Below are 280,110 nucleotides of genomic sequence, written 5' to 3'. Positions count from 1 at the left end.
ATGACTTTGACATTATGGGTTACTTTTAGTTAGCCTTGATACACATGTTGCCCCCAAAAAGACCAGACAAAATAAATCTCAGTCAATTTGGAAAATTCATGATTTGAATTGGTCCAAAAGAAAACGATTGAAATAATTAAAATTGATAGCTAAAGCTAACTACGCGGTTTGACTAAGACCGTGACTATAATAGCATTTGTCAAAAAAAAGTACATGTCAAAAAAAACCAAAAAAAAAAAAGGTCTCTTAGGTCAAATTTCACATTAAAAGAATTTTGTCCAAACAGTCAAATTTCGCTCACTAACTGAGCAGATTTTGATAACGTGAAACGTTAGAATCAATAAAATTATGATATTTGTCTTATTTAGAGCATTCTTAATGGAGGAGCCAAATTTTTATGCAAAATAGCTTCTCAAAACGCACTTTATCTAGTTTAGCTAATAAATTTTTAAAGGTCTCCCACATCTAATTAGCTATATTTTTATTTATATCATTTAAATATTATTAAAAGTGAGAAAAATTTTGGGAAAAAGAAAAAATACCAGAGAAAAAGAAGGAAAATATTTGGGAAAAAGAGAAAACAAGTAATAGAAATAATAAAAAATAAAATAGCTTTCTTGAAAAGTGCTGCTATATTTAGTTTTTTTTAGCTTTTCTAATCAAATATCTATTTTACATTTTCTTTTGGCTAATCTAATGTAAGGGTTTTTTTAAACATTTAAAGAGTCATTTTAGATAAAAGTAACATTTGACTCTTTCATTGGAAATGCTCTTAAATCAGTGTGACACTAACGAAATCTGTTAAATTAGTGAACGAAATTTGATTGTAATGACTAAATTATTTTTTTAGCATACCTCATTGACTTTTGAGTTAATTTTCATACCACAATAAGCTAATTATAAACAGTTAAAGAACTAATTTTACATCTTTTTCCATATATATATATATATATATATATATATATATAGTGTAGACGTGACCCATGCACGAAGTGGTTACATGCACCATGCGACAATCCTGAATGCTGTTGGGGCTTAATTGGTTCTAAACCGCACAAGTCACAACCGATTACATTTATTATATATTATTATTATTATAAGATGTTTTGTATATATACAATTTGCATGGACACAGGGCCGGCTCAGGCCCTAGGCGAGTTAGGCCCTCGCCTAGGGCCCCCAATTTAATAAGGCCCAAAAAAAATTTTTTTGAGTTAAAATAAAATTAAAAAAAAAAAAAAAAAAATTTATTTTGGACCCAAAAAAAAAATTGAAGGCCCAAATTTTTTTTAGTAGGGCCTAAAATTTTTTTTATCAAAATTTAAGGCCTCGATTTAATAAGACCTCAATTAATAAGTTTATTATAAATTTTAAAAATAATTCAAAAAATAAATTAAAAAAAGACAAAACATTAAAGCCTTTTGACATCTAGAGCTGACGCTACAGTACCCAACGCTACAGTACCCTATACATGGCTACCTCATTCATTCATCATCATGGCCATTGGCCTCTCTCTAGAGACTAGAAATTTTTGTTTTTGATGAAAATATAAACGTTAGAAGAAATAAAATATTATTATTTATTTTTTATTTATTATTTAGCCATATAGGAAAAGCTAAAAGCCAAAAATATAAATTGCTGTCACTATGGGCATTTTAAATATCAGTCTCTATATTTGCCACTTTACCTCTCCTCTTTGCTTGCTCTTTTCTGAGTTTTTCTTCTCTACCTATCTCATCATTTTCTTTTCCTCTCTGACTCCGAGTGACTAAGTCTCTTGTCCTATCTTCAAGAACTGCTTCATAATTCCTTTGCCAAATCAGGTTTTATTGTTCTATTTTTGTCATTTATTTTATTATAGTCATAATTTATTTTTGATAAATCGTGTTTGTTTAATTTGTTAGTATTCTTAATTAAACATGTCTACTAGAAAATATGCATCTGGATATGAAAAACTTAAAAAAAAAAAGAAAAATAGATAAATTGATTGAATCTCAAAGAGGAGCTCTAAATAAATTTGTTATTAACAATAAACAAAATATTGAGGATAATTTAGGTGAAAAACTCATAAATGAACAAGAAACTCTTCAAAAAGAATTAGAAGATAATGAAAATGTTATTGATGTATCTAAATCTATTGCTACAAATATTTATGATCCAGGCCAATGGAAAAATATTGATGCAAAATTAAGGGATTTGTTAGTAGAAAATGGTCCAATAAGATACAATACTATAGATTTTCCTAAAGATGAGAACTCTAGGCATTTTTCTAATACATATTATATACGAAAATTATCAAATGGGGAGCAACATAATAGAAAATGGCTAGTCTATTCAAAAGATGTAGATAGAGTATTTTGTTTTTGTTGCAAGTTGTTTAATTCAAAACCTAATAGAATGCAACTAGCTAATGAAGGGACTAATGACTGGAAAAATCTTAGTGCTAAACTAAAAAGTCATGAAACAACCAATGAACATATTACTAACATGAATGATTGGATTGATTTAGAAATGAGATTGTTAAAAAATAAAACAATTGATAAAAATGTCCAAGAACAAATTAATAAAAAGAAAGATCATTGGAAAAAAGTATTATTGAGAATTATTGCTGTAGTAAAGAATCTTGGTAAGAATAATTTGGCATTTAGAGGACAAAATGAAAAAATTTACCAAGAAAATAATGGAAATTTTTTAAGTTTAATTGAAATGATTGCAGAATTTGACCCAGTAATGCAAGAGCATATTCGTCGTATTAAAGATGGGGAAATTCATAATCATTATCTTGGACATAATATACAAAATGAATTGATACATTTATTAGCAACAGAAGTAAAAGGGAGTATTATTGAAAAAGTTAGAGAAGCAAAATATTTTTCAATTATACTTGATTGTACCCTAGATGCAAGTCATCAAGAACAAATGTCTCTCATTTTAAGATGTGTTAATATTTCAGAAAATCCAATAAAAGTAGAAGAACATTTTGTAGAATTTATAACAGTAGATGAAACTACTGGAGAAGGTCTTTTTATTGAAATGATTGGGTTAATCAAAAAACTTGAACTTAACATTAGTGATATACGAGGACAAGGCTATGATAATGGATCTAATATGAAGGGAAAAGAACGAGGGGTGCAAAAAAGACTACTAGATATAAATCCTAAAGCATTTTACACTCCTTGTGGTTGTCATAGTCTTAATCTTGTACTATGTGATATTGCTAATTCATGCCCTAAAGCTATATCTTTTTTTGGAATTGTACAACGTATATATACTTTGTTTTCGTCATCTACAAAACGATGGAAAATATTACTAGATAATGTGCCAAGTTTAACTCTTAAGCCATTATCACAAACACGTTGAGAAAGTCGGATTGAAAGTATAAAAGCAATAAAATTTCAAACTCCACAAATAAGAGAGGCTTTGCTACAATTAGTAAAAACAAGTGAAGATCCTAAAACAAAAAGTGAAGCTAATTGTTTAGCAACCTATGAGATTGAAAGTTTTGAATTCTTATTGAGTATGACTATTTGGTATGATATTTTATTTGCTGTTAATACTGTTAGTAAAAATTTACAATCGAAAGACATGCATATTGATGTTGCTATAGATCAATTAGAAGGTCTTATTTCCTATTTTAAAACTTATAGAGAAACTGGATTTACATCGGCTATGATTTCATCTAAAGAGATTGCAACCATAATGGAAATAGAACATGTTTTTCGTGAAAAACGTGTAATTCGTAGAAAGAAACAGTTTGATGAGAATGCTAATGACGAGACAACACAAACTGCTGAAGAATCTTTTAGAATTGATTACTTCTTATATATAGTAGATCAAGCTATTTCTTCAATTCAAAGTAGGTTTGAACAATTTCAAATATACGAAAATATTTTTGGTTTTTTATTTAATTTTAAGAAATTAAAATCACTAGATGATGATAGTTTGCAAAATAAATGTCTTAATCTATAATCTTTCCTAAAACATGATCTTGATGGTTTAGATTTATTTTCAGAACTAAAAGTTTTAAAAGAAATTTTACAAATAGAAGAAAGTGCTCCAATTGACATATTAAATTATATAAAAAGACTTGATTCTTTTCCAAATGCATGTATCGCTTATAGAATTTTATTGACAATACCTGTTACAGTTGCTTCTGCAGAAAGAAGTTTTTCAAAATTAAAATTGATAAAATCCTACCTAAGATCAACAATGTCACAAGAGAGATTAAATGGCTTAGCCATATTATCAATTGAAAAAAAGATATTAGAAAATCTTGAATATAAAAATTTAATCAGAAATTTTGCATCTCAAAAAGCGAGTAGAAGAATTTTTATATATATATATATATATATATATATATATGTGTGTGTGTGTGTGTGTGTGTGTGTGTGTTACTTTTTTTTAAAAAAAAAAAAAAAAAAAAAAAAAAAAAAAAAAAATTTAATTTCAAAGTTTTGCCTAAGGCCCCAAAATATGTTGAGCCGGCCCTGATGGACACTCTTCCAAATTTCCAACTGAGAAGATAAGTAATATATATATATATATATGGGTGAGGGGAAGAAGCAAAAATGCGATAAAACCAATGTTTAAAATGACAAGTTTCTGACTAGCGCAATTGAGGATGGGCTGAAAAACAATTACATTTTCACTGGATACCGCCTTTACCTGCACCGATGACGGTGAGGCATGCATCCTAAAATAATCAGAACATATCTTCAACCGCATGAAATCAATATATTGTGTTGCCATGCTATGCAAGCTGAAGTCAAACACGTGTTTGACTTCAGCTTGCATATGCATATCTTCAACCGCATGAACTAGAGAAGGTCAGAGCATCTCCGGTAGCAGGCAAAATAGCTATTAAAAAAGTATAAATTTTTAATATAGTTACTCATTTTTTATAAACATTCTAACAAATTATCTATTTTAGCTACTCTTTATTTTATTTAAATATTATTTTGTGTGAGGGAGAGTGTGAAAGAAAGAGGAGGAGAGAGAGTAAAAGAAAGAAATGGAAAGAAAAATAATAGGGGAAAATCCATATACCCCCTTCAAACTACCACCCAATTGACAATGTCCCCCCTAAACTTTTAATTGTGACAATTTTCCCCCCAAACTACCAAAAATTGTCAATGTTCCTCCTAATGACGAAACTACCCTTAGTATAATAAAAACAAAAAATACTAAAACTTCTAGAAAAAACCTAAAACTAAAATAAATAAATAAAAATTCAAAGGGTGGCAAATTTAAAATTAAAAAAAAAATCCACTGTATAAGAAAAAAATTAAATTTTTTTTTTTTGTTATGAAAAATATTTTTTTTTATAACTTTTTAAAATAAAAATTTCTGTTTTTAAAAAAATTAACAATTTTCGTTTAAGAAAATAAAAAATTTCCGTTTCTTTTAAATAAAAATTTCTGTTAAAATAAAAAATTCGTTTAAAAAAAAATCGTTTTTAAAAAAAAATTTAAAATTTTCGTTTAAAAAATTATTATTATTTTTTTTTAAAAAAAAATCTTTCTTGTTAAATTAAAATTTTCGTTTTTTTTAAAAAAAATAATAAAAATTTATTTATTTTATTTATTTATTGAATTTATAGGGGTATTTTTGTCTTATTGAGAAATACATAAAGGTATTTTTATCTTTTTGCTAGCTTTAAGGGGGGACATTGACAATGTTTTGATAGTTTGGGGGAGACATTGTCACAATTAATAGTTTGGAGGGTACATTGTCAACTAGGTGATAGTTTGAGGGGAGTATATGGACTTTACCCAAAATAATAAAAAACAAAGTTTATAGTGTAAATAGTAAATAGGCTAATCAGCCTATTTACTATTCATACTAGAAGAAAAAACTATAAAATTGCTATTCTGTTAGCTAGAGAGAAAAAAAAAAATGCTAATAATAGTTAAATCTGACTATTATAAAAGATTTGCCTATTCTCTTTGAGATGCTATTATATAGAACTACAGCGACACTACTTACACTAGCTTCCTTGTAACATTCCGTGAGCATTTTCTGATGTTTGAAACTTTGAATCCTCCCAAAGTGTTTGACACACATCTAGAGTACTTTACCACAAGCTGCGATGGTTATTTTTTTTTTAGTTCATTTTTAGAATTTTTTTTTTATTAATGTATTTTTGTCGTTATGGGATATTGACCATTTTTGGTAGTATAGGAGGATATTGTCGCAATCTAAAGTTTGAGAAGATATTTTTAGTAGTATGTCAAAATTATATGGTGTAGAGGATTATATTATTTTTTGGTGTTTCGAGTTGAGGCGTTTGTTTCCTATTGGAGGGCACAAAACATCAAGTTTACATCACGACCTAATTGAAATTGTTTTATTTTTATTTTTTAAAATCATCATTAGATTTATAGAGTTTATGTGAGTCCCGCATATAAACCCTATAGATTGAATGATTATTTTCAAAAGTGAAAGAACGAGAGAATTATAAGAGAAAGAAATAAATCATTTTCCTATCCAAAATGTAGAAGGGGAGAATGTTCCTTATTAATTATACTGAAAGCTACTTTTCTTTGTTAAACTCACCTTCACTTGACTTAAATCATATACATTTCTATCTAAAAAAAACAAATCTTATACATTTCATTTTAGTTAAACGGATTTTTTATTTATTATTATTATTAGGAATTTGGTGTTACTTTTTTTTTTTTTTTTTTTAAAGCTTGTCTCCCCAAATTATTAGTTAAGAAAAACGTGCCTACATCATATCCTTAGATAATTGAAGTAAAAATAAATAAATAATCCAATTTAAAGGGACAAGAAGTAGGAGGACATCAAAGGCATTGGAAGTCGTAGAGAAAATGAGTAATTTCGGAGTAGTCTTTTTTATTGTCTTGGCTCTTTGTTGCATGAGTCAACTGCTAATCTGCAACGCTTACCAGATTCACATTGAAAACCAGTTCCAAAGAGCACTTATAGAAGCTCGTTGTCAGTCCAGAGAGAATGATCTTGGCCTCCACTTGATCCCCGCCCATTCTGAGTTCTCTTGGGTTTTTACAGGAAATTATCTTCGCACCACACTATACTTCTGCAACTTGACGTGGGAGGGTGTGAAGAAATTCATAATTCTATGAATATCAAATGCGGAATAATAAAATAGAAAAAGAGACAAAATAATTTTAACGTGGTTCGGTCAATGACCTACATCCACAGATAAAGCTCAAAGGGCTACATTAGGCTCTTATTGAATGGAATTTGGTGTTATTATACTGTACGTTAAGGATATAAAGGAGCTATGAGGCAAATAATTAATGTTTTACTTAATTTTGGTGATATTTTGTGTGGTTGCGATTTTTTTGTTGTTGTTGGGTTTATTGAAAAATACCTATTCACCCACTTTTTGGTCTTTTTTGAAGTCATTGAACGAATTTCTTACATGTTCGCATAGTGGGAGAGAAATGAGAAAATGAGGTTCGAACTAATGATTTTCAATTTATAAGGTGTGGTTCTCAGCCGATTGAGATAACTCTTGGGGACAGAGAACCCTATTTCTATTTGTACATGATGAATATATTATCATGTCATTTAAATTTTTAAATAACATATAATCATGTATTTATTTATTTATTGAGAAAATGTAACCATGTATATAGTCAAATTCAAAGACAAAAAAGACACTCTAATAAATCATCCAAAAAAAATTCAAACAATTACCAACCACAGTCATTAACGCTAGCTAGTGACCACGAACTTCTGGCGGTGCTAATTAATGGCCACAATACAAGCGACAAATACCACCACAGATTAATTATCTGTTAATTATTTTAATAATAAGGTGGGAAAGGCAGTTAATGCAAATTGAAGCGAGTAAAGTGGGCTTGAAAGAAGTATCAAGTGAACTTGTTTTCTTGACCAATTCTTGAGCAAAGCCAAGTGCAAAGTCGCCTCTTGGCTAGCTAGGTGATGTTAGAGTAGAACACAACTTTTGTTCTAGAATTTCAAGAAAATGAATAGCTAGCTAAAATATTTCATACCTTAAAAAGTATGTAGTTTATGTTTGAACCGCACTTCAAAAATAAAAGTCATTAGTTTGAATATATTAATCTCCTTTATTTTTCGGTGTACTTAAAATTTTAAAAAATAATTAAAAACAAAAACTTATAAGGCAATATGCATTATACTTATCTCACCAATCACTAAATTGATATGATAATTCACGTGGCACCAAGGATTTTGCTCTGTTGCCTCGATTCACCTCCTCTGTCGCTTCCTCTGCACTTGCACCGACAACATCAACCATCTCATCTCCTTCTCGTTTGGGCGCTCCAATTTCAGCGTAAAAATAAATGGCGAACATATGTATTTCGACACTAATGGTTTGACCGTGGATCTCTAACCATGGAGCCTTCGAGACCCATAGTATAAGTCTCCTCCCATGGTGTGATGAGGTTTACCTCCCATGGTGTGACGAGGTCTCAAAATGAAAGAGAGGGTTAAAACTGTGTGATTGAATCTAAGATTGACATGACAAACATGGTAAATGTTATATGTTATATATGGACTCCCATGTGAACCTATATAATGAGCTTGTAGGCAGCCTCTTGACTAGGTGATGTTAGAACATAACTTTTCTTATAGAAATTCAAGAAAAGGACTGAAAATCTTTCAAACCTCAGAAGGTACCGTACGTAGCTTAGCTTAGAACCACATCTCAAAAATAAAAGTTACTAGTTTGAATATTTCATTCATTTCCTTTAGGGCTTACTTTTTAAAAATATAAAGAAAAAGAAGAAGAAAAACTTGTAGGCTGTAGGCCAAATGCGAAACCACTTGTGGCTCCATGACAACTTTGTCTCACGAGTGTAACGGTCACATACTCACATTTATTGTAATTTGCCTAAACAACACAAGTAAGAAGAACTTGAAAACTGCATAAATTTCAAAAACAAAAAAACTTGTAAACTGTATAAAAGACATATCTCCCTGCATTTGGAGGATCACTTAAAGTAGAAAAACAAGCAGAATAATATATATATATATATATATATATATATATATATATATATATATTTTCAAATTTCCATCTAAAGAATAATAATGGTAATAATAATGAAATTCATCTTAAAAAAATTATTTCGGGATGCCCTTAATATAAGAATATCTGCGTTCTAGCGGATAAAAAGATATCAACTTTGTTTGTTACCCTTTTTTTCGTTCTCCTTTTGCTTTTTATTTTCAAAATAAAAATATTAGCAAAAACTACTCACCAAAAAAAAAAATTACTTTCATATTTATATCACATAAAAAAAAAATTAAAAAATTTAAAAAAAAAAACCCTTTTTAAATAGCATCAAGAAACAGAACATGTTTTGACAGTAACAAGCTCACAAACAATGTCCATGAATTCAAGGGACCCGGCCTCCATCTTTGCACTTGGATAACTTTCGAGAAACTAATTCTTGCTTTGTCATCTTGACTTTTACTCGAACCGAGAAAATTTCTCCTGCAGGAAGCCTTTTGAGGCAAAGCAGGAACTGCTGAGAAGCTCATCCAAAGGGTCCCGGGCATCCTAATGGCCCCACGTACCAAATTATCAAAGACTAAACCACTTCTTGATATGTCCTGTTTTTTTTTTGTTTTATTATAACCATAACAACTCGTTTTAAAAGTATTGAAGAACAGTAATTACAGGCTTAAGTATATAAGATATTCAATAATGCATCAGCTCTCATTTCTACACTTCTAACTTTTAATTTGGGTTTGTATCGATTAATTTTACACATTTAATGACGTTTATATTGCTACTTCATTTAAAATTTTAAATAACGTGACATCTTCTCCATTGAACAAGTGATGTCGGAGTTGGAACATAAATTTTTCCATTATAATTTGAATAAAAGGAATCGAATCAAGTTCAGCTTGAAAGAAGTCCCAACTTTTTAGATTGCACCAAAAGCACAAGTCATTTTATAACAAATATTGGAAGTTGCCTTGATAAACCATCAAAGACTTCCTAGCTGATGAGACAAAGGGTATATGTCTATATGGATTGTTTTAACAGTTCTCTTACCAAAAGAATTAATAAAAGATTGAAGGGGGAAAAAGAAGAGAAAAGAATAGGGAATTCTTCTAGCAATAGTAACATTAATAAAAGTAATACATCTAAACCTCTTCTGGGATGCTCTTAAGCACTTGACCATTTCTAGCTTCAGCTGACACAATATTAACACGATCTGGTGGTATGTGCGCAAGCTCATGTTCCACATCTTTGAAGTCAAGGAACCCTCCATCTTTGCACTTGGACAACATTCGAGCTGCTTCTTGTTTTGTCATCCTGACTTTTACTGTAATCACCTCCTTTTTGTCAGCACTAGTACTAGATCCATAGCTTTTCTTCTCAAAATCCTTCCCATCTTCTTTTGGTTTTGAATGTGCAGAAGGGTCTCTTTTCTTCTCTGCCTTCTTTTTTGATGCCTTATTCTCTAGCTCATCTCTGTATATAGGTTTTGCATTAAGAAAAGGCTTCCTAGACTCTTCTACTTCATAAAACGAAAGTTTGTTAATGGAGGTAACAAAGGATTTCCACATATTTAGAAAGAGAGATCAGAAAGAGAGAGAAAGAGAAATAGAAAGCGAAAGGTGTTGGTGTATATGACTGTGACAAGAGGCAGAGAGGTGGTGATATGGGGCAAAAGCAGGGGGATTGTGAATTTATAGAAGATATGGATGGATACAAAAGGCATGGAGTGTTATCTGGGCATAGAGAAATCAAGTGGCTGATTTTCAAAGGATGATCAACCATGGGCGTCGAATTCACGACATGGAAAATCTTTCAAAATCCTGCGGTCAAGGTCTAGTGGGTGACCGTAGATTAGTGGAGCCCTATTTTTTATTTTATTTTATTATTATTATTATACTTTTTTGTTGAGGAAATTACATTGTCACGAGCCTTGCATCCATAATTGAGTATATAGTGCGAGCCCAAAAAGGTTTGAATCTCATATTAGAAAGGTGTTATAAGTATGAGTGATTAATATATATAGTATAGTTGGGCATAAATTTATAGGTTAAAACTTTTGAGTTGAGTGATGTCTCAACATGTAATATTATAATCTTACTAAATACTCCACAAGGTGTCAATCTCCTTAACAAGTGGTATTAGAGTCAATAATAGTGCACAGTATGGTGGAGTGGTGCAGGCACAGACAAGAATCCATGAAATATGAACAAATGTGCAAGGTGCAGGTATGAACAGGGATCCTGGAGTAAGGGGTAAAGGTTCATGTCATAAGCACAATCGAGAGTTCTCGAAATAGAGACAAATGTATGTGGTGTTGGCAAACCCACATAGCAGTGATCTTGGGAGACCCCATAAGATTGAAAAAAAAAAAAAAAAGAAATCTATACGAGGGGAAGTGCAAAAATATGGTAATAAACTCACGCGTGAGAGAGAGATTAATGAGTATATATGTGTGAATATAAAATTGTTTAAGTCCCACATTAAAAACATGTCATAGTTGAGCCCAAACTCATATAACTTTTGAGTTGAGTGGTATCTCAAAGTACTCTATTATGAGATTTCTCAAGGGGTCAATCTCACACGACAAATTATTTTTAACTTTTTTGTGAAGAAAGTGTCAAAATGGAGCCAACCAGTACCCTGCTGCCTGCTGGAGAGGCAAAGACTGATCAGTCTTTCTTTTCGTTTTTATGATCAGCAAGTCAATTCTCTTTCTGTACGTTAAAATCTGTCTTTTGTAAAAGGTAATGAGCTGGGAACCAAACATGGAAAGCCAATAAAAGGAATATTGGCCTAACCCGATCCTCAAATGCACTAAGAAACGGCGATTGGAAGAGAGACTAGTTCCTCTGCTGTCTTTTCTCCTGCAATGTCTAATTTAATTTTATATGTCATTTTTAAGGTTCTACATTTGAGATGATTTTGTGTGTATATTTTGTGAAAATCTCAGAAATCCTTATTAAAAGTGAATTGATACCTTTTAGTGCTTGCCAAAAAACAAAAGAAGAACAGCTTGCTTAGTTTGGTTTGGTATAAGGGTTTTGAAAACAGAAAAAACTTTTCTTGAAATTATTTGCATACAATTCAAAATACCTACCAAAAAAATACTTGTTTCCTTTATATTATGTTAAAACACTTTTTCAAATCAAAATTTAAAATAAAAATAAAAAATAAAAACTTTTCCAAACCATTATCAAATGAAAAATGCTAAATACTATAATATTCAACATTCATCCAACAATACTCACGTTACATTCACAATAAATCATTGAATCTTTTTTATTTATTTATTTATTTAATAAGAATGAATCCAAAAGTTAATTGGAGTGTAATGTCAGCATTCTTGGAGAAATTTCATTGTTGGAGAAAACAAAACAAAAAACAATTAAGTAGGAGAAATTTCATCCAACCAAATTTAAAGGAAAATTGAACCCTATTTAAAGGAAACAATTGTCTTCCCCTTTTCCCCCTCTCCGGCTTTGAATAAAAAATAAAAATAAAAATAGAATAAACAATTGTCCAATTTTTATTTACTTTTTAAGTTATTAACATTTCAGTCAAGCTCTTGGAAGGTAAATGCTTTACCAGCAAATAATGCATCATAAACACGTCAAAATTACTATTATTATTTTTATTTTATTTTTTTAAATAAAGATTATGTTAGCTCGAAGATGGCGTAGTTTACTGATAATTTACTTTTATACATACATTTTTCCCCCAAAGACCAGAAAAGTGTCACTCAGTTTGAATTTCGCCAGTCTAAGAAAACGAAATGATTAAATTTATAACCAATTAATATAAAACTACGCGTTTTTAACGAGACCCACTAGTCAATGCCATTTACTTCCAATACTATTAATTTTTTTTTTTTTTGAAGACTTCAGCCCCCATTCTTTTCATAGGACCAAAAATCACCCAAACACATGACGACACTGAATTTGATGCATTTTGAAGACTTCAACCCATCTTGTCATAGGGCTCACAATCAGGAAAAACGTGACCATAGAAATTCATCAGGTTTGGGTTCGGGTTCGGGTTCGTTCGACAATTCCTTTCAGAATTTTTTTATTTTTTGTAATGATGTGAAGTAAATTTGAATGTTTTGTAGTGACTCGGTCTTCTTTCTCTTTTTAGGATAACAACAACCCATGAACTTTTCAGATAAGTTGTTTCGACGAGCAATTAATTTTTTTTTTTTAAAAAAAAAAAGTACTTTCGTCATATTCTTATTTTAGTTATATATGTATGTATGTTGTTCTTTATGATCACTATGCACATGTCATATAATTGTTTTTTGGCAATCGGAAAGCTTATGGTTTTAGCTTCCAATCGTCCCAATAGATGATAAAGCAACACGTGTTCTATATATATATATGGGAATATTTCACTTTAAACCTCTGAATTATCGAGTGTTTTGACATGCTTCCCAAACATCAAAACCTCTCAATTCGAACCCATAAACTTTCAATTGCAGTCAATTTGAACCCTTCCGTAAGATTTTAAACGTTAAAAGTGAGACAATGACATTATACCCTTGACTTTTTTTATAAAATTTCAAATTTACCCTTAATTTCAAATTAAATTTTTTTTTAAAAAAAAAAAAAAAAAAAATCACAAGGTGACGGGCCACCTTGTGACCCCTTTTTTTCAAAAAAAAAATTTTCATTTTTTTTTCAAAATTTTTTTAAAATAAAAAGAAAATTGAAGGGTAATTTTATCTTTTTAGGAGTTTTAACAGCAAAAATTGACGGATGGGATAAATTGCATCAAATTGAAAGCTCGAGTGATGAAATTGAGAGGTTTTGAAGTTTGAGAAGCTTATCAAAAAACGTAGTAATTCAGGAGTTTAAAGTGAAGTTTTTCCTATAAATTATATATGATGTCTTTCGAATATAGAGAAATATGTATTTTGACCTATATCTTTTATTATGACATTAACAAAGACCATGAAACATAAAGAATAACAGATCAGATTAGTTAGGCCTTGTTTGGTATAAAAAATAGTATTTCATTAAGAAAATGAATAGTTATTACTGAAAATTGAGAAAGGTGGAATAAAATAGTTATTCATATTCTTTAATTTAATGACAACACATATACTCTAACTAGAATTGAATCAAAATTATTATTAAAAAATAAATAAATTACGTCTTATTCTTTTGTAAACTCAAATTAAAAATAAAAATAAATAAATAACTAGTTGGAATTCAATGGGTGGCCACCCATAGCAGAAGTTGGGGGTTGTCGCAGCCATGAGCCATCTCGGCTTCTGCCACCACCACCCAATAAATTCACATTAATTCCAAGTTTTTTTTCTTTTTTAAGTTTGAAAGAAAATAAAAAACAATATGAGTTTTTTTTTTTTTTTTTAGAACATGGTGATCTATTTTTTCAAAAATATATAGCTAGCTATTCCTCTCATTAGCTAGGTATTTCTCTTCATCAAGAAATAGCTATATATTTTCATATTAGGGCTTCAATTTGACTCAAGATGATGAGTTTTCATTTGAAAACATAAAGAGGGTCGATAGTGAATTAGCACAATGAGTACTTATCACATTTAAGTGTGCTATTTTTTCATATATACTACAATATTATTATAATTGGTTATAGATCCATGTCCATAAGGGAGTTAACATTTGTAATTGTGGATTGGTATCAAGTGATCAATTAAATGACATGGCCACTTCTATGGTTCGATGTTGATATTCGATTTTATTGGATCGAAGATTCATGAATTCACTAAGGTGTTAGCATATATGTATGTGTGCCCACATGGATTGTTCGACTTTGAGATAAGTTGTGTTTTCAAAATAAAATATCTTTAATAAAATAATGCTACCAATCAACGACACCTATGTGACGCCTTAAAAGTTAAGTCCCACTTGATTGTGTGAAAATGATTTTAGGGAGTTCAATTGTAACTTTGATAATTTATTTTAAATTAATAACACAAATTTAGATAACACTTTCTTTGAGCCTTGACAAATTGTATCAAAGCAACCTATAAGAAATACCATATGAAGTTTGGGCATTGTAGCATGAAATGGGCTCTACGAGAACGTTAGGAATTTGAGTGGATAAGATTGTAACACTCCAAAAAGTTGTCTCACATTGGGTGAATGGATTGTAATGGTGTTATAAAAGTATCAAGTCTCGTGTTAGTTCCTTATTAGATAAAATTGAGATTTATAAGTGATTTTTGTTAACCATGATATTGTTATAGTTTTAACTATTTTAGAAATTTTCAATTATAATTTTAACTTATCTTTTTAGAGTAATAGTGTGAAATAGCTCGCGGTTTTTCTGGTCAGGATAGCCTACGACCTAAGTGAGAGCTAAGTATGTTAGATTTTTTTTTTTAAATCCTTCGTTTTGTTTACTTCTCCCACTAAAAGAATTACGAATATGTTGAGAAACAAAAAGAGGAAAAGAGAATTCTTCTAGCAATAATAACATTAATAAAAAAAAAAAAAAAATTTACATCTAAATCTCTTCTGGGATGCTCTCAAGCGCTTGACCAATTCTAGCTTTAGTCGACACAACATTAACACGATTTGGAGGTATATGCACAAGCTCACGTGCCACGTCTTTGAAGTCGAGGAGCCCTCCATCTTTGCACTTGGACAACATGCGAGCCGCCTCTTGCTTCGTCATCCTCACTTTGACTGTAATCACCTCCTTTTTGGCAACACTTTTCTTCTCAAAATCCTTCCCATCTTCTGTGGGTTTTGAATATGCAGAACAGTCACTTTTCTTCTCTGCTACCTTCTTCTTTGATGCCTTCTTCTCTAACTCATCTCTGTATATGGGTTTTGCGTTAAGAGCAGGTTTCCTAGGTTGTTCTACTTCATCAGACGAATGTCTGTTACAGGAGTTAACAAAGGATTTCCACATCTTTAGAGACAGACACAGAGAGAGAGAGAGAGAGAGAGAGGGGGTGTTGGTTTTGGTTTTGGAGTGTATAATTGTGTGAGCAGAGGGAAGGGAGTTTGGGAATTTATAAAGAAAGAGCATGGAGTGATATGTGGGCACAAATTAAGAAGTGATCCACCTTCCCAAGTGGGTGAACCGGGGAGGACACGACAATCAACATGGAAGTCTATTAAATTCTTTTACTAGTCAATCTCTCTAGTTGTTGACTGCAATTAGTGTTGCTTGTTTAATTATTTGGGGATTTTTATTGTATTTTTGTTGAGGAAAATTGTCATGGGCAATTTGTTTATTATTTTTTTCCACGAAGAAACAGTCAAATGGAGCCTACAAGTGACATGTTGGAGGAGAGGCAAAGACTAACACGTACGAAGCCTATTTCTTTTTTGTTTTTTCTTGGAGGAGTCATCAATTAAGTCTCTTTCTGCATGAGGAGTTCATATTTGCCTTTTTGTAAATGGGATGAGTTGGGAAAACTTACATGATGGGAGGCCAACAAGAGAAAAGGCGGCATTGCTTTGAAGTATGCGTAGCGTTTTTCATTAAAAAAATTATGGCACTTGAAGGTTCTATATTTGGGATGATTTAGTGTTTATATTTTGTGAAAAGTTTGGCAATCCTTTGTGCTTGGTAGAGAACAAAAATGTCAGAATATTGATTAGATAATTAAATTCACTTTAATTTATTTGCTTAAGTTTTTAAAATAAGTAATGATTAATATGGTATTAGAGCAAAAGTCGTGAGTTTAAATCTTGTCTCTTTCATTCACCTCCTGATTTAATTAAATATTCTTTGTAGCGGGCCTTGCTTAAGAAGAGTTTGAGTTCACACATAAGAAAATTTTAATTTAGAATATTAATTAAATTCACTATTTCTATTAGTTTATCGATCCTCTTATGATAGGTGGTGATTTAATATAAAAGAACAAAAAAAAAAAAAAAAGACAAATTATGCCTTGACTTTTATATTGCTCATGAAGGTTGTTAGTTCTTGTGTTGGCTTAATTCAGTTCCAAAATGTAGATGTTACTGTTCACGGCTCAAACACTGATATAGAATGCTCAGAATCCAATCTCCACCATTCATAATGTAGATTCATGTGTTATGAACGTCCCTGCAAAATTTCAGCTCAATCGGACCAGAAACGCTCATCGATCGGAGCTGTTGATGAAGACTGGACAGGCAGGGTCCGGACCGCAATTCCCAGGGTCCGGACCTCATTTCCAGAAACTAAAATCTTGCTCCGCGAAGCCGTGTCCGGACCGCCCATTAACATGTCCTGACACCCCGTAAGTTTTAGGCCCAAAAACATGATTTTAAGTGGGTTAGGTCTAGGGTTTTGTCGGGGGTATATATACATCATTATAGAAGAGAGAAGCACGAATTTTCACCCCCAGAGACTTCGTGTGAGGCTGTGCTTGAGTGATTATTTTGTTGTGAGCCAAATTGATTCCTCTTAGAGGATTTTTGTTAGTATTGATTGTGTGCTTAATTGAAGTCTATCGGAAGGGTCCGATAAAGGAGAATCACGTTGAAGAAGATTGTGAGCGAGGAGACAAGTTGGAGGCTTGTCGATCTTACAGAGTCAAGGTCTTGCAAAGGGTTGTAAGTGTTCCTAGTGTCTGTAATCTCTGGATAATCTTTTGATAGTGATTTCCTGGGTTTGGCTGCCCCGGAGAAGTTTTACTTTTAGAACGTTTTCTAAAAGGTTTCCTCTTCGTCACCAAAATCTTTGTGTGTGATTATTCATATTTTGGTGAATGTTTGTTTTGATATATATCTGTTAATTCCGCATAAAATTGTGATATTTATCTATTTAGAATTTTTCAATTGGTATCAGAGCGGGTTCACGCTGTGAAGGATTAAATTCCTGAGTGTGATCTTTGTTTATTGTTTAAGATGTCTCAAACCCTTAACACTGTGCCTAATTTTGATGGATCAAATTATGGCTATTGGAAATCCCGTATGAGATTTTTCTTAAAATCTATAGATGTTTGGCATGTCATTGAATCTGGATTTAAAGCTCCAGATAAGCCGACAGCTGAATGGTCTAATGTTGAAAAACAAACTCGTATGGCGAATGACAAAGCTATGAATGCTCTATGCTTGGCAATTTCACAAACTGAGTTCTCCAGAATTTCAAATTGTGATAGTGCCAAGGATGCATGGGAGATCCTAGAAACTACGTACGAAGGAACTAATCTTGTTAAAGCTTCAAAACTTCAAATGTTAGTTTCTCAGTTTGAGGATATTAAAATGTTAGAGGATGAGACATTCAATGAATTTTTTGGTAAACTTAGTGAAATTAGAAATTCCATGATAAATTTAGGAAAGAAAGTTTCTGACACTAAGCTTATTAGAAAAGTTATGAGATCCCTCCCTGAAAGATTCAGAATGAAGGTAACTGCTATTGAGTCATGCACTGATCTTAATACCATGAGGATAGAAGAGTTAGTTGGTGCTCTTCAAACTTATGAGTTTTCCTTGCCTCAACCTAGGAAAAATAAGGATATTGCCCTTAGAACTCTTAGGAAGAACTCTGATGAGTTATCTGATGAGGATTCACCAGATGATGAGAAACTTGCATTGATAGCTAGAAGGTATTTTAGGAATGAACATAGAATTTCCAAGAAATTTGGAAAACAAAAAGAGAGTACTCAGGGTAGAAATGAAAGAGACCCACGTGGTCCAAAATGTTATGAGTGTTCTGGCTATGGTCATGTGCAAAAGGATTGTGCTAACCTCAAGAGTAATAAGCCAAAAGGTCAAAAAGCTTTCAATATTACATTGAGTGACACTGATGAGGAAGAAACTCCTAATTATATGGCTTTTGGTGCATCTTATGATTCTGATGATTCTAATCAATCAGATGTTCAGTCTGCCCCTGATAATGAATCAAATAGGGTTAATGATCTTCAAAACTCCTTTAACAATTTAATGGAAAAGTTTTCTATGCTTAGAAATACTAACTTGAAAATTGTTAAGGATTTTAAGAATCTTGAGCTTGAAAGGGATAATTTGTTGAAATCTTTGAGTGATTCACATGTTGTTTGCAATATTCTCAAATCTGAAAATCATGTGTTAATTGCTAAAAATAAATCCCTTCAAAATGATCTGATTGCATCTAGAAATCACTTGAGTAAATTCTCTAATGAAAAGCTTGATAAAATGTTGCATATTCAAAAGCAATCTAGCGACAGATCTGGCTTAGGATTTGATAAAACTGCTTCTTTGTCTTCTAACCGTGCTTCTACTTCAAAGACTGTTTTTGTTAAACCAGTGAAAGTAGAACAATCTTCAAGTGAAGAAAAGCAAGTAGTTGCTCCGACTCCTCAAGGTAATAAAGGTAAGAAAATCTACATTGAGCCTCAAGCATCTTGCCCTACACCTAGAGTCGTGCATCCTCCTAGGAAATTACCTTCACAAAGGTTTGTCCCTACATGTCATCACTGTGGCAAAGTGGGTCACATTTGACCTCACTGTTTTAATTTGAAACCTCATGTGCATATAAATAAAAATTTCTATTCTAGGAAAGAAAGTGAGGGTTTGGTCATAATGATGAGAGAAGTGCTATCTAGGCTAGATAAGTTTAAGCAAAGTCATAAGTCTAGACCTAAGATTTCTCAAGTTTGGGTTAGGAAGGATGATACCATTCATCCCTTGAGGGGGAGTGGTGATGATCTCACCTTATGTTAGGTGAGTCACCCACATGTCTAGGATTGTTTTTCTTGCATATCTTTGCATATCCTAGAGCATGTTGTTTTTTCGTTTTTCATTGCATTTTTGTTTTATTTTGTTTTGAACTTGTATTTTGTTTGTGTGCATTTCTTTTGTGAAAAATAACAAAAAGACAAAAATATTTTACTTTGGTTGTTTTTTTCTTTCTTTTCTTTATTTTGTCTTATGCACCTAGATAGTTCATTAATTTCTCATGTTGCTTTTTATGAATTTAATTCCTTACGTCTTGGAATGTTCTTAATATGCATGAGATGAAAATTTGTGTCAATGGACTTGTTTTTGTGGTTACCTAAAGCCTGAGCTTATGTGGTACTTTTTGCTTATGCTTTATCTCTTGTGCACAGTTAAGCTTAAATTGAGGTTTTGTTTCACTTTATTTGTGAGGTCTGTTAGGTAGCCATATGAGGTTTTTGACTAGTCATATTTTTCAAATTGACCATATGCTAGTTGAACCTAGGGCTTAAAAATTCCTGCTTTCTCTATTGTGATAAGCACCAAAAGTTTAAGGACACTTTCTCAAAGAGAAAAATAAACAAAATAGTGAAACAAATAAAATCAAAAGATCATATTCCAAAAGGAATTTATTTCACTGTGTCAAACTTGTGCAAAATATTTTACAAAGAGAATTGTATAGGATGAGAGTGGCTAGGCCCTAGTATGATCAGGTTTGACTTTTGATTTGATATACTTGTCAAAACCTCATGGTGGTGAAACTTTCTCCTCATTTTGTAAATTGAAAATTTTTCTCTTTGGATGACTTACCCACACACCACACAAGCATAGGTTGAATGGAACATTTTCTTGGCTTGGGTTAAGCAATATGAATTTCTAGCCATTTCTAGTCTCATGTATATTTTGCATATTTGGAGCATGTTTGGATATTCATTGTGCAATACATGAGTCATTGATGTGTTATTATGTGTGTTCATTTAACTTTTAAGGGGGAGAAACATGTTTTGCATTTCCAGTTTTCTGTTGATAATTGAGTCATACATTGAGGGGAAGTTTTGCTGATGTTTCTTTATAATCATGCATTCTACGTCATTTTTTTATCTTGAGTTTTATTTATGACTTCTTGTTCCACATATGCCTTGATGTATTTTGTGAAGTGTTTCAGGAAACATGAAGACCTTTTGTCATTCTGTGACAAAAAGGGGGAGTAAATATGGGGAGATGATGGGATTGGCTCGACATTTTGGTTTTGTCACTGAATTGCCAAAGGGGGAGTTTGTTAGTTCTTGTGTTGGCTTAATTCAGTTCCAAAATGCAGATGTTACTGTTCACGGCTCAAACACTGATATAGAATGCTCAGAATCCAATCTCCACCGTTCATAATGTAGATTCATGTGTTATGAACGTCCCTGCAAAATTTCAGCTCAATCGGACCACAAACACCCATCGATCGGAGCTGTTGATGAAGACTGGACAGGCCGGGTCCGGACCGCAATTCCCCGGGTCCGGACCTCATTTCCAGAAACTAAAATCTTGCTCCGCGAAGCCGTGTCCGGACCGCCCATTAACATGTCCGGACACCCCGTAAGTTTTAGGCCCAAAAACATGATTTTAAGTGGGTTAGGTCTAGGGTTTTGTCGGGGGTATATATACATCATTATAGAATAGAGAAGCACGAATTTTCACCCCCAGAGACTTCGTGTGAGGCTGTGCTTGAGTGATTATTTTGTTGTGAGCCAAATTGATTCCTCTTAGAGGATTTTTGTTAGTATTGATTGTGTGCTTAATTGAAGTCTATCGGAAGGGTCCGATAAAGGAGAATCACGTTGAAGAAGATTGTGAGCGATGAGACAAGTTGGTGGCTTGTCGATCTTACAGAGTCAAGGTCTTGCAAAGGGTTGTAAGTATTCCTAGTGTCTGTAATCTCTGGATAATCTTTTGATAGTGATTTCCTGGGTTTGGCTGCCTCGGAGAGGTTTTACTTTTAGAACGTTTTCTAAAAGGTTTCCTCTTCGTCACCAAAATCTTTGTGTGTGATTATTCATATTTTGGTGAATGTTTGTTTTAATATATATCTGTTAATTCCGCATAAAATTGTGATATTTATCTATTTAGAATTTTTCAAAGGTGATACATATAGAAGAAGGCTAGAGATTCTAGAGCCATTATGGTAGGAGGTAAGCGAGTTACTTTCTAGGATTACAAATAGGGTATTTGGAATTTTGGAGTTACAAAAGTTTTGTAAGAACAATCTAAAATAAAAGTTTTCATATAGTGAATGTCTTTGGGGTTGGTTGTTCCTCAGGGTGATTTTACACTTCAAAACGTTTTCACTTGGTTACTAAAATTTTTGTGTTTGATATTTTTTTTAATTTACTTAATTTTGATGATCATATTATGTATGCTCACATTCTCACAATACTTTGACTAGTTGTAATTAGTGAAAAGCACATTCACCAACCCTCCACCCCTTCTCTAAGTATTGTTTAGAGTGGTCGGTCGTTATAATTTCACAGAGTTTAAGAAGTTGGTTGGGTTTTTTTTTTTTTTTTTTTTTTTTTTGCTCGTTTTGGAGAGATTGAGGTATGCCACTACCACTACATTGTCCGACCATGGTCATCATAGTTAAAGCAACTTTGTAGACCAAATTCATTAGTTTAATAATGCTTCAGATTTCCCAAGAAATTAATTACGTAAAAACACTTAATACGGCTAATTATGATGTTGATTATCGGTACAAAGGGTTGTTAGAATCTTAAAATATTGGTAGCAAGGGTTGTTAAAAACTTTTTTTGTTTTTTTTTTGGTAAAAGGGTTGTTAGAAACTTATTATATACATATATAAGACCAAATTTCTTAGAAATAATTGTTAGAACATGTCTCATGCACCAACTTCCTTTGTACTTGTGAAAGATTTCGGCTGTCTTATATATATACAGTACAATTGTGAAATTACAAGTTTATTTTATTTTATTTTTTTAAGTGACACGTGTCACAATATAATTGACGTTAAAATAACGTATTAATGAATTTTGTCAACTTTTTATAAATCCTAACTCTTTTTTTTAATGGTATATATAATAAATATTTGCATAAAATATTTTGAGGAGATAAGAACCAACCAATTATTTAATCCCATTAAAAAATACTTTTAAAAATAATTTTCACATTAAAATAACTTTTCAAACCAAAAACATAAAATGGTCCCTAATATACGTTAAGAAACATAACCAAGAAATTTCAATCAAGCTTTTAGGAAACAAAATGTGTTTAGCGGCAAATAATTTGCATAAACACGCCATAATTATTTTACCTCTATGACTTTGACATTATGGGTTACTTTTAGTTAGCCTTGATACACATGTTGCCCCCAAAAAGACCAGACAAAATAAATCTCAGTTAATTTGGAAAATTCATGATTTGAATTGGTCCAAAAGAAAACGATTGAAATAATTAAAATTGATAGCTAAGCTAACTACGCGGTTTGACGAAGACCACCCCCTCTAGTAGTTTATGTCATCCACTCTTAATCCTGTCAATTATCATGTCAATTATCCTGTCAATTACCATGCTGAAAATTTATGTATTTTTTGAACATTCAAAGTTCAACCGATCTTTTCACGTGGCTGGAAATCACCAAGAAAAAACAACAACATAAAAAATAAAAACGAAAGGCAACGACCAAGTCTCCAGCCTCGTTCGAAGAATAATTCAGAATGAAATTCGGACAGAAAAATAAACAGGACAGTGATGGTTGGCCCATCTATTGGGAACAATGAACCTCGCACTTGTCCTCTTTGTTTCCTTTTCAAATTGCGTGGATTCTAATCCATAAGTCACGGGCAAACTAGCCTTGATTTAAGCTTAAGACTTGAGAAACTACCCAATTTGCCTCACTATTTGCTGGCCTCTTTGATAATTCCAAATTTGCATATGGTTAAGAACAAGCTACTATTAAAGGAAGTAAATCGAGAGAATAAATCATGGAAAGAATCATACACAATCGATAAAAGAGTAAAAGAAGTATACATCAACTAAGGAAATTAATATGAGAAATGTAAAGAAGTATTCATTTTATGGTCAGTGATTGTGTTAATTCGGACAGTCTCATTAAGGGGGCTTGAGGCTTGCCTATCCGAGGAAGTAGAACCCACATTCTGAGCTACTCGAGACAAGAAGCCCCGGCACGAATATCAAAAAAAAAATGATGAGGAAATAAAATTAGGAAGAAATCGCATTTGCTAAATCAATTTTCATCAACATGGATTAAAAACAAAAAGTCTCTTTGAATAAAATATGAACAGTAAAAATCTTCGTTACAATTTTGCTAGATTAAAAAGTGTAATGGATCGATCAGTTTAGAATGTTCCAAAAATTAAGGAGTTAGCATAGAAATAAACATATAGGAAAAAATATAAAAAAGTCTCACAAACTAACTCTCATTTTTTAAAGAGTCTTACGATGTTCAAAATGTGTTAAAGTAGCCCATTAAAACTACTAAAGTGTCAAAAAAGTCACATACTTTTATATATTTCAATAATACTCTTATTTTTTTTTTAAATTTAGAGAGAAATCCTAAGCCTTGTGAAACCCTAAGCCCCCGTCTAGAACGCCGCCGCCTCAGGGGAGGAGGGATGCCCGTTGCCTGCATCCTTCCTCCCTTCTTTGCTTCCCGGTTTTTGTTTTAAGCTTGTTTCTGTCTTTGGTGTTTTCTGTTCTATTGTGCTTGTGTTCTCTCTCGGTGGGTACTGCTTTTGGGGGTTTTCACTCAAACTCTCCCCCTCCCTGCTTGTTTGTGTGTGCTGCCGATCTCCTCCGTTCCCGCTTCGTTGCTCACCGCTCGTTGTTGGGTCATTTCACACGCCCCTCACGCGCCAAGCTTTTTGTGCCACCTTCCACGGCGGTTTCCGGCCAGCTCGCGATTAGCCTCCTCCGGCTGCTGTGACACGCTTTGAGTGTTTTTCGCGTTTATTTCCCTGTATTGTTGTTTTTCTGTTTTGTATTTCCTTTGAGTTCCCCTGTATTTGATTTTCTTTGCTGTAATTTCTTTTCCTGCATTAGTTTTATTGTTCCCTTTATTTCTCTGTATGATTTTATTTATGCTTGTAATAAGGCCCTCTCCTCCTACTTTGTTGCGCCCGGTTGCTGCCCGTTATTACTGGTCCAAACCCTTGGGTTGTGGATGTGAACTTTATCCTAGCTTTCAAGTCGAGGAGGATGAGTATCGGCTTGGGGGTTTTGCTCTCAAGGCCGAGGAATAAGCGCTACCTATGCATTAAATGGTGTCTGTTTGATGCAGATCTGAGTTTTAAACCTGATATTTAGTCCTAGGTTAGCGGATATTGTGTTTTGGTTGATTTGGTTTGTTGTTGATGACTGTATCTTTAGCTTCGGCTATGATTTACTTCAAAGCTTTTTGCTCTGTTTGTAAGAGCTTTAGGCTCGCAACTTTTATCAATGAATGAGTATGATATGTTTCAAAAATAAATAAATAAATAATACCCTTATTCTTTTAAAAACTAAAATAAAAAACTGAAAATTTGATTTCTTTTTTTTTAAAAAAAAAAAAGGGAAGGTGCGGCTTTCCTTTTTTTTTTTTTTTTTTAATATATATATAAGAATGACATGTGTTGCCATTTTTAATGGCGTTTACGTCACATTTAACAGAATTCGTCAAATTTTTTTAACAGAATTTGACTTCACGGACTAAATTGTTTTTTTGGAATATCTCCTTTGATTTTACTTTCATACAACAAGAAGTGATTTGTAATTTAGGCAAATTACAGTGACTAATTATTTATTTATTCCAAAAAAAAAAAATTGTATTTATTCGCCCAATGGTTTTTTTTTTTTTTTAAATAGTTTTTTTTTAATTATTTTTTTTTTTTTAAGAATATGGGTATTATAGGAATATAAAAAAAATAAGTGATTTTTTTATATATTTTGATAGTTTGATGAGCTACTTCAGTACCTGTTAAACATTGTGGGGCTCTATTGCAAACAACTGTTAGTTTGGGGGGGCATTTATATATTTTTCCCTTTCTTTAAACTTTAAAAAAGTGTCAATTTATAGTTACAATCTCTTTAGAAGTTTGCAACAACCATTCTATCCAAATTTAACGTTAAATCCTAACAACAAGAGTGAAATCCCCCAAATACCCTGTCCAAATTCAAGGTATTTTTGTAATTTTATAAACATCTTAAGAGTATTTTTGGGCTTTCACTCATCAACCGTTTGATTTACTGCTGAATTTTGACAGAAGGATTTACATTACAAACTTTTGAAGAATCGTAACCCTAAATTAACACTTTTTAAAGTTTAAGGGTACAATTGCAAAAGTCATAAAAGATCAAGGGCAGTACGTGAATTTTTCTCAAACATAAATGATCGGTGGCTCCAAAAACCTAAGAAATCATAAATTCTAAAAGGTAGTTGTTTAAGGGACATAAATTTTCTCCAAATCGATCTCGAGGAAATATTCTCCAACCCATTTAAAATAGTGCTAAGGGTCCAAAGGGATACATTATAGTGGAACAAAGGGTTACTAGATGAGTTGTTTCTACTTAATGAGGTAAAGGCAATTTTGTCTATCCCTCTTAGTGGCACAAACCGAGATGACTGTTTGATGTGGAGGGGAACAGCAAAGGGTGCCTTTTCGGTTAAAAGTGCTTATCACTTGGCCAAGGATATAGAGGCGCTACTACAAGCTGAATGCTCAAAAAAAGGGAAGTTTAGTGATTTGCCAAAATCCCTTTGGAAGCTAAGAGTTCCTAATGCTGAGAAAATTTTTATGTGGAGTGCATGTAATGAGATCCTGCCTACCAAAACCGACCTGTGCAAAAGAAAGGTAACAAACGACCCTCGTTGCCCTATTTGTGGGTTAGCTGCCGCGACTAGTGTTCACATTCTTTGGGACTGCCCCTCTGCAAAGGACGTGTGGAGTGCTAGTGGAAGGAAATTGCATAAGAACTCTCTAGGTGGCCCAACTTTCTGTCACGTGGTGAAAGGGATCTTCAACAGCTGTGGAGAGGAGGAAATCAAGCTCTTCGTGGGACTTGTGAGGAAACTTTGGTTTAGGAAGAACGAAGTTCTATATGGAGGCTCTTTTGCTCACCCAAATCTCTTGGTTCAATAGGCCATGGCATCGGTGCCTGACTTCTCCTCAACACAGATAGCGGATGGCGTTGAGAAGAGAGGTGATAAGAGTGGGATGCTAGCGAAATGGTTAGCTCCACCTCCAGGTTGGTACAAGATAAATTGAAATGTAACCTTACGTACTCATAATGGAATGATTGGGATGGGGGCGATGATTCGTGACTTGGAGGGGAAGGTTTTGGCGGTGAGATGTTTGGCAAAACAGGGCTTCCTTGATCCTTCTACTGGTGAGGCATGGGCAGAAGTTCACGAGTTAAGCTTTGGGTAGGAGATGGGACTGCCTCAACTTTTTCTGGAGGGGGATGCAAAGGTGGTGGTGGATACAGTAAATTTTGAAGCCACTAATTGGAGCAAAATAGGACATCTTGTAGAGGATATGAAGGTGATGCTGTACGCTTTCTCACAGTGGCAGGTGCATGGGGTTGGCCGTGATGTCAATAGTACAACTCATACCATTGCAAAAATGGCTGTTACGGAGGGGCTAGATAGGACTTGGGTGGATGTCTTCCCTAAATGTATTCATGAGATTATCTTGAGGGAGCTTTCTGCTTCCCCAGTTTGATTGATTTATAAGAAGTGGTCCAGATTATTTTTCAAAAAAAAAGTGTCTATAAACATTTAAAAGATACACTAAATTCTTAGCGTCATTAATAGTAGTTTACTAACTTAAACTAAATTTAATGTGTCTTTTAAATATTTATAAACACTTGGCACTATTTTAAATGGGTTGAAAGATATTTCTTACAGATTGATTTAGAAGAAATTTATGTCATGTAATAAAATTGATTCTATGAGCTCTTTAGTAAGGTTTTTCTAATTAATTGTGAGTTGTGATAAATGCTTTCTACTTTTCAAATTCTATATAATTCCTATGGTATTCTCTCATGTACACATTTTTAGATTGTAATTGGTATACATAAGAATAATCTCTCCTTGAATAAAAAAAAATAAAAAAATAAAAAATAAAAAGAAGAAGAAAAAAAAAAAAAGAATAATCTCTCCCTAACAAGGGCATTAAGAATAATCTCTCCCTAACAAGGGGACCTTCCAACGCATACTAAACTTAGTGTAATCTAGTACAGGTTAGAACACTATCGGCATATGTCTTTTATGCCATTCATTTTCCTATGTTTAGGAAAAAAAAAATTAAAAAAAAAAAAAAAAAAAAAAAAAAAAAAAAAATCTACTCACATCAGATTTCCTACATCTAACCAACCCTTAAGGGTTGCTACAGTGTTTCTCAATGTGTAGGGAACTAAAAGTGGTTCCATATACATTATTTTAATACAAACATTTCTCTTTCTTCTCACATCTTTCATCTTTTTGTCTTTAATTGGAGATTGTGTTGAAATTTTGTGAAAAAAGTGAGGGTGGATATGAAATTTATATTTTGTAAAGAAATAATATTTTAATGGTATAATGAAATGTAAGGGAAGTTATTGTAAAATATATTTTCATAGGGAAGTAAAAAGTAGTTTTATTTCCTAAACTTAAAAAAAATCAAAGGAAAGCTATTACTAATACTCAATCCAACAAGTGGCATGAACGCACAAGGAATAAAGAGAGCACATCTGCAGGAGATCCTAGTTCAGCCACATATCCCCAACGTCTTGAGAATATTGAGCACGAGGGAATGCTCACCTAATGGCATGGAATCCAGAGAATTAATTCAATTATTCCTGAACTCCCTCCTCTTTCTCCCTCCAACTACAATGCGAGGGAAAAAACTATAAAATGGGAAAGGAAGGCTCATTGACAAGGTACACACGATTCTCTTTTCAAACAGCTTTGAATGGACAAAATTTTCCTCCAAACTAGGTTGGAGGAAATTCCTCCAACCTAGTCTCTAAAATTGACATGTGTCCTCAAACATGTGCTTCTCACATGTTTTTTTTAATTCCCTAATTTCCCCAAACCATAGTTAACTCCACGGTTAGTTTCTCTCTCTCTCACGTTCTCTCTCTCTCCTTCCCCTCCCACACAAGACCAAGCTGTCTTTCCAACCCAAAAAATCTCTACATGGAGAGTTTCAAAGCAACAGAAGAGCATGACACTCCTTCATCAACCCTCGCATCGTCGAAGCCTCAACGTCTTCATTTGCCGACTTTTCAGATTTGACCAATCTGAAGGAGCAATCGACGTCAACCCATCTCTCAGATATGGTTTCTATGATCAATTTTTGAGATTTTGTGACTAGATCTAGATGGAGATTCGCCACCGTGACAAAGCAAGAAGATTCATGGTTGCTGGGGAAGTGTGGGGATGATTTTATACAGTTGTTGTTTGTATTGAGAGAAATTTACCTGACGGGGATTTGAGAGTTCTTTTTTTTCTTTTTTTTCTTTTAACAAAAAAGTGTTGTATGAACGTGTTTGTTGAAATGCATGAATGGCAGTTGAAGTTTAAGAATTTTTTTTTGGCACATCAATTGCTTGCTAAAATGCATAGTAGAGTTATTATTATCAATTGTTTGCTGAAATTTAGAACCTGCCCCTAATAGTCCACGGGAAGATTGCATTTACAGCTATCTGGTGCAGACAGTTGCATAGCCCGACTATAATTCAGTTCAGGCTCTTGTTTTAGAGAAGGGATGCCTTGATAGTTTGACCAAGGCAATTATCTTGTTCTTCTGTCATCCCTTCACTTTTTATGTTTAGAATTTTAAGTTTTTTGGGTCATGGTATGTGTTGTTTGTTCTTCAAAAGCCATAATGTGTTCTTTTACGAAGCTGCTGCCTTTACACAAAGCCGCACAAAGTCGACAATGCTTGAAATAAATGGTAGTCAGTGAAGTGCTTCTTCATGAACTAAAGTGAAAAAATATCTCACTGAGAAGTAAAATAAAAAGAGAAAGGACTTTGTAGTTAAAAATAAACCACAAAATCCAGCAAAAAGAATGGAACCCACAGTGACTTGTGAAGGTGCAAGTCATTACTCGACAGAGTGGGAGAGTTGATTTTTTTTAAAAAAACCAAATAGATGACACCAATAATATAAATAATAGAACACAAATGTAAACACATGAATAAATAAAAATACAAGTTCTTAACTAAAGATAACTGACTTTGTAAAAAATGAGCCACAAAGATTTGGTACATTTCATATTATTGCAAAGCGAAGAAAAAAGAGAAATAAATTAAATAATAATGTTGAAACATATCCTTAATGTTTAAACCTCCAAGCAACAAGTCAATTTCACTCCAAAGGAAACATTGCTACAAAACTACCAAAGAAAACATTCCAAAACTATCAAGTTATCTCATTTTTTCTAGTTTATTCTTCCTTGTATTCTAGATGCCGCTCAACTTGTTGGAGGCTGCTCTCTTGGAAGTTATGTCCAACTATATGGTCTTCTGGTTCTTCTCCAACCAAGTTATTACACATCACAGATTCCTGCATATAATTTTTTTTTTTTTTTTAATTTTTCACTTTAATTTTACATATTAAAAGTAAATGACTAGCAAGAAATTCGAAAAAAAAAAAAAAAAAAAAAAAAAAAAAAAAAGAAGAGATAGTTATTTCTTAGAATTATACCTGAGTTAAGCTATCAAACAACTGGAATTCTTGTCTGTCATTGCCATCCTCTCTCTGAGTATTGTCATCAATAGAGTGCTCCTATATATAGCATTAAGTAATTATTAACATAATCAAAAATACATTGATGGACCTATAAAAATTATTGTAATATAGAAGAATGTAAAATATCTTACTTTACTTAGATATTCAAGTGATTGAACTTGTCTTGCCCCGCAAACCTCTTGCTATAAGTTGCTAACACAACTATAGCATTAAGTAATTATTAACATAATCAAAAATACATTGATGGACCTATAAAAATTATTGTAATATAGAAGAATGTAAAATATCTTACTTTACTTAGATATTCAAGTGATTGAACTTGTCTTGCCCCGCAAACCTCTTGCTATAAGTTGCTAACACAACTTGAGGCATATACTATTTTGTTTTGAGATTTAACATTTTTCCGTCGTTCTAATGCACCTTTCAACCTTCTTTTTGGACGTCCAACAGAAGATTTTGTTTTAATCCCAAGTATGGCTTGCAAAGCTACATCCTCATCAGAACTACTATTAGCTTCACCTTGGACCTCTAATTGACACTCCACACCCTCATAATAGCATTTTTTTCTCATTTCTTGCAAATACTTCAATAATTTTTTAGAACATCTATTGGCACATTCATACATCGTCACACTCTCTGCTGCAAGTGTAGAAATTTCACGAAAATTGTGACTTAAATGGGAGTAACGCTTTCCAATTGACTCTTGAGAGTTAACTTTAATATCAATCCCACGATAGTCCTTGATAGCACCAACCTTTCCATCCTTTGTCCATCTTTTCAATATATAATTGATTGGAAGCTTCGTAATATTTTTTTTGTCAAGAACTTTTAAAGCATGGACGCATAGAATTCCTACAAAGTTAAGCTTCATGCAACTGCATTGGACCATAGTTGTTGATGCCTCAAACTTAACCAGGTGTTCTTGAGGTCTCTGCCTATATTTAACTTTGTATTCTGTTATATTATCAAATTTACTAGCCTTGTAAATAGTACAATCGCCCATCTTCATGTATTCATCTTGAAACATTTGGAACACTTCTGGGGTGTATAACTTTACAGCATGTCTCAACATCTCAATATCAACTTTTAAAATAGGTGTTGTTTGACTCATTTTGAACTCTGCTTGTAGTTCTTGATGTCGTTTGTCAGCCAAGAGTCTAGAGTAATGTTCCAAAAATCGCAAAAGATTATATTTCGCTTTCAAGTACTTCTTCAACACATTGTTCATGGACTCACTGCGTTGGGTGCTTTTCATATCAGCAGTAAACATATGTCGACCATATACCATAGCCCATTTCTCTTTTACATCAAATATCCCATCCAGCCATTTATTATTCGTAAGATTATACTTCTTAAGCATATTATCCCATGAAAGTAGCCATTCATCTTCATCTTCATAATCATATACACAATTGCCAAAATCATTTGCAAACTGCTTTGATGAATGAAATACATGGCTCAGATGCTTAGCAACATTTTGATAAATATGCCATACACATAAACGATGATTTGATTTAGGAAACACCTCATTTATTGCTTTGGCCATTGCAGCAGATTGATCTGTAAGTATAGTTGTTGGCTGTTTTCCCAACATTGCACTTAAAAAAGTTTCAAATAACTACTTAAATGAATCTACAGTTTCATCATAAAGTAATGCTGCACCAAAGATAATTGTTTGTTTGTGATGATTAACCCCAATGAATGGTGCAAAAGGTCGACCATACGTATTTGTACGATAAGTTGTGTCAAAGCATATCACATCACCAAAGTGTCCATAATCAACCACTGATCTAGCATCTGCCCAAAAAATATTCATGATAAGATCATTGTCATCTAGTTGTATTGAATAAAAATAAGATGGATCTTCTAATTGCATATTACGAAAGTACTCCATCACAGCACGGCCATCCCCTTTCTTCAAAGCCCTCCTCCTATTAGAATGTATATAATTCTTATAGTCAACATCCGAAAAACCAAGATTTTCACGACCTCCAGCTTGCATGCTCAACAAATCTATAGTTTGTTTGATTGATATTCTAGACTTCTCGGCATCATCTGCAATAGCTTTTTGAGCAAGTGTAATCTTTCTTTTCGACCTTAACATGTGTTTCATGGGAGTCTGAACAAACGCATGATTATGTTGCTCATAAAAAGAAACAACTTCTAACATACCATCCTTTTGAAGTTGACAAGTCATTTGTGCTAAACACCCCACACGCGAAATTGGGTGATGAAAAGATACTTGTTCTTTCCGTTTATCAACAACTCGTTTACCTTCTTTTGAGCAACAAAATGTTCTCCTTTGAACAATTCCTAAATTGGATCGCTTCACAAATTGTTTTCTTGCACTGAAGCCTATTCGGTGAGCATATTCTTTGTAAAATTCATATGCACTATCATCACAATCAAATTTCATACCAATTTTCGGCACTTCAGCAATTTCTCTGCTTTGTTTACTTGGGGTGTTTAATATGCTTAAGAGACCATGAACATGTTCTTGTTCATTTAATTCATTGTCCAATGCATATCTTTCATTAGTATCCAATATCTACAATGAAAATAGTGCATTTAACATTCAGTATGAAATAAATTTAAAAAAAAAAAAAAAAGTGTAAGCAAATTGGTTAAATGAACATGCATATTTACAAATATTACAAAGATATGCTTGCTAATTCTTTTTCTCTTCCTAACAAACAACTTCTCTGGAAAAAAAAAAAAAAAAATCAAGATTCTTTTATCTTTAAATCACATATTCTCAAAAATAAAAAATTAAAAAAAAAAAAAATTTGTCAAAATTATTTTATCTATAAAGCATATTGGTGACTCTCTGCAATTGTATTGAATAGACTTTTAAGGAAGAAGACTTCATAAACAACTCAAACACCTCAACAACAGAGTTCCATAAGAACTGACCTCAACAAAAGAGGAGTTCCACACAAACTCCTCTGTTCCAACTCAAGTAAATAGAGGTCAGGATTGATTCTAAAGCCATAAATATCATAAGATGAAATTATAGACAAAGCAGCTAAAAAAAAAAAAAACTTTTGTTTTAAAATTGATTTAGCCGTTACAAACCCAGAAAATTAGAGAAAACAGAAAATAGAAAAAAAATTCTAAAGCTTAGAAAACTCTCACCATCAAGGGCTTCGACGACGCGAGGGTTGATGAAGGAGTGTCGTGCTTTTCTGTTGCTTTGAAACTCTCCATGGAGAGATTTTTTGGGTTGGAAAGACAGCTTGGTCTCGTGCGGGAGGGGAAGGAGAGAGAGAGAGAACGTGTGAGAGAGAGAGAGAGAGAGAAGAACGTGAGAGAGAGAGAGAGAGAGAGAGAGAGAGAGAGAGAGAGAGAGAACGTGAGAGAGAGAGAAACTAAGGGTGGAGTTAACTATGGCTTGGGAAAATTAGGGTATTAAAAAAAACATGTGAGAAGCACATGTTTGAGGACACATGTCAATTTTAAAGACTAGGTTGGAGGAATTTCCTCCAACCTAGTTTGGAGGAAAACTTTGTCCGCTTTGAATTCATCTTTTCTTTCCTTTTAAATAAATACTAACGTAAGCATCGAAGTGACCCATGTCAAACTATCAATGAAGTCCTCGATTGCTGGAAATTTTCTTTTTCTTGGAAGCTTCGTCGGTGTAGAGTTTGGTTTCCAACCAACTAAAACGCTATTGGACCAAATGACAAAGACATAGTTGAATCTTCGATAATAATTGTTTTTGAAATTAAATGATTGAGATCTTGCTCCATCAATATTTATTAGTTTTTTTAGTTCAATATTTATTACTTCAAAATTTGAAACTATATCATATTTTATCGCATTTTATAAGCAAAAATTTTTAATAAAAACAATTTTTAAAAAAAAGTTACATGTAATAAACTATTTTAAAATTTTTAATTGGACAAGTAATTAAGAGAGGCCCGATAGAATCCATCCACGTGTCCGAGTAAATTTTTTCTTTAATTTTAATTGGACAAGTAATTAAGTTTCAAACATAAAATAAGCCCCTACTCGAGCATGCTACAATCCGGACAGATTACATGGAAAAAGCGTTGGGTGGGACCATGATCTACGGCTGAGATGGTTCATGGATCCATGTAACATAGTGCTCGAGAGTACACCTGATTAATATTTTCCATAACGAAGACAGGTCTCACAGAACTCGCCGTCAACTTCTCGAGAAGTCTCTGTCCGATTCGTGTCCACAGACAGACCGAAGATCAAAGAGATGGGTGGAACCCAGGTGATGAAGAGAATCCCACGCATCCAATTCCCTCAAAGACGCCCCAAGCCCACTGGTCTCCCTCTCTCTCTCTCTCTGTCTCTCTGTTTTGTTCTATGGGTGGAACCTGAACACTTATAAGTTTAATGTTACTGTCTCTGTTTGAGCCTTGAGTTTTATTTACGTATTGATTTTGATATGTTTTCTGGTGGGTTTTATTTAAGGTACGAGCTGATTCTAGAGCATATATAATAGTTATGCTAAAGCCTAAAGGTTCAATTTTTAGAGCATTTTACTTCTCTTTGTCATTAGTTTAACCCCATAACATTATTACGTTTTGTTTGATATAGATGACTCAGATCTTCTGTGCTATATTTAGAGTCTGGGAGATGGCCCACAATGTTATCTTATTGATATGAACAGAAGGGTTTCTATCCGTTAAAAGTCAGAAAATATAGAACTAAAGGGATAAACGGACCACTTTGAATTCATTATGATTATGGAAAATATCATGGGAATATTTTGGGATCCTATCATCTCCCACCCTTTAAAACAATCTGTCTACAATCTCGTCCTCGATCCCATGACAGCTACCATGTCCTCTCATTAAAGGTAGTGTCTTATGAATGATGCATGATAAAAGAGGAACCAAAGGAAATTTTTTAATATTGCTCATTTTATCAGGAGAGCCATAGAAGAATTTTGGATCAGCATTACTCTTCTGAGACATGTAGATCCTCACAATTTGAAGCAACCACTTCTTTGTAGTCATTGGACTTTGTTGTATCAATTTCTTTCCAATAAAGACTTACCAAATCTGATTGTAACATACTTCTTCATCAGATTGTAGAGACGGTATATCAACTAGTTTTTCATCCCCTGCTCACTAAGGATTACAATTTATCCTCCTCGTCAATCACTAGATTCGTGTTCTTCTCGGTATTAGAACAATTATCAATATTGGAGACATTTGAAAATTCTGATGAAATGAATTCCAACTCTGAAGCTATTACCTTTGTCTCAATTGACACCTCTTACAGGTTGGAGTTTAGCAAGTTAGGGCAGCAGAAGATGAATTACCTTTGCCAGTAGGCTTATCTACCACTTTGATTATTTGGCAGGTTTCCTTGCCAAATATCTTATCATCTCTCCTTGCAAGTGAAATTGCAACTATCATGGTTTGAGGTCGTCGAGCCTTGACTTCTCGTCGGATTTCCGGCTAAAGTCCTTCAATGAATGTCCCTACTAACTGTACTTCATACCAATTATGAGTCGTTTTGAGCAGTTATCTGACCAAATTCATAATTAATCCGAAGTACAGTTAGTAGAGACATTAATTAACGACTTCGGCCAGAAATTCGACAAGAAGTCAAGGCTCGACAACCCCGAACCATGATAGCTGCAATTTCACTTGCAAGGAGAGAGAATGAGAGATTCAGCAAGGAAACCTACTAAATAATTGAAGTGGTAGATAAAGCGACCTGCAAAGGTAGTTTATATTCTGCCCTAACTTGCAAAACCCATACCCTGCAAGAGGAGTCAATTGAGTCAAAGGTAATAGCTAAGAATTCTAATCTTGAGGAGAACACGAATCTCGTGATTGACGAGGAGGATAAATTGTTATCCTTAGTGAGTGTGGGATGCACAGTGGATAAAAAACTAGTTGAGATACTGTTTCTACAATCTGATGAAGAAGCATGTTATGATCAGATTTGGTAAGGCTTTGCCACTTCCGATTTTGAGTTAAGGAGGTTGCAAGAAGGGGCATGGGAAGGGTTCCAGTTAAATTGCTAGAGGCAGCCCATTCTGCTAAGTTTTGGGCAACATGGTTTTTAATTAGTTTCGGTGTTGGTTTATCTACAAAGAGGGAAGATGTTTATGCTATTCCACAATGTAGCGCCTGACAATGTGTGTTCATGACTTGTGGAGAACAATTTTTGAGTTTTTTACTAAAAGCAACCAAAGGCCTCCGATATTTCTCTTTCTCTCAGCAAGTATATCAGCTCCACTGAAACGGTGGGGAAGTTCAATATTTTCTTCTAAAGTTCATCTGGTGTTTAGACATGTATTTGGAGATTTTGGGATCCGGCAACCAAGATTTAGAATGAAACTGTTTTTGGGCGAAATATAAGACTTCGGAAACTCGAGAAGTGGAAGAATAAGATGAAGATGGGCATGGAGAAGATGAAGTGTAATTTAATTATTGTTATCACGGTTTTAAGAACTTTAGTCCAAAGCTCAATCATGTAAAGCATTTTTTCTTTTTTCCAATTAGTAAAATCACGTAAAACATTGCAAATTAGCATTAAAATTATGTCTTGCTTACATGCTTTGTGTCTGTTTGTGTATGGTTTGTTATACCCCTAAATGATTTTGCTCATTTGTCTCCTTTTGAGCTTTAACTAGTCTTATATTTCCATTTCTTTGATGCTATGTGAGATCTTATCATGCAAAGGGGTGCTTCAACATGTGTTCTTTTACATGATAACCTTACCAGTCACCATTTTGTTTATGTTACACATAATTTAGTTAGACACCATTTTGTTTATATTACACATAATTTAGTTAGAGTATGACGACCTGGTGATTACGGAAAGTCCTTGCAGATTCTGCATCGCAGAGTCAAACAACATCTACAGCTGGTGATGCTGGCCAAACTTTCTTCTTTAGTTCAAAGGTCTCAACAACTGTGGGAGGGAAAGCTTCTCTTCAGCCCAAACGAACACCCATGTCCAATGAGGAGATTGAGGCTATTTTGGTATGTATAAACCTCCTTGTGATGTTGTTGCATTGACATTTACAGGTTTATTTATCCACCTTCATGTGGATGAATGCGCCACCTTAACTCATGGGAAGAATTTTCCCACAAACAGAACAAGAACAGGAAAGATAAAGTATTGACATCTCACCAAGGAAAAAAAAAAAGCGTCTCACTCAAGCAAAAGTATCTCACTTTGGCAAATAATTCAGAAATATTAACTTATCATTGAATGATCAAAATTACAACGTTACATCACCTTATATAACCTACCAGCTTATTAAACTCATGTCCTAAACGTAACACTTAAACAGAAACGTAGATAAATTAAAACAGAGGAAATCGTAAACAACATAAAGATAAAGACTATAAGATAAAAACGTTGGACACCATAAGACTCCCATCACCAATAGAATTCGTACTGCTCTCCCAACACCTCACGACAGAGTTCCAATTTCTTCACAAACGTGACTGGCGTGATTAGCTGGCTTGTTGATATTAATCCAAACTCTTGCTGATGTGACACACAAACTTGTCGGTAGTTGAGCTCAATTTCTGCATCTCCCAGTCTCATGATATGGTTACGAACTAAAGCGTTGGAAGAGATTGAAGTAGATAATAACTAATCTGTGTGGTGGGTGTGTGTTCTGTTTTATTTGTGAATCACAAGGTAGTGAAATGGGAATACTTCTATTTATTGTTTATATAATAACGCATTGAAGTTTGAAGTTCATCATTTCAACCAAAAATAAATCTCACCTTACATATGCACCGTTGTATTCTGCTAATTTGGTTACAGTTCTTGAAGATGCGTGATTGCTCGGAGTCGGTCTTATTGTTAGAGTGAATGAATCGATAATCACTGTCCATCTCGTAATCCATCTTAGTTGATAGGAAACTGATAATTTAATGCTTGGGCTGCTCTTTTCTTTTTCTTTTTTTTTTTTGACGAGAAATCCCTTCAAACTAAGGCCACTTCGTGTATTCACCCCCTACCATGTAAACACTCCCACCCCCCCCCCCCCCCCCCCCTCCCCCCAACACACACGGATCGGCTTTGCTGGCGGGTATGGCCTCAAAGAATTGTAATACATCTAATTTGAGTATCTACCTAACAGATAACTCTGCATGTGCACTAAATCAGTGAACCATGATTAAGATGATACAGAGACACTTAAAAATAAGTTTCTCATCTTTTGCCTCTTATTGTTTTCTTGCTTTCAATAACTTTCGGTCTTTTCTATTCAGTTGTTACGTACTAATTTGTTTTGATAATCTTTTGGCAGTTGGGTGGTTGCATCTGATCATGTTATAGAGCTTTGAGAAGGGATGAGACTTTTTCCCTGCCACTCTTTGGTTTTTGTAATACTCAAAAGTTGACTTTCTACAGATGTTGTGATGGTTTTTAAAGGAACAATTTCCTAATTGACAATTTCAAAGACAGAAAGACATAAACAGCTATGAATTTAAAAGCTGTGCTTGACATACTTTCTCCTGTTTTGTTTTATTGAACATTGATATTGAAAGAAAGTGTTTACAGACGGAGTTATGCTACCTAGGTTGTAAAAACTCATGACATATATACATGAACATGCATGCTACAGATATGAAAAGAACGAATCATTGTGAATCCTTTTTCTCAAGAAAAGGTTCGAGGATGGCAGACTTGGGGTTCTTCATTGGAGGGCCCTTTTCCCTGCGTTCCAGCTCTTCTAATCGAAAAGTAATTAATCTGTCCCAGTTTCCTCCTTCAAAAAGAACCCCAGCCTTTCCGTCTGTGATTCTCTGAACAATGCCACAGTACATGTAATATGGGTTGTTTGGGTTTTTCACAATGGCAATCATACCAGGCATTAACAGTGGCAGTGCTGGTGGTTTTGGCTTCTTTGAGCTGGTAATTTCTACTAGATTTCCTGAATCTGCAACTGCTGTTTTCTTTGGAGGTGGGTTTTTTTCTATGAATGTTTGCAAACCCACTTCACCACCAGGGAATCCCCCAGTTAGCCCCATCAGCTCCTTGTCAAAAGCGTTTTCTGGAACATTGTCACCTGCTGATATTGCAGAACTACCTGGTTTTTCTTGCTCTGCATCTGCTCCTGCTGCTGCTGCTTGTTCTTCAGTGTTTCTCTTTAGTTCCTGTTCTAGACCTTGTTCTCCATTGCAGAGTCCTCTGCCTCCCATGATCTGGAATAGGTCAAATTTGGCACATGTTTTTAGCTGTTGTGCTGATGGGTGTTTATGAATTGTGAAAGAGGGTTTGTGGAGACGATGAGAGAGGTGGTTTCCCCCTAGAAAATGGGATTTTAGAGGAGGGCCTGGAATGGTAGGGAGATTGATAGAAGAAGCCATGCTATTTTTTCTTGGCAGCCTGGAAAGAAAGGAGAAATTAAAGCCTCCTCTTTCAATCTTAGCCACATAGAAGCTTTTGTTAGATAGTCCTATCTTCAATTATTTGCTTCTTTCTCTATTTCTTTGTCACTTTCATTTGTTAGTCTGAACTATTACTGCCTTCCCTGCGGACCTGTGATGTTTAAGTTCCATGATACACCCACATGAAAGAAAAAAGGCTTATAGCTGATTACACTACTACAATTTTAATTATAACTCTTTTACAAATTCAAGTGGTGGTAAATATTTTATAAAAATAAGTGTCATGTAAACCAATTAATATAGTCTACATCTTAATAGTTGATGTAGTAATTATTACGTAAATTGTCATGTCAGTTATGACATAATATGTGGACGGCGGTTTGACAGGTTATATTTTAGTGCTGAAATACACATTTTCATGTATGTAAATCTTGAGCACTGATTGGCAGCACGCGAGAGCGTGGCACGCCCAGTGCAAAATTTTATTTTATTTTTTTTTTTTTTTTTTTAAGATCAACAGCACAGGCGTACAATGCACGCCGCGTGCTGTTGATCTTTACCCGTAAATCTTACAAATTCAACTATTTATTTGAAAAAGAGACTACAATATATTTACATAGACCATGTTTTAAATAAAGTATAAAGTAGGGTATAGATAAATGTCATCCACAAGTTCATGGTGGAAAGTGAGTCAGCAACATTTATGAAGCCTACTAGATATCCCATTCCAAAAAGCAATATCCTTTACGGGATAGGATCATCTCTGGTCCATTTGGACCGGAGAGGTCTCCAACTCCAATTGATGGTCAGGATGGCCCTAGGAGAATCCTAGGCCACAAATAGGACAAGTGTTCCATTAAAAATAAAAATATTAAAATATTATTTGTAATTTAAAAAAAAAAAAAAAAAAAAAAGAGATAGCTGGCCACCCCATCTTGACCATAAGGGGTGGCCAAAACACCCAATTTTAGCTAGAATGGCCGGCTAGGGTGGCCGAACCACCCCAAATTTTTTTTTTTTTTGGCCTTTGCGGTGGCCAAAGGGAAAAATATAATTATAATTATTATTTATATATTTTAAACGATAATAAATTTATTGAAAAAATATGTAAGTAATAAAATAAATAAACAATTCAACTAAAATTTAATTATTGTTTAAAACATATAAATATAAATTATAATTTTTGTTCTCACCCCTAGCATTAATTTATTCGTTTTTCACCTATTCGTCTTTATATTTTAAAAGCAATCCATGATTCATTCGTAACAATTAATCATACACTTATGAAATCTCATTTTATTATGTAAACAATTTTTAACAATTTAGAGCACTCACAATTGAGAAGCCAAATAATATTTTTATCTAAAATGGTTAATCGGATTTGAAAAAAACACACATTGGATTAGTAAAAAAAAATGCAAAATTGATATTTTATTGAATTAGCCAAAAAAAAAATGCTACATGTAGGGCACTATTTATGGGAGGTATTTTATTTTCTCCTATTATTTCTCTTTTTCCAAAATTTTATCTTACTATTTATCTCTCCACATATCTTTAAGAAAATTACAATTCATATAAAAAATAAAAATAAATAAAATTTAAATGATATAAAAAAAAAACAAATAATTAAATGTATAATATCTTTTAAAATTCATTAGTTAAACTAAATAAAATAAATTTTAATTAATATTTTGCATAAAAATATACATAAAAATGGTCTTACAATTAAGTTTATATTCAAGTTATATATATATATAAATGAGTTGGGCACTTCACGTCTTCAGCCAACCCAGCTGTCAGGCACGAAATACGGAGCATTTGGTTATTAAAAAAACAATTCAAATCGATGGGCAGGTCCGTCATTTCATATACCAATTAGGGTTAGGGTTTTACAAACGCCTCTATAAAAGGGACTGTGAATCATCCAAGCTTTACGGCCAGCCCATTTAGCTTATGGGTTGCACCAGTTAGGTTTAGGGTTTTTGCTCCTTTTTCTTGTTATTTTCTATTTTGTTCTTTGAATTTTGAGAGATGAAAATGGAAAAAGCCAATTTGCAGAGCAAGAGCATCAATAATAGATGGTGCAAATTGCATTGAAGGTTGGCGATATAAAATTCGTAAAGCGATTCTCCGTGCCTATCAAATCCGTTCGTTTTGATTATGGCCTCGAACAAGTCGCAACATTCTACTCTTACATATATCTCTCTCTGAAATTCTGAATTTTTTTTCTATATGCTTTTCATTTTTGTTTTTGTTTTTAGTTGGATCAATCCAATTAGCATGTGAAGCGTAGTTTAGATCTTGTACCTCAGATCAATGGACTTGGCTCTCTGATTAATTACTGTTTTTTTTTTTTTATCAAAATAGAATTTATAAAAGGGATTTTAGTGAAGGAATTTATAGGAGGATTTGTGGTCTCTTAATTATTAGAAGACGATAATTAATTAAATTGGATTTAAGAAATATATTCATTTTGAAATGTGTTTTTCTTTGTTCAAACTATAATGGTCTAGTGTTCCTTATGGAATCCTGGCGCCTGCTACGAGTTTCTCTTTGGTGCCCAATTTATGAGAAACAAATTTCTATATGCATGACTTGAGATGAACATCTCTGTTCTAAGCTTCCACCCAGTCAAACTATGAATATTATTCCCATTCCAAATTTGTTTCCTTGGTCAAAACCAAAGCAATGAGGCAATCAGAAATAAACTAAAGACTTTGTATTATTTATAATGTTCTGCAAACATTCTTTGTATTATTTATAATGATCTGCAAACATGCTTTGGAAATTCTATATGCATGATTGTTTGTGTTTTTGAATTGCTTTGATTCTGCGTAGTTGTGCCCCTGTTATATTCATGGAGGGGACTTGGCTTTGTGATGAAACAATTTTAAATTGTTTTGAATTGTTTTGCTTCATTTTAAATGAATTAATCAACATCCCTTAACAAAATTTCTGCTTGTCTAAATTGCATCTTATTCATAAGTTCATAACAGGATTGCTGCATAGCTAATGATATGCAGTTTTCTTTTGAAGCCAGTTGCTTGAAGCATTGGTTCTGAATAAATTATGGAATCTGAGTTATGGATTTCTAACTAGGGTTCTTAGGAGGGAAAAAGGAAGGATATCATGTAGGAAGATACTCTCTTATACTCCATTGCAAATTGGGCAAGTTGCTGACATCTCAAATAAGGTTGAGGTTGAGGTTGAGGTTGAGGCTGCTGGAATTCTGTCAAATACTTGCTTGCCCGGTACCTCACTCTGAGAGATTGATAAAATCCAATTACTTTCACAATGAGCAAAATTCTACAAATATTATTACAATTTTATCAATCTACTCGAAAGCAATCTAAGCCTACCTGAAAGCCCGAAAGCCCTCTAAGCCTAGCCTTCATTGATTTTCTTCAATAGCAACATCAACATAGGAGGAAATGGCTAGCCACTCAAATAACTTGCTTCCTTTCTTGGATTGCCCCACCTGATCTTCAGCCCCATTTCTTTCATACCAGATGTAGCTTATAAGGGAAGAACATTTTAATACTTTCCATCAACTTAATATTTAACCGAAACAGAGTAAATTAATAAATAGAGTTCGAATTCATGACGTTTTCTCTAATGACAGTAAATCACCATATAATCTCGGGCTTCTCAGCTATGAAATCTAAGATGATGTGAGGTTTGGTGATTAGGTAACCGGATTGGTTCTGTCCATGACATTAAATCACCATTCTTGTTATAATTGACTCCACTTTGATAATCCAACCAACAATAGCTGCAAAGACAAGCAAAAAATAAACACGAGTGATTCGCTGAGAAATGCCAATATTAACAATAAATAAAAAAAATAAGAGCAAGAGGATGGAGAGGGAGATAGTGATCCTCTCCAGTTTATTTTGAATTTGAAAATATTCAATTAATAGTTAAAATCTTTCTAAAGGCTATAAATAGGACATGGGTTCCATTAATATAAATAATAATAAAATATTATTTATACTTTAAAAATAATAAAAAATTAAAACATATTTTAAAAAAACTAAGGGTGGCCGGCCACCACATAGGGGGTGGTTGGACAACCCCCGTTGGCTTGGGGTGGCTTCGGCCACCCTAAACCGGCCCCATGGCCAATGGGAGTGGTCTGGCTACCCCAAATGGCCGAACTAAAATATATATATATATAGGGTAGGACTGGGCACGGGTTGGGGCGGGGCAGGGCGGGTTTTGGGTTTTTTCCCACCCGACTCGCACCTTGCAGGTTTAGATTTTTTCAACCCGCCACCTGAGCCCAATGACCAAGATCCACGCGGGTTGGGTATTTGTGGTGCGGATCTTGCGGGTCAGGTTGGGTTTCTTGGCAAGGCATTTTTGTAATTTTTTTATTCAATTTTTTGGACTAGGCCCAAAAGGCCACACTTATATGGGCCTTTTCTATTATTTTTAAACCAGAATATGGGCTTTTTGTTGGGTCTGAGCCTAAAACTGATATTTTGGCTTTTTGTTGGCTTTTTTTGGCGCTTTCAATCTTGCATAAAAATGATATTTTGGCTTTCATAAATATGGTTAGCTTTCTTTTTTTATCAAAAAGATGAGGAAAAAAACAAACCAAAAAATTACTTAACACCCATAATTTATAGTTACATCAAAGCAACAACAAAAATTCATTACTTCAAACTAAAAGCAACAAAATGCAACTTCAAGTAAAATGACTAATCATCCATATTACAACTTCAATTTCAAGTCCATAATGCAACTTCAAGTCAATGAAGTCACTAATCATTCTCAAGTAACTTAAAAAAGATGAGGAAAAAAACAAACCAAAAAATGACTTAACACCCATAATTTATAGTTACATCAAAGCAACAACAAAAATTCATTACTTCAAACTAAAAGCAACAAAATGCAACTTCAAGTAAAATGACTAATCATCCATATTACAACTTCAATTTCAAGTCCATAATGTAACTTCAAGTCAATGAAGTCACTAATCATTCTCAAGTAACTTCAAAAAGATGAGGAAAAAAACAAACCAAAAAATTACGTAACACCCATAATTTATAGTTACATCAAAGCAACAACAAAAATTCATTACTTCAAACTAAAAGCAACAAAACCCAACAAAATGCAACTTAAAGTAAAATGACTAATCATCTAGAATGCAACTTCACATTCAACTTCAAGTCTAGAATGCAACTTCAACTTCAAGTTACTAATCATCCTCAAGTAACTTCAAAAAGATGAGGAAAAAAACAAACCGAAAAATTACTTAACACCCATAGTTTATAGTTACATCAAAGCAATAACAAAAATTCATTAGTTCAAACTAAAAGCAACAAAACCCAACAAAATGCAACTTAAAGTAAAATGACTAATCATCCAGAATGTAACTTCAACTTCAAGTCTAGAATGCATCTTCAACTTCAAGTCACTAATCATCCTCAAGTAAAATGCTGATGTTCTTCAAAGTTACTTCTACAAAGGAAAAAAAAAAAAAAAAAAAAAAAAAAAAAAAAAAAGCCATTACAATATCAATTGAAACTGATAAATGAAATTTGTAAATAGCAAAATATATTAAGCAAACTAAAATGAATAAATGATGAAAAAATTGACCTGAATTGAGCTTATAACTTTTAATATCATCAACCATATCTAAGTTAGAACTTAGGGGCTTTGATCTTAACCAATTTTGTGCACATATCAATGCTTCAACCGTACTTGGGGCCAATGAACTTCGAAAATGATCCAACACACGTCCTCTGGTGCTAAAAGCCGACTCTGAAGCAACTGTTGTAATGGGAATAGCCAACACATCTCGTGCTATTTTGGCAACTATTGGGAATTTGGTTGAGTTCACCTTCCACAAATTTAAAATATCAAAATTCGCATTCGCTTTTTCAACATCCTCCATCAAATATTGATCCATCTCCGATTTGTTTTCAATATCACTTTTAGAAATTAGGTACTTATGAAACCTATTCATGAAGTAGAGGTTAGCATTCTCACTTTCTTCTATTTTCATTGAGGAACCTTAAGGCAATCCACTACTATGTAGAACTGAAGATGAACTCTCTCCAGAGTTGTAGTGATCATATAATTTGTTAAGGATTGACTTCAATTTTTTCTTCATTTCATTATATCTATCAACACCAAGAACATGTTTGAACCAATATTCTAAAGACACCAATTTGGTTCGTGGATCAAGTATAACCGCAATAAACATCATCAAGTTAACCCTATCATCGTTCTCAAGATCCCTCCAATATTTATTGTACTTCATCATCTTCTCCGCAATAGCACTCAATACATAATCACCATTATCAATATACTCTTGTAAATGCATTTGAATGCCACAAATTTCTTGAAAGTACATATTAGAAGTACAATACAAAGACCCCGAAATTCGAATTGTTGCATCATAAAAAAGTTTGAGAAACTTGAGAAAATCTTAATACGACTCCAATCAGCACAAGTAGGAGGTCCCAAGCCATTTTTCTCATTCTTTTCCTCGGTCAATGTAGGCTTAAAGGTCTTATCAAGCTCTTCCATAAGTTGGAAAGCAGCTCAACATTTTTCAGCGCCTTCCAACATCAAATATGTAGAGTTCCATCTAGTGGGAACATAAAGACACAACAAACCCTTGAAATCAAGTTGTTCTCTTTCAATACAAGCCTTAAACTTGTCAAATCTTGCAGGTGAAGACTTCACATACTTCACCGCACTTCTAACCCTCACAATGGACTTATCAACCTCTTTCAAACCATCAGTCACAATAAGATTTAGTATGTATGCACAACACCTGATATGCATAAACTGACTCTCTAATATGGTGCCCTCCTTATTACTAGTTCTCTTCTTCACAAACTCCAAAGCACCATCATTGGTAGAAGCATTGTCAACTGTGATAATGAAAATGTTACGAATACCTCACTCACGCATACACGACAAAATCTTCTCCCTAATGGTATCAGCTTTGTGATTAGGAATTAAACAAAAGTTTATAATTCTTTTGTGTAAGTTCCAATCACTATCAACAAAATGAGAGGTGATTACCATGTAATTAAGGTTTTGAATCAAAGTCCACATATCAGTGGTAAGACAAACCCGAACCCCAGTTGTCATAAACATTGCCCTCAACTTTTCCTTCTCAGACAAGAAGAGCTTAACACAACCCTTCATTATAGTATAACAAGAATGAATTGAAAACTTAGGCTCACCTATATTCATGAAATCCCTAAACCCTTCACCTTCCACAAACCTAAATGGCAACTCATCCTTAATTATTATCTTAGCAATTGCTTCCCTTCTTTTCGCAGCATTGTATTTAGTAATCACCAAATTACCAACAGATCCTTCTCCCACTGCCATTTGGCCTTCTCTCTTACCCTCAAAACTTAACTTTGATTGCGACTTATCATCTTTATCAAACCTACCGCGATATTTTTTGCAAATATTCCTCAAATGCCCAAGCATGGCATTTGTACCATGCTTTCTAGTGTGACAACTAAACAATTTGTTACAATACTTGCATTGTGATTTAGGATCCTTAGGATCACCTCCCTCTAACTTGGTAAAATGTTCCCACAACTCTGATGTTTGCTCAGATTTTATAGGTTTTGGTGGGAGAGCTGAACTAGGGTTAGGAATAGATGACACAGAACTAGAACCAACAGCACTACTTGGATGACCATCCATGAGTCTACAATAAGTAGGAAAAAAATTAAAAAAAAAATCAATACTGCATAATCAAACCCAACATAATCATACCATAAATTAACAACTAACAAGAATCCTTAACAAAAATTGCTTATCAAAATAAAACCCTAACAAGAAAATCAAACCCAACATAATCAGATCATAAATTATTAACAACTAACAAGAACCCTTAACAAAAATTGCTTATCAAAATAAAACCCTTACAAGAAAATCGAACCCAACATAATCAGACCTTTGCAGAACTTATTTCACAGTTCATATCAGAGTTTTCTAACACAGAGAAGTCTCAATTAGTTATATCTTAATTAAAGCATCGATAAGGAAGACGGATGCATTTTACATGGAGCATTCTAGGATTGAAAAAGAAAACTTTTCTGCCACCACTACATTTCAATCACCTGATTTAAGAGAGGTAATGGAATAAAGGAGGCAACTTTTTCCAATATATATCCACTAATGTATATTACAAGTATTTAGTATTTAGTGCATTTCTTATTGACATCTTATAGCATAAAAATAGGAAGAAAAAAAATGGTAATCAACTGTCAATGTTTTAGATGGCCTGCATAAACAGGCTTTAGGCATAATCATTAAGGTTTCCTAGAGCAAAAGTGAAAAGCAAGTCATGAGCCTCAATGGACTAGCAGATACCATAATCCTGATTCAAGCACATGACATCAAACGGAACCACTCAATCACATGGTTTTAAAATAGGCATGCAGAAAATGCCTATTTTCTACGATATAAAAATATAGTTTATAATAACTTTTCTTTTTTTTTTTTATACCATTCAAATATTATTTCTTTTCAAAATATAAATTCTTTATCTACTCTATTTTTTTCCCTAAAATCTTCATACAATCTCTAATTAAAAATAAAAAGATAAAAGAAGAGAGAAAACAGAAATATTTATAGGAAAACACTTTTAGTTCTCTATACATTAACAATCTGATGCGAGTAAATTTTCCCTAAACATAAAAAAAAATAAAAATAAAAAATTAATTAAAATTAATTAATTAAAAAAAAAAATTGACATATAAGACATTGCTGTTGTTACTCTAACTAGGCTGAGAAGAAAGGAGCTCCTAGAAAGCGTTGCTCCACTTGCCACGTACAGTGGCCTTCTTCCTTTTCAAGTATTTGCTTATTAGAGTCTAACAAAAGAAGCATCGTTTATTTATTAACAAATCTTTGAGACCTCCACCGTTCTTTATTCATTTACTGAACTGCTATTTTAGCAAAGACTTTCTCGACATTATACTTTTGAAAATAAAATATAATACCAACATTGACAGATAATCCATCGGATTCCCATACCATACCACCTCTCACATTTAATATTTCACCGAAAAATTCGCCGAGAGGAGAAATTTTCCCTCGAAACAAGCAATAGATAATCCACAAGAGGAAAATGGAATAAAAAGCAAGTGAGATTTTCATTTCATCTTTCCCAAGAACCAAACAGAAAAGAGAGAGAGAGAGAGAGAGAGTACCCTTCTGATCTGAGATCAAGAGGCGAGAGTGAGAGATCGAGAGGCGAGACTTGAGAGTGAGATGGGTCTGATGGGAGATCGAGAGGTGCGGTCATGCGATGCGGGGAGTGAGATGGGTCCGACCGTTTGATGGGAGATCGAGAGGTGCGGTGACTGTGGTCGACGGTCGTGTGGTGCGGGGACGCCGGGGAGTGAGATGGGTCCGACGGGAGAGAGGTGCGGTCGACAGTGTGGCTGACGGCTGTGTTGAGGACTTGAGGGCTGGGTGAATCGTGAAAGGGAGAAAGGCTAAATGGGTTATGGGTCTCTTAAGTGTCTAGGGTTTTATACTTTTCTTTTTTGTGTTTTAGGAGCGGGTTGGGGCAGGTACCCGCATAAAAAATATTAGTAAACCCGAAACCCGCCCCGCCCCGCACGGGTTGGATATTCTCAACCCGAACCCGCGAAAAAACACACTGAACCCGCACAGGGCGGGGCGGGTTTTTACCCTGCCCTATTTGGGGGTGGTCGGACCACCCACGTTTGGCCTGGGGGTGACTTTGGCCACCATATATCAGTCCGGTCTGGTATAATATTTTATAATTGTTATAAAATATTATACCAATTTTTATAATTGTTTTTTTATAATATTTTTATAATTGTTTATTATTTTTAAAGTATAAATAATATTTTATTATTATTTATATTAATGGGACATATGTCCCATTTATGCCCCTAAGATTTTAGACTAGAGAGGATCCTAGTCCGTTGGACTTGGGGTTCGAATGTCCAATATTATTGTTGATACAATTGACTATACTCTCATAATCCTACCAACAATCGTTCACGAGGGAGTTGGGGTCTGGGAGTGATAGTTTGGAACCATGCAGGGGATTTACTTGTTGCGAAATGTGATTTCAGAAGGGGATTTTTGGAGCCCACGGATGCTGAAGCTATAGTTGCTATGGAAGCGACTCAATTGTGTTATGACCTTGGGTATGACAGCATTGACAGGATCACATTTGCGGGAGATGCGAAATTGGTAGTGGAGGCAGTGAACTCGGATGAACCGGATTGGAGCACGAAGGGACACATAATTGCTGGCATTCGTTTAAATGTCCGAAGTTTCTCTCATTGGAGTTTTTCTCATGTTCCCTGGGAGGCAAACCGGGTAGCTCATGAGCTAGCCCGTTTAGCAACCACGCAAAACAGGGATGAGTTGTGGATTTCTAATCCACCTAACTGTATTCAGAAGCTCATTGCTTCTGAGAAAGCTGTAATCCCTATTTGAGTTTTTTTAATAAAGTGCTCCCACTTTTATTCAAAAAAAAAAAAAAAAATCCTACCAACAATTGACCCACTTTTTACCCACGGCCCAACTTAAATCCACCTCCTCAAAATCGATGGGCAGATCTGTCATTTCATATACCAATTAGGGTTAGGGTTTTACAAAGGCCTCAATAAAAAAGGCGTTTTGAACCATCAAATCTTCTCAACCAACTGATTTTCTTATCGGTCGCACTAGTTAGGGTTAGGGTTAGGGTTTTTTCTCCTTTTTCTTTTTCTTCTTCTTTTCTATTTTGTTCTTTGAATTTTGAGAGATGAAAATGGAAAAAGCCAATTTGCAGAGCAAGAGCGTAAATAACAAATGGCCTAAATTGCATTGAAGGTTTGGCGATATAAAATTCTTAAAGCGATTCTTCGTGCCTATCAAATGTTTTGATTATGGCCTCGAACAACTCACAACATTCTATTCTACATATATCTCTCTATGAAATTCTGTTTTTTCTTTTTCTTTTTCTTTTCTTTTTCCTATATGCTTTTTGTTTTTGTTTTTAGTTGGATCAATCAAAGTAGCATGTGAAGCGTTGTTTAGATCTTTTACCTCATGTCAATCGACTTTTCTCTTTGTTTAATTATTGTTTTTCTTTTTTTTCAAAAAGAAAATTTATAAAAGGGCTTTTTCTTTTTCTTTTTTCTTAACTCGTTTTATGATCTATCTAATTGATAGATGAATTTAATAGTTATTTGATTTTAATGGAGATATCTGTTGGTGGTGATATTTGTACGGATTGCTTTTTTTTTTTTTTTTTTTTTTTTTTTTAACACTCATTTAGACAATGAGAAATAAGCGGCCGAAACTTTTCTAACACTTTGGAGGAGGAAGAAAGGGAAATTTTGTACATGTAAAGTTAGTTAACCAACTGATGAAAAAGAAATGAGCTCTGTATTTGAAGAGCCTAGAATTAATTAATGGAAATAAAATGTTTTAAATTAATGAAAATAAAGCGGGTTTTAGTGAAGGAATTTAATGGAAGATTTGTGGTCTCTTATTTATTTGACGGCGATAATTTATTAAATTGGATTGAAGAAAATTTTTTCAATTTGAAATTTTTTATTTTTTGTTCAAAATATAATAGGCTAATGGTCCTAATGGAAGCCTTGCGCCTGCAATGAGTTTCTCTTTGGTGCCCAATTTACTGTTTTGCTAATAGCCATGAAAATATACCAAGAAATAAATTTGTATGCTTTTGGTGTGTTTCTGTTGTATATTGCTTGGGTTGTGGTTTAAAAAATTACAGTTTGAAAAATAGAAAAGTGCGTTTAACACCAATTGATACTTAGGGCTGATTTAGGTGTATGTTTGAGTGTCCTAAAAGTGCGTTTAACACTTAAAAAATTTGTTTGAAAAAAAAAAAAGTACATGTTTGATGAAAAAAAGATTGAAAGCATTTTTAAATGTCCAAAAAGCCAAAAAAATGGTCAAAACGCACTTTTGACAAAAGCTTTATTGCCAAAAAATGCATTTTAGCTTAAAAGTTATATTTCTCAAATATGCTCTTAAACTTTATTTATTTATTTATTTTTTGGTGGATTACCTAAACCAATTTTAATTGGTTGCCCACCGTGGTCCAGGTCGGCAATGTGCTCAACCGTAGCGGCGACGAGTTCAAGATCCTATACTTCCTAGAGAGATTGAAGCGGCAAGCGGCGAGGACCGGAGGGACCGTGATCACCATGAACGGCAATCATGAGATTATGAACGTGGAGGGCGATTTGTGGTACGTGACGAGGGAGGGTTTGGAGGAGTTTAGAGTTTGGGTCGATTGGTACTGCACAGGGCAAGCAATGAAAGGTCTTTGCGATGGTTTGGAAAAGCCAAAGGACCCATTGGCTTTTTCGCGGCCTCAAAGAGAAAGATGAGCCTTACAAAGCGAGAATGGCCGCGCTACGGCCCAGTGGGCCGATATCAATCGAGGATGGGAATTCGGAGTTGGGGATTTTGACGTATAAGAGCATTCACAATGAAGGACTATATTTTTATTTTTATTATTTAAATATTATTTTTTTTACTCTTCATGGATTCCATCTTTATTTCTTTTCTAACATTCGTATTTTACTCTTTATTTTTTTAATGGTAATTCGTTTAGCACAATAATTTTTCAACGATTATTATTTTTCAAATAATCATTTTTGTAACTATAATATTTTTGAAACGATTGTATTTTATAATAATTATATTTTTCAATGGTTACATTTTTCAAATGTCGTATTTGCTAACATTGCACTAGGGATTGGTTATATGATATATTTTGATATAGTACACACAAAGATGAAGTTGGATGAGCCAGAAGAAGTTAGTTACTCCTACAACGGAAATAAGTTTCAAAATCACCTTGAGCTAAATATATTAATATTCCTTAACAAGAGAATGTAATTCATTTGGTTTTGTCTCTATTGAGAGATACCCATCTTTTTTAACAAAGTTTTTGAAGCATATAATTGTCATATACATTTTTTAAATACATATAAAAATTACGTATTCTAAGAATACATGTAAGTTTCATAAATTTAATTTAAAGAAAAGTATATATTTTTTATTATTTTATGTATCGAAATGCAAATGGGGGAAAGGGGTAGCCTCCGTGGTATATGGAATAAGATCCTATTCGTTGGAAATAAAATGGAAAAAACCATTTTTCAATCTAAATTTTTATTTTGTTGCATCTTACTGTGCGTATAATATTTAAATAATGATTGTCCTCAAGAGATAATTCAATTAGTTGGAACCACACCTAATAAAGCGGATGTCACTAATTAAAATCTTTATCCCCCTCTTGTGCGAACATGTACAAAAAAAAAAAAAAATAAATAAATAAATTAAATTAAATTAAATAACGATTAACAATTCAACACATAACAACATATTTGCTATTATATCTATTAAATATAATATTGACCATAAAATAGTTATTTTCTATTTTTTTTTCTTTTATTTTTAAAGTATTCTCCATTTCACTTTTACTTTGATGTCTTGCGAAGCCAAATATCTCAGAAACAACTATATTTAATCCACTTATAAAAATAAAAATAAAAATAAAAATAATTATATTTAATCCACAACATGAGATATAAATAAGTAAAAAAAACATCATCATTATTATTAATATAATATCTAACACAAAATTACTATAATAAAAAGTCATTACCGTAAGCGGTAAGCCATCCATCCATCTATCCATCATCCATGAAAATACCAAAATACAAAATCCATCCATGTGCATACGTACACGGGTCTACGGTCTACCATCGAACCATTGGCTCACCGCCACATAAGAGGGTAAAACCGTCTTTTCACGTTAACAACCACGGATAAAACCAAACTACTCTCTACTACCGAACAGTCATACGTTATTACTACTATGATTTCTATTCATGGGGTCAAAGGCTTTCCGTGAAGACAAAGACCTCCATTTATCTCCTTTATCGTAAAGTTTCTTTTCTGGGTACGAACTTCTCCTTATAATATTCTTCTCAAAGTGTTTATCTTTTTGATTTCTTTGAAGCAAAGATTCAACCTTTCTACAACTTATGTTATGGTATGGGTAAACTTTATGATTAATCCAAGTACTGTTGTTATTTGAGAATTCTATCGTGATATGAAGTTTATTGGATCCATCGACTATGATTTTTATCTGCTATAGTTTAAGCTTTGATCTGGGCATAAGCTTGTGCTTCTCAACAAATCTTATTTAAGTACTTTGCAGTGATTGTCTTGTTTATGTTTTGAGCTCGAGGGAGTAATTTTTTTTGGTTAATTTTCAGATTTGAATGGTAGATTTGAATGGGTTCAGATTTGTGTGCGTATTTATGTTCCTTAAACATTGTTGCCTATCTTAAGGTTTTGTATTTTGGTTTGTAATTAGGGACCATGGTAAGTTTTCGGTTCCTTGTGGTGTAATTAGGAGAAGATAAAGTTTTTGAATTTTTTAATTCGATGTGATCTGATAGTGCAAGAAGATTATTAGGGTCATGAAAGGGGCAATAGGAACAATGGTGGAATTGTGAAGTTATGCACAAAAGGATTTTTTTGTGCAGATTGGCTTAGAAGTAGAACGGGGAAAAGGGGTTTTGTAGCTGACTGAAGGAGTTAGGATGATGCTTTTTGTAGCTGACTGAAGGGGTGTTTGCAGCATTGAAATTTTTACAATGAGTTAGAATCTTTGAACAGAGTACCTCTATACGAATACAATGAACATTCCATCTCATAGAGCAATAGTGCTTTACAATCATTTAATTCTGCCATACTTGATCTGGTAAATGGGAAACTAGGATCCTATTTCACAGCTTAATCATCTTCTGCAAGTGACTCAAGTGCGGATAAATAGCCTCCCCCCTTCCCTTTATATCTCATAGAAAGAAAAAAAAAGTGTGGATAAAGGTTATATATCAAAAGATAAAACATCTATACACCATCTTTGTGGTTATTATGAAAGAAATATTTGTCTGTCACTCTATCAATATATAGTCCTACTCAGAAATTGTTGCAAATGGTGCAGTGCTAATTATTGTATGCTGATTTTGAAGTTATTGTTGGGAGATTGTTTATCCATTACATTCTCCTTTCTTATTCTGTTCTGATTTAACTGTCTTGTGGAACATAAAGTTATAGCTTCATGGATGATGCTCTTGGAAAGTTAAAGGTTATCCCGGATCACTTTAAAGCTTCAACAACAAGTGTGGATTCTCATCAAAACAGAACTTCATCTGTTTCACAACAATCTGATAATTCTTGGAGGTATTTTATTTTGTTGGAAAAAATATTAGAAACTGTTTTTGATTAGTAATAAAAAATATATATATATATATATTAGAAACTAAACAAAGAACTTTGAGATTTTTAGTTCATAATGATTTAGTCTTATCTATCTGGTTTAGCATAGGTCTCATAGCTGGACTCGAAAAAAATTAAGGAGTGCTGCATTCATGTTGAATTTGTTTACTTTCAAAGGGATGGCATGGGGTTCAAGCACCAATGGTCAGGAAAAGGTTGATTGAACAGATTTTTAGCTGTTGCAAGTTTATAAAGGTGAATTTTCCATGTTTCCTTACCATCGCAGTTTTTCTGATTGCAGGTTGAGCTATCTGCAGCAGAAGTAGAGTCACTTAGATCAGAACTTGCTGATGTAGAAGAGAGGGAAGCTCACTTGAAAGCTCAGTAAGGACGACTTCATACCTGAGTTTGAAACTATGATCTTCCTTTTTGCTAAGAAATAAGTATGTATATTGCTACTTGGCCTTGTCTTGGGTGATAAACTAGTGGATAGGGGTTAGGAGAAGTCTTTAGGTTCTAATGTTCCCTAGAAAATGGAATTTGTACGATTTGATTGACTCGTGCAATCTTACTTAACTTTTGCTTGGTCCTTGATTGTGTCACAACTAAAGAAGTCACAGTGACACAACCAAAACATAAAGTTATGGCCTTATGTGTTTGGGTTCTTTAGTTTTGGACTTTGAGTGATATGTATGTATGTGTAACAGCTTCTATCGGAAGCAATTCTTTCTTTTATTTCTTCTTCTAGTTTCTAGCTGTCAGCCTTTTTCTCAAAATAGACAATAGGGTTGCATTTTTCAGTAAAATATTTTGTATTTTTTGTATTGACGCTGAAATTTTTCTAACATATGCAGGTTGGAACATGTTGATGAAATCTTGCGGTCTGCTCGTCTGTCTGGTTATTTGTACATTCGAACCGTAGTGACCATTTTCACATCACAAATGTTACTTTGCATCTTTCCATAACGTACTATTTTGTCCACCTCACCATCTTAATTAACAATTGGCCTATTAATTTTATCAAACAGAGGTGGACGGCACTACCAGGAGAACCTCCCCCTTTAGATGATACTGATGTTGATGACTGGCTTCCTCGCTTTACTGTCCTTCATGGACTCTGTATATTCTTCTATTTTTTGTCCACAGGTTTTTATCGATATTCCATTTTTTCTTGACTTTTTGATTTATTGTTATGAAAGTAGCATCCAGGTTTCTTTGTTGTGCAGTTGTGCTTACAATATATCAGGGCAACTATACTTCTTGTGCAATGACTTCCTTTGCAAAATTTTATTTCATGAACTGGGTTAACCATTAAGATACTGTAGCATTGGAAAACCTCAGCGGTTAAAATATTATATATGGCATTGAAAACCTCCTTTTGTCAGAAAGATGTTTTTAATTTTCATAACTTGTTCAAAAGAAATTATGCTTGTATATAAATTACTTCAGCTCTCACTTGCTCCACTTATTTTGGTGATGCGTACGAAGAGTATCGTCTACCCTTATCTAAGTTCACTTAAAATTACTGATTTGTCTAAATTTGAGAGCAAAACGAACTTTCATTTATTAGATTTTTAGGGCTATCCGATATGATTAAACATGATAGATTTTGATCTAGGGAGTGAATAGCCTTGCATGGGACATCAATTTGGAGTTTGCAATGATTTTTTTGATAAGCAATAAATTTCATTGGAAATGCGCCTTCAGTGAGCTCAAAAATCAAATGCAGACTAAAATAGTAGATTGATGTCCAACCTTTATCCATTTGGTTGATAATTACAAAGAACTTTTATGCAGATCTGAGCCCTCAAGACTCCACCCTCCTATCTGACATTGTTGAAATAGGTCCTCTACCAAGCATTACACGAGAAGATGAGGAGACGCGATATGCCTTTTATGTCCTAACTCGTCAAGGACTGAGATATGAGTGCTCAAGTATTTCTAAGATTCAGGTATGTCAAGTAATTTCAGTAAGTCTGGTAATTTCTTGTTCGCTTTGCTGAGTTGAGTGTTATTTAGTATCATCTACAAGCCATTGTCCACAAAAATATATGTAAATGGTTTTGTGTTCTTAAAGTATTGTGTCCTTGTCTCCTTGAATCTATTGAAGTACTTGGATGATTATTTGGAAATATAAGTTTTAGAATGTGTTGACGGTGAATTAGCTTTGGAAAATTCATCTCCCTGGGTTCTGTTACAGTCTGTAGTTTTGATTGTCATGTCATTGTTTATCATTCTTCATGATAAAGTCCTAAGCCATGCGAGGGAGGGGGCATAGCATTTAATACTTCTTGTGTTACAAAACGTGTTTATATGTGATGCATATGCACAGGTCTGTCTACTTGCACCATTATTACATGTGTTGCATAACACCAATATGCTCAAACTATCATACGTGGATCTATTGATCCTTCATACATGTTTGTGCTTAGAGCTAACAATTTTTGATATGACCTATGAACTTGACACGAACACAACACACAATTAGTGAATTAGGGTTGAGAGATCTGACCCATTTAATTAAATCGGTTGGGTTAGGGTTGACTTATATAGTCTTATTATATACATGCCTCGACACAACCCAAAATAAACACACAACATTTATGATTGACAATTTTTTACTTCACCGCAAACCCAATACAAAATTAGCGGATTAGGGTTGAGGATTTGACTCCATTTAATTAAATGAGCTGCTTTAGGGTAGACCAACATAATTTTATACACATGTCTCGACACGACTTGAACCTAACATGCGAACACGAATTGACACCCCTAGAGTTGAGCATGCAGACATATTTATTTTGTCCTTTTGTTTCTTTTGATATGTATACATTGTCAAGTATGAATGTGATTGCTGTCACAATCTGAGTGTTGCGAAAAATTGGTTTTCTTTAATGTGGATAATCTGTTTTATGTAATTATTTGAAGTCCATGGAAATGGAATCGTACTTTCTAAGTGACCATGGAAAAACCCCTGATATTAATTCTCTTCGTTTGAATAGATATTGAATTATGAAGTACCTATCACATAGCGGGCATCTAGTGCATCCTGCAAATTTCACTCTGGTAATCATTTTGTTTTTTTTTTTCTAATTTGAATTTACTCCCCACACTCTTTTATCAGGTGGACTCTTGGTTGTCAGCATTACAAACGGACTGCAAATTGGGGTCTGGTACAACGGCTCCCAATGGTTCGACAGAGATGTGACTTCATCTATGCATTTGTAGCATGCAGTAAGCTGTACATAGCTAGAAATTAAATTCATACCTTGACTTCATACAAATCTAGATGTAATATGTCTGGAAATTTATTCATTACTTTTCTGTACATAAGATACATTTTACTTGAATAACAGACAATATTTTACTTTTGATTTCTGACACTTTTGTTTCACTAGTTATACAGACTCTTAACTGAAGTGAACTTGCATTCGCTAGAATCTGTACCGGGTTTCTTTGCCAAGTAATGAACTGTAAAGGTCTTCTGCACTAAATACACATTCAAAACATATTGTAAATGGCCTGAGGAATTGGTCTGTGAGTTGGTGATGGGATGTTATGTTTTCTCTTTAGTTTTCAAGAAGCACCTTGAGAAGAGATGCTTGGTTTCCTTTTGTTATTCTTTTGATATCTAAAGCAAATCAGATTGTGGGATAAAAGGGCTTCTCTAGAATCTTTTCTGATAAACGCTGCAAGTTGTCCACTATTTGATTATGGTTAATATTATTCCTTTGCACAGGAAAGGTCATGCAAGAACTTCTTGACCATAAGGCTGGCATAAATTATGCCATTCCAGAGGAGCAAGCTCTTCTGGGATTTTCCTTTTTGTCAGTGACCAAATAACTGTATAACCATAATGTCTCGACTTTTCCTTTCTCTTATGGAATAAAGAATGACTATGGCAACTTGATATGTTACCACTGGTGATGCACAAATAGCATAAACACCATTTCACCATCCCCCCTTGACCGACACCGAAGATAATATCACATTTGCAGAGAAAGACTGATGCAAAAGGCAAAATATTGGTTTATGGGGGTTATTAGAATTTAATTCTATGTTTTATTTAATTTTAAGCATGATTTGTATTCTAATGGAAGGAGATTTGATGGAATAAAATTAAGAGAAAGTTATTCTCTTTCTCTTCTCCCCTTTTCTCTCTCTCTCCCCAGCTTCTTCTCCCCCTTTCCCTAGCTTTTTCTCTCTTTTCTAGCTTCTCTCTCTCCTCTCTTTGCTTTTTAGCCCCATTTTTTCTCTGTATTTTGTGACTATTATTTGTCCTGCATCGGCTACCTTTTGGCAAATTGGAGAAACCAAGTTTGAAAGCAAGTAATGGTATAATTGAACAGAGTAAAATGACAAAATACATAGCTTGTTTTCAGCTCGATCCAACAAGGGAATCATTATAAACTATGGTTAATCTCAAGCTTAACAAACACGATGTAGTTTTTCAAGGTAAAGCTTTGTTTTTCTGATTTCCTTGTCTGTAAAGGTGGCAATCATATTTCTAGGGCGAAGTCTCATTCTACTTTCTAGAGCAAAAGTTTACGAGGTAATCCACTGGTCCACACTTTATATCTCTCCTGAATCACAAAGTATAGAGTGAGTTGCACAATGTTTCAAAATGGAAGGATCCGGATCCGGATCCAATTAACTAGCAATACAAACAGCCCCACGGATAGTAGATGTGGGGTTTATCTGTTTCAAACAGGTGAATCTTGTACTTTGGATTATTTAGGACAAGTGGGCTCTGCACTCTCCTTTATATAGCTATAGTAAATACAGGGTTCATCTGTCTCACGCAAGTGAACCCTGCACCCGAAAATTGTCCATATTGTATGCAACTAATTATGCTAATGAAAATATATATATATATATATATATACCGTCACAATCAATAGTTACTCAAGATTATTCTATTATAACAAACCGATCATTTTACAATATAATTCTCAAAATTCTGATAGCTATTTTCAAATAAAATATTTAAATTTTACTATCACAACCTTTAATTACATTTTATGATTGTAAGCAATTGAAAGTGTGAGAGAAAGAATTTGTATAATATTTCTCTAACCATAAACCTTTTTCTTTCTCATCCCCAAGGAAAAAATATAGGGTCTAAAAAAGGTCATAATTTTGTTCTTCGAAACTATTCCAAAGTATAAAAAATTGCAATCATAAAAAAGTAATTAAAGGGTAAAGGCAAGGAATAGGTGCTTTTTGTCTATGAATAGAAAGAAGCTTCCTAATTGTCTTTCTATTGACAACACAGCCAAAAGGGAGAAGTTTCCTCCACGAGGATATGGCTTACATAGTTACATCTAGTTATACATAAATGACTCATTATCTCCCGTTAAAAATTTAAACGATCAAAATTTCATAGTCAACAATCAAATACACACACCCAAGGGTGGTAGACTAGTAGTTCAATGGTCTTAGGGAAATCTTCATGAGGTTGGACATACACTAGGGCATGAGTTTGACTCCCGCAATGAAAATCTCTTAGTCTATTAGTGTTAGCCACCTTGAATCTCATTGATGCCTTACTACGGCGGGTATTAAACTATGGTCCGGTCGGTCTTGAAGGAGCGCCTGCGATTCCCACCGTCTAGGCCCCTCCTGAGCGGTACCTCACGGGTTAGTGCTACTATGGTCACGCCCAAGTACGATAGCTACAATTGGCCTCCCCCTCCAACCTTTTTAATTAAAAAAAAAAAAAAAAAAAACAATCAAATACGCCGCTTGTTTTCAAGAGGGGAGAGGAGAAGCATTTTCATATAAGAAATATTATGCACACTCCTATTCTTATACTTTTAAGTACACATTCTTTAACATGACAATAAAAATTATCATTAAATTTTAAATCGATCATTATTAAATTTTGAATCAAATGTTGATTTTTCTTTTCATAATTTCATGCAAATTGAATAGGTTGGGTGCTCCTCTTCCTCCGGTGACAGCCTCTGCCACACTCTCACTCACTCGTTGCTCAATAGCCCAAAACTCCAATGCAAAACCTCAACCACCCCCAAAGAAAAACAATTGTTACAATTCAAACTCTCCAATAATCTTCTATCCCCCAACTCTATCTCTCTCTCTAGCTTCTCACTACTCAACAAAGTCTTAAGTCTCTCCAAAGTAATGCATCTTTTTTCTCAACAGCACCAGTTTTGCTTGGGTCACTGATGATTTCATTTGTGTAAAATGCTATTATGAAAATCTTTATGCTCCAAATTCAAATTCTTCGATTGCATTAATGATTTAAATTAACTTTTATAAATTTAATAGTATATATGTTTTTATATTATTTTAAAATTTTAAATAATGTGGCATCAATATTTTATCACTTTTAAAAGGACAATACTAAGTACTCTTTTGGTGTTGTCCTAGTCCTACGTAGATATTATTTTATAAAAACTAAAAAAGAAAGTTGCGCTTATTTCTCACTAAATATTTATAAAATAATATCACATAGGAGTAGGAGGACACCAGGAGAACACAATATTATAACATATATTAAATACTGAAGTATTAAATATTATTAAATGAATAAATATGATAAATATGGAAAGTTACCTATAAATTAACCGGGCCCAAAAAAATCCGTTTAGGTACAGTTTCGGACTTTCGGGTAGGGGTTTGACCTGACCATCAAAAAAGGAAACCCAATCTCCATCTCACACATCATCGTCCTCTCTCTCTCTCTCGTTTTCACTCGCTCCTCATTTCTCTTATCATTTCAGCGTCGCACTTACACTCCAGAGCTCCAAGTTATTCTACAGCTACCGAAAATGCCCTCCCAGATTCTCCGATCTGTTTCCAGAGCCACCAGGTCGCTCCTCTCCGCCTCTAAGGGCTCCCGTTTCTACTCCGGTAAAATTTCTCAGCTTCACAGCCCGTTTCCATTTCTTTTTTTTTTTTTTTTTGGCACATTACTCTCCATGAATTTCGGAGCTGAATCTCCGATTTGTGAATCCGTTATCGGTCTATGCCGGAGTTTTACGTGTGATAGGAATCCCTCTAATAACGACAATAAAAGTGAGTGGTTGATGTAACGTTGTGTAGTCCGAACACGTAGGTTGTTCCAATGTCTAATCGCAGGGCCAAATCTATATCTCGTTAGGAGAAAGGAAGTAGACCCAGTAAATTAATTTTTTATAAAGTCGTTAAGAAAAAGTTGACTCAAACGTTTTATGTGTTTTTATGGATGATCATCATCATTTCGCGAGATTTTTTTATTTTTTTTATTTTTTTCAGGAATTGATTCCATGAAAATAAATAGGTATAGTGGCTTAAAATAATAATATTTAGAAGAAAAAAAAAAGGAAAAAAAAAGTAGTGCTTTTGAAGAGTGCTTTTGATAGTCTTTGTCTTTGATGTTGAAGTTCCTGGAAGTACGTGACTGCTTTTTTCTTTTTAAGATATTTTTAATTTTGACGTATTTGTGTGTGCAAGATTTCTCTTTGACGATACTGAGTTGTTGTTGTTGTATTGGCAGAGGGGCGAGCCGTAGCAGCTGTGGCGGCAGTGTCGTTGAGAGGAACGGTGCCGTTTCTAGCTTCGAATTTTGGCAAGGCCGGTTCTGAGAATGCGACTAGAGGATGGATTTCAGGAGCCCTTGCTGTTTCTGCAGCAGGTTCGGACAACGATACCCGTCTTTTTTCTGATTTTCAATGCCTTTGTTTGTGGATAGTGGAACTTTCGTTTGGGTATAATCCCTTTTGAATTGATTTAAGAATGTGACTGCATACATGTGTGTTTGCATATACGTATACTTGAAGGTATAATGAAAATAATTTCGATGTGGGATTTGGGTTGCTTTGTTAGTGGATAATTGACGATTGTATATTTCGTGGGATTGAAACGAAACCCATCCTTTTCTGGTTTTTGACCCTTTAGTGATACTTTTAATTGATTATGATCAATCCCTTGTACATGTATGTGTTTGTGTATGCGTATTTGTTTGAAAGTATAATGATGGTACTTCTTTTTGGATTTGGGTTGTTTTGTTAGTGGATAATTGACAACTGTATTTTTCATGGGAGTAAAACATATAATGGCTTAAATGTAGAAGCTATGAGCAGAGGATCAGTGTTTATAAGTTCGTATATTTGTTTGAAGGTATAGTAATGTTAGGACTTCGACCGTTTTGTTAGTGGATAATTGACAATTTTACTTTTCATGAGAGTAAAAGGAAATGATGGCTTAGATTTAAAAGGTGTGACCAGAGGCTCTGTCTTTGTAAGTTGGAGTGGAAGGAAGAGGAGCCTCGTCTCTTGCTTAAGTTTAGCATTGTGGCTTCTGGGACCTCTTCTAGAATGATTTACCATGCTTGAGCATGGTAACGGGTGGAAATCGTAAGCTTGGAGGTAGTCTAGACTTGACTACCTTCCTGAATTTCCCAACATTATACCTGTATCCCCTCACTATGATCATTTGTCAGATACAATTGTTTGTACTTTTGCATCGATCAAATTTCATGCTCATCCTTCTATGGACTCTCTCTCTCTCTCTCTCTCTCTCATGCACGCACACATACTGGCATGCATGCTTAAACATTTCTTTATTCTTATGTGGAATCTTGAGAGAATGTCCAACAAGAGTTATGGGTCACTTTTACTACTACATCATTATCTTACAGCCACTAAACTTTGTATAGTGGTACTACTATTACATATCAGTTATATATCAATGACTGGTTAAGATTTGAGCAATTGAAGATTTAAGGGGAGTATCTGGTAGGGGCACCAATCACAAGCCACTGATTGCGTGTGTATTGATGTTGGTGTCAGAGGATGGTCCAAGACTCCAACCCATGACTTTGTGGTTGGGTGACTGAGAGCTTGAGATATCATTATGGGCACTTTTGCTATTTTTGCATTTTATTTGTTTTGTTGTTTTTTTTACGGACTGTTTATGTTATTTTTTTAGCTTTTGGCTTTATGTTACTTTAGTGGACAGTCATCTCAAGTATCACTAGGATTAAGGGTTGGGGTTTAATCTCTAGTCTATTTAAGCATAATTCTGTGTTGTGATAATTAGCTTTGGGTGAATTAAAATTTGATCGACTGTTTGCTGTCTTCTCCCTTGTTTCTTCTCTCTTGTTGCATTTTTTTTCTCTCTCTTCTATACTTTGCTTCTTCTCTCTCTTCAACTTTTCTTCTCAATTTCTTGTTGTCCCGCGTCAGTATCTCTTATGATAACATGTCTTTGTGTTCTTTTGGTTGCATGATCTTGTGTTTAGTTTTTCCCTTTTTCTCTCTTTTCCAATTTCTGTTCATAAATTTTCCTTTGTTGTTTTTCTTTTCTTTATATTGTAGCTTACATGCTCCAGGAGCAGGAGGCACATGCTGCAGAGGTGCTCCACTAACCATTTTATTTCTTATCTATTTCACGGTTACCCCTACTCTGTAATTCCTTTATTTTTCACTGCGCTCATTGAAAAATTATGTGAATTTTCTTCTCTATTCAGATGGAGCGCACTTTCATTGCGATTAAGCCTGATGGAGTGCAAAGAGGGCTGGTATGATACCATTAGACTTGTTGCATCATTTTTTCAGTAACCTGTTCGGATTGCATAAAAAGAATTTTGCCTTTTGTAAGGAAACATGTTGATGATGGTTTCTATATCTCTACACCCTATCTCTCTTTCTTTGCCTGCCCCAACTTCCCTCCACCCCCCTCCACTTGTTGAGTTGTTGTGTTGGTCTTTTTAAGATGGGGGCTGGATATGTATCTCATCTGGGACATATTATTGTATTCCAGATTGCAGAAATCGTATCTCGTTTTGAGCGGAAAGGCTTTAAGCTCGTGGCAATTAAAATAGTAGTTCCTTCAAAGGGATTTGCGGAGAAGCATTATCACGATCTGAAGGAAAGACCTTTCTTCAATGGCCTGTGCGACTTCCTTAGCTCTGGCCCTGTTATTGCAATGGTTAGAAGAACTATAACTGTCATCTTAATAAGTACAACAACTTTGAGTTGCTGAACTCCGATTCTTCTGACCCGCTCTACAGGTCTGGGAAGGCGAGGGAGTGATCAAGTATGGTCGAAAGCTGATTGGAGCTACAGATCCACAGAAATCTGAACCTGGAACCATCAGAGGTGATCTTGCTGTTGTAGTTGGAAGGTACTGGTTTGAACGATTCACAGTTTTTGGTGTCTCCAATTTCACTATTTAGTCTTTCCACTTCTGAATATTCCATTTAAGTTACTAGGTCTTACTTTAAAGTAGCAAAGTATCAACCACTGAAGGTGGTGGTCTAGTGACATCTGGCTTGTTGCTAGAGGGTAGGTTCCAAGGTCGAATCCCAAAATAAGAAACGCTTGAGATTATTGCCACACTGTCAGCCAGGTATTCATTAGTGTCTGGGTGGGGTTGAATCACTGTTTGGAAAGTGTCTATAGACCCCCTTGTGTAGGCTTGTCTAGGCCTCTATTATCATTGGTTCCTTGCGGATAAGTGCTACTTTACTCGCACCCAAATAGGAAAGCCACTCTAAGGGGGTGTTTGTCAAACACCTTGGCACTATTCATTCTCCACCACACTATTCGCTTCATTTTTAAAAAAAAAAACATTCTCACTTTCATATCTAATCATTCACTTTTTTATATCACATCATTTACTTTTTATTACTATTCTAATAAAATAATCACTACAAAACAAAATTTTTTACTTTCCAATATCACTTTTTTATTTTTCCATACCAATTATTATTATTATTATTATTTTTTATTCATGAACAGTGTCCTGGAAAATGAACAGTGCTGGGGTGTTTAACAAACGCCCCCTAAATGCCTACTCCTACCCTTTTTAGTAGCAAAGTATCAAGGGCCTGCTGCAGTTCTTCTTTTGCTTGCCACATGTGTACAATGCTCATTACACTTTTGTCATGACTCAACTGTTGTTTGCCCTGCAGAAACATCATCCATGGGAGTGACGGTCCAGAGACTGCCAAAGATGAAATCAATTTGTGGTTCAAACCTGATGAGTTGGTTACTTACACAAGCAACGCAGAGAAGTGGGTCTATGGAGACAACTGATCATGAATTTTTTGCCTTTTTCTTTTCTTCTATTGAGTTAGGTTCCCCCAAGAATAGTGGGATTCGAAGCATAATTGATAAAGTCATAAAACAATAATGTTTTTTTTCTTGAGGTGAGTGATAGCACCGATTTGCTTCAGACAATTGGCAGATCTAAATTTTAGCAATAATTAGTTCCACCTCCTTTGATTGAACTCCAATGATCAAATAAAGTAGTTTTTCTTATGTGTTCGTATGCTAGTTAATGTGTGGACTTGATTAATTTTGCATGCATGCGATGCATCTAATTTGGCATCTTTGGATGAGGAATTTAGAGTTAACTTTTACGCATCTTACAAACTTGGCATGATAGTTCATAATTTACTCTTCACTTTTCCAATGGGTATAAGAGTTTAATCAGCTCGATCAAGTTTGCAAGGGACTTGTATAAAAGTTATAGCACACTAGAGTGGACTTCTCTCGAAGTCATATTTATTGTATTTAAAAATACACTTGAAAATCTCATGTTCTAAAAACATGTCAATTTGATAGACTAAGTTGGGGGACTTTCTTCTTATCTAAGTTGGAGGAAAGCCTTTACCATTAGCCCATACTTTCTTTCTTTTTTTCCTTAAAAAAGAAAAAGAAAAAAAAAAAATTAGATGAACAAACTTTACTATCGATTTCAATATTGAACTTAGTTTGAGGTTAAGCTCGAGTTAATAAATGAAATGAGATAAGCCAAGTTGAACTCAAGTTAATTAAATTTTTAAGAAACATGATAACAATTTTAATGGTAAATGATATTAAGTACTCTTTATGTATTGAAAAACAATGAATAGTAATTAAGTAGACCCTAAATAAGAAAGGGAATAAGCCTTTGCAAGGAAATAGAATAAAGTTGAATATAAAACGATAATCAAATCTCAAATCTCAAAATTCGCTTACAATCGATGAAACTTAAATGAGAAATACTTTTATAAGATAAACAAACTTAATTAATAAAAAATACATATTATTTTTTGACATATAAAAAATAAAAAAAAAAAACAAAAAAAAAAACAGAGGAGATCTGATCTAGTGACGTTTTCTAAAGGAACGTACCCGATAAACTGAGCTGATGTGCTCTGGGCTTGAGTGGGTATTGGCTTTTTTGCTCAGAAAAAGAAAGAAAAGAAGAAGAAAAAAAAATAAAAAAAAGATTGCAATATACTCCCATGGATAAGTACGCAGCAATGCTCCAAATATAGTAGTTGAGGATCTTGATAGAGAGTACTCTTCACTCTCATTGCCTTCTTCTTCTTCTTCCCCAGTAGCAATAGACGCAACCCTCTCAGAATCATCATCATCAGAGCACGCTTCTTCCCCAATGGCAGTAGCAGTAGAACCACTATAACTACCATCAGAATCTTCATCATCCAAATCAATATCTTTCTTCATCTTGCGTGTGGAAGTTGAAATCTTTCCAAGAACATACCAGTCGGCGCCTGTCCAGAGCTGTCGGACCCTGAGAAAAGATTTGTGGACGACGAATCCGACATCGGAGACTCCGAGGAGCCGAACCAAGAAGTTGTTGTCGGTTACACCCACCAAGATTTTTGCGGTTTTCCAAGAAAAGCTGTGACAGCACTCCACAATATCACCGGCGTTGAAGTTAGCGGCGCCCTCAAAAGGTGGCGGAAGAGGCCTAACGTCTCCTCTTGGAACTGTCTCCTCCACAAGTCCGTCGTGGCCGCCACCATACCTGACAGTGCACGTGTACGCAGTCGAGTTAATGACTTCTGCGCAAACCCACGCGCCGAGTACATCAACCACCTTCTTGCTCAGCACCTCCACTTCGCTACCTCTCGTGAGTCTCAACATGGCGGCGAACGATGGACTAGAAAAACCCGGAAAGAGAAAGAGAGAGGGAGAGAGTTTGATTAGTGGATGAAGAATATGTATGCTCGGTGTATATATATATATAAAAGGATTCGATCGTCTTCTTTTCTGTCTGGGTTTTCTAGTTCAACTCGAACCAGGTTTCATAGTTCATCTTAAAGACTTGGATGGTAGGTTGGATTCATAAGAATCATAACATGAGTTGTTTTCTTCTTCTTCTTCTTCTTCTTCTTCTTCTTCTTATCTTCGTAACTGTAATGGATAAAAAGTAATTAATCTCGTTATTTTTATTGGTAGCAATATATGGATCTAGTTAAAAAACACTCAAAAAGATAAAATTTTGAAAATTTTAGAAGATTGTCTCGTGCTTTTCTTTCTTTTTGAATGACAATAGGATAATGTTATACATCACGTCTTTATCCATAAGTATTCATTATATATGCTAACTCAATCAAGTAATGCGAAAAAAAAAAAAAATTATGTCAATGACTTTTAAAATTATTATTAAATTTGTGATTGATTGAACATTCATTTAAAATGAATGGTCTGTTTTAGCAATATATGGATCTAGTTAAAAAACACTCAAAAAGATAAAATTTTGAAAATTTAGAAGATTGTCTCGTGCTTTTCTTTCTTTTTGAATGACAATAGGATAATGTTATCCATAACTATTCATCATGCTCAATCAAGTAATGCTAAAAAAATTTATGTCACTTAAAAAATAATGTGGTTTTTAAATTCATTATTAAATTTGTGATTGATTGAAAGTTCATTCAAAATGAATAGTCTGTATTTAGTAATATAAACATTTAAAAAATTAAAAACAAAATATGTAAAGAGGTAGCTAGACCACCCCTTGAGGTGGTTAGCCACCATTACCATTTGAAGAGTGACCAACCATTTTTATCCTTTAATAGAATCAAGTATTCCAAAGGTAGGAGTGAGCAGCGTTTAGCATCTCCAACAACGCTATGGGTGTCAAAAATTACCGGGGAACCGAAACCGGAACCGGAATCAGGAAACCGAAAAATTAGAAACCGGAGAGCCGGTTCCGGTTCCAATTGCAAAAAAAACCAAAAACCGGGGACCTCAGTTCCGGTCACGGTTTTGACCACCCGATAAAAACTGTGGAATCGGAACCAAGTGCATTTATATATAATAATAATAATTTTTTTAATGTATATATATATATTAAACTAATATACAAAAGAGCCAATGCCTCTATAACAGTGATTTTTCTTTGATGGCGCCAAATTATTATTTTGCCCTTTGGTATTAAGCTCACCCAGTTTAATTAGTAATGAAATAATGAATTTGAATTAATTTGATCGGATTTTTAGGTATTTCATCTCACTTACTTTTTGTATGATGGTGTAGATTTACGGTTAATTAAGCCTTATTCTTTCTTTGTCATAAGTTAAATTAAGAATGTTGTTTGTGTCTTCTCATCATTTCTATTTTTGTTCTTTTTTTTTTTTTTTTTTTTGCTTTCTCTTCATCTTCTGAGAGCCTCCTCTCTCTCCTCATTTTTTCTTTGTCCATTTTCTTCTCTTCTCCCTCTTCTTCTCATCTTTCCTCCATTTCTCTTTCTTCCTCTCCACTTTTTGTATATGGTATGGATTTTTTTTGGTTAGTTTGCTTTTGTGTGCTTCATTTTTTTAAGATTTGCTTTTTGTGGTTAATAATTTTCTTGGTGAGTTTTGTTTTAGTGAGTTTGGCCGAATAGATTGACAGTTCTTCAAAGATAAATTTATCTTTCCTTTAAGCTTTGGGTATTTGTCAATTTGATATTAAGGTGATTAAATAGTTTTGAAATTAAATCTTATGATTTTTTCATGGGGTTTTAAAAAAAAAACAAAAAAAAAAACCAGTTAACGGACGGGGTAAAAACTAGAACAGGCCAGTAATTGGGACCCGGTTCCCGGTTCTGGTTTTCCAAATCCAAAAACAGGGGTATCCCGGTTCCGGTTTCGATTTTGGCCAAAAACCGGGAAACTTGACCGAGTTGACACTCCTAAACAACACTATATATTTTAGCTATTCAAAATACACTTTTTTTTTTTTCTTTCTATTTTACTTATTAATTTTTCAATGCAAACTCCAGCAGAATATCTATTTCACTTTCTATTTTATTAAAATATTATTTTTAATGTTTTCTTTATTATTTTCTTTTAACAGCAGTCTTCCTCTCTCTTCACTCACCGCCCCCACAATCCCTCCCCCTTCTCTTCCTTTCCCCTAAATAATGGTCACACAGAACCACAACTGGAGTTTCCTAAGCTCTAGATTTCTAAGTCTTGACGATGTTTAATAGGAAAGAGAGAGAGAGAGATATGTATTTGGGTTTATGTAAATATTTTTTAAAGCAATGCAGGGTTGGGATAGAGAAATTGGGGGGGTCTCGTGGGTTTTTGTGTGTTTATGGGAGGTTGAGGATGCGTTGGGTTTTGGGGATTGTTCTTCTTCAGGCCAGATGGTTGTGTTCGGGATTTTCTTTCAGCTGAGAGAGAGTAAGGAATTTAAGTCAATTTTGGGGGCTGGTTTAATCTTTGATGATGTAAAGCTCTTCAAATATGTTGGGCAAAATGGTGTCAAATGTCGCATCTTTGTGTGTTGTTTTTTGCTGCTTTAAATTTGTTGGGAGGAGACTGAGGAGTTACCGTGCAGTTGAGACGAGCTTTGAGCAACCAAACGAGAGAGATGAAAGTAAAATAATAAAATAATTAGACAAAGTGCTACAGAATTTTGCTATTTACTGTAGCAGAAATTGTATTCTAGTTACTCTAGAGCTAAACTTCAACTAATCTGCTGGATATTCTTAACCGGCCGCCATGAGCATAATGGGTAAATTTTTTCCCATTATCACAATACGTGGATAAGGTTTAAAAAATTCGTGACAACATGTTATGAACCAAACATAACCTAGTACTTGTCTATGCTAGAGAGAGAGCCTAAAACATAAAAGAAACCCAAACATATATGAGTCTACATTCATTATTGACGCAAAATCTTCATCATCTGATATATATGTAGATTATATCACGATCAATAGTAATCCTTCTTTTTCTTTTTTTTAAAGGAAACATGATTTTTTAATAAAATTTGAAATCATATATATGTGTGTCTTTATTGCTATTAAAAAAAAGACAGAGATTATTTTTATAGATTGGGTTAAAAGAACTTTCTCCAATCTAATTTGAAGAAAAACTCTATCCATTCCAGTTATATAGAAGTCTATTAAATAATATTTCTTTTAACTCAATTTTCTTTATATTTGTAGGTAATACAATCGATATGGACTAATTTTGTATCTTATTTCCTTAAAGAAATGCTATTTAATAGACTTCTATATACCTTGAATTGATAGAATTTTTCTTCAAACTAGATTGGAAGAAGTTCTTTTAACCCAATCTATAAAAATAATCTATGTCCTTTTTATATAATAATAAAGACGCATATTGCTATTAAAGACGTTTAAATGTTAAATATTTTTTTTGCCCCCTATGGTTTAACAATTTTATTTTTGTCACATTGGTTTTATTTTGTATCACATGTGGTACTTTTATTTATTTATTTATTTTTTTAACATCTCCATACAAGATGGGAGATAAGAATTTGAACTAATGACCTCCGCTTTATTAAGGGTGGTCCCAGCTGATTAAGCTACTTCTTGGGGACAAGTGATACTTCAATAATGGCAAAAAACAAAGATAGTACCTCTATCTAAATTCCTTCAAAATTTAACAGAAAGACACATCAACACCTTTAAAAAATTGACACATGTTCATATACTAATTAAACATTGAAAAAAATAAATTAAAATTATTTAAAAAAAAAATTAGAAAATATAAATAAATAAATAAAAATAGAAAAGGGTGTCCGGCCACCCCCATTTTGCAAATTGGGGGTGGCCAAAAAAAAAAATTTAGGGTCGGCCATTGGGCGTGGTTTCGGCCACCCTCAAATCGGCAAGGGGAGCCACCTTTTACCTTCTTTTTTTTTTCAATAATTTTAATTTTAAAATTTTTAATTAATTAATATATAGACACATGTCGATTTTTTAAAGGTTCTGACGTAAATTTTTGCCAAATTTTAGACAAAATTTAGATGAAAGTATCATCTATATTTTTAGCCATTATCAAAGTATCATCTGAGATACAAAATAAAATCAAAAAGGTCAAAAAAAAAAAAAAAAAAAAAAAAAAAAAAGAGGTTAAACCACGTGAGAAAAAATATTTAACCCTTTAATTTAGTACTCTAATTATAAATTAAATAAACCACATTGACTAATTTTATATTTTTATTTTTATCTTTCTCTAAATAGAATTTTCATCCGAATTGGACAAAAGGAGTTTCCTTAGCCTATAAGAAAGGTGCATGCTCGAGTGAGTCTCACGCATATCCGCGGTATCTTCTGCTAAGCGGACTCGAAACACTATTATCAAATACGGTTTAATTATTGCTTTACGATTCGCAATTGAAATCCGACGTACACACGTGTACACGCGCTTTCCCCATATATAATCAGTAACTTCTCGCCGAAGCAGCAATTCATTTCTGCGATCTAAAATTGTTTTCTGTGTTTTTGGAACCCTAAATTTCACTCAAAACCCTTACTCTAAATTTCACTCAGAATCTCCCCTCGGAACTTTGGATTGCTTGGAGTTTACGATCTTCGTTGAATTTTTGCTCTCTAAATCTGTGAGTTTTGCTCAGGAGTTCTCCGTTTTTGGAACCCTAGGCCTAATTTTGTGTTTGATAATCAGGTGTTTATGTTTCTGCTTGTTATTTGTAATAGTTGTAGTTGAATTATGTGTTTTTTTTTTTGTGTGAAAACTTTGAAGGAAGATGATAGGGTTTTGATTTTGATGTTCTTTCGTTTGGTTTAGAATATTCTGTTCAGGATAAAGTCTTTAGCGCTTTGGGTTTCAGAAGGCGGCGAAGTATATGAGATTAGAATTAAAATTATTTGATTGTGTGGTAGGCGATGCTTGGTGTAGCCTTAATTTTTAGATAATCGGGAAATATGATTAATTTTTGTAAGTCGATGACTGAAAATTTCTGCTTAATTGGTGAGTTTTGCTCTGTAATTCTCCGTCTTTGAAACCCTAGCCCTAATTTTGTGTTTGATATTTGTTCTTTCTCTTTAATGTTCTTAATAATTGTATGTGAATTCTCTGTTTGCTTGGTGAGAAAACGTGGAATGAAGATGATAAAGTTTTGATTTTGATGTTCATTTTGGTTTAGTTTAGCATCGAAGATTCAATTCAGGTTAGAGATTTTGGTGCTTGGGGTTAGATAACACTAAAGAATGTGAGATTTAGAACATTGTTTTTTTATTTTTTGTTTATTTTGTGGTAGGCGATGCCTGGTTTAGCCTTAATCAGTTTTTAGATAATTGGAAAATATGCTTGATTTTTGGAAGTCCAGGACAGAAAATTTCTGCTCTCTAAATTGGTGACTTTTGCTCTGTAATTTTCCGTGTTTGAAACTCTAGCCTTAATTTGTGTTCAATAATTTTGATTTGCTATTTTATTTTTTCATGAGTGACCGACTTCCTTAATCTCTATCAGATGGCGACTAAACCTCTTACAAGCGAGGCAATTGCTATTACAGAGAAGAAAATGGACATGGCATTAGAAGACATTATCAAACTGTCTAAAAACACCAAAACTAAACCTAAGAAGCAGCGTAGGGTTCCGGTAAGAAGCTTGTTTTGTGAAAGTGTGCTTACCATTCTTGATATCATATGTCATTAAAGCTATATTGGGCATTGGGTTGTTAAGCATAATATATGAATCCCCATGCAGAGCAAAAATCAGAAATCTTCAAATAATCTTGCTCAAGATAAATCTATGAAGGTGAAGCGTTTTATGGACACAAGATCCTCACTTAGACAGGTATGCGGAATTGCTGCTAAAGTGTGTTATTTGTTTGTGTATATTTCCATAGATTGCATGTTTCGTTGTTTAATTCAAATATGGTAATCAGGGGTTCTTAGCTCAGAGAAGGTCAAATTTCCAGGGGAACCAATTTCCTCTGGCTACTGAGGTTGCAAGAAAGGCTGCAGCTGCTCCACTTCGTAATAGAGCTTTCGGTCGTAACAGGGTGGCTAATTGGAATAAAGCAAGGTATTTCTTCCTACAGTTCTATTTATTCTTCTATATAGCAATTATTAATACTGAACAGTTTGGATGAGTTTGAACCTAAATTCTAGTGGTTATAACAACCATTTACCATCTAATGGGATTGTTTAATTATGGAATTATTGCAGGTAAATCATGGTTCTTCTATAGTATTGATCACATCTGCCATGTGCTCTTGGTTAATGTTTATCAAATCGCATAATGTTGTGGAAGTCCTGCATATGATTTGTTTTCTACGGGAATCAGCCAATTTGGGAATGTTTCCAAGTGTTGACTGTTTTTATTATGCCATCCAGGATGGCATTGCCTACATCATAACCCATGTATATGTTGGGTGCAAAGTGCTTCTTAGTTTGAGTTGTGCACACCTAATATGATTGTGGATATGCGTATTTGGAAGTTGGAATTTTGTTACTTGGATTTGCTGTTGAAGTGATGGATTACAAGTGATAAACAGGGATATAACTGGAAGGAGATGGGTTAATGAATTTGTGAAATAAAGTGTGAAAAGTGGAAGTTCATGCAACTGTTATGCAAAGATCGCTATCACATTGCAAGGATAGCTATCACATGAGCACTGGACAAGTTAACTTTATGCATGTTAAGTGGCTCATTGCTTGATTGGAAAAACTTTACATGTTTTGCGGTGTCAAATGGATTTTTCTAGTTACTGTAGTGAATGCAGCAGTCTCTACATTTCGTGGTTGTGAATCTGAGTTTGGCGGTTATTGCTGTTGTATCATGACATGTATGGTTGTTCTTCCATGTTCTCCATTCTTGAGATGTGATAGGTAGTGCTGGTTGATCCAATTTGCTCTGATCCTCTAACCAAGGAGCATTTTTGGCCTCCAGACATTTTGATAATTTATCTGAATTTGGAAGATAATGCTGTGGGATGGACACACCCTTCAGTCATAGGGTCACTTGTTCGGGCGGTTTCTGCTTTCTGGAATGTTTCCGCCTTTTCTAGTCCAAATGACTCACACTTCTCTGCTTTTCTTGTCCTTTCTTGCCTGCTACCCCGGTGATTGGGTTTTCACCTGCTTTATGCCACGGGATATAACTAGAATGGATAGTTCTTGGTCTACTAAACAAGAGTTGTATGTTTCTGGTTTTGGGGTAGAGCAAATTCGTTTGCTTGAGATAACCAACTTTGGAGTTTGGGGTAGCTGAATGTCAAAGAGCATAGAGTTTTGCCCCTGTTATTAATTTTCGAAGTCCTTTAGCGGTTGGCAGCTGTGTTGGCGGTGTAGTTCTGAATCCAGATCGTGCTTTGTGATTGGAAAGAGCTTTTGCAGAATATACTGCAGATCTTCACTTCTTGAAGTCACTTTTTTTTCTGAAATGGTTTGTCTTAATTTTCTGTTAGTTGGAAATAAATAGAATCTATGATGGTAAGTCACTTGACTCTCAACCAAGTAAATGTAAATCTGACGGCGGTGGTATAATTATAATTCTGTATTGGTTTGGGGGCATCCTGAATACAGCCTATTTTCCTTGTGGGACTCGGTTCTTGAAGGTAAGTCCTGTTTAAGTCTTCAATCATTGTTTCTTTTTCTGGGTGCAGGAGTGGTGCTCCACCGGTCCAGAGGAGAGCTCCAAATGGAGACTTTGCTGCAAAGGTATTCCTTCTTATCTCCGTAGGACTTCCTCTCCTTGAGATTGATTTATATGACATCATTGAGTCGGACCAGCAAGCATTGGTAATCATAATATTTACAATTGCACTATATATGGTTTACCATTGAAGAGAAGTTTTAAATTTCTTTTCATTTCCATTTTTTGGCTATTAAATAAAATGGGAAAGAGGGGGGAAAATAATTCAAAATTTTCCTCAATGATTCACGAAAATTTTATTTTCAAAGTAGGTAAAGGTTTGGAGTAAGTTGGTAGTGCCAATATAATTACCAAAAACATTTTTTTTCCTCACTTTCTCCACATAACTAAACAAGAGGAATAATATACCTTCTATTCTTTTCTTTTTATATTCTTTACTTTCTCCCATAGAAAATAAACCAAGAGGATCTTAGTGTATGGCTTTATGAGTAGCTTCATGTTAATGAGATTCATATGTTTTGTGCAGTCACCCAGGCAGCAGCAGCAGGCAAATGCAGTGCCCAAGCCGAGGTCTCAAACGCTAGACTCTCTGTTTGCAAACATGAAGGAGCAGAGGATGAGGATCTTGTCACGCCAGAATAATGCTCCTCTGCCACGTAATGGAGGTGGCTCGAGAATTCCACCATGGGCAAGAGGCCGAGTGGGCAACTAATTCAAACTAGTGTGCCAGTTAGAATGGGTATCTCGGTGGAAGGACAAGTTCCAGTGATCATGTATATTTGTTCTGCCTGCATAACCCACCCCAGTTGATACAAGTTTGGAGTTTTAGCCGAGAGTGCCCAAAATGCAGAATCTAGGGCCTTTCTTTTTGCAAGTTCTTTTACTTCCATTTTCTACTGTATCTCAGTTTTTCAAGTTGTTTCCTTTGCACTGTCAATGTATAGTTCTTTACGGTTTGTTGATGGTAATCCATGCTATTGCACATTGATTTCGTAGCAATCGTTCTAGTTGTCTTTGACAGAAGCTACGTGATCAGTTCTTCCATATGGTCATTTTGCCTTTACTGAGATGAATAGCTTCTGAACCATAGTTTTGATTGTTTTCACAATCTTGTTTGGCAAGTCCAGTGGGTGACTGAACTTGGCTTCATTGCTTGCTTATTCCATCGGTCACTGATGTGTAGCCTGCACTGCTCATGGGTTGTAATGATAGGGTGTTATTGCAGTTCGTCAAATCATGTTCCATTTGGCAGCTAGCTATGCTATGTTGGTGACGGCAGTTTATTTTGGTAATATTACTGCTGTTACGGGTAGAATTTGAGGGTAATCAGTGTAAAGCAATTAACAATGTTTCTTTTATTTTTTGACATTAAGGTCCCCATGTAATTTTGAAAATTGAGACCCTTAATTCAAAATGAATGGTCTGGACACTGGAATTAGTCCCGGAAGTCTTAGAAAAAAGGCAAAATAATCAGTTACCTTGAGGAGTCACCTACTATCATATTATTACACGTTGTAGAGGTAGGAAACCCTAAGGTGGTGTTTGGTAAATGACTTGGCCTAGACACTGTAATTGGTGTAGATTGATGTGAAAAAAAAGTAAGAATGTTTTATATAAAAAAAGTGAAAAAGTGGTATGGAAAAGTTAAAAAATTTTGTTTTATAGTGATTTTTTTATTTGAATAATAATAAAAAGTGAATGATGTGATATAAAAAATGAAAAAGTTAAAATGTTTTGATGTTGATTTTTTTGAAAAATGGTGATAAATAGTGTCTAGGCTAACTCCAACCCCTTTACTAAACAAGGCCAAGTGCGATGGTGGTGGTTGCAATCATTTATGATGTCCAACTATTCCAACCATCCCTTTGGGTAGGCTTGAGAACTAACCCTAGGGGCGAAATTTAGCTTTAATCTATCACCATATTTGCCTTTACCAAGTGCAAATTTCATTATCCGACCTCTCATCAACAATAACCATGAAAAGAATTATTACGTAGTCCAACTTTTCTTGTACAATCATAAGTTCATACCAATGTCGAAAAAAAAAAAAAAAAAATCAGGTGAGCATTATTTATCGTCATAAAAGCTACATTTTTATTTTACAACTATTACACAGTACTAACTTGGCAATTTCAATCAACCCTTGCATACAAGGTCAACAAAATGAGTAATCGTAAAATAAAAATTTGGTAATTTAAAAGAAAAAGAAAAAGAAAAAAGAAAAAAGAAAAAAAAACCACACTAATTTCCTATAAGGAGAGAGAAAGAAGAAGAAGAAGACAAGTCGTGTTACGATTCTTATGAACCCAACCGACCATCCAAGTCTTTAAGATGAACTAGGAAACCCGGTACGTCCGAGTTGAACTCAGAAACCAGGAATATCGGAAACGAATAATTATATATATACAATCATCGTCGTTCTCACTTCTCACATATGACATCAAACTCTTTCTCTTTTTGGGTTTTTCTTGTCGATCGTTCGCCATGTTGAAACTCACGAGAGGTACCGAAGTGGAGATGCTGAGCAAGAAGGTGGCGGATGTATTCAGCGCGTGGGTTTTCGCAGAAGTCATAACCTCGACTGCGTACACGTGCACTGTCAAGTACATCGGCGCCGACGGAATTGTGGAGGAGATAGTTCCAAGAGGACTAGAGGAGCCGTGAGGCCTCTTCCTCCTCCTTTTGAGGGCGCCGCTAATTTCACCTCCGGTGATCTTGTCGAGTGCTGTCACAGCTTTTCCTGGAAAACAACAAAGATCTTGAAGGCTGTAACCGACAACATCTTCTTGGTTCGTCTCCTCGGAGTCTCCCACGTTGGATTCATCGTCCACAAATCTTTTCTTAGAGTCCGACTGCTTTGGACAGGCGCCGAGTGGTATGTTCTTGGAAAGAATTCAACTTCCATGTGCGCATGCGCAAAGGAGAATAATCCTTCTCCGATGAAGAAAGATATTGGCTTGGATGATGAAGATTCTCAGAGCTCTTCTGAATGTAATATTTCTAAGAAGGCGATGAGAGTGAAGAGTACTCTCTATCAAGATCCTCAACTACTATATTTGGAGCATTGCTGCCTACTTATCCATGGGAGTATATTGTAATCTTTTATTTATTTATTTATTTTTCTGAGCAAAAAAGCCAATACCCTCTCAAGCCCAGAGCACATTAGCTCAGTTTATCGGCTACGTTCAGTTAGAAAAGGTCATTAGATCAAATCACCGGCCTCTTCTTTTTTTGATTTGTCAAAAAATAAAATGTATTTTTTATTAATTAAGTTTGTTTATCTTATAAAAATATTTCTCATTTAAGTTTGATCGATTGTAAGCAAATTTTGAGATTTGAGATTTGAGATTTGATTACCGTACGTTTTATAGTCAACTTATTCATTGTTTTTCAATACATAATGAGTACTTAAGTAATATTGTCTTATATATATATACACTTCGATATAGTAAAGACTTCCCATCATATATTTGTACAATATGGTAGATACAATAGAATTTAAATGATACAATTTGAATAAAATGTTAAGCATGGTTTGAATCTTATATATCTTCATCAGGTTATTGGCTTTGATCAAGTTTATGTCCAAAAGAAATGCTATTGATCATGACCAAATTAATAAGCAAATTTACATGGAATTTTAAAGTGGAATGTCATTATAAATCTGCATGCATTAGACAAAGTCATATATCATCGTTATAATAAATATAGTTTTATCCTATGAACCAAATATCCCACTCATAAAATAAAACAAGCACGAAAGCAAAAATGTATATGGACCCATATTGTTATTGTAGATTATGTGATGAGAGCAAAAAATACTATCTGAGAAGGGATGATTTGGATAAATTACATATCCAAATTACATATCTGAAACTCTATAAATAGATTACTCTTATCTCAAAGAGAGTTTATATATTTGAATTGTAACACTTCAAATTATAAATATCATGGTATCAGAGCAATCAAAAGACTAACGTCCATTTTTTTTCTCTTTCCGCAATTTTTTTTCCTACGTAAGTTTTTCCCTCACGTCATACTTGCTACCCTGCATCAATGGCAGACGAACCCACCCTTCTCCGTTGAAAAAATTTATGGTCACCTATTGAGCTGCGTCTTGAACAAACTCAACCAGCCATGGATGTCTTAGATGTAGCCGTGCATCTTGCCTCTCGAAATTCACCTCACCATGGTGGTCGTAACAACCGTGTAAAGGATAAATACTCTTACAAGATAATCTCCAGTCTAATCCCAACAGACTCAAGATAACAAGCTTTATCTCAAAGAGAGTTTATATATTTGAATTGTAACGCTTCAAATTATAAATATCATCAGCCTATGCTAGATTAAAGCAATGTGGAAAATATTCAGATTCTCTAGCTAGTAGCAATCATTAGTAAACAATATATATATTTTACAAGTAATTTCACAAGTGTACTTTGCAACTTGGCTCAAATTGTGCGCATTTTTCCCACCTCGCAAGAGGCCTAAGCCTAGCTCCCTCCATAAAGCGCACATTTGCCTTTTCAGAACATGACGTCATAATTGCTTTTGACAATTGGTCGAGGATTCAGTCACATAAAATATTTATAGTAATGTCACTTTATTTTTAAGTTTTAGGGTACTGGACAATCAAAGCTAAAAGGACAAACTATATATAGGCTACTTAAATTTTAGGCAATAAGAGGGGACTTTTGCGACTTTTCCCCCTCTGGCTCCGTCTTTAATTGAGTTTGCCAAAATGATCTTGCATATACATAATTTTACAATTGGCACGTTATTAAAAAGAAAAAAGAAAATGAATTGAATAGATGAACTAGTTTTATCCTATGGACTAAATATCCCAAACAGAAAATAAGCATGATTCATGTGAAAGAGGCCTACTATAAAGATCCTGATCAATTCTTTACAATACAAGCACATTGATCTGTTTCTTATAGGCTTCTTTATATTAATTCTGTTCTGAATTTAGCCTTCTTAGATTAATATGAGACTTTTGGTTTTGAAATGGGACAAGATGCAAGTTCACAGTGCTCAAGATCAATTTGACCACCATTGCAAGATTGTTTTGGGAATGCCTTGTGGAGGATCCATTACTGCAAATGGCCCCAATAATCCCCCGAGAAAAAACCAGTTGAGGGCTGAGTATAGTTTCCCATAGAGCCAAATATGCGCTGATGTTGTACTTGGCGTTTGGTTTGCGGAATCTAACATTTTTCCTTGCATTTACTTTCTCGATCAATGTAATGCTTATAAATTTGGATTCTCATAAATAATTATGAATTTGATGAGATTTTTGGGAATTTGAGATTCTCATGTTTGGTTTACTCTTAAGCATCATGTATATTTGCATGATTTATTATTTCCAAAATATCTGTATGTTTCTCTCTTCAAGTGCATAATGCAATCTAAAACAAAACAAAAAATACATAAATCATAAATTTCTTTCATTTTCTAATATATAAACTGACTATATTATTTGATTTATTTTCTATATTTGTCATCTATAACCAAATAAAACTTGTTCATTTCCTTTTTTTTCTTTAAAGAATGAAATAGTTCACCACTTTTATATACAGATTTTATATTCATTTCATTTTTTTTAACGAATAAAATAGTTCTTTCCTTTCATATATAGATTTTACCGTTCGTTTTCATTTTTAAAATAAAATAGTTCTTCACTTTTTTTATAAATTTTTTACAAATTGTTAAATTAAACCCAAAAAGTATGTAGCATTAATAAAGTAACCATAACAAAATTATTATGTAGTCTAATTATTTTTGTATAATCATAACAATGTCCAATATTGGACATTGTTAATAGAAAAGAAACCAATAGTAGCATCAAAAATTAAAAACTTATAGAATGTGAGCATTATTGTCATGAGTAATTAATGTTAGAAACTATATTTTTATCTCACAATTATTTTACAATGCTGACGTAGTAAGCTCAACCAACACTCGGATCCATCATTGTTAAAATATATATATATATATATATATATATATATATATATCAAACCTTTGATGAGACTGAGTAATGCTAGAAATTTCTCTTGTGTCACTCTAAAAATAAGGTTTTTTTTAAAATCATAATTTTATCAAAATTTAATAGTGATCAATCATAGTTCATAAGCCTAATGATAATTTTAAAAGTTACATAATTTTTTATTAAAACTGCCATGTTAGCATAATGGGTAGTTGTAAATAAAAAAGTGGTATACAACATTATTTTGTTGCTATTTAAAAGAAATAAAACATTTTCAAGGACATGAGAATTTGAATTTCCACTTCTCTAATTAAAAGGGAATTCACATTGTTGGGTGTCATCAAAGGAGACAATCTTGTAAAATTTTCAAAAATCCTTAAAAAATAAAAAAAATAAAAAATAAAAAGAAGGAAAATTACCTATATATCCATAAATATAAAGAAACACCAAACAAATACATTGTCATCTTTTATTTATTTATTTTATCTTTTTAAGTTTTTTTACTAAGATAAGAAGAAGTAGAAAACAACTCATGTTCTGATTCTTATGAACCCAACCTACCATCCTAGTCTTTAAGATGAACTATGTGACCCGGTCCGAGTTGAACTCAGAAACCCAGAATATCGGAGAAGAATTCTTATATATATATATATATATATGATCATCGTTCTCACATATTCTTTATCCGCTAAACAAACTCTCTCCCATCGCTCTTTCTCTTTCTGGGTTTTTCTAGTTGATCGGTTGCCGCCATGTTGAGACGCACGAGAGGTGCCTAAGTGGAGGCGTTGAGCAAGAAGGTGGTTGATTCTGTATTAGGCGCGTGGGTTGGCGCAGAAGTCATAAGCACGACTCCGTACACGTGCACTGCCAGGTATGGTGGCGGCCGCGATGGAATTACGGAGGCGATAGTTCCAAGAAGCGCCGTCAGGCCTCTTCCGTCTCCTTTGGAGGGCGCCGCTAACTTCTCCCCGGTAATTTTGTCGAGTGCTCTCACAGCTTTTCTTGGAGAACAGCAAAGATCTTGAAGCCTGTATCCGATAACATCTTCTTGGTTCGGATCCTCGGAGACCCCAACGTCGGATTCGTTGTCCACAAATCTTTTCTCAGATTCCGCCCAGCGTTGGACACGCGCCGAATGGTATGTTATTGGAAAGAATTCAACTTCCATATGCAAATGCGCAAAGGAGAATATTCCTTCTCCGATGATGAAAGATATTGGCTTGGATGATGAAGATTCTCAGGGCTCTTCTGAATGTAGTCGTTCTATTGGGGAAGAAGAAGGCAATGAGAGTGATAATAGATCAAGTTACTCAACTACATTCGGTGAATTTCTGCTTACTGATCCATGGGTGTATATTATAGTACTCATTTTTCCTCCTTTTGTCTATTTCTTTTCTTTCTTTCTTTTCTAACCAAAATAGCTGAAGTCTCCGAGGGGATCAATCGGCTGCACAGGATCTCTCATTTCAAATGAAATAGAGGGATCCATTTAGATACTTTTAGGGGTATTTTTGTCCAAAAAAAAATGTAAAATAACAAAATTACCCTCCTAAAAATAACTAAATAGATCCGAGAGGATTTAGGTCCCAATTAGCTGGGTGGTCACTAGTTCGAATTTTTTTTTCTTCCCCTACGTGTTAAAAAAAAAAAAAAAAAAAAAAAAAACTGAAATCCTACATTAGCTTATGATCAATCAAATTTTGAGATTTTAGATTTGATTACCATTTTATATTCAGCTTTATTCTATTTCCTTGTAAGGCTTATTCCCTCCGTTTGTGTTTTAGAATTTACTTATTGCCTCAATATAGATAGATACAAAAGAATTTAAATGATACAATTTGAATTAAATGTTAGGCATTGTTTGAATCTTATCTTCATCATGTTGTTCGCTTTGATCAAGTTTATCTTCAATAAAAATGCTATTTAATAGATTGACATACCTACAATTAGGTTGTTGGCTTTGATTAACGAAAAGTCTATTTAATTAGTAGACTGTCAAACAAATATGATGTGAGATGTGACTAAATGCGGGCCTTATTTATTTATTTAATTTTTTGTTAAAAAAGAAAAGTTGCAAGGGATGTTAGAGCACTCCTTTCTCTATATTTAGGAAAATTTCAAAAAAAAAAAAAATCATAAAAACTCACCCACATCAATTTCTCTAAATTTAACAAATATGTTCGGGTAGCAATTTTTTTAAATTTAACAAATATTCTCGGGTAGTTACAGTGTTTCTCAATGTGTAGAGAATCAAAAGTAATTTATAATATTGAGCTTTATAATACTTCACATTTTCTCAAGGTGGACCGGAGAGTATTCGAGAGTATTCAGTTAATGACTATGATCTTTCTAGAGAGATTCTAGGACTATAAATGAGACATTTGTCTCATTAATATAAATAATAATAAAATATTATTTATATTTTAAATTTCACTCTCTTTTTACTTTTTTTTCTTTTTTAATTTCACTCGATTCATTGGTGCCAACAATAAAATAAAAATAAGAAGAAAAAACATCTCATTACCTCCAAAAAAGAAAAAACTCGTGTTATGAATTACCCAACCGACCATCCAATTCCTAGGTGAACTAGGAAACCTAGAGAGAAAAGGAAACGAATCCGTATATATATATATATATATATATACACCCGACCGATCATTGTTCTCAAATATATTCTTTCTGGGTTTTTCTAGTCGGTGGTATTCCTGAGAGATCGATTACAGCCATGTTGAGGCTCACGATAGGGAGCGAAGTGGAGGCGCTGAGCAAGAAGTTTGTTGACGCAGGCGCGTGGGTTTGCGCAAAAGTCACAAAGATTAGTGCCTACACCTACACCGTCAACTACGGCAGCCCCGACGGAAAAATTATAGAGGAGACGGTTCCAAGAATAGCGGTTAGGCCAGTTCCGCCGCCTTTGGAGGGCGTCGCTAACTTCACCGCCGGCGATATCGTCGAGTGCTGTCACAACTTCTTTTGGCAAACAGCAAAGATCTTCAGGGCTTTAACTGGGAGCAACTTCTTCCAAGTTCTGCTTTTCGGAGACTCCGGCGGATTCGTTGTCCACCGATCTTTTCTCAGGGTCCGACAGCGTTGGACTGGCGGCGGGTGGTGTGTCGTTGGAAAAAAATCGCCGACCCAATACATTGAAAAGAGGATGTGCGCGTTCGCAAAGAGGAAGCCGTGTGAGGATTATTCTCCGATCAAGAAAGGGATTGCCGGAGGTCGTCGAAAGCGCCGTCGTTTGGATGAAGAAGAAGATTGTGAGAGCGTTGGGTCTAATTCTGTCGGTGATGAGAGTAAAAGAGATGACGAGGCTGAATCAGTTTCCACAAAAAGGAGGATTACTCTCAATCGTGATCATATAAGCTACGTATCAGATGATGATGATGACGACGATAAAGATTTTGCGACGACAATAATGGATGATAAAGCAGACTCAATATGTTCTTGTACATAGTTAACGAGGGTTTAATTATCTCTAGTATATATACACATTATTGTCATAATAGTGAAATATTATGGCCTCGTTTGAGTTTGAGTTTGCGATCTTTTTCTATTCTACTAAACTGAATTCAAAATTGCAAATATCGAAGAGAAAAAAGAGTTGAGAGAGTTAGAGATTATATTTGGGTTGTTTGAAGAATATAAAATTTTGAATAAAGTTGAGAGAATTGTCTTCCCATCAACAATTTTTGGTTGTTTTTATCTGCGATTTCGAAGGTCGATCTTCTCTTGATGATTTGATAATGAAAGATTTGAGAAGAATGGTTTGGTAAAGTTTTCTTCTGGTTCTATTTTCTCACTTTTCAAAATTATCATTGAATCTGTGAGAGAAGAACTGTTAAAGGATTGATTAAGTGATTAAATTTACCTCTTCTTATGAATTTAGCTTATGGGATAACTGGTGATTTAACATGGTATCAGAGCCAGAAGAGAAAATGTTGCATTAATTGGGTCTCTAAGACTTATGGTGCATTTGAAATTGTGATTTCATAGACAAAAGGCGCGATTTTAAACCAAATCGCAGTAAATGAATTGTTTGAGATTACGTTTTTTAAAAAAGTTGTGATTTGAAAAAACTAAAATCTGCATTTTCAAATTGCAAGTAAGAAAATACTTTTTTGAAAACGCACAATTTTAAAGGTTAAACTGCAATTTTAAAGGTCAAACCGTAATTTTGTCAAATGCTTAACTACGTTTTTAAAATCACAATTTAAAATCGTTATTTTTGAATTGTACTTCTTGAAATCGTAAACTCAAACGAACCCTTATATGAGTGAAGTGAGAATCATACCAATTCAATAGTTAATTTTAAAAAAGTTCGATGGAAGAAATACATGGAATGGACAAATAGCAATTCTCAAACCTTAAACATATTCTAATACAGGATAACAACCTATGTAATCTAAAGTACACAATAACATTATCAGTATACAATGATAAGATGATAACATGCTGTACTTCTGATAAGAAGCTTATTATGTGGCTTTATTTGAATTGGAGATAATATGATTAATCTCCCCCTTCAAGCAAATATATCGCGGGCCAGCTAACCACCTTCAAAAGCGGTTAGGATACTGTTAGCTATTTTTGGTTTTGAAAAAAAAATAAATATATATATATATATAGAAATCATGTCGTATGTATTAGAGTATTATCGTATTACGTACCAAATTAAAAATGACCCTTTTAAAAAAAAAAAAAAAAAATTAACATTTTTTAATTTTTTCTTTTAAAAAGCGGTCGCTAACCACTTATCACCCCTAGACTCAGCGAGGATTTAGGTAATATTATTATTTATTACAGTAAATTTCAAATTTACTTACTTGGTTAATTGCTTCAGTATAATTAAACTGTTTTCATTCTAGTAATTAACTAATTCTTAGAGAATTTTACTGTGATAGAAATTATGACGACTCAGATTGAGACTTTTGAGGGATGGACTTTGTCAAATGATGCTTTTTTGTTGATATTATTGGTAATATATTTTCATCACTTTGTTTGTTTGTTTTCTTAATTGATATTTATTTATTTGGTTATTATAACATGAAGTATGTTTATATATATATATATATATATATATATATATATCCGATGTGAACTAAGAAACCCAGGAAACAAATTCTTATATATATATACACTACCACATAATCAAAACCAACCTCTCTCCCTCTCTCTCTTTCTGTTGTTTAGAAACCTCTCCCCTCTTTCTCTGTCTCTTTCTTGGTTGTTTTTCTAATCGGTCGTTTTCCTGCTATCGATAATCGATAATGGCAGCCATGTTGGAACTCACGAGAGGTAGCGAAGTGGATGTGATGATCAAGAAGGTGGCGGATGTATTCGGCGCGTGGGTTTGCGCAGAAGTCATAAACTCGACTGCGTACACGTGCACTGTCAAGTACGGCGGCGGCGGCAACAGAATTGTGGAGGCAGACAGTTCCAATAGCAGTCGTCAGGCCTCTTCCGCCACCTTTGGAGGGCGTAGCTAACTTCACCCCCGGTGATCTTGTCGAGTGCTGTCACAGCTTTTCCTGGAAAGCAGCAAAGATCTTGAAGGCGGTAACCGACAACATCTTCTTGCTCCGTCTCCTAGGAAACTCCAACTGGGACGTCGGATTCATTGTCCACAAATCTTTTCTCAGGGTCCGACAGCTTTGGACAGGCGCCGACTGGTATGTTATCAGAAACAATTCAACTTCCATATGGGCATGCGCAAAGAAGAATAATTCTCCGATAATCACGAAAAGTATTATGAGAGATCGTCAAAAGCGACATCGTTTGGATGAATATTCTGATAGCTCTTCTGCGTCTACTTCTTCTTCTGCTGCTACTAGTTATGGTTCTACTGAGAGAGTTGTTGATGATTTTCATGGAGGGAAGTGGTATTCTTTTGGCAGAATGGGTATACTCGAAAATATTTGCATAGGAGGTGCTATACTACTTTATTATGTAATGTTTAGTTTCATTGCTTTTTGGTATTTTCAGTAGAGTTAGAGTCCCAGGGAGTTAATAGAGTCCGTCCTTAATCATTTTTGGTTCATTTGAATTGAATAATATTTACTACTTAATTATATTGGAAGGATAACTAGATATTTTGAACTGGAGAAGATCAGTCGGTCAAGTACTTAAATATTTTAAGAGTTCTATATGAATTAGTTTTTTGTTTTTTTTGTTTTTGTTTGTTTTTTAACCAATCAGTATTACTCCTTGTTTTTGTCTATTTTTCAGTACTTTTATTCAATCAATTTTATATTTTGTTATTTGAATCTCTATTTTGTTAATTACCATACTCACTAACACAAATAATGGCAAGAAAGATCTACACATGATGGTTTTATAAACAATTAGCTAACTTCATGGCATTCCCTTCCACCTCTTCCTAGAGCTCCAAAAAATGAAAGCAAACGGTTAGGGGTCTAATAATATATCTTAGGGTGATATGTTACCTTTATAGATAATATTAGAAGTAGGGATTAGAATTTAAATATTAGAGATAAGTATTATCATTAAATTAAGTAGTTTATTCTACTTAATCTCTTATTTTCACTATGCATTAATGTAATTGTCTATTTAAAGACATCAAGCTCATTAATAAATTAAGCAGAATTAAATCCAAACCTTGAGTTTGAAAAAAGGTTTTAGGTTTCCTCAAAATCTAAAAGGTCTAGGTTTTCTCATAATGTAAGGTTTATGTTCCCTTGGAACCTAAATTCTATCCCCGTTACGTTTTCACGTAACACAAACAACTCCGATTAATACTTGCTAAAGAGTAAGAGTAGTGTTTGAAACTACATTTTTATTCCACAATTATTTTACAATGCTGATGTGGTAGTTTCAACCAATTTTTGGATTAATCTTTGCTAAAAATAAAAATCCAAGGGTTTTGAGTAATAGTAGAAACTAGAAACCATATTTTTATTTCATAATTATACCACAATAGTGAGATAACAGTGTCAACCAACTTTCAAACCAATACTATTTGTTAAAAAAAAAAATCCAAAGGTTTTGAACCACATTTTTATTCCACAACTATATGGCCATGCCGATTTGATAGTTATAACCAACTTTTCAATTAGTCTTTATTATAAAGAAAAAATTCAATGGGTGGTTGAGCGTCAATACTATGGCCTTACCTTACCTTAAAAGAACAATGTTATATATTACTCCTACGCTAACGGGTGGTCAGGCCTAGGGGTGTCAAAAATTACCGGGGAACCGGAACCGGAACCGGAAAACCGGGAAACCGGAAAACCGGAAACCGGGAAACCGGGGTCCCGGTTCCGGTTCCGGTTTGAAAAATCTAAAAACCGGGTACCCCGGTTCCGGTACCGGTTTTTGGTACCCGGTTTTTACCGGGAATACCGGAACCGGGTTTCCATTTTATTTAATAATATTTATATATTATTATATTTATATATTAATATATATATATTATATATATATTAATATTTTTTACACTTAGGTTTAGGTTTAGGGTATTTTAAAAAATTAAATTTTTATTTCTAAGGCCCAAATAGGCAAAAATAATGATTTTTTAGGATTTTTGGACTTTTTAAGGTTTATTTTTTAATTATTTGGAACAATCACAACAAAGCCCCTTTAATTTAGACAAAGAAACTAATAGATTTTTTAAAAAATTGGCCAATTTATGAAAAAAAAATTGGCTTATTTTAGGCCCAATACCTAAAATAAGCCCAAAAATCAATTTTTAAAAAAAACCGGTTACCGGACCGGGTAATACCGGAACCGGCCGGTAACCGGGACCCCGGTTAACCGGGGTCCCGGTTCCGGTTCCGGTTTCTCAAAATTGAGAACCGGGGTACCCCGGTTCCGGTTCCGGTTTTAGGCCAAAAACCGGGAAACCGGACCGGGTTGACACCCCTAGTCAGGCCATAGTATTTAGCACTTACTTACATTAATAGAATATAATTCAGTTAATGACTTTCATCAGCTCGGGGGTGTAGCTCATATGGTAGAGCGCTCGCTTCGCATGCGAGAGGCACGGGGTTCGATTCCCCGCACCTCCACAGTACATTTCTTTTGCCCTGATTTGGTTTAATCAATCAGAGATTCAGTCTTCAGATTCAAAAAAAACTCTCCCCATATTCTCATCCCATACACCTCCATGCACGCAAACTCTCTCTCTCTCACACTGACATCCGATCTCCTCCTCTCACAACCTCTCATTCCTCATCTTCATCCGCCAAAAAAACACATACAAATTCCTCAAACCTTTTCTTCATTTTTGCTCCAATCAAATTCCCACAAAATGACACTCAACTTGGGCTCCCCTTGGCTCTCTCGCCTCTCTCACCCTCCCCTCCCCAGGCTCTCCGACACCTTTGCCATTAACAATAACACTTCTTCTTCTTCTTCTTCTCTCTTGCCTCTCTTACCATGCACCGGCAGTTCATTGACTTTTGCCAACTTCTCCAAGACCCTCAGGGCCAGAGCTTCTCTGAGCGAGAGCGAAAGTGGGGTGGCTGGGGACTCGGCGGTTTTGCAGCTGTTGGGCGAGGATTTGCTTGCTAAGGTCTCCGCTGCTAAGGATGCCAATGAAGCGTTGGAGATGATTGCTGACAAGTCTGGGACCGGTGGAGGTCTTGTCGGAGTTGATGACTGTTGCTTGATCATAACAGCCGCGCTTCAGCGCAACAATGCGGAGCTGGCCTTGTCGGTTTTCTATGCCATGCGCACGAGCTTCGACCAAGGTAAAGTATGAGGTTTATTGGTACAGCTTTTGGGTGTTACTTGAATTGTTGGATTGCAGTAAGTGCATGCCCAGAAATTGTGATGTTCTTCTGTGTATGTATATATATATGATTGATTTCGTCTTTGGGGCTGTGTGCATTCTTGGATTTGAAGAGTTGTATAAAGTATATTCAATGGAGACTGGAGTTACGTTGACAAGAGGATGGTCAGATAGAACATGATACATTGTGTAGTAACCAAAGTAATTGGGAAGTACAAATTTGCTGTTATTGTTTTGTTATGAGTTTTGATAAATGAGATGACATAGTGAATAATTGAGATTTATATATCTGGGTCAGTTGTCTGCAAACGAAATCGTTTGGTTGAAATTCGTGTTCGCATATTAGATTCGGATTGTGCGGAGATATAAGACTATATACGTTAACTCTAACCTCACCTATTTAATTAAACAAATCAAACTTCTCGACTCTAACTCGCTAATTCTGCTAATTTCGTAATTTTGTGTTGGGTTTGTGCGAACTGCACTAAATCGTCTCCTAATTTCGTGTTGAGTTCATGCCAGGTTCACGAGTCTGGTCAAAAATTGCCATCCCTACGAAATCACACAGAAGTTATTTGATGGAAAGCCTCAACCAGTTAACTGGATTCATGAGGTTGCTGTCTATTATAATTGTAGTGTTTTTCATCAATTCATGTTGCACAACTTTACAAGATATAAAACCAAATGGAATTCTAGTCATTAGACTCTCACAAGTTATCTCTTGGCTTGGGTCTCCTCTGTTTATTCAAACTCAAACTCTGCTGCTGTTGTTTAACTTCAGAAGATCTCCTTAACGTTTCTAATTGCTTCAGCTCCGTGTCTGATGAGACTTCAACCTTATCTTCAATAGTCTGGTACCCCAATTCCAAGATTCCTTTTTTGGATCACAGAAAGGATGGGGGTTGTGGGAGGTTGTTGGGTTTATCCATTATGTTCACCTATGCAATATTTATCAGCCTTTTATTATTTTTTGGGTAAAACTAAAATATGTTGACTTAGAGCTAGTCTAAGTGATTTTGCTGGATTATAGTAGTGCGTTTGGTGAATTCAGGTTGTTATAAGAAATTCTGGTGCCAAATGTCATGTTCAGATTTCCTGCACTGACATATATTAAACTTTTCTTGCATGATTTATACGCATTTATGTTGCTGATAACTTATACACGGGCAGGTGCTAGTGAAAATAGACCTTCTGTTGAGAGATGGAGGTGGACCAGGCCAGACGTACACGTTTACACAACATTAGTTCAGGGTCTTGCAGCCTCATTGAGGGTTTCTGATGCTCTTAGGATAATTGAAGACATTTGCCAAGTGGGAGTATCTCCTGGGGAGGAGGTATGAGGCTAATTTTACTTCTTCTTTTTTTGCCTATTGCTTTTATATTTTTCTCTTCTCTTCTCTCTCTCTTTCTCTCTCTTGACAGTCTACCTTGCCAAAAAACACTAGAGAATTTTTTCCCCAAGTACCTTATCAAACTCTAATTGCTGGCTATGCCCATCTCTCTGCAGTATGTTTTGTATTCTACCGGGTATACCCATTTTGATAAGTTCAGCTACAAAATATGACCTTCCTGTTTGTAGTCTGGAAATGCGACCTCTCAGTTACTGTAATGTTATTGACTTTACAATGTTTTCAATTTTATGGATGTTTAGCAGGTCCCTTTTGGAAAGGTCGTGAGATGTCCAAGTTGTATGATAGCTGTTACTGTTGCACAACCCCAACATGGTATTCAGGTATAGACAGAAAAGCTCCAGTAATGATCTGGTCTATTACTAACTTTGTGGGGAATACCTAGGATCATATAGTTTGTAGAAATTAATGCTACTCATGCCACAGATGTGGTGCACCCAAAATGTTTAGAGTTGATAATGAATGATGCTTGTTAATGAGTTTATAGTACTTCTATGCAGATTGTATCTTGTGCAAAGTGCCGCTACAAGTACGAACTTATTTCTGGTGACATAGTTAGTATTGAGTCAGAAGAAATCAGGTTGGTTCCATCTGGTTTGTTCATTTATTACAAATTTTATGCTGCTTGTTTAGTATTCTATGGCTATTCTTGCTTTGGTTAGTGATTATGACAGCTTCCATTTATCTATCACAATATTTACACAATTGGTCTTGTATTTCATGGAATAGCAATGGCTGTAACCAGCAAAATTTATCAGCTTGCTTCCATTTATTTGTGAGGGCAAAAAATTGTCTTTTCTAGTATATCAATATTGGCTTGTAAACCATATAACTCTTGGAATATACATTTGAAGTACTAGATATATTAGCAGATTTTAATTCTATATTGATCACAGAATATATTTGTGTATGATGTTGATCCTGGGATATTTCACTTCTTCTAAGGATCTCCTCCTGCCGAACGCAGCATGGATGTTCCAGCATGGAAAAGAGGGCTAAGATTACTGCAAATAATGAAGCAGAGAACTCCTTCTGCTGTTCACTCTATTGTGGTATAGATTCTTGATTTAGAATGTTCAAGTGCAGATTCTTTCCAATTTGTATATTGGTAGGTTATACATGCCTTTTTTTCCAAAATGCTCTTACAAGCATGACTCATTGGATACTTTCTATTGCATGCCTATCTGTTGTTTGTAAGTTGCAAGAAGCAAAGCCAAAAGGAAATTTTTTTCTGATAAAACAACATCTGAGGCCCTCTCCATCTCATTACATATTTTTCTGAGAAGATATCATACCCATCAATGACACCCTTAGCTGCCACTGCCTTGTTACTGTACTCTCACCTCCATGTCTCATTTAATGATTGCTTTACCCTTCCAAATTTCAGGTTGAGACTCCTTCTGGTATGGCACGCACACACAGATTTGCCACAGAAACAGTTGATCTCCCAGCACAACAAGGAGAAAGGGTTTCCATTGCTGTAGCAGCTCCATCAAACATTTATAGAGAGGTAGGTCCTTTCAAATTCAGTCCAAAGGCCCCCAATTTCTACCCTGGAGAGCCCATGTGCCTGACCAACCACAAAGATGGCCGGGAATCACTATTATTAAGAGCCCCACAAAAAGAAGGAAGCTCATCGTTACTCAACCCCTCCATCCTGTTTCCACTTCTAGCTGTGTTGGCCACCGGCGATGCTGCCTCTGGGATTATTGACCCAAGCTTGCCCCAGTTCCTCTCAGTTGCTGCAGTTGCATCTCTTGCCGTGGGAGCCACTTTAAATGCTTTCGTTTTTCCCCAGTTGAATCAAGTAAGATACTCTTACGTTGTCTTCAGTATCAAATTTCCCTCTCAAATGATTGTCGTCATTGAGATTTAAATTTCTATGAAGACTGCTGTATGGCTTTCAGTCTCTTCAGGGCATTAATAATCTCTGGCTATGCATATTTCTGCTTTCCTTTCACCTATTCCTGTATTTGGTATTTAAGAGAAGTGGATTAAGAAATGGTAATACACAACTCCATATTACTTGCCTGTTTGCAATGAAATAACATTAATACTACGATACAAATCTGGTATTCTTTAATTTGACAAAAAGCAGTTCTGTACATCTTTGGTAATTCATCCGTTACTTTTACTTGTAGTCTGGAATGCATGCCTCATTAATATCATGTTGTACAAATATGTTTGACAAATTGTATTATAACCATCACAAATCATGGGTGATAGCTGATTCCTTTAAACATACTCCACTTTCTCTGATTTCACATTCTATCGAATCATGTGGAGCATAGCACTAACCAGAAACACAGAATTTCTCGAATATTTAAAAACCAGCTAGCCAAACTTTTCTAGATTGTGTGTATTGTTAAACTAATGTATTACTGCAAATCCTAAACTAAACATTGCCATCAGTGAACCTAGATAGATATCAGGATGGTTTCATTTTACTTCTGCAATGTGATTTTACTCTTTGTTTTGATCCATTTAAGATTTTTCCCATGGAATGAATTTATGCATATCCATTTATCCATTTCTTCATTTATGTCAGCTTCCTCAAAGATCTGTGGATGTAATTGCTATCAAGCAGCAACTTTTATCTCAATATGACGTGCTTCAGTCTCGCATCAAGGAACTAAAGGAAGCTGCTGAAAAAGAGGTATGCTCCCATGCAAGTAAATGATTGCATGGTAAACCTTTTTTTTTCTTTTCTTTTATTTAATGAGTTGAGCCAGTAGATGTGTGGAGGATACCCCTCAAAGATTTTGACATAGGTTTTATGATATGAATTGGGATGTCAATGTAAGAACAGTATCCATACAAATGCCCTGGCAAGCCTGATGATACAATCATTTCAAGTCCAATTTTTATTCAAAATTTATATGGACAAGAAAAAATTATCTGAGAAGTACAAAATGAAGGATGTGTCTAGGTCAATAAATATGCCTCCTTTTCTATTAAGCAAGCTGAATTAACATCTTACTTCTCACTGAATTAGTCTTCAAATCACAACCGAAAAGCTAGGAGATATATCAAGATTATGTATATGAAATCCACTCTGATGCTTTAGATACACGCATGAAACACAGCTTTCTATAAACAAGTTGACTGCTCTTAATTTTTCTGATTTATAGACTTGAAACTTGAGGATCATCACATGTTGCTTATGAATCTTCTCATGGATCACCATATTATTTACCAATGAATTTTCTCAGAGTTATATGTCTATAGTTGGTGGTGCGACAGGATATAATTTTTGAGCTTGAAGAACCATTCAAACTAGTAATAAATCTATAAAATCATCTGGACAATGACAATAACATGTTCCACCACATTACTTCATACATCAGCTACTAAAGTAGCCGGAAGTTCCATATGATAAATTCATTTGCTTTCTGTGTAGGTTTGGATGTTGGCTCGAATGTGCCAACTGGAGAACAAAATACTTGCCGTAGGAGAACCTTCTTATCGGTGAAACCCTCCTAACATTACTAGTACTCCTAACCTTCTTGTCGTTTGATTGACTGTTATTTAGTAGAAGGTTTTGAGATTTATTTTGTTTCAACTGCACTCTTTGAAAGTATTCTTTGGTTATTTTTTAGTGCTCGAAGAAGTAGAGTCAAAAGAGTTCGAGAAGGCTTGGAAGACTCCCTTAGGGGAAGGATTGAACTGGTTGACAGCTATGCAAGAGTATGTTTCCTACATGACGGACACCAAAACTCCACCCCCACCCTCCCAAAGAAATTTCTCTGTAAAGTTTGTTTTTCCACAGTATAAATTGATGTGCGGTGATACCATCCATTTGACAGATTTCTTCAATGATTGAAATCGAAGTAGAATTGGACTCTGATGTTCTTGCCGCTGAAGCAGCAAGCAACGTGGTGTGCACATCCTGATTATCAATTTCTTCTCCAACACTATCTAACATGCATAGCCTTATCTAACTCTGTCCTTGGTTACAGGAAAGAATTGCTGAACAGATTCAACAAATAATGGAGCTAGAAAATCTTGAAGAGGCAAGTTCTTTTCACTTGGAAGTACTTTTTATGACTTGGAACTCAGAATTGGAAAAGACTTTATTGATATTTTCTAAACAGAATTTATTTTATAAGAAGAAAATAATTCTTGGATTTTCTGATATGAGAAACTAGAACTACCATCAAGGTTTTGCTTACTTGGCTATCATATTTAGGTCCTTTGTTTTATAGGAAATTGGGATACTCGAGTCCAAAGGCAATGATTAGTAGTTGCTCCTCAACCAGGGGTTGGAATGAAGTGAAGTAGAATAGACTAGGATTGTGAGTGATCTTGTAGTCTGAGAGAGATAAAGAGAACGCACTTCTTCTCAGCCACTGAGCTGGCCTGCCTTGATTTTTTGCTCTAGAATGCATGCATGCATTTATCTTTTACTACTAATGTCTAATTTTCTTTCCAGAGATGGAGAATACAAGCAGAAGCGAACGATGAGGCAGAAAGACTCCTTAGTTCACAATCCATAGCCACGGAAGAGATTTAAACATATTTAAACAGAAAGACCCAAGTAGTCTGTCTATTCATTGCTTGTGTGCATTGCTCTATCCATTGAATGGCTCAGCTCCAAGAAATCCTTTTGCTTGGACCATTTAAGGAGCAGTCACCATTCCTCTGTGACAATTACCCGAAGGATGCCAAACAGTGTGCTATGTTTAACAATCATGAACATACCATACCACAAGAAGAATTTAGTCTGTGCAAGATTGTGGAAATGGAGGATGGTGGCAACAGAAGGTTGGTGTTTGGTTGTCTCACACGTGCTGAAGACTGTTCCGGCGGCTCACTCGAAGACAAAGGCATTATGATGTAAATTTTCAATCACTTGTATTGTTCATTGCAATTTTTATATTTACCGCCTAATTCATACCCACAGTGTAGTACAATTGCTTTTCAAAAAACACAAAAAGAAAAAGAACTTTTGGGGTGTAAAAAGTAGTATATTTCTATGGATCCCAGCTGATGCTTCTGGATACAAAAACTTCCATTGAACAATGAAACCATTCATGAAGGGAGAGGATGGGGTGGAAAAAAGTGATTATAATTGCTTTGAACTTGGGATTCAAGAGAATATGTCATGAAACATAATCTATTCAAAAATGATTTACGAAAATTCATAATATTAACTAATAAAACTACAATATAAGTTAAATTGATCTACAGTAACACAGATCGGGCTCTACAGAACACTTAACTTTCCTAAATTCTTATACCAAATAGGAGGACATAAGATTCCAACTAATTTTCATGTGGGAAGGCATCGATCCCACAAACCGAAGAAGATCTGGCTTCGACCTAACTACCGGATGCAGGTTTTCTGAGTTTTGATCCAAAACTTGAAGGAACTTTGCGATGTTGGGAAGGACAAGCTCCCTACAGTGCAGATGTAACAAAGGAACCTTAGATAAAACACTTCCTTTCTGAACATCCAGACCGTCTGGCCTTCGCAACTTGTACGGTTTACCAGTTGTTGGCTCAATATCAACCCTAGGCATTTGCTTCCATCTCTGGTGAACAAACCAACCATACTTGTAGTCACCCACAATCGGAGTGCCAAGAGCTTCGGCACAATGGACGCGGAGCTGTAATAAGACGATTGAAATTAGATAGCTATATGTGGATAAAAAGGGGAAGAGCTCCATTTGCTTACACCAGCCTCACACGAGAGAGAGAGAGAGAGAGAGAGAGAGGGAGATTTACATTAGGTAGGTGAGAGGGCAAGTGTTTGCTTATGGAGAATGGTGAGAGAACACAACACGGTACCTGATGCTTCCGGCCAGTAACTGGTCGTAGTTCAATCCACGAGCATCCACTTATCATAGGACCAAGAACCCGATATTCAGTTATGGCCTCTTGAGAAGCTTCTAAACCTGATTGATGAGCCAAAATGACCCTTTCAGTCTTCCCATCATTAAGGAGCACCTGCAAATGAAAACAAGAGATATACATTCAAGTTGTTATCTCTTTTGGACGAATCCATTGTTGGAAGCTAATATTCACGGCTGATACAGAGACAGACAGAGAACCTTTGTAAGAGGAGCACAAATTAACCCTTCCTTTTCCCTGGGAGAGCCTATGACCAAAGCCCAATACCTCCGATATGTTGCTTGACATGCATCATTCCAACCCTAAGATTACATACAAACATATCAGCCTTAAGACTAAAAAATTGAAGCTTTCAACCATTTTCCCCATTGTGTTCTAGAATTTACATTCACTGCCCGTGCTGTACCTAGAGCAAGCAGCAGTGTGGGTATGTGTACCTTGCAGGAGGAATTTCCTTTATTTATGTCACTAAATAACCACTGAAGTTGATCTACACTTTCTTTTGTTCTCCCCATCAAGAGGAGGCCGCTGCTCTCTCGGTCGAGTCGATGAACCTAAGAAAGTAGGTCTATGAGAACAGCAACCACAAAAGCTCCTAAAAAGAACTAACGATTTAAGATAGCTACTGGTAATAATATAGTGGAATCACAAGTAGCGTGCAACAAACATTCCAAAAGAACCCAGGGAGTAATTTCAAATTTTCCCTTTAAAAAAAGTAATAGCAATATGAAAAAATAATGAAGTAAATACCTCTATTCTTAAAAAACAAGACATGTATGACAGGGGGTGTCATGTTGAACAAATGATAATTGCCCTCCAAATATTTGTGCATACAACTACACAAATTTAAACATTGGACACATGTTTCTTCCTGCACATCAAATTAACCAATATAGCACCTATCTTCTTTCTCAACTTCTCACTACCCCGTTCAACTATCTTCTTGATACCACTGAGCAATCACACACAATAATCTAAGACAGAAAAAGGAACAAGACTAAAAAAGCATTTTCTAATTTTTTCGACAACTTCATCACATAACAATCCTTTTTGATAAGTACAAAGAGATCATCTAAAACTAAAACCTTACCAACTTAGGACCCTCATCATAATCATAAGACAAAGCTGCAGCTGCCAAAGCATCCATGCTGTTATGAACTGGCAGATTCCCCTAAGAACAATGTTACATATAAAGAATCAAGTGGCAAGACAATATGCAGAAATGAAAATCTAGCACCACAAAGAATGGGATCACAGGATACTAACCTTCACTGGCACTCTAGGGGGCTTATTTAGCACCATGATAGCTGGGTCCTGAAATTTCAACCACCAAATAAGATATAGCAATATGAGCACAAACAACACAATCAAAGGAAGAATATAGCCATACAGCACTTCCAAGCAGAAATTGGAGCAAGCGCAGAAAGTTACATACAACACAGTACCTCACCAACGAGAAAAAGAAGACAAGAAGATAAACACAGCAAATAAACCCACAAAAACATCTATACCCATCCATACAAAACCAGTGAGCATCAGGAATTGAAAATTCAAATATCAAAATTACTCATAAATCAACTCAAATAACATGAAAGGAGATAAAATAGGAGTCAAATGTAAGACATGCCTTGTACTTGACAAGCCTTTGCAAGTACTGTATCTCATCGGCATTTGGATATAGTGTCCCACTTGGAATAGTGTCATATCTCTTGGAAATCCTCGTCTCCGCAACAGATACAGGTATATAAACTCGTGCCCCAGCCGCCATGACCTCATTAGGCCTAATCTGTAGGTCAGCTGTATGATTGTAGATTAAGTAAAACCCCATGAAATCAAAGACAGCCAACAAATAGAAGTAGAAATGAAGGGGAGAAAGAGAAAAAATGTTCATACATCCTTCTCATGGGTGTGTAAAATAAAGTTGCCAATGAACTCTTTCTCAAATGACACTTCCTCCCTTTAAGAATGGGAGTAGACATGAGACCGTGAATTCAATATCGATTGAATGCATGTGTAAGTTACCGAGAAAAAGAACTATTAATAATTAAGTATTGGAGAATGCATGTGTGAGTGTGTAAGTGGTTAAGTCCACACCTGGTAGTAGTTAAAAGCGTGAATAGTTGATATAGTATAATTGGACTAATGTCCAAACATGTTATATTAAAGTTATATAATTATAATGTCTCACATGAAAAACTTCCCTAGGTGGTTATCTTCCCATCATGAAATTCATAATTAAAATGGTGAAACTAAGACAGTTGGCTCTATGTGCTAGCATCAGGACCTTTCTCATGGGCTTCATTTGTTCCTTGTCAACATAGGAGTCTTCCGAACTTGGGCATTCCATCTGGACCTAAGGAAGAAGAAAAATATACAATTTTGTAAATATATTTGTGTTGAAAATCCTAAAAGAGGCCATATGCCCATTCTAAATCCAACTTAATATGAATAAAACTTCAATGAATCAAAATAATTACAGATAAACTTGATATGATTTTAAATAACCCCACAAGTACAAATCCCAAACCAAAATGGCACTCCACATTTTCCTGTCTCATTCTTTTTCATCAATTCAATTTGCATACGTTTTGATGAATAGATCTTTGCATACTTTTCTGAGCCTAATGCATAAGCAAAAACACATTGAACCATAAAGTTGACAACTTCATCCAGATTCGTCATAACCCAAAACAATAAAAAGGTCAAATCTTCAAAACCAAACCCAAATGGCACTACACATTTCTCTGTCTCATTCTTTTTCACCAATTTGGTTCGCATGCTTATCTGAGCCTAAAGCATAAACTAAAAATACATTGAACCACAAATTTGACAACTTTATCCACATTCCTCATAACCCAAAACACTAACCCACATAAATACAATACCAACCACAAAAATTAAAAAGTTTGCATACTTATCTGAGCCTAAAGCATAAGCTAAAAACACATTGAACCACAAATTTGACAAATTTATCCACATTCTTCATAACCCAAAACACTAACCCACACAAATACACTAACCAACCGCAAAAAATTAAAAAAATAAAACCAACCCAATTAAAAAAATTTCATAACAATCATAACACTCACAAGGCCTTTGTTGAAATGGGACTGAATCACAGAGTCGGCAATCTCATCGAAGTAATACTTGACCCAACTGATTGCGGTGACCCGACCGGGCTGACCACTGGCCGAGTTCTTGCCGGGCAAAGGGTGGCCAGGAAAGGGAGGCAAGGATAGGAGCTGCCGAGGCTTTGGTCCCTCCTTTGGACCGCCCAGCTGGGCTATGTTGGTTTTAGAGACCCGGATTACCGGGTCGGCATAAGCCGGTGGGGGTGGAGAAATCCGAGAGTAGTGTCTGATGATAGCTAGCAACGTTTGTTGCCGAAGATGGACTCTGTTTTTCCACATCCTTTCACTTGCTAAGCAGCGTGAGAAGAAAGTGTATATACCATTTCTACGAGCAGTTTTCTTATTTATAGCGGCGGTAAAAGCTTGTTGCTATATCTCTATGGATTTTACTTGTTGCGGCAGCAAGTACTCCGTGCGCTTTTATAAATAGCAGCGCAAAACTCCCAGGTACCTTAAATGTTGGAATTGTTGTTACATAATTTATAATAACAACTTCTTCTTTTGTTTTTTTCAAGTAAATTACATAATTACAACTAACACAAGAGGATGTGGGTCTATTTCTAATCAATAGTTTGTCTTTCTACCAAATAATTTAGGAGTAATGTTAAATCGATTGGAGGGATCCACAATAGGCACGCTCCTCTACGTGCTTTTAAGAACACTTTGCTCGAAACGTCTTCAACTAGGTGTTTATATAACGTATGGCTTAATTACTGATCAGTTACGTTGACATGTATTATGCTTAACGGTGTATTGGTGGAGTAATGCATTAGTGTTACTCTGAAGGTTCATCATCTCCCATCACTAGGGGTGGTTATATAGAGCTTCCTATTGGATGTGTTGAAGTATCTAGAAGTTACAGAGAAATTCTCGATGCTTATTGAGCATCAAACTCTCTCTTACAGTGTGTTTTGAGTGCTCGTAGACTGTGGACTTTGTGAGTATTACTTCAATAATTCTGGTAGTGTACTCTACCACTGGGAGGAAAAAGAAATCATTGAAGAATAACGTGGAATAACATTTGATCATGTTCATGGATATATTCTCCTCTAAGGGTCTACAATCACATACTCACACATTCTTCTTGGTGAATTATATACTTCATTAAAAGCATTTTGGTTAGTTGTTATTTGCCTTAGGAAATACGCATGTTCATGGTTATAGATATTAGAATTGTATGCCACTAACCAATATCCTAATCAAATCGACTAGTCTAATATTTTAGCTTCATAAATTTATAATCCAAGGGTACAAGTCGTCTAAACAAATCCTTGGGAGCAAATATTGTACCACGAGCAATGCACATGATGCAAGTGGAGACAGATAAAAATTTTCAGCAATTTGTTATTTGGATTGTTAGCAATTCAAACAGTAAATATAAGAGTTTTTATGAGACTTATCTATCCCAATAAGTGAGCGGACAACCCAAAACTTACTTAGGAGATATGAATCATATTAATTCTTTCACATTTGTTGTCCGAATTATTATTAAAAATCTTTATCCAATTAAAAATGACATGTCAGTAATTGAAGGCGCGTGATACCAACTCATGTGTCCATAAAAACGGGACACAATCTAAAGCATCATAACACCATGTTCCAAGTAAATGCTGCACTTAAAGTGAATAGTTAATACCAATTTGATGTCATTTTTCTAATGATTTTGAACTCAGCATGCAAAACTTCCAAGACAATTACTTGAATAATTAAGTTGATGTACCTTGAACTCGACTTTAACGTGTTGAAAGCTTGGCTATGAAAAAAGATAAGAGAAAAAGGTATAACATACGTTTCAATAACGTTATGTGCAAAAGGTGGGTGGGTGGTGACTTTAACAGCCCCATTAATATATTCTATGTGTCATCCTATCTATCCTAATATTTGTACACAAACTTTATTTTTCTGTTAAAAATGAATTTTAATCAAGTAAATTAGTATAATCATTTGATTAGCTGCGTTCAACAATGCGGACTTGGTGCCCACATTTGATCAAGCCCAAATCACGAACACTCGATCAGACCATAAAGAATAGCGTGCCAACACAACAATTGCTTAAAGAATATTGAAAGAGTGGCACCGAAAATGACTACTCCCAATTTTATCTTGGCTGCTAACAAATGTGAAATATAGCGTGTGGACATAACTAGTAAGCAAGATATGATTCAGTGCCACGATTGGATAAGGTTGAACTCCATGAGTGAACATCCCAAATAAGGAAAAAACAAGCAATAATTTGAGGTATCATCACATAATCATTCTTTAGAAAAGCACTCTAGCTCTTATCCTCAAATTAATGAATTTTTACCCTTTTCCTTTGTTAACTCAAACATCAAGGAGATCTAACCGGCAACCCCCTACTAGTCTTCCATAATTTATTTATTTTTAACAAATGCTTATTATTGACCGAATTCAACTATATCATTCTTCAATTCACCCATAAGCAAAAAGCCAAAGATTGTGTGAAAACTATGTATAAAATAAGCTAACCAAACAAAACCTAACAAGTATTAAAGTATATCACACGGCCGGTGGTCGTTTTTATTTATTATTATTATTCGTGAGACCTAAAGAAGGGCGGTGGGCCGGTGGGCGGCAGCTCCAGAGCTTTCACGAGAAGACTTGCGTGTCATCCATGCCCACGTAAAGGGAAAAGTGGCTTTTCTTAACAAAAAAGTCAAATCTTCTAAGATCCGATTTTTATTCTATAATTCATCAACTACCAAAAAGAGGTTGATGAATCGAATATATTCTTGAAACGCCTTTCTTTTTTCTTTTCTTTCTGTGTTTTTGGCTTTTCTATGCATTTATGAGAGAATATCATTTGATTTATTCCACTTTATCTAATTTCCATTGTAATAATTGCATTCAAACTTTATGTGATGGGATTGAAAAAGACACCCATCATGAAGTGATTCATTGCTATCCTTTGTTTGTTTGTTTTTGGGGGCATTCATTGCTTTCATTTAATTAGAAAATCAAATCAATTAAAAGAAAAATAAAAATTCATTCTAGCCTCCTTCAAGTACATATATATGCATATACGATTTATTTTATACCCCTTGCCTTCATTAGTCCCTCCATTATGTCATGATCTTACGCCTATTTACATTTCTTCCACGTTTTGGCTTCATAAATGCTATACAACTTTCATTTCTTTTTTTTTTTTGGAATTTAAGTCGGATTCATAGTTATTCTTAGTGCCACAAAAAACGAGAATAATTCGATTTTTCTTCTGATTGAATCATATCATTTGTTGTTTGTGTTTTTTTTTTTTTATGAATTTTTTATGCATCGGCCTTTTGGGTCTATTCAAGTTTTACCTTATTCGAGCCGAATCCTAAGCTCCTAAGTTTGTTTTTCTCGCCCGAATTGATCAAGCATATATATACCATATCCGTCACTCCAAGTGTAATAAACTAAGACGTAGATTTGATTTTGAAGATCAATATATATATATATGTTATGGAAATTGAAACAAAGAATAATGACTATTTTATTTTACCTTAAGTTATAAAAAAAAAAGTCATTTAACCTCATTTGTTAATAAAAAAAAAATTAACAAATAATTCAACTCACAAAATCTTTTCAAACAAAAATTAACACAAACAATCAATTCAAAATTCAAAAGCACTTTTTAGACCATTACTTCTCAAATTTATATTATATAAAAATAAATTTTCAAACAAAAACCTAAAAAATATATATTTTTAAACCATTATTAAAAAATAAATAAAAACCCCCGAAATTCCCGTCCATGCCTCCCCAGAAAGTGGACCTGACAGTCAAACCCGAATCTGAGCTCCAACTGAACAAGACGAAGGTTACGTACAATCCATGTCCAACTGCCCCACGTGGCACATCTGTCCCTTCAAATAAACAAAATCTCAAGCCTATCTTTTATTCGTTTCCTTAAAAAAACCAAAATTTAAGCGTTTAATTTGGTTCAGTTACCAAAAACGACAACGGTGGCGACAGCTATAAATCGGCCTCCTCCTCTGCTTGTTTGGACCAAAAGGTGCTCTAAGCTTTGTGGTTATTGCAACGGTGTCACTTTTTGTAGCGGTGTTTCGGTTATTATGGCGAAGAGTATTCTGGTCACCGGCGGAGCCGGTTATATTGGGAGCCACACGGTGCTCCAGCTACTGTTGGGCGGGTTCAAGACCGTCGTCGTCGACAACCTCGACAACTCCTCGCCCGTGGCGCTCGACCGAGTCAAACGGCTTGCCGGTGATCTCGGCGGCAACCTTTCTTTTCACCAGGTTTTTGTTTTTCGACGATTGTCGCTGTAATAACTCGTACAAATGAGAATTTGAATTTCTTTTTTTTTGAATTTGAACAAAGGTTTACTTTTTCTTTTTCTTTTTCTTTTTCTCTTTTTGTGGGTTTGAATTGGTTAGTTTGCTATTTTGGTTTGAAAAAGTTTGAGAGTTAATGATTGGTTTTATTGGTAGATTGCTTTAAATTGCGATTTTGTGCCTGTTTATCAAAAAAAAAAAAATTGGTTGAGGCATTGGGTTTTCAATTTATACGTACATATACATATACATGTATGTATGGATGTACGTATGTCTGTATGTATGGATGTACGTATGTCTGAATGTGCATGTTTTTGTTTGAATTACATTTGTTTTATTGAATCCTTGTTCTGAGTAGAGGCATAGAGCTAACGATTTTACGCATTTAATCTTATTACGCACCTAGCTTTTTGTGAAGTCCTGTTCTGATTGTGCAGAGGTGATCTAAGACCATGCTTTTGATCTGTTAAATCTTACAGTTTGATCATTTCGTGTGTTCATTGCCAAATTTATTGTTTTAGTCATTGATTGTGTTTTCCTTTTGTTTTTCATTCAAAATTATTCATAATTTTAGATCTTATGCCAACGGTCCTTGGACCAAATAACATGTCCTCCCTTTAAGTAAGGGGTGGAAAGTGAGGTGTTGGGTCCAATCTTGCTTGGATTCGTGAGTTGTGTATATACCTAGGGCTAACAATCTTTTACACTATCCGGAAATTCACCTAACATGAAATTAGCGGGTCGGGCTAAGGGGTTTGATCCCTTTAATTAAAATTATTATATTAAAGTTGATCTATATAGTCTTATATTAATGTCTCGATAATCTGTGACATTTAGGACTTGTAATTTTTTTACACAATTCACAAACCCAACACAAAATTAACGGGTTAGGGTTGAGAAGTCACCAATTTCATTAAATGGGTTAGGATATGGTTGACCTATATAATCTCTTACCTATGCTGAATATGACCCGAACCCGACACGCAATACAAATTGCCACCCCTAAATAGTACCTGCCAAAGATGATGAAATAGATCTCATATTATTGGACTTAAAACTTCATAGTTGCTAATGAGATTAGTGGAAAGAATGGACATGTGCCATTACCATCTTAGTGAGCTAATGTGTGATATATATCAACTAGAAGTTTGCCTTTTGAAAAAAAAAAAAAATTGTAGTGGCCAAAGTGTTATTTAGTAACATCTAATTGAATAAATATGCGTGGTTATGTTGATGGCGCTGTTCTTTACATTTTCTGTTTTCACTCGCAGGTGGACCTCCGGGACAAACCAGCACTTCAACAAATTTTTGCTTCAACACAGTGAGTACTATCTTTATGAGAGAACTCACAGTTTTATAATCTGTTGAATCCTACTTTTTAATAGGAACACAGATGGATAGGTCCTTTCTATCTGATTGTTATGTGCATTTTATTGTAACTTTGCCAGTCATCTCTCTTGCCCCCATCCCAATTCATCTTATGCAAATGTCATCAAATATTGTTGTATTCTCCAAGACATCTTTAAAGTCAATCTCTTTTGCTTCTGGTGGTTTTCCTTTTGCCAATGAATTTCCAAGAGTAAGTACTAGTTTCTACTCCAAAGACAAATATAAACCATACACGATAAGGGCATGAGTGAGATCTTCACACCTGAAAAGCAACCCTTTTTTGACTCATAAAAAACCATTTTAGTAAAACTGCAGATATAAACTTATAATATTGTATTTTTAATGGGATCCTCATGTTTAATTATTTTGCACTGCAGATTTGAGGCTGTCATACACTTTGCTGGGCTGAAGGCAGTTGGTGAAAGTGTGCAAAAACCTTTGCTCTACTATAACAACAATTTAATTGGGACAATTACTTTGTTGGAAGTCATGGCTGCACATGGATGCAAAAAGGTATTCCCCAATTTGCGCTATAACATGTTGGCACCCTAGTTGTATTTACTGTCTTCCCTGTATGCACAAGGTTCAATTTTCTAAAAATCAAATCAGAAGCTTTCAGGTTCTTTAACGCAGAATTTTTCCGCTTCCTTTCTGTCTGTTATTATGTTTTTTGTTTTATGGATATTTAGGTAGTCTTCAATAGAAACTGTTTTTTGTTATCTTGTGCCATTGTTCTCTATTTAGAGTGTCTTCCACCAGATCCCAGGCAACAGTTTGCCTTGTTAGGATTTCTTCTTTAAATTGTTAGCTTTAGTGTTGTTTTGCTTTTGCCACTGCTCTGTTAATGTCATTAATGCTAGTACTGTCTTGCTTTCTTCAACTTGTCTCTAGTTGAGTTGAGACATAACAATGTCCGACCTGCTTATATTCTTTGCATCAGCCTTAGAACCTCATTTCCATCATTTTAAAAGGGAAAAAAGAAGAAGTCTGACATGCTATTCATTCTGTTAATAATGACAGTTGAATGTAAACTGTGAGCTGTTCCTATTGTACTATTTATGTTATAAATGATGATTTGATGGTGCATTTTACATTACTTGACTGATTTTCATATTCTTGAATTATTTCAGCTTGTGTTCTCATCTTCAGCTACTGTCTATGGTTGGCCGAAGGAGGTCCCATGCACAGAAGAGTTTCCCCTTTCTGCAACAAACCCATATGGACGAACCAAGGTATGTAGTAAACATTTATTAGGCACTTAGCTTAGTAGGCAGCATACCAGACATGCATCTGATAAAAAATAGAAGACTTAGGGGGTCCTTTGAGCCCCCACACACCCCCCCCCCCCCCCAACCCTGTTTTCGTCCCTGGCATTGTTGGTGTCCCACAAATTTAAAGCTTAATTGAGAAGCATCTTCTTACTTAGAATATACTAATGGTATCTGATGAGCGTCATATTTCAGCTTGTCATTGAAGAAATTTGTCGTGATATCTACGGCTCGGACCCTGAATGGAAGATCATGTTGCTAAGATACTTCAATCCAGTTGGCGCACATCCTAGTGGTGATATTGGTGAGGATCCCCGTGGAATTCCAAACAACCTCATGCCCTTTGTGCAGCAAATTGCTGTTGGCAGGCGACCAGCCCTAACAGTTTTTGGAAATGATTATTCAACTAAGGATGGTACCGGGGTATGCTATTTTAATTTGATCGAATTTTCCCATTGCTGGCTGGGCATCCATTTTCTTATCTGTTACACTTAGTTTATGAATGTTAAGCCATATTTTGTGGATTAATCATGCGGTGTTGTAGAAATATTTAGGGTTACTGCATGTATTATGTTTCCTTCTCAGTATCTAGTCCTTACTTTTGATAGAATCTCCATGCTGATGGTGCTCATCTCGTTTCAGGTGCGTGACTACATTCACGTTGTTGATTTAGCTGACGGGCACATTGCTGCTTTGTGCAAGCTGGATAAGCCTGGTATAGGTATGTGCTATGAGATTGGCTTGTTCTTTCTTTTCTATGCTTGTCTTGTGCTTGTTGACTCTCTCCAAAATCCTTCTCTCTGCGTCAAATGGTTGGTTGTATTAGAATATTAGGGGCTTGTGGTTATTTTTCTATATTGTCATTGCCAGCTTGTCTTGAACGTGTACCATGCATTGCAAATGTCCTTATATTCTGCAACTTACTGTCAACCATTCCTTCCCCCACATTTGTTAATCTTGCCCTTGCTCCAAGTATTGTAGGAATATATTTAGTAGTAGATATATAAAAAGGTCATAATCTGACAAGTTGTTGATGAATTGTTTGTAATTCAGAACGAAGGTCCATATGATGTTTATCCTTGAGGATAGAGTTTTTTTGTAGTCTTTAATGTATCTGATTTGTAATATGTCTCTACAGGTTGTGAGGTTTACAACTTGGGAACTGGAAAAGGTACATCAGTTCTGGAGATGGTTGCTGCATTTGAAAAGGCATCTGGAAAGGTAAAAATAAAGAAATTTTTTCTCGTGTCCGGTCCCCCAATTCTTCCTGTACTTTTTACCCAAAAAAAATAGTTTCCATAGAATAGTTGCTTGAGGGTTCATTTTGCTGAACCTAGTAGTTCATGTCAATCAATTATCACTTGTACTCCGTTTTTGAGTTGGGTGTCTATTATATTTGGGCGTCAAAGTCTAGGTTTTGTGGTTGGAACATGTGTAACTGGAGTCGAATTCCTTATTAAATGTGAGTATTTCCTTATATATATGTCCTTTGAATCTGGGGTAGAGGTGAAGTGTTGTCTGCATATACCATATGAAGGTTTGTGAAAAGATGTGAAGCAAAGTTGACATGAATGAGATTAGTTTGCAAACTCCCACCCATTATGACATTAATATAGCCACCATCTGGATGAGTGCTGTTGGCCCATCTAATTACAAAAGTTGTGATTGTGAAAATTTTATACTTTTGATCTTTTAATCTGGTAGGGTTGGAATTGGCCTTGCCATGAACATGGATATTTGTGTAGGCCTTTGTTTAGTCTCTGATTGCACATACCTTGGAAGAACATAGGGCGTCGTTCCTCACTTTTATTTCTTGCTTCTGTTTGACCTTTACTATCAAATTGGCTCTTAATGTGTAAAATATTTTACTGTTCCAGAAAATTCCACTTGTAATGGCTGAGCGGCGACCCGGTGATGCTGAAACTGTTTATGCATCAACAGAGAAAGCAGAAAAGGAATTGAATTGGAAGTAAGTGCTTGTTATAAAAAATAAAAAATAAAAAGTACTAAATTTACTCGCAAATAAGTATTCATTACGTAGCTAATGTTCATCCTCATAAATTTTGAAACTTTTATGTTTTATGAATCAAAATTGACCTTTAATAAAGTTGGAAATTACTTGTGATGACTTTAGCTTTGCATTGCATCTTTCTTATAAGCTTGATGACCTTGCAGGGCAAAATACGGCATCAACGAGATGTGCCGGGATCAATGGAACTGGGCCAGCAAAAACCCTTATGGCTATGGATCTCCGGACTCCAAGAACTAGAACTTTGTTTTTATTTAGCTCTGCAGTTGTCTGTCACCCGTGGTGTCATGCTTTTGAGGCCTCCTGAGATTAGGGTTTCCCTGACCATTGTTGGCGGAGTTTTAAGCTGATAGTCATTGTGGTGTTAACATTATAGGTTTACAAAGCCAAAGCAATCTTTGTTTCTTTGTTCCATCATAAAAGCTTTAGTATGTCTCCCCCTTACACATTAGTGGGACATAACCATTTTTATCTAATATAAATGCAACTTTTTCTTTCCTGAATATTTTGCTTCATCACTAGCTTGATTGTGGATTGGCGATGTTCAAGCCAGCATCTCTAATTCACTCTATAGACATTAGAGCTATTCTTGGTTTGAATATGAGAAGTACACAATTTTTTCCTGTGATGGTACTGGCAACTAAACATAATGGTGTGAATCTAGAGCCAAACGAACTGTCATGTAAGCAATTTTCATTATGTACTATTTTATGGGTCCAAAAAGATGAGATAGCTTGTTACTTCTCTTTGGCTGCTAGATTCCTCTCTCTCCTCCATGACCCACAACCATGGAGGTGGCCTTTGGGCCTCCATGGCCGGCTTCTCATCCTCTCTCCTCTGTGACCCTTTTCATGCGAGTCCTGACCCACGGTCGGAGGTTCTTGGCTGGCCGTGGTCACGGAGGAGTGAGGAGGGGATTCAGCTGTGTTTGATAACATTTTATCTTTTTGTCCTTGTGTTTTCTCTTTTTGAGTTGATGACATGGCATGATCTTGGCCATTAATATGGCCTTAATCTTGGCATTATCATGAACTGTTTGATGGGCGGTGGATTAGGTTTTGAAGTGGGGGACGAAGTTTATGATTGTGATACAACGGAACCAAGCTGAGTGCAGGTGAGGGTCGTTTGACAATTGTTTCTAGTTTGAATATGGGAAGTACACAATTCTTTTGAGGTGCTACAGCAAATTGAGCATAATGCTGTGGACTGTTGCTTCTCCTTTAGAATTGTGTTATCATTTTAAATGCTCTGGTAGGCCATGTTGGCTTCTAAAGAAAAGAATGGTTCAAAACTTTTATGGAGGGAGACAGAGATTGAAACAAGTCCACCAACCTTAACAACATTGCTTAATGTTTCTGCATTGACAATTATATACCCAGTATAGGTTTTTGAACCACATGAAAGATCAATACATGATCGAAGAATATTCAATGACTTAACATTATGCGCATACATAGTAACCAAGACATTTTAATCTAGCCTATAGATTACCCCTTCATGACTCGACCGCAAAGTCGCAACCCATTCAATCAATGGTAGCCTCACGCACTTATCAGTATTCAATAACTTTACACTATCTCGTATATAATGTCAATGCATTTTAATCCAACCTATAGGCCGTCTCCTCCATGACTCAACCAAAAAACTACAACCCATTTGATCTTGCTAGGGATAAAATATACCCACCTATTTATATTTATTTACTGTTTTGTCATTGTCCATTCATATGATGACACGTGTCACTATTGGCTTATAAAATGAGAAAGCTCCCCATTTTTCCTTAACTTGGACCCCCTCTCTTGGTCTCCCTCTCCAGGAGAACTTAGACTCTCTCACACACATCTCCCTCTTTCGAGGAGACTCTTATCTCTCTCCCTTTCACATATCTCACCTCACACACAAATTATCTCATATTAGAAGCGTATTATCATTACATATTTTCATCCACATACAAGATGCTAACTTGAGCATCGGAGAGTCTTTGGCCCCAACCGAAGACCCTCTGATCGTGTTCTCATTTTGCAGGAATTCAACTCGAAGCTCAACCATGAAAGAAATATTGCAGACTAGCAACACTTCGGACCAAAAATTGCATCAACAGATCTCATATTGGACGAACTGCGTTCAATTTCATACTCGACGTGGTTAGCTGATTGTGATTCCAATACAAACTTTACGTAGAACTCATAATTAAAAACTAGTTTATAAGAGGAGACTGTCCAATAACTTATACATATATGGTTAAAATTGCACTTAAATCATAACATGATATTAATGAAAATGCAAAGAAAACATAGAAAGCCAACAGTACTTCCACTTATACAAACCCACTTAGACTTTTGAGACTCATGGTTTATTTTGAATAATGAGTCACGATAAGTACTTATACAAACCCACTCAGACTTTTGAGATTCATGGTTTATTTTGAATAATGAGTCACTATAAGTATTAAGGGCCGGTTGAGATTACGTTAGAGAGTCTAAAAAATATTTTTAGTATTTAAAAAGCCGTGCCAAACATAAAATGAAATGTTTCGTAAAAAATTTTAAACGTGTTTTTTTTTTTGTTTTTTTTTTTTTTACTTTAAAAATAATCAAAGCTTACAAAACTTTTGTCAAAAAATATATTTTGATTTAAAAGTTTTATTTCTCAGAGGCAATTTTAAACGAGTTTTAAATAATGAGATCCTGAGGGTAATTGCGTCAACTGGTGCCTATCTTTTTTGTCATTCTTGAAAACTGCAATAATGACGGCAACTTTGGATCGTCCAACTAGTTTCATCCACTCGATAAAGTGCCGTTTGTGGCACTCCTTCATTATACAACCAGCTGCATGAGTATTTTATGGACTATTCATAAAGCTCAATAAAGTGGTTGCCAAACAAGTCGCTAAATGGTTGCCACTAGTACCGCAAGCATGAGTTGCTCAACTCCCATTTCAAAAGATGGTAGGCCATATATGTTTCAAAAATATTGGTTCAAATTTTGTGGGGGCAGTGGGGCACCAACTACTTTATGATCGATTAAATTATTGAATAAACATAACGATCACAATTTTGAAATCTTTAAAGTATGGGAGGGTTAAAACTTAAATTATTAAATTAAATTATTAGATTTATTATTTTTTATAACTTTAAAATAATTAATAATATATGTTTCTTAGTTCTTGATTATATATTTCAACCAAGAGCTGTTTGGCTTGCGATTTCTTAAGTATGGAAGTTTTATATAGTTTGAATTTTAAATTGATATATTCTAATAATCCAATAAAATATACCATATTTTAACATCTTATTTGCACCCAATTTTTTTTTTTTTTTTTTTTTAAAGTCCACTTAACCCCCTTAAACTACCATTCCAATAACAATCTACCTATCCAAATTATCAATTGTGACAATTTACCACCCAAACTACCAAAACAATGACAATGTACCCTTAATTTTAACAAAATGACGAAATTACCCTTATTAAAATAAAACAAAAATACTAAAATTTAATTTAATTTTTTTCAAAATTTTAAGAGTATTTTTGTCTTATTGAAAATTTTATAGGAGTAATTTCATCATCTTACTAGCATTGGGGGGTACATTGTCATTGTTTTGGTAGTTTAGAGAGTAGATTGTCATTGAGGTGGTAGTTTGAGGAGATTAATTGGACTTTACATTTTTTTTCTTTTTGTTCCTTTTGCTTCAAAATTCTGTTCAAAATATAATAATTTAATCCATTTTACAAATATATCACAAAAAAAAAAAAATTGAATGCCAAATAAATCATAATATGATATTACTTGATTAATTATATCAATTTAATATTAATTATAAAAATATCAAGTGTAACCGTTTAAAAGTGTGAAAATGTAAATAAATCGAGTAGTGATTTATATAACACTGACGTGCATGAACAGTGTGCACGCCAATATTATATATATATATATATATTATTTTACTGTTTAAATATTATTTTAATTATATTTTATAATATTATAACATTGGCGTGTACATTGTTTATGCACGCCAGTGTTATATAAATCACTATTCAAATAAATCTAACCACTTTTATTTATTATATTAAATCGATTAAATATTTCCTTGAAGAGAGAAACTAAAAATAATAAAGATACTCTCCATGCATTGAAATTTGAAAGCCACAATACACCTTTTAACCCAAGCGTTTCTCCTAATATTCGAATAATATATATATATTTTTTGCTGCAGCTGGCCGGTCAAGACTCCTTCTTTGTGAACTCCAAATTCCAAATCCAATACGCGCTTCATTCTTCACAAACTTCAAACAGACTGAAACACAAAACTCTCTCTCTCTCTCTCTCTCTCTCTCTGTGTCTGAGAGTCAGCGAGTCAGATTCGCAGATCTTTCTCTCTGGCCGTCGGATCCGGTCGATCTGAATCTGACGCCATAGTGAAAGGCTCAGCTCCGATCGGAAATGGAGAACCTGATCTCTTTGGTGAACAAAATCCAGAGAGCTTGTACCGCGCTCGGTGACCACGGAGAAGGCAGTACGTTGCCGACTCTCTGGGACTCGCTTCCCTCGATTGCCGTCGTCGGTGGCCAGGTCAGCTCCGATCCCTCCCTCTCTCTCGCTTTCTCTCAACTCTTGCATAGTGAGAGCTGAAGCTTGTTCGTGTTCTATAAGTTTCGAGCTTATATAGTTATATTTTTTCATTCTCTGTAGTATTTTTGAAGGATTCGATATTGGTTTGCACAAGCGTGTTCGTATTGTTGATTTCGTGTCGATCTTATTAGAAAATTTTCGATTTATCAAGCTGCTTGAAATTACAGCTCTGGATCTCCCCTTTCTACCACTGCATTGAGAGAGCTGAAGCTTGTTCGTTTTCTATAGGCTTCGCGCTTATATTTTTCAATCCCTGTAGAATTTGTGAAAAGCTACTTGTTTTTGAAAGTGTGTTCATGTTATTGGATTTTGTAGCAATCTTATTAGAGATTTAGTTCGATTTATCAAGCTGTGTAAATAAAATTGAAGAATCAATGTTACTAACAAGTTCATAGTTATGGTGATTTGCTGCTCATTGCTATGGTTTTGAATTTTCAAAGTTTTCATTTTATTGTTGTTTTATGAAGAACACAATTGTGATCAGCATTTAAGTCTCATAACTCCGTTGCTTGCATGTCAAATGACTTTGAAATCGCTCTAAGGTTCTAAGTTGGTCCTTTCTTAGATAGATATTGTTTGGTATTCGAAGTTGTCTGGCGGATAGTGAACAATTTGAGAGTCTCATTTGAAATGTCATAGAGCTGTAGATGAGGCTTGGTGTCTCAATTCAAACATCACCTTTAGTTTACGTCTATGGTTACCAGGTTCTATTTGCGGATAGTGAACAATTTGAGAGTCTCATTTGAAATGTCATAGAGCTGTAGATGAGGCTTGGTGTCTCAATTCAAACATCACCTTTAGTTTACGTCTATGGTTACCAGGTTCTATTTGATTCCATACTCAAATGCACTTGGTAATCACATTGTAATTATTGTGTGAAATATGAGGACTTGGAAGAATGGTTGTTTTTGTCATTTTGTTTTATGCATTCAGGGCTCTTTAGATGCCATTTTGAAGTTTTTGAAAAGGGAAAAATCTTGATTATCTGTCAAAAATATATTACTTTGAACAGGACTTATTGCTTTCTATCCATGCCTGAGCAAAAATTTATTGTTTCGTTCTCTTCTTTTTTGTCTCATAGAGCTCTGGGAAGTCGTCAGTGTTGGAGAGCGTTGTTGGAAAGGACTTCTTACCTCGTGGATCTGGTAAATTATTGCATTCATATATATATATATATTTTCTGATTCTTGTTGAATATTGGCAAAATAATGAATGCAAATTTTATGCAGGGATTGTTACTCGAAGGCCACTTGTCTTGCAGCTACATAAGACTGAGGAAGGAAGCAGAGAATATGCAGAGTTTCTCCATCTTCCAAGGAAACGATTCACTGATTTTGGTATATCTCTTTATCCTCATTGAAGTTTTTAAATTTCTGGATTGGTTCTGATATATGAAAATGCCATTTACGTTCTCTTTTTGTTTATTAGGCCACTATAAACAGATTGTTTAATCATCATATATAACATCCTATTGTATCATACCACGTAGAGGCATCAGTGGCCAATATCATTTATTTGTGTTAGTCTGTAGATTCACGAAAACACATGGGCACAAACCACTTGTGGGGAGGGAGAGAATGTATCTATTGACGAGATTGTTTCATTTGACACTGTATCATTAATAATATTTGAACAGCTGCTGTAAGGAAGGAGATTCAGGATGAGACTGATAGAGAGACGGGCCGCAGCAAACAAATATCTAGTGTTCCGATTCATCTTAGTATATATTCTCCTAATGGTAAGGCCAGGATCCAAATTTTCTTTGGTTGTTTTTTGGTTGAATCTGCTTGAATTTGGATGTATCTTTTATGTTTATGCATGAAACATTTTTACTTGATACGATCTTTCATGATTTTCTAGATTTTTATTTTTTTTATTATATATATATATATATTTTTTATTCTTTCCGTTATGTGTTTCTTTTCTATACTTCTTGTTTACTTAGGTTGCACCTTTCCTATTTTTAATGAATTCCATTTACTTATAAAAAAAAGTTGATGTCGTTTTGCTATGGGCCTAGATTCACATTTTGGACCATTAATTGGAACTTGGGTCATGTCTTCATTCTTCCGTGCATTATAATATGATGTAATGAAGGCCACATTGTTGAATAGAATAGAAAGTGCTTTTTATTGGGAATGAGGTTATCGAAATCTTTTGGGTGCTATATCTGCCCTTTGTAAGAATGCACTTTTGTCGTCTGGGGACTGGGGCAATGCAATTATTCAAGTATTCTGAAGAAAGCTTTACTTCAAAAAACTGAGTTTCGTGATTCCTTTTGCCCGTATGCTCCATCCATGTTTATGTCCTCTGTTGAATCATGGTCCGTATATATATATAATCTCACTAACTGTTTTCTGACTTGCTCTTATCCTATTATATAGCACCTTCAATTTGAAGCATAACACTCTTTACTACCATTGAATCACATATTTTGTACTTTTGGTATTTATAGCTAATTGTTAACTTCTTTCATATCTCAACGTTTGATGGTGAAGCAGAATGTGCTAGGACATGTTTTTTGGGGGTTGGGGATTGGGGAGGGCCGTGGGGGGAAGATCTGTTGTAAACCTTAAATTTCTTCTGATTTTTATGTTTTTTTTTTTTTTTTTTTTTTTTTTTTTTTTTGTGGCAGTTGTCAACTTGACGCTCATTGATCTTCCCGGGCTTACGAAAGTAGCTGTTGGTGAGTTACATGTGTCTCTTAATTTGGCATGCTAATCATTTACTGACATTGTTCTCTGTTACTTTCTGTTTCGATGCTGAGAAGCAGGAGGAAATGAAAGAAAAGGAAATTTGAAACTCTAAATGAAAAGGATATGTAGGTTCTGACTTTTGGAAAAAATGAAAAGCACCTATTCACTGAGTATTGTACAATTGTTTGGCTGTTTCTTCTTTTTGTTGGAACCTGTTAGCTATCCTGTCTTTTTCTTTGCTTTCCTTGCAACAAAACAAGTGTAATTTTTTGTCATTATTTTGTAATATTGTAACTAACGCTTTGTCTTGGTAATATAGAGGGTCAACCAGACAGTATCGTTCTAGACATTGAGAATATGGTTCGCTCCTATATTGAGAAGGTAATATCTGTAACAAGTATTAGAATTTTTTTTTTCTATGGAAATAACCAGTTAACTTCAGTGTTAAAATTTTTGGAATATTCATAACCCTGGAAAATTTCTTGAAGAGGCTTGACAGATGAGATTTACGCTTCTTATTATTTAAATGATAGATTAGATTTTTGTTTCATTAATATGTGAATTGTACTCCAGTATGGAGTCTCTGAAACTTTTAACAAAAGTCTTCCAGGCCCTCAAAACTGTGAATGCCTTTGGAGACCAGTTTCTTTCCCCCAACCTTTAGTTGCCTTCATTTCTAATCTTAGAGAAAAATTGAAGGGAAAATTTAAAACTAAATAGGACCTCACAGTCTTTCCTTATCTATTATATTGGATATTTTCTGAAGTACAGGGCTTCTGCCTCTAATTTTCTTGCATCACATTTACCAGAAGATGGTAAATCCTTCAAGAGTTAGTTTTGAATACTCAATTTGTAGGAAACCAGTGGTTCCATACTCTTCTGTCATGCTCGTATCATTTTCTGTATAGACCATTTGTTCTGTATTTACAAATTTTTTAATTGGTCGATGTGAATTCTTTCTATTTTTGGTCCACTATTAGGTAAATTTTTCATAGATATGATTTACAATTATCCTTATTTTCATTAGAAGTAGTTCTTTTGCATTTTAGCCTGCCCCTTTTCATGAGTTATGCAAGGATATATTTCTAAATTGTTGCATTTTTTTGGTTGTTGTACTTATGCAGCCCAACTGTATAATTCTTGCCATCTCACCTGCCAATCAAGATCTTGCTACATCTGATGCAATCAAAATCTCACGTGAAGTAGACCCGACAGGTAACGCAAATATAATTGCTTTAGGCAGTGCAATTTTTTTTTCTTTTGCACCTCGTATATACCCTAATGGGTGCTTTCATATTTGGAACTGCTGTCATCATAATATGCAAGGCAATGAGGAATATAATATGTTTAGATTTTGTAATGGTGGCGATGTTTGACAGTATGATTGTTGATTATGTGCAAATGGGTGCTCCTTTGATGTCCTAGTACTTTACTGTTTTGATTTTTCAGGGGAAAGGACAATTGGAGTGTTGACGAAGATTGATCTTATGGATAAGGGTACTGATGCGGTGGATGTAAGTTGATTTGATCTATAATGCAGGATGGTTTGATTTGTACTGCTTCAGTGTAAGCTTACAAGAGAAAAAAAAATAGGACTTGTTCAATAAAGTGAGATCTTTTTATATGTTCTTTCTTGATATTTTCTGGAAGGGGAGTGAGTGCCACTTAGCTGCATCATGTCTGTCAGATGGTCCACTGGTTCCTGGTGATCTGATTTGTTAAGTTGGCGATATTAATGCAACGAGGCCCAATTCATTTGCATGTACAATGCACTTAAAATTTGGATTGATATCATAGACAACACTTTCTTATGAGTGCTAGGATAGTTATCTCATAACCTCAACTCTTATGCCAAGGGCCCTCACCCTTGCCAATTGTCGTCCTTGTTTCCTAGATATCTGAACTTTAACTGTGATCTGGTACTCCAGTGCATGCCACAATCTTTAGCTAATATTTATACATGAATATGCATATACTCATCCAGTAGTGTGGAAATATACACGTCTTAGAGGAAGCCTGCATTGTTTTATAGCTCGAAGCATTACATGCCTTTTGCATATCTAAATTTTGAGTCGCATTCTTTTGGTTGCTTAGATGTTGGAAGGGAGGTCTTATCGGCTGAAATTTCCTTGGATTGGTGTTGTGAACCGCTCACAAGCGGATATTAACAAGAATGTTGACATGATTGCTGCTCGGCGTAGAGAGCGTGAGTATTTCGCTAGTACCCCAGAGTACAAGCACCTAGCTCCCAGAATGGGTTCTGAGCATCTAGCAAAGATGCTTTCAAAGGTGGGCACATCAATATTCTTTTCTTTTCTTGGAATAACCAAGGCAGTTTTATTTTTGATATATTTACCATTAATTTTGTTGTAATTGTTTATATCATGACTTAATCATATGGTTCATATTTCAGCATTTAGAAACTGTAATCAAGTCCAGGATCCCGGGCATCCAGTCCCTTATTAACAAAACAATTATTGAAATTGAAACTGAACTAAGTCGTCTTGGAAAGCCCATTGCTACAGATGCTGGAGTAAGTTTGACTTTTTCACCTTGTTTGGCTTGCTTTATCATTTAAAATCTGTATCTACTGTTAATGTCAAGCTTGATAATTATAAGGCTCTTTCTCTCTCTCTCTCTCTCTCTCTCTCCCTCACACACGCACACATTTCCTCCTTTTTTGTGTCGAGGGTCATGGGAGAAGGGCCTGCCAGGGGGGAGGGAGTTGTTGGGGTTTGATAGGAGATCCTCAATCCTGCAGCATTTGCTAATGATTTCAGCTTATGATATGCAGGGAAAGTTGTACATGATCATGGAGATTTGTCGCGCTTTCGATCAAACATACAAGGAGCATCTTGATGGCGTGTAAGTTTCTTACTTTAACCATCTTCCTTGATTATGGGCATTGGCTCTGCCCCGCTTGCTTCAATGTGGCTTCTGTGTTATATATCCATGTTATAAAATAAAATAAATTAGTTGTGTTTATTGTTGTCTACAGGCGTCCTGGTGGTGACAAGATTTACAATGTTTTTGATAATCAGCTTCCTGCTGCTCTTAAAAGGTTGCAATTTGACAAGCAACTTTCAATGGAAAATATACGGAAGATCATAACTGAAGCTGATGGATACCAACCTCACTTAATAGCTCCTGAACAGGGATATCGTCGTCTCATAGAATCTACAATAATTAGCATCAGAGGTCCTGCTGAGGCAGCTGTTGATGCGGTATGTATTAAAATTTAGAAGAAGAATGTATTAAACGTTCAAATTTGTACTTATTTGTTTCATGTCCTTTTATAGTCAGTTATCTTTTTGTTTGTGTCTTATTTCTTGTGCTTTTGCATGTAGCTAAGGTTAACTGAGTTGGTTCCATTTATTCTTTATGTCTCAATGTAGACCCTTTAAAAGATAGTTCCTGAGTATTCTGTTAGCATCACCATCAAACATAATCTAGGATGTATAGCAAAAAAGTGTCATACCTGTTTAAAGCTGGTTGTGAAGTTGAACTTTTCTGGCAGTATCAACCTCATGATAAAATCATTAAACAGAGACCATTCACTCATAGTAGATGGGCCTTCTTATTTATATAGTATTTTTTTCCCAGTAGTTTGAATGCTTGCTGCATTGAAAGATAAAGCATAGATGGAAGATAATGGAGAAATTGGACATTCAGGTCCGAAGTTTTGGTTTGAGAAAACCTCAACCTGCTCTGGCCAAAAGCTTAAACCTTGACCTTCTTAAAAAAATCTAGTTGATTTGTGTATAATGCAAAACTTTTACCCAAAACCTTGTGTCTGTAAAGTTTTTGAATTTCCTTTAAATCCAAATTTTGAGTCCTTGCTGAATCATGATGCTTGCTTCATGATGAGTCATTTTTGTTTTCTCTTGATTCCAGGTTCATGCTTTACTGAAGGATCTAATTCACAAGGCAATCAGTGAAACTCCGGTATTTTCCTGATACCAATTTTTATTGCTTCCATTGTATTTGCCCTTTGTGTTTTCTTGAAGTTTTGTGTGATGAATCTAACTAGTTGACCTCCTCTTCATTAGCTCAATATACTTAAAAAGTTGTGCAGAAAAAACTTTAGGCGTTTCTCAAATTAACTTGATATAATTATTATACATGACCATGAATAATAATTTTAACCGTGCAAAGTGCTTCTCTTGTGTAAGCAACAAATCAGGCCCTAGCATAATATATATATATATATATATAGAGAGAGAGAGAGAGAGAGAGAGAGAGAAGAAAAAGTCAGCAACAAATTTTGCATTTTGATTATAAAGGGAGAAAGGATGATAAGAAAAGTCTGGGCAGTTTGCAATCTAGGTTTATAATTCTGTTTTTGTCTATTTAATAAAAGTGGAAATGTTTTCCAGATGATTTAGGGAAAATTTGAAAGTTTGTAGAAAATTTGATACTGCAATAAAACATTATGGATTCATATAAATTTGTATTGAGTTATTGGAAAATTAAAATGGAATCCCACTAGGAATCTCAATGTATAATATTACAAACTTTGGAATACCAGAAGTATTAATTGGAAGAATGTGTGGGAAACGGTTAACAGCTGATGTAAGTTTTTGCATGGTTTTAAAATTTAAAAGTTTTAAGTTTGACGTAACTAACAGATATTATCTTAAACTTGGGGAAGCTGCTTGCTATCTGAGCTAGTAAATCTGTTGGTCATTACTAAAATCTTGTTCCAAGGTTTTGGCCTTAATTAGAAGACTTAATGTATTTTGGCCAATAACAACACACATGCACGTACACCCAAGCCTGTCAACACCCACCTACTAGACACGTGCACCAGCACATGTGCGCTTCAACTGAAGATTATAACTCTCCCATTGTACTGTTTGCAACGGTGGCTTTGTAGCTCGTTTAAAAAACAAACTGAAATTTTCCTGCTTAGAAATTATTCAGAGAAGGTTTTCTTTGATTTCTTTCCAATTTATAAAAGAAATTGGGCACTAGATACCCGTCTTCCCTATTTTCTACGCTTCTTTATCCTTCTCTTGTCTTGAGGTTCATAATTTTTCAAGCTGTTTCCTTAGTTTAGTTTGCTGGACTCACAGGAATTGAAGCAGTATCCCGGCCTAAGAGTAGAGGTTGGAAATGCAGCTGTTGACTCACTTGACAGAATGAGGGACGAAAGCAAAAAAGCAACACTTCAGCTGGTTGATATGGAGTGTAGTTACTTGACAGTTGAATTCTTCCGGAAGCTTCCTCAAGATATTGAGAAAGGCGGCAACCCAACACATTCAATATTTGATAGATATAATGATTCATATCTTAGGCGAATTGGTGAGTCTTACTACAATGATTCATATTGTGCCTGAACTTGGCTTTTATCTTTCCTCTGTTTCCTCACAAGGTGACATTATGTACAAACAGGGTCAACTGTTTTGTCTTATGTCAATCTGGTCTGTGCAAGTTTGCGAAACTCAATCCCGAAGTCCGTTGTTTATTGTCAAGTACGGGAGGCGAAAAGAAGCCTACTTGACCATTTCTTCACTGACTTGGGTAAAATGGAGGTGAGAAATCAATCCCTTCACGTCGTCATCACTATATGCTTGTGTGAAATTTGATCTTGAGTGTGATTGAATTTAAAATCCTAATGCAGACCAAGCGTTTGTCATCGTTATTGAACGAGGACCCGGCCATCATGGAGCGACGTACTGGTCTTGCAAAGAGGCTGGAGTTGTACAGGAGTGCACAAGCAGAAATTGATGCAGTTGCTTGGTCCAAGTAAAGTGGTATATGTATCATATCTTTTTGCACGAAGAATTTGGCTAGACGTCACCTAGTCATACTGGGGAAGGGAGATGGGGGTATTTTGTTGTATTTTTCGTTGTGTTAAATTTCCAAGAGGTGCTTGCCCTCTATTACTAGCTGAAATCATTCATTGTCTCCATATAGGAACGTGTCATATTTTACACTTGTTCCATTTGTGCTTGTGCTATGCCTGTGAACAAGCTTCTCCCTATTATATATAGTTTGTATTATTTTTTTAACCCAATTTAAATATTGGTAAACCAGCACAGTGCTCATGTTCAATGGTACAACCGACCCATTAGATTATTTTCTGTTACAGTAACTCCGTAAATATCTTTGTTGGTGTTCTTTGTGGTTCTATAAATTTGCAGTGCCTTGGAAACTGGAAGGGTAGGTTTGGTACACGGATTAGAGTCAGGAATGGAATAACTATTCATGTGGAATGAGAGAGAGGTGTGCAGGGTTTTGGGTGTCCGAGCAGGTAAATTGCACACCTTGGCAGCCTGGGGACCTGTTTGGGCATCTCGAGACATGCAACCTTTCATATGTCGAAGAGGTTTATAATAAGACCTTTCAAAATTGGCTGTATGTTCCTCTATTAGAGGTGTTTTAAAAATGTCAAGTAACTATATAATGGAAAAGGATCTTCTCCATTTCAAAATTCTTCTATTTCCTCTATTTAGTGCATTTTGAAGGGTATTGCATTTAATGTACTACCATTATTAAAACTTTTGGAGAACACTACCCTTCAAACTCATATTAATAATACGAACTCAGGAGCCTATGATTTGGGTCGGGAATTGGGATGGTAAGCTCAAATCCCAAGTCTTGACCAAACCATGAAAGCCAATGCGAGGAAGCAAAACAGAGCACAAATAATAAGACTCGACTAGGGCGAGGAAATCCAATTAACTTGACCAGTTGTGTTAATATAGTTAGGGGTGAAATTTAAAACCGCCTAACCGCAACCGCTAACCGTTATAACCGTTAACCCCTAACCGCCTAACCGCTTTGAAAGCGGTTAGTAAAAACCGTTAACCGCTTAGGCGGTTGCGGTTAGCGGTTAGTGGGTTTTGGAAATCCGCTAACCGCTACCCGCTAACCGCTTTTTTTTAAATATATATATATATATATAATAACAATAAGTTGTGAGTTTATGAACTTTTTTTGGTCGATTGAAATGAGCCTCAAGCTTCAAGTTTAACCATATATGTTGGTTTTTTTGGTTGCTTGTAAGTTTATGAATTTGTTTGTGTTTTATTTTATTTCTATGTGTGAGTTTATGAACTTGCTTGTGAGTTTATGTATAAGACTACAAGTGAAGTGATGATTTTGTTGTAATTTTATTTGTATATTATATGATGTGTAGATTTGTAGAAGGTGGCCAACAAGATTTTGGTATATAGCAATTTTTAATGCTAAAATGGCCATGGAAAGGGAAAAAAAAAATGTTTAAAATGAGAAAAAAAATGTTTAAAGTGAGCCCAAAACCGGCCCAAACCCGGCCCAAAATCGGTCCAAAGAAAAAAGCCCAAAAAAAGCGGTTAGAAAAAAAGCGGTTATTCCAAAGCGGTTAACCGCTAACCGGGCGGTTACCCGGTTAGCGGAGGCGGTTAGTAAAATTTACTAACCGCCTAGGCGGTTGCGGTTAGCGGTTTTAGCCACTAATCGCTAACCGCAACCGCTATTTCACCCCTAAATATAGTGATTACATAGAGAATGTTGGGATGATGGCACAAAAAATAACCACTTTATGATTTCATCTCAATTTGTCGTGATTTGAAGCTAAGCTAAAAAGGATTGGTGTCAGTATTTTTCTCTTATTTTATTTTACAAATCAATCATTAGATTTATGAATTTATGTGAACTCTACATAAGTCAATTGTAGACCCCACAAATTTAATGGTTGATCTATTGAATTTGTAGGAGAATATAAGAGAAATATGAGCAAATTATTGATACTAATTATTTCTCTTTTTTAAAATATTGTAAGATGTATAATTACTTCAACTCTTTTTAGGGATAAATACCTTATTCCCTATGTGGTTTAACTTATTTATTTTTTGCCTCGTAGGATTTACTTTTATCACAGTAGGTATCTTTGGTTTGCCTAAAGGCAAAGATGGTACTTTCGTCTAAATTCCATCCAAAATTTGACGGAACACCATGTCAACACTAATAACAAATTGGTACGTGTCCATATAATTAATTAAAAAAATAATTTTTTTAAAAAATTAAGAACATTAAAAAAATTATATTTAATTAAATTTTTAAAAGATAAAAATAAAAATTGGGGGTGGCTACGGCCATTTGGGGTTGGGGTGTGGTTGACCACCCCCAAACCGGCCATTTGGGGGTGGCAAAGAGCCAAATGGGGTGGCCAAAACTACCCCAAAACTGGCCATTTGAGCCACTCCAAGGAACAAAAAGGGGTGGCCGAAACCACTCCCAAATGGTCGGTTTGGGGGTGGCTGGAATGGCCAAAGGAGGGGCTACGACCACCTTCAAAATATTTTTTTAAAAAATATAATTAAATATAATTTTTTTTAATGTTTTAATTTTTTAATTAATTATATAGACATATGTCAATTTCTTATTGGTATTGATGTGTCGTTACATCAAATTTTGGACAAAATTTAAATGAAGGTACCATCTCCATTTTTAGGCAAACCAAAAGTACCTCTTGTAATAAAAAATAAACCTTAATAGGCAAAAAAATAAAGAAGTTAAACCATATATAGAATAAGGAATTTAACAAATTTTTTTTTTTTTTTATTGTTTTAAAATTAAATAATTAAAAATAATCATATCAATATTTATTACTTTTACCAATCTACCATTTTTTCAATATTTATCATATCATTTAAAATTTTAAAAGTAATAAATACTAATATGATAAGTTGATAACATTCTAACTATTTACTTTAAAAATAATTATTAAGATCTAAAAAATTATACGCAGAATAATTATATTAGGGATTCTAAATTGAGAAATGCTTCTCAACATTCTCAAGTAGAGCATTTTTCTAGCTTTCTTTTTTATGTAGCATATTCACATCCACTTGTTTTTTTTTTTTGTTTTTTTGACATGCTACTTAAGAATGATGAATGATACCGTATTAAGCCAAACCAGGACGTAAATAGAAACGACACCGTCTTTCAACGCTTTCGCTTCACACGGACTCCAACGAATCTTTGGTTCAAGATTCCGACAATCGCCATCATCCTCTGCATATAGGATAGAGAAATATGTTCTCTCTCATTTCCAAATGAAAAATGATAGAAATGGAACCCTTCTGCACATTTCTTCAGATCTGATATCTACTGTAATTTCTTGAAGGTACATTTTTTTTTTTTTTTTTTTAAATTTTTTTCTCTCTCTTGGCTTTTGATATGTTAGCCTCCAGGAGCATTGGTTATCAGAATGTCAGTTTGATTTATCAGTGTTGGAGGATGTTCAGAAAGAAAAGCTCGAACCTTGTAATGGGTTGGGGTTGATTTGGTTTTGTATGTAAGAAATCAAAGTTTTCTTTTTTCTCCAAAATGGTCTCTTAGCAACCATGCTGAAAATGAAGGGGAGGTAAAATAAGGCTTGTTTTGAGCATTTTTCATGATGGCTCTTATGCTTGTTCTGTTAATTAAAATCTTAAAAAGAAAAAACAAAACTTGCATTTCTTAATAGGTCTTATGTAAAGCTTATGTATTTTTGGCAACTACTCCTAATTTAAGACGATTTTGAGCTATTGATTATGATTTGGATCTCCTAGGAAGACAACAGAAACAAACTATAAAAGAGATTTATGATTTGGTCAAACTTGAGTAAATTATTCCAGTATATTGTAAAACTTGCATATGCTGTGTTCAAAAGAGAATGAACTAACAAAAAAAAAATGTTGGATCTTCTCTATGCTTATTAAAATTTTATTTACCTGCACCATTATCATTCTTGCTAGACTACAAGGTGAAAAAGACAATGTTCTCGTTGCACAGTAGCATTTGTTAGGTTGCAAAATATTAGCTTATGGGGAATAAGGGTGAGGGTCTACATGAAAAAGTCTCCGGTAAAGATACAACAACCACATGCTTCTGTATTCATTCATTTATCTATTTTCATGGGGATTCTTTTTAACGTAAAGGTAGATACTTGATTGGAATGAGAAATATAGTGATAATGCAACAAATATTCAAACACAGCCAATCACGGCAAAAGCAGAGATAGTATTGGGAATTCCAACTTTAAATTCAAATGTATAGATTAGATTTTATATATTTAAATCTTGTATTCAGTTTTCTGGATAAAACTAACTCCATGTATTAAGGAGTTTCAGTTTTAATTGTACTCTACTTCTCTTGATTTATTGAAGTATTTTTTTCTTAAAAACTTGGACGTACCATGAGGTGACTATTTGTATGTTGGAAATAAGGTTTGAAGTGCTTCCAAAGTGGTTTTCTTGTTGCAGTTTATTGTCTAGAATCTAGAAGTTGGCTATGCTCCAATTAGAAGGGTCTGATCGAAGTTATTATAATTGAAAATCTCTAAATAAGTGTATGGTTTTAAATACTTCTTAATTTCTACGGATGGCCTACTCATGGCCATATTTTGTATGGAAAGGAATATAGGAATTTTTTTAGAACTTTTGTTGGCAGTCCTTAGTAATTTGGATGGAAAAACCATGTCTGTATTGTTTGGAAAAGGTTTATTTATTTTTTATTATTATTTTTTTTTGTGAGGTTGGGGGTTCCAATCACGCTCTGTTGGTTTGGGATGATTCATACATCAATGTAGAGTGTGTACTGTATAAATAACAAGTGAAAGATCCTTGGAATTCATTAGGCTTGAGGAACTCTTGAAAAACTTGATAAACAAAAGATTCTGTTGAAGTTATTGTGTTTGATTTAGATAAACATACCTTGGAAATAGTTTATACCAGAGAGCTTGGAAACTGTCTTCCGTGCTCTTGAAGTGATTGTTGTTGAGATGGATTTTCAAAGCAAATAATGAGTTTTCCAAAGGGTTTGCATTGTTTTGAGATTGGTTGCAATCAAATTGTTTTGCCAATTTAGTTCTTCAATCTAGTATCCGCAGTGCAAATCTACTATGACCTCTGAACACTTTCTGGCCTTGTGCATTGCAGAACAGCTTTTGAGGATATCAAGGGGAAGAGGGATAAGGAACATATGGTGTAATGGCCTCCGAGACGGAAGACTTTAGCCTTTCAGGGCCATTACACCTAACTTCTGTTGACTGGTAAGACCTTCAGCCTTCCCCCTCCCAATCAAAAACAGAAAAACAAAAAAGAATGAAAGATAGAAGGAAAGAAAAAGAAGAATAGATAATAAATAATAGTCCCCTGTTTCAAAATTTATTTCTCTTTTTTGGTCTATGGTCGCTGAGTTTCTTTGAAGATGATATGTAGGGTGTGCTTGTGACTGAGCAATGGTATATTTTCAACTCTTGCAAATGGACTGAGATTGGTCCTTGATAATTAAACAATAGAAAGATGGTTTTTTCTGAGCTGTTTCAATCGAGAGTGTAATCTGATTGGATTAAACTTGCAATTCATGGGCTAATTTTTCTTTTTTCCAACTCCAAAGGGTAGCTCAATCGACTGGGAACCACGCGTCAAGATGTGAAAGTCACTAGATGAAACCTCCCCCTCCCCTTGGGGTTAATTACTTGTAAGCAAAAAAGAAAAAAATTTCTTTCTGATGCAACTTACAGGTTGGAATTATGACTCATAGGCTTCATCCCCTTTCCCAGTAAGAGTAACATGTGTTCTAATTACACCCAGTTTTATATTTTTAACACATCTAGATGCTGGTGCCCATTATGCTTGTTGACATTGACTTGGGAGCATAGTATTTGACGTCAGTTTGGATTCTTACTGTTTAGAATATAAAGATTTTGTCCTTAGGCTAAACTTCCCATACATGGGCTATCTTTTGTTTAAGTCAATTTCATCCTATATATATACATATAAGAGAGAAAAGGCGTAACTCAATTACACATGAAATATACAAGAGACAAGCCTAGCAAGTAGCAGAGAAGAGACCTAAAAAGACATTAAAATTCGAAAAATTACAATTTGAGGCAGCAGCCCAAAGAAAGAGTCTTAAAGAATAAATCCTTTAATTCTACGAAGATCCTCTTGTGGTCCTTAAAACTACAACAGTTTCATCCTATATTGGAATAGTTCTAAGTCAACATCGGTTTAGTTTTGCTGGATGTTCTCTTTCTGTATTTACAAGATGCTATGTGCTATATGCAGGGAGAGTGCACACCATAGAAGGTCTGTTGCTGCCTGTTTGGTTCAGGGTGTCTATATTCTTGAACGGGACCGCCAAGTAAAACGTGAAGGTCCCCATGCCCTTGCTCCTCCTTGGTGGGAGTTTTTCCATTTTCGGTTGCTTCGTCATCTTGTAGATGATGCTGATTCTTCCATCTTTGGTGTCATTTATGAATTCAATCCTCCAGCGTCTCACCACAACCACTCACTAGATGGAAGTCCACGATATGTGATTGCTTTCCGAGGCACCTTGAATAAGCCAGACTCCCTCTCACGGGATCTCGAGTTGGATCTGCACCTCCTTCAGAATGGACTTCACCGGACATCTCGTTTTGAGATTGCTATGCAAGCTGTCCGAAACATGGTTGCTGCAGTTGGCGATTCAAATGTCTGGTTAGCTGGCCACTCCCTCGGGTCAGCAATGGCAATGCTTGCTGGAAAAACTACGGCCAAGACCGGCATCTTTCTCGAATCTTTTCTTTTCAATCCGCCATTCTTTTCTGCCCCAATTGAGAGAATTAAGGATAAAAGACTGAAACATGGGATTCGAATTGCAGGCAGTGTGATCACAGCAGGGCTCACTCTTGCTATGAAGGGTAAACACCAGAGGAATAATGCGGAAGATCCATTTGCTACTTTGTCTGCATGGGCCCCTTGTCTATTTGTGAACCCTGGTGATCACATTGGTTCAGAATATATTGGGTATTTTGAACACAGGAAAAAGATGGAAGAGATTGGTGCAGGAGGTATTGAGAGATTAGCAACCCAGAACTCCATTGCAGGTCTGCTAATGAATGCGATGGGGAAGGAGTCAGAACCACTTCACCTCATTCCTTCTGCTAGTCTGACCATTAACCAAACTCCTTCCCAGGATTTTAAACAAGCTCATGGAATTCACCAGTGGTGGGCACCTGATCTAAACTTGCAATCCAAGCTCTACAAGTATAGACAGCTATTATCATAATTATCGTAATGATTTTAATGTTATTTAGTTGATTGTTATACGACTGTCTATATAATCTCAATTGTATAGCAATCGTATAGCAGCACACTAAATAACATTTCTTACGCCTTACGTTTGCGTTGATGATAAATTATTTTGGTCTTCCGTTGTAATTAATTATGGGAGCAGATTTAATCAGCTTGGTATCCTGCAACTGCCTGATCTCAGCCAGTTCATTTCAAATTGACACTAGGATAGAAGGCTGGTCTCTGTCTATGGTTTGCAGCAAGGAGGTTTGAAGCCTCCAACTTCTTTCATGGCATATCCATTTGAATTGATTTGCACATTTGTATGTACCTTGGGGTCATTGTTAATGAATGTTATAGTTTGTGTCCAAATAAATTGGTCTATGTTATGTTATGTGAGATTGATTTCTTCCTTATCTTCAAATCCATGTAACCTCAAGTATGAAGTGCTTATATATTTTGTCTACACCTTTTCTCCATAGCCATTACAAAAACACTAATGATCAGGACCCACCCAAGAAAACCCAAAAGACAATCAAGAGAATATCGCCTTCAAACATTGAAGTAAATACCTAATCACCACCAAATTTCCACCTTTATTTTTTGTGGTCCGAGTGAAATGGTATAGTTTGTAAAGACGCGCGAAATGCGGCTTTGTTCAAGGAAATTGCCATGGCCAGTAACGAGGACTTAGTTTATCATAAAGAAACTGCGAAACAAATGAGTAGTTTCTCAACTTTTGAGAAATAAAAAATGCTTCTTCCCTAAGGTGTTTCATCTTTCATGATTGGGGGGGGTTTAACCGACGAATATACAATTCTTTTATAATTTGTTATACCGAGCTAGCATGTAATTGAAGGGTGTTTAACTGTTGCAGTGGAGCTAAGTACACCCCATCCAATGCATTAAGAAATAAACAATCAAACCGACTCTAACTTTCTAATTTCTATTTAGTTCGACCAGATTTAACTCGACTTATTTAATTAATAAAATTAAATATTCATATTCTAATTTGAGTTGGTGTTTTGCATTGGGAGCTCAACCAGCAAGTCAAAAATTGCGATCCAGTGCAGTAAGTCAGTAAAAGAAGTGGATTTGGAGGTGAGATTTTTATTATTTTAACTTTGTTGGGTCCAGTGCAGAATTGGAGACAAAGGCTCCTCAAGTGTCATTATTGTCCCATTTGCCTTGGGATTCGAGCCTGCTTTTTTGACCTTTCCTATATGTGGGTTTCCACCACCTCTGTCGCCATGTTTTACTCTCACACTTGTTCTTCTTAATTAATTCAATCCCCCCCACCTCCTAAATATCGTCATAATGGCATCAAACTTTACTTACTGCCCAATTAATCTCCACAAAACAAAAGCAAATGCCCTCTTCCGCCCTTTTCATTTTTCTCCATCCCATAAGAGAAAAAACCCTTTTCTTTTTTTTTTATCCACCAATCAAAGCCTCAAACTTTACCAAAAAAAAAAAAAATTTAAGCTCAAAATCTAAGTTTTAATCAGAAAATTAATTTCTTCTTTTTTTACACTTTCTAGTTTCTCCAACCAATTGGGTCACACAAAAACCTAAGAAAAATCCAAAAAAAAAAAAAAAAAAAAAAACTAACTACAATTACCCAAAAAAAAAAGAAAAAAAGAAAACAAAGAATTAGCAGTGGAATCCTAACACAGAGCCATCACTCACCGCAATGACAACCTTACAGCCGGCACGAGACTCCACGTGGTGAGTGAAGAAGTGCAGAACCCGAACCCGACCGGCCAGCTCCATCCTCGACTCGATCTCCATTGTCGGGCCGACTCGGAACCCGCCGCCGGCGAGCTGGGGCCCCATGGGTCCGATGGTTTCGGGGGCCGTCGAGGGGAAGGACTGTTGGGGTACCATGGCTCCGACGGTTTGGGGAGCCGTTAAGGGGAAGGACTGGACGGAGAAGGTCGCGGCCATGTACTGGGTCTGGCCGGGGTCGATCTTGCCGGCGGGGATGAACATGAAGCCGACTTGGGAGCCGGAGTAGAGGAGCTGGAGGGTACTGTCGTAGTGGGAGAAGACGGCGCGGTTGGGGTTTCGGATGGCGGCGTACTGGGAGAAGGTGAAGGTGGCTGTGCCGTTGGCGATGGAGAATGACGGGAGCTGGACGGCGTTTACGGAGATCTTGGGGTCGTGGGGCTTGAAGACGGTGAAGTAGACGATGAGGACGATGATGACGACGAAGATGAGGAAGATGGTGGCCACTATGCACGAGGCCAGGTTGGTTCGGCCCGACGGTGGCCGGTGGCTGTGTGGCTTGCTCATCGCTCCGACTGGATCGCCGAGCAGTGTGCGTGTGTGTGTCTGTCAGAGTGAGAGAGATAAGGTGCAAGCTAAGGGCTTTCTTGACGTTGGCTTCGGTATATAAATATCTTTGAGTCTTGTTTTCTTTTCTTATTCTCTTTCAGACACAACGTAATATAACATCTAAACGAAGAGACATAATAATAAAATATTAACGAGAAAAACCATAATATAATATATTAATTAAAATTAGACTAAAAAAAAAATAATGATAAACATGGACATGACTTTAGAATATAAGTGTTTTAAACTAAAACAAAAAAATATTTAAATAAAATAGTGAAATAAGTAGTTAAAATAAAGATAACTAAAATAAAAAATGTAGTGTTTTTTTGGAAATGTTAAGAGTATCAATTTTATTTTACTAAGAAATAAATATCAAAATAACGTGAAATTTATTATCATATTTAATATTTCTTTTGATTAATTATTTTAAGGGTTAAATACTCTAAACCTCCATAGGGTTTTTCAACTTTTTTTTTTTTTTTTTTGGGTTTTATTTTTATCACAGGAGGTCTATGTAGTTTTGATAAATGACCAAGTTAGTCCATTCGTTAGTTGACCGTTAGGACTGACACGTGGACCAATCAGATGCTGACACGTGGCATATACTTAATTTTAAAAAAAAAAATTAAAAAAAATGTATTTTGAAAAAAAAAAAAAAAGTAAAAAAGAAAAGAGAAGGAAAAAAAATTGGGGGTGGCTCCTTGGCCATTTGGGGGTGGCCAAGCCACCCCCAGTACCCACTGGGGGTGGGTTTCGGCCACCCCCAGCCACCATTGGGGGTGGTTTCGACCAACCCCAAGGTTCCGTGGGGTGGCCGAGCCACCCCCAGTGGGTACTGGGAAACCACCCCCAATTTTTTTTTTCCTTTTTTATTTTTTTTTATTTTTAATTTTTTTAAAAAAATAAAAAAATTAAATATGTGCCACGTGTCAATATTTGATTGGTCCATGTGTCAGTCCTAACGGTCAACTAACAGTCAACTAACGGATAGACTAATTTGGTTATTTATCAAAACAATAGAAACCTCCTGTGATAAAAATAAAACCTCAAGAAAAAAAAAAAATTTTGAAAAATCTTAGGAGGGTTTAGAGTATTTACCCTTATTTTAATTCTCTCGAGTTTCATATATGATTTGAGAGGTATTTTTTTTAAATTTTAATAATAATTAATCTTATTGTGTAATGAAAAGATGTTGGTAACGGATCTAGGTGGTGGCACTTGTCTGAACAGAAAAGACAACCCTGTGAAAAAAAATAATAATAATAAGCGAGGAAAATGAGAGTTGGGGCAGGGGACAACGGTGTGAAAGGTGAGACCATGACACTTTGTTTATTATTATTTTATTTGAAAAATGCTAGGTTTTTCCAACAGAATTTCTAAAATTTGGTTTTTAAGTTGTCACCATTCCATGTAATCTCCGGTTTAGTAAATAAAGACATAAAAGAAATGTGTGTTTGGCAAAGGGCCGGATTGAGCCGGATCAAAAAATCAAATTTTTTTAAAAAAAAATTAATTTTAATATTCTTATTTTTTATTACTATTTAAATAAAAAATTATTATAAAATAATTTTTTTTTACTTTTTTTACAAAATATTCTTATTTTTTTCTCATATTAATTAAATTTGCTACAGTCTGCTCACTTTTTCTATTTTTTTACCAAACACAGCCCGATCATTTGAGAATCGACCTATATACATGGAAGTGTTTTATGTTAATTACTTTAAAAAAAGAAGAATAAAAAAAAAAAAAAAGAAGGAATTTGTCGTGTGAAAAATGTTAGTTGTAAGTTGGGAGACAAATGGCGAGAAAGTAAGGTGAGAGTGAGTCTTGGAGTGAATAATTGGGTGTCAGAGTGGAGATTGTCAAGTTGCAATAATAGAAGCTTGTGGTGTAAGATGATGGCCTATAGCAGTAGCTGTAGGTGCAGCAGTAGTGCAACTCTGCACTTTTTAAGAGGAACGATGATAATGGAACTGAAAAGATGCACATCTAACTGTGACTCTTTATTACAACAACTCACAGTTTGTTTGATGAAACAAACTTTTTTTCTTTTTAGATTAAAAAAAAAAAAAAAAAAAAAAAGGGAAGGGAAGAACATCACAACAACCCCAAAACAACCACAAAATTGCAAAAAAAAACTCTAAAGACGGCTGGAAATGAGCCAAATGAATGGTTTGACCCATTGGATTGGCTGCTATAACTAGCAGGTTTGAAAAGGCAAAGTTGAAGCAGATTTGCCATCACAATACCAATTGCAATAGCCAAAGAAGAGAAACCACAACAAATAGATAAGCAGTAAACGGCAGCCGTAACTATAACGGTTTTAAGGTAGTGAAATTTCTTGTCGTGTGAGTTTCGACCTGCACGAAAAACGTAACAATTGGGACACTGTCTCGAACTAAAGATGGTTGGGTCAGATCCAACAAAGAAAAGTACCATCTTGGCGTTTGATGAAGAAGGAACCCGACAAAGGATGCTTGGTGGACACCTAAACAAAAGCTACAACCAGATCTAAGAATCTTTAGACTATAAAGATCCATTGTGAGAGAAGTGAGAAAGTTATAGATCCAACGCGAGGACAAAATGGAGAGACAACAGAGGCGGTGTGTGCGACACTCGCGCCATGGAGGCTCACCATGCATGGTGGTGGAGGACATCAATTGAAACAACAAAGGCCAGTAGTGGCGAAGGGCTGACACTTAGGCAAAACATGGTCACAAAAAGCGGTGTTTTCCTCAAAGAGGTTTTAGAACTTCTCTCTCTTGTTTTAAGAGGGAGAAGCATCCATTGTTTTCTTCCCAGCACCACCTTTACTAACTAACATATCACAATTTGGGCTTATTCAACGCTAAAATGCGGCTGGTTAAAAAGCAAACAAATAGCTGTCTCCATCATTATACTAGGAATCTACAAAAATGAACTGTGAGCAGGATGTATATATATTATAGTTTCTGCTTTATTTAGATAATCAAACATACACACAACTATGCAATCAATATATATAAGACAATCCAGCAATCCATGGAACCTGAGCACAAACTACACTCCAATTTGTAAATCTTAATTGCTTCGAGTCAGTTGAATCTATTGTCCTCCGATCTCAAAGAAAGAACTCACAATTAGAACTCTGTCAAAAGAAACACCTCATCTATATCACTTGGCTATATATAACTCACAACCACTTAAGCTGAGGCCGCTTGGATGATAGAAGTCTTGATTTAACATCGACATGTATGTATCTCAGACAATCCTGTAGAACACATCTTATTCATGATCTTAAGCATTTGTTCAACATCCCGACACAACCCCAGGTAACTGTTGACAGAAGTGAAAGTATTTAGGAAAGCTTCAGGCCTATACAGAACAAGGTAAGCCATGAACATTTTGTACGAACTTCAGTCCATCCAAAAATGGACCAATCATTCAGTAAATACATACATATATTATATTATATTATATTATATGATTATATATAAATCATAGGAGAATTATTTTGTTAGCTTGTCAAGCACGGAATCCATGACCTGGGAGACAGCTTCAAGAAATGCAGCTTCACTCATGCCAGGGAGCAAGGAATCCTTGGCTTCCTGAACAATCTCCTCGATCACAGATTCCTTTGTCACAGTTTCTCTGCACATGATGCTTCCAATGGCAAAGGGGGTGAGACCTCTCTCCACTCCTTTCTTCAGAAGCATGGTGGATATTCGGAGCGTCCGGGCGCACTCAAGTGAAATGTCCCATCCACAAAATTTCAGGAGTGCTATATCCTGTTCAGCATCTAGCGAGTTTATGTACTCAATGGTGTCAGGAGAGTAAGGTTGGCGAACCTGTGGCCAGTAAAGCCAATCAAACGTGCAATCTTCAAACTGCAAAGAGAGAAAATGACTAATCTCAATTTTGGCGGGACAAGATAACTATTTGTTTACAGTAATCACACTGCTAGCATTCACAATTGCTACATGACTACAAAATGCATCTTTTGGTTTTAGCAATAACCAGAAATCTGCATCTCAAGTTTGAGAAAGCTCCTAAAATTCATTACACAAACAAAGCTAAGAGAACAAAATTGTAAGCACAAGAACATGCAATTTTGTGCACACATGTTCTTGAATCCTACTTTAGACACCTCTCTAGCAAGCACATTTAGGTCTTGACAAGCAATGGACATTGAAATGCGATAATCCCATAAATGTCACTCACACCAAAATCACATGCAGGCAAAAAGCCTTATGCTTGAACAACTTAACAATTAATAAGATAGCGAGGTGTGAAAAGGAGAGAATAGAGATACTTACATTCTCAGGCAGGCAGTAGCCATGATCAATTGGAATGAGCACAGTTTGACCCTCTCCTTTGCGGAACAAAATGTTCCCAGCATGCCTATCTGCATTCGCTAATCTTATATCAAGCACACTGATCTTATGTACCTCATCCACGGGAAAAGCCCCAGGACCAATGTCCTCACAACTTCCATCATTCTTCATGAACAATTGCAATGATCCAATCTTAACATTCTTTAATTTGCCTTCATACCCTTCTGGATGATTAAATCCTTTGTGCAGGCAGCGAACCATGATGGTAGGGGGTACGCCAGCAAAGCCGGTCGTTTCACCTGATAGCGTGCGAGGTCCACTCCTTGGATGATCCAATATATAAGCTGCAACTTCCCTCAATCCTCCTTCTCCTACCTTTGTCCCCCTCTTTAACCCTTCACCATTTGTTGAAACAGGTAGATCCCTGGGATTGTGTACAGCCATGGGCTCCTCATCGATAGGCTTGAAAACTGAAACATACTCCTGGTCCAATGAATTTTGCATGAAATAAGCTCCTCCTGTGCCTTCAGAGGACCTGATAGGTTCATTTCCTTTCACTAAACCATCAAATGTAGAGTTAATCATATCCCAAATACATGGGGACAATTTGGCCTTGGGATTAACAATGATCGGTTTCAACCAGAAATCTCTACCCGGTGGCTCCCTTGTCACAACTTGAAGCTCCCTGGATTGCTTATCTCTCCCTTCACTTGCAGTTGCTGCCACAACCGAAAGTTCGAAATCCTTCTCAACGGGCTTAGCTCTAACTTTTGCAGACTTCTGAACTAGCAAATGAATCACAGCATCGTTGTCCTTGCATATATCATCAATCAGTATCTGATCATCGAGCTTCTTACCATTGCAGAAAAGCTCTTCATCCTCAACATCAACAAAACTTTTCGCCTCCTCCTTCCAAATACGTTGCTTAAGGTACGCGACATTTCGATGCCGATCAACATGGAACTCAAATTCCTTCCCACAAATGGTCCTAACAGTGATGACTAGGAGATCAGAGAGCCTTAGAACCAAATGCAGAACATCCCCACCAGTGACACCATAGTCCTTGATGAGACAATCGTTCCTGGCTAACTCTCTGCCTCCATAAACTAGCTTCTGCTTCTTGACTACAAACCCTTTACATGTCTGGATCCTAAGCTTCACTGACGCTATCGAATCGGAGTCCAGCACACGCATAGGAATTACACAACCGCCGACAGTGAGGTATACAAGGATCGATTCGCTGGAGAAAGGTCCTATCCGGGTTCGATAATCCACCGGCTCCTTGCGAATCGGACCCAGAGCAACATCAGCAACAGACATTGTTCGAAAAACTTGAGGTTGAAGAAACTCACGAACCTGTTTCTTATTGCCTTAAATTTTTCAATTTTACAAAAGGGTTTTCAAACCTACAACAAACCCATAAATATTTACAAACCCAACAGGGGTCTTCAATCAAATTCGATCAAAGAACCCCCTCTTCTAAAATAAATCCAAAAACGAAAACTGTACAAAACATGGGAAAAAAAAAAATCTAAAATCCCAGAAACTCAAGAGTAAGCCTTAATTAATTACCAGAACGTGGAAAACCCAGAAGCCAAAAATGAACCAGAAACCAAACTCTTGGACATCCTGGCTTCAAAGACGAAAGCTTTTCGCGCTTTGAAAGTCAGGGTCTAAGAGGCTGGGACATGACGGGCAATATCGAGGACTTTTGGGAAGGCCGAAAATCTCTAAGAATATTATTGAGGAAGGGAAAATAGGAGGGAGAGAAAGTGGATTCTGACCGGCCGGAAAGAATCGAAGAAAAATCGGCTGCAAATGGGAGCTTAAATGGGAACTACTCGGCGACGGATAGAGCCGGGTTTTTCAACTTTTCCGAGATTGGGGTGTCGTCGGTTTCAATGGGTCCGAAGTTTTCGCCGAGGTTTTCTGGTCCGAGGAAATTGTCGCCGATGAGAGAGACAGAGAAAGAGAACGGTATTGTAGCCGTTGGCTTTATAGAGGCTTTGACCCAACGACCAAGACCTGTTCGGGAGAAAACGACGGCGTTAGCTGTATTGTAACGGCCGTTTGTTTGCTATGAAAAGGAGAGAAAAATTTTTAAATCTAAGCAACTTCGTGGAAGGAGCGGAGGAACATTTTTACTGAAATGCCCCCCCTTCAGTCAACTACTCCTTAACGTTAAAATGACTATTTGCAGTTAAAATGATTATTTGTGGTTAAAATTAGATTTTACAGATTTAGTGATTAGATGAATACAATGTCACATGGTAAAATATTCATTACATCATTTCAAAGAAATTTACATTTTTTTTTAAAAAAAAAATCAATCACGCTTTAGGGAGATTGATTTTTTAAATTTTTTTTAAAAAATGTAATTTTTTTTTTAATTTACATTTTTGTGCATTTCGTATTTATCATTACTTTTTTTTAAAAAAATCCATGATTTATCCTTTTATTGACTTAAAAAAGGATTTTTGTATTAACCTTATTGGCGCACATAATTCTTGAAAAACTTGTGATTATTAAAGTAAAACCCTAGTTGAAATTTTGTAAGGAAATCGCTATAAAGAGTTTGGCTTACTTCTAGCAAAAAAGTAATAACAAATATCTTATGCTTCAAATATATGTTGACGATTATAGAATAAGATCATCTCCAGTCCAAAATGGATTGGAAAATATCTAATTCATGGCTAAGATTTTTTCTTTAAAATCTTAGAGCCACAAATGAGACGCTTGTCCCACTAACAAAAAATAATAATAATATATTATTTCATATTAAAAAAAAAAGTAAAAAAAGGGTGGTTGGCCACCCCATCTAAGCTACATGGGGTGGCCGGACCACCCCATTTTAGTTCAAGCCACCCCAATGGCCGACCAGGGGTGGCCAGACTACCACCCTATGGCCAAACTAAAAAAAAAAAAAAATCGTTTGGCCATTGGGGGTGGCCGGCCAAAAAAAGGCCGAAGCCACCTCCAGCCCCCAACTGGGGTGGTCTGGCCACCCATTGGGAGTGGCCAACCATCCCTTAATTTTTTATAATTTTCTTTTTTAATTATTTTTAAAATATATATAATATTTTATTATTATTTTTATTAATGAGAACATGATGTCCTATTTATGGTCTTAAGATCTCTTTAAAGAGATCATAAGCGTTAACTGAATATTCTCCAGTCTAAAATGGACCTGAGATGATTCTGTTCTAACGATTACAATATTAAAGGAGAATTCTAGTTATTTCTTCATTGAAAACGATTTTCATCCTTTTTTTGAGGGATACAAATTTCTTCTAAAAATGTTTGGAGGAAATTTCCTTCAACCTACTTTAATAGGTGACAAGTGTCATTTTACTACTTTAATAGGTGACAAGTGTCATCTCTCACTTTTTTTTTTGTAATATTTTTAAGAGTCATTTATTGTCATTTTACTAACTTATGAACTTAAACATTAATTTTTTAGAAATAAAAAAATGTTGAATGACATTTGCCACTTATTAAAATAGGTTGAAGAAATTTTTTTCTAAATTAATTTGAAGGAAATTTGTGTCCTTTTTTTTTAAGGCACAAGAGATCTTCCATTGTTTTTTTTACTGCATCCAAACTCAAAGTCTTTTTTTTTTTTTTTTTTCAAAAATTAAGGAGGTTGCAATTAATTACGTAAATAATGCCACGTGTCTCTACTTCAAATAAAATTAAAGAGTCCTTATCCTAACAAATAATATAAGGACACATATTAATCCTTGTCAGAGTTAGTGAAGAGCCACAATCTAAGATTGGATCTCTTGATTCAATAACAGAAATGAATTAATTCTTGGTGTCAGAGTGAAGGGTTAAATTGGTAATTCAATGCATATATTTCCGTTGCATTTGCTTTGTCCGACATGCCACGTGATATGGTGAGCCGTTAGATTTAAATGATGTCAAGGTTTCTGAATGCCTGAATGGAAAGTTTTTGTCGTGGCTCATCAGCGTTCTCAACCAACACAATAACCATAAAAAAAATAAAATAAATAAAGAAGCTTACTTTAAGCTTAATTTTTGTTGTTTGATTAATAAAAAAAAAAAAAAAAAAAAAGGGTAATTTAACTTGGCCCATGAGATTACGCGTTTTTTTATAAATATTTTTTTAATGATCAAAGTTTCTCATTTTGGTATATCGAACTTTAATTTCCTTCAATTTTTTTTTTTTTTTCTTTCTGTTACATATTGCAGATAAATTAAACGGTAGAATGAGTAATTTCAGTAAGGGTATTTTAATAATTTCACACATTTTTGTTAGGTTTTAATAGAAAATCTTAACTAAAGGGAAAAAGTGGAAGGAAATTAAAGTTCAATACACAAAAGTGAGAGACTTTGAACGTTGAGAGGTGTTTACAAAAAGCGTGTAACTTTATGAGGGTAAGTGAAATTACCCCTAAAAGAAATTTGTTTCTCTCGTTTTTAATTTTCAAAACGAAAATAACTCAAAACTAATTTTATCTTTATATCAAGAATAATGTTGGAAACATTATCTTATAATACTACCTTTCAATCTTAATTAATCATTAATTTTTTTATTCAAATACTAGTTGAGTTTGTCCCATCAATATTGTGAAATAAAAATATATTTATAGCATTATTCTTATATCACATGAACACTTTTTTTTAAACATATTAACAAACTAGTATAAGTTTTTATTTTGTTTTTTTTTTTGGGTCCTTATTTTTCCTCCATTTGGGAGTTGGGAGTTTGGTAGTTCAATATTAGTTAGAACGAGATATCCAACAACACCACCTGTAGCTCTTTAAATTGTTTTAAAAAGGTAAAGGGTTTGTAAACAAACAATTTAAAGTATAAAATACTTTTCAAGCATTGATTGATCCCCCACACCCCCCCCAAAAAAAAAAAAAAACTTTTCTCATTATGTCATCAAAATACTTTTTCAAACCAAAACCAAAAATTACTTTTCAAAACAGTTATTTAACACATACCCCAAGATTATTTCTTAATAGGATGATTTATGAATATGGTAAAAAACATACCTACTTAAGATCGGGGACGGAATTGGGGCCGGGATTTTGAAATTTTTCTTTATTTGTTCTTAAAATTTCATGTGTTTGCTGTAGACGGATTATCATGCCAAAACTTACTACATCCACGAGGTCCATAAGGTGAAGTGTGACAAGGTCTGAGAAGATGATTTGTCGAAGATAGTGATGGTGTTTGAGTCAAGGTTTCTTAATGTTAATTTGTTTTGAAATGAATTAAAAACCATACATAATTGTTGTACTTGTTTTTTAATCTCTCATTCATATGCAATATATAATTTTTAAAGGGTTTAATTTTTTGAATAAGTGCTATACACGTGTAGTACTGCACACACGTCTGAAGTGATTAAATGTAAAGCAATTTGGCTACATTATTTGACTGACAATATTAAGATAATAATTATGTAAATTAATTAAGTCAGCAAGCATCTCTTGGGTTCACAACCCCTTTCTCTTTGTTTGTATGCTTTGTAGAACTTTTGTGTTCGATCAAGGGCCAAGTTCATCGCCGGTGCACAAGAAAAGGGTCCCAAATCCATAATGCAAATCTGCAAAAGCACTACTCAACCGCACTTTTTGCTTGATTGATCATGGCCAATGTACTATTGTGTCTCCAAGAAGGGTAATACTTTAAAGAATTTCCTCTTTTTAATCAATTAAAGCCGCTAGAGTGGATCAGTATTGGTTGCAATTCGATTATTGCAGATAATGAGAGAAGGCTCGATGAAATTTACGTGTCTGAATAAGTGTTCGGACAGCTCGAGGTGTAAAGTTCACATTTTTAGACAAACAAATCCTATAAAACCCTCTCTCGCTAACGGTTCAGATTACTGCAATTTAATTAGCGAATTGTTGTCAATCCCCATCATGATTAGTTATTATATAGCCCATTTGCCTAATGATGTCTCCAAAGCTTGATTTATCTATTCATTTGCTTTCAATTTGCAAACAAATTGTTGCCACGAAGGTTCCTAAAAAGAACTGCTAGGGTACGTGCACCGACCAAGGGTTCTAACTTCTAAAGTATTGGGGATTTGCTTTGAGATAAGCAACAAGAAATTAAAAGGTTGGATAGGTGGACCTAAGGTCTATTATGAGCTTGCCTTTAGTGGTTGCATTATGGTGGAGATAAATGTTGATTTGTTAATGAAAGATGGTACAACAAAAGGATGAAGTGCTTTAATGGGTCCTATGGCACTATCATGGTTCTTCATGTGGCCATGGGACCTTACACCCCATAACTCCATTCTCGGATTAATAATAATAATAATAATAATAATAATAAACAATGCGGTTTCTTAATTTCACACGTGGCAAATTCAACGGATCCGGTCTTTTCCTATTTCATAAATTAACCATAAATTAAACTAGTAGTTGAAAAAAAATGAAGCAATGGGGAGAAAGACAAAGAAAGAATATGTGTGGCGTTCTTAACAAAAGAATATATAATTACTTTGATCCCAATTCCCACATTTGAAAAAATACCGCCAGAGAAAAGCTTAGCCTTAAACCGACCCAGCTGATTTCTTTTCTTGTGAACCACAGATTCTTTCGTGTCAGTAGTGCAGATTTAGTAGACGATGCTCCTTTAGTAGCCGTTGATGGGAATTACCGTTGTGGTCGGCAAGACACTGCACACGTGTCTGTATGTGATAGAAGATCATATTATACTTTTTGTCTATGTCATCGTACTTTGCGCTTCTTTCAAAATTAAAGCGATGGCGGAAAGCATCGCTTTTAATTTTCAATTATTTTTCAGACGATGTTAAGAAATTGTTTAAGGTTGTGTTTGAAAGACTTAAAAGTGCTTTTAATACTTAAAAAGTTCGTTTGAAGAAAAAAAATACTCGTTTGATAAAAATTAAAAGCACTTTTAAAGGTTTAAAAGGCCTAAAAATGGCCAAAACATACTTTTGGCAAAACCTTAAAAATGAAGCTTTTGTCCAAAAGCTCTTTTTAGACTTAAAAACTCTATTTTTCAAACGTAATCATAAACAGACTCTAAATACTTTTATCCCCTAGAAAGAAAGGAGTAACGTTATTTATCATTTTATAATTATTTCATAGTTGGAAGCAAACTTAATTAGTCTTTGAAATTTTTTTGAGTAATGATAATTGTAAATCAAACTCAAACAAAAACGGAATAAACTTGCATACAATGTCTATTTTATACTCTTTTCTCACATAAAACTACAGAATATGGGATAACTTTACATAAAGTGCAGATTTTTTTTCTTTTTTACTGTAATTTTTCATTTTAAATTACTCTTGCGATTTATAGAAGAAATTTGTCACATATCAACTAACATAACTTATATATACATAGGGTCGAAAAACATATTAAGATCAAGTTAGGATGATAAAGCTCGAACCGCAAGTCCTTACTAAATTATGAAAGCAAACACAAAAGAACATAATCAATAATATAATAGATGATAGGATCCAACCAGAAGGGAAAACACAAATACCTTGACTAACCACATCAATATAATAACTATGTAAATAAAGACAGTAACTCTCGTTAAAAGAATGCTGGGATTGTAGGACTAAGGATAACTATGTCGTGATTTCAGTTTTACTTACATTCAAAACAACTAAGAATTTGGCTAAGGCCAAAACTCACCACAGAGCGCTCCATATAAGAGAAGATCATATCATCATTCTAGGCACACCTATACAGCTATACTCATACTCAATTTGAGAAAACTTGAGCATTATGCAATTTTCTTTGTTGACTTAAGTATTAAAGAGTTCCTTAACCGGCAAGGTTCAGCAAGTCTCCGACTATCTCTACTTATTGCGCAAATGTCTAATGACTAAATTTGACAATACGATCAATTGCTTTATCAGTAAGTAATTTTCCAAATGAAGTTTTTTAAAATTATATACTGATTAACTTGCATTTCTCTCCTTTTTGTTTAAGACAAAAACTTGAGCAGGTTTATGAGTAATATGTTTTAAAGCACATATGTGTGAGTGTGATGCCTACGGGTGTGGGTAGTTAAACCTTAGTTCAAATAATAGTTTTATAAAAAGAATGAATTAATAGAAAACACAAGGAATACAAAGATAGGGGTCTAACCAGCCAACCCCTACCACCTCAGTCAAAGGATGTTGGCAGCATCCTAATCTAAACAAAAAAAAAAAAAAAAAAAAAAAAAAAAAAAACAATATAAACATCCAAAGAATTAACTACCTCTAAATATATCCTAAGACAAGCCCCAAGCCCCAAGATTGAACCAACCACATATTAACAGAAAAATGTTGGAACTCATTTACTCAAATAAAGATTGATTCTAGTACTAACCATTTATTGAATGATCCTCTTACAATTTTGTTTGGGTTTCTTTAAAATTCAAGCAATTCAAGAGAAATGAATTATTGTAAGGTTCATTTGTTCCGAACAGGTGGGCTCAACACCCTAGGCAACTTAGAGAAGTAGATCCCATAACTCTTTATCTCTTAGATTATCCCAATTTCAAAAAACTTCGAACAACTTAATTGCGAGAAATCTCTGTTCCACAATTTTTATGGACAATCACAAGATTGCACTTATAATGTTGAAACCTACATCAATGCCTGAAAGTCATGTAACATAATTACTTAAGGGTAGTGACAGTGTCTCCATATATTTATATCTCTAACACATTTAATTCCTCAAGGTTGGGTATTCATCTTTGGATCTAAGGAAAATGTTTGCTCACCGCAACTTTTACTACAATACTTTATAAACACGCGCATTAATTCATATTTTATAAAAATGAGTGTCATGTGCAAGGTCAAGGTGGAACTACACATAACCGTAGTTGCATTTTAAGAATTTCTCTAATTTTTTTTTTTTTTTTTTTTTTTTTAGTAAGATAGGCCCTCAAAAATTAATTTTTATTTCCAAAAAAGTCATTGTTTGCCCCCAACTTGAAATTTTAGTTTGGTCCTTAATCATGCGGACGGTAACATAACTATTTACATTTTTGTAGTTAATGTGATAAAGAAACATAGACTGTCTCGTCAACTTATAAATATGGTAAATATTATATGAATTGTCACAACCACTGGCATTTTAAGTGTGACGTGGTGACTGCCACGTCGGTTTATAAAAAATTAATAATAAGAAGTGGAGTACCTTAACAGAGCTCGGAATCAAAATCCAAAAGGGTTTTTCCGACATTTTATAACCTCAAACCGTAATCTTACCCGCCAAATCTCCAATAGAGTTCTCTTTCTCTCTGCGAAAGAAAACATGGCGCCCAATCTACTTCTTTCTCTCGTCACAATCTTCATATCCTACATTTTTGCACAGCCAAGAGCTTTCCAATACCCTCAAGACTTGTTTAGTTTCACGGACTTCATTATCCCCACAAGTTCACCCACTTCATCCACTTCAGTCTCTCCCACCCCACCATTTCCAGAGACCCCTCCTCTGGTCCCTGCTTTCTTTGTCATTGGAGACTCCTCTGTCGACTGCGGCACCAACAACTTCCTCGCCACGCTTGCACGAGCCGACCGCCTTCCTTACGGCAGAGATTTCGACACCCAACTCCCGACTGGACGGTTTTGTAATGGAAGAGTCCCGGTTGATTTTCTTGGTAAATATTGCTTCTTTATTTTTTTAATTTTTTATTTAGTTTTGCTGGAGACCCTTTTGTTTGGTTAAAGAGAAAGTGGAGAAAAAGAAAATAAAAAGAAAGAATATTTGAATCTTGTTAGGTGTTTCTGTTTTCTTGATTTTGGACGTATATGTCTCCTTCTCAGTGTCCCACGGTGTGGTTACTTAGAAGAGTGTAAAGAAAGAAAAGAAATTGAAATTTGGTCTTGTGGGTATTCTTGTTCCGGTTTGTAGTTCTGTTGAGAATCTAGATTTTAGTTTTCTTTGGATTTCAATTTTCTTTACTGCATTTTGTCACCAGCCAAACAGAGTATACATGTTTTTTTGGCTATAAGTCTAGAATTAAAACAATTCTTGATTATGGATTTTATTGATTTTATTGATTTTTCTAATTTTGGGTTTTCTGTTTTGGATTCTTTAATCAGCTTTGCGTCTTGGACTTCCCTTTATACCAAGTTATCTTGGGCAGAGGGGAAATGTGGAAGATATGATCCATGGAGTGAATTACGCATCTGCTGGTGCTGGGATTATATTCTCAAGTGGTTCGGAATTGGTATGCTTTCCACCATTGTTCTTGATAAACTTCAATTAGAACACATATGTAATTAACCCATCTGTGTTGTTATTGAGGAATTGTTGTTACGGGTACTACAACTCTCTTACAAATTGAAGTAATAATTAAATTCGATTGTGGTTGAAAAGACAGTTTTATATAGACTGTCATGTCACTTTGTAAGGGGTTATGGTAAAAACTTTAGTACCTTCTACTAAGTATAAATTCTAACATATTGATTGCTGTAAATTACTGCAGGGTCAACACATCTCGTTCACACAGCAAATTCAGCAGTTTACAGATACCTATCAACAATTTATATTAAGTATGGGTGAGCATCATGCAACTGATCTAATCACAAATTCAGTGTTCTACCTTTCAATTGGAATCAATGACTACATACATTACTATCTGCGTAATGTATCCAATGTGCAAAATCTGTTCCTACCTTGGAGTTTCAACAAGTTGTTAGCATCCACAATAATTCTGGAAATCAAGGTAATTAATCTTATGCTTTCCTAGCACCTGATAATTGAGGAAATGGATGCCTTTGGTCTTTGTATTATATGTTATACATACTTTGAATCTATTGAGAACTTGGGTTTAATTTTCTTTGGAGTAATGTTATTCAGTAGATTCCTGCACCACTATTATATAACTGGATGAATTGTCAGTAAAAATCAGCACTTGTAGAAAAAAAAGTAGACTGATTTTTACTATCACATTATTCATTTGTATAATAGTTGTACATGAGTTTACTAATTAGAATTACTATTTTCCTTGTGTTGTTGGTTTCATAAATCTTCTAACAGATTAAGCTTGATGGTACAGAACCTGTACAGCATTAATGTTAGGAAAATGGTGGTCATGGGGCTGGCACCTATTGGTTGTTCTCCTCACTACTTGTGGGAGTACAGGAGTAAGAATGGAGAGTGCATTGAATCCATAAACAACTTGGTCAGGGAGTTCAACTTTCTCATGAGATTCATGATCGAGGAGCTTGGTCAGGAGCTTCCAGATTCCAATATCATCTTCTGCGATGTGTATGAAGGCTCCATGGATATAATAAAGAACCATCAACTTTATGGTGAGAAATCTTCTGAATTTTTCTCCTATCTTACCAAAACACTTTTCTTTGCTTATCCTTCTCATCCTATATACTGTGCTCTTGTTCCAGGTTTCAATGTTACTAGTGATGCTTGCTGTGGGTTGGGAAAGTACAGGGGTTGGATCATGTGTGCATCACCAGAAATGGCTTGCAATAATGCTTCCAACCATATCTGGTGGGATCAGTTCCACCCAACTGCTGAGGTGAATGCCATACTGGCAGACAATGTGTGGAACGGCCTTCACACAAAAATGTGCTATCCCATGAACTTGAAGGACATGGTTGTTTCCAAGGAAAAATGATCCAATGCAGATGCTTCAAGAATGCCAAACTGCTCCGCTTATCAATAAGTATTTTGTCATGAAATTTTCTTTGATTTACATATCTAGTGTAAAGAAAGAGATTGTAAGCCATGTACAAGTTGGCAAATGGAAATTTTCAAAGATTGTTCATGTCATCTTCAAAGTCTGATCTCATCATGAAACTAGGAAATGCAGTTGTAATGTCCCTGCAATGAATGGTTATGGGTGAATCAATTGAAACAAAGATTTCAAGGTCAAATCAGATGAATAGAAACCAAGAAACAAGATGAAAGGGACTCACTTCAGATATGGAATAGTCATATTCTTCAATATGGATGGATTGCGAGACACAAACTCCTGCCACTCTTCCATATCAATTTTTCCATCTTGTTTTAAATCTGCTTCCCTAAATGTCTGTACAATTGTGGAGTGAAAGGTATACTCGATGAAAACATCATTGCAAAGATTTTTTCACATGCTGCCATCTTAAGCCATACCTTATCAATAATGGCTTCAATGATATCATCAGAAAGGATCATGTCCGACTCCTTCAGAATCGCCAAAAGCATTTCCTTGACCTGTCACGAGTGTGAACAGCATAGTATGTTAGTTTTCAATTTCTTTTCCCCATTGCCATGCATTATTTTGTAACTTAACCAAGCTCTAGGGGTCTTTTAGCTTAGTTTTTCTTATGAAAAATGCTAGACCTACAACTCTTCTACAATTTGTTGACACATGTTAGCATGTGATTGGAAGCCATTACAATATTATTTTAGTGGCTGGCGTGGCTCCAATCACAAGAATTAAGGTCAAAATATCACTTATTACCTCTTCACGTTCGATAAAGCCTGTTTGCCATATATCATGTACTCGAAATGAAACTGCAACATCAGATATAAAGCTTTAGTACATTCTTTAGACACACACACACAAGAACTCACAAAATAGAAGAAATTCATACAAGCTACTTTTTCGGCTTTAGGTGCTTCTGGGTGAAAGACACTCAGAGATCGAACAAACTCCCCAAATTCTATCACCCCATCATGTTTGGAGTCGAACAGTCGGAAAATCTGTTAAGTTCAGGCAAGCAAAAACATTCTTGTCCAGCATTTTGACATGTAATCATAAAACAAGCATGTAGCACTAAATATGACAATGTTTTTTTTTTTTTAAAAAAAAGAACTGTTTACATGGACCAAAAACGACATGTAATTTTGTTGAACAAAAACATAAATGAGCCGCAGTTTAAGAACAAAAAAACGAAAGGCAGAAATGGCATGAAGTTAATGAACCAAAAACAACTAAATAATGAGAAAACAAGACTAAGAAATCAAGAAAAATGGTGATTTGTGGCCAAAATTTTTGTTATCAGAAATCCTGTCATTCAACTCTTTTCAAAAATGTCATTCTGCCCCTACACTTCATCTTAAAATCAAAATTAAGGCCAGGAATCTGACCCTGTCTGCAAAGAGACTTTGATTCTTGCTATTCCTGAATAATCCAAGCTGAAACTCTTCCTGCAAACTCAAAATTGAGATCAGAATGGATACTGCCCTATGAAAGAAGCTTACTATATGTTATAGAATAAGATTCAAATCAATCTGGGATTAAAATAGTCAATCTTAAAACAATTAATTTGAATGTAAAATGTTATCTGAACAGGTTTGCCAACTTCATATCAAATTTTGTTGCATCTGTATATTACAAGTCTATATGTTCATGCATAGAAAGTGGTGCCTAGGAATAATGGGTGAAGCTTACTTTGCTTATGACCCCATCATTAACTATTGAACTGCTTAGTTTCATGAATAGCTCATACAAAGTTTCAACCTCAGTCACATTAACTGCAAGAATGTAAGGCATACAGATTCATTTAACAAGTAAAACCCAGAAAGGAGGTTTCAGCTTGAGAATAAGTAAATGAAAAGTGAATGAAGCTTACAACTCGTTTGAGCAGCGAGAACAGCTGGGTCTTCGCCCTTAATTTGCTGCTTCATGCAAATACATCCCATTGTAAAGCCCTTGATGTTAACAAAAAGGCTTTATTTTCTGCAAAAATAAATATAGTATGTCATAACTTTGATCAAATACAAGAATCTGCACATTAACTATTCTTTGGAAAATAGGCCTCAGAGGAGGTGCCAATGTGAGAGTGCTGTACCTCTATTATGGTTTTGGTTCTATTCACCAAGTGCCTATAAAGGTACCAAACCTTTTGAAACTGAAGTAGGCAACTTTTTTGTGTGGATTTGAGCTTGAGGAATCTACATGACTCTTTATTTTGATTGTTTTGATGGGCACTGGAAAAAGGCTGCAAAAGTAAATGCTGTTCAATGCAAGTAGCATCATGAGGTACATGCGTTCACGTTGAGAGAAATACGTGACTGCCTGGAATTTAATGAAGCCAAACCCATCAGGATCAATGCCATTCTACAGTAAAAAAAAGTCATCCGTAACATTCTCTTTGCATAAAGCAAATAGGAACCTTAATTAGCAGGTTCTCTGAACAAATCAAGGAATAATATGACTTTGAAGCATCATTTCATCATTTGTCATGTACGAAATTCTCGAATTGTTGGAGCCCTTAACTTGTAACTGAGGAAGGAAATTAATGGCATAATCTTTTGCGATATTCCAAAAACTAGTCTACACTAGAGCATTAATAACACTCTGGCTTAATACCAAATAACCCTGTTGGCTGTTGCCCTATTCATTTTAACAAAACTGGTTTAATAGGTTGATATGGAGTCTAAAATACAGAATCAAAAGAAAGCTTAAACGTGACAAGCATTCACTTGGAAGGTACAAATTCATTAGACATTGACAAATCATGGTTCCAATGCCAACTTGAGGAAAGTCGACTCATTTGATTGCATTTCAAAAAATTCATAAATTCATTCAATAATCACCAATCTTCACTAATATGTTTCTTATATTATAAGATGATTGCATTTCAAAAAATTTAGTTGCAAGCACTTGATTAATATTGAGGAAGATGAGTTCAACAAGAGTCTAGACTATTGATATACAAATTAATAGACAGATTGGGGGCCACCGGTCGAATATTCTCTTGAGAAAGAACAGGTTAGCTAATATGATGGTACTGATAGTTACGGTCCAGCTCGAAAGATAAACAAGTCTTGATGGACTTGAGGGGCCTAACGTTGACTGAAGCCCAAGTGAACCCTTGATAAATGGTATCACCATTAACATTAGGATAGTATATGACCACATATAATAAACTATATCTATATAGTTTGGAATGATAATTTGAGAATGTTTATGTTTGCAAACTTGAACCATAAACATACCCTAACAATCACGTCATGGTAATAAGAAGTGGCCACACTACTCACAAAGTGAGTATTAGTAAATCCATGTTAACATAATGCATCTTTTGTTGTACTACTCACAGAGTGAACATCATGTTCTAAACATTATATTTTCAGTTGCATACGACACTCGATGGGTGGGAATGGGATTTTAAGAAACAAAATAAAATGGAAAGGGGAAGTTTCACATAGTCCCCTGAACTTCTATCATTTTTGTAATGTTCTTCTTAAAGTTCAAAAACTCTTAAATTGACTGTATTAAACTTTCAATATTTTGTAATGTCACCCTCCGTTAGTGTTTGGTTTGGGGTAAATTTAGACAAAAAAAGTGTGAAATAGATTTTATACCCCTAATTATTTTATAAATTTTCAAATTTACCCGTAATTAATTAATTATTTTTTTAAAAAAAAGTGTCATACGACATGCCATTTTCTATTTTATTTTTTTATTTTTTATATGAGGGTATTTTGAAAATTTCACACCCTTGTTAGAATTTTTTTTTTAAAAAAAAATTAACGGAGGGGTAACATTGCACAAAAATAGAATTTCGATAACACTATAAAAGTCATTTTTGTAAATTAAAAAATGAAAAGTTGGCATGGTTTATACGTTAAGGTTGAGAGAAGCATCTCAAAACCCTTTAGGTCGCACGCTGCACTTACTTTGCATCATTTCTCATGCTTTTAATCACATGCCTTTACATTACTCCACTTAACACTCAAACTAAAATTTGATGTTCTTTGTGTAAGCTTGCTTTTTTGCTTTTCCTTGCATGATTTACTTTTGAATATTTTGTTTACCCCCCAACAAAAAAGTAAAGTAAAGTCAAGAATAAAATTTGCAACATTTTGGTGTGCATACGGAGAAGTCCAACTTTTCTCAACCTTGCTTACCTCGTGGGTTTGATTTACATATAACTTTATTCGGCCTTTCAACTTTTGTTTATGGTAAGTTTGTGTCACAATAGGATGCCAATTTTTTTTTAGGTCAAAATTACCCTGTAAATTCTAAAACTATTTTCAAAATCAAAGATCTAAAATAATACTATTGGAACCGCATAGTAGTATGGGAAGTGGGAAGGAACATAATTAACTATGGGTCCGGCTTTTTTTGTTGCCCTTAGACTTCTTAATTAGTAATTTCATCAATAAATCTGACTTGTCTTGTGAAATTTTTTGATTTATCACTGAATAACATTGGGCTTTCACAACAAGCTTTTGATTTGTCCATTAAGAATTGCAAACATGCATGATGTGATGATACTCCAAATTATATGTATTGGGAAAGGACATCGGCAATTTTTTGATAGCTTTTGAGATATATTGTCTCAATTAAAAGTTTGAGAACATATTATCAATTGGATAGTAATTTGGTGGGTATATGGACGTTTTCTTTTTGTGTTGAATGAGAATACAAAATTCATTATTATTAGTTGGTATATATTCAAAAGAACTTTTGAATTCAAGGTGACAATATTGAAAGAATTTGACATCATAATTCGCTGAGTGCAAGCCAAGTTATACTTTGCTTGCCTCTTTGGTTTGATTTACATGAATCTTTCATTCAACTTTTGTGCATGGTAAGCTTAGCTCACATTATGATGATAATTTTTCGGGTCAAAGTTGCATCACTTCTCTCCCTCTCCCTCTCCCTCTCCATCGCTTGTGTGCTTTGGGTACTTGTAAGAGAGACACACAGTGTGCATGTGTGTGGGAGACAGATCTTTACTCTTCAGACAGAGATGGAGTTTTGCAGTCATGACTATGTCTGTCCTCCGCACCACTTGATCTACAAAGAAGAGCTGAAAAAAGATGGTGAGAAGAAACTTGTTTGCTCGTGGAGGTGGTGCCAGAAACCAATATGGGGTTCCGTCTACAATTGCGTGGAATGTAGTAACCGCCCTGTTCACAACTACTCATCATCCAACAATCTTCATTGCTTGGACTTCACTGAAAAGCTGGAAAATCAAGTTGTTTGCTCTGGGTGCCACGATCCAGTATTGGGTCCCGTCTACCAATGCTGTGTCTCCGAATGTAGCTTTTTCATTCACAAATCATGCGCCCAGCTATCTTTAGAGATGAATCACCCTCTACACCCAGAGCATGCCCTTTCTCTCTGGTGGTTTCATGATAAAAAATATTGTGATGCTTGTTGTACATCATCTCATAATCCCTCTTTCTTTTACAATTGTAATTCGTGTGATTTCTACCTTGACATCAAATGTGCTAATCACTTGCCAACTAATCCTAAGGACTGTCACCAACACAAATTCTTCCCCTTATGGAAGCATATCCAATTCAATTGCGAAGCTTGTGGAGAAGAAATCACGAACCTCGCCCACAGAGAGTGTAGTATCTGCAAACTCTTGGTTCACAAAAAATGTGCTGCAATTCCACGTAGGGTCAAAATTAAGCTACACAATCATTTCCTCAACCTCATTTATTCTCCTCATGAAATCAATAAGGGTGACAACATGTTTTGTAGAAATTGCGGAGACAGGGTGAATCCAGAGTATGCAGCTTACTGTTGTCAACAATGTAGTTATGTTTTACACACAGAATGTCTAAGACGTTTTAGGGATATACATGGGGAGTCGCCTGAGTCAGTGCCTAACAAATTTGTTAGCCATGCAACTCATTTGATCAAGGTACTCAATCAAGCAGAGGATGAAGGACCTCACCTCGGGGAGATTCAACATTTCAGTCATCAACAACATAAGTTAATACTCTCCAATGATGAGATCAAGGATGATAAGCTTTGTGAAGGGTGTATGAAATTCATAACTTCGATCCCATTTTACAGTTGTGCACAGTGCATCTTTTTTTTCCATACTCGATGTGTTGAACTTCCCACAACAATTGAGCAATACCCACTTCACTATTTTCACTCGCTCACCCTCCTCCCACGAGCATCTAACAAGAGTGGCGTGTTCTTTTGTGATTTGTGTTCTCGTCATCATCGTGGCTTCACCTACAAATGTGACACTTCTTGGTGTGGAGAGACTTTTGACATTCAATGTGGTTCAATTCCAGAAACCCTTAAACACGAAGGTCATCAACATCTCTTCTACCTTGCTCAAGATTCTAAGAAAAGAAAATGCAAAGCTTGTTTTGAGGACAATGAGGACTATGTCTTCGTCTGCACTAGTTGCGATTTCATCTTGGGAATTAGATGTGCAAATCTTTCACTGGTCGCGAGGCATAAATATGATACACATCTCTTGAAGCTCACATACGCAACTGAAGATGACTCTAGAGAATATTATTGTCTAATTTGTGAAGAAGAAAGAGATGAGAACCATTGGTTCTATTACTGTAAAGAATGTGACTTCCCTGCTCATCCCGAATGTGTTCTTGGGAACTATCCACGCATCATGATTGGGAGTACTTATAAAAGTGAATATCATGAGCACCTTCTCACTTTTGTCCAAAAGACTGAAGACTCACTCGAATGTGATGCCTGTTCAGATGAGTTTGATGGTGTGGCCCTAGAATGTAGTGAATGCAAATTTAATGTCCACCCCCCTAGACATTATTACCCTGATTGTATGTGGATACTAAGTGAACGGAGATGGTAGAATGCTATATATATGAGAAGTGGTTTCATGTGGAGCATCTCAGTGTTGAGTATTTCTCTTGAGGTTGGCAGCTTCAATTCTTATTTATTATTTAATCATGATTACGTTATGTTGTCCTTCTTCATCTTAAGTGAACGCTCTGTTGGGTTTGTTTGTACTACTTTACTCTTTTGTTTTTTTGTGTGATTCTTTCTTGTACTACTTGTTCACCCAAAAATGAAAAATCTAAAGTGTGCACAGTAATTTTATTTATGTAATGAAAGCATTACCATTTTTTTTTTTTTTTTTGGTTGAAATGCATGATTGGTTATTTACAACCAAAGCATATTGATTTACAATTAATATTATATATCAAACTCTCTTTCATGTGTACAAGCTAAAACTTTTCCTTAATAAATGATGCTCAATGAGAGGTAAATTACGAAAGACAGAGTTTGAACTCTCCCTCTATCTATATATATAATGATACCATGTTAAATTACGGTTAACCCAAAAGTTTAAGTTAATGAGAAAAGATGAAAAAAAAAAATACCAAACAAATTTCTTTATCACAATTCTCAACACAATGGCTTCGTACATTGGCAAGGAGTTCACCACCACAAAACCTGCTATGAACATTTGCAACATATTTTCCTCTTTAAATTAACTTGAATAAATTATACAATTAAAGGATAATCAATTACATGATAAATGTTAGATTATATATTAAGAGTAATGTTATACACTATATTTTGTTTCATAACTATTCTACTAATGCTCACATGAATTGTGACAATCCCGATTCCCAACTAACATTTGGAATTTTTATTTTTATTTATTTTTATTTGTTAATAAGAATTGATTCAAGAGTTTATTGAAATTGCCACATCAACATTATGAGATAATAATGTGGTTTCTAGCATTACACAATAATTAAAGGGTAATGCCATACACTATACTTTTATTCTACTTTATTGATTTGGCACTTCATGCCAATCAACCTTTAAATCTTAATAAAGGTTGATTCTCATCAATAATATGTCACGTTTTTAATAAGTGGCAATTTTCAAGCCGTTCGATGTAAAAAAAAAAAAACTTGAATTTTGTAATTTTACAATTTGAAATTGTAAGAGATGTAATCCAATTTAATTGTTTATAGATTCAACTGATACCAATATGTAAAAAAGACTTGTAATAAAAGCTCACTCTCGTATTATATTAGCCTGCTAATCTATATATTCAATATGCACAAGCATAACATAAAAAATAAGTACCAATGAGCCAGAGCCATAACAGAGAGCAGAAATGTGGTCTTTGTGGGCCCCACAAGGACGCACTGCACCTTTCATGCTATGATCAACATGAATTGTTAAATTATCAGTTATTTCAAAAGGTAAATTTAATCACTTAATAATTATTTTAACACTTCCCCTCAAACTCATTTTTAATAGGTGAGGCTAAACACGTAAAATATTTAATTAAATGATAATTTGACAGAGTCAAGGTTCGATCTTATGACCGTTTGGCTTTGATATCATGTTAAATTATCATTTATCCCAACAACTTAAGCTAAGCAATAAGCCAAGTTCATCGCAGTACAAACAGGGTATCCCATGCTTTCCTTCTTTATCCTCTTATGAGTAATGATATAGGTTACGCGGCGTGCGTGAACAGTAACGCACGTCGCTGACGTGGCATGTGCTACGTCGTAACCTTTGTTTAAAAAAAAAAAAAAAAAAATTCAAAACCAAGCGTCAAAACCAATCCCCGCGATACCCATTTTTCATTTCTCCCCATTTTCTTCCCAAACCCATTTTCTCCCCCCCAACCGGCACATTGGTTCTCCCCCACCAGCGCCGGCGTGACTCCTCCCTCCCACCGTGTGTCTCCCCACCGTGACCGCCGCCAACGAACCCGTCTATCAGCTCCCGCCGGTTCTAGTTCTCCCCCACGAGACTTTTCTTCCCAAACCGGTGTTCAGCATATCATTACTCCAACCACCCATGCTATCCCTTCACCTTCAGCTCTCTCCCCAACACCATTACAGCTCTGCTCTCTCTCCCCCACCCCACGCCTTTGGCTTCCGGCGAGGCCCACGCCGACGCCGACCTACTGCACCAGATAGGAGCCTTCGTCCATTATCCGGTGCTTCTCTCCCCACGGCTCCTCTTTGATTTTTTTTTTGTTTGTGTTTTTTCTAGTGCTTGCTCAAATTTCTTAGATGATTGGATATATTTAATCTGTGTATTATTAAGATTGGGCCAAACCCGACGAACGCTCAGCAGCACCCAACGCCACCACCAACGACCGGCACCACCCCCATCGACGACCCACCATCCAACCAGAAAAGAGGTTTTTTTTTTTTGTTAATTTCATCTGGTATTTCTCACAGAACTGCATTATTTTTATGTCCTTGAGTTTTTTCGATGCTTCTTTGAAATTGAGGATGGGAAATGGGTCTAGAGTGAGAGCTTGTTTTGTATTCGTAGGTAAGATGCTTGTTAAAATGCCTGAGTGAGATACAGTTTTGTTTTAGTCATATTATTTTCTGTAAATTCTATTATTTGAATTAATTTTACTTTTCTCTTGTTAATATTCTCAGGTATTGCATAATCTATTGTCTAATTTCATTTTATCTTGTAGGTTGTTGTTCTGGAAGTGGTATTTAAGGGAATGAAGGCAATGAGCCTCTATGGAAATTTTACTTTTCATCATCTAGTCGGTTGGCCAGAAGATGGTTTTGTTTATGCTTTGAAGATTGCATACTTATTTGCCTATTTTGTTTCCTTAGATTCTTAATTCTCCTGTCTTACGGGAAATAAATGGTGTTATATTGACTCCTAAAGCGAAATTAATTTGTAAATGGTGTTATATGTATTCGTTGGTAAGATGCTTGTTAAAATGCCTGAGTGAGATACAGTTTTGTTTTAGTCATATATATTTTCTGTAAATTCTATTATTTGAATTAATTTTACTTTTCTCTTGTTAATATTCTCAGGTATTGCATAATCTATTGTCTAATTTCATTTTATCTTGTAGGTTGTTGTTCTGGAAGTGGTATTTAAGGGGATGAAGGCAATGAGCCTCTATGGAAATTTTACTTTTCATCATCTAGTCGGTTTGCCAAAAGATGGTTTTGTTTATGTTTTGAAGATTGCATACTTATTTGCCTATTTTGTTTCCTTAAATTCTTAATTCTCCTGTCTTACGGGAAATAAATGGTGTTATATTGACTCCTAAAGCAAAATTAATTTGTACGGGAAATAAATGGTGTTATATTAACTCCTTGGCCATGGGGTGGTCCGGCCACCCCTAAAAGGGAGAAAAAAAAAAAAAAAAAAACGGGGGGTGCATATGGGGTGGCCGGACCACCTCCAAGGGGCTGGGGGTGGTTTCGGCCACCCCATACGGCCGGTATGGGGTGGCCGAAACCACCCCAGCCCCTTGGGGGTGGTTCGGCCACCCCCAAAAACACCCCATCCCCTTTTTTTTTTTTTGGCCAAGGGGGTGGCTACAGCCACCCCCTTGGCCAAAAATGGGGTGGTCCGGTCATCCCATTTTGGCCAAGGGGTGGCTGAAGCCACCCCCGGTTTTTTTTTTTTTTTTTAATTTTTTTTTTTAATTTTTTTTTTAAAATTTTTTTATATATTACTTTTTTTTAAAAAAAAATTATGCTTAAAACGACGTCGTTTTGGGCTGGATATGTGTTGTGATTTTAGGACACAAAACGACATAGTTTTGGGGAAGGGTAAAATGGGTATAAAACATCCAAAACGACGTAGTTTAATGTTAAAGGGGTCCAAAGTGAGAAAAAACCAAAGTTCAGGGGGTCTAAGTGAGAGCTTTGGAAATTCAGGGGGGGTTTTTCAAATCGGCTGGAACTTCAGGGGTTTTTTTGAAGTTTCCCCTAAAATATATTTATATAGTTTGGAATGATAATTTGGAAATGTTTATGTCTACAAACTTGAACCATAAACACTGATAAAAATGGTGAAATGACTTTTATATTCTTAAATTTTTTATAAAATTTTAAATTTATCTTTAATTAATATATATATATATATGACCCACGATGGGCCATTCTTTTTTTTTTTTTTTTTTTTTTTAAATGAGGGTATTTTGAGAATTTTACACCCTTATGTTAGTGTTTAACAAAAAATCCTAATGCAACGGTGAAATTGCAAAAAATTAGAATTTTTATAACACTATATTAAAAGTTTTTTGACTTTGAAAATGATATTACAAAAATGACTGAAGTTATAAAAAAAGAAAAAATGAAAAATGAAAAGTTTACATGATTTACACGTTAAGGTTGAGGGAAGCATTGCCGCATGCTGCGCTACCTTTGCATCATTTCTCATGCTTTTAATCACATGCCTTTACGTTATTACTCCACTTAACACTCAAACAAAAATTTGATATTCTTAATTTGTGTAAGCTTGCGTTTTTTGCTTTTCCGTGCATGATTTACTTTTGAATATTTTGTTTGCCCTCCAGCAAAAAAGCAAAGTAAAGTAAAGTAAAGTAAAGTCAAGAATAAAATTTGCAACATTTTGGTGTGCATAAGGAGAAGTCCAACTTTTGTCAACCTTGCTTGCCTCTTGGGTTTGATTTACATATATCTTTATTCGGCCTTTCAACTTTTGTTTATGGTAAGTTTGGGTCATAGTAGGAAGCTAATTTTTTTTAAGTCAAAATTACCCTGAAAATTCTAAAACTATTTTCAAAATCAAAGATCTAAAATAATACTATTGGAACCGCATAGTAGTATGGGAAGTGGGAAGGAACATAATTAACTATGGGTCCGGCTTTTTTCGTTGCCCCTAGACTTCTTAGTAATTTCATCAATAAATTTGACTTGTCTTGTGAAATTTTTTGATTTATCACTAAATAATATTGGACATCCACAACAAGTTTTTGATTTGTCAATTAAGAAATGCAAACATGAACGATGTGTTGATACTCCAAATTATGAGTATTGGGAAAGGACGTTGACAATTTTTTGATAGTTTTTGAGATATATTGTCTCAATTAAAAGTCTGAGGACATATTATTAATTGAATAGTAGTTTGATGGGAATAATATATAGACGTTTCTTTTTTTGTATTGAATGAGAATACAAAATTCATTATTATAATTAGTTGGTATATATTCAAAAGAATTTTTGAATTCAAGGTGACAATATTGAAAGAATTTGACATAAGAATTCGCTGAGTGCAAGCCAAGTTATACTTTGCTTGCCTCTTTGGTTTGATTTACATGAATCTTTCATTCAACTTTTGTGTATGATAAGTTTAGCTCACATCATAATGATAATTTTTCGGGTTAAAGTTGCATCACTTCTTTACTTTTATGAAGAAAAAAAAAATGTAAAATCAGTTTTTGTGGTTTACCGAATTTGCAATTAGTTATATATAGTACCAAAAATAAACTCAGAAGTTCGTATGCCAAAAAAGTAATTGCTAAATTTCGTCTACTAATTTAACAAATTTCGATAGTATGATATGTAAAAGCTATTCAAATTATGACACGTGTCCTATTGAAATTAATGTAATAATCACCAATCATCACTATTATTTCTTATATTGTAAGATGACTGCAATTCAAAAAGTTTAGTTACAAGCAATTTGATTAACATTGAGGAAGAGATATTGCGCGGTGAGTTGATAAAGAGTGTTATGAAATTAGCAAAATTAATAATGGAATTTTAGAAGCATGATTTATGAATGTAGCCCTCAAAATGAAAATGAGGAAAATAAAGAAAAAGGAAAATGAAAAGAAGTTGACAAAAACATTTAATTAAAACCCCGCAGGTCGCTTCCTCAATATTCCATTATATCTTTCTTTCTTTTTTTAATTTGTTTTGTATGTGCCATGTGTGGTGGGTCCATCTAGCTTTTTTCAATTTCATTGCCATAATGCTATCCCTCCTACATTTCCGTTAATCAATCTAGCTCGCTAATTTTGTCTCGTGAATATTGAAAAAGAATACCCAAACAGCTGAGACCCAGTAGGGCCGTAGGGGGTTGTATATTTGTGACACACAGATCTTCATCAATATCTTTATCTCATTAATTAATTAATTCTGCATATCACTTGTATACCTCTTTCTCTTTCTCTCCCTCTCCATCGCTTCTGTGCTTTGACTACTTGCAACTTGTAAGAGAGAGACACACACAGTGTGCGTGTGTGTGTGGGAGAGATCATGTATCGTCGGACAAAGATGGAGTTCTGCATTCATGACAATCTAGATCGTCCGCACCACTTGATCTACAGAGAAGAGCTGAAAAAAGATGGTGAGAAGGAAGTTGTTTGCTCGTATTGGCTGTGCAAGGAACCAATATGGGGTTCCCTCCACAATTGCGTCGAATGTGGTAACCGCCCTGTTCACAAGTACGCATCGTCCAAAAATCATTGCTTGGACTTCACTGAAAAGCTGGAAAATGAAGTTGTTTGCTTCGTGTGCGACGAGCCAGTATTGGGTCCCGCCTACAAATGCTCTGTCTCCTCCGAATGCAGCTTTTTTATTCACAAATCATGCGCTGAATTATCTCCAAAGATGAATCACCCTTCGCACCCAAACCACACCCTCTCTCTCCGGTTGTGGCATAATAAACGTTGTGATGCTTGTTAAAAATCTCACAATCGCTCTTTCTTTTACTATTGTAATTCGTGTGATTTCCAACTCGACATCAAATGTGCTAATCGCAATCCTAATGACGGTCACCAACACGAATTCTCCCTCTTTTTGAGGCGGATCCAGTTCAATTGTGATGCTTGTGGACAGGAAGTCAATAACATGGCGAACCTATGTAGTATCTGCAACATATTGGTTCACAGAAAATGTGTTGCAATTCCGCGCAAGGTCAAAATTAAGCTACACAGTCACTTTCTTAACCTCATTTATTCTCCTCATGAAATCAATAAGCGTGATAACATGTTCTGTAGAATCTGTGGTGACAAGGTCAATAAGGAGTATGCAGCTTACCATTGTCAACAATGTAGTTATATTTTACACACGGAATGCCTAAGAAGTTTTCGGGATCGGTATGGGGAGTTGCCTGCAACTAGTGAGTCTGTGCCCAACGAATCTGTTGGCCATACAACTCATTTGATCAAGGCGCTCGATCAAGTAGAGGACAAAGGACCTCACCTTGGGGAGATCCAACATTTCAGTCATGTACAACATAAGTTAATCATATGTGATGATGAGATCAAGGATGATAAGCTTTGTCAAGGGTGTACAGAGCTCATAATTTCAGTCCCTTTCTACAGCTGTGCGCAATGCAACTTCTTTCTTCACACTTGATGTGCTAAACTTCCTATTAGGATTGAGCAACACCGACTTCACTACTTTCACACACTCACCCTCCTCCCACAGGCAACTACCAAAAGTGGCGTGTTCTTTTGTTTTATTTGTTATCGTCATCATCATGGCTTCACCTACAAATGTGACACATGTTGGGATGAGGATGAGGACAGGACCCTTGACGTTCAATGCGGTTCAATTCCTGAAACACTTGAACACGAAGGTCATGAGCATCCCTTTTGCCTTGCTCAAGATTCTAAGAATAGAAAATGCAAAGCTTGTCCTAAGGACAACGAGGACCATGTATTCGTATGCACCGGTTGCGATTTCATCTTGGGAATTAGATGTGCAAATCTTCCACTAGTAGCGAGGCATAAATATGATACACATCTCTTCAAGCTCACATACGCAACTGAAGACGATTGTAGAGAATATTATTGTCTAATTTGCGAAGAAGAAAGAGATCAAAACCATTGGTTCTATTACTGTGAAGAATGTGACTTTCCCGCTCATACCAAATGTGTTCTTGGGAACTATCCACGCATCACGATTGGAAGTACTTACAAAAGTGAATATCATGAGCACCCTCTCACTTTTGTCGAGAAGACTAACTATAGATGTGATGGCTGTTACAATAATATTGATGAGGTGGCCCTAGAATGTAGTGAATGCGTATTTAATGTCCACCCCCCTAGACCTTATTACCCTGATTGTATGTGGAGACGAAGTGAAGGGATTCAGCATATGTGGAGACGAAGTGATCGAGAAGCGTTTGTATATGTGGATGCATGTGAAGATATCATCTCGGTGTTGATGTAATCTGATGAGGTTGGCAGCTTCAATTCTTATTTATTATTTAATCATGATTATGCTATGTTGTCCTTCTTCAACTTGAGTGAACACTGCTGCGTTTGTTTGTACTACTTTACTCTTTTGTTTTTTTTATTTGTGTCATTCGTCTTTCTTGTACTACTTGTTCATCCAAAAATGAAAAAACTAAAGTGTGCACAATAATTTTATTTTATTTATGTAATGAAAGCATTACCATTTTTTTTTTTTTTTTTTTACTTGTTGAAATGCATGATTGGTTCTTAATTTAGAACCAAAGCATATTGATTTTTCTGCTCAACTGAGGACTCAAATGCGGAGAACGCCGAAGAGGAAAGAAAAAAGAGCACCGTACGTCCAAAGTATTGTAATGCAAAGTTTACTCACTAATTTAACTTATTCATCTACACTAAAATAGAGATTCCAAAATGGCATAATTTAACTTATACTTTTTACTATTAGCTAGTGCTCATAAATCTCATAGTAGGTACTCAAAGATTCATAGTGGACTTTGATAGGAGCTTCTCTTGAAGCAATAACGCATTGATCTAGTTGCCACCGGAGCCACAAAGGATTATCTAATTTGATTCTTTTCTGACGATAAGCTCCAATTGCATCATAGGAATTACAAAAAAAGGGTAATGAGAAAAGATAGAAAAAAAAATAAAAAAATAAAAAATAAAAAATCCCCTTCTAGTGTATTGATTAGAAAAAAAAAAAAAAATAAATAACAAAAAAATTTCTTTATCACAATTCTCAACACCATGGCTTCGTAAATTTGCAAGGAGTTCACCACCACAAAACCTGCTATGAACGTGTGCAACATACTTTCCTCTTTAAATTAACTTGAATAAATTATACAATTAAAGAACAATCAATTACATGATAAATGTTAGATCATGTATTAAGAGTAATGCAATACACAACATTTTTGTTTCATAACTATTCCACTAATGCTCACGTGAATTGTGACAATTCCAACTAACACTTGGATTTTTTTTTTTTTTTTTTTTTTTTTTTTTTTTTTTTTAATAAAAACTGATTCAAGGGTTGATTGGGATTGTCACATTAACATTGTGAAATAATAATGTGGTTTCTAGCATTACACCGTAATTAAAGAGTAATGCCATACACTATAATTTTATTACATTTTATTGATATGGCGTTGCATGTCAATCAACCTTTAAATCTTAATAAAGGTTGATTCTTATCAATAATATGTCACGTTTTTAATCAGTGGCATTTTTCAAGCCGTTGGATGCAAAGAAAGACTTAATTTTGTAATTTTAGAATTTGAAATGGTAAGAGATGTAATCCAATTTAATTGTTTATAGATTCAACTGATACATCAATATGTAAAAAATTATAATAAAAAACTCACTCTCGTATTATATTAACCTGCTAATCTATATATTCAATATGCAGAAGCATTACATAAAAAATGAGTAGCAATGAGCCGGAGCCATAACAGAGAGCAGAAATGTGGTCTAAGCAATAAGCCAAGTTCATCGCAGTACAAACAGGGTGTCCCCTGTTTTCCTTCTTTATCCTCTGATTGTCCTTTCTTTTATTTCTTATCAATCTGTTTATCTCAAAATTTCAAAAAAAAAAAAAAAATCTGTTTATCTCAAAAACGATCCATAAAGTTAATTGCAGTACAAACTAGCATGCACATAATCTCACTAGGTGGACTGTTTCCACAAGCAAGAACAGAAGCATTCCCATTTTATCCCCTGTTTCAGATCCATTTCGCTGGTTCCTCAGTTGTACAGATCGAGATTATACCAAAAAAGATGAGTGTGGATTTGAATAGCTTGGGAGAGCAGCCCAAGTGGAGAATGAATCTAATGTGCAAAATCTGTTCCTACCGTGGAGTTTCAACAAGTTGTTAGCATCCACAATAATTCTGGAAATCAAGGTAATTTATCTATGCTTTCCTAGCACCTTATAATTGAGGAAATGGATGCCTTTGGTCTTTGTATTAATATGTTATATGTACATGCTTAGCCAATCATTTCAACTCTTGGAACGGTTACTTTTAATCTATCTGATAATTTGGGTTTAATTTTCTTTAGAGTAATGTTATTTAGTCGACTTTTGTACAATAGTATATAACTGGATGATGTGACAGTAACAATCAACCTTTAGAAAAAAAGAACTAATGGTTCAAATGCTGATTTTTACTTTCACGTTATTTAGTTGTATGATAGTTGTATATGAGTCTAATAATTAGAATTACTCTTTTCCTTGTGTTGTTGGTTTCATAAATTTCCTAACAGATTAAGCTTGATGGTACAGAACTTGTACAGCATTAATGTTAGGAAACTCGGGGCCTCAAAGGTCTGCAATCTTTCAACTGAAATGCCATGCATACTGAAAAAGCCTTGTGGTCGTTTGACATCTTGAAGCACCTATATATATATATTCTCTCCTGTTTAAAGAGAATCTACCTGATTGACAGATAGTTGGAAAAGAACATTAAAGCTGGAAACTTGATTTCTTGCATCTTCTCACTTGAAATCTTGCAACACTAACTCACAATATTTCGTGCTTTCAAATCATTTTCATTCTCTACAAACAAAAAGTTACTGCAAGTAGTAAACCAATGTACACAAATATTAATATACTCCTATGTTTTGTTTCTAAAGCCACACAGATGAGCAGAAACAATGTGAACTACATTTTAAACCAATGTAAACAAATATTTTATTGCAACCATGGAAATAGTATAGCTTGACGGGAGGCGCCTCAGAGATTTGTTGGTCTTTGCTCCTCTCTCTACTGCTTTAACTGCAACCATGGATGCATGCACCAAGTTCTCCATAGGGGATGCGCCTTGATGAGATCAGCATCTAAGGGAGAACAACATCTATACTATCTGTCATCGGCAATTATTTATCCTCTTCGAATTCTGTGTTCAGCAAAAAGCTGGGAAATGCCACGGTTATCTCCCTGAGCCATATGAAAAAGTGTACTGGTTGAGCTTAAATTCATTATGATATAAAAAATATGCACTAAACAATTGATGATGATGTGAGCAGAACTTTAGGACCCACTTTAAATATGGAAGATTCATGTTCTTTATCAGAGATGGATTCTTTGCTACATATTCCTTCCACTCTTCTAGATCAATCTTTCCGTCTTCTTTTGAATCTGCCTCCATCATTGTCTAAATGAATTTGACCACAAATTGAGATTCAGATAGTATGATAGCTGAAAAAAAGAAAAAGAAAATTGTCAAGTGTACCACACCTTATCAATCATTGATTCCACATCATCATCAGGAAGTGCCAGATCAGATTCAGTCAGAATAGCCAACACCATCTCCTTCAACTTCAACAGTAACAATGGTTCAATACGTATGGGTTGAAATAATTGGAAATGCAGCTGTTGGATTACTAAAGAAAATTCATTGCAACATTAGGAGTTCAAGACTAATAAAAAATTGGAAACAAGATTTATATATAACTATACTTGTCACAAGACATTATATACTACATTTGACATAATGAATAAGGACAAGTGTAGTAACCATAATGTGGCATATAATAACAAAGCCATGACAAGCAGTAATTGTTCACATGACCATGCTACAAAATTTCTCTTTTACAACGACAACCGGCCAGCCCCCAGAATTTGGATTTCAAGTGACAAACAAACAACTATCATTGTCATCAATTTCATTTTGCAGATTCTTAAAGAAAACATGAGGACAAGAGGAAAGATGCCATTACTCACCTCTTCGCGCTCAATGTAGCCAGTCTGCCGTAGATCATACAATCTAAATGCAACTGCAAGAAAATCTTTTCCCAGCAGCTTAGGTTTTATAAGAGTATTGGATAGAACAAGAGACAGTTACATATCTTCACTCCAGGAACAAAAATTACACATCAAGAATAAAAATAATGAGAAAAAAGAAAAAAACATCATGATTCATTTTCATGACAAATTTCCATACATGTAATTTTGTCTGCTTCGGGTGCATTTGGGTGGAAGATGCTTAAACATCGAACAAATTCTTCAAACTCAATAACCCCATTATGCTTAACATCAAATAGATCAAATACCTGCAGTGAGTTTCCAGGTCGAATTGCATAATATCAGCTGTCCAAAATTTGCTATATACAAAATCATAAAGTTGACAATTTGAAGTTGGTGAGCAACTAACAAGCCACAATGAGAAGTACAAAAGTTGTATATATTTTGTTTAGGCCTGTGAAAGGAATCTTAGATCCATTCAACATTCTAAATTCACTTGATTTCACGAATTTCACAAGTTGGATTTCTTTGATACACAGATACAGCTGATTTATAAATATTCAGGTACTTTGTGATAGAAAAAAAGTATTGAAAAAATGGGGGATTTTTTAATTTGGTTCTACTGCCCTACAAAAGGTTGAAATGATTTATATGACAGCAATATAAGATAGAGAGAATACAATTTCACATCAAATCTAGAACAGAAAAAATTGGTATGCTACAATACAGAAAATACGCACCCTGTCTGCAAAAAGATTTTGCTGACGACTGTTTATGAGAAGTGCAAGATAGAATTCTTCCTGTCCATAGAATGTTGAATAAATTAGCACAAGTGCAGAAGTCATCTCAAATTTCAATCAAAGAGCTAACAACTGTATCTTAACCTTCAACCATATAATCAGACTTCAGAATATGGACCAAGCAGCCAACAGTAGCTCATGAAAAGACAAATTAGAATCTTCATAGTAAATCATTTGATGTATATACCTTGTGAATAAGACCATCATCATGTATGGAACCGCTTAGTTTCTTGAAGAGGCAATACAAGGCCTCGACCTCATTGACTGCAACTGTAGAAAAATGAATGATATATATACATAAGATTTCCAACTGTTGAAAAATACCATACATTGTAAGTCTTAAACCCATACCTTCAAAAGGCTATGAGTTTGTGTTTGGTTTTCTGCTTAAGGTAATTTTTTTTTTTTTTTTTTGACAAAAAAAAGAGCTTTTTCAGATAAGAATAGAAAACAGAAATAAGATCCACATAGGAAATAAGATGATTTTAACCAGTTTTTCTCCATACATTATAAGTGTCATTGCCCTATATGAGTGCATTATTTGTTTCAGTTACATATCCACCCTTGTTTATTTAGCTGAAAGTATTGAGCTAGGGCCACAGAGAAGCAAAATTGAAGCAGCACCTAATTAGGATATGTAAAGTATGAGTAATGGTTAATGCTATTTACTAAACTACTATACCACTATCATATAGCTGTGATGATATGGCAGTGAAATCAGCTCTTGATTTTTGTTTTGTAAGTGCTAATGCCGTGACTAATTTTTAGTGTCACATCATCAAGTTGTATGGAAGTCGTATAAGAATCTACTAAATAACATTACTCGTAAAATACATACCAAATCAAAATTATTTGTCCTTCGTCTAATAATTCCATTTGAAGGTCGAAATCGATCAATTAGTTCAGCCCAATTTTCTACTTACAAGGTGTTTCAGAAGCAAGGACGCTAGCCTCTGGACACCAAGATTTGGTTTTGGCCTTCTTCAAGCAAAAACAGCCCTTAAAAGCATCCATAATGCAAGTGTTTATGCCAATGATGGTATTGAATATATGCCTGCAACATGGGAAGAGAAAAATGCTTTAGGATAAGATATATGCCGATAGATTCATCAGTTAATATGTTATATTTTTGGATGGAGTTCTACTGTTCTATAATATTATACCCTTTTTTTCTACATAGCATATGATTTCGTTCCTTTTTTACTTGGTGAACATTTGGAATATGTCAATTTATTTGCATTAAAAGGACAACTTTCAAGAATATGTCAAACTCAACTACAAATAAGGACTAATTCCCATCTCATGGGAGGTTCTAGCATGTCCTAATTTTTTTAGTATGATCCACTGCCACACTATGAATGTTGTGAGTTTATGTGTGAATGATGTGTCTCATATTGAGGAAAAATAAATAAAGTAATTAGTTAATATACATAAATGGATTCAAACCTATCAACTTAAGCTAGCTTTTTGGTTGAAGTGGTGTCCAAACATGTATATTTATGTGCTCTTGGTATACTCCGTCGGCGATTTTTCCCTTAACGAATTGGTATTAGAAATTTAGAATTATGGTTTAGCCTCCGCTTAAACGAGTGATTTGGAGGTCAATGTGGACCAATACTTATACTCCCTGTCATGACATTAAAAATCACTATTAGATTTTGTTTGATCAATATTATATTTTGGATCTGATGTTAATTTTTAATGTCATGTCAAAAAATGTGCATTTGAAAGTATGGGAGTGAGAATATATATAATATTTCTCTAATGCCGTAAAAAGTGAAGCTACACATCACATTTGTTGTTATAGAATACTACAATAGCAAGAAATGGACAAATTGACCTTGTAAAGTAAAAAATCCCAAGCTCCCAGCTGCCTAAACCACTGTAAAAATTCCTCAAAATTGGCTAACTATATCCCCAAAGGGTAAATCATGACAGTATGACAAAAAGTCAACTTCTCAAACAGTCTGCTGTGGAGCCAAAACACCACAAATGTCCTCCAAAAAAGTGTCTTGCTGCAAGTACAGGTGTAGGACCCAAATCAAGGCAAAAAGGGGAAAAAAAAAAAAAAAGAAGACAAGCACCCAAAACAAAATTTAACCCAACCTGTTCATGAACTTAATTGAAATCCTTTACCAACTCTCTCTTTTCATCACAAAAGAAAGATCATGTTGAAGGATGAAGACAGACAGAAAGTCTGATCAGCCTCAAGTCTCATGGAAGAACATCAAGAGTGCTGAGAGCAGTATATATAAACTAACCTGGATGAAGATCAATAGCTAGCTGTTCATCACTTTCAGATCTTCTCTGTTTGCATGCATATGACTTGGCTCCCACTTCCCACCTTCTGTTTTGTTAGGTTTTTTGTCGTGTCTTTGCGTGCTAAGAATATATATTTAAGTCCATGATGTTGCTTTTATGTAAGCATGACATATTTAATATTACGTTAAACATTGTTTTTTCAAGCATTTCCGCGGTTTTCTCGAAGACCAAACCGCGTTCTAGAACAGATGGTCTCAGCAGCTGTGAATTTTAAATGACAATGTTTGAGCCAGCTGGGGCGACCTTTCTCGTAATTCTTTCTAATTATAGTAGTAGTCGTCGTCTTTGGTCGTGCTTTCTAATTATATCGACATATTAAGTTTTCAAGGCGAATTGTTGTCATCTTAAAGACAACCTTCGGAACACGCCAGAGTGTTTTGTTGCGACGACAAGTTCGTCTTTTTAAACGAATCTGCAAGAGTATTACATAGATTATTAAATTTAAAATTTTTAAGATAAATAGTGATTTAACGTATTATTATAATCTAGTGCATAAGATCAATGACAAGATATAGCCTTAACCATGGTTATCAGTGCTTCAATTCTAGCATCCTTCAAGCAAGTGTCATGCTAATACGACTGGTCAACTTATTTTGATTTCCTCGGGTCTTATCATCTGTTCTCCGCTCTATTCCCTCACATTTGCCTTTATGATCTAGTCGAGACTTGTTGTTCAAACTTTATTATCTTGTCTCAAATCTTAGGTTATCTCTGCTTTCCCTACCGGGATTAGTCAAACACATATCTCGCCTATCAGTTGCCCCTCATTTATTGTGAGCGATGTTTGGCAACTTGTTGGGGATCTTTCTTGGATTTAGGTCCAGGGTCATAATGAGTGAGAGAGTCAAACCCAACACTCAAGCTTTGGAGAATCAAACCCTATTGAAAATAAGTAACTGGTGATGGATGTCCGAAATTATGGGGGCTAAGGTCCAGTCTTAGTGGAGCACGGGGGAAAATGATCCTCTGGAGAATATTCAGTTAGTTATATTGGAGGGGTATTTTTGTCTTTTCATTTTTCGAGGAAACAAAACACTATTTCACTATAACTTACTGAATATTATCAAATTCAAATGAAATGAAGAGAATCCTAATTCAGCAGGGAGTTTGTTGATGGCGAGGATAGTCACCACCAAAGAGTCATATTCAAGGAGAAGCAAATTGCATGTACACACAATGAAAGGCTCCTCGATTATTATAAAAGTGTAATTTCTAATATTACTCTTCCTATAATTCATATAAGAAAAAAAACACTCGCATGAATAAATTCATATAATAGGTATTAATAAATCTAAACAATTATCAAATTATCTCCAAATTTAATCTTATGAATCCTTTTGCTCAAATTTAGGATTTGGTCCGAGGGCCCTTGACACCATCGTTATGTCTTTGAATCTCAATGGGGCAATAGAAAACTCAACCACAAGAATTGATTTCATAAATATTGTAATTAGATCCGTTAAGATTGTGACATATATCATTTGTGTTATATTACAAGGCACGTGTCTCAATCTTAAAAGAGTAATATTATATATTACACTACTATTTCATTATGCTAACATGATACCGTCAATCAGTTTTTAGATTAATCATTGTTAAAAGAAAAAAAAAAAAAAAGATAGATTGACAATGGGGAACTGAAGGCAGTTCCCCGTGCACCGGACACGTAGCTAACCAAATTAGTTGCGACACAGATAAGAATGCATGCTATGAAAGATACAATCGAGTCTATTGCATCAACTATCTGCTCAATATCCTTGTACCACATCAGTATAGTTGTAGTGAGATAGTGCTATATAGCATTAATCATCTTAAAATTGGACGGAGTCGAACCCCATTTTTGTAAATTTTTTTTTTCTAAAAGAAATTATCAATAATACCTTGGGCTGGGCTTGGACCAACCCCAACCCAACTTCTTGTAGCTGAAGCCTGCATGTGCCAACTCTTAAAAAAACGTTGAACACGTTTCTAACCTCAGAAAACGTTTCGCATAAACGAAAAACAAAAAATCCCACACGCGTTCTCTGTTCGTGTTCTTCATCTCAATCACTCTTTCAGAAGAAACGTACGCAAATGTTGCTTTCTCTCACTCACAGGTAAACTTACGTCACACATAATTACCCAAATTAGCCCAAATCGTTTTCCTTATTCTCGTTTTTGACCTTCAAAATTCTTCTTTGTCAACAATCAGCTGCTTCATCTCCAACTGCTTAGCTGATTTCAATTCTCATTAGCTTAACTTAATCTATCTTTTTTGTTTTGAATTTTTTTGATCAGAATCTGATTAGGGTTGTAAAGTTCTTTGGGCGTATAATAATGGAGGTGGCGGATTTGGTTACAAGTGGCATTCCAGAAGAAAATACCTTTGAAGTTGATGATGATAATATTGTAAGTTTCCAGTGTCACTGTTATTTATATAAATCCCATGTATTTTTTTTTTTTGGCTTCTTTATTAAGTTATAATGCATTAGAGCTAAAAGTTTGTGTCTTTATTGAAAATTGAATTTGTGCTCTCTATTTTGATTCTGTTGAATCAAGTTATTTATGCTCATATTGTTGCCTTATCATTAAGTTGTAATGTATGAGAGCTATTTTTTTAATTGAAAATTGAATGTGTTGTCTATTTTGATTCTTTTGAATAAAAGGTTATTCCGGTTAGTGGGTATCATGCATAATTGTATTTTGAAGACTCTTTTCTCTACAAGGGAGAGTAATTGAAGAGACAGGGTGAAGGGAATAAGGGAAAATGAAGAAATAAGAGACGATCAATAGTGTTCTTTGTTCCGTGTATTGGAGGATTGAATGAAGAGATATGGTTAAGAATTCAGGAAAGAAGTTTTTGAAATTAAATCACCTTTGTTGTCATGCTCCAAATGCCAAAAGGTCATGGCGCATGCTAAAAACATCCTTTATTAGAGTCCTATCTAAAATTTTTCCAAAAATAATTCCTTCTAACATGGTAAACTATCAGTACACAAGATGTCAAATATCCGAGTAAATGTCCAATTTGGGAAAATAGGATAACCGAAGCATTAGATTTGCAACATTTTCAGGCAATCTTTGCTTCCTGGATTATGTCATACTCAGAACTCTATTTACCTGCTTTTGCAGCTTACAAGTCGAACATGTGATTTATGGAACAATTTGTTAGATTGCCTTTGTCTTGTTACTTATGGATAGTTGTGTTTCTGATTCAGGTATTGTTTTTGATATCTTTTTGTTTTTAATCTATGTTTACTTAAATTGTTTTCTAATGTGGAAGGATAATGCTAATTTTGAGGGCGAAAGGTGTGGGATATGCATGGACATTGTCATTGACAGGGGAGTTCTTGACTGCTGCCAGCACTGGTATGTATCTCCATTTTCTTCCCTTCGTTTTGTCACTTAAGTGCATGCACTTGTGTTTGTTGTGTCAATAATCCTTTCTTCACAAAATATGATGTGGAAGATGTTACGCTATCTTCATTTGTTTGTTTTTAAGTTAAATGAGAGCTAGCACTCACATCCTTCAATATGAATGTCCAGCCCCTTATTTTACTTTCTTCAACGTTGTACTGTGATCAAGTGACTCAACGGGCTCGAACATCTTGTAACAATTATAGCTGTCTTTGAATTGGCCTTTTTTAAGAACTTATTCATTGGTTGGTAGATTTTGAAAGGTGAGTCCCGCATTGTCCATGACCTTGCATTATCGCAGAGTTGAGTTGAGTTAAAAAGGCTGAGAGATTCTTTAGTTGGATTTGAATGTTTATGAAATTTATCTTTGCTTAACTATGTTCATAGAACTTTTTATTATTTGAGTCTATGTTCAGTGAATCATGCTAGGTAAATTTATTCTTTTTTTTTAAAAAAAAATATCTTTTATTCATTCAGATCTGGCAAAACCGTTAACTATTTTTATATCTATCAGATTATATTTGCTTTTGATTTCATGAACTGATGGATCGTCATGTGATTTCAGGTTCTGTTTTGCATGCATTGACAACTGGACTACCATCACAAACCTTTGCCCACTTTGCCAGAACGAATTTCAATTGATCACATGCGTTCCGGTTAGTGTTACAAAATTGTTGAAGACTGTTTTTCTTCATTGTTTTACCATTACTCTTGCTGTTATTGATATAAATTCTGAAATTTATTTGCACAAAAATTTATTTGTAAGCATTAGCTACTTTTGATGAAATCTTTTGCCCTTTTTTTTTTTTTGAAATTCTATTGAAACTGTAATTAGAAGTTTGGTGCAAAATGGAAGCTTAAGTTAAACTGGTTTCATTTCATTATGAAGGTATATGATACCATTGGTAGCAACAAAGTTGAGGAGGAGTCATTTTCCGGGTAATTTTCAAATAATTTACATACTTTTCCTGTGTTCCTTTGCATGGTCCAAAGCCCCGTTTCTCTTGGTTGTGTATCTCTGCGTGATGCCGGCATTGCATTCTGAAAACCAGAGTTAACTCAAAGACTCGACTTTCTTGTAGTAATAGCAGTTCTGTCTGACGCATTATCTTATTCATTAATCTTTGATTCAAAGCTGTATTGCTACACTTGTAAATGTTAACAGGGCCTCAAAGCCGTTAATCTTGGTGGGACTGTTGCCAATGGGTCTCCTCTAATAGTTTTAAGTTATGAAGCTCTATTATAGTTTTAAGTTTTAAGTTATGGGAAGAATTATGGCTTGCTTTACAAATATGAGTATGAGGAGAATGTGGAGGATCTGTGGCCCATATTGATATTGGCATATATATTTTTTAAAAAAATATGTTGATTAAATGACTCACATTTTCTTAGGCCTTGGTTTTCAGGATTGGTTAATTTTTTACTTATTTTTTTTTCCTTTGTTTATGCAGAGATGATGATTGGTGCATTGAAGGGAAGAATAATACTCTCTCTTTTCCATCCTACTACATTGATGAAAATGTAATTTTCCTCCATATGTAATCCTATAAGGTTTTTGGGTGTTATACAGTATGAACTTTATATTGCCAATGGTCTTGGACCAAATAGCAGCATCTCCTCCCCCCATAAATAATGGGTGGAGAATAAAATCATGGGTTGAATCCCAGGTGGACGAGTGAGTTTTTGTCCAAGAAGTCTATGTCAGTACACGAGTTGTAGGTAAAAGAAGATAATAATAATAATAATAATAAACCTTATATTTAAAATTTCTACAAATCATAAGGGCTTTTTTGTTCTTGAGGATCAAGTCCCCTAACCCAGAAGTCCCAATACTCTTGTTGAAATCGTCATTGAGATTCTAAAAGGTTGGCACTTGGCCCATCTAAAGATGCTTTTGTTAAATCACCAGTTATTCTAAAAGCTTAAGTTGATAGGAAAAGATAAATTTAATCAACACTTTTAACATTTCCCCTCATGTGTGGGCTTAAACTCCCTTTTAATAGGTGAGGTCCAACACGTAGAATATTGAAATAGGGGGTAAATGACGGAGTTAAGGTTCGAACTCGGGATCTTTGGCTCTAATATCATATTAACCGCCAATTATCCTAAAAGCTTAAGCTGATAGGAATAGATAAATTTAATCATTTAATTAACACTTTAACATCTTTTTGTCTGTACCAAGAAACTTGGGACACGTCAAGTCATGCTCAAGCGCCAGTGCTGTGATTCTACATCTGAAATACAATTTTGTACATATGAAAGCATTCAAGCTGATATATAACAGTGATTATGGAAATATATGATTACACAATATCAAGCCAAAAGCTGTAAGTTAAATGATTCTAGCACATTTCATCACCCCTTTCCATCACAGCATGTGATAAGAGGAGGTCTATAGTAGTCTATACAGGATATGGGCCTATCCTTGTGTGCTTATGAAGAAACAAAAATTCCATTGTGAAGGTCGGTGCTATTTCTGAAATTATAAACTCAAGGCTGTCTTCCACATTTTCATATTGTATACGAATTTACATCTCAATGTCTTTCTTATGTACTTTATCATGTTGTAGGCAGTTATCTGCTTGGATGGAGATGGGTGCAAAATTCGAAGTGGATCAGTGACTATTGAGGAAGATTCCAATCTTGATACATCCATCGCTTGTGATTCATGTGATATATGGTAAACTTGAACCAAACTATTTGATTTATTGGTTTGACTATATACATTGAATGTCATATAGGGATTTGCCTGCTTAATTTGGCTTAAGTTGAGAGTGAAGTTTCAGCTGATTTCTCCTAAATATCTCTGAGAACAAATTGTGAAATTATTATTTGTCTTTGAAGGGGAAAAAAGAGCATGATGACTAAAATCTTTTCTTGATTTGCATGGAGTCAGGTATCATGCTTTTTGTGTGGGATTTGATTCTGAAGACACATCTGAGAGTACCTGGTTATGCCCAAGGTAAGTTAGCAGAGGGTTATTATTTGTTGTTGGTGTTGGGCTCTTGGTTCCTTGGCTGAGTCTGATCCAATGAATTTTCTTGAGCTGCTCATGCATTATGAATGTGCAAAAACGTTTTAGTATCAACTAAATCAAGGTAGACTAATGTTTAATGGTGTTTTAAAGATTTATATATTATGGAGACATCCTGCTTGGAGCATTGTTAGGTAACTAACAAAATCATCAACACCATCACGTGATTGTTAACCACCTCATCTATGACTTAGGGAAAAATAACTTAATTGTTTCACAATCATCTGATGTTGCTGAGAGAATGTATCTTTGGTTAAATTAATTAATGCAGTTTTAGCACGACACTTATGTTCAAGGATTAAAACAGTGATAAATGGACTGTCAAGAAGTTTTGTCTTCTCAACGAAGCAGACTTCCTTTTTCATTGCATTTGACATTCTTACTTGTGGATTATGGCAGATGCGTGCCACAAAAATCAGATGCGATTTCTATACAGAGGCCTAAGAACGACTGTGGTCCTGAAAATGCTAGTAGTGAATGCTTCATTGAGGATGCTTTTTCTGGAAAGGTATCTGTTTCTGTTGCTGATGCCGGAGAGACAGCTGTTGTGGTCTCAATAGTTGGTGAAAATCAATGGACTTCAAGACCAAATGAGAACTTTCTGTCTGCTGTCAAAGTTGAGAAGGACTTGAATACTGAAACATTTATATCAACTTCTGATGCCAGTAGTCACAAAGTGGAAACACCGTCTACGGAGAAGACTATCATTCAATCAATCTTTGAGGGGAAGGAACTGGAATTGTCCTTATCACGTGATGCATCATTTATTTTTCCTTCTAATTCCTCGGTGCTTAGTGAGTTGAAGACAAGTTCTGCTGACAAAACAATGAATGAACATAGTAGCTTTCTTGGCATTGGAAATACTTCAAGAAAGTTGATTAGTGAATCCTGTATTGGAAACAGGCTGTCTGAGAAGGAATCCACTATAGGCCTCCATCTTGGTTTATCCATAGGCTCTTCTTTGTCTGGTAATTTTGCATATATAACTTTTTTTGTATTTTTTTTCCTTTTTAGTTACAACTCCATCATTATGATAGCAGGCAGCTGAAAATATATATATGGTTGGCATATTTAAGCTTGTCTCATTGTCATCAATTTTGGTGTGGTTCTAGTTGATGACATAAAGAATGATGTAATTGAAGATCAAGCTGCTGAAGATGTCCAGCAGCAAGTTCCTTCAGAAGAATCTTTGGCAAAAGGTATGAAAGTGGTGTAGGTATCTTTCCTCCTTATTGGTTAAATATGGACCTTCGGTGGGCTGTAGAAAAGCAAATTTAGTGTAGGCAATTATTTAGGATTTTAATAAGACATTGATATGAAAACCCTGTTCCATTGCCTCATTGCTGAATGTTTTCAGTTGAAAATTTTGAACCGGATGCTTATGAGAATGCTGCCAGAATGGTTGGTGTAAAGAGAAAGCCTGCAGATTGCAGGTAACTTATTATTCAAATGTCTTCATTGCTTCTCTCACAGTTCTCTGCAGTTAGTGCTCGTGAATGTTGCCTAATGATATGCTACTGCTACCCCTGTGTCACAATTTTTGAGTGCCACCCAAGGTCCAGTTATCCTTATTTATTTTCTGTATTGTGTTTCTGTTCTTCATGGAACTTCTTAGGCCTTTCAGCTGGCAAAGCTTGTGTGCCTTTTAGGGGACACAGGTTCAGGAAGAGTTTCCCTTATTGCTACCTCATAGTTGTTTCATATTTATTAAACATATGCTATGCTGAATGTTAAACTCTGTTGAATGTTTTTGGCAGTTTCATGTATAGCACTTAGAAGTGGGTGGTCGCCAAGTTTTCTAATTGATCTTAAATTATTTTATTGTTTAGTGCGCAATGGTATCGTTGCCTATATCCTAGTGCATGTCTATTAACTGTCATTTTCCCTTTAAGATGCATACTCATTTGAACTGAATATTGTTAGAACTTTTCGTCATTTACTGCAGATTTTTTTAACTTTTCTTTTGTGTTGTCTTCCTGATTTCTTATATCTATCAGTGAGCACATGTCAAGGAATGCTGATGATGGAGATTTCAAACCTAAGATTGTGACTGAAGTTTCTAAAAAGAAAATTAGACCTGAAGGGAGGGTTCAACAGATGCATACAAAGGACAAAGCCGATGCATCAGTGTCAGATAATTCTCAGAAATGTCCAAGCCCAATAGCAGTTCGCAAAGATGATAGGTTCCATCATCAAGATAAGAAAGGTGTTACATCTGATATAATGACTATAGTTCGAGGGACAAACCATAGACCTTCCAAGGGACTTGCACCTCGAAAGCCTGCTGATAAATCATCAATAGAAAGAGAAAATACAGCTGGCTTGCGAGTAAAAAAGATCATGAGGATAACTTCTGAGGACAAGGAGTCATCCGCGGTTCAAAATCTAAGAAAAGAAATAAGAGAAGCTGTCCGTAACAAATCCTCGAAAGAGTTCGGGGAAAGCCTTTTTGATCCAAAGCTTCTTGCTGCCTTCAGGGCTGCTGTAGCAGGCCCCAAAGATGAACCTGTTAAGAAGTTACCACCTTTAGCTGTAAAGTCGAAGAAGTCCATGTTACAGAAAGGGAAAGTACGAGAGAATCTAACAAAGAAAATTTATGGATTATCCAATGGAAGAAGGAAACGTGCATGGGATAGGGATTGCGAAGTTGAGTTTTGGAAGCATCGCTGCATGAGAGCTACAAAGCCTGAAAAGATTGAGACTTTGAAGTCGGTTCTTGGCCTCCTAAGAACAAGTTTGGATAGCTCAGATCAGGGGTCTGAATCGCAGGCCACAAATCCAATTCTTTCCAGGTTGTATTTAGCAGATACATCTGTATTTCCAAGAAAGGATAATATCAAGCCTCTTGCAGCTCTTAAAGCTTCTAGTAATTCAGAGCAGAATAAAGAACAGCTCACCTCTGCAGAAACCTGTCCAAAGGCATCTCTTGATAATAGTACTACAAAATTCACAGAATCGAACAAGGTTTTGTCGAAGGCTGGGTTTCCTTTGTTTGAAATTAGAGAAAATAAGAATAATATTCCAATCTCAAAGAGCGATATGGCTTCTGCTCTGAATAAAGTACGTTCGAGCACACGCCCAGAAGGGCCATCTGTTTCTGCATTAGGTGACTCCAAAGTTAATAATCAGAAGCAGCTGGTTGTTAAATCTGATAATATGAAGAGCGATAAAAGAAAATGGGCCCTAGAGGTCCTAGCTAGGAAAGCAGCTGTTACAAGCAGGAAAACAGGAGATGAATTACAGGAAGACAACGCAGTGCTCAAAGGAAATTATCCCTTACTGGTACGTAATAGTTTGGTTTCTGAAATCAGATACTGTTCGTGTCATTTATTTATGAAATTTCATTTTTCTGATGGTGTGAGCAGGCTCAACTACCGGCAGACATGAGACCAGTACTGGCACCTAGTCGCCATAATAAAATCCCCTTATCAGTGAGACAGGTATGCATGCAGCCATTTGCTGTCTCCACCTTCCATAACCAGGCTGGGTATTTGTCCTACAACAAATGGATTAAATTTCTTCTTGAGATACTCTTTAAGTTGCTTTTTGGTTTGAAAATATTTGGGAATGAAAATGCAGTTCTGCTTGACTTTGGATTAAAACCTAGGAAGGCAAAAAACGGATGTGGATAATCTTACTAGGAAATGGAGAAAAAACTGTATGCCTAATCCTTACTATGTATTTTTATGGGAGATGTTATTCATTACTCCTATCAGGGAAGAAATCAGAACAAGATACCAGATGCTCTTACTACTAACACCATTACCATACCACTGTGCGGTTCCCAGCATCATTTCTACTCCAACTGCTGCTGCCACCACTAGCACCACCACTAGCAGTGCTGCGACACTGCCAACACCAACTCAACCACCTTACATATCAATCCTAGTTCTAAGTTTGCCAGTCATCACCACCAACATGCACTACCACTGCAACAGTGTTAACACCAACTTGACCACCTCCATTGTACCATCACCAATGCTAGCCCTACTGTTTTCCACTTGTCACCACCACTCATACTTCTCTAAATTAGAGTAGAATCCTCGAATAGAACCCTCAAAAGAGAAAGAAAAAAATAATAATAATAAAAAGAATTGATTTGGGCTGTAATTTGTTTGCTTGGAATTGGAGCAATTTGAATCTGTGGTTTGGTTGCTTTATACATCAATAAATTTAAGGGCAGATTTAACAATGACTTATTCCACTGTAAACCATGATTTATGAACATAACAGAATTGGATTTGAAAACCACAATCATTCTTTGGCACTAAACATGGCCTCACTGTTATTTAGTTTACACAAGTTCTGTTTGTCATTTAAAGACACCATCCAGATATGCCTTAAATGGGTTGAATTTCCTCTATGGCATAATCATCTCTCATCGGCAAGCATTATACTAGTTGTTTTCTTTATGACACTCGAGTTTAATTATCTGGTTGTTTTGACTCATTAATGGCTTTTGCTGTACAGACACAGCTTTACCGCCTGACAGAGCACTTTCTGAGGAAGGCAAATTTGCCAGTCATTTGCAGAACTGCAGAAACAGAGTTGGCGGTTGCAGATGCAATTAATATTGAAAAGGAGGTTGCTGACAGGTCAAACAGCAAAGTAGTATACCTAAATTTATGTTCCCGGGAGCTATTGCATCATTCAAATGACAGCAAGTCCAGTACAGCCACAGAATCAAATACTTCACCATCAGCAGAAGTCCCCATTGATGGATCAGAACCGGCTAACAATGAACTTTCAACTGATCCTGTAATTTTAGAGGCACTGAGAACTGCAGGCCTTGTGTCTGATTCTCCTCCAAGTAGTCCATTACCAGAAAAGGAAGTCCTCAATGAAGATGACCCCTCAATAAGGGAGGAAGGGCTGGATAATATATTTGACATGGATTCTCATCCAGAACTGGATATTTATGGTGATTTTGAGTATGATTTGGAAGATGAAGACTACGTTGGTGCTACTTCAACAAAAGTCTCTAAGCTACCACCAGAAGAAGGTGCTTCAAAAATGAAAGTGGTTTTCTCTACTCTGAACTCTGAAAGGTTGAATAATTGTGTAGATTTCAATGATCATGAAAAGTCAGGGAATGTTGAAGCTCCAAAGGACTCTAACTTGCCCCAGAACTGTAGTGACACAGTCTTAGGAAGCACTATTTTGGAGGGTGAGGCTGACAATTCTTGTGTTCCTCCAGAACCTTTAATCAATGAAAACAGTGAAGAACCTTCAATTGCAGAATGTGAAGAGCTATATGGCCCAGACAAAGAACCACTCATTAAAAAATTCCCGGAAGTTGCATCAAGAAAGCAGTATGAACAAGTTGATGCAGTAGCTCTAGTACAGAACAAAGATCCTATAGAAAATGAAAAAGCATCTGAAGTCGGGAGTAAGAGCAATGCAGAGAAAATGTTTGTTGCTACTGTTGGAGATAAGTCTCCTGGTTCTGAACATTCACCCAACCAATTTCAAACAGGGGAAAATGTTGAAAGTAAGGAGCAGAAGTCTGGCAATGAGACTAGCAAGCAGTCTGATAGCTTCAATCATGTATTCAAGAAGGTAGCAGATCACCCTCATTTCATCATCTCCTTGATTTCATTTTCTCGTCTTTTCCTTTGTTTTTTCTCCATATGCATCCAACTTTCCAACTTTACGTAAACCGTTTCAGACTTCAGTCTGTCCGATACTCACGCACATTTACCACCTCTTCATATATACTTTAGCTGATCAGTCGCACTAATTCTTTATAGGTGGAAGCCTACATCAAAGAGCACATCAGGCCACTGTGCAAGAGTGGCGTGATAACAGCTGAGCAGTATAGGTGGGCTGTGGCAAAAACGACTGATAAAGTTATGAGATACCACTGCAAATCCAAGAATGCGAATTTTCTCATCAAGGAAGGGGAGAAGGTGAAGAAGCTGGCAGAGCAGTATGTTGAAACAGCCCAGCAGAAGGAAAAAAGTGATTCTTTATAACGGCAGCTGTTTTCGTCTTTCTCAAGTTCTGTACATTTTTGCTCCCCTCTGACCTTATCTGGCCCAACGCAGCATAAGTTTAGGCAATGTATAAAATGAAAATGAAAATAACTTTGAGCCAACTTGATAACCAAGTGGGTTTGGCCTGAACGCAATTATATGGTAGTGTCAGGTAGCCATAGCTCCATTACTTGTGCAGAGGTGCATGTGCTCCACAAACAATATGAAATTGTAAATTACTGTTGAGATTTTTTGTACAATCTATTGGATGAATTCTGCTTAGTTTTTACCAAAATATGCGTAAATTATTGGACGAAACAGCTGAGCAAGCTAGAGAATTTTGATTTCAGTGGAGGTCCAAAACCCCATATAATTCTTGAGGCATACAGAATGAGATACCTCCTGCCTCTAGAAAGAAGCAATACTGCTGGTTAAAGGGTGGGAACAATCAGAAAATTTTACCCTCCACTGGAAAATGGAGAGGATCCTTTTCCTTTACGAGTTACGACTACGGTGGTTTTGTAATTTCAATAAATATGTAATTAAAGGTACCTTCTTTCCATTTCAAGTAAATGGGTTTCATGATAAAATTTAATGTTGCCATTATAGTTTTAACCATGAAATGGCTTGAAATGTAGAGGATATTGTCTGGTTTGAGCTCATTATAGTGTACCCAGTAAAGTAGAGTAAACAAGTAATGTACAGGGCTAGTAAACTTTGAAGATGGCAGAAAAACCGTTACAAAAAATGGCCCTCTTGCAGTCTTTTTTTTTTTTTTTGCGGTTAAAAAAAAAAAAAAATTGAAGCACGGACTATGGTGCATTGAATACTATTAAGTGAGTTAATTTATTTGTGAATAAGATGGCCATTTAGGAATTGGCACAGTTCTCCTTTTGTACTGATTCCTTTTTAACATGGCCATTAATTTGGATGCCTCGCGATTATGACAGAGGAGAGATTCAATGTTGAGGTAAAATGACTTGATCGCACCCAAGTTCGAACAAGAATGCAACTAGTACATTTGAAAGGAAGTAAGGGCAAATAACTCGATCGCACCACATTCAAACGAGTGTGATTGGATGCTTTCAAGATGCCAGGCCAACTCAACCAATCACATCTCATTCGAACGAGGTTGCAACCGATCATCCCTGGAATCTTGGAAGAACCGACCGGTTGCACTCTCGTTCAAACGGAAATTCTCACTATTATTCAATAATTCACCATTTCTTAGCTTGTTAGGTTTATAAAATCGAAACCGTGGAACTTCTCTTCTTTTCCTATCGCTTTGTCATCATGGATGTGAATCTTCTCAAACAAAAAAGTTCATGAGATTAATCACCAGACTGGCCCCAAGTAACTGAAATCAAGACTTTCTTGGATCCTTTCAAAGTACTGCGTTCTTAAAACAATGTTCTGAAAATTCGGTATCCTGACTAAAATATAGACCACATTTCTTGCCCTATATCCTACTCCATTGGCCACAAAGGCATGGACCCTGAAAAACTCAGGCCAATCATGCTTTCTTCTAATGCCATCTCAGTTCATCGCTTTATGAAATGTTGAGAAAATTAAGCTCCCATTTGTGTGTAATACTATTGTTACAAACCTGTATTTTCACAAGGATTGCCAAATGATCCTAATGGACAGCTAAAAATATCACTGCTGAGTATAATTGTTGGCACTTCCTTTGTAATGTTTCTCGGAGGTTCCTTTTGCAGTATTTACCGATATTAACACGTAAAATATTTAATTAAAATTGAAGGTGAATGAGTAAAATAATGTTCAAACTAATACCCTTTGTTTTGATACCATCTTAAATCACCATTTATCTGTAACTGGGAGGGAAGGGTGTTGGCTGTTCCGTGCATGGCTAAACGGGGATTCCTTGATCCTTTGGCTGCTGAGGCGTGGGCGGGAGCTCAGGCTACAAAGTTTGGGAAGGATATGGGTTTGTCTCATCTTTATTTGGAAGGTGATGCAAAGCTCGTAGTGGAGGCAGTTAATTCAGAGGATACCAACTGGAGCAAAATAGGACACCTTGTGGAGGACATGAAGATGTTGCTGCAAGGTTTCTCACAGTGGCAGGTACATGCGGTGGGTCGTGCAGCGAACAATGCAGTGCATACCATCGCTAGGATGGCTACTATGGAGGGGTTAGATAGGACCTAGTGGGGTGTGTACCCTGATTGTATCTACGAGACTATTTTGAGGGAGCTTTCTGCTCCTTCTATTTGATTGATTTATAAAAGTGATCATCAATTTCTATTAAAAAAAAAAAAATCACCATTTATCTAAAAAATTTAAGCCGATAGGAATGAATGAATTTAATCACTTAATTTAAATTTGAATTAAATTCGACATGCACTGTCCAATACAACTCACAAAAAGAGGGAAACGAAAAAGATGGCAGCTTCAATAACAATGTACAAAAGCTAAGTACTTCAATATTTATGCGCTTCTCATGATTCACCCAAAATCTGAATCCATATAGAAGCAAAACAAAGAAAAATTTTGTGCACGTTCGACAGGCAGCAAGCATCAAACATAAATGACCAAGATGGCCAAATGACAAGATACCTCAACTGCTGATATTAGGTATGCAAACCCCTCCATCTGGATTCTGTTGTTCCTTCCAAATTCGTCCTGTAACCCGAAGCTTTAGCTCCTTTCGGTCTCCGCCGGAGAAAAAAAGTGCAATGTTACGCTGAATTATCAGACCATCATGGCTATCTCTAACTTCCTTGTGGCTATCACGAATGCTCCGCGGGGTGCCTTCCCATATCAGTTTCCTACCATTTGCCCCCACCTCTAGGCTGTAGCTGAAGTTCTGGGCTTCAATCTCATCACCCATGAAACGAAGGAATCCCATGTAAACCGGGGCCATATCAAGCAGGAAGGCTTCAAGGTGCAGGCAGAAGTAGTGGCCAAAACAGTTAAAAACCTGACAAAAATGAGGTAGAAAATAAACACCAGAATTAAGGAATGTGAAAACATCATATCAAGTACTATGAGTGCCACAAATTTCCAATCTCTGATTTAAACTTACTTCACAGGTTGGAGTTCTTCATTTTGATAAGTAAATTGTATATACAACATAAACGCAAAGTTCTTCGCAGGTTGGAGTTCTTCAAGATATGCACCTTATGTATTAATCAAAAGAAAAGTTTTATACAACATAAACGCAAAACCTTGGTAGCCATTGTTTATAACCACCAATGCATTATTCCTTTTCTTCTCTACCTTTCTTAAACATGACCTCAACTGCAACAAGTAAAAGCAAGCATCATACTTACTAATTATTTGGAAAATTAATTCTTTTTTCAAACTCTCATATTTCCTTTACCATATTGAATAGTTTAAGAAATAACATTCTCCTTCAATTAATATCTCTTTTATCAAAACATTTTCCACCTTTGATCCTAATGCCTCTGATCCCTAAATGCTTAGATTTTCACCAAATTATAGCACAGCATGTGGTTGGATGGCCTGCAAACATTCTAAGATGTAGAAGAAAAATCAACCAAATAAAAATTAGAAAAATAACCAAAAATGAATCTACACTTACCGTAAGCATCCAGGTTGCATTCTCTACCTCACGGGGATTAGACTTGACATAGCGGTGATTGAATGTGCAGCCAGTGTGCATGTCTACCTTGTGATCGTCCCTCAGGTGGGCTACTAGGAAAGGGATATCTCCAACAACAGGACACTCAGATCCAGCATATGGGCAATTGTATGGTCTGAAGTTACATTGAGACTCATGCTTAAGCTTGCCGTAGTAGGGGAACATCTCTGTGCATCCCAAGAAGCCATACTTGCATGGCAGGTCAAGTGACTCTGCCACCTTCTCCAATGCCAGACACCTAATATCTCCAAGCTCTTGTCTACAAGTGGGGCACCGGTTATGTACCCTTGTTTTACAGGTAGAACACAATGTATGTCCATTATGGCACTGCACAAATACAAAGCACAAGACTTTCTAAGCGAGCAGAACCAACAAGAACATTCCAAATAACTTCCATCATATATGGAAACCTCAACCATGCAATTGAAAATGGCCAGCACTTTCTAAAGTGAATGCCATGATCAAATATATACAGCAGCCAGTTGTACATCCGAAAAGGCGTGAGACATCTCTTCACCACTACAATGCCATCTTATGTAGCATCTGTACTTTTCAACAGCCTCTACGAAATCATGCTGGCTTGTCCCAAACTAATGAAAGATACTTATGTAAGTGAAGCATCACAACTCTGAAAAAGCTTCCCAAATTAGTTTAAAAAAATTAAGTTAATACAAGTTAATCATCATATCAATTGTGCATAATATAATTCAGCCGCATCATGGACATAATTCCAAATTGAAAATCTCTTGATCATCATTCAAATGGAAATTCAATCTTAGGGATATACTTAGTATTTAGTAAATATCTAACTATATGCATCACAGAGGAAATGAAGAAGGAACAAACATAAATACACATAGGAAATGGCAATGAAATCATAAAACTTGAAAACAATATGTGTTCTGCCGCACAAAGTCGCCCAAAATTCAAACTAAAATTGATCCTACAATAAATCATTCTCAGAGATACCGGATACATCATATTAAGCAAAACACAACAGACATCACTCTCAAAATCCATTAAGCAAGAAAAAGGGATATCAGAAAGCCAAGTTCCATAACTATACAAAATTTATTTTATAATCATACCATAGTCTCAAATGCTGAAACTTCTATACCCAGTTCCCCAAATCCCCCAACAAAAGAAACCTACTCTAACCCAAAACCGCTTAAGAAAGAGGTTCAAATAAAAAAGAAGAACACGCTGATAAATACATGCCACGTTCTGTCGCTATAAACAAACTTGCATCAAAACTTTAAATTTCCAATCACCCAAACCCATCAGATGAATTCAAGGTCAAAATCAAAATCAAAATCAAAATCACCCACATGGAACCAGAAACAAAATACTAATAATAAAAAACAAAAATCAAATTTTGAAAGCAACCCATTAAGAAAATTGAAGAAAGTGACAGACCTGGTAAATTGGAGGGAACATAGAATTGGTACAGACAGGGCATTCCAGGAGTTCATGGACGCTGGTGGTTGGAGAAACTGCAGGCAAGACAACATTGTTCCGGGATTTCACAGCGGACGAGAACTGATGATGGCGATGGATCTCTTCCTCATAGATCTCATCAGAAGATGGCAAACATTCAAAGCTATCCCTTTCCATTAAAATATGAATATTTACAAAACTAACAAAACATGCATGCACAAGGCAACTATGCACAACTGGAAAGCATCATTTCACCTTTGGGCCTAATGGGTGCATCTTAGATTATATTCTTTTCTTGTCTGTTTCAGATTTTTCCTCTCTGTTCTTTCTCTCTGTAACAAAACATGGATAATGTAGACGGTGGAAGGAAAGGGAACAGAACAGAGAGATGAAGGGAACTACCTTCAAAAAGTGATATGCTTTTCTTGGAGAGTTTTGTTGAAGAAGACAGAAAGGGTCGCCATCCAACTTGCCAAAAATAATTATTACTTTCTGAAGGGCAGTTGTTGGAAACAAACGGCCAAACTACATTTATTATTTTATTTTTAAACCTTTTTATTTATTTTTTTTCAAAAAAATAGATTAATAATAAAAATTAGTTATTCTTTTAACTATTTTTGTATATTAAACCCGTGAATTTATCATTAAATTTTTGTGAAACTCACGTAAATTTACAAATTAAATTATAAATCTATTAAAAAAAATGGTTGAAAAATATGCAAATAATAATAATAATAATTGAAAAAAATAATATGTAACATATTTCTAAAAATAATTACAAGTACCCCTCAAACAAACAAGAGGGACAAAAATGACTAGTCATAATTGTGATAAATAAACCTGATAATGTGTGAAATATGCATTATGATATAATATATTCTGTTTTATTTTTTACTATCCTTTTCCATTAACTTGCTATAAATTTTAAATTGTTTTATATCCATAGTATATTAAGGGAAGTACTAGACTTACAAACAAATTTTACAGAAAACTTTTTACAAACTGATGTGGCATAACATGATTAGGTTTTTCAAAATTTGAACTTATCTCATATCCAATCATGTTGTGCCACATTAGTCTCTAAAAATTTTTCTGTAAAATTTATTTGTAAGCCTAGCATTCCTCATATATTAGTATGAGATTTAATAAGTATATATTAACAAAATGCTAGGCTTGATTCACGCAATCGCTATGAAATTTTAGAAGCAAACATTTTTGTGAAAACCCTACTTAAAATAGTTGTTTACTAAATTCAATGAAAAACGCTATGCCGACTCCAAAAAACTTGTTTATCACAATTTATGCGGAATTAATATTATGAAGCAATAAAGAGGCAGACACAGATATTTTGGTTACGAAGAGGAAACCTTTTAGAAACCGATCTAAAAGTAAAATCTCTCCGGGGCAGCCAAACCCAGGAAATCACTATCAAAAGATTATCCAGAGATTACAGACACTAGGAACACTTACAACCCTTTGCAAGACCTTGGCTCTGTAAGATCGACAAGCCTACAACTCGTCTCCTTGCTCACAATCTTCTTCAACGTGATTCTCCTTTACCGGACCCTTCCGATAGACTTCTCAACCGTAAATTTATCAAAGGAATAACTAAAACTCTAAGAGATTTAATTTAACGCTCACCACATATGATCTCTCTTAGTACAGCCTCCGACGAACTCTTTGGGGGTGAAAAATTCGTACTTCTATCTTCTATAATGATGTATATATACCCCCGACAAAACCCTAGACTTAAACCACTTAAAATCACGTTTTTGGGCCTCAAACTTACGGGGTGTCCGGACATGTTAATGGGCTGTCCGGACACGGCTTTGCGGAGCAAAATTTGAGTTTCTGGAAATGAGGTCCGGACCCGGGGAAGGCATGTCCGGACATGGGTGAAACAGCATTCTGGAAATGCTGTCCAGTCTTGATCAACAGCCCCGATCGATGGGCGTTTGTGGTCCGATTGAGCTGAAATTTTGCAGGGACGTTCATAACACATGAATCTACATTATGAACGGTGGAGATTGGATTCTGAGCATTCTATATCAGTGTTTGAGCTCGTGAACAGTAGCCTCTGCATTTTGGAAATGAATTATGCCAACACAAGAACTAACAAACTCCCCCTTTGGCAATTCAGTGACAAAACCAAAATGCCAAGCCAATCCCATCATCTCCCCCATATTTACTCCCCTTTTTTGTCACAGAATGACAAAAGGTCTTCATATTTCCTGAAACACTTCACAAAATATATTAAGGCATATGTGGAACAGGAATACAGAAATAAAACTCATGATCACAAAAAAATGACTTAGAATGCAAGATCATGAACACACATCACCAAAAACTCCCCCTCAACATATGACTCAATAATCAACAAGAAGCTAAAAAATGCGAAACATGTTTCTCCCCCTCAAAAGTCAAATGAACACAAATGATAACACATTAATGACTCATGTATTGCACAATGAATATCCCAAACATGCTCCAAATATGCAAAACATACATGATACTAGAAATGGCTAGAAACTCATATTGCTTAACCTAAGCCAAGAAAATGTTCCATTCAACCCATGCTTGTGTGGTGTGTGGGTAAGCCATCCAAAGAGAAAAATTTTCAACTTACAAAATGAGGAGAAAGTTTCACCACCATGAGGTTTTGACAAGTATATCAAATCAAAAGTCAAACCTTATCATACTAGGACCTAGCCACTCTCATCCTATACAATTCTCTTTGTAAAATATTTTGCACAAGTTTGACACAGTGAAATAAATTCCTTTTGGAATATGATCTTTTGATTTTATTTGTTTCACTATTTTGTTTATTTTTCTCTTTGAGAAAGTGTTCTTAAACTTTTGGTGCTTACCACAAAAGAGAAAGCAGGAATTTTTAAGCCCTAGGTTCAACTAGCATATGATCAATTTGAAAAATATTACTAGTCAAAAACCTTATATGGTTACCTAACAGACCTCACAAATAAAGTGAAACAAAACCTCAATTTAAGCTTAAATGTGCACAAAAGATAAAGCATAGGCAAAATGTACCACATAAGCTCAGGCTTTAGGTAACCACAAAAACAAGTCCATTGACACAAATTTTCATCTCATGCATATTAAGAACATTCCAAGACGTGAGGAATTACATCCATAAAACGCAACATGAGAAATTAATGGACTATCTAGGTGCATAAGACAAAAGAAAGAAAAGGAAACAATCAAAGTAACATATTTTTGCCTTTTTGAAATTTTTCACAAAAGAAATGCACACAAAAGAAAAACAAATGCAAAACAAAGAAAAATGCAATGCAAAACAAAACAACATGCTTGAATTGAGATTACAACAGGCAAGACATGAATGTCCTTTAGCATTAAACTTTCATCACATCTTATAGGTCCCACTACAAAATAATGATTTGGTTTAATAACTACTTCTAGGTCTTCACAAGACATTACACATTCCTGAACATTTGATTAGCAAGTAGACAAAAATCTTGGTGGTCCGCACACAACATCTCATCTATAAGCTTTTCAAAGATCATGATATATGAATTTCCTGAAAAATCCTTTATGAATATGCCTCAAAACATGAATCTCAAAACAATCATGTATATACTCTTCATACAGAAAATGTAACAACAAAAACAATGCAGTGCATAAACAATAAAGCAAAAACAAAAAAAATGCAAAGCAAAGAAAAATAACACGCTCTAGGATATTCAAAAATAAGCAAAACAATCAATCCTAGGCATGTTATTGACTCACCTAACTTTAGGTGAGATCACTACCACTCCCCCTTAATGGGTGAATGGTATAATTCTTCCTAACCCAAACCTTCTTGAATAAAGGTGTAGAGACGTTAACATTTTCAAACTTGTCTACTCTAGACACACCTCCCATCATCATTACCAAACCCTCATAATCTTTTCTAGAAACAGAATTTTTATTTTTATGCACATGAGGTTTCAATTTAAAACAGTTGGGTCGAATGTGACCAACTTTTCCACAATGATGACAAGTAGGGATAAACCTTTTAGGAGGTAGATTCCTAGGAGGATGGACGACTCTATATTTGGGATAAGATACACAAGATTCAATATGAATTTTCTTAACTTTCTTATCTTGTGAGGTCGAGGCAGCTGCTGTTTTTCTTTTAACCAAAGAGTCTTCTACTTTTTCTGATTTAACAAATATTATCTCTGAAGTAGAATCATTGTTAGAAGACAAAGCAACATGACAATCAAAACTTAACTTAGATTTATCACAATCAGAATTCTGAGTATGTAACATATTCTCAAGGGAATTGCTAGAGAATTTTTCCAATTGAGTTTTTGACTCTTTTAATTTATTCTCTAACAAATCAACTTTAGAACCTAAAACGGAATTTTCAGATTTTAAAGAATCAATTAAAGCATGTGATTTAGACAATTTAGTAACAATAGATTCATTCACATGTTTAAGATCTTGAAACTCCCCCAAACAATTTGTGTATTGATGTCTCAAAAGAGTGAATTTTTCCAACAAATTGTTAAAAGAGTTTATAAGATCATATTCCCCTTGAGAAGTATTCATAGCAAACAGGAGTCAACAGATCTCACTCAAGAATTTAATCCAAACAGAGTGAACCCGCTCTGGTACCAATTGAAAAACGCTATGCCGACTCCAAAAAACTTGTTTATCACAATTTATGCGGAATTAATATTATGAAGCAATAAAGAGGCAGACACAGATATTTTGGTTACGAAGAGGAAACCTTTTAGAAACCGATCTAAAAGTAAAACCTCTCCGGGGCAGCCAAACCCAGGAAATCACTATCAAAAGATTATCCAGAGATTACAGACACTAGGAACACTTACAACCCTTTGCAAGACCTTGGCTCTGTAAGATCGACAAGCCTACAACTCGTCTCCTTGCTCACAATCTTCTTCAACGTGATTCTCCTTTACCGGACCCTTCCGATAGACTTCTCAACCGTAAATTTATCAAAGGAATAACTAAAACTCTAAGAGATTTAATTTAACGCTCACCACATATGATCTCTCTTAGTACAGCCTCCGACGAACTCTTTGGGGGTGAAAAATTCGTACTTCTATCTTCTATAATGATGTATATATACCCCCGACAAAACCCTAGACTTAAACCACTTAAAATCACGTTTTTGGGCCTCAAACTTACGGGGTGTCCGGACATGTTAATGGGCTGTCCGGACACGGCTTTGCGGAGCAAAATTTGAGTTTCTGGAAATGAGGTCCGGACCCGGGGAAGGCATGTCCGGACATGGGTGAAACAGCATTCTGGAAATGCTGTCCAGTCTTGATCAACAGCCCCGATCGATGGGCGTTTGTGGTCCGATTGAGCTGAAATTTTGCAGGGACGTTCATAACACATGAATCTACATTATGAACGGTGGAGATTGGATTCTGAGCATTCTATATCAGTGTTTGAGCTCGTGAACAGTAGCCTCTGCATTTTGGAAATGAATTATGCCAACACAAGAACTAACATTCAAGATAAAGATTTTCAAAAGAAAAATGGGGCTCACATCACACACTTAATGTTCATGATAATTTATACTTGTTGGGTGGTGGATTAACGTATTCTTCCTTTAAAATTGTGGTAATTTTACAAATATTGATGAGGCTTGCAAGAGGCCTTTCACCTTTTGAATGACTGATTCATGTATGAGTCAGTAATTAGTGTTAGTGAAAATGCCTTGTGCCATCTTTTTGTTTTGGCGATAAGACAATGGTAGTTTTTATGAAGTTGTATTGAATTTATGTTTATTTATATTATGTAATTTTAGATAAAAGCTCTTGTATTTTTATATTATAGTATCTTTGTAAATGAAATATATATATATATATATATATATATATATATATATATATATAATTTTATTCCGCTGTGAGTATATGTTTACACCACCCCAACTCTCACAACATCAAATTGGATATTATTTCTGACTTTGGACAAATTGTCAAATTTGCATAAAATTTCTTAGGTTAGAATATAAATTAAATTATTAAATTCATCTCTTCCTATCAACTTAAACTTTTGGGACAAGTGGTAATTTAACACAATATCATAACTTACGAGAAAAAAAAACCATTATGAAACAAATAAAGCTTAGATTATTTCTTAATGATATATTTCCTACATACTTACAAAAATAGATATATTTTTACCACGTTAATTATTTGTCTTTAAAATCTTTTGGTAAACAATATGAACAGTGTTCCATCCCTACACACTTTTTTTTTGTTTTTTTCCACACTTATATAATCCGACTGTTTGCTCAAATCAAACCCTACAAAGATAAAATTTGTGAAACCATAATCATTTTGGCTCTTTCACTAGCTCTCAAGCCCCTGTCACCTCAGTTCTGTGAAAAAATATGCATAATCAGTTACAAAGATATAAATAAAAACAAAGAATATAATGTGTGATTGGTTTTTTTTTGTGTTGTACAATCCATCCAAAATGTATATGACATGATCTAACAAAAACAATAAATGCATTCACTTAGAAAAAATATAATAAATGTGTTCTAGTTTATCACAACAAAATAATTGCAACTCAAATTCTTGCAAATAATATTTGATTCACGTTTGTATAAATATATTGTAGTTTTATATATATGTATGTTGGAAGTTTTACAATGCAAAATTTTATTTACAGATTTTTACAGCGCAAATTTTTTACTTCTTGATGTATTGGAGGAAATCAAACTTTTACTTGCTGAATAGGAATTGGAAGAGAAATATTTTAAGTATAACGTTGTTAGGGGTGAAAATCTAGAACCGCTAACCGCTAACTGCTATAACTGCTAACCGCACTAACCGTTCACCACTTTTAAAAGCGGTTAGTAGCGGTTAGCGGTTAGTGAGTTTTTGAAAACCGCAAACCGCAAACCTTTTTTAAAATATATATATTTTTATTATATATATAAATACTATGTGATATGTATCAACAAGTCATTGTAATATAGTGGTAAGTTTTCCCTCCTGTCATATGGGTGACCAGATTCGACCCCCGTTTACTTATAAAAAAAAAAAAAAATATATATATATATATATATATATATATATATTATTTGAAATGACGCATTAGGGTTTGTTTGATTTTACATAACACACTTTATTTTTTCTTGTTCAATTTCGCTACCTCTCGGCTGCTCAACCTTCTCTACCGCAGTGCGTCATTCTCTCTACCTCGGTGACCATTTTCAGGTATTTTGTCATGAATTTCTAAGATTAGATGTTCGATTTTGGGGGTTTGTTAGATTTTACATATCATGATTTAGTTTTTTCTTGTTCGATTTCTATGGATAGGTTAGTATTTAAATTCAAGTTTCATATGAACTGTGTGGTGATTAATCTGTTAGATTTGTGTTCAGTAGGTTGACTTCTTTTTATTTGGATTTCAGTTTCTCTGATAGATTTGTTTTTAGATGTTCGACTCACATAGAGATAAACAAGAGAAGGTCCAGATCGATGGATTTATACTTCGTGTCTCTCTGGACAAGTATTGATCTTTAATTTATTGGGAAATTGGTAGTACTAGTAGCCATCATATTGGTTATGATTATTCCTACCGTAAAGAGAAATTTGATTAGTGTTATATTTTTCTGTTTCAGTTTCGAAACAAGGAAGCCAAGATGACATGCTACAGAAGTGATCCACAACAATACTTTTTTTTTTCTTATTTGGGGGCTGCTCTATTTGTGATGATGTTGGTGTAATAGTGTTGGTGTTGTTGGGTTGGTTTTAAAAGGGTAAGGAGTGGGACACAAATTGAAGGTCTTGCCTTTTGAAGTCAAATATTTTACCTTTTTTTTTTGTTTTTGTTTTTTTTTGTTCTTATATGGGCTCATTTTGCAGCAAGCCTAATGTGATATATTGCAACCTATATGCTTGTTAAATAGTGCATATTCTATGCCAAAAAGGCACAGAAAATGCCAAAAATGGTCAAATAAGCCCAAAACTGAAAATTGGACCAAAAGACGACCAAAAAAAAAAAAAAAACCGAAAAGGCAAAAAAAAAAAGTTTAAAGTGAACCCAAAAAAAAGTCTAATTCTCAACATCGGCCTAAAAGAAAAGCCCAAACAAAGCCCAAAAAAGCGGTTAATAAAAGAAACGGTTAGCCGGATGCGGTTAACCACCTATCCGGCTAACCACATAGACGGTTGTGGTTTTAACCACTAACCGCAATCGCCTTTTCACCCTTAACTGTTATTAACGCATGCATAGATAATATATGGATAATTATTAGTCGTGCCCTGGAAGAAACAGAAGCCATCCATCAATAACTATTACGATCCTCTCTCGGTGTCAGTAATGCAGCTAGGAGGACTAATCGTAATGGGGTGTTAAAAGTAGACCATCAATTATTCCCTGTTGAGCCCTACGACCTTATTTCCATCAGACTTTTAATATATGTACATTCCATTCTAACCAGTACCAGAGATGAGCCCATAATTGAATCCAATGAGCAAGCCACACTCAATTCAGTGGCAAACCTGATTCTAATCCGATGGTGGCCCTAACTTCTTGAATGGCTCAAGAACATCTATAAGTCCAGTTTAAGTTCGAGCCCTATAAATCTTTTTTTCTTATAAGACAATTATCCCTACAACCAAACTTCTTTAACACTAAAACATTTTGGATAAGAAAAGTACAATCAGAAGAAGTTTTGATAAATAGGACTAATTTTTAAAATCTAACAATTTCTACTTAACTTTTGAGTTTAATGAATAGTTAGTTCATGCAATGAATAGATAACTTCAAAAACTTTAGCATTTTAAAGAGTTTCATCACTTCATGGTCTATAAGGGAACCTGACTACCTCTTTTGCAGCACACTTGAATGGATCGTCATTATAATTTATTGATGTGTTGCCAAACCAGGAAAATATTACCTGCACACATCAGAGTGAAATGCAGAAAATATTGACATGAGCTATATATATATATATATACATATTATCATCAATGCAAATACAGAGTTAAGTGTAATTTAACAATATGCATTACTGTCTAAACTATACTGCAAACATGCATGTCTATAAAAGCTCTTTGCTAAATGAATTATCACAAAATGTTTTCCATGTAGTGAGCCTTGTTTCTTGGAAAATAAATAGTGAGCCTTATTTTTTACACGTGAAACTATAATCATGTGTCTAAAACCTTATCACGCGCTTAACGCTAATTAAGCACCTTCTACCTTGATCAATTGCTCCCCTGCCAGAACTTATTTTCTCTTAATAACACCTACCAAAACATAATCACATGCTTAACCATTTGCTACGTGTCAATAGTGACACATCACAAAATTGGTGACGCGTCCTTATTGCCACGTCACCAAAGATGGTGACGTGCTACACCTGCTAGGTCACCAACTTAAGTGACATGGCAAACTTGCCACGTCACCTAGTTTGGTGACCTTGCGACTTTGCCATGTCACCAAAATTGGTGACGTGGCATGTGCAGCACGTCACCATCTTACGTGAGGTGACAAATTTGGCATGTCACCCACTTGCACATGTCACTGGCCTAGAGAGTGATGTGTGACTTTGCACACGTCACCAATTGGTACGTGTGCAGAATCGATAGGTCACCAAATCTGATTTTAGACCGGTGAATTAGTGCCCCGTGACCAACGTCATTAATGCCACGTCACCATCCCATTAGTGATGTGTTTGGCCCTTGACCCCCTTTTTTTTTTTTGTTTTTTTTGGTAGTGACTCAAAATCATTAATGGCACTAACTTTATTCACAAAATCTTAATCCCTTTGTTAATAAACCTAGAAAGAGTGTTTTAAAGTGTTGAAAGATGGATGTTTTAACACAGTTTTGACATTAAAAGGAAGCTAACCTTAAAGTTCATATTTTTCATTCAAGAATGAAACTTTTCTTTTATAAAAATATCAACTTTAACTCATGTGAAATCAAAAACAACTAATCATGACCAAGTACGAAAATCACATTATAAAACATGCATAATAACTAAGGATTAATAATTGGGTTAAGCCGCTTTACTTAAAGGTTAGAGCTTCTCTAAACTCCAAGGAGCAAGACCTCCAAGAATCAAGATATATAATCCTCTCTCTCTAGGGTTGGGGTTTATGAGAAATGGGCGAAATGAGAACTAGGGTTTATCCTAAGTCCTTAAATAGGACAATTTCCTCGTGTCATATATTGGAAAAATAGGGCAAAAGCATGCAAGATGACACTGATCGATCATTATGTTATGTGTACCGATCCATCATTATGGGACCGATGGATCGTTGGTCAAAGAAACCCTAAGAATAATAATTTTAAAGCATGATTTTAACACATTTCAACCAGAAGCCATTGAACACATTTTGAAACTTGTTTGTTTGTGGATTAAGCAAGGTGTAGAGTATTTGAAATCATATACTTAGAGAAAACCTTTTTATTAGGACCATCCTAATAATATCTCTTTTACAGCTCCCAATTAATAATTGACACATAAGCAAAAACATAAAAAATATACAAAAATAAGTTGAACCAAAATACACTAGCTAGATTTTAAGGTGATAAAATTCCTAAAGGATTAACCTTCCATCTCTAAATTTTAGTTTTGAATCCAAAAACGAGTTTCGAGGTATTAGAAATGGGATTTGAGGCGTTTACAGCTGGCCAGACCCGTGGGTCCGGCGAGACTCACGGCGTGGGTCTGGCGAGACCCGAGCTGTGGGTCTGGCCTGCGTCTTGCCGGCTACCCTTTTTTTTTTTTTCCTCTAATTTGGTGTGATTGTTCTTACTTTTATTTTTTACATTTTTCTTAAATTGATGATATGTTACATAGTAATTAAAAGCTGCAAAAATAATATTATCAAGAATGACATGATAGTAAGAGCTCTCATGCTAGTATATATATTAGAGGTGCATGTGTTCAAAATGTGTGTTTTTGGGTGCTACAATTTTCAAAATTGTCCCTTCTTCACACACGTTGAATTTAAAAAATGCCTCCATTGAAAAAAAAAAACAAAAAACAAAAAAGTGTGGCCTGGCTACCCATCTGACCGGATAAAACTGAAAAAACCTCTGCAAGTTTCAAAGTTTCCTCTTGCACTCATTTCAGTAGTTCACAGAGAGTTTTTTTTTGGTTTTTGTTTTTGTTTTGTTTAGTTTTTTTTTTTTCCCTGATAAAATCCCCTAATTTCATAAACCTGTTGTCCATTTCCCCCAAAGAAAAATGAGCTCAATTGTCACATTCTCAGCATAAGCTTTCAAAAACCCTGATTGGATAAACCCTTGCAACCCAGTTCAGCTCAAGCAATGACCTCCATTGACATTCTTTCAACCCCTAGGGTTCACCTCCCCAAACCCTATACCCACATCGGAAGATCACACCCAATTCTTATTCACTCCAAAAGCTTGAATTTCACTCGGAAAACCCCAATTTATTCGCGTTTACTGCTTCCTAATTCATTCACAGTCTTGTGCAAGTCGAATTCAGAGTCCTCATCACAGGCCAGTGGGGCCAGCGAAACCACCAAAGACGATTTTGTGACCCGGGTTTTGAAGGAGAACCCAAGCCAGGTCGAATCCAAGTACCGAATTGGCAACAAGTTTTACACTTTGAAAGAAAAAGAGGATTTGGGCAAGAATCCTGATGTGGGTGTTATCGAATTCTTGGCGAAAAGGTTGAATTTGATGCCGAAGGCGGAGAGAGAGAACGGAGAGGGTCGAAATGAGAGTGGAGTAGGGGATGAGGCTGTGCATTTGAAGGATATTTTGAGGGAGTATAGAGGGAAGCTTTATGTGCCCGAGCAGATTTTCGGGTCGGCATTGTCAGAGGAGGAGGAATTCGATAGGACCTTGGAGGTGTTGCCGAGAATGAGCTTTGAGGATTTTCTGAAAGCAACGAGGAGCGATAAAGTTAAGTTGTTGACTTCAAAGGAGGATACCGGCATGTCTTATGTTAATGGTCATAGGGATTTCATTGTGGAGTTGAAAGAAATACCGGGTGACAAGAGCTTGCATAGAACCAAATGGTGAAGATTACCCACCAATTAGATTACTAAGAGTTAATGTTTTGTGGTTGTTTGTCTGCAGTTCGTTGATATACTTTAAGTGCCTTTGTAGGGCTATGAGGCTGGATGAGAATGAAGGTCAAGCACTTTTGGAGGAGTACACTGGTCCACGATATGAAATTGAGAGGCACAGTATGGTAATAATTCTTTCACTCTGTTGAAATTGATTTGCGAATCTTTACTTTTGGATCAAATAGCGAGTCGTTGTAAGAAACGCCAAGTGAATCAGTAATCAATCATGTTATGGTATATTTCTGGATGATGTGAATGCACATTCCATCCCTTTATGGTTGAATTGGTTGTATATTAAAAAACTACAAAAACTGGATGTTTTGGTTTCAATAGTTGTGTATTTAATAAAATAGAAAACACGGGCAAAGAAGTCTGAAGTGTGAAACTGAAGTTAAAATCCAAATTTATAAGAAATACGAGGATGGTTGAACAGATGTTCCATTTTAAAATGTCAATCTATTCACATGCTTGCATATCAACATGTTCCTTTTTCTTTGGGTCTTAATTTCAGCTTTTATAATTGCCTCAATTAATTTATTTTCATGTCATATAAGGACTGAATGTTTGTTTATATTCTCTTGAGTGTATTAGAGCCATTTCTACACTTCAATATTTGGTTGACTCAACATTTGCATCATATATGCATTGTGTGGTTGGCACAGACAATTATATGTAGAACATAAGTTAAAAAGTCGGGAGATCCTTCTGTAACTCTTTCTATTGTTCTTCTTGAATCTGTTGCTGCAGTCTTGGGTGGGAAAAGTACTAGATTACCCTCATCCGGTGGCATCTTCCATATCTAGCAGAATGATGGTGGAGCTTGGAATGTTGACAGCGCTGATAGCTACTGCAGCAGTTGTTGTTGGGGGGTTTCTGGCCTCTGCTGTATTTGCTGTTACCAGTTTCATCTTTGTGGCCACTGTATATGTTGTATGGCCTATAGTCAAACCATTTCTGAAGCTTTTTTTTGGTCTCATACTTGGAATTTTAGAGAGAGTTTGGGATAATGTTGTTGATCTTTTCAGTGATGGAGGGATTTTCTCTAAGCTCTCTCAATTTTACACTTTCGGCGGTGTATCTGCCAGCCTTGAGATGTTAAAACCAATTACGTTTGTCCTTTTGATTATGGTTCTTCTTGTCCGTTTCACACTTTCGAGAAGACCTAAGAACTTCAGGAAGTGGGTAAATGTTACTTCATTATATAGTTTGGTTTATTGTCTTCTGTCTGTTAATTATATGCCTGAATTTGGCTGTGGATTTGATCAGCAAGGTTCATACTAAATATTGTTTTTTTCATATACAGGATCTGTGGCAAGGAATTGATTTTTCACGATCTAAAGCTGAAGCTCGTGTTGATGTTAGTTTTTAAGATCACTCTTTTGCACATTTTTCCAAATTTGTTAGACTTCTGGATCACATTCTTTAAATGTCCATTTTTGGAATGACACTCTTTCAGGGTTCAACTGGAGTTAAGTTTAGTGATGTGGCAGGGATAGATGAGGCAGTGGAAGAACTCCAAGAGGTTTTGTATCTGCCAATCTCATAGAATATATCACAGATTATTGTACATGCTTGCTTTCCTTTCTTTTGCTATTTTCTTTCTCTATTACGGCTGAGCTATGAATAAATTTTGGAATCTTTATGAAGGCTGCTAACAAAGAGGAAAAGAAAAAATAATGAAGTGATTTATCTCTTTTCCTTGTGTGATTTAATGAAGGTTTAATCAGGAGGTCAAAGGTCTTTTCCCTTGAACTTACGATAAATGTGCTTAAAGGTTGCAAATTTTGACCATACTTCTGGTCAGTTTTTTTTATTTTATTTTATTTTATTTTTCAGTGGCATTATTTCAAAATGCTTAAAGGTATGATTTTTTTTTTTTTAAAAAAAAAGCATGAACTTTTGATTTCATTTGTTGCTTAGCTTGATGGTTATCTTCTTTTATGTATTCCTTGTGACAATTTTTCCTTAATCCTGATTTTCTGATTGTTTTTTTGAAATGTTAGTTCTCTCCAGTAAATTTGTAGTATTTATGAATTCTTATATATGGAAAGTCCTTGTCTCATTTTAACTATAGTCTGATTGTAATTAATGAAAAATTTATTAACATCATTAACGTTATAATGACTAGTTGGTGAGGTACTTGAAGAACCCAGAACTGTTTGATAAAATGGGGATTAAACCTCCACATGGAGTTCTTTTAGAGGGTCCCCCTGGATGTGGCAAGGTAGTTATCATCCTCTGGTTTTGCAATTGTGTGGGTGAAATTTTCCATAAGGATTCTGAAGGTTTATTCATGATTTTACAGACGCTGGTTGCTAAGGCCATTGCTGGTGAAGCTGGTGTTCCATTTTACCAAATGGCCGGATCTGAATTCGTTGAAGTTTTAGTTGGTGTTGGTTCAGCTCGTATTAGGGATCTATTTATGAGAGCCAAGGTAATTTATACTTCCTATTTTGGATTTGATTTTTGTTGTTCCCTGTTGCTTGTCATTGAGCTTATATCCTTTTAGTTCACATTCTACGTTCCAAACTTAGTCTTGAGTAAGTCTTTCTGGCGGTTAGAAAGTCACTGGTTTTAAATCAAGCTTTAGTTGGAAAATGGTTGTTGTGTTAGGTGAAGGAGAGGGATACTGTATGTAGATAAGAATTATGGGGTTTCTTCGGGACGGTTGGTGTTTTGATGTGATAAGAGGTCCTTATGGAGTCAGCTTATGGAAGAAGATTAGAAGTAAGTGGGGGAACTTTTCCAAATTTATTTTGTTCAAGGTAGGGGATTTGCACCCAAATTTGGGTTTGGCGATCTAGGTGTGGTGGTGCAAGGTTTAAAGACACATTTCCTGAACTTTTTCAAGTTGCACGGGATGAAAGATGTATCGATGGCAGAATATACGTACTAGTCTAGTGAGTTTTCATTGGAAGCCAAGATTTTCTCAAAGCAGAGCAAGATTGGGAATCAGAGTCCTTGGTTTCACTTCTTGAAATACTTTACCAAGGTTCATCAGGAGGGTGAGGACAAAATGATTTGGACTCCTGCTAGAAGCTGTGGCTTTGAGTTTAAGAGGTATTATAAGAAATTAAGGTCAGGGGGTGGCAGCTCTTTTTCTTGGAAGAAGTTCGGAGCTACACCAAAAGTTGCCTTTTTTTTTTTTTTTTTTTTTTCAATTGGACAATAGCATCAGGGGAGCAAGCATGGAATAAGCATTGTGGATGGATGTTGCATGTGTAATTTGAATGGGGGAGACAGTGGATCATCTATTTCTTATCACTACATCAGTAACAGATGTGGACTCTTGTGTTTTGCATGTTTGGAGTTAAGTGGGTCATGCCGAAAATGGTTGTTGAGAATTATTGCATTGCTTGAGAGGACACTTTAGTAGATATTGTTGTGGTCAAATTTGGAAGGTGATTCCTTTGTGCTTAATGTGGTGTCTTTGGAGAGAAAGGAATGCAGAGACATTTGAAGATGTTGAATCACCAATAATGAGGCTGAAGTTTTTGTTCTTGAGAGCTCTTTATGATTGGATGGTGGCTACTACATTTTCTTTTTCAAATTTGTTGGATTTCTTCAATTTTTGGAATTTCCTTTTTTTTAATGAAATTTATTACCTAAAAAAGCACCATGCAGCACAAAACATTGATTCTCTCCACATTGTATCACTGGGTATTAACGAAGTTTATTTGTCTGGAAAGCACATTAACTGAATATTTTCTATTTTTGTAAATGTTGTTTACTATGTAGATGCAATTTTGCTTTATTGTATGGAAGATCCTTGGACATGTTTACCAGAGATAGGGCTAGTGCGGCACACTATTATTATTATTTTGTTGTTTTGCTTAGTTGAGGTGGCATTTTAAGAATAAGTGAACTTTGTGTATTGTTGAAGTGAAATCAAGGAAAAAAAAAGAAAGGCAACAAGGAGAAATGAAAAGGCTAGATAATTGAAAGCTATAAAAGTTTCATCGACTTTTTTTCTTCTTTTGTTTGCGTGTCTGCTGCACAAATTCATGTTTGTGAAGAAAGGTGGAGAGACTTATCAAGGAAAAGAGGACGAGTTATGGTTTCCCAAGGACACTTGTACATCAGTAACATAGTATAATCTTACATAGTTTTCTGGCTAAGCAGTATAGGTTTCTGGTTATCATTGCAGTGTTCCCTTGGTAAATTAGTGCTTGGTGTATGTGCTTACTTTGGAAGTAATTTTCTGAGAGCATCACAATTTCCTCTGTGCAGGTAAACAAACCATCTGTCATATTCATTGATGAAATTGACGCATTGGCAACTAGGTACGGATATGTGTTTGAACAAAACAATAACTTCATAAATATCTCAATTGGTGTGTGTGTATTATGTTTGTGATAAATAGAAGAACTTCATGAAGGAAATATTATACCTGGTTCTCTCTCTTGTCCGATGGGTGTTGCTTGAACTCATTTTTAAGCTGAGGTTATAGGGGAATCTGGAAATAATTTTGTTATTTCCACATTAGTGGATGGTGGATAAATTGTGTTAGAACTCGTGAATAGGTTTGCATGTTTTTGGTTGGCTCGGAGCCATTGTCTTTTCTTGCATGTATCAGATATGAATTGGTTAGAACTACATAGATTTTGGTTCCATAGTATATCTTGTTTGTCCCTTCATAACCCTCGAGTCAGGCCTAAACGCTATGCTAGGATATGCTGTGCTTGGAATAGGTTTTTTGAATGAGACCATATTTAAGATTGAGATACATGAGATTCCCGGGGTACCATTTTCATTTAATGTGACAGGGAAAATGATGCTGTCCATACAATTTGATTGGGGAAGATAGAGTGGGTTTCTTTGAATGTTGCATGATCAACAGTAAAACAAATTTTAGGAAAATTTATGAATGGCTGCGAAATAAAATATGCCAAGTTGTGCAAGGTTCTGTCTATCAATAGTCATGTTCAACAAGCTTTAAATGCACACAAATGAATGAATGATCATGTGTTTGTTTTTCTATGATCAGGCGTCAAGGAATTTTCAAGGAATCTACAGACCACCTGTATAATGCAGCTACTCAAGAGAGGGAAACAACATTGAACCAGCTCTTGATAGAGCTTGATGGTTTCGATACTGGTAAAGGTGTTATATTTTTAGCTGCTACAAATCGTAGGGATTTGTTAGATCCTGCACTTCTTCGACCAGGTCGTTTCGATCGCAAGGTTTGTTTTCATTACTGAATGAGATGGCATTTATTAGCTTTCAATCTCATTTTAAAAGAGAGAAAAAGAAAGAAAAAAGGAAGAAAAAAAAAAAGTTAAGCTACCTGTCTTGATTTGATGGATACAACTGTTTCTTTTTCACTTGCCATCATATCTATTAGTATACATCTATGTCTGACACTGGTATGCTGTTGTTCTTGACCAACTATTGGTTGGATCTGTCATGCATGATAGTTATAAATAAAAGAATTTACTGACTTAATGATGAATATGGATGTGACATGTATTCAACTAGATCAGTTTCCTGCTAGATTTTTCTTAAGTTCTCTGCTAGCTCTATCAAATAGTGGTTAGCTGGTCATTGTGATCTGTGTTTTTATTTTCTAGATAAGAATTCGCCCTCCTAGTGCTAAAGGGAGATCGGAAATTCTGAAAATTCATGCAAGCAAAGTGAAAATGTCAGAGACTGTTGATTTGTCGGTCTATGCTCAGAACCTGCCCGGTATGCATATCTCTCTATTATTTTACCAAGTCATCATTTCCTTTTTTCAAACCATGTATATAATTATCAGGATGGACGGGAGCAAGGTTGGCTCAATTAGTCCAAGAGGCTGCCCTTGTGGCAGTCAGGAAAGGGCATCAGTCAATTCTTCAGTCAGACATGGATGATGCAGTCGACAGACTTACGGTAGGACCCAAACGTGTTGGAATAGAATTGGGACATCAGGGACAATGTCGTAGGGCTACTACTGAAGTGGGAGTTGCAATGACATCTCATCTGCTCAGGCGATTTGAGAATGCAAAAGTTGAATGCTGCGATCGCATTTCAATTGTCCCTCGTGGTCAGGTCCTCTTTCTATTTCCCTAGCTTCTTTCATCCAAACGTTCTTTGTAAATATATGCCGCTCATGTTGTTTGTCTGACTTCCATCTATAACTAAGCCAAAAATCAATACCATTCCTTCTAAATGAACTATTAGTAGTCATTACTGTTATTAAGTAGACATTGTTGCTTAAGAAAAAAAGAAGTGTAGACATTGTCATATGGAACAGCCCCTATGGAACTTGTGTTTGGTATTGGAGCACTGGTTATCCACTGAGATTATGAACATGTTTGAGATTGTGTTTGAGAAATAAAACTTTTAAGTCAAAAATTATTTTTTGGCAGAAGTTTAAAAATGAAGCTGTTGCCAAAAGTGCATTTTAGCCATTTTAAGAGTAAAGAAGTCAAAAAAGCACTTTTGAAATTTTTTACCAAACATGCTAGCTTTTGGTTTTACACAGCTTTTTAGGTATTAAAAGTACTTTTTACCCTTCATGACGCAATCCCAAACGGACTCTATATAGGATTACTTTAGGTTTATGGTTGGTACCTATCTTCCTGTGAGGAGTTCACCATCCTGGCTTAGTTTTTCATAGATGGATTTGACTCGGATATCTTCTTGTTGCCTGTTCATGGTGTAAATCTTTGAATTGATGCAATGCAGACATTATCTCAACTTGTATTTAATCGACTTGATGATGAAGCATACATGTTTGAACGCCGGCCTCAACTGTTGCACCGCCTTCAGGTGTGCACTTCATGTTGTCTAGTTTTGTACTGATAGTTCTTTATTTGAGTGCATCGTCTTTTTAATTGATTTTATCTCAATGTACAGGTTTTACTTGGAGGGAGGGCTGCCGAGGAGGTTATTTATGGACGGGACACGTCAAGGGCATCGGTTGACTACCTTGCAGATGCATCTTGGCTTGCTCGTAAAATTTTAACCATGTTGGTCCTTTAACCACATCTGCATTCTCCAAGTTCCTGCTTGCTTTGTTGTTTCTAATACAAGGCCCTTTCTTCCTCTCAAACAGATGGAATTTGGAGAATCCAATGGTCATACATGGAGAACCACCACCTTGGAGAAAGAAAGCTAAATTTATAGGACCAAGGCTGGACTTTGAAGGATCTCTCTATGATGACTATGGTCTGATTGAACCCCCAGTCAACTTCAATTTAGATGATCAAATTGCACAGAGGACTGAGGAGCTGATACAGAACATGTATGAAAGGACGGTTTCTTTGCTTAGGAGGCACCATGCAGCTTTGCTCAAAGCTGTGAAGGTAATTTGATGTGGGTTGCCTACAGGTGGTAGGCTAATTTATAGGGGTATTATTTGTGTTCGCGTGTCGGGTTCGTGTCGCGTTGAGACATGGATATAAGATTAGGCCAACTTCAAATTAACTTATTTAAATTAAACGTGTCAAACCCTTCCATCCTAATTCACTAATTTCATTTTGGGTTCGGGGGTTGTGTCAAAAATTGCCAGTCCTACTAATTTACTCCCAGCCAACGTGTGACATAACAAAATTTTTAGAAAAATAGATAGATTAACGTTTCATGCCTCATGTAGAACTCGGTGCAGCAGTTTGTGATCTCACTATGCCTTTGCTTTCAGGTTCTTCTCGATCAGAAGGAAATCAGTGGGGAAGAACTTGACTTCGTCTTGAACAAGTACCCTCCACAAACGCCTATAACTCGTCTTTTGGAGGAGGAAAATCCTGGAAGCCTTCCGTTTGTCAAACAAGGAAAAGAGTATGATTTGGAGTATGCCCTTCTAACCCCGTCTAAAGGAGAAACCTAGTGAATGAGATACTTGGTGCAGTTCCATATTTGATATCGGCTCTAATCATACATGGCCTAGCTACCTTTTAATGAAATGATATGATACCTCGATGGTAGTTCAATTGGCTAGAGATTACAACTCATTTTTTACTAATTTGGAGGGAAGAATGAGATATGGCATCCCTTAGTAAAACATTCCCAAGAAGGGAGAGAGAGTCATCCTGCAATTTTGGTTCATTTGTTAATATGAATGGTTCGATTGATATATTCTTTTCTGTTGGTAATATATGTATTAGAAGTGGGAAGAATATATAACATTTTTCTTCTTTTTGAGGATATTTTCTCATCAGTATTTATCATTTTGTTAGTTATCATATTTATTATCATTTTGAATTTATTATTTACCATAGATGATAATAAATAACAAAGTGATAAATATTGATAGGACTAAATTTCCACCAATAATTGCTTAGAAAATTTTAAAATCTTGATAATAACAAAAATTGGATGATTAGTTGACAAGTCAAGTTAATTCGGTTTGGCTCAAGTCTAATTTTAGTTAAAAGTTTTTTTTTTTTTTTTTGAAAATAATTTTAGTTAAAAGTTGACTTATTAGAATTAGGACGCATATTTCACCATAAAATATAAGAGACATGTGTCTCAATTCTAACAAATTTGATAACCGAATCCAAGTTGATATACTATTTGCTCAGCCAAAAAAAAAAAAAAAAGATATTCTATTCAAACTAAATGGGTTCGATTGCCCAATGTTGACATATTGCTCAAATATTGAAAACTAATTCAACTTAGAATTGGGACACATATTTCACCGTAAAATATAAGAGACATGTCTTAATTCTAACGAATTTGGTAACTGAATTCAAGTTGATATACTATTTGCTCAGCCAAAGAAAGAAAGAAGATTCTATTGAAACTAAATGGGTTCGATTGCCCAATGTTAGCATGTTGCTCAAATATTGAAAACTAATTCAACTCAAATTACCCCCTTAATTATAGCACACACTTGGTCCATCCAAGTTCCAATAACGGCTAGCCATGCCCACACATGTTCATGGCACAAAGTAGTTTCCGCGAGACAAACTAAAATAGCCACAAAAACCAAAGACCAACATTTGTCTAATACTCGTCTCTCGAATTTCTGAGGAACTCTCTCTCTCTCTCTCTCTCTCTGTGTCTTTCTCTTTCTGTTGGATGAGACAAGTGAGACCCAGAATAAATCCGTCTACTCCACAGCTTTTTTCTGCGCGAATGAGAGATGAAGAAGCCTCGGAGCGTGTCCTTAAATACCAAAGGCCAAACCATTGACGACAACAACAAAAGCAACTATAGCAGAGATGGCAACGAAAACAAGAGGAGGAGCTTATATGAGCTTTCCTTGTCTTTGATCTTCTCGCTCTGGTGCCTTGTCTTCTTGTTCTACTTCAGACTTGGTCTTGGCCACGGAAATGGAGGTAAATTCTCACTTACTTTTTTTTTTTTCGGGTTAATGGGTTTGAATTATAGGTGAATTCCTTCTTTTCTGTTGGCTTTGTTTGTTTTATTTTGCTTTCGTCTCTGTTTGTTTTCGAGGAAACCAAACAAAAGAGCTGAAAGTTGAAGCCTTTATATCTGGTGTTTACCTCTTATGATAGGGAAATCAATCTAAAATAGCCAAACAAACGTGGAATAGAAATATAGAATTAATTACTTGTCTAAGACGTAGTTCAGTTAATTAGCCAAGTAATTATACACGACTTAGATAAGTAAGAATTTGACATTTTTATTTGGAAAATTTACCATATGGAGTTCCATTATTGCCTTTCTTTCCCTTTCCTGTGGTTTTTCTGCAACCTTTTGTTTCTGAGAAGAAATAATTTAACTTGAAATCTTAAAACGGGTGGATTTGAATTTGATAAACTACCAGTGACCCGATGATAGGAGAGTGTAATTTTAATCAATTTATCAATATATTGTAACAGAATTATCATTTCATAAGATTCCATTTTTTGATAATGATTTGTGTGCTTTTAGCAAATTGAAAAAAGTTTGGCTTTTATCATTGGCTGTATCATTTATTTATATCTTACATGCTGTCATATTGATTGAAGTAAATGTACTTCAGAGAATTCACCTCCTGATAACAGAAGCACTCCTCCTAGTGCTTGCAATGATGAGCTTGGTGACCATGCTTATTCATATATCACAAACGGAAGCAATAACTACACGAACGGGATTTTGTTAGAGCTTAATATGTCAACTAGTTGTAACAATCCCAATGTTCATCAGAACTTTGCAAATTTCAATCCGGAGAAAAATAGTACGGAAGTAGTTTGGGGTGTTGTAGGTAATTATGCTGCTTTAGCATGTGAAGTACAACCACAAGAACCACAAGAAGACAAAACAATTAATCAAGCAGAACAACTTCCAAGTGGGAGAACTTCTAATCCCGCCTATCTCAATCTTGATGAGTTCCGAAACATAACAAGGCAAGAAAAAAGTCAAGCCTCACCAAGCCGGCTTGTTAACATCACCCACCGGCTTGAACTTGATGGAACGGCATACGACTATGCCTCTGCATCTAAGGGTGCAAAGGTGGTGGCTCATAACAAGGAAGCAAAAGGAGCTAGTAACATTTTGGGAAAGGATCATGACAAGTACTTGAGAAATCCTTGTTCTGTGGGGGACAAGTTTGTGGTGATCGAGCTTGCAGAAGAGACTCTGGTTGTTACTGTCAAAATTGCAAACTTTGAACATTATTCTTCTAATTTCAAGGACTTTGAATTGTCTGGCAGTTTAAGCTATCCAACAGAAACATGGTCCCCTTTGGGAACTTTTGTTGCTGCTAATGTCAAGCATACTCAGTGCTTCAAGCTGCCCGAACCTAAATGGGTACGATACTTAAAGTTAAATTTACGTAGTCATTATGGATCAGAGTTCTACTGCACATTGAGTGTTGTAGAGGTGTATGGTGTTGATGCAATGGAGCGGATGCTTGAAGATCTCATTGTGACTTCTGCAGAACCTGTTCTCAGCATATTGCCAGATCCTAATTCAACTGCAATTCCTTCTTTAAAACTAGAAGCTGGTCCACTTGACGTTCAAAATGCCACTGAGAGCACTGCTGGTGTAGTGTCAGAGAGTGGCAATGATGGACAAAAGCTCAATGTAGCTGCAACAAAATCTTCAGCAATTTTGAACGGCATTCCGGATCCTGTAATAGAGCTTAGACAACAGCCAAGTGGTAGAATACCTGGCGACACTGTTCTGAAGATTTTGATGCAGAAGGTGAGGTCCCTCGAGTTGAACTTATCTGTGCTGGAGGAGTATATCAAAGAATTGAACCGAAGACAAGGGGATGTTCTACCAGAGCTTGATAAGGAGCTATCAAGAATATTGTCGCTTTTGGAGAAAAGTAGAGGAGAGATCAAAGATCTCTTGGGCTGGAAGGAGAGTATGGTACTGTCTGACTGCTTCTGTCTTTCTTTCTCTCTCTCAGGCTGAGTAGCTTTGTGTATCCACCTAATTGTTTGGATCCTTTGTTTCTGCAGGAAAAAGGAATTGTTAACCTTCAGCTATGGAAAGCTCTTGTATCATCTCAAATGGAAGTATTGGTCAGAGAAAATAACATGCTAAGGTAGGGAATATGTCTATTTTATCATCAGAGTTCCTTTATACCTTCTCTATTCATTTGTTAATTATCTTCCTCATGTTAAATTACTAGTTATCCCAAAGCTTAAACTGATAGGAAGAGATAAATTTAATCACTTAATCATTAGTTTAACACCTCAAAGGCTGCAAACGGTTATTGTTACAGTTATTTTTGTTTAGAAATTAGAATGTCTTCTATTACTAGATGGATTGCTTCCCATTTTATCATTCTGAAGTAGTCAATTAACAATCCGCTTCTTAGATGAGAGTATGAGACATAGTCCCTTAAGTGGCACAAAAACCAAATATCTCTTGTTTCTTTATCATAATAATGCTGAGATTAAAGCTATAACTGCTATGCTTTACAATGTTAACAGAGTGATTTTTGACTGGCTTCAGGATTCTCTGATATTCAACTCAACTGAAAATCTGCAAAACCTTTACTATTTCCCATAATCAAACTAATTGCTTCTTGCATTATTATCTCATCCATTCTTCTTATTGTGTCTAATGACTTACTTATATAGCATATTTGCTTTCCATTTATTTTCATGTTTTTCACACTTACTGTTTCTGACAGTTTTTTGTTTCTGTTTCCTTTATTGCCACAGGTTAGATGTTGAAAAGGTTGTAAGCGATCAAGCAAGTTTGGAAAGTAAAGAACTTTCTGTTCTAGCAGTCAGTCTATTCTTTGTGTGCTTTGCAATTCTCAAGCTAGTTTTAGCAAAAATTTTCACATTTTTTGGAGCCTGGCAGTCTGATAAGATATGCCAAACAAGTAGAGGTTGGGTTTTGATTCTTGTAAGCAGTAGTATGACGATTTTTATTACCTTGATCTATAGCTAGTCCCTCAATTTTGTAGCTCTGGTAAATCAAATCAGTGGCATTTGGGTCTCTTTCTAATTATAGCTTTTGCTTAAAGAAGAAACTTCTTTCAGCAACAGTTCGTGTTACTTTATGGGAATGGATTCACCATTTTGCTGTATGACTACATGCTGAAACTTGAGTATGGTGCCTATGTTGAAGATGCTGTTTGTCATTGTTTCTGTTTCTTGAAATTTGTGAAAATTAATGTATAGCAAGGTTTTGTGTCTCCAAAGTTAGGAAGATTGTGAAAGTAAATCTGAGATTGGAAGAGCATCATCAAGGACATCAAAATAAGGCAGGATTCTAGTTCATGCACTCAAAGTTCTCACCAGCAAACTCAACAATCAGAAGCATGTGAGATATGGCTTTTAACTCTTCCTTTATAAGTAAAGAAATTCAACATGTGAAATATTTAATTGAAATGAAAGGTGAACGAAGAAGATAAAAACTCGTGACTTTTACTCTGATATCATGTTAAATATCACTTGTTTTAAAAGCTTAAATTGATAAAAATGATTTATTTAATCGTTTAATTAATATTCGATCAAACTGAAACACTATTCTATGTTTAGTTTTCTTTTTCCTCATGGTGACTAGGGTAGGTCATCATTTCAAGTGGTGGAGCTTGGGGTACCATCTAAGTACAACACAAGGAAAAGGGGACAGTTTAATCAAACTTGGCCTTACTTGTATACTCTGAGTTCATTTTTTCCTTTTTAAAATGGTTAATTCAGACACACACTTGAAAAAAGGCAATTGCATCCTCCATTGGGCACCTCTTTTGCCAGACATCGTAGTGTTACTCTTTTCGGCGGCTCCAGTTGAATTATTATCATTATTATCGTCCCTACTGTGGCTTCCAAGCTCTCTTATAGTTGCAATAAGTGTTTCTCCAAACAATCCACCCATTAAACTGCCTAAAAAACTGATGTTTTCAACAATCTCTTTTTTGGACTATATGCCAATAAATTATTGAGCTTGGACCACTTGTTAGGCCAATTTCCAAATATTGTTAAGTTTTATTTTGCAAAATGATTGTACTAGAGTCTTTGTTGGGGGTGTCCCTCCATTTATATTTTGCTTTGTTTTATTAATGAAATCTCACTTGTCCCCCCACCCCCAAGAACAAGGCCCAATTGTATCTTTCCAATTGGAAACATCATACTTAACTGATACAATGTGCATTATTCTCACTCCTAGTAATTGATGTTACAATAAACCAAAAGTTTCGGGGTCAAACCAAATTTCAACGCTCAAATCAACTAACCCTAAACTAAATTGGTTAGGTTCTATTCCAAACTAACCCTAATCTAAATTCTATCAACTATAAATTAGGTCATTCTATATTTAGTTTATGAGACTCATGTTCAAACTACTTTGAATTAATCCTAAATTTGGTCTGAAAGCTATTTTAGTTTATATTTAAGTCTAAACACTATATAGTAATTTACGATTAATGTATATATATATATATATATATATATATATATATATATATATATTGAACCAAAAACATAGATTAAACCTAAAACCAACTATTATCTCACTGAAAAAATTTATAACCAAATATATTGTTTATAACATAGTTGATTCTATAACACGTCAAATGTTCTCAAATAAGGCTGTAAATCAATAGAGCAACTCGCGAACAAGCTCCTGCTTGGTTTAGGTAAACTCAAATTAGTCTTAGTTCATTTAATAAATGAACTAACCGGGAACAAAAAATTATGCTCGATTATTAAAATGAGCTATACTCGTAAGAACTCAATTTGACTTATATAAGCTTGTATAAATTTGTATTTCATTATTATTATTTTTCATAGTATTACTTTAATTTTGTAATGAGAACATCTTAAGTAAAAAAGAATTCTCTTCCAAATATGATAAATATAATATTATATGTATGTGTGTGCACATTATGAGTTTATTTATAGTTGAGTTTAATTTATTTAAACAATCATGATATTTAATTGAGCAACTCATAAATAAGATTGAACTTAAATATATTATCTAGCTCGGTGATAAGTTTTAACTTGGCTCAAGTTCGAAAAAAATTAAATGAACTGATGTCGAACCTTCAATACTCAACTTGATTACACCCATATCCTCAAATATCAGCCTTTTGAAATATCATCTATAATAATAATAATAATAAAAGATCTATGAAAATGACAAAACAATGAAACATTTTTTTTTAAAAAAAGGGATCTATGGAATCGAAAAATGTTTATAAAATTTTTTTACATCCCATTAATCTTATTTTCTTTGATGAGCCGAAAATACTTTGAATTTGATCAAAATTATCACACTAAAAACATGTATAACCAAATATACTATTTATGGTTGAACCGATTCAAAAGCATGTCAAATTAAAATATTTATGGTCTTTACAACGTTATCCAAAATAAATAAATAAATCCGTAAAGATGATTAACTGTTTCTGTTAGAACTTAGATGTACTGTAAAACGACTAGTCGTTATGATTGGGTCAATGTTCGGAAAGTAGTAAAAAAGTAGACGCTCGAGTTTGTTCCGAGTCAGTTACGACGACTCACACAACCACCATACCACCACCCTCGTCCTCTACCTTCTGCAAAGTGCAAACCCATTCTAGGGTTTCAAAAACCAAAAAGCTCGTTGAAGTTTCTCATCAAACGACGTCGTACAGTGCGACTTTACAGGAGTTCGGAATAATTTGATTCCCTAGGGTTTCATGTCCTTCGTAGCTTTAATGTCTTGTGAATGGACTCAACCCAATACTTCCTTGTAGCCGCGACAGTCACCGTGCTCTGTTTGTTACTCGCGCTTCTCGCCGTCCGATCAATCGCCTTCTGCAGGGGGGCCCCCGAATCGGAAGGGGGAGACTCCGCCACGTCGGCAGCGAAGAGGGTTTGTAATTGCGTTTGCTCGTGTAACGGTGGGTTTGCGGTCAGGGATATGGTGGTTGAGAAGGCTGCTGCGGCGGCGGTGGCGGAGCGGGCGACGGGCGCGTCGATGATGGAGCAGCTGGTGCCGGAGATTACCACGCACGCGCTCAGCTACTTGGACTACCCGAGCCTGTGCCGCTTGTCCATGACCAACTCGCTCATGCGCAAGGCTGCCAATGACGACAATGCGTGGAAAGCGCTCTATCACAAGGTAAATTGCGAGTGTAATGAGCAACTTGCGGATGATATTGTGGTTATTGTTGAGAATTTTGGTTTAGAATTTGAAGCAAATTGAGAAGAGCTAAAATATTTTGGAACCCAATAGCAAATTGAGTGTTAAACTTAACAACTTTGCATTGGGTTTTGTAGAATTGGGTTTTTTGGTGTAATTTGAGATGTGGGTTGATGAGTTTAGGCTGTTCTGGATCACATACTATGCGTGTCTCTTGCCAAAGATTGAAAGGAATTTCTTTCTTATGGATGAAATTGGGGTTATTACTTTGTTAAATCCAATGTGGGGTTTTTCTGCGGCAAAATCCGCATGTACCCTCTACTGTTTAATGTAGTTTTGTTGAAAGCAATGTGTTTTCGATTTTTATAATCACACTGTCTGTTGTATAGTATTGTTGGAGTCGACTACTTTCATCAACTCCATTGTTAAAATCATTAGCATTAATATACTTGGCCTGGGTGAAGTATATTTAACTGAAAATATTGGTTTCATTTCTTCGGATATAATGATTGCAATATGGGGCTCGGGTTTCCATTAGCTTGCTTGCATGCTCTCTGTATGTCATCTGCTGTTTATGCACTGAATAACTTTCTGGATGTATGGATAACCTTTTGTTTCTCAAATTATTTTTCAGGACTTCACATTGGAACAGGATAGTGTGACGCCAGCCAATGGCTGGAAGGCTTACTATGCGGCTACAAGAGCTATTGTTAATATTAATGCTGAATTCTTTAACATCATCAAAGAAAGGTCTATTCAAGCAATGAGTCACTTTTGGCGCAATGCAGATTATGTAAAGTGTGTTCATGCCTCAGGAGAACTCTTTTCAGGGTATGATGTTTTAGACTTGATATTTCAATTACTTACATCCAGTGATGGAAAGATTCTCTCTTTTTTTTTTTTTTTTTTTTTTTAATCTGCTTTTTACTGCTATTTCATGTTTGACCTGTTTTAGCAAGTAGCCTAACCTATATGCTGCTCATATGTTCTGAATTATGGGGGTGTGGTCACATAATGTTGTCATGATATCAAAGATAGTAGCCAGATATGACCCATTAGATCTTGGATATGTACTGGAGATTTTAGTAACTATTGTAGGAGGGATTTTGACGTATGGTGCGATAACATTGTGCTGCTATTCTTACTTATCAAAAAAAACATTGTGCTGCTATTCTTTGTTTTCTACCTTTTGTACCTGGGTTGCTTCAACTGTGCTATAGGCATGTAGCATGTAGCAGGAAAGAAAGCATGTATTCTACTTGGTGAGCCAAGCCCAGGAATACCTGCTGCTGATATACTTGAATCAAGCTGAGATTTATGACATGGTATTAATGTAGGGATTTGACATAGTAGGTGAGCTGCAAATACCCTACATGTGTCAATGACCATACCAAGCAAAGGTTGCCCACGTTTAGAACTATGTGCATATGTTCGTACTGAACTAATTACGCTTTTGTTATGTACAATTTATGCTTAGATACAGTCTATGTGCATACCTATGTTCATATGTGTGCACCGCATGCACATGTATATCTGTAGCTTCTTATGTGCTTGTATAAATTTATGCACTTGGGATGTGATTGGTATTACTGTCAGTTGTTTAGTTTTGCTCGTCTGCAGAATGGCAGCTCTTAGACTTTTGGCTTGCTCAACATTTGGTTTGTTAATGAAGTTTACAGGTTGATCTGTAGTTCCTAAGGAAAAATGTTGGTTTGTAGCATTATTACAGTTTGGATGAAGCTGCTATATGGCAGTTTTTTAGCCCCGCTTGCCTAAGTTGTCCGATGGGGCAAAGTGTTATTTAACTTCATAGTTAGAGATTCTTCATCAATTTATTGAAATCGAGTGTAGAAGAGACTTGTTCTTTAAAAGCAGGATGCGTTATTTTAATGGTGGAGACATCTAACCTACAGGAGCACTGTGGATGTAGCATGCTCTTAAGATAGGATCCTGAGACAATCTCTTCTGTTTTAGTAACGGAAAATAGGGTAAGGTGGGTCCTAGCCTGTGGCCCGGGCACTATATATTTTATTACTGTGCATTTCGCAAGTAAGAACATCATAACACTTTATCTGAATTATATTTTATTATGTACCAGATCAAAGCCCTGGCTTGAACTTTTACCTTCATCTCTTGGTGTGGTCATGATGCCAATGTTTTAGACATCACTATAGATGACAATGTTGCTTTAGATAGAGAAAGACATTGTTATATGTTGACATTTTCCTTCTTGCAAAAGCTGTTGGGTTTGCAGGGACTTTGAGTTTTTACCTAAATTCTACTGTTATGGTGTGTTTTTTTATGTTTGATTGGAACTAAACAGGAGCTGAGTCATCTTTGTTTCCAACTTCAGGTACAATGCTGTAATACAGAGTTGGCAGCTTGCATTTAATTGGGAGCATGGGGTCAACTTTCAAGTTCGAGATGTACGGGCTCGTGTTCTGACAGACATGGCCTGGGTTACCATGAAAACCTTTATCGACATCGATTCGGGGCCATTCAACGTAACTAATGTCTTCGAGTTCCATAATGGGCGGTGGTATATGGTGCATCATCACAGCTCTGTGATGCTCATGGATGGAGAGGTGGAGCAACAACTTGTGCATGCATAATTGAAGAAGAAGAAGAAGAGATGATACCAATGAGATATTAAATACTAGTCACAAAAAATAGTGGTATTTGTTAGATGGAACAGCTTGCTTGAAATTTCACTGTGATTTCGTCGGATTATCCCTTTTGGTTTTGCCAACCCCCAGTTTTGATTGTTTCGTGGTAAAAGGTCCCCCCTTTCTCTTTTTGCCTTTTCTTTTTCCACTCTTATCTTTGTTGTTTTTACGTTTTTTATTTATTTTTTTATTTTTTTTAAATATAGTTACCAGAGAAGAAATTAGATTCAAGTATAATATGCAGAAGTTTAATTGGAAGGAAATTAACCATTTCCTTTTCCACACTGATTCACTATTCAGAGTAAATCAGAGTGGGAATTGTAGTGGAAATAGCAAAGAACTATTGGAGGGCGAATTACAAGAGGTTTTCTGTAGTTTTTTCAACGGACCTAAGTCAAATCCAAGAGGGCTATTTGCCTCTTCTTTCTAGTTTTTGCATTTCATTTGCTTTCCTTTTTTGGCTTAAAAATATGAATTTTTGCACAGTTAGACTGAACCTATGGGCACTTGTAAAAAGTGGAAAGATCATAGTGAAGCTCACGGGGGGACAAATTTTGGACTTATTCTAGTCTCCTTTGCAGTTAAAATTTTAGTATAAAACTCTATATAAGACTATAAGAGCACTAGCAGCAGCATCTTCTTAATCATTTTCGCTCGATTTAGAAAATAAAACTACTTTTTTATTCCCTATAAAAAAACACTTATACGAATTAAATACTATTTTTTTTATTATTGCAACCAATGAGAGAGGAGAGAAGAGAGAGAATTGTAGGGACAAGTGAAGGAGAGATGAGAGAGAATTAGTTTTTTATAATTTAATAATGCATTGGGCATTTACAATGTTTTCCAATGCATTGATCATCTACAGTATTTTTTAATGCATTGGAAAATATTGTAAATGCCATTTGATGTTGATTATATTTAGTGCTTCTGATATGGGTATGTTTTTTTAGATTTTTCCTAAAAATAAGGAAGGTAATGAGCTGCTGCTAGTGCTCTGACACAAGAAGAATTTTTGAGGAAAAATGGTCGTTTTTTCTCAATTCATAAAATTATTCACTAAATAAAGCCGTTGTCAACTCATGTCCAAGTCACATGACATTCAATAGAAGTAAGGTCAGCATATACGAAATGAAAGGTTATTAGAAAATATATATATATACCAGACAAGGTAAACCAGCAAGGTTCCATGGTCTAGTGGTCAGGACATTGGACTCTGAATCCAGTAACCCGAGTTCAAATCTCGGTGGAACCTCTTTTTCTCTCATTTTTGTTTTCGGTTTTCATTTTTCATTCAAGTACTTGTTACTTGTTAGCCTCTTTGTTTCAACGCCCACAATTTATTGCATACCCAAATAAGGCCTTCACAGTTTCATATATCCTTTTCTATCCCAACCTTACCCTCTTCTATGCCGTGCCACTAATATTATTATCTTCATTTAGTTTGGAGGAAAATTTTGTCCTTAAAAAAAATCATTAGTATCCGCGTGGTCAGTTTAGGTTGTAACAAGACATAAGTATACAATTTAATTAGTAGGTTAAATTCTAACCCGCTAATTTTATATTAGGTTCGTGGGTTGTGTCAAAATTACTAATTCTAAATATCGAGTGTTAAGTTTGAGTTGTATTAAAATTTGAGCATAAAACTATATAAACAATTCAATCATAATCTTATTAATTTGATATTGAATTCATGTTAGGTTTACTGTTGGTATAAAATATTGCCCTACTGATATGAGGGCATATCAGTAAAATACAGTGGCAAATATATGAAGCTGAGAAGCTCAAACAACCAGAGCCTTACGTTTGAAAGAGAACAGAAAAAGGTTGGTAATAGTGACGTACTGTTATCCAAATGTTCATTGCGTGTGTGTCCGTGAGAGTGTGAGAGAGAGAGAGAATGGGAGTTTCCGTTGTCTCAGTTCCAGCACTTCATCAGAGCTTACTCTGCCAGCGTCCTTGCATTGGCAGCAGTACATGGTTACATGGCTCAACAACTCCCATTAGATACCCATCTAAACTCACCATCATCCCTCATTGTTCTTCTTCTTCTTCTTCTTCAACTTCTGTTGTAGAAGAAAGCCCTCCTCCTCCGCCTGATGCACTTCCTGTCCAGTCAGAAGCTGCCACCGATGACACTGGCAAGCTCCCTCCGAGGTACCACCCTTTTCTTTACTTCATTTCCAGCCTACCCAGATTAAAATATTGATCAATTTATGAACTAGGAATTATTGCCAATTATGTTCTAGAGATTATTTCGTTTTTTCTTCCGTTGCCCTCTGCTTGGATGCCATGAAAATCGAGACAGAGTGGGGAAAAGAAAAGGGTTTTTTCGTTTTGTATTGAAAGTGTTTACTTCACTATGGATTGCTCATTGTATCTAAGCCAAGTATTGCTTAACAACAATGACTATTCGTACATATGATCAGAAAAGTTACGAAATTTGACCAGAAGTTATGCTCATATGTTCAGTTGAATTATCCTCTTCTAACAGCTTCATTCTTATCAAATGCATTTTGGCAATTCAGTTTTCATAGGACGATTTGCTCATTTGGTGGTTTAATTGAAAGGGGAATCAATTAAATATAGATGAGCCAGTTGTACTGGGAATATTTAGGGAGTGATTTGTGTTCAAGGGGCTAACGAGGACAGGTGACCAATGAATTAGAGTCTCTTACTTGACTAAAAGTTTGTTTAATTAAGTTTTTATCTTAATAGTCGAATTGTAAGATTATTGATTAAATAATAAATTCACAATTTTGTGTTAGCTTAATTTTTTGAGATTAGTGGTGATTTAATAGTGTATCAGAACAAAAATCGTGGATTCAAACCTTGTCTTATGTCTATGTAACTCACTTTTCATTTCAATTGAATGGTCTACATGTTGGGCTTCAGTTATTGAGCGAGAGTTTTAGCCTACACACCCACACATGAGGGGCAGTGTAGAATATTAATTAGATAATTAAATTTACTATTTCCTATTAGTTTAAGATTTTTTAATATGAACGGAAGAACTCTATTTTCAGGTTACTAATGATGATCTAGAAAGTAATCCACACATAGTAAACTCCATTGAGTCTATAGAGTTTGTCTCTGGCATAAAAGACCTTATAAGTGGTCACTTAGTCTTCATATATATCAGAAACTGGTCTGATTTTTGTTCTGTTATACATGTTTTTGCAGAGTACTTCGGGTAACATAATTCGTTTCTTATGCTAGCCACAATGTGTATTTATAAACATTAAATTTTGATAGCCAGAAGAAAACCTTTTGACTTGACCTTTGCGAGGCTAATGAGATTTCTTTAGAGCGAGATCGTAAGGGTACTTGTGCATTTTAACTCCCTTACCTTCATGTTTGATGGTTGGTGATACAAATGAAAACAATATTCAATTCTTACAGGGGTTGTCAAGCCTGTGGGAGAGAGGAAATGGAGAAGGGATGCAATGGTGAAGGTAGGATTCAAGGTGGGATTGCAACAGTTCCAGGCTTTGGCTGGTGGCCAATAAAGGCTTACAGGCCTTGCCCTGCATTTCTAGCATCTGGTGGTAGGTATAGGCGACGAGGGCAAAGCATGGATGAGGTTGCCTCTGGTGGCAGGTGTGCCTCTCTCTCTTTGTTTTATTCTGGTTCCAACTCTTGCATGAATCAGTTTCCTACTTTCACTCAAGTAATTGTGCATGCCTGCCATATTGCATTAGGAAATTACTTGAGTAAATATAATTCATGACAATTATTTGAATGTGCTAGAATAGAAAGTTTGGTTTTCATTTTCAGATGACCTTTCTCGTTTCTATTCTGCTTTCTTCCCCTTAAAACAGAATACCAACCACAAGGAATGAATCCATCATATAAAAAACTTCAGATCAAAACCAATTCACTTGCATTGCCAATCCTAATGGTTTGTCATTCATAACAATATTTTTCGCTCAGTCCACACAAACAGATAAGATTCATGCATAATTTCATACCTAAAGAAAGAATCTATGCATGTATTCCTTCACAGCTTATGGCAGGCATTTGTTATAACACTATGTATTTTGATCTTGAGCTGACTGCTCAATACATTTCAAATTAGTAATAAGAAAGATGACAATGTGATTTTCTACATGTACCCCAGTCTCAGCCATGCTTCTTGGCTCTCATCCTAGACATTTTCGATCCGTTTTGGTTGGTTGAGACTGTAGAGGTAATTGTAGATCTTTAATGGCTGGATCCACTGATCATAGTCATTATCAATCCTATCAACCAAATTGTTCTTAGGTCTTGTTTCTGTTTTTGCGCACTTCTCTGTCATTCACATGTATCCTGTCAAAAAGCCATGCTTTAGTGAATTTAGGAAGTATCTGTTTGTCTTTGTCACATGAGTTGAGTATTCCTAGCTTGTAAAATAAATCTTTAAAGGATGAACACATGTAATAGACATTCTTTTGCCAATTCTTATGAGCAATACTACTCTTCACACCTATTTATCACACTCATATTACATTAGCTGATGTTGTGCATTTTAAGTGACTAACATGAAAAAAGCCACTTAAAACACGCCATATCAGCTGACGTGACATAGGTGTAAAGAATAGCATTTACTCAATTCTTAGTTGTGCTGTTCATTTCCAGTCAATTGCCAGCATTTTTCACCGCTGTTTTGGCCTTTTAAGGTATTAACAACTGATTAACTCTTGCAGCAACACAAGGCAAAGGTCCAAGGAAATTTAAGAGGTAGCATTGTATGACAAAGAATGATTAAGACAAGGCAAGCCACTTGACATGTGGGAGGAGGTCATGGTCTTCATCTGTGCTTATTGCCATTGGAGGGGTAAAGGAAGAATGAGAAGATAAATTCTTAAATCTCTTTTTTTTCTTTTTTCTTTTTTTCTTTTTAATTATTATTACATCCCAACATATCTAGTATTTGAATGAGATTTGGTGGGTCGGATCTGTGCTACAAAGCCTACAATTCAACTAATATTCTGTAATGATTTTTGAAACGTGGACATTTCATTCCAAGCAAATCAGTTCAGTATAAATAAGCATAATGGTAGGAATCAGATTCGAGATTCTCACACCCATTTCATCAAAACAATATTCTTGTTTCCAATATGGATGAACTATATCAACCGAGGAAAAACCTGAACCATGAAAAATTCACATAATTACTGCGAAGAGTTATGTTGCTATAGGTTTGCAACTCCAGAAACAATTGATTTGATGAGGTGAGGCGAATTGCGAATTTTGAATTGTTACTTTCTATTACTTGTTTGAGTCCAAATGACTCATTTGATGCTTTAAACAAGGATAAATTAATTTGGCTTGCTCAGTTTTATCCGAATGAATTTTTAACAGTTCAAGTTATCATCTTGTATTTGGCATAATTGCTAAGAATATGGTAAAAGTAAGTAAAAAAAAAAAAAAAGTAAAGTAAATAAATTGATGAACTTTTTTGTTAGCGTCTGAAACTTTGTAGAGAGGGTCAAGTGTTACTTTTTAAATATTGGATGTAAAAAGAACAATGAGTGAATGATTCATTAGAGTAAAATGTAATTTTTCAAAATATCTTTATATTCGCATCAAAATATTTCTTCTTTTGGTAAAAAAGAAAAAGAAAAAAAGAGAGAGATAAAAGTACAACTTTAGTCCCGACAGTCTTTTCATTACCGTGAAAGATACATACGTGAGACTCAAATCCAGATTCGATTCCCCCTCCAGAATTTCCCAAATTGATCAAAAAGCTTCTTTCTCCGCCAAATTCGTACGCTGTCAGAAAAACCTCAAACAACATGGAACCGGAAATCCAAGAGAGAATCGAAAAGACAGTGGTGAGGATTCTACAGGAGTCTGACATGGAGGAGACCACGGAGCACAAGATCCGGAAGCAGGCCGCGGCGGAGCTCCAACTCGACCTCTCCGACCCGCCTTACAAGGCCTTCGTCAAGCAGGTCGTGCAGTCCTTCCTCGAACAACAACAACAACAACAACGAGAGGAAGAAGAGCAAGCAGAAGAAGAGGAAGAACGAGGAGACCCTCGTAAGGAGTACGATGATGATGGCGACCTCATCATTTGCAGAGTGAGATTTTGAAAAGTTTTGTGTTTTGTGTTTTTTTTTTTTTTTTTTTGATTGAATTACATTTGAACTCACGCGAAGTGAAGAGGGTTACGTTTTTTGATTGTGTTATTTAATCTGCAACTGCAAGTAGAGTGAGAGATTTGAGAAAATTTTATTTTTTTTGTTAATTATTTTTTGGGTTTTGATTCAGCTGTCAGACAAGAGAAAGGTGACAATTCAAGAATTCAGGGGGAAGACTCTGGTGTCGATAAGGGAGTACTATAAGAAAGATGGGAAAGATCTTCCTACTTCTAAAGGTAGTTATTTTACTTTATATAGGCTTGGTATTTTTGTTGCTCGTTTTTCTTTTTTCAAGTTTATACTGCTTTCTATGTATTTTCTTGAGCCTCTTATATGTATTTTTATCTGGGTTTTACGCCAGCCCACTTTAGAATTATGGGTCGTTGAGTCATTGAAGAAGAATGAGGTGGTTGTGGTGTAAATATATGAGCTTTTCTTGTACTTTCATAATGCAGGTGTTTTTGATCCCTTATATGCAAAACAAGTAGTTTAATATAAGAGAAATGTGGGGTTGTTCTTCGATACTAAGAATTGCAGTTTGTTGAATCAGTGGAGAAGAATTAGGTGATTGTGGTGGACAATGGGGGTGTCGGGACAATTAGGGTTTTGAACTTGCTTATAATTATATGAGTTATTGCAGTTGATGTTTTCATTTCCTTACAGACGGTGCCAGTGCTTATGCTTGCTGCCTTGATTTAGAAAAGTTAGGACTTTTGTTGTCTATGCGTGTAGCAATTTTAGTGGCCGTGATTATGAAGGTAGAAATAATAAAAGTTGTCCAAATGGTAACTGTTCTCTGTTGTCTAATTGTTATACCTTGAAAAAAATTGAAAAAACAAAATACGATGTTGTTTTTGTGTGTTTTTCCCTATCATCTTTGATGGTTTCCCTGTAGTGATGCAGTATGTCAATTAGAAATCAAGCATTGCCTGTGCTTTTCCTTTTATCTTTAAAATTTCAAGTTTTTGATAGTTTAAGGTTGTACAAAATCTCTACTTCTCTTGTACTCAGGTATAAGCATGACCGAGGAGCAATGGTCAACCTTCAAGAAGAACATGCCTGCTATAGAGAAAGCCATTACAAAGATGGAATCACGGCTTATGTGATAATTTGAACCTAGTTTCCTTAGTGGTTGTAATAAAAATGATTTGACTTATCGGTTTCCTGATGGCAGATCATTTTGTTTAGAGCTTTAACTGCTGTTTCAAATTGGTGCCAGAGTGCCTCAACTCTTTTATGGCCAGTGTGGACCAGCTGAATTACATGGTATGTATTAAAGCACTAAATGAAATGACAATCTTTGTTGGCTTCTCTTGCTCCTTATCTGTTACCCTTTATTTTGTTTGCTGGGTTCAAAGATTGAAACTTATGCATTGTTGATGTTAGCAGAGTAATTTCAATCTGTATGGCAAGAATCCTTGGTGTGAAATAGTGAAACTCTTACTCATTGGCAGGCAGTGTTAGAGATAATTAGCATATATACATTTTAAAATCTGCAATAAGTACAAGACTGTCAATGCTTTTATGAATAAATATTGTGTATGCAAGACCTAAGCATCAACAATGTAAGCAACCATGACAGTTATATCATCAGGTTTGCCACCAGAAAACACTCTCCCAGAATTCTTAGCAGCTTTCATAAATGGTGTATAAACTTTCTTCTTCATTGATTTGTGATAAGCATGCTCTGCTACTGCCCAAGCCACCTGCTCTGGATTTAAACCAACCTCTGCCCCCAATCTTGCAGTGTCTCTAATCTGCCTCTCAAACATGTTATCAAACAGCCCGTCTGTGCCGACTATAAGCATGTCTCCTGATTTTACATCAACTGGAAATATCTGCATGTGTAAAAACTTTAACCCATCAATGAAAAATCAAAGATTTAGCATGCTGATGCCATCATAATAAACTCATCTATTATTCTCCTTGTCCTTGATGGTAAAGATATGAAATTTCTGATGCTTCTTCATGTTTACTGATGTAAAATACCTAATCAAAAAGCAATCTTCTCTATTTTACCTACTCTTTCAATACAAATTCCAACCTCTTCTCTGCTTTTTTTTTTATTATTATATTCTTGCCAATTTGACCACTTGGAGAGGGAGAGAGAAGAGAGAAGGGAGAGAGAAATTATTAAAGAAATGATTTAGTGTACAATTAATAACAATCTTTTGCTATTGACTGCAGCACCAAATGAATTTTACTATTTTAGCTAGCCTCTAGCTAATCTGTACCTCTGCCAAATCGGGGGTGTCTGCTTCTTGTCCCAGCTGGAATGGACAATTAAAATAATGTTCTTGAATTTCGGATTTGTATATTTCATCTTTTCTAATCAGCAGAAATCCACTATCTCCCAAGTTAGCAACATGCAAGCACTGCAAAATAAAACGAGACACAACATAATCTCTAGAAAGTTAATTTACAAAAGAAAAAGGAATAAAAGAAACACTAAATAAGCTGAAAAGTATGTAACATGAACAAACTTTCTCCAAATTGAGTTAGATTCTTTAAAAATCACGTATGTTCTAAAGACAGATGTCAATTTAATAGATTGGATTTGAAATATTGCAGTGTATTAAGAAGAAAGAGAGACATACATTGTCTATCAATGTTAATATGCAAGCTGTTGATGCTCCTTTAGCCTTGGTGTTTGAGTAAGCTTGATTCAGAACTCTTCCAAGATCAACCTTCCCATCTGGTTCCATTAATATTGCCTCCAAACAGTTAGCCATGAGTTGTCGGGCATATTCTCCCGGGTCGATACCCATGATGCCCCACCCACCCACGCCATCTGCCACACCAATTGTTTGTCTCTCTTCACATATGAAGTGAGCATCATCGCCTATACCTCTAAAACAACTTGTTCCCTTTGGTATGTAGTACACTCCGGCAACCATTTTCAACCTTTTTTCTTCTGATCCATCCCTAAACAAGAATGTGGTAGGAAGCAAGATTATTTACAAATAAAATAACATACGGGTTGGTGCTCGGGCCTCCCGAATACCTACCCAATCAAGTGAGGCTTGAGTGTCTTCTCACATGAGTTATACACTACAAACAGCTAATTGCATCTGATCTCGATCAAAATCCTTCGTAGTTTACCATTTTACTAGCTAGAGTATGTGACAATGATATAAATTTGTATCAGGCGGAAATAATTCTATTCTTTACTGTTTTGAACACCAAAATTTTTATAAAATCATTTTTGGTCAAACAATTTCCTAGTCCTAAATAAATATGTATTGGAGTTTCATGTATTATAGGACTCAATATCAAGCAGAAATAAGGGTTAAATTTACTTTACCTCCCTAAATTTACTTTACCTCCCTAAAGTTTCAGGAGTTTTTCAATTCGAACCCCAATGTTTAAAAATTGACAATATACCCCCTAATATTTTAAAAATTTTCAATTCAGACCCTCCATTACTAATTTTCGTCTAATTGGATAGAAATCATCCCACGTGCGTCTCACGTGGGATTTTGATGCCCTCTATTCTAATTTTACCCTCATTAAAACCTATGAAATTGAGGGTAATTACGTAATTTTATAGGTTTTAATGAGGGTAATTATGTAATTTCATAGGCTTTAATGAGGGCAAAATTAGAATAGAGGGCATCAAAATCCCACGTAAGATACTGGGATGATTTCCGTCCAATTAGACGGAAATTAATAACGGACGGTTTGAATTGAAAATTTTTTAAACATTAGGGGGTACATTGCCAATTTTTAAACATTGGGGTTCGAATTGAAAAACTTCTGACACTTCAGGGGGTAAAGTGAATTTTCCCTTAGAAACAACAAGACTACAAGAGTATATAATATATTAATACTACGAGACTCCCAAAAGTTTATCCCAAAATCCTCATATTCATAACAATTTAGAGAAAACTCAAATGGTAATTTATAGGTACCTTTGATTAATTTAGAGAAAACTCATACAATTTTTTTTTTTCTTTTTATTTTTTGCATTGGACTCTTTCATTAATTGATATAAATATTGGCTAATTTACCATATTTATTTCTTAACATAATCACATAGACATGCATGGTTGCTGTGAAATCATTAATATTAACAACAAAAATAATTGTGCATGCCTTTCACGTAGGATATATATACAAACCTTAAACAACAAACTTTTCCTATGAATACACATACATATGCACAAGAATATACAAAATAGCAAGAAGATCAAGAAGAAGAAGATTAAGAAACATACTTATCAGGGACGACAGTTTCTGTTGAAGTCTCCATGGAAGCCATTGTTGAAAAATAATTAGGCGCCAAAAGCTCTCTCTCCCCCCAAAGAAAAACAATTAAGTACGAGGTTTTAAAATTAAAGATGTTTTAGAAAGAACAACGTTTATATAATTTAAGAGTAACTAAATTCATGAGAATAAATTACAGCAATTATTTAGAAGTCTAATTGAACTAGAAAACCAAAGCCTATCTGAATTATGAAAAAGAACAACTTCAGTAGCATGCAACCACGCAACTATGACAAATTAATGCTTTGGTCACACGGCATGTCTTTAATTTCAATATCTTTCTCAAGAGTAATGAATTATTATTATTTAAAAAAATAATAATATGTTATTATCGTGGAATATATATATTCCACGATAATAACATATTATTATTTTTTTAAATAATAATAATTCTATATATATATATATATATATATATATATATATATATATAAATGTATTTCATGGGCATAATTGGCCTTGCTTAGGGGAAAGAAAATAAAATTATAATTATTATTAGACTAATATATATTTTATCCTTATACCTTTCATATTGTTTGTCAAATTCCAACACGTACGATGAGAGATCAAACAACATCCAATTGTTGTGGAGTGGCTGACTGCATATATGGTCTCTACGCAATTCTGTCCAAGGAATTATGATAAGCATGTTTTCAGCTTTGGCCTCAGCCATTCCTTTTGGATTTATGTCACTCTCAATTCCTCTTTTTTTTCCCGGGATTTGGATTGGTTGCAAAGAAGTTGTCCGTATTATATATGATAAGTGGCCTCCATATGCTTGGACATGTGTTTGGATGGGTCGAAGCCGTGTTCAAACAAGTGGAGATGTAGTACTTTTTCTCTTATATACGGACAATTCATTGCACTCGATTTTTAATTATTTTAACTAAAGAAAAAAAATATCCTTGTGGGGGTGAACAAAATTATCATACGAATGGTTCTACCTATATTTTATCAAGTTTTTAACAAAGTACTTGTAAAATACAAATCATACCCCAACAATCATGTATAATTAGATTTCACAAACATTCTATCACAAAAATTGACAGAAAATGTAGAGTAAATTCATATGATGAAATTGAAAATATATAAACTCTTTGACAAAGAGGAAAACTAGGTCAACTAATTTTGATATTTTCCATTAACCAAAACTATATCAATATAATACAAGCACACCCGCCACTCCAAAAATATACAAACATTATTATCAATCCATCACTACCCACTAAACTCCCAAAATCTCAAAAAAAACTCCTTATATCATTTGTTTATAGACAAATTTTTCTTTAAAACTGATATAATAAAAACCTTTCGATCCATTCTATTAACTCACATACGTCCTAAGAACATAGGATTAGTACATGTTTTAAAGACATATGTCAATTAATAGAATTTCCTTGGGAAAAACCTTTACAAGCCGGGCAGTGCACCAACCCATTCTCATTGCACTGCCCACACCTTTCCTTATCCAACCCACTCTTCACGAGCTTACAACTACCACCACACTCCAAACACGGCACAAACTTCTTTCCCCCACACCCCTCGCACTCTTGCATCATCACTCCTCTCTCCACACGTGCGAGGCCCAGGATCCGACCCAGACGGCCCGACTCGTTCAGATCCACTAACTCCTCCACTCCCCCTATGTACCTCCCCCTCACGAACACCCTCGGCAGGCTCAACGACTCGTCGTTTAGCAACTCTCTCAGCTCGCTTAGATACTTCCCGTGCAACGACACGTCGCGCTCCTCGAAAATCACGCCCTGCAACTCCATCACTGCCCGCGCGCGGGTGCAGTCCTCGTGCGTGCGCCGCACCCCCCGCAACGACGTCGTGTAGAGAACCACCGCGTCGGCGCCACCGTCCGGCGGGCACCTCGCCGGAAACTCGCTCAGCGGGTCCTTCTTTGGCTCTCCCTTTTGCCTCTCCATCCTGTCCTTAACGATAAATATGTTCTCTCTCAGGGGCTTCGGCTTAAAATCCTCCGACACGGTCCGATTCGACTCGGTCCTGTTCAACTCGGGCGTGTGGAACGAGAGACTCTTACGCGGCGCGTTGTTCACCGGATTCGAGCTGAGTGGTTTCGTTTCGGATTTTGCCGACGTGGCGATAACCGTGGCCTTCTTGGAGGAAAGCTTGGCGTCGAGCTCGTCGAGGGTGTGGAAGGAGGCACTCTTACGTGGCGCGTTTTTGGCGGGGGGTGTGCTATCGTGCGCCGGGGTGCGCAGTGGTTCAGTTTCGGGTTTAACTGAGGTAACGAGGGATTTGGGCTTCTTGAGGTCGTCTAACTGGAGGGCTTTGCTGACTTCGTCCCACGTGTGGGGGGCGTCGGCCTCGAACGTGCTGAGCTTCTCGAGAATCGGGGCCGGCACGTGCGAGGGCTTCTCCTGGTGCTCCAGCGGCGCATGGTTCACCACCAGCCACGGCTCCTCGATGGCGTTGATGTCGAAGACCGCGAAGCTCGCGGGGGCTGGGCGGTACGCGAGATCGACGGTCGCCTTGACTCGTGTTGAGGAGGCGCACCCCATTCTCGGCCGTTGGATTGGTGTTGTTGGGTTTGGGGTGGTGGATAATAGATAGGCTTGTTTAAAATACACGGAGGCGGGGTGGTGTGAGGGGTGTGAAGTGTGATGTGGAGGGAAATTTGTGTGGTTTTGATGACATGGATAGAATTTTTGGGGTTTGTTGTGAGCCAAAGGATGATGTGTGGTGTGTGAAACACCTAATATGTACCTCTAAATAGTTGCCACGTGTCACAAGTTAGATTTTCGATGAATATGGGAATAAGAAGTGCCACGCACGCTTTAACTTCAATCTCACACTTCAAAGGTTTTTTTTTTTTTTTTTTTGAGGTGACACTTTCAAGTTCATATTATGTGACGTCACACTAAAAAATTATAATTGAATCCAAAATTTAATAGTAATTCATGCAAAGTTTAATTGTATTTTTAATTATCCTTTAAAAAAATGTGTACTTGATAGTGTAAGTGAGAATGTGTGTAACATTTCTCAAAATAAATTTGTACCATGAATTTCAGAGATAAACTAGTCGTTAAAAGAGTTGAGTGTACCGAGATAATTAGAAACCAAGGAAGAAACCTTCCAATTCCGATACGAGGTTAAATGGATGTGATGGAGCTTGGCCTTGACTAGTTTGCTAATTTTGTAGTTGTGCTTGTTTTGTTGTGAATAAGAGGTTGGGAAAATAATAGAGGGTTTTCTTAGGTTTGATATTTGATAAATGCTAAATCCTACAATTTTATTCTACCTTCTTTCTATAGAATTGATGTGGTAGTGCTCACTAGTTCTTTATTTTTTTAAAACAATGGTTAATTTATGGGCTAATAATTTGTCATGCCAACTCAGTGAAATAAGGCCTCGTTCGGTACATTATTCTTAATATTTTATCAAATTACTACATGGGGTTTTAAATTTATCAAATTCCTCTTAAAGATATGCGTCGCTTTTTTTCGTACATTTACTTTAGGATTTTTCATGAAAATTGTGATATGTAGGTGTAACGCCATGTCAAACCCAATAAAATATTTCTGCGTACAAAAGTGATATCTTACCTTGGAACAATGGAAAACAAAGAAAACATAAAGAATATATATATATATATATATATATATATATATATATATATATATATATAAAGGAAGGGGAAAAGGGGCGAAGATGAGGGTTCTGGCTACTAAGGGTGTGAGTATGTCACCCCCTCACCCATGCACGCATTGGTGGCATGCGTGAGTGAAGTGGCCAACCCCTGCAAACGCTTGCAGAGAGGTGATAGGGCAACCCCACTCTCCTCCTCTATGAGTGGGTTGAGCAACCCACCCACTCAAGTAGGACGTGGGCTATGACTTGCCCACGTTCCCTCTGCCAGTGAAGGCGTTGATTGAGAGGGGGCATGAGTGAGTCACCCCAGTTACTAACACTTTCATTAGCAAAGGAGACTAGGGTACGTAGATTGCAAATTTGCAACTCACGACCCACCCACCAACAAAGGAGGGGGTGGGTTGTGACCCATCCACACTGTTAAGGACTTCTGATTATCAAAGTTTTTACATTCCCACTCACAAAGTCGCCCCATGAACCATCAGAGGAAGGGGTGTGGTTGCCCCATCGCACCGTCCGTAGTGAGGGGTGAGGGCAGGATGGCCACCTACGCCCTCTATGCGGTGGTGGGTGGCCACTAGAGACAGAGGGAGGGGATGGTTGATATTGATCATGACCCTCTTTTAAAAATTTCTAGCTCCATCTATTTTGGCCACCCCACTCTTTTGTTGTTTTTGTTAACTTATCCAGCGTTTGTTGCTTTTGTTAAGCGCAGTGTCACACATATTCTCACGTGTTTAGTCATTGACGTAAAAGTAAAAATCACCATTAATTGAAATAACAAATAAAAGTATATGAATTCTGAAGATAATTTTCACTGTCACGTCAGACGGAACAATTGAGAATATGCCTAGCATTTATCTTTTGTAAGCCTACCGAGCGTTGGAAATTATTGCTGCAAATGGGGATTTAGACGTTGGTTTGACAAGGTGAGGGTTTCTGACCTTATGTTTAAACTTTTGCTCAAAATTAGGTAGGCAGCTTGAATCAGGATGCTAATTGGTATAAAACATATTATTGGCATATTAATTCGAACAAATTTTTGGTTCATTATTTTAATCCTGAACGAATATTCCATGCCCCCCCGTAACATCAACCTGATACAGAGAACAAAAAAAAAAAGGAAGCTAGTTTAAAATAATAATAAAATAAATTTACGAACAAATTCTTTTGGTAAATACTTAATTAATAGGAACAATTGAACACTAAACAGCCTTATTCTCGTAAATATTTCTTAGGGTAAAGTCACTTAACCTTTTCAAACTACCACTTCAAATGACAATTTACCTCCTAAATTACAATTGCGACAATTTACCCTACAAACTACCAAAACAATGATAATGTACCCCAAATTTTAATAAAATGATGAAATTACCCTTACTAAAATAAAAACAAAAATATTAAAATTTATTTATTCTTTTAATTTTTAAGGGTATTTTTGTCTTACTAAAATTTTATAGGGGTTATTTCATCATTTTGCTAGCATTGGGGGGTACATTGTTAGTGTTTTGGTAGTTTGTGGAATAAATTGTAGTAATTGATAGTTTGAGGAGTAGATTGTCATTAAGGTAATAGTTTGATGGGGTTAAGTGGACTTTACCCTATTTCTTATGAATATGTCTCGGGGACGGTCAACCGGTATCATAACATTGTTATAAACAAACAAGTTAAATTTCAAACAAAAGAACAAAAAATTAGATTTAGCTCATTCATTCAGATTCTCATAAAATCTGTTACAAACCTTAATTTGACGATAACTTGATTCACTTAATAATGGATAAAAAATGAGAAAATCTCGTAATAACCTTTTGGACAAATTTTTCTCTAAATTGGGTTTGAGGACATTTTACTCAACTCAGTCTATTAAATTGACATTTGTCCATAGATAATGTGATTCTCACACAATAGGATTAAGGAATAACTTTCTTTAATCTTATTAAAAAGAGAAATGCTAAAATCTAATAAAAACTCAATATTTTGCCCATAAAAGTTCATGTGGCAAGATGCCACGTCATAATTTTTGTGGAGGGAAAAAGACAAAATAAAAAGAAGATGTGGCATCTTGCCACATGGACTTTTATGAGCAAAATATGGAGTTTTTATTAGATTTTAGCATATTTCTATTAAAAAATAGTAATGCTAAATGACATCCTAGGATGAGATATGCTATACATCATTCTCTCAACCATCTTTCGAATGTCCTCCTTGTATCCTCCTAAAATTGTTGTGGCTTTTAAAATTACCATTAGATTTGTGATAAATCACTATTAAATTTTGATATAATGATGATTTTAAAAGTCACATCAAAGGGTAGCTAAATCGGCTGTAGACCATGCCTCATGAAGCGGAGGTCACTAATTTGAATCTCCCTCCCCCTTCCCTTGTGTAGACAGGTCCAAAAAAAAAACAAAAAAACAAAAAAGCCACATCAGTTTTGAGTAGACATTGGTCATCCTTTTAGTATTACTCATTAAAAGTGCATAAAAAAAAATTAAATGATCTAAGAACATGTGTCAATTTAAAAGGGGAGCCCATTTTATCACCATGTGTTGTAAAACTCCCTTTTACTGTCTTCAATAGAAATTTGACACATTAGGTAAAAACACAAAATATAATGGAGATGAAAATACTATATCTTCAATTCAAATTAATCCCTTGGTCTTTTCCATTCGTTCTAACCCAATGCCCGCCACCAACCACCGGCTCCCCCCCCCCCCCCCCCCCCCCCCACAACCCACCTCCGAGCCCTAAATACCAAAGTCTCCAAAACCAACAAAAACGGTGACTTCGGTGGTTTTATCGATGGGTATTTTGTCTATGAAGTGTTTTGTCAAGAAAAGAAAAATTATTTGGTATGAAATGTTATATTATTTTTTGTGTTTCAAGTTGAGGTGTCTACTTCATATTGGATGGTGTAAAACACCAAATTTACACTATGGCTTTTTTTTTTTTTTAGGGGAATCTTTCATTTTTATTCATTGAAAAAATATCAATAGCATAAAGTCCTTACATTAGAGAGCATAAAGCTCTAATAAATCATAGACAAAGCTATGAGGTTACAATGTCATAGAGACAAATATAAAATTTTACAATCAAGTACTATCTATAACTTCAACATCCGCTAACCCATGTTCAAACTTTAGTTATAGAACAGATTTGCTTTAGGCAGACTCAATTTAATACATAGGTAGCCCATATTCCTAATTTTTATTTTCCGGTCCATAAGAGCAAAACCCTTACATCAAAACTAATCCTCCTCGACCCAAAGGCTAGGACAAAAACCTACAGCCTAAAAATCACTCATCAAAACAGATCTAAAGAGAAGTCAAACCTGAAAAACCTATATATGACTCCAAAAGACACCTATTCAAATGTCTAGGTGTTTCACAAATATTAAGCGGAATAAGATCTAATCTAACAGTTAATATTCAACCAAATACGGATATATAATGAAATTCAAGAACACAGATATTTGGTTACGAAAAAGAAACCATTTAGAGAACTCCCTAAATATAAAACCTCTCCGAGGCAGCCAAACCCAGGAAATCAATCCGCTATAAGAAGAATTACAAAACCTTTGCAATTGACTCTTCCTTGCACACGACAAGCGACCCACTTGACTTCTACCGCAGTAGCCCTTTCTAGAACATCTGGCACAATTCTTCTATAAAATTTCCTTTCGCCTGAACTCCGATTGGCTTCACGTATTTAATCTTTACTCACATAAACTAGAACAATATCTCTCTCTAAGCTCTCTATTTTAGCTCTCAAAATACGTACCTATATTAGGCAAAACAGATTGTTTAAATAGAAAATAAAATAGAAATTTAGTAGCCATGTCCAGATAGGGATAAGTGGGTGTCTGGACACACCTAGGGTTACATATGTGTAACTATGTGGTGTCCGGACAGCCAAGTCATGTGTCCGGATAGGCCATGCAAAATGGGCTTGCTGAAAATTGGGTCCGGACCCAGCTTCTGGCGGTCCGGGCATGCCCCTCAAAAGCAGCTTACTGAAAATTGGGTCCAGACCCAGCTTTTGGCGGTCCGGATATGCCCCTCAAAAGCAACTTGCTGGATATAGTGTCCGGACCTGGCTTCTGACGGTCTGGACAGACCCTTCACATTTGACTTGCTGGATATTGTGTCCGGACCTGACTTCTGACTGTTCGGACAAGCCCTTCAAAGAGTGTTTGCTGGATATTGGGTCCGGACCTGGCTTCTGGCAGTCCAGACAGGGCCTTCTAGAATCCTACTTTCTAGAAACGCTGAGGTGCTCATTTTCAACAACTTACATGCAAACCGAATGTGCCAAAACATAAACTAACAAACTCCTCCTTTGGCCATTTGGGGACAAAAAAAATTATACATGAAAATGACACATCAACTCCCCATTTTTGTCTCTGAAAGACAAAAGGAAGCATTAAAAAAAAAAAAAAAAGGAATTCTAGAGTTAAAGAAAAAAAAAACAACCAACCCAATAAATCTGAAATAAGTAGACACAATAAACAAAAATAGTCCCATTACATAATGGCATTGGATTTGTAAGCAAAGCAAACAAAAAAATGAAAATTATTCTTGCCAAAAACTGTCCTTGATTTGCTTCACATCTTGCTCCAAAGTCGTCAGGCGTTTGTTGATAGCTTCGATGCTTTGGTCTTGAGCTTGAAGTAAGTCAATTATTTTATTTTATTGACTGGAAACATCTGATGATCCCGAGGAGGACGCAGCTAGAGGATCTTGAACGATTGGAGGAGCATGGTCAGCTGGAGCGGGAAGCCTATGAAGTTGGGAATTGGACTTCATCATTGTTGCTTTTCCAAAGTAACCTTCAGGAGATTCCACATGTTCATTCGCAGCAATTTTAGGCAATGTGGCTCGCAAGATCTTTGTGATGAGGCCGCCATATGGTAAGGCAATAGAATGATCTTCATGAAGCTCAATCATTGTCAACACCATATGAGTACATAAATAGAACTCAACACGGTTAATGATGCCATATATCATCATTGCTCGTTCAATGGTCACATGACTATTTCGAGATATTGGCCAGATATTTTGCAGCACAATCCGTGTTAACAACCTCTCTGGAGCCCGCACATAACCAATGGGAATTTTGTTCTTGTCTTCGTCCCATACAAGCTCCCTACTCGGATTAAGAACCGCTATGATTTCAGCTTTGGTTGGTTGTGGATCGGTCTCCAGAAATAGAAGCGGCTTCTTATTCGTCAATGAAATCCCAATAACTTCACTTATCAACTCAGGAGTGATAGTGAGAGTTTTCCCGAAGACCTTGGTCTTGAATGACGGGTCACCAACCAAGTCAATATCTTCGTTGTTGTAGTAGAATTCCTGAACTAACCAAGTGTATGCATTAACAGGAACGAACAAAGATGTCCATTGATTGGCCTAGAATATCTCATAAATGAACCGAAAGGGTTTAACTCTAAGATCATTTTGCTCCACTCCATGTTCAATCACAGTGTTGCGTGTCAGAATTTTGTCTTGTAAGATTGATTTTTCTTCTCGAGTGCGCTTCCTCCTAGGTGTGGATTCCGACATTGGATACACCATTTTCTGCACTCACACCCCAAGGAAGGAAGTAAATGGCAAAATAATAGGACAAATTACTTGAAGTAGTCATTTTGTCAAAAAAATGATATGTATGAAGCATGTTTCTCACAAATGAGGTATATGCACCATAAACAGATTATAAATGTTGAACACAACAAAAATAACTTATTTCAAGAAGAAAAACTGAGATAAATGCAAAAAGATTTCATTTAAACATTCAATCGAACATGTGATAGGCATTGAGGTATGGATTATAACATTATGAGAAGAGTTCATGAATAATGAAAATACCTTGCCTAGGGACATCCCAACCAACATCAAAAGACCAATAACATTGAACTAGAGCAATTTAATTAAAGAAATTTAGCAAAATTGCAAAACGGAATCTTTGAGGCATTTTATCAAACACATGTTATGCATAAAGATGTGGGCGTGGAAAACACGTGTTAAGATGAGGAACCCATTCCTAAATACATCATAGTTTATGTATTTTGCTACAATCATATGAGAGAGAAAGAATTATCAATACCAATCAAGCAATCAAGCAATTCGGAATGGCACTTTGGAACCCAACATTCACATCCTAGAATTTTATTCTAAACCAAATCTGAAAAGAATAAGGTAAGAAGACATACCTTGGGTGATGGAAGTTTTGAGCCTTTAAGTTGAATGATGGAATCACAGAGAAAAAAAATAACACAGGGAAATAAAAAAAACTTGAGGAATGAGTACTTCGGCCGAGAGAGAGGAGGAGGAAATGGGGAAAAATAAGAGATTTTAGGTTTTAAAAAAAAAAACACGATAGGCGTGTTCGGACAGGTAAGTGCCGTGTCCGGACATCCTCCCCCTCAAATTTAAAACAAAACTAAAAAATAAAGCTTTTTTTATTATTATTAATTTAAAAATAAAACACAACTTGTATAGATATCCAATAACCCATGCATGTCCTTATGAATATCTTAACAATCCGGAATGATCAACAAACTACACACACACCATAAAAGTACCATATGCATGAAGCATCCTTTTTCTGTGAATTCAACCAAGTAAGCAATAACTCAGAAAACTCATGCGAGGGTGTAGTGTGTGAAAACTCTCATTAAATAAGATTTCATCAGTGGAAGGTAAATTTAGATAGACATTTAGTAAATGAAAGACAAACAGTCTGATTCAAGCCATAGTCAAACCTTATAATGTTAGGACCTAGAGTCCCTCATCCAATACACTCACCCTGAGACTAATCATTTGCTTTTCACCATGTCCTTTAGTAACCATCTATTTCCGCAATGATTTGGTTACTGATTCTTCTATAGGGACATATAGAAGCAAACATAAGTCATTTGAGCATATTATATGCCCCCCCCCCCCCCCCCCCCCCCCTTTTTTTTTTTAAGAAAATGTCGAAATTTTTTGGAGCTAGGTTCAACTAACTAGTTGGTGAAGTGGATAGAAATGACACTACTATCTTCCAAAAAAAATGTTTGATCCAAATTCCCATGCACATATAAAAAATACAAACTTAGTGGGGGCAAATAGTGCACAACTGCGAACATGAGAAAAATTAACTCTTACTCTCTCAACAGTCTTCAGAAGAACAAGGTAGATCATAAAACATATGAAGCCTTAGATGTAAATTGCAGAATTATTGACCCCACTCATATGTAAAATATTCATTTGAGAACAATACATGAGAAACTGACTACCGAACAAGAAAAAAATATCACCAAAATAACAGAACCAAAGGAAAACAAAAAGCAAAAAAATGCCCTAGAACAACGACGGAAAAATATCAATATGCTTAATTTCTAGGCATGTTTTATGTATACGATCATGAAAGATCGCATACACCAACAGCATTCCTGAGATACTTAAACCTAGATCCATCTAGAGGTTTAGTAAACAGGTCAGCTAATTGATGTTCAGTAGGTATAAATTCAAGAGATACCACCTGGTTCTCCACCAAGTCTCAGATGAAATGATGACGAATGTCAATGTGTTTCGTGCGTGAATGTTGGACCGGATTCTTCGAGATGTTTATGGTACTAGTATTGTCACAGTAGACAATCATCTTCCCTTGAGCAAATCCATAGTCCGCAAGAAGTTGCTTCATCTAGATTAGTTGTGTGCAACAGCTCCTAGTAGCTATATATTCGACCTCAACAGTAGAAAGAGAGATGGAGTTCTTACTGATCCAGGCAACCAAGTTTATACCCACATAAAAGCATTCGCTAAATGTACTATTTCGATCATCCGCATTACCGGCCCAGTTAGCATCAGAATATCCTGCAAGCTCAAGATTTGTGTTAGTAGAAAAATAAATCCCAACATTGATAGTGCCATTTACATACCCGAGGATCCGTTTAACTGCTGTCAGATGGGATTCTTTTGGATTAGCTTGAAATCGAACACATACACCCACACTGAATGATATATCTGGTCGACTAGCTGTAAGGTAGAGTAGACAGCCTATCATGCTTTTGTACAAGGTTTGGTCAACGGATTTCCCAGCTACATCTGTACTCAACTTAACACTCGTACTCTTGGGTGTGCAAGCATGACTTTTTCCATCCAAACCGAATCTTTTCACAAGATCTTTGGCAGACTTTGGTTAAGACACAAAGATACCTTTGTTGGATTGTTGGACCTGAAAACTTAGAAAGTAAGTCAATTCACCAATCATACTTATTTCAAACTCTTGTTTCATTTCCTTAGAGAATTGATGAGCATGTGAGTCGACCGTAGAGCCAAAAATAATGTCATCTACATAAATCTGGACAATGAGTAGTTGGCTGCCTTCCCTACGGATGAACAAGGTACAGTCAGCTTGTCCTCGAATGAACCCATTTCAAGAAGATATGTAGTCAGACGTTCATACCATGCTCTCGGAGCTTGTTTCAATCCATAAAGTGCCTTTTTTAGCTTGTAAACATGTTCTTGAAGAATGCCATTAAAAAAAGCACTCTTGACGTCCATCTGATACAATTTGATCTGGAGATGACATGAGATGCTCAACAAAATTCTGATGGATTCCAATCTGGCTACCGATGCAAACGTCTCATCAAAGTCCACTCTTTCAGCTTGAGTGTATCCTTGAGCAATCAATCGAGCCTTGTTTCTTACCACTGTATCATGCTCATCAGATTTATTCTCGAATATCCATTTAGTGCCGATGATATTTTGATCTTTTGGTCTTGGAACCAAATTTCATACATCATTCCGAACAAACTGATTGAGTTCATCATACATAGCAACAACCCAACTCTCATCCTCTAATGCCTCATTAACTTTCTTTGGCTCAATCTGAGAAAGATAATAGGAATAAGAGACTTGATTAATCACCCTGTTTCGCAGTCGTAAACCTTCATTAACATTTCTCAGCAAATTTTCTCTAGGGTGAGAAACTATGTTTGGAACTGGTGAAGGAGTCATGTCTTCTGCAGCTAAAGATATTGACGTACGAACTGCTAAAACATTCGGACTAGGAGGTTCATGAGTCTTATCAGAAATATCAACTTGCTCCCCCTCAACATGAGGTTCTTCTTCCGCAAGGTGATTCTTGGTAGTTTCATCGTCGATGACAACATTGACTGATTCCATTACTGACTTGGTCCTTGTGTTATACACTCGACTAGCTCGACTTGTAGTGGAATACCCAAGAAAAATTCCTACGTCACTCTTTGCATCAAACTTCCCCAAGTTCTCCTTATCACGAAGAATGTAGCACGTACTTCCGAACACCCGAAAATATTTGACAGTGGGCTTCTTACCTTGCCATAGCTCATACTGTGTCTTAGTAGTTATTGGTCTGAGAAAAACTCGATTTACAATATGACATGCCGTATGGACTGCTTCTCCCTAGAAATGTTGTGCCAAATTCTTAGCATGTATCATGACTCTAGCCATTTCCTGAATGACTCTATTTTTCCGTTCGACTACCCCATTTTGTTGAGGAGTTATGGGAGATGAGAATTCTTGTTTGATACCTTGTTGAGCACAAAAATCTTTAAAACTGGAATTCTCGAATTCTCTGCCATGATCATTACGGATTCGTTTGATGAGACAGTCTTGTTCATTCTGTATCTTATTGAACAAGATCTGACCTTGTTCAAATGCCTCAAATTTCTCTCTTAACAAAATTACCCATGTATATCGAGAGAAGTCATCTACGACCAACATAATGTATTTCTTGCCTCCTATACTAGTTGTCCGTGTAGGCCCATAAGATCCATGTGAAGAAGCTCTAAGAAGAATTACAAAACCTTTGCAATTGACTCTTCCTTGCACACAACAAGCGACCCACTTGACTTCTACTACAGTAGCCCTTTCCAGAACATCTAGCACAATTCTTCTATAGGATTTCCTTTCACCGGAACTCCGATTGGCTTCACGTATTTAATCTTTACTCACATAAACTAGAACAATATCTCTCTCTAAACTCTCTGTTTTAGCTCTCAAAATACGTACCTATATTAGGCCAAACAAATTGTTTAAATAGAAAATAAAACAGAAATTTAGCAGCCATGTCCGGACAGGGATAAGTGGGTGTCCGGACACAGCTAGGGTTACATATGTGTAACCATGTGGTGTCCGAACAGCCAAGTCATGTGTCTGGACAGGCCATGCAAAATGGGCTTGCTGGAAATTGGGTCCGGACCCATCTTCAAGCGGTCCGGACATGCCCTTCAAAAGCAGCTTGCTGGAAATTAGGTCCGGACCCAGCTTCTGGTGGTCCGGACATGCCCCTCAAAAGCAGCTTGCTGGATATAGTGTTCGGACCTGGCTTCTGACGGTCCGGACAAGCCCTTCACATTTGACTTCCTATTGTTTCCGAACCCGGCTTCTGACGGTCTAGACAGGCCCTTCAAAGTGTGTTTGCTGGATATTGGGTCCGGACCTAGCTTCTGGCGGTCCGGACAGGGCCTTCTAGAATCCTGCTTTCTGGAAATGCTGAGGTGCTCATTTTCAACAACTTACATGCAAACCAAATGTGCCAAAACATAAACTAACAAAACCCTTATTAAAAAAAAAATAATAAAAAATCAGCAAATAGCTACAACGGCCGAGACAAGGAAGTCCAAAAGCCCAACCAATTTTGGGAAGGCAAAGAGCGGCGCAACACAATGGAGGGTAGACGAAGGCAATGCAGCATAAGTAAAGGGATGACCGAAGCAACTGAACTAGTCGAAAAAACCAAAATAAAATAAATTGAAAAAAAAAAAAAAAAAAAAAAAAAAAAGAGAGGGAGGGAGAGAAATGAAGAGGGGAGTAGGGGGGAGGGGAAAGAAGAGCTCCCCCCTCCCCACATGTCTGATTTTTTCTCTCTAGGTTTAGAGAGAAAACCTAGGGCCGGCTATAGGAAAGAAAGTTCAATTTACACTAGGACTTGATTATCAATCATATAAACGATAAATAACCTACAATAGCATTTTAATATAGATTCTCTAACATCTTAAACCATATATATATATATATATATATATGTTGTTTTAAGCCCCGTGAGTGCAGATGATGATATAACTGTAGAAGCGTACGCTTGCACAGTTCATATTGATTTTCGTTCAACTTTCCCGCTGATGATGGGTTGTCTTGATAAAGTATGTTAATTATGCATATTCTAAGGTAGATATTGTTGATACATTGAACCAATATGGTTAAAATTAAAATTAAAAAACTCACAGATACCTATTGGATTACAAAGAATCAAACATTTAGACAAGATATTTGAATACGGCCTGCTTCTCAGATGTCGTTTCCTTTCAATTATTTTATGCATCTCTTGTTCTGTTCCTTTTACCTTGGATAGTTTGGATCATTCCAAACTTGCTTAAAATAATTGTCCTAACGGTCCAATTTCACATGGCGCCGTTCCAAGCTTTTGAAAATGACAGCCCTAGAATGGCTCTTCTGACACATCCCCCACTAATGTTTGCTTAGATTCTACAACTTCAATATATATATATATATATCAAACTTGGGTTTGTGATGAAAAGTGTAGGAATTTTTTTGGCAATGGGGAATTGCTCTCTCAAAGGGGTTGTCACAGGGGATTGTCACAACTCAATCCGGGTTCTGACAGATTCCGGGGCGGTTTTGGAGTTCAAAAGTCCAGTTACGGCTCGGGATATCATTAACGACCACCCCGGGTATGGCGTTTTCCGGCAGGGTCACGCGTCGGCTCCATTGCTGGACCTTGAGTGCCTCATTGGTGGCCGGTTGTACTATCTACTTCCACTTGTTAAGGATCATGTGTTATGCAAGAATGAGTGCATGAGTAGAAGTGTGGCTGAGCCAGCTAAGAAGTCATTTGGGGCAGCATCGGATGTTGCTGAGAATTTGGCAAATGATTCTGTTCTTGAGGTTCTGCCATCGGTCGGAGATGGAGTTTGGAGAGTGAAGCTGGTGATTAACACGAAGCAGTTGGAGGAGATCTTGTCGGAGCAAGTGAATACTGAGGCATTGATAGAGAGAATGAGGATGGCTGCATCTGCAAGCTCTGCTAGCACGACACCAAGGCCAACAAAGGGTACTCGTAGAAAGGGTTGACATGACATGTTTTAAGTGACTTTTCATGTCAAAAAAGCAAAAGTATTAGCCGATCATATTACGTCAGCCGGTGTGAAATAAGTGTTATAAATAGGTGTGAAGAGTAGTATTATCTTTGATCGTGAAAAATAAAATCACAAATTCATGGCTGTATTAAAGTACTCTTGCTAGACAATTATAAGAAAGTCCCTTTTAGCTCGCTTTGTATTAGGTCTTTCTAATGTTTTTATTACCTTGTCTTGTACATATTATAATGAAAATAATGGTTATTATGAATGATAAAACGCAAATGCCTGCATCAATTATGTTCGTTAATCTGTTTATAATTTGATGGAGTTTTTTGTTTTGATTGAAAAAATATTCTAATGTGACACAAAGATAAAAATTATTTTTGTATTAGTAGGAGTTTGATACTCCGTGAATAGGCATTATGCTATGTGAAAAGTAGAAAATTTATGCAGCATATGTTACAATCATCGGGTGTTTAGAAGTCCATTGAAGGCAACATGTTTTTCTGTCTCTAAAGTCTTTTACTAAGTAACATTTTAGTGGGTCTCAATTGTAGTTGTCAATAAAGGCCATCTTTGAAGATGTCCTATTACGGTTAAGGGTAGGGGCCTTCGATGGTAAGTTGTTTTATATTTGGAGGGATCTTATTATTATGAGTGTTAAGTCGATTTAAATAGTGATTTGAAAGAGTTTCAGGTTCTCTGTAAGAAGCTAGTCTTACCCCAATTTACTCTGTTCCAAACTTGATATTTGGGCTCATGTTGTAATTGCTTTAATTGCGTAGGGTAGGGTTGGAAAAAAAAAAAAACCACATGCATACATGTCACGTGCTGTATTAACTTTATTAAAAAAGACATATATTAATTTTTAGACAGAAATTTCCTCCAAATCAATCCGGAGAAAATATCTTCCAACCTATGAAAAATAGTGCCAAGTGTTTATAAACATTTAAAATACACATTAAATTCTTAACCTCAGACATTTGACACTATTTTACATGAGTTAGTGGATATTTCCTACATACCCGTTTGAAAGAAATTTATGCCCTTAATTTTATAGATTAGGTTACCAGAATCTTTTCAAATTAAAAAACTCAATCAAAGAAGATTTAGATTTAATAAAACTAAAAAAATTGGAAACTTTCGCTGCAAGCTATAGTCTAGAAGATTCAAACGATGCAACCATCTTCAAATATTTATTATCATTTTACTTTGTGAAAACCCAATTGAGGAAGAATGTTTAGGTTTGGCAAGCTAAAATTCTAGAAGATTAAAACGAAAACTACTATTTTCAACACTTATTTAAATTCCATTTGCCCCAATAAACATTGATATAATAAAAGGTTGTTGTTAGCTTGTCAAGGTGATGGATGATAAAAGAAATTCAAAGAGATAATAACTTAGCAAAAGAACTTACTAGAATGGGCCGACGAAGTTAATAAAATTTAAGGAGAATAATTTTAAGAAAACAAAGGTAACCTTAAAGAGACGGAAACAAAAGTCATCTTTTTATTTGGTGTCTAATGCCTTTTATAGTAGATTTGTGTTGACCAAATTACATGCCCTCATTGGAGACTTCTCTATTACCATGTTCCTTCAGTCTCGTGACTCTTATATGCAATTGATCACCTTCCGTCGGAATCACAGAGGCATTACCAATGTACCAAATGAAAGATTTCAGTGTGGTACCATGCAAATGTTCTCAAATCGATTGATTAATGTGCTGAATATATGAGATTCATGCATCATAGATGACTATATAATTTTGGTTAATTAATTTAGTAAGAAGTAAATAGAAATAGTGGATGAAAATAATTGATACTAATAATTTTACCAAAACAATATAATATATAATAGTGAGACCAATTGGGTGAGACCAAATGCTATTCAAAGGTCTCTCACAAAGAAACCAATATTGTCCACTGATCAATTCCAGCCTGCCAAGTTGGAGGATAAACAGTCGCTTGCTGGTGGTTGGCTGATATAATAATAGTCAAATCTGCTGAAAGAGTCACGAAAATGATAATAAAAATATTATATATGGATTTCCAGTACGTGAAGATTGGTTGAAAAAGATGGTTCAACACCCCCCAAGTCTTTTGTGGTGGCCAGCCATATATGGCTGATCGACCAATCACCCATTTAAGTAATATTTGTAAATGTTTTTTAAAAAGTATTATATATATATATATATATATATATATATATAAGTAATATTTGTAAATGTTTTTTAAAAAGTATTATATATATATATATATTTTGCTGTGACATAAAAATAAATATTTGTGTTTTGGGTTGTCTGTTAATATTTTTATTTTAAAAGCAGAAAGAAAAAAAGAAAAAAAAAAAAAGAATGAAAAACTTTATCAAATAAAGCTTATAAAGCTTTGAGTGACATTATGGCTTTTAAGTTTATACTTAGACAAATAAGAAACTTTTATAACCCAATTTATTAAACATGTGATTTAATATTGATGAATATTAATTTAATGAACTGAATTAAAAGAATTTTCTCCGTTTCAAAACCAAGAACCTAGTTATCATGAGCACTTGTTTGAATGGACTCTTTCTCACCTGCACTGCCCAATTTCACCTAAAAGTTAGTGATGATATTCTTGCAATGTGGCTAGAAAATTGGATCAAATAAATATTTGGTAAGAAAGTGAATGGGAATCATGAATATAAAACACGTTTCATTTTTCAAACACTTTGATATGCATCTTGCAAATATAAATTGAAAAATTAAAAATTAGAGGAAACCATTATTCCAATGAATATTAAAATATTATCATCCAAATGAAACGCCACCTAATATTAATATTAATATTGGCTTTGAGAGTGTTTGCTTCTTATACAAACAAAGGATTGTGAAAATTAAATTTTTTTTTCTAAATTTAAAAACACTCAAAAATAACCAGAGAAAAATAAAGACATAACGGTTGATAATTCTTGACATAATCCGTGAACTCGACACGAATTTAATACAAAATTAGAGGGTTAAGATTGAATGATTTGACCTATGTAATTAAATAGGTCGGATTGACGCTGACCTAAATAGTTTTATATTTATATATTGACATGATTCGAACCTGACATGCAAACACAAATTGCCACCCTTAATTGTAATAGAACAAAAACCCACACATATTTATACGATTGAGGAGTAACAACTGCTAAGAAATAGGATTGAACAATTTCTTTTTTATTTATAATAAGTTAAAAGAAATTTTTTTAACTCAATTTATTAAACAACTATTTGTTCTTAAAAGTATAAAAAAGCATGTGAAGAAAGACTTTATCGGCTAGAAATCATATGCGTGAATGATTTGTTCTTTTATTCTTTGGGTCATAATGTTAATAATTATGATGATAAGAAAAAAGAGGGAGAATTAGGTGAAGGTAGAGCTTCATCTTAAAGCATGCTATCGGTTCACGTGTCCAAAGTGTGAATCCTTATTCATTGCCTTTGACTCAAGCAAGGGTATCCAATGACATCCCAATTATACATTAAAAATAATAATAAAATAAAATAAAAAAAATAGCTTTACTTTCCAGTCGGTAGTTGGAATTTAGCTAGATGAAGAGTTGAAAATGGAAGATTGAGATTTTCGCTAATTTGCTGTTTAAATTGTTAAAGTCCGACGTTTATCTATCTGTTCATTTTCTTATTTGGACAAGAAAGTTTGGATTGAGATCTCTAATAATTTTTTGCTCGAATTGCTCTACTTCAGACAGGTGAGTATGAATTGAGCTCTCTCATAATTTAAAAAAATACTAAGTGTTCTTCTAGTATTCTCTTGATATCCTCTCAACTGTAATGTAACTTTTAAAATCATCAATAGATTAAAAGTCAATAATAATAATCTCAAATTCAACAATAATTTTAAAAGTCACATCACAATTAAAAGAACACTAGATGAACACCTAGCATTTCTCTATAATTTATACCCAAATTACTATTAATTTAGGTAACAAATTGCTAGAAATTCTAATATGATCTATTTAATTGGATAAAGTTTTCTTGAAATTGATTAGATGATTTTTTATTTTTTTTAATTCGATCATTTTTAGTTTTGGACAAGTTTTAATATAATAAATTAATTTTAAAAAATTGTTCCAATCCAATTTAAAAGAAAAATTAATCTATAAAAATATGCCAGTTGGAGAACAGAATAAAAAACAATTCACTGAAGATGATAATATATTTTAATGCCACATAAAAACGATGAACTGTAAACAACCACACTCATGCAAAGATATTGGGGAACAGGATTCCCACTTGTGATTAGAATATCATAACCATCCCTAGTTAACATCCAGTCAATATACACCAGAAGGCTCTTGCAAGTTGCAGAAAATTCTTTCAATCCAATTCTTTTTGCACAAATCTCTTTCAAAAAGAGTGAAAAAATAATTAAATTCACCATTTTTATGGGCTTAAAGCTTCATATTGGGAAATGATGAAGAGTGTAGTATTAGTACTCAAACTGCCATGCATTCTCGATTTATTGTAACACCCCCATAATTTAGAGTTCCATCCTTATCACTTATACAATACATTGCAAAAGAAGAACAAAAAGGACAACCATCAACAGCCTTCATACAAAAACAGCTAAACAAATCATATGGGCTGCAATATTCAAGCGTCCACAACTATATTTGATCTCCAAAATTCTCTTTTAAACTCCAAAGTATTGTTTGTAGTCAACCACCTGTCTATCCATCTATATTCTTTATCATCATCTCCTTTTCTTTTCACTGCCTGTACTTGTACAAGTATGCATGTATATTTTGCTGCTCAAGGGTTTTGTCCCTCAAATATATCCAACAGAGAGAGTGCCTGCAGAATTGAAACCAGAAGATTGTTTAGACTAGGGCAAACCAACCCGGAAAACTAAATCCGCTTCCTGATCACAACAATCTGTGTACTGTAATCTAGTTCGGAGAAAAACTTTGTCGTTTCGGTTACCTCTGGGATGTTTAGCTCGAGGCGGAATTTGGGGCCGTCGTAATGGTGAAGAACTGGCCTGAAGGAGTCCTCTTCCAGTGGCTCACAAACTTTCCTTGTAACAACTTGGACCTGTAAAAAACAGAGCAGTAAATAACAGAGAATTCAACAAAAATACAACACAAATTTGAGATGATAATATGATGGAGAGTGTGATTACCTGAGCAGGGAAGCGTGATTCACCAGGGCATTTTTTGTCCTCCCAAGCTGTTGGATCAATGTTTGTTCCTCCAAAGCTTGCAGCCTGGAAAAAAACCATAATTTATGAGCCTGACTATGCTAAATTTTAGTTCATGAAAACTATTTCTGAAAATAAATAAATAAAGGAAGGAAGATATAAACAAACCTCAAAAACTCCATGGAGTTGGTGAGTGGAGTAGTTGTAAAGGAAAAGGGGCAAGCCTGGAGTTATCGCCCGAACAGAATCTCTGTAACGTGGAGGCAGACCTGGAAATGTTTTAAAGCACAAATTTAGCAGCAAATAAATAAAAATCAAATAGTTCAGAAAAAGTTTACACTTGAGATAAGAGCATATAGATTCCTAAAATAATAAAAATTATATAGGATTTTTAGCCCAAGTATTGGGATTTTCAGACTGATTTGAAAGGATATTCTTTCACCCACAGAAAAACTAAGTAATATTCAGATTTAAAGCACAATAAAATAGCATAATCTTAACAGATACATCAAACCAGATCCCACAAAAAAAAGATGCTGAGAAACAAAACCCTTTAATTGCAAATTGGAGTGCAAATCCATAAAAAGACAAGAATAAAGACAATCTAGACAGTCATCCAATACAAAACATCTCCACTGTCTCTTGAAGACAGGGTTTTTGTGCTTGAAATCATTCAGAATATGCAACTCAACCAAAACACCCAGAAGATTGCATTGAAAAGAAATAGGACAAACAAGAATTCAATTTAAATAGACAGCAAAAGACAGATGGAGAAAGAGAAGGGGGGACATACCAAAGAGCTGTCTTTTGAGATTTTCTTGCATAGTATCATTGTTGCAGACAAAGATATACCCACCAACGGTTTCATTCCTAGGCAAAGACTCAGAAGGTGGAAGTGTCTTGAACCTCTTGTCCACAGCACTCTTACCATCCTTTCCATCGTTGTTATTTTCACCACTATTCTTCTTATTAGCATTGCTGTTCTTCTTCCCAGCTTTTCCTCCATAGCCATCTTCCCCCTTGCCACCATTTTTGTACCCCTTAACATTAACAATATTGCTGTTATAACTATGATACCCTGGCTTAGAATAAATTCCCTTGTCGAATCCACCATTAATCCCAGGACTCTTCTGAGATCCAACAAAAGGTAGACCATTTCCATTGCTGCTAGCTCCCATCTTCCACCCATCATTGAACCCATTAAAATCAGTCACCTTTGGCTTCAAGCTGTTCCACCCGTCGTTGACTCCATTGAAATCAGAAACCTTTCCCTTGAAACTGTTCCACCCATCATTGATTCCATTGAAATCAGATCCCTTTGGCTTCAGACTGCTCCACCCATCACTGACTCCATTGAAATCAGACCCCTTTCCGTTCAGACTGCTCCACCCATCATTGATTCCATTGATGTCAGACCTCTTAGGCTTGAGACTGTTCCACCCATCATTGAAACCATTGAAGTCAGACCCTTTTGTATTCAAGTTGCCCAGAGAGTTGTTAACCTCTCCACCAACCCTGATATCAAAATTCTTCCTTTCCTCGGGCCTTTTCGTCGCAAGATTAGTGCTCCAAATCGAGTCGTTCACAGAAAGATTCGCCAAATTCGAGGTCTGCTCCCGAAGCTGATCACTGAACTGCCAAAAGGATTGCTGGTTCTCCATCTCCAACTCAAAATTCTCCTCAAACAGTCAAACCCTTTCGAAAAACCGAGAAAACTCGATCTGGGTATCACAAAAATATAAAATTTACACACTATAAACAAAAACCCAACACAGAGGAATCAAAACAGAGTAAGAAGAACAGAGAGAGAAAGAAAGAAAGAAAAAGAGAGGAAGTGAATTTTTTTTTTGGTGTGAAAAGTGGTTGGCCAAAAGAGAGTTAAATACAGAGGGTATTGGACTACGAAAAGCGAAATTTCGAGGAAAGAGAGACAGACTAAACTAGAAGGATAACGTGTGAAATTGTCAAAGTAGAAAGGTCCAAAAATGGAGGGATTAATCAAATTAATTTCGGTGATATTTTAGGTGAGCGAATAGGAGTGTGCTGACGGCAAAACCGCGTTTTTGAGGAGCGAAAATGGCGACGTGGCGGATCAGCAGGGGAGAGAGAGAGTGTCTGTGTGTGTGTGTGTGCGTGTGCGTGTGCGTGTGCGTGTGAGACAGAGAGTGGGGGAGTTGGGGACTGGGGACGTTGATTTTGTGCGCTTTCTAGAAGGTGTTGGGGATTCGTGGGGGGTGTCGTGCGTGTGCGTTCACACCTCACATTGGATTTTGCTTAGCTGCTAAGGCTGGAAGAGGTCGGAAGAAGACGCGTGATACTGTGCCTTCTCGGTGGGTTGGGTACTTAGCATTGGGCCTTTTGCAGTCGGGTCGGGTTGGGTTGACAAATTTTCTATAACTTACTCTATTAATCTTTAACATTTATTTTTAAAGCTTGTGATTTTTTGCGTCAGTAATGTAAGAAACCGTATTTTTATCTTACTTTGTTAATGTGAGTCATGACAATGTCAACCAATCATTCAATTTTTTTTTTTTAATAAGAATTGATTTAAGAGTTGATTAGCCTATATCCGTATATCATATCATGTCAATAAAGTAGAATAAAAGTGGAGTTTTTGACGTTACTCTTTTTACATACATTTTTTTTAAAGATAAATATTAGAATTTACACCATTATTTTACAACTATCGCATTTGGGTTTAGTAGCTCTTTAATTTTATTTTTTTAACAAAGGGTTCATCTAGGGGTTATTAGACCTTATCATATCAACAATGTAAGATAGTTATGCAATATTGGTGTGGTTTTCAACATTACTCTTTTTTAAAATAGAAATGTTATATACCGGATTCTCAACCCCATCTCATTGCGCTAATGTAGTAGTGCATATCAACCATTAGATTTATTATTTAATTTTTTTTTAACAAGGAGTGTCCATTAGCCCTATAGGATGAGAGAGTAGAGTGTAGTATTAGTATATATATCATTACTCCTTTTAAAATATGTATGATAATCATAGGCTTTAAAAAATAGTTTTAGTTTAACAGACTCAATAATGCTCAAAGTTACATTTTATCCTACCACTATCTTACTCTATTAACGTGAGAATGGTAATCACCCCCCCCCCCCCTTTTTTTTTTTTTTTTGCTAATAAGAGCTAATTTAATAACTAATTGACACGGTCATATTAATAATGTACAATATTAGTTGGATAAAAGTATAAAAGTATGACTTCTAATGTAACTCTAATAAATTAGAATGAAGAAATTTTCTGCTAAAAGTCAAGACCCATTCTGCCATAATTTCGCTATGGGCCATATGGCATGCATGTTCTTTGCCAGCAGAAAATTGAAAAATGAAAACCATCCAAAAATGACTTTTTCCATGTCAGTGTGAATGACTTCTAGGAAACCTAACAACTCTGTGAATAGAGAAATGAGAGAGGAGACATTTCTCTTCTGGAGGAAGTATTCCAAATTTCCAATGCAGCTTTATTCAATACTTTCAAAGCCATCCACTAAATTATAATAATAATACAGAGACAACTGCCAAACACACCCTAACATTTTAGCCTACACAAAAAGGACATGAACAGATAAATGGTGGGAGTTTACTTGTAATGTTGTTTTTAGGCCCTAACATGTGCCTAAAGAAAAATCTTTAGACTATTTCCCTCTTAACTCTTTAAACTATAGTCAATTTGTCAAATAAACTACTCTCTATTATTCGCTCTCCATTTAAATATTATTTCTTTCCGCCAATTAGATTTTTGAACTTTTTTCTTTTTTCTTTTTTTCTAACCTTTGTATTTTAAAAAATCTAAAATATTTTTTTTGCGAGCGATGACCCAATCAGAAGGTAGAATTTTATTTAGAATAGAAAATATGAGAATTATAATGGAAGTAGAAAGAGAGGGAGAGAAGAACAAGTAGTGCTACATCTTGAATATTGAAATATATTAAATTGTATTACAATGATCTCTATTTGCAGAGATGCTAATTAAAGAACGGTGAACAAGAAAACCTAAACTAAATAAGGAAGATAATAAACCTAAAAGGAAATATAATAAAGAGATTACAATCAAACTTAAATGATAAATATGCTTACAAAGAAAAAAACTTACTATAGAATGTATATTCTAACACAAAACCAAATTCCTCAAGTACATGTCTATTCAACCCACCCAAAAAAAAAAAAAAACAAACAAATCATGACAATACAAAGAGAATTAAGAGTTTTGTATAATCGTAGTTTGATCTTTAAAATTACAGATCAACTTTTAAAATTGTGTATTTTTTAAAACGCATCCCTTTACATGTCTAAAAACGATAATTTTTTCACGATTTCAAACTGTCATTCTTTTTCAAACGCACTTCCAACAATAACACTTTTTTGACGATTTCGCTTAAAATAAAAATCTTTTAACCCGCAAAAATCACGAGGTCGAACACACTTTTTTGCAAATTTCTTAAAACCCTTCTATGGTAAGCCCAAGATCATCCTAAAATAAAAGGCCTATTATAAATTCCTTGAGACCACCTCAAACACTTCCAATGGGCCAGGCACGAAAAGCCCAATAACCTTGTCTAGACTCAAACTGGAGATCGAGTGGAGACCCTCGGCTTCGTTATAGATTGTTAGCCCGTCACACATAGATAGTAGTCATTGACAGTGTTATTATGATTCGATTATATTATAATATTAATTAAAATTTATTTTTGCCTATCCATTTAAGTTTTTAGGATAATTTCAAAATCCAAATTTCAAAATCCCAAAATATGCCTCCCAAATGTGGGTGGCTCGTCATTAGTGGTGCTTGGCATTCGTGGTCTCCGGTGACCGGCCATTGGTGAGGGGCATGGAAGACGAAAGAGGAAAGAAAGAAAGCTTTGTCTGGTAATGTGAAAAGAGAAAATGAAATAGAACTTTCACGCGTTTTCTCCAATTTTTTTTTTTTTTTTTCTTTAAAGGTCTGGTTGTGTCACAAGGCCACATCAGACTGGGCGGACCAGCGGTATAGCCGATATCCTAATCCATAACTATTTATTGATATTGTTAAATGAGTTTACCAACCCCACCTATATTCCTTGACACCTTATTAACGCTCTGTCTGGATTCAAGTATCCTTTCACATGCCTTTTCAATAGCTCTTTTCCAAAAGGCAAAAAATTTATTTGATGGGATTAAACAATCAAACCTCAATTGTTATGATATCAATTAAATGATCAATTATCCTAAAAGTAAAAGCAATTAATACTTTTCAACGTTTTGCCATCATCTCATTCCCCTCCCCTACGTCCGACTAATAGGCTTTGCTGCAATGCAGGAATTATCCAACACATTCGGTGCCACAAGACAATCAATTCCACACATTATAAGTACGGATAACTCTTCCACCCAACACAGAGACAAGAAGTAAAGAAAACCGCAAGAACAGTTGAACACATTAATCAAAGGAAAAGTCTGTGCATTGAAGTGGGGGGTGTTTGATTTATTGAGGTGGTTAAGCGGTTGACAGAGAAAGGAAAATGAGGGAACTACAAAGCCCTTCTTTTGCTATCATCGCCAAGCTTGTTGTTTCAGTCCCTTCAAGACAGTACGTGGCGGAGCATCCAACCCAACAAACTACAACAAAAACAGAAACAAGCTTGCACTGACAACCCAAAGCTCTCTCATTTTCTTCATATCTGTCAAATCCTTCCTAGTTTAGAAAGAAGCAAGAGAGAGAGAGAGAGAGATGGCAGGAATGGCTGCTGCTTGTTCCTCTGGTGTGATGTTCAGAGCTAGAGAATTGGGAAGTAATGGGGCTTCTCTGTTTCAATACAGAGGGCTTAGGACAGGGGAAAACAGGAAACGGGGGAATCCAGGTAAGTGCCAATCATTCTCCAATAATGTCTGCTATGAATCAATGAAAGTTTACTGAGAATGGTAAAACCCCATTTTGGAAAAAGGCCCAAAGTGAATGCAAAATTGAAGGAAAGGCTAATAAAAGCTATAGAAAGGAATTACGTTTTGGCTTCCAACCATACCATTTCAGGCCTAATCTCAATTCACCAATACATTTTCATGAATGCTTTTGACTTTTCTGTCCCATCTTTTTCCCCCATTCCTTTTAAAGTTCCTACGTATGTATTTGTTTTACTTTTTAGGTAACCTTAATAGGTCTGAGAGCTGTTATAGTTGATGTCGGGTGATCTCTCTTTCATGGGTTCTTTCTCCTATTAACTTTTTGGGTTGCACCTAAAAATGACAATCAGGAGAATCAGATCTCTTATGTAACATGTGTCTGATATGAGCAAAAAGCAAAACAATATCCTAGCTCCTTCCTGATTAGACTTGATAATCCTGCAATGAAAGCTTTTTCTCTTAAACCCTACCTTGGGCATGAAGCATAGGCCACTCTGCTTTGAGGATAAGTGTCAATGGTTGGTACATTGTTACAGTAGCAGAGTGAGGGGGAGACAGGGTGGAGATTTAGAAGTTTTGGAGAAAAGAGAAAGCATAGGGGGGAGAGAGAGAGAGAGAGAGAGAGAGAGAGAGAGGATGGAAGAAAGTCAGATATCCTGAGTGTTTTAGAAAAGGACATCTTTTGGTTTATAGAAAAAATTTCGGAGTTAAATTCTCATATTTTAGAAAGGAAAAAAAAAAAAAAAAAAAAAAAAAAACCCAAATATTTGTTCATACTTTTTTTTGTTTTTTCCAGGTTTTTTGGAAGAAGAAAGGGGTTATTCAGATTTTCTGAGACAATTCATGGGGTTTCATTAAATTTCTGGAGAGGTCAAACGGGATATTCTTAATAGTTTTGGAGCAGGGGAGGTTTTTCAAATTTTTGGGGCCATGTCCCGCCCTCCCTCCGCCACTGTTTTAAGTCATAACAAGCCACCGTTTTGGTTGGTGCTCCTTTAACGTTAATTTGCTCTTTATAGAAATCATTTGTCAGTACTTCTTGCTGTGCTTGTTTTGATTTATCTCCTTCTTTTTTTTTAATATATATATATATATGGCTGAGCATGTACTATACTCGATCATTTAATTCAACTTTGATTTTCCATTCTCAGCTCCAAAATGCAGAAAAATCAAGGCCATGGCTTCAACAGTTTCAGCTCCCAAACGAGAAACAGATCCTAAAAAACGAGTTGTCATAACAGGAATGGGCCTTGTGTCAGTTTTTGGCAGTGACATTGATACATTCTACAACAAACTTCTTGAGGGAGAGAGTGGGATTAGCCTAATTGACAGGTTTGATGCTTCAAAATTCCCCGTCCAGTTTGCAGGTCAGATTCGCAATTTTTCTTCCGAAGGCTACATTGATGGCAAGAATGATCGCCGGCTTGATGATACCTGGCGTTACTGTTTAGTTGGTGGCAAGAGGGCCCTTGAAGATGCCAACCTTGGAACTGAGGTTCTTGAAAAAGTAAGATTTTCTTACCAGCAAAATGTAGTTTTCCAGTTTGTACATAAAGGTTAAATTATCACTTATCCCAGAAAGTGAATAAAAATAATTAATTTTATTATTCGAACTACCCTTAAGGGCTGATAGGATATAGTTAATTTAATCATTTAATTTATATTTTAGCATCAAGCATCAATAATTTTCTGGTTTGCATGTCCTGCAGATGGATAAAACAAAGATTGGAGTTCTAGTGGGATCAGGCATGGGAGGCATATCAGCTTTCAGTGCTGGAGTGGAAGCTCTGGTCCAAAAGGGATATAAGAAGATCACACCATTTTTCATTCCCTATTCCATCACCAACATGGGGTCAGCATTGTTGGCTATAGACACTGGTTTAATGGGACCTAATTTCTCCATTTCAACTGCTTGTGCAACTGCAAATTACTGCTTCTTTTCAGCAGCAAATCTCATTAGAATAGGTGAGGCAGATATCATGGTAGCTGGTGGGACTGAGGCTGCAATCACGGCTACCGGGGTTTCCGGGTTTATAGCTTGCCGGGCTTTGTCTCAGAGAAATGATGAACCCCATAAAGCTTCCAGACCCTGGGATAAAAATCGTGATGGTTTTGTTATGGGAGAAGGCTCTGGAGTGCTGGTAATGTGACTTAGCTTATGTAATTCTTCATTTCTTAAAAATTATTTTAACTTTGATAGTTCTAACAAGTACTAATTTTTGTAAAACTTAAAAGATTATGGAGAGCTTGGAGAGCGCAATGAGAAGAGGAGCTAATATAATTGCAGAGTATTTGGGAGGTGCTATAACATGTGATGCTCATCACATGACCGATCCTAGGTCAGATGGCCTTGGAGTCTCATCTTGCATAACCAAGAGCTTACAAGATGCAGGAGTTTCCCCTGAAGAGGTAAAACCACTCGTTGATCTCTCAAGGCTAAAACTCTTCATCAACATTTCTATTGACATTCTAAATCCATGATTCACAGGTGAACTATGTGAATGCTCATGCAACCTCTACACTAGCAGGGGATATGGCTGAGTTTAATGCGATCAAGAAGGTCTTTAAGGACACATCAGAGTTGAAGATGAATGGGACCAAGGCAAGAAATAAACCTGGCCATTCCATGTGAAACCAGTTCAAGAATTTTAATATGATCTTGTTCACTCCACATCCGGCTTAGCAAATTTCCTCTCCATTTTAGCTAAAAAAATTATTATTATTATTTTTTTTCTATTTTAGCTACCTCACCAAATTTTTTGTTAAAGTAATTAGCCGAATGTGAGTGATTTTTCACCTTTGCATCCCTAGCCGGATGCTTGTCTAACTGCAACCTAGATAATTAATTGGTGTTTTTCTTGTTGCAGTCAATGATTGGACATGGCCTTGGGGCTGCTGGTGGATTGGAGGCCATAGCAACCATAAAAGCAATCACCACTGGTTGGCTGCATCCAACTATTAACCAAGATGTACTACTCACCCCTCTGTCCTTAATTTTCATATTCATGTGCCTCCATTTAGCTAATTACAAAGGTTCTTAATGCATTTGATGTTTATATATTTCTGTTACGCGTGTAGAACCTGGAGTCTGCTGTTTCAATTGACACTGTCCCAAACGTGATGAAAAAGCATGAAGTTAATGTTGGTATGTCACTACTCTCTGTGTCTCTCTCTGTGCATGTGGGTGTGTTTTTTTGAAAAATGTTGCAGGTTTCCATATGGCTTAATGTATGTCGATCAACTGTCAATGGTTAAAAATTTAAATATTTAGACATGATGAGTGATGGGAGAATTGACTTATCCTACATCCAAATGTTGTCTAATCAAAATTTTCTATTTTCTGCAGCAATCTCTAACTCATTCGGCTTTGGCGGGCACAATTCGGTTGTCGTCTTTGCCCCCTTCACGCCCTAAATAAAAGTCGGCCCTCAGAGTTTTCCCTTTCACCTTTCTATTATATTAGAATCACCCATTTTTAGATGTTAAAGTTGTCAAAAGCATAAAGGCGGTTACGTATTCGAATCAAGCATTCTGTAATGAGCCCTAAAGGCAATGTTGCCCTTTCAACGATGTTGGTATATCTCATCATTATTTCGATGAATCCGAATTAGTCATTTTTTAGTGAATAAAACGTTGATGCCATTTTTCACTATGCTGTTCTTGCCTATTTGTTGGCTTGGCTGCTTATGGTGGAAATTTTAGAAACTTACACACCTGTGTCTAGTGGGTTGAATTGTCAGATTCAGGAATATAAGGATGCCATTGCCTTTATATGGACTAATGGATACAAACTTTGACATTATAACTAACGAAGACTATCTCCACCAGAGAGAAAACTTACCCAAAATAACGAGGACAGATAAAAGAAAAACAAATCATTTTGTTCATCATGTGTCCAAAGACTTCAAAATACACCAGAACTTTAAGAGATTAGTCAATGAGGGTTCCACCATAGTCTTCTTTCTACATTATTTCCGGGAAATGGCAGGGGAGTTCATGGAATTTGACTTCAAAGTCTTTCCCTATGGAATTGGAATCAAAACAAGGATGACTTATGAAGCTAGGCTGCAGTTATTTGTGCAAACTATTTCCTGAATTCTGCCATCATCCTCCATTAGCTCTTGTCATATGAACTCTCCATCTTCTGCAATTTGAAAGCTACTTCAAATTTTCTTTGTTCATTAGATGCCGCCACAAGTTAAAAGGAGGACAGAAGTGAAATATATGATAAACAAATTCTAATTATCACATAGTGTTTTCCTTTGCTTTTCTCTCTACTGATGGAATATCACATTCTATGTACCAACTGTTAAAAAAGAATGTTAAATCACACTACAGAGAATTGCATATCAGCAGGATCTAGTTTAGCAGCCAGCCTTGCAACTTGCCAACAAAAAGTTTTGTCAAAGCATCACTTCTAAGAGCAACTTTTGGCTGCTTGAAGTTATTCCCTAAGATTCTACTCGTAGATATCTTAGCACTAGACTAAAGTAATTCAACCTTTAGTGTACCGACATTAAAGCCAGTAAACCCACTAACTTGGTGCTGATTACTGTACTGGCTCCTTAATACGACCAAGCAGATGGGTAAGCTTGATGTTGACAATGAGGACTCAGTTACTCTATAATCTCTTTTAATCTATTAATATAACTGAATCACATTCTGTTTATTCTCTGATAATAAGAATAGATTAGGTTATCATTAGGGAAATAACTATTTAGTAAGTGTCACAATTCATATTCGCGTGTCGGGTTCAGGTTGTGTCGTGTCAAAGCATGGGTATAAGACTATATAGGTCAATCATAACTAAACAAATTTAATTAAACGGGTCAAACCCCTCAACTCTAACTCACTAATTTTGTGTCGGGTTTATAGATCATGTCAAAAATTGTCAGCCTCTTTGTCGCTTGTTAGGTTTGAGTCCCGTTGAGGTATAGGTATAAGAGTATATTGGTCAACCTTAACTTAACTAATTAAATGGGTCAAACCCCTTAATCTTAACGCGCTAATTTTGTGTTAGATTCGTGTCGGGTTTATAGGTTGTGTAAAAAATTGCTAGCCCTACTTTTTAGTCATCTTCTCATCCTAAGCACACATTATAAGGGCCCTTAAAGCTGAAACATTATGAGCCAGCTTTGTAACCATGTAGTATAATGAAATGTTTAGTTGTGAGAATATGCCTTTGAATGATCCTGAGTTTACTTCTGCAATTCTACTCAATGATGTTTTCTCAGCTGACTTTCCAATATTTTGTAACCATGTATAAGAATATCTCAATCTGAAAATTATTAATCATTCTATCCTTGCCTTCTCCCTTCCAGTCCTTTGGGGAACCCCACCAACTTGATGCAGACTGCAATTTCTAAGTAAGATTAACTTTGAATATTATATCTAAAATAATATCGTTCTGATTCCATAGCATATAGAATAAACCTCACATTAAAGGGGAGAGCTCAATCATTTGTTTTTAATGATATTTTAAGTATGATTTCCTTGACTAACCATTTAGACCACAAGTTGCAGAAGTTGAAGCATAAAAGAGGCTGCTATCAGGTTCACTGCACTAATTCCAAAAATAAGACCAACCAAATTATTAAATCACCGGTTATCTCGAAAGTTTAACATTCTCCTTCAACTAGCGAGACAAAAACGTAGAATATTTAACTTAAATGTTAATAAACCAGAACCTTTGCTGTGATAATGGAGTACCCATTTATAAAGTGCCTATAAGGCCCCTCCACCAAAGGCCCATCGAGCCCAATGACATCGAGACCAACTATAGTCTATAGCCAAGCCAAGGTTTCCAAGGAGCCAGGGGGCTCCTCATAGCCACTCAGGTCAGCTTGGCTATGATAGGCTAGTGAATGGTCCATCACCCTAGCCCATAACACATCATGCCTTAGGTATGGGGAACACCTGGACCATAGTAAGATATGTTATACCCAATCACCCCCTCTCACCACATCAAATAACGGTTGGGCCACGTAGGATAACCTCCTTAATATTCTCGAGATGAAATGTCTCATAGTTGCAACGAAGAATAGGCGACAGTCCTAAAAAGTAAAAACCCTACAAAAAAGAGGCAAGAATGGTAAACATATAAATGGAGAGGAGGCTTCACCAAGTACGTTTAATTTTCCTCTTATCTACACTCTACAATTTTTCCTCTTACCTACACTCTACAGTTTTACTTTTTCTTCTTTCTTCTCATGCTGACTTGAGCATCGGAGATTATTCGCGAACCTCTTTGACCCTTTTGTCTAACTTATGGGCTTCATTCTCCAAGCGCCCAAAAGTTAAAAAAATGATGAATTCTATCGTTTAATTAACGGTTTAAGACATATGAATTTTAGGCTAGTTGATGTGCTAGCTTTTCAAAATCCTCATTACACAATTGCTCCAACTCTTTGCCTAATAATATTGGCACTTGGATCTTTGAACACCATAAAACGACAGGGTACTAGCTAGTGGAGGACCAATAAACTCTACTAATCTCATCATCAACTGGAGGAGTTCAACAATATTGGCTCCTAATGACATAAAAACATTACAATACCACAATAAATATGTGCCCCATTAACAAAAAGTCCACCACTAGCACTGCCCAACAAATTCTGAATCCAAAACACCAATTGCACAACATGACCTAGACCCCACAAACAAAATCTATAAAGAGAAAAGTGTAAAAAGAAAATCAGATCACAGTGATACTGAGCCATCGAGCAATTCAGGCAATAAGTGAGACTTAACACGTGAATATTTAATTGAAATAAAAGATACGCCATGGAGTCAGAGTTTGAACTCAAAACCTTTACTCGGATACCACTTTAAATCAACACCTATCTTAAAACTTAAGTTGATAAGAATGATAAAGTTTTATATTTAATTAATATTTTAACTTAGCCAACCAAATGTTAAGAAAATGAGCAAAATTTCTATGAGCAAGACACACTTTCGGGTAAAAGGGACCTCACCAATCTTTGTTGCCGCACCCACATAACATTTTCTTTTTGGTGATAAATACAACCACATCACATTAACAAATACTTAATGTAGTTGGTCGAATGCTTAGTGAACAATTGGTCTTCCTCTGGTATCATCAACCTCAATTTGACTGGAACAATATCAAATTCAGAGTGATCAATTATATGGTTCAACAACCAATTATGCTTAATGTTCATACTGTTGGTCGGTAAACTAACATTAATTGTAATCCACATCCTCATGAAATATTGAGAGAAAATTAGCCCAACTCCATTTCCCCTCCAGCAATAGAATAGTACTATGGTGTATACATATATTTAGGTTCTGCAGAGCTCAATGGAGGAAATTAAAAAGGGTGCTCCTCTTTAATAAAATCTTATTTCACACAAGCACAATGTCTCACTCCGTTTGTTAATGTTTTTTAAATTATATATATATATATATATATATATATATATATATATATATATATATATATTTTGATGTGACATACTCAGCCCTGGGGGTGGCAGTCCCACCGTTGGCCACCCCTTCATTTAATTTTTTTTTTTTTTTTTAAAAGATCTAATTTTTTTAATTAAATTATTTAAAAGATATTATTTTAATGTAATGTGGAAACAATGCTAACGTGACACTAATGGACGGAAAATCAACGGAATGATCGATTGCACATTTTCGATAAATTTATGCCTTTAAAACTAAAAAAATTAAAAATTAAAAAATTAAATGTAGCATCACTTTTCAATGAAGCCATTTTAGTTTTTATTGTTTCTCTCCCATATTTTCTCTTTCTCCCAAATCTTTTCCCACTTTTCAAGGGGGTGATTGGTTGTTTTTGGTGTTTTTTTTTCATGGAAATGGTTTTTTGAATTAAAAATAAAATATTATTTTAATAGAATAGATAGAAATACAGCTAATCGGGTCGAGTGTAGAGACATTTAAAAATTCATTAGTTAAACTAGATAAAAGTGAGTTTTAAAGAGCTATTTTGCATAAAAATTTTGGCTCCTCCATTGTGAATGCTCTTCTAACCCTTTGTCTTGTTCTTCACATTTTTCTTTGTGATAATTAATTAACCTTTCTTCTTTCCTTTTTCTTTTTTATTTTATTTTTATTTTTCTTTTTTCTTTTATTTTTCTTTGTTATTTTCCTTTTAAAAGCTTCATACTTCTTTAAGTATTTAATTTTTATTTTTCCTTCTTGTTCTTTAGCTATACTAGACCTTTGCAATTTCTCTAAAAGATACAACAAGATCATGAAGTAGATAATTTAAAAATACACTTCATACTAGGGTTCATGACAACATTTTCCGTTAACATAGATGAAAAAATAGTCACGTGATCCGCATGTGACTCAAATTCGTAGATTAAAAAAAAAAAAAAAAAAAAGGTTAAAAAAAAAATCTTGGAAGGAGACGTATGACCTGGTCTTCACGTTTCCAAGGTTAAAGACTCCGTTTGACCGTAAGTCTTTGGCCATTGAGACCCTTAACAAAAAAAAAAAAAAAAAAAAACCATAATTGGATTTGTTTCTCCTTTTAACTTAAAAAATTAATTAATAAATAAATAAATCCTGGGACTCTTTAACAGTAAAATTGTTCAATTTTTATTACTTGATACAATGATACAGCTTTCAATCTTTAGCGGCTCTGATCTGGAAGCCATCTTCTCATGTCCCATGATGTAATCTAATACATTAATTGAACTAATTTAAGCACTAAATTCATCAATAATTGGGTTCCCATTGGCTAATAGAACTGTAGTAACATGGACTTTGACTTGATTACTTGGTAATCTATTTAGTTTGACCAATCCTATGCCATTTATGTGACTTGCCTTTTCAGTATAATATTGAAAATTTATGGTCAGTAAAACTAGGAGGTATCTTGCTTGCTCAAAGTTTTATTGTTTTTTTTTTTTTTTTTTTTTTTTTACCACGCCTTCCAGCTTGTGCAAGTTCATGAATCAATCATAATAGTGTGTTTACAGCTAATTGATGTGAGATTCTTTATCATCCTTCTTACATCTGGATCTAATTGAAACCATGACAAAGACAAATAGATATGAAAATCCAATTAAACTCATAATCAAGATAAATTGGTATGACACTTAAATTCAAAAAATAAAAAAAAGTGTAAAGATTATGTTAACCAGGGATGGAACTAGAGGGTCGGGGGCCATGATAGTGGGCTTCGTCCTTCATTTATGCTTTGTCTCCCTTAATGAAAAATTTTTGTTCCATCTATAATGTTAGAGTATCTAGAGAAAAGAGAACTGACAGACACACTTTATTTGATAATGCTTTTTCCTTTTCTCTTTTGTTATCTCTTTTCAAAACAAAAACACTAACAATAACTTAAAGCGCAAAACATTCAAATTACTTTAACCTTTATGTCACATCGAAACAAAAAACACCTTCTAAAAAGTATGAGGCAGATTAAAATTCCTTGACCTAGGGTTTGTTAAATCACAGTTTGGGACTATGAGTATGAGGGAACACTGTTTTGAAAATTTTTAAAAGATTTTTTTGGCAGGGCTGCTGGTTTATGCCCTAACTGTGGTTCTTCACATAAAATTAGGTTAAGCAAGCTGTGGCTCCATGCTTCAATGGCATCAAATTTAACTGCTTCATATAAAGAAGAGAATGTGGAGGGGTTAGGTCCCAGATGAATGTTGTCATTTGTTTACTGGTGAATGCTGCAGAAAAATTGTCCCTTCTTCTGCAAAGGAAGTAGAAAAAGAAGGAAAATGAGGGTCCAGTGGGTCTTAAGCTCCACATCACCAAAGCAAAGAAGTCCTAATCATAAGATCCAAGGGCTGACAAAGTCTCAAATGAGGTCAAAAGAAAGTTGAGGCTTATAGTACCTTTGGGGACCAAAATCCCACTCAAAATCTCCCATTTTTTTATATCTATTATATGCTTACATGGAAGCAATTGTGAAGGGTAGCTTCCAAGCACACATAGGCATAAATCTTTTCCCCTTTCCCCATGATTGTCTTCACATGGATTCCAACCCAAAATGCTTCATTTAATGTTTTTATAAGAAACCCTCCTAAAAATAAACTACTCTTAAACCTTAGTTGCTTTCCTTTTAGTTAAAAAATATAAAGCTTTGTAGGGTACCCCACATAAACAATGCCAAATCCTAAGATGGGTTGAAAGGGCAAAGTTAGGAGAGTGTCTCAAATTCAACTTGTTAGGTCCTTTTGCTTGCAACTTTTTTTATTTTTATATCTATTTGATGCAAATGAGGTTTCTAATTTGTGCAGGCTAAGGGCAGCCAAGAAACCCCAACCAATTTGGTCTCCACATGGTGTCTGCATACACGTATCACTAGCCCCACCATACCCCAATTGGAGTATTCTTTCTCTCACTCTCTCAACCCAAATTTATTAATTTGATTGCTTTGTAGTTAAAGGTTTCTTGTCTCTTTTTTTGTGAAAAGACTTCTTGTCTTTAGTCTATGGTGTGACAGTAAAAAAGTGTTCCTGGTTTAAGGGGATGGTGGGGGAAATCCGTGGCATGTCCCAATGGATAATCGAAGGGGGGATCAAGAAGAACCTGTCTTTATTTTCATTTTCATTTTTTTTTTCTTTTCCTTTTCAGATTTTTCTTTTCTTTTGGGTAGGATTTCATCTTTGTGATTCAAGTAGTATTGAAGTCTGACTTGACCTATTTAGTTAAACTAGTTAAACTCTGTAATCTTAATTCACCAATTTTGTATTAGATTCGTATTGAATTCATGAATCGTATAAAAATTGTCAGTCATAAATGTGATCAGGTCATGTCGAGACATAAGTATAAAACTATATAGGTTAACCATAGCTCAACTCATTTAACTTATAACTCTTAACTCTAATCCGCTAATTTCATATTAAGTTCATATCGAATTTGCCAGTAATGTTAAAAATTATCAGCTTTACTTTGTGAATGATGATTTCTCAATTTCAGTCCTTGTTACCAATTTATTAGTTACAAAGTTTTTCTTCAAATTAAGTTTTGAAGAAGTTTATTTTCACAACAAAATATATATGAAAATCGCATATTAAAAAATGCACGTTAAATTTTCTTTCCCCCCAATTTAAAGAAAAAGATTATCCTTTGAACATATATAGGGTACTGGTTGACAACAACATAGCATCATCCCCCACTCAAATTTCTTATATTTATGAGTCAAGACACGTTTTAGATTGCCTTAGATTTGGTTACTGTTGGGTTGATCCAAGCAATACGTTGTTTGAGTACCCTTTAGCATACCAATATTTGTTTAATAGCTCTAAGTATTGAACATATCATATAAATTGTTTAATTACATATCATATAATAAAATATATTATATGGTTTATATTTTAGTGTATGATCATATGCTTTGACAAAATAATAATTTTGTAGATGGAACTTGATAATAATATATTTTATTACATAATTATCATTCTTGCTCAATTTCAAATTTGGAAAGGTATAGAAACCTAAATATTTTCCAATTATTAAATTCCCTAGCTAAAACTTATTTAGGTAGTCTTTCTCAGTGCTTTCTTAAAAGATTTTTTTGTTTTTTTCAACAAGCTTCTTATTAGAGCAATCCACTTGCATTTAGATTATTCATATATACCTACTTTTATTTTTAAAAAATATTTTTATAATTTTCATTTAGAATTGACGTGACAATTTACGTGATTAAGCAATCAAATTTTATAAGTAAATTTAATTATTTAGTAGTGATGCAGTAAGTATCTCATGGACTCTCGTGCCAGTTTATAAAACTTGTAAAATTGTAAAACTTTTAACAGTACTTTTATTAATTATATCATAATCACGTCATGACACCCGATAATTAGTTTAATTAGTAGCACTCATTCCCAAGCCCCTCATAAAATTTTCCAATTATGTTAACAAAAGGCACTATAACTCCCCCAATGGGGCAAGGGTCACCAAGAAAGATGTCCTATTATCATAAAGCATAGTTCAATTATCATATTATATAAGCAATAATGGACAGGTGTCGGGCTATAAAGTTATGTATAAGAAATCTACAATGGGGCACAATTATGTACGGGAAACAGGCAAACACACACATAACCCAAGTGTGATTGGTTTGTCTTTGCTCTCTCATCCATGTTCTCTGATTTAAAGGCTAAAAAAGGTTGAACACCTAAGCTAATGATGCTTATCCACACCACTAAGTTAATTATATAAGAAACCATGCTGAGTTGGACCCAACAAACTCATATTGTATATTTGGTATCCTGAATTCACAGCTGTGAGTATCGAATGGTCAGCATTTAACGACCCTTAAATTTGTAGTTATTTTCTGTTAATTATGAAATACGTGTCGATTCATTAACAAACATTAGAACTGTTAAATTGATATTATATATAGCCTACTTCATACCAATTTTAGGGGTGAGAAGGTAGGTAGTTAACCCTGCACTAATTACTAAATTCTTTTAAAAGCGATTGAAAAAAGGCTAACCGCTTAGTGTATTAGGGTTACGGTTAGCGTTTTTAGGTTTTTTCAAAATCGCTAACCGTTAACCATCTATATATATATATATATATATACATGAAACGATGTCACTTTTTTGTTTAAAATTATATATGTGTGTGTGTGTATTACCATAAAAAAGATTATCATTTTTTTTTTCTTTTTTATTTTTCTTTTAAAAAGCAGTTAGAGATTATTAGAGTTACTAACCGCAAAACGCGAGTTAACCGCCTAGACAGTTAGCGAAGGCAGTTACGGTTAACAATTTTAGCCAATAACCGTTAACCGTAACCGCATTTTCACTCTTAACTAATTTTTAAATACACTAAATTTTTTCTTCTATCTCTCTTAAAATTCGTCCATAGTAAGAACTTTGAGAGTATTCTGGTTTCGTTTCGCTTTGTGCAAAATGCATCAAACTTCAGATGTTTTGCGGGTTCTATTGTATCTTGAAAAAGTGTTTGCTCTAACCCAGTGCACACCAATTGATCAAGTGACACTTACTACATCAGCTACTAAATAATTAAATTTACTTGTTAAATTTTATTTACCCATATTATATTAATTCAACCGTCAGGTGAGTTTATAAACAGTTGTACGAAAAGTTGTAGTACCCATATATTTTTTAATTTACAGATTGACGGTCACAAGCAAAACACTCTTACTTTAAAGGAAAGCAAATCAAGTGGCACTGCTTGTTCAATTAACAACTAAGCACAGTCTGCTTGTTCAATGAAGGGCTTCCTACAAGGTACATAGCAGGCTCCTAAGAATGCCTACGATGTCAAGTTGAAAAATACTTGAACAGAAAAATTAGTATTTTATCAACATCAAGAGGTCAAAAGTCATTATGAAAAATAGTATTTGAAAGAACAACAAATTTAAAATATTCTTTGGCAGCTTTCTTTATTCCAAGTTCCTTCTAATTGGAACTGAGAATAAAAACTCTCTTCATCCAACCTAATATATTTAAGATGCTGATTTATGTGGTCAAGTGTGTCCATATAGACACTCAATTGTTATTAATAAAGTGTTGCCAGGAATACTATAATTTTTATTATAAGTTTCTTGTGAATTGACGTAAGGGTTTATGTAGCCGCAGTTTCAGTGTCAGGCTTTAGCCACTAAACAAAATTTACGGATCAAATTTTGTTGCTTAATTTTTTACCATTAAGGTATTGTTACATGTGAATTTGTAAAGAAGTATATATTTAAAATTGTAGTACTCCAAACTTTTTCCTTATTATAGAACATTATACAAATGTTAACTTTTCATGTAGCAAAGTTGCTAGGGTCTTTGTTCCCCATCCAAGAGTCCCCCAAATTAGAAATTTTACTTTCACAATAGCTCCCTTTTTAAAAACATTTTCCTTTAAAAATTTACTTATTTCGCGAAAACCTACTCACAAATATAGTTCTTTAAATTTGCTCCATCCCAAATAACCATTCCCCAAAACTCTAACTTTTTAGGTTTGTTAATACTTTTTAGAGAGTTTTTATTTTTTATTTTTTATTTTGTTTGAAAAGTATTTTGACGTGACATAAAAGTTAAAATAATTTTAAACGTTTTGTGAGTTTTGGGTTTTTGGTTGTTTGTTAACGTTTTTATTTTAAAAAGAAAAAACAAAAGGAAAAACATTATCAAATAACTATTCTTAAAGGATAGATTTTAAACTAATTGGTGATTAGTAAAGAACAAATAAAGTGGTGGGGGTAGGCATCTTGCATAAACATATCATATATTCTTCTAGGGGACAAAGAGTTGCTTAAGGTGCCAAAGATGCAAAGTGGGAATAGAACTGGGCATTAATTAATCCCACGCTGAATTTAACAAACCCTCTCTTCCTTTATATTGTTCTTCCTAGAAGGAGCAAAAGCAACCTAATCCCAATAAGACAGCATATGTTATTATTCTTGTAATTTGCATTTTACTATAGTCAACTTGTTCCTTAGGATGGGGTTATCTTGGATCGAAATTTCTTGCAAGTAATTGTTCTGAATTTGTATGATTGTATTTAACTTGATTCGAAAGGTTACTTAAATTACGTGCAATTCAAACTACTCCAAAGAAAAGGTAAGCATGGAGCCTACACACTCGAGCATAGAGGTCGTTGATATGATCTTCTGTGTTCCACATGATTTAAATGTAATCTTAACTATGTCTATATAAACTTTTAAGCACAATATACAAGTAGATTTTTAAGGATCAATTTTACCTAAAATATATATCATTTGATATCAAAGCCAAATACCAGCTTACATGTTCGAGTTATAAAAAGGAACGTCCTAATAAAGTAAACTTCGCATATAAAAATTAGCACCCTATGTATAGGTTCTCAAGCAACCGTGATTAGCTCTCAAAGCTTTTTATGGCTGCAGCAACTCTCAATAATATGCTTGACCTTTGAATCACAAACACCGACACAACACAAGTGTGTCGACATTTTGTAAATTCTAGAAAACAAAAACATAGAACAAGACATGGCAAGAGAATACGATGATAAATATTATATATTTTTCATTCATAGAGATAGCTATTGCATGTGACAGATCTAGACGTTAATTAAGTTCAATTCATTTATATAAGATGATCTTGTTAAAATAATATAAAATACAAATAAATGTTACAAAATCGTACATATCATATTTTATGGAGAGCTTAAATACATAATGTCTTTTGTGTTTAAATAAACTAATTGACATAATATTATTATTATTATTATTATTATTTATAACGTAGAACCTCTTTAAAGCAAGGCTTTTTTGACCCACCCTTACATCTCGGATACCTTCAATCGCCCACAAATCACAAACATCGCTTAAATTCGGGATCCAACACAAGACCACGAGGTATAACTGATTACAAATAACATATTGTTAATACTCAATCATATTGTTAAAAAAGAAATAACATATGATTGAGTATTAGAACGCAAAATAATAGTATTTTTTAAAAAAATAATAAAAAAAAAAGAAGAAAACCTTAGAATTCAATTACATATTGATTGCTCAAGTGAATAAAGAACGTCACCAACACAAACTCTGAACAAATATTTTAGTAGAGAAGTATTTTCTAACCTATGCCCACTTATACCTTAATTACCTGGTTGATAGAATACACATGTTCTGTATTTATAAGTTAGATCATGGACTCTCAATTAAAACTTTTTCTTAATTATTCTTTCCATCAAATAATAAAAATCAATTATAATTTTCATTCCACAAATAATTCTTTGTTTGGAATAAATTACTGAACTCATTTAATTTGTGTCAGATTAAACGGTATGTGGCATTTAGGCCACACTTTAATAACTAATAAATTTCTAACAATAACAATATGTCTATTATTAAATCATCACTTATCTTAAAAGTTTAAGTTTTTAGAAAATGATAAATTTAGTCATGATTTAATTAATACTTGAACACTTTCCCCATGTTTGAGGTCAAGCAACACGTGAACTATGTTAACTAAAAATAGGAAGTAAATGCTTGATCGATACCGTGTTAAATCAACCGTTATAACCGCTATGTCAAACACTTAAGCTTAATTATAAAAATTAGTAAATTTGATTGGGGAAAATGATATATTAAGATTGTGGGATACATTTAAAATATATTAAAACGTATTGGTGTCTAAAGTGTTTGACACTTCAAATAACTGTCAGATTTTTATAATACACAAGTAGATAAATAGACAATTACAAGGAAAGATAGTTGTTCGTGAGTCAATTTTTCTGGTTTATAAATTCAAAAAATAGCAAATAGCCACGGTTGAAGGTTTGAAGAATGCCATTCAACGCATGCTTTTCTCCTAACTCCCTACCCATAATAGGTTGCATTTATCACGTAAAGAATGCCATGTACTTAGGGGTAGAACCAAGAATTTTTATTAAAGGGTCAAATTATAAAATAATAAAAAAATAAAATTTTGAAGAGAAAATAATTAATTTTAGGGGTATATATATATATATTAAGAAAATTGTGAGGTTGAAGCCCTCCCAACCTTTTACCTAGGTTCACCCCCACATGCATATGCGGCAAGAGAAAAGACGGGTGAAGATGTTATTAGTGTCTGGGTGAATTGATAAAGTCAGGGTTCAAATTCATGACATTTGGCTTTAATATTATGTTAAATCACCACTTATTCAAAAGTTTAATCCAATATAAATTGATAAATTTAATCAGTAAGAGCTTCGACATTTTATCAACAAAGAGCACAACATATAGTATTTGTAAAAAATGCTTGAATACTACAATTTTCATGTGAACTAATGGAGCAGTATATAATAAACCTGCCATTCATGTATTTACTCATAAGTAGTGCTAGAGGTGTACTACAACTTTTATTACGAAGTTATTTATAAATTGACGTGACAACGCATAATTTATGAAATAATTAGGAATATATATATATATATGAATTATCAAGTATTCCAAATTATTTCACCAATTATAAATTACCAAGTCAATTAGTAAATAACTTTATAGCAAAATTCGTAGCACTCTAAACATTTTCCTTTACTCTATCATTCAACTATATTCGTGCTTGTCCTATTAGCCCTTAAAGAGACAATATTCCACACACTTCCAAGTCCACAAGACAAAAAGTGATTTAAGATTTCTCCTTTTCACGTAAAAAATGCTTTAAGGTGTGAATTTTTACATAATATTCAATAAAACATTTAAGATTTATCCTTTTTCACATAAAAAGAAACCCAATTAACGTGGAGGTGGTCCATCATCCAAAACTCTTCCCCCCTCCTCGATCCCATCGAGAATTGCATCTAATAATGACTAAGGAATAGGACATCATGGCAAGATTATTCTTACATTCATCCTAAATGGGGACCAACCTTCATGGCCATTTAATTTTTGTCCATATAACGAAACACATCATTCAATTGTTCATAACACCTTGATAACTATAAATTTTAAAGACCAACTTTCATTAAAGGGACCAACCCTCCCAAACACAGGACTTTTTTCGGTGCCAAACCCATGAAATTTTAGGGTACCTCACCTCGAGAACCATATATCTAAAACGACAACTCTTTCAAAACGTTGACCACCCTTTTTTTTTTTTTTCTTTCATCAATTTGGATTGAGATTCCTTATAATTTTCTTGTTTGAATTGTAGTGTTCGTATAGGTAAATCTTGAATTGTACGAGATCCCATCAATCTGATTACCAAAAAAATTTATTTTGATTCGAGAACGACACAATAATAAACAAATTCGACTCGGTGCTATAAAATTTATTATGTTTTCATATGATTATATTAAAACATGTTTTCACATACATGGCCATACACGATGTCGTTTGGCTTAAAAATGATAAAATAAATTTTGAACCTCTCATTGTTTTTACAATTTTTTTTTTTTTTTACGGCTCAATTCATATTAAAATAAAATCTGTCCAATATTTCAAAAAAGGAAAGTAACCCCAAACGACACAGTTTCCAACGCTCGGGCTCAAGCCTCAAGGTAATCAGCAACACACGTGGCGAGTTGACCCACAGGGCTGAACCACGTGGGACCAGCGAGACCGCACGCAGATTAAAAGAAGCAGATCCAACGGTTTCCACGTGTTAATCGGGCCCCACATCACAATGGCAAGCCACCGTAATTATCTTGAGTCTTGCAGGTCAAACTCAAATCATTAATTCCTACCAAAAAAAAACGAAAAAACAAAAACAAACTCTGCCGGGTCGGCTCGAGCCAACGCTGTTGCCTGCTTCGAAGCAGACAACGACAGGGACGGCAACTAACGGTAACGGAAATCCACCACCTAACGGCTTCCGTTAGTCCTTCTCTTACGCATCCCGATGTTTCCGTACCACCAACAAATCATTTAAAAATAAAAACACACCCCCGCCGTTATCACACGGCACACCCAGACGTAGTGCTGAGTCTCGCTCTAGCAGCTTTACAATAAAGTATCAATTTTGTATGAATAATTTGTAAAATTTAATTATTTAATTACCCTTTTAACAATACAATGATGCCAAATATCAGGGAGAGTACAAATCTTTTATTGAGACTATAATATAATATATTAAAATATTATTTAATTTAAAATTTATATTTGAGTTAAATAGTATTATATTAATTACTTGTGTTAGTGATATCTTTTAAATACATAATTTAATTATTTTTTCACTCATATTTGTATATTTAATAATCTTCCTTTCATGTGTGAGTCTATCATCATATTAATTATATTTTTTCTTGATCATAAGTTATTTTGCCAAGTGTCATGCATTATTAATTGCTAAACGCTTACAACTAATGACGTATTTGAAGGGATGATCACAAGGAACTAACACCGAAGGTGCATTCTTCATTTTAGGCTACATGTGAGTGTTGACAGTCGAGGAAGAGGGAAGGGGATGATGACACCATAAGAAGTGTAGTCATCCATACACTTAATCATATTCATATAAGATGATAATTTACATAAAAGTCAAAAACTCTCCATGAAGATTTGTATGGCTGTCTATATATCGGAGAGTGAATCATACCATTCATTCTATTACTTTATCTCTTTGTTTTCTTCTTGAATTTCCATCTTAATAAGAATAATCCTTTTGAACACTTATATTATTTTTTATTTCCTACATTTTTTAGTCGACTTTATCATGGTAATAGCGGATCAAGAATCTTTGAAAATGTACTTGTATCTATCAGAAATCCTTGCTAAATCACCAACTTTGGTATTAAAATTAAGAAATTAACTATTTGCAGTCTTTTAATAATTTTTTTTTCACAAATTAATTTTCTTATAAACTGACTTGACAATCTATAATTTGAATGTTTACTAACAAATTTGACTTATCAATTTAATCAGTTAGTGACGAACTTATTTTACTAATTATGAATTGCCGGTCAATCACGTTAATTTATAAAAAAAAAAGTAATAAAATCACAATGTAACATGTCAATCTCTGTTTTTTTTTTTTTTTTGAATGGTCTTAGGAAGTTTCTGTACTTTTTAAGTTGCAGAAGAAAAGGAATAAAGTGTGATGTTTCATAGTATTTTGATAGAAAATGAGAGGTTTAATAGTTTAATTAAAATATATTTAACATTTTTCCGTTGGGTTCGTCGTTCCGTTTACCCGGGTCCCCCGGTGTTAGATCCTTAACTACGGTTAGTCTAGTTAGAGAGAGAGAGAGTCACAGTTAAAGCAGAGAAAGTCGCGTATAATAAGACGCGCGCAAAGGGGATTTGGGGATTCTTCGAAACGGCGTTTTGCAGAGTGTGTGTCTGAGTGTCGTAGAGAGAGAAACATAGAGAGAGAGAGAGAGAGAGAGAGAGTTTCTGTAGTGAGAGAAAGCGGCTTTGCGAGCTCACAAGGTGGTTTTGTAACGCTTCTCGGAGAGCCCAAAGGGTGGTTTTGCGTTACGCTTTCGAATCGATCCCAATCGTTACAGAGGGAGAGGAAGCGAGAAAGTGTGTGACTTGGTGTAAAAGCGCAGTATTGGAACCGAAAAGCCGGAGCTTTGGGTGATAAAATCGTATGAACGGCTTGGGGGTTTGATTATAATTAGTGGGTGTAATTTAGTGTTGATTATTGTGGGCTTTGGTTGTATATAATGAGGTGAGGTAGGGGGTTTTGGGGGGATTTTTATCATTTTATGTGAGGTTTTTGTTTTTAATCTTTTGGGGAATTTCGGAGTTTGACTCGGATTTCAATGATGGCGAATCGAAGCGGGTCGTTTTCGCAGTCAAATGTTTCGGCGGAAGGTGAAATGGCCGTTGGGTTTTGAAAATTTTCTTGGGTCTTCTTTGTTTTTCCGGGAAAATGTGAAATTTTTTCTTACTTTTTGGTTTGGTTTGGTTTTCTTAGGTCGTGGAAGGGATGGGCTGTATGAGGAGCTATGGAAGGCTTGCGCGGGCCCACTCGTGGACGTGCCTCTGGCCGGCGAGAGGGTCTTCTACTTCCCACAGGGGCACATGGAACAAGTAAGTGTGTCTATGTGTTAAATGCTATTTCTTTGTGTTTCGGATCTTTGGTTCTGTTAGTTTCGGTGGGAAAGTGTTTACCGAAAAAGAGTTGGGATTTTGGTTTTATGGGGGTTTCCGTTTTGGGGTCTCTTATTTCCTACAGGGGCGTTTGAACAAGCGTGTGTTTAAATTTAATGCTATCAGCTATATGTTTGTGTTTCGGATCTTGATTTCTGTTTGTTTCGGTGAAAAGTGTTTCTCGAGAAAGAGAGAGTGGTGGGGGTTTCGTTTTTATGGCGTTTCCTGTTTTGAGAGTGTGTTTTTTTGGTGGAATTGAAAAAAACTTGCTATTTTTGGGTTGTTTGTAGTTAGAGGCATCAACAAATCAGGAACTGAATCAGAGGATTCCACTGTTTCATCTTCCCTCGAAGATTCTTTGTCGTGTAATTAACGTTGAGCTACTGGTATTTCTCTATTTGATTTTCTCTCTTCTTTTTTACCATTTTTTTGGTTTTTCTGTTTGGTTACCGAGAAAATGGAGGAAAGAAAATAGCTGCTTGGTTTCCAGCGTGTTTCAACGTATGGGTTTTATTAAACATGATAAACCCAGATCAGCTGGACCCATTAGTTGAGTTTGGCTCATTTGAATTGGACTTCAGTTTTATGGGTTCCCAAGTGATTGGAACTAAGGTTCCAAACACAATTTGTATAGTCTTTATATTTTCTGTATTTTCTCAGCAACCAAACAGAACCTTGCAATAAATTGTAAAAATTGTCTGTTCGGGAAGAACTTATTCATTTGTTTTTGTTTCTTTTTGATGTGTACTTTTTAGGCGGAACAAGAAACAGACGACGTATATGCACAAATCACTTTACAGCCAGAATTACATGTAAGAAGCAACATCTTTGTTACTGATTTCAACATCTTTCAATGTTTGGTCAGCAATTTTTTTTCTTTTTATTTTTTGCTTGACTGGAATGATTCTAATCGTGTTGAATTGTTTTTAGCAAATTGAGCCTACAAGTCCTGATCCCTGCCCTCATGAAGATCCAAGACCAACAGTTCACTCGTTCTGCAAAGTTTTAACTGCCTCTGATACTAGTACCCATGGTGGGTTTTCCGTTCTTCGTAAACACGCCACTGAATGCCTTCCTCCACTGGTAATAATTTTCTTTGTATTACTACTTTTGATTTTCTTTCTTGGTTTCAATAATTCCATGTTATTGATTTCCATGTCTGGATTATATATTTCAGGATATGGCCCAGTCAACCCCGACCCAGGAATTGGTTGCTAAGGATCTTCATGGTTATGCATGGCATTTTAAGCATATTTTCAGAGGTTACTAATTTCATCTGCTTATTACTCGTCCTTGCGATTGTGATTTGGTTCTATTGATCTCGGAAGGGATGGGGTTTAATCACTCATCATGAGTTAGTTAAATTAATCATAGTGTGTTAGACATGCTGCTTGAAAAAATCAAACAAGATAGTCTATTTTCACTCATTCTATTTTCACTCATATTTCTTCTGTTGTGATTCAACGAAAGGTCAACCGCGGAGACACTTGCTTACGACAGGATGGAGTGTTTTTGTGACATCTAAGAGATTAGTTGCTGGGGATACCTTTGTATTTCTGAGGTATATGCCTGTTTTTTTTCATCTTGTCTCATTTTATTTATATTATTTATGGTACTTTATAATCTTCTTGTTAGTTATATATTCCATTAGTAAAAAGCTTTAATTCATTAATGAATTGCTTTTCTAGGGGAGAAAGTGGGGAGTTGCGCGTAGGGGTGAGGCGCCTTGCCCGTCAACAGACCAGCATGCCATCTTCTGTGATTTCGAGTCAGAGCATGCACTTAGGAGTGCTTGCAACTGCATCTCATGCTGTTGCAACCCAAACTCTATTTATAGTCTATTATAAGCCAAGGTGTGATATGTTCCTTCTTTCAGGCAAACTGGAATGACTGGTTCTGTTGAATAATTATTGTATGATATCTTATCATTGATTTATTTGCTTTGGTTAAAATGATCAGGACGAGCCAGTTCATAATAAGCTTGAATAAGTATTTGGAGGCTGTTAACAATAAGTTCGGAGTTGGCATGAGATTTAGGATGAGTTTTGAGGGGGAGGACTCTCCGGAGAGAAGGTAATAAAAAATCCCAAATACATAATTGCTATTAGTTTGCTTGTTGTCTGAGTTTTCTTATAAAGATTCTTGTTCCACATTTTTGATTGATTAGGTTTTTGGGCACAATAGTTGGGGTTGAAGATATTTCTCCTCACTGGACAGGTTCAAGATGGCGATCACTAAAAGTAATTTCTTGGTTCCTTCTTCCTCGTTTCAAATTAATATGGCAATCAAATTTCAATATTGTTTTCTTCATTTTATTAGGTTCAATGGGATGATCCTGCATCTATTACAAGACCTGATAGGGTTTCACCATGGGAGATAGAGCCCTTTGTGGCTTCCATACCTGCAAGCCTGGCTCAACCTGCTGTGGCAAAGAACAAAAGGCCCCGAACACCCATTGAAGTTCCAAGTCATGGTGAGATAATTTTTTCTTTCTTCGTACCCATTTACCTTTTGTACTAGCTGAGTTGGTTACATTCTAAACTTCCTCTTCTTTATTTCTCTTATAGATAATACTACTTACACTGGATCAACACTCTGGAACTCTGGATTGACGCAGTCCCATGAAATGACACAATTTATGGCTGAAGGCAAAAGAAGTGAAAATCATGTTATTTGGCATCCCAATCAGACAGATATTAATAGCAACAACTCCTTGATTTCAAGGCCTCAAACTGATGGGAACTGGTTATCTTCACCTCATACGTGTGTTACTCAGCATCTTTTTCAGGACACGGTGGATGATAGCAAAAGTGTCTCCACTTGGGCTGCTCTCCCAAGCTATTCAACTCCACACTCATCGAAGCTGGAGAATGAATCATTTCCTGACCCAGTTGAGAAGGCGAAGAAAGCTGACACTGCTACTAGTTACCGATTGTTCGGTATTGAGCTGATTAATCACCCTACAAGCTCACCTACTGTAGAGAAGGCCAATGCACAACCAATCAGTGTCTCTAATGGCTCCACTGAAAGACATATCAGTACCCTGCCAGCAGCTGATTCAGACCATAAGTCTGATCTATCGAAGGACTCAAAAGACACGCAAGCGGGACAGATGCAAGTACCACCAAAAGAGATTCAGAGCAGGCAAAACTGCTTTGCTTCAACCAGAAGTCGCACCAAGGTGCTGATATGAGAAATATTTTGAAACTTTAATAAAAATATATTCTAGAGGTTATGGTCCCCACCCCCAATGCTAATTTCTGAAAATTTACTCTTTGTTTTTGTTTTTTTTTTTTTTTTTGTTCTTCAAAAATGCAAAAGGTTCAAATGCAGGGGGTTGCTGTTGGTCGGGCGGTGGACTTAACCATGTTGAGAGGATATGATGAGCTTATAGACGAACTTGAGGAGATGTTTGACATCAAGGGACAGCTTCGCCCTCGCGATAAGTGGGAAATCGTCTATACCGATGATGAAGGAGATATGATGCTTGTGGGCGACTATCCATGGCAGTAAGTTCTCTTCAGTACTATCTATCACAAAATAGAATATGGTTCTTACTTAAAACTGTTTGGAAGTTTCTATTTGACGTGTTCCTCAGTTTTAGTGTTTTTTTATTCTGTGTTATTGCCATACAGGGAATTCTGTAACATGGTGAGAAGAATCTTCATATGTTCTATTCAGGATGTGAAGAAGTTGAGCCCAGGAAGCAAACTGCCTGGTTCTTCGACAGACGGTGAAGGGACGGTTATAAGCTCAGATTCAACCGAAAACTGAAACACTGAACTGTCATTTTGTTCTGTTTATTTGCTCTTTTTATTTTTTATTTTATTGGGTTTCATTGTTGTTTGTTTGTGGGGGAGAAAGAGGGTCTATTTTTGTGATTAGGAAGATGTGTGAAGGTGGAGGGAGAAAGACATTGGTTAATTGATAGCTCGTTTTTTAGAGCTACAGCTTCTTGAAACTCAAGAAAGCTCATTATGCAGTAGTGGGGGTTTAGGGAGTGTAGTTAGAATCTTGTGAATACTTATGCAAGTCTTGGTGGGTGGAAGTGGGGTTGCTGGTGAGTGGGACTCACACGCACCGTGATATAGCAGCAGGGGTGCTGAATAATTGGACGGGGGAGGGGGTGGTGGGTAGGTGGGTGCTGGATGGGTGGATTCTCTGTTTCTTGTGATTGTAAATACATGTGTTTTGGAACTAATCTTCCTCTTTAGCCAGTCGAAATTGGCAACGTCCTGTTACTCTTTTAGCTTTGTCTCTTTTTGGTCCTCTTCTCTGAGCAAATTGGTACGAAAAAACGCCAAACCTAAAACAACACAGCAGAAAGAAAAAACACAATGATTTCTTTAATTCATTACATTGAGTTCTCTTTTATAATAGAAAAGAGATCAGAACTAAAATCTAAACTTGGGCATTCTCCCATTCTAGATAATCAACAAATATATATATATATATATATATATATATATATATATATATATATATATAAAGAAAGCAATTG

General features: G+C 35.3%; 32 protein-coding genes, 4 non-coding genes and 3 pseudogenes across 45 annotated transcripts; 25 read left to right on the top strand and 14 right to left on the bottom strand.

Moving 5' to 3' along the window:
* Nucleotides 1–2,242: 2,242 nt before the first annotated feature.
* Nucleotides 2,243–7,103, top strand: LOC148586745 (uncharacterized; annotated as a pseudogene).
* A 3,028-nt stretch (nt 7,104–10,131) lies between these two features.
* Nucleotides 10,132–10,557, bottom strand: LOC132174393 (uncharacterized). The gene has a single exon (XM_059586055.2). The coding sequence runs from the start codon at nt 10,555–10,557 to the stop codon at nt 10,132–10,134; it is 426 nt and encodes a 141-aa protein (XP_059442038.2).
* A 4,918-nt stretch (nt 10,558–15,475) lies between these two features.
* LOC132174394 (uncharacterized) lies at nt 15,476–15,942 on the bottom strand. The gene has a single exon (XM_059586056.2). It carries the CDS (start codon nt 15,884–15,886, stop codon nt 15,476–15,478), a length of 411 nt encoding a protein of 136 aa, XP_059442039.1. The 5' UTR covers nt 15,887–15,942.
* Nucleotides 15,943–30,688: 14,746 nt separating this feature from the next.
* On the bottom strand, nt 30,689–32,806 carry LOC148586744 (protein FAR1-RELATED SEQUENCE 5-like). Its single transcript, XM_088514304.1, has one exon. The coding sequence runs from the start codon at nt 31,937–31,939 to the stop codon at nt 30,689–30,691; it is 1,251 nt and encodes a 416-aa protein (XP_088370430.1). The 5' UTR covers nt 31,940–32,806.
* Nucleotides 31,964–33,552, bottom strand: LOC148586743 (protein FAR1-RELATED SEQUENCE 5-like). The gene is made up of 2 exons (XM_088514303.1): nt 33,481–33,552; nt 31,964–32,893 (listed from the first exon to the last, which is right to left on the bottom strand). The coding sequence occupies exons 1-2, from the start codon at nt 33,550–33,552 to the stop codon at nt 31,964–31,966; spliced, it is 1,002 nt and encodes a 333-aa protein (XP_088370429.1).
* Nucleotides 33,553–34,472: 920 nt separating this feature from the next.
* Nucleotides 34,473–38,864, top strand: LOC132174931 (uncharacterized). Its single transcript, XM_059586689.2, has 3 exons — nt 34,473–34,643; nt 37,174–37,325; nt 38,612–38,864. Exons 1-3 carry the CDS (start codon nt 34,574–34,576, stop codon nt 38,627–38,629), a joined length of 240 nt encoding a protein of 79 aa, XP_059442672.1. The 5' UTR covers nt 34,473–34,573; the 3' UTR covers nt 38,630–38,864.
* Nucleotides 38,773–39,801, bottom strand: NDHS (NAD(P)H-quinone oxidoreductase subunit S). The gene has a single exon (XM_059586688.2). The coding sequence runs from the start codon at nt 39,672–39,674 to the stop codon at nt 38,946–38,948; it is 729 nt and encodes a 242-aa protein (XP_059442671.2). The 5' UTR covers nt 39,675–39,801; the 3' UTR covers nt 38,773–38,945.
* Nucleotides 39,802–41,752: 1,951 nt separating this feature from the next.
* LOC132176779 (small nucleolar RNA snoR86) lies at nt 41,753–41,880 on the top strand. The gene has a single exon (XR_009439636.2). It is a non-coding gene; the product is annotated as a small nucleolar RNA snoR86 (small nucleolar RNA).
* Nucleotides 41,881–50,501: 8,621 nt separating this feature from the next.
* LOC132176780 (small nucleolar RNA snoR86) lies at nt 50,502–50,624 on the top strand. Its single transcript, XR_009439637.2, has one exon. It is a non-coding gene; the product is annotated as a small nucleolar RNA snoR86 (small nucleolar RNA).
* A 2,948-nt stretch (nt 50,625–53,572) lies between these two features.
* On the top strand, nt 53,573–58,372 carry LOC132173669 (uncharacterized). Of its 5 annotated transcripts, none has more exons than XM_088514165.1 (8): nt 53,573–53,661; nt 54,822–54,953; nt 55,099–55,204; nt 55,291–55,373; nt 55,844–55,907; nt 56,018–56,135; nt 56,787–56,941; nt 58,114–58,372. In XM_088514165.1, exons 2-8 carry the CDS (start codon nt 54,832–54,834, stop codon nt 58,195–58,197), a joined length of 732 nt encoding a protein of 243 aa, XP_088370291.1. In that variant the 5' UTR covers nt 53,573–53,661; nt 54,822–54,831; the 3' UTR covers nt 58,198–58,372. The 5 variants fall into 5 exon arrangements, with proteins under 5 accessions (XP_088370291.1, XP_088370292.1, XP_059441216.2 ...); XM_088514166.1 differs by having other exon boundaries at nt 53,584–53,661; nt 54,828–54,953; XM_059585233.2 differs by lacking the exon at nt 53,573–53,661 and adding an exon at nt 53,668–53,754.
* Nucleotides 58,373–61,690: 3,318 nt separating this feature from the next.
* LOC148586742 (Nucleoside diphosphate kinase family protein) lies at nt 61,691–66,265 on the top strand. Its single transcript, XM_088514168.1, has 7 exons — nt 61,691–61,865; nt 62,491–62,628; nt 64,313–64,350; nt 64,465–64,515; nt 64,758–64,925; nt 65,008–65,120; nt 65,911–66,265. Exons 1-7 carry the CDS (start codon nt 61,784–61,786, stop codon nt 66,032–66,034), a joined length of 714 nt encoding a protein of 237 aa, XP_088370294.1. The 5' UTR covers nt 61,691–61,783; the 3' UTR covers nt 66,035–66,265.
* Nucleotides 66,266–72,432: 6,167 nt separating this feature from the next.
* Nucleotides 72,433–76,583, top strand: LOC132176327 (uncharacterized). Its single transcript, XM_059588502.2, has 6 exons — nt 72,433–72,595; nt 73,468–73,596; nt 73,705–73,794; nt 73,886–74,025; nt 75,608–75,662; nt 76,124–76,583. Exons 2-6 carry the CDS (start codon nt 73,468–73,470, stop codon nt 76,307–76,309), a joined length of 600 nt encoding a protein of 199 aa, XP_059444485.1. The 5' UTR covers nt 72,433–72,595; the 3' UTR covers nt 76,310–76,583.
* A 12,960-nt stretch (nt 76,584–89,543) lies between these two features.
* Nucleotides 89,544–89,616, top strand: TRNAA-CGC (transfer RNA alanine (anticodon CGC)). Its single transcript has one exon. It is a non-coding gene; the product is annotated as a tRNA-Ala (tRNA).
* Nucleotides 89,617–89,718: 102 nt separating this feature from the next.
* On the top strand, nt 89,719–96,666 carry LOC132174744 (Pentatricopeptide repeat (PPR) superfamily protein). 2 transcript variants are annotated; one of them, XM_059586402.2, is made up of 12 exons: nt 89,719–90,300; nt 91,512–91,675; nt 91,996–92,073; nt 92,251–92,330; nt 92,718–92,802; nt 93,138–93,557; nt 94,299–94,406; nt 95,151–95,218; nt 95,350–95,437; nt 95,557–95,628; nt 95,710–95,763; nt 96,183–96,666. In XM_059586402.2, the coding sequence occupies exons 1-12, from the start codon at nt 89,859–89,861 to the stop codon at nt 96,261–96,263; spliced, it is 1,740 nt and encodes a 579-aa protein (XP_059442385.2). In that variant the 5' UTR covers nt 89,719–89,858; the 3' UTR covers nt 96,264–96,666. The 2 variants fall into 2 exon arrangements, with proteins under 2 accessions (XP_059442385.2, XP_088370911.1); XM_088514785.1 differs by having other exon boundaries at nt 91,993–92,073.
* LOC132174745 (Pseudouridine synthase family protein) lies at nt 96,368–101,013 on the bottom strand. Its single transcript, XM_059586403.2, has 9 exons — nt 100,693–101,013; nt 99,888–99,956; nt 99,231–99,389; nt 98,870–98,917; nt 98,694–98,774; nt 98,041–98,157; nt 97,804–97,905; nt 97,541–97,699; nt 96,368–97,359 (listed from the first exon to the last, which is right to left on the bottom strand). Exons 1-9 carry the CDS (start codon nt 101,011–101,013, stop codon nt 96,985–96,987), a joined length of 1,431 nt encoding a protein of 476 aa, XP_059442386.2. The 3' UTR covers nt 96,368–96,984.
* Nucleotides 101,014–104,483: 3,470 nt separating this feature from the next.
* On the top strand, nt 104,484–110,034 carry LOC132173976 (UDP-glucose 4-epimerase GEPI48). Its single transcript, XM_059585687.2, has 9 exons — nt 104,484–104,993; nt 106,301–106,350; nt 106,796–106,931; nt 107,549–107,650; nt 107,882–108,109; nt 108,329–108,407; nt 108,825–108,907; nt 109,564–109,655; nt 109,862–110,034. Exons 1-9 carry the CDS (start codon nt 104,811–104,813, stop codon nt 109,953–109,955), a joined length of 1,047 nt encoding a protein of 348 aa, XP_059441670.2. The 5' UTR covers nt 104,484–104,810; the 3' UTR covers nt 109,956–110,034.
* A 3,910-nt stretch (nt 110,035–113,944) lies between these two features.
* LOC132175971 (dynamin-related protein 5A) lies at nt 113,945–123,059 on the top strand. Its single transcript, XM_059588071.2, has 16 exons — nt 113,945–114,284; nt 115,426–115,489; nt 115,574–115,681; nt 115,981–116,082; nt 116,980–117,030; nt 117,360–117,421; nt 118,165–118,255; nt 118,490–118,554; nt 119,135–119,329; nt 119,454–119,573; nt 119,835–119,905; nt 120,039–120,264; nt 120,935–120,985; nt 122,116–122,344; nt 122,435–122,574; nt 122,664–123,059. The coding sequence occupies exons 1-16, from the start codon at nt 114,156–114,158 to the stop codon at nt 122,790–122,792; spliced, it is 1,833 nt and encodes a 610-aa protein (XP_059444054.1). The 5' UTR covers nt 113,945–114,155; the 3' UTR covers nt 122,793–123,059.
* Nucleotides 123,060–125,988: 2,929 nt separating this feature from the next.
* LOC132176524 (alpha/beta-Hydrolases superfamily protein) lies at nt 125,989–131,648 on the top strand. 3 transcript variants are annotated; one of them, XM_059588757.2, is made up of 3 exons: nt 125,989–126,155; nt 127,951–128,063; nt 129,085–131,646. In XM_059588757.2, exons 2-3 carry the CDS (start codon nt 128,002–128,004, stop codon nt 130,064–130,066), a joined length of 1,044 nt encoding a protein of 347 aa, XP_059444740.2. In that variant the 5' UTR covers nt 125,989–126,155; nt 127,951–128,001; the 3' UTR covers nt 130,067–131,646. The 3 variants fall into 3 exon arrangements, with proteins under 3 accessions (XP_059444740.2, XP_059444741.2, XP_059444742.2); XM_059588758.2 differs by lacking the exon at nt 125,989–126,155 and adding an exon at nt 128,411–128,494 and having other exon boundaries at nt 127,980–128,063; nt 129,085–131,648; XM_059588759.2 differs by lacking the exon at nt 125,989–126,155 and having other exon boundaries at nt 127,993–128,063; nt 129,085–131,648.
* A 6-nt stretch (nt 131,649–131,654) lies between these two features.
* Nucleotides 131,655–132,478, bottom strand: LOC132176012 (uncharacterized). Its single transcript, XM_059588114.2, has one exon. It carries the CDS (start codon nt 132,364–132,366, stop codon nt 131,725–131,727), a length of 642 nt encoding a protein of 213 aa, XP_059444097.1. The 5' UTR covers nt 132,367–132,478; the 3' UTR covers nt 131,655–131,724.
* Nucleotides 132,479–135,427: 2,949 nt separating this feature from the next.
* LOC132176084 (phosphatidylinositol 4-kinase gamma 4) lies at nt 135,428–138,684 on the bottom strand. The gene is made up of 2 exons (XM_059588204.2): nt 136,707–138,684; nt 135,428–136,277 (listed from the first exon to the last, which is right to left on the bottom strand). Exons 1-2 carry the CDS (start codon nt 138,042–138,044, stop codon nt 135,900–135,902), a joined length of 1,716 nt encoding a protein of 571 aa, XP_059444187.2. The 5' UTR covers nt 138,045–138,684; the 3' UTR covers nt 135,428–135,899.
* Nucleotides 138,685–145,992: 7,308 nt separating this feature from the next.
* Nucleotides 145,993–148,321, top strand: LOC132174399 (SGNH hydrolase-type esterase superfamily protein). The gene is made up of 5 exons (XM_059586061.2): nt 145,993–146,338; nt 146,784–146,911; nt 147,170–147,409; nt 147,743–147,998; nt 148,089–148,321. The coding sequence occupies exons 1-5, from the start codon at nt 145,993–145,995 to the stop codon at nt 148,319–148,321; spliced, it is 1,203 nt and encodes a 400-aa protein (XP_059442044.2).
* A 10-nt stretch (nt 148,322–148,331) lies between these two features.
* Nucleotides 148,332–150,461, bottom strand: LOC132175690 (calcineurin B-like protein 7). The gene is made up of 8 exons (XM_059587711.2): nt 150,264–150,461; nt 150,083–150,165; nt 149,779–149,838; nt 149,283–149,391; nt 149,150–149,202; nt 148,819–148,899; nt 148,623–148,735; nt 148,332–148,527 (listed from the first exon to the last, which is right to left on the bottom strand). Exons 1-8 carry the CDS (start codon nt 150,331–150,333, stop codon nt 148,458–148,460), a joined length of 639 nt encoding a protein of 212 aa, XP_059443694.2. The 5' UTR covers nt 150,334–150,461; the 3' UTR covers nt 148,332–148,457.
* A 2,934-nt stretch (nt 150,462–153,395) lies between these two features.
* On the top strand, nt 153,396–155,231 carry LOC132163168 (uncharacterized). Its single transcript, XM_059573355.2, has one exon. It carries the CDS (start codon nt 153,396–153,398, stop codon nt 155,229–155,231), a length of 1,836 nt encoding a protein of 611 aa, XP_059429338.2.
* A 6,202-nt stretch (nt 155,232–161,433) lies between these two features.
* LOC148586741 (uncharacterized) lies at nt 161,434–163,338 on the top strand (annotated as a pseudogene).
* A 2,656-nt stretch (nt 163,339–165,994) lies between these two features.
* On the bottom strand, nt 165,995–170,247 carry LOC132174675 (calcineurin B-like protein 7). The gene is made up of 9 exons (XM_059586317.2): nt 170,168–170,247; nt 168,830–168,960; nt 168,094–168,176; nt 167,847–167,906; nt 167,306–167,414; nt 167,086–167,138; nt 166,600–166,680; nt 166,404–166,516; nt 165,995–166,299 (listed from the first exon to the last, which is right to left on the bottom strand). The coding sequence occupies exons 2-9, from the start codon at nt 168,918–168,920 to the stop codon at nt 166,239–166,241; spliced, it is 651 nt and encodes a 216-aa protein (XP_059442300.1). The 5' UTR covers nt 168,921–168,960; nt 170,168–170,247; the 3' UTR covers nt 165,995–166,238.
* A 1,982-nt stretch (nt 170,248–172,229) lies between these two features.
* Nucleotides 172,230–182,915, top strand: LOC132175056 (RING/U-box protein). Its single transcript, XM_059586864.2, has 15 exons — nt 172,230–172,324; nt 172,506–172,616; nt 173,491–173,576; nt 174,190–174,280; nt 174,514–174,563; nt 175,076–175,145; nt 176,195–176,304; nt 176,521–176,586; nt 177,058–177,626; nt 177,771–177,857; nt 178,016–178,091; nt 178,656–179,940; nt 180,024–180,098; nt 181,129–182,217; nt 182,409–182,915. Exons 2-15 carry the CDS (start codon nt 172,545–172,547, stop codon nt 182,631–182,633), a joined length of 3,951 nt encoding a protein of 1,316 aa, XP_059442847.2. The 5' UTR covers nt 172,230–172,324; nt 172,506–172,544; the 3' UTR covers nt 182,634–182,915.
* Nucleotides 182,916–184,948: 2,033 nt separating this feature from the next.
* On the bottom strand, nt 184,949–188,112 carry LOC132176256 (E3 ubiquitin-protein ligase SINAT5). Its single transcript, XM_059588408.2, has 3 exons — nt 187,675–188,112; nt 186,199–186,585; nt 184,949–185,574 (listed from the first exon to the last, which is right to left on the bottom strand). Exons 1-3 carry the CDS (start codon nt 187,870–187,872, stop codon nt 185,212–185,214), a joined length of 948 nt encoding a protein of 315 aa, XP_059444391.1. The 5' UTR covers nt 187,873–188,112; the 3' UTR covers nt 184,949–185,211.
* Nucleotides 188,113–198,831: 10,719 nt separating this feature from the next.
* Nucleotides 198,832–207,889, top strand: FTSHI1 (FtsH extracellular protease family). 2 transcript variants are annotated; one of them, XM_059586485.2, is made up of 15 exons: nt 198,835–199,714; nt 199,806–199,890; nt 200,513–200,947; nt 201,069–201,122; nt 201,222–201,287; nt 201,894–201,989; nt 202,071–202,199; nt 203,996–204,048; nt 204,753–204,948; nt 205,336–205,450; nt 205,521–205,795; nt 206,435–206,518; nt 206,606–206,718; nt 206,805–207,054; nt 207,390–207,889. In XM_059586485.2, the coding sequence occupies exons 1-15, from the start codon at nt 198,996–198,998 to the stop codon at nt 207,573–207,575; spliced, it is 2,856 nt and encodes a 951-aa protein (XP_059442468.1). In that variant the 5' UTR covers nt 198,835–198,995; the 3' UTR covers nt 207,576–207,889. The 2 variants fall into 2 exon arrangements, with proteins under 2 accessions (XP_059442469.1, XP_059442468.1); XM_059586486.2 differs by lacking the exon at nt 207,390–207,889 and having other exon boundaries at nt 198,832–199,714; nt 206,606–206,702; nt 206,805–206,962.
* A 792-nt stretch (nt 207,890–208,681) lies between these two features.
* On the top strand, nt 208,682–212,246 carry LOC132174989 (Galactose-binding protein). Its single transcript, XM_059586775.2, has 4 exons — nt 208,682–209,028; nt 209,679–211,012; nt 211,105–211,190; nt 211,816–212,246. The coding sequence occupies exons 1-4, from the start codon at nt 208,833–208,835 to the stop codon at nt 212,048–212,050; spliced, it is 1,851 nt and encodes a 616-aa protein (XP_059442758.2). The 5' UTR covers nt 208,682–208,832; the 3' UTR covers nt 212,051–212,246.
* Nucleotides 212,247–214,584: 2,338 nt separating this feature from the next.
* Nucleotides 214,585–218,032, top strand: LOC132175741 (Nuclear transport factor 2 (NTF2) family protein). Its single transcript, XM_059587770.2, has 3 exons — nt 214,585–215,209; nt 215,865–216,061; nt 217,584–218,032. Exons 1-3 carry the CDS (start codon nt 214,814–214,816, stop codon nt 217,840–217,842), a joined length of 852 nt encoding a protein of 283 aa, XP_059443753.1. The 5' UTR covers nt 214,585–214,813; the 3' UTR covers nt 217,843–218,032.
* Nucleotides 218,033–219,079: 1,047 nt separating this feature from the next.
* TRNAQ-CUG (transfer RNA glutamine (anticodon CUG)) lies at nt 219,080–219,151 on the top strand. Its single transcript has one exon. It is a non-coding gene; the product is annotated as a tRNA-Gln (tRNA).
* Nucleotides 219,152–219,721: 570 nt separating this feature from the next.
* On the top strand, nt 219,722–222,953 carry LOC132176088 (uncharacterized). Its single transcript, XM_059588211.2, has 3 exons — nt 219,722–220,053; nt 221,299–221,496; nt 222,582–222,953. The coding sequence occupies exons 1-3, from the start codon at nt 219,797–219,799 to the stop codon at nt 222,610–222,612; spliced, it is 486 nt and encodes a 161-aa protein (XP_059444194.2). The 5' UTR covers nt 219,722–219,796; the 3' UTR covers nt 222,613–222,953.
* Nucleotides 222,954–223,438: 485 nt separating this feature from the next.
* On the top strand, nt 223,439–225,332 carry KELP (transcriptional coactivator p15 (PC4) family protein (KELP)). Its single transcript, XM_059587500.2, has 3 exons — nt 223,439–223,961; nt 224,152–224,257; nt 225,033–225,332. Exons 1-3 carry the CDS (start codon nt 223,674–223,676, stop codon nt 225,125–225,127), a joined length of 489 nt encoding a protein of 162 aa, XP_059443483.2. The 5' UTR covers nt 223,439–223,673; the 3' UTR covers nt 225,128–225,332.
* Nucleotides 225,333–225,571: 239 nt separating this feature from the next.
* LOC132174390 (putative protein phosphatase 2C 55 pseudogene) lies at nt 225,572–226,918 on the bottom strand (annotated as a pseudogene).
* Nucleotides 226,919–229,329: 2,411 nt separating this feature from the next.
* Nucleotides 229,330–231,032, bottom strand: LOC132175069 (Glutaredoxin family protein). The gene has a single exon (XM_059586883.2). The coding sequence runs from the start codon at nt 230,813–230,815 to the stop codon at nt 229,667–229,669; it is 1,149 nt and encodes a 382-aa protein (XP_059442866.2). The 5' UTR covers nt 230,816–231,032; the 3' UTR covers nt 229,330–229,666.
* Nucleotides 231,033–243,481: 12,449 nt separating this feature from the next.
* LOC132176447 (uncharacterized) lies at nt 243,482–244,274 on the top strand. The gene has a single exon (XM_059588653.2). The coding sequence runs from the start codon at nt 243,488–243,490 to the stop codon at nt 244,019–244,021; it is 534 nt and encodes a 177-aa protein (XP_059444636.1). The 5' UTR covers nt 243,482–243,487; the 3' UTR covers nt 244,022–244,274.
* Nucleotides 244,275–248,504: 4,230 nt separating this feature from the next.
* LOC132175737 (DCD (Development and Cell Death) domain protein) lies at nt 248,505–251,078 on the bottom strand. The gene is made up of 5 exons (XM_059587765.2): nt 250,009–251,078; nt 249,384–249,484; nt 249,198–249,281; nt 248,999–249,109; nt 248,505–248,869 (listed from the first exon to the last, which is right to left on the bottom strand). The coding sequence occupies exons 1-5, from the start codon at nt 250,874–250,876 to the stop codon at nt 248,828–248,830; spliced, it is 1,206 nt and encodes a 401-aa protein (XP_059443748.1). The 5' UTR covers nt 250,877–251,078; the 3' UTR covers nt 248,505–248,827.
* Nucleotides 251,079–254,562: 3,484 nt separating this feature from the next.
* Nucleotides 254,563–258,767, top strand: LOC132174809 (3-oxoacyl-[acyl-carrier-protein] synthase I, chloroplastic). Of its 2 annotated transcripts, none has more exons than XM_059586493.2 (8): nt 254,563–255,078; nt 256,270–256,625; nt 256,828–257,259; nt 257,354–257,527; nt 257,607–257,720; nt 257,986–258,087; nt 258,197–258,263; nt 258,465–258,767. In XM_059586493.2, the coding sequence occupies exons 1-8, from the start codon at nt 254,949–254,951 to the stop codon at nt 258,530–258,532; spliced, it is 1,443 nt and encodes a 480-aa protein (XP_059442476.2). In that variant the 5' UTR covers nt 254,563–254,948; the 3' UTR covers nt 258,533–258,767. The 2 variants fall into 2 exon arrangements, with proteins under 2 accessions (XP_059442476.2, XP_059442477.2); XM_059586494.2 differs by lacking the exon at nt 254,563–255,078 and adding an exon at nt 255,921–256,101.
* A 16,075-nt stretch (nt 258,768–274,842) lies between these two features.
* ARF9 (auxin response factor 9) lies at nt 274,843–279,858 on the top strand. Its single transcript, XM_059586505.2, has 14 exons — nt 274,843–275,330; nt 275,434–275,549; nt 275,900–275,995; nt 276,365–276,421; nt 276,540–276,692; nt 276,787–276,871; nt 277,080–277,170; nt 277,298–277,462; nt 277,569–277,682; nt 277,777–277,849; nt 277,929–278,082; nt 278,177–278,790; nt 278,931–279,118; nt 279,245–279,858. The coding sequence occupies exons 1-14, from the start codon at nt 275,279–275,281 to the stop codon at nt 279,381–279,383; spliced, it is 2,097 nt and encodes a 698-aa protein (XP_059442488.2). The 5' UTR covers nt 274,843–275,278; the 3' UTR covers nt 279,384–279,858.
* The last annotated feature ends 252 nt before the right edge of the window (nt 279,859–280,110 follow it).

This window comes from Corylus avellana, chromosome 3 (genome assembly GCF_965113065.1).
Source record: "Corylus avellana chromosome 3, dhCorAvel1.hap1.2, whole genome shotgun sequence".
Classification (NCBI taxonomy): Eukaryota; Viridiplantae; Streptophyta; class Magnoliopsida; order Fagales; family Betulaceae; genus Corylus; species Corylus avellana.
The sequence above is the reverse complement of the archived record's forward strand: the minus strand, read 5'-3'. Positions and strand labels throughout refer to the sequence as shown.

What these genes read in the sequence shown, in the direction of transcription:
- NDHS (XM_059586688.2), bottom strand. Translation starts at nt 39,674, where the DNA reads ATGGCTTCTTCTATCAATCTCCCTACCATTCCAGGCCCTCCTCTAAAA.
- LOC132176012 (XM_059588114.2), bottom strand. Translation starts at nt 132,366, where the DNA reads ATGAGCAAGCCACACAGCCACCGGCCACCGTCGGGCCGAACCAACCTG.
- LOC132174675 (XM_059586317.2), bottom strand. Translation starts at nt 168,920, where the DNA reads ATGGATGCTTTTAAGGGCTGTTTTTGCTTGAAGAAGGCCAAAACCAAA. An exon ending in CCTTGCTTCTGAAACACCTT is followed by an intron (nt 168,177 to 168,829) that starts GTAAGTAGAAAA and finishes ATTTTTCTACAG; the next exon opens with TTGCAGTCAATGAGGTCGAG. An exon ending in TGGAATCAATGATTGATAAG is followed by an intron (nt 166,517 to 166,599) that starts GTGTGGTACACT and finishes AAATTCATTTAG; the next exon opens with ACAATGATGGAGGCAGATTC.
- LOC132174989 (XM_059586775.2), top strand. Translation starts at nt 208,833, where the DNA reads ATGAAGAAGCCTCGGAGCGTGTCCTTAAATACCAAAGGCCAAACCATT. An exon ending in TCTTGGCCACGGAAATGGAG is followed by an intron (nt 209,029 to 209,678) that starts GTAAATTCTCAC and finishes AATGTACTTCAG; the next exon opens with AGAATTCACCTCCTGATAAC. An exon ending in AGAGAAAATAACATGCTAAG is followed by an intron (nt 211,191 to 211,815) that starts GTAGGGAATATG and finishes TTATTGCCACAG; the next exon opens with GTTAGATGTTGAAAAGGTTG.
- LOC132174393 (XM_059586055.2), bottom strand. Translation starts at nt 10,557, where the DNA reads ATGTGGAAATCCTTTGTTACCTCCATTAACAAACTTTCGTTTTATGAA.
- LOC132174744 (XM_088514785.1), top strand. Translation starts at nt 89,859, where the DNA reads ATGACACTCAACTTGGGCTCCCCTTGGCTCTCTCGCCTCTCTCACCCT. An exon ending in AGGAAGCTGCTGAAAAAGAG is followed by an intron (nt 94,407 to 95,150) that starts GTATGCTCCCAT and finishes CTTTCTGTGTAG; the next exon opens with GTTTGGATGTTGGCTCGAAT. An exon ending in GTAGGAGAACCTTCTTATCG is followed by an intron (nt 95,219 to 95,349) that starts GTGAAACCCTCC and finishes GTTATTTTTTAG; the next exon opens with TGCTCGAAGAAGTAGAGTCA.
- LOC132175737 (XM_059587765.2), bottom strand. Translation starts at nt 250,876, where the DNA reads ATGGAGAACCAGCAATCCTTTTGGCAGTTCAGTGATCAGCTTCGGGAG. An exon ending in TCTCAAAAGACAGCTCTTTG is followed by an intron (nt 249,485 to 250,008) that starts GTATGTCCCCCC and finishes AAACATTTCCAG; the next exon opens with GTCTGCCTCCACGTTACAGA. An exon ending in TCGAGCTAAACATCCCAGAG is followed by an intron (nt 248,870 to 248,998) that starts GTAACCGAAACG and finishes TCAATTCTGCAG; the next exon opens with GCACTCTCTCTGTTGGATAT.
- LOC148586743 (XM_088514303.1), bottom strand. Translation starts at nt 33,552, where the DNA reads ATGGAGAGTTTCAAAGCAACAGAAAAGCACGACACTCCTTCATCAACC. An exon ending in CGTCGTCGAAGCCCTTGATG is followed by an intron (nt 32,894 to 33,480) that starts GTGAGAGTTTTC and finishes TTTTCATTGTAG; the next exon opens with ATATTGGATACTAATGAAAG.
- LOC132175971 (XM_059588071.2), top strand. Translation starts at nt 114,156, where the DNA reads ATGGAGAACCTGATCTCTTTGGTGAACAAAATCCAGAGAGCTTGTACC. An exon ending in TTCGCTCCTATATTGAGAAG is followed by an intron (nt 117,422 to 118,164) that starts GTAATATCTGTA and finishes GTACTTATGCAG; the next exon opens with CCCAACTGTATAATTCTTGC. An exon ending in ACGTGAAGTAGACCCGACAG is followed by an intron (nt 118,256 to 118,489) that starts GTAACGCAAATA and finishes TTGATTTTTCAG; the next exon opens with GGGAAAGGACAATTGGAGTG.
- LOC132176088 (XM_059588211.2), top strand. Translation starts at nt 219,797, where the DNA reads ATGGGAGTTTCCGTTGTCTCAGTTCCAGCACTTCATCAGAGCTTACTC. An exon ending in ACTGGCAAGCTCCCTCCGAG is followed by an intron (nt 220,054 to 221,298) that starts GTACCACCCTTT and finishes CAATTCTTACAG; the next exon opens with GGGTTGTCAAGCCTGTGGGA. An exon ending in GAGGTTGCCTCTGGTGGCAG is followed by an intron (nt 221,497 to 222,581) that starts GTGTGCCTCTCT and finishes TAACTCTTGCAG; the next exon opens with CAACACAAGGCAAAGGTCCA.
- LOC132175690 (XM_059587711.2), bottom strand. Translation starts at nt 150,333, where the DNA reads ATGGGATGTATTTGCATGAAGCAGCAAATTAAGGGCGAAGACCCAGCT. An exon ending in TCTCGCTGCTCAAACGAGTT is followed by an intron (nt 150,166 to 150,263) that starts GTAAGCTTCATT and finishes ACATTCTTGCAG; the next exon opens with TTAATGTGACTGAGGTTGAA. An exon ending in GCTTTATCGAACGTGAAGAG is followed by an intron (nt 148,900 to 149,149) that starts GTAATAAGTGAT and finishes CACTCGTGACAG; the next exon opens with GTCAAGGAAATGCTTTTGGC.
- LOC132175741 (XM_059587770.2), top strand. Translation starts at nt 214,814, where the DNA reads ATGGACTCAACCCAATACTTCCTTGTAGCCGCGACAGTCACCGTGCTC. An exon ending in GGAAAGCGCTCTATCACAAG is followed by an intron (nt 215,210 to 215,864) that starts GTAAATTGCGAG and finishes ATTATTTTTCAG; the next exon opens with GACTTCACATTGGAACAGGA. An exon ending in TCAGGAGAACTCTTTTCAGG is followed by an intron (nt 216,062 to 217,583) that starts GTATGATGTTTT and finishes TTCCAACTTCAG; the next exon opens with GTACAATGCTGTAATACAGA.
- LOC132173976 (XM_059585687.2), top strand. Translation starts at nt 104,811, where the DNA reads ATGGCGAAGAGTATTCTGGTCACCGGCGGAGCCGGTTATATTGGGAGC. An exon ending in ACCCATATGGACGAACCAAG is followed by an intron (nt 107,651 to 107,881) that starts GTATGTAGTAAA and finishes GTCATATTTCAG; the next exon opens with CTTGTCATTGAAGAAATTTG. An exon ending in GAAAAGGAATTGAATTGGAA is followed by an intron (nt 109,656 to 109,861) that starts GTAAGTGCTTGT and finishes ATGACCTTGCAG; the next exon opens with GGCAAAATACGGCATCAACG.
- LOC132173669 (XM_059585233.2), top strand. An exon ending in GAAGCTCACTTGAAAGCTCA is followed by an intron (nt 55,374 to 55,843) that starts GTAAGGACGACT and finishes TAACATATGCAG; the next exon opens with GTTGGAACATGTTGATGAAA. An exon ending in CAAGTATTTCTAAGATTCAG is followed by an intron (nt 56,942 to 58,113) that starts GTATGTCAAGTA and finishes CTCTTTTATCAG; the next exon opens with GTGGACTCTTGGTTGTCAGC.
- LOC132176256 (XM_059588408.2), bottom strand. Translation starts at nt 187,872, where the DNA reads ATGGAAAGGGATAGCTTTGAATGTTTGCCATCTTCTGATGAGATCTAT. An exon ending in TGTTCCCTCCAATTTACCAG is followed by an intron (nt 186,586 to 187,674) that starts GTCTGTCACTTT and finishes GTATTTGTGCAG; the next exon opens with TGCCATAATGGACATACATT. An exon ending in ATGCAACCTGGATGCTTACG is followed by an intron (nt 185,575 to 186,198) that starts GTAAGTGTAGAT and finishes CATTTTTGTCAG; the next exon opens with GTTTTTAACTGTTTTGGCCA.
- LOC132176447 (XM_059588653.2), top strand. Translation starts at nt 243,488, where the DNA reads ATGGGGAATTGCTCTCTCAAAGGGGTTGTCACAGGGGATTGTCACAAC.
- LOC132174399 (XM_059586061.2), top strand. Translation starts at nt 145,993, where the DNA reads ATGGCGCCCAATCTACTTCTTTCTCTCGTCACAATCTTCATATCCTAC. An exon ending in TCTCAAGTGGTTCGGAATTG is followed by an intron (nt 146,912 to 147,169) that starts GTATGCTTTCCA and finishes AAATTACTGCAG; the next exon opens with GGTCAACACATCTCGTTCAC. An exon ending in CAATAATTCTGGAAATCAAG is followed by an intron (nt 147,410 to 147,742) that starts GTAATTAATCTT and finishes TTGATGGTACAG; the next exon opens with AACCTGTACAGCATTAATGT.
- LOC148586744 (XM_088514304.1), bottom strand. Translation starts at nt 31,939, where the DNA reads ATGTTGGGAAAACAGCCAACAACTATACTTACAGATCAATCTGCTGCA.
- LOC132176084 (XM_059588204.2), bottom strand. Translation starts at nt 138,044, where the DNA reads ATGTCTGTTGCTGATGTTGCTCTGGGTCCGATTCGCAAGGAGCCGGTG. An exon ending in GCTACTGCCTGCCTGAGAAT is followed by an intron (nt 136,278 to 136,706) that starts GTAAGTATCTCT and finishes CTCTCTTTGCAG; the next exon opens with TTTGAAGATTGCACGTTTGA.
- LOC132174809 (XM_059586493.2), top strand. Translation starts at nt 254,949, where the DNA reads ATGGCAGGAATGGCTGCTGCTTGTTCCTCTGGTGTGATGTTCAGAGCT. An exon ending in TGAAGATGAATGGGACCAAG is followed by an intron (nt 257,721 to 257,985) that starts GCAAGAAATAAA and finishes TTCTTGTTGCAG; the next exon opens with TCAATGATTGGACATGGCCT. An exon ending in AAAGCATGAAGTTAATGTTG is followed by an intron (nt 258,264 to 258,464) that starts GTATGTCACTAC and finishes TATTTTCTGCAG; the next exon opens with CAATCTCTAACTCATTCGGC.
- KELP (XM_059587500.2), top strand. Translation starts at nt 223,674, where the DNA reads ATGGAACCGGAAATCCAAGAGAGAATCGAAAAGACAGTGGTGAGGATT. An exon ending in GCGACCTCATCATTTGCAGA is followed by an intron (nt 223,962 to 224,151) that starts GTGAGATTTTGA and finishes GTTTTGATTCAG; the next exon opens with CTGTCAGACAAGAGAAAGGT. An exon ending in AGATCTTCCTACTTCTAAAG is followed by an intron (nt 224,258 to 225,032) that starts GTAGTTATTTTA and finishes TCTTGTACTCAG; the next exon opens with GTATAAGCATGACCGAGGAG.
- LOC132175069 (XM_059586883.2), bottom strand. Translation starts at nt 230,815, where the DNA reads ATGGGGTGCGCCTCCTCAACACGAGTCAAGGCGACCGTCGATCTCGCG.
- LOC132174745 (XM_059586403.2), bottom strand. Translation starts at nt 101,013, where the DNA reads ATGTGGAAAAACAGAGTCCATCTTCGGCAACAAACGTTGCTAGCTATC. An exon ending in ATGATGAGGGTCCTAAGTTG is followed by an intron (nt 98,158 to 98,693) that starts GTAAGGTTTTAG and finishes CTACTTTCTTAG; the next exon opens with GTTCATCGACTCGACCGAGA. An exon ending in TTACTGGCCGGAAGCATCAG is followed by an intron (nt 97,360 to 97,540) that starts GTACCGTGTTGT and finishes GTCTTATTACAG; the next exon opens with CTCCGCGTCCATTGTGCCGA.
- LOC148586742 (XM_088514168.1), top strand. Translation starts at nt 61,784, where the DNA reads ATGCCCTCCCAGATTCTCCGATCTGTTTCCAGAGCCACCAGGTCGCTC. An exon ending in AGGAGGCACATGCTGCAGAG is followed by an intron (nt 64,351 to 64,464) that starts GTGCTCCACTAA and finishes TTCTCTATTCAG; the next exon opens with ATGGAGCGCACTTTCATTGC. An exon ending in CTTGCTGTTGTAGTTGGAAG is followed by an intron (nt 65,121 to 65,910) that starts GTACTGGTTTGA and finishes TTTGCCCTGCAG; the next exon opens with AAACATCATCCATGGGAGTG.
- LOC132174394 (XM_059586056.2), bottom strand. Translation starts at nt 15,886, where the DNA reads ATGTGGAAATCCTTTGTTAACTCCTGTAACAGACATTCGTCTGATGAA.
- FTSHI1 (XM_059586485.2), top strand. Translation starts at nt 198,996, where the DNA reads ATGACCTCCATTGACATTCTTTCAACCCCTAGGGTTCACCTCCCCAAA. An exon ending in CAGGTCGTTTCGATCGCAAG is followed by an intron (nt 204,949 to 205,335) that starts GTTTGTTTTCAT and finishes TTTATTTTCTAG; the next exon opens with ATAAGAATTCGCCCTCCTAG. An exon ending in CTTTGCTCAAAGCTGTGAAG is followed by an intron (nt 207,055 to 207,389) that starts GTAATTTGATGT and finishes CTTTGCTTTCAG; the next exon opens with GTTCTTCTCGATCAGAAGGA.
- LOC132176327 (XM_059588502.2), top strand. Translation starts at nt 73,468, where the DNA reads ATGGCGACTAAACCTCTTACAAGCGAGGCAATTGCTATTACAGAGAAG. An exon ending in GCTAATTGGAATAAAGCAAG is followed by an intron (nt 74,026 to 75,607) that starts GTATTTCTTCCT and finishes TTCTGGGTGCAG; the next exon opens with GAGTGGTGCTCCACCGGTCC. An exon ending in ATGGAGACTTTGCTGCAAAG is followed by an intron (nt 75,663 to 76,123) that starts GTATTCCTTCTT and finishes TGTTTTGTGCAG; the next exon opens with TCACCCAGGCAGCAGCAGCA.
- LOC132174931 (XM_059586689.2), top strand. Translation starts at nt 34,574, where the DNA reads ATGGGTGGAACCCAGGTGATGAAGAGAATCCCACGCATCCAATTCCCT. An exon ending in AAGACGCCCCAAGCCCACTG is followed by an intron (nt 34,644 to 37,173) that starts GTCTCCCTCTCT and finishes AAGTCCTTGCAG; the next exon opens with ATTCTGCATCGCAGAGTCAA.
- ARF9 (XM_059586505.2), top strand. Translation starts at nt 275,279, where the DNA reads ATGATGGCGAATCGAAGCGGGTCGTTTTCGCAGTCAAATGTTTCGGCG. An exon ending in CTTTACAGCCAGAATTACAT is followed by an intron (nt 276,422 to 276,539) that starts GTAAGAAGCAAC and finishes AATTGTTTTTAG; the next exon opens with CAAATTGAGCCTACAAGTCC. An exon ending in GTGGGCGACTATCCATGGCA is followed by an intron (nt 279,119 to 279,244) that starts GTAAGTTCTCTT and finishes ATTGCCATACAG; the next exon opens with GGAATTCTGTAACATGGTGA.
- LOC132176524 (XM_059588759.2), top strand. Translation starts at nt 128,002, where the DNA reads ATGGCCTCCGAGACGGAAGACTTTAGCCTTTCAGGGCCATTACACCTA. An exon ending in CACCTAACTTCTGTTGACTG is followed by an intron (nt 128,064 to 129,084) that starts GTAAGACCTTCA and finishes TGCTATATGCAG; the next exon opens with GGAGAGTGCACACCATAGAA.
- LOC132163168 (XM_059573355.2), top strand. Translation starts at nt 153,396, where the DNA reads ATGGAGTTTTGCAGTCATGACTATGTCTGTCCTCCGCACCACTTGATC.
- LOC132175056 (XM_059586864.2), top strand. Translation starts at nt 172,545, where the DNA reads ATGGAGGTGGCGGATTTGGTTACAAGTGGCATTCCAGAAGAAAATACC. An exon ending in CATAGGCTCTTCTTTGTCTG is followed by an intron (nt 177,627 to 177,770) that starts GTAATTTTGCAT and finishes GTGTGGTTCTAG; the next exon opens with TTGATGACATAAAGAATGAT. An exon ending in AGAAAGCCTGCAGATTGCAG is followed by an intron (nt 178,092 to 178,655) that starts GTAACTTATTAT and finishes TATATCTATCAG; the next exon opens with TGAGCACATGTCAAGGAATG.